We start from the raw sequence: 288,358 nt of genomic DNA on the forward strand, positions 1-288,358 counted from the left end.
AAACCACGGAAATGCCTTTCCTCCTAGTTGGCAACCACCCAGGCACAAAACTGGTCCATCCTCACTTCTCTGAAATAACCATCGATCTACAGCAGCCAGATGAAACTTGGTCATCCCCTTGGCCTTCTCCAGCTGCAGGGGTCCTCAAGACTCAGGGACCTATGTGCTGGACCATGTACAGAGAAACACTCCACATGACCAAATTGTTGAAGCTGACGCTCCCTCACAATGTCACAATGCAAGTGATACTCCTCGTCTTAGTCTCTCTTAGTAACTGTTCATTTGACACAAAGTCATTCCAGTGATACCCAAGAATCCTCAGAAAAGACCCAATACCAAACACATCCAGTCATTGCCTCAGATCATTGGTTCTCATCCAAGTCTCATAACTATACATTAAAACAGTAAAGAGACTTGAACCTTTCTTCAACAGCAAAGATATCTGCATCGTCAAACACTTCATTCCAGTGACCTCATGACTCCATGAGCTCCTTCCTAGGTACCTCACAATCTCAGAGACATGAATTCAACAACATTCTGAATATACTTTATCCCATTGATCAAACCACAATTCCAAGAAAAAAACAAGGATAATTCAAAGTTCCTGTTTGACAGTTTGGCTACACTTCAATTCAATTCAAGTGCAACCACCTGTATGTTTGTCACCATTTACTGCTCAAGAATTCTGAGATTATTTTGAAGAGGAAATACAGGATATTAGGTTAAAAATATTCCAACATGCTTTAGTTACACAAGTAGATTATACAATCGATGTATTCACCATCTCTGTTAGGAAGCCAAGATTTAACCATTTTAACATTACATATTTTCCTGGGTATGTTGTCGCAACTCATGAACTCAGTTAAAAATTCAACTTGTCTATTTGACCTGATACTAACTAAACTTTTTAAGGACCTGTGGTCTATACTTGGGCCTGCAATGCTAAATAATTGTTAGAGTGTCACTAGCATCGGGTTCTGCTCCTACATGTTTTGAATCTGTAGTGATTAAACCTATTCTCAAGAAACCTAATTCAGATCAGATTTCATTGAAAAAAGTGAATGATATTAAACTGAACATTTTGCTCCAAAATTCTTGGATATGTGGTTTCGCAGCAGCTTGAGGATTATCCAGTCTTGTACAAAGTACCTCAAAGTGATACTAGAGTGAAAGTATCTTACCATAAAATTACTTTGGTAAACGTTAAAGTCTCATTGAAAAATATTACTTCAGTAAAAGTCTTTAAAGTATCTGAAATTTACTGTGCTTAAGTATCAAAAGTAAATTTCTCATATAAAATGTACTGAAAATACATTAAACAAACATGTATACATATAAAATGTACTGAAAATACATTTTATATGTATACATGTTTATTTTATGTTTTTATGTATGAGAATGTTTGTTTTAGTGTTGTCTTTTTTGTGCTGGTGAGCCGAAGACAATTTTCCACCTCAGTGGACAATAAAGAATTATTCTATTCTGTTCTATTCTATTTTATTCTAAGTAAAAGTACTGAGTAAAAGTAAAATCCAAAACGATTGGAGAGTGAAACTGCGACACAAAAAGAAAGTCAATGTGGTGTCTGAAGAAACCAGGAGGGGGCCTCAGCCCCTATAAAACACTGGATCCGCCTCTAGAGGAGCAGTTGGTGTTGGTGACGGGATGAGCGCTAAATAAAGTTGCTGTTCTTTTTCTGAAGACCCACACACACTTTTCTGTTACATCCCCAATTCCAATGAAGTTGGGACATTGTGTGATATATAAATAAAACAGAATCCAATGATTTGCAAATCCTCTTCAACCTATATTCAATTGAATACACCACAAAGACAAGATATTTAATGTTCAAACTGATAGACTTTATTGTTTTGTGCAAATATTTGCTTATTTTGAAATGGATGCCTGCAACACATTTCAAAAAAGCTGGGACAGTGGTATGTTTACCACTGTGTTACATCACCTTTCCTTCTAACAACACTCAATAAGCGTTTGGGAACTGAGGACACTAATTGTTGAAGCTTTGTAGGTGGAATTCTTTCCCATTCTTGCTTGATGTACGACTTCATTTGTTCAACAGTCCGGGGTCGCTGTTGTCATATTTTGGGCTTCATAATGCGCCACACATTTTCAGTGGGTGACAGGTCTGGACTGTAGGCAGGCCAGTCTAGTACCCGCACCGCAGCTGCCCCACCTCACGCCTTATGACTGCTGATGAGGCTGCCTATACAGAGAGGAGATCCGGCACCTGGCAGCCTGGTGCTCAGAGAACAACCTCGCTCTGAACACTAGGAAGACCAGAGAGATCATCATTGACTTCAGGAAACACTGCACCGACCCTGCCCCCCTTCTCATCAATGGCGAGCATGTGGAAAGGGTCCACACCTTCAGGTATCTCAGCGTTCTCATCTCAGACTGCATCTCCTGGTCCAACAACATCTCCTCTATCCTCAAGAAGGTTCAGCAGTGGCTACACTTCCTGAGAGTCCTCAGGAAGTACAACCTCAACACCGACCTGCTGCTGGCCTTCTACCGCTCATCCATTGAGAACCTGCTGACATACTGCATCACAGTATGGTTTGGCAGCTCCACCGCTGCTGACAGGGAGAGAATGCAGAGGGTTGTAAAGGCAGCACAGAAGATCATCGGCCACCCTCTCCCCTCCCTGTTGGACATTTACACCTCCCGCTGCCTCAGTAGAGCCAAAGTGATCTCCAAAGACTGCTTTCACCCTGGCTCTGCTCTGTTTGACCTGATGCCCTCAGGGAGGCGCTACAGGCTCACAAGGATAAAACAAACAGACTGAAAAACAGTTTCTTCCCCAAAGCCATAACCACATTGAACTCTAGCATGCACTGATCCTCCTCGTGCAATCCTAACCATGTGCAATAACCCAGTCACCCATGGACAATATACATTTCTGTGCAATATATTTATATCCTAGCCGCACCTTGCACTAGTGTCAATTGTATATATATTTTTCCTTACATTGTTGAATTTTTCTTTATATCTTGTTCTTGATACATATTCTTGCACTATTTTTATCCTTTTTTTGCACTATTTTTATACTATTTTATTGCACTGCAACTGGATGGCCCTAATCTCGTTGTACCAATGTATAATGACAATAAAAGGCATTCTGATTCTGATTCTGCTTCTGATAGGATCCAGTCCCCTGTGACCCTTAATATGAGTGAGTGAGTGAGTGAGTGAGTTCAGTGATTTTTGACCTTTTGAAGTCAGTAGGCTTCTTGGGGTCAGTATACCTAACACATACCAAGTTTGGTGGCAATTAAAAAACAAGTTATTGCATTCACAAGATTTTCAAGTATGTTCTGTTCTTTGGAAAAGCCTTCTGCAAAAATGCATCACTTGTCAGTGGTAAAGTTATCAGTGTCTGTCCAGAGTGCCAGGGGGTACAGACTCCGTACCTGTATTAAAAAAAAAGCCATATCACAGTATTTCAAAGTGTTAACTTCACATGATATAATTTACTCAAAGTTTTATAAAACAAACATTCCTGTCTGTCAGTGACCGTGTGTGCCCAGCAGGTGTCGCTGGCAGACGGGTGGTGAAAGCCAAAGGGCCCCAGCAGCCCAGTGTGGGGTGTCTGTCACCTCAGGGCCCTGTGTCAGCAGCACAGGGAAGAAGAGACTGAGAGGAGGAAAGCAGAACGTACAGTGCTGCAGCCATGGACCTGCGGGCAGAGCTGCTCAAATCCATCTGGTACGGCTTCACGGCACTGGATCTGGAGAAGAGCGGCAAAGTGTCCAAGTCCCAGTTAAAGGTGAGTGAACAACTTTCTGCCAGGGTGGTGACACTTCAGGAGCTTTTCCTCTTTCCTTCTGCTAACCTAATCTCATCACGCAGGCTTTCTCTGAGGAAGTTAGGGGTCAAAATATTTAAAGCCATCAGCAAAAATGAAATGCCAGATTGAGTCTTTCAGGAAATAAAGGCAGCTCGTGTACGTCAGCATCATATTCTGAACCACATGCTCCCAAACAAGGAACTAAAGTATTCTCTGTTTGTTGAGTACAATACTTTCAGTGCTGAAGAAACAGAGGGTACAATATGAACGCCTGTGCGTGTAGCAAGAGCACGAGAGGAACAGTTTGCTGTCAGTCTGTAAATGAATGGGAGCTCTCATCTCCAGACTGAACCTCCCTGTACCAGCTTGTGGTGCAAAGGGTCCACTGGCACAGGACCTGACCAGAGCCCAGCCTGCTCAATGCTCACACTGCAAGGCAGTGCACGTCAGAAGCACACTGTGACACTACAAGTCGAATCCTGCTGCTGATGGTTGGATCTGGGCTTCAATGGTGCTACTGTGTTTTGTTGATGTCATTGTTATGTCACTTGGTGTGGATCAGACTTCCACCTCCTCGTTCCAGCAGTGTCCCGCCAATCATGGCTTCGCAGCGGACCAGCCTCATGACTTGGCTTATCTCCCACTCATGCAAGTAGCTCTGAGCCAGGCTGTTTGCATGCAAAGGCCTCAGAACCAACAGATGTTTCATAGCAGAGAAGACTAGAGACAGGATGTGGTTATGGCTCAACACACACAGAGACTAGTTGCCTGATTTTAAAAAAAAAGGGTGCACAAACTCAAAATGGTGCACAAACTGTAAGAAACAAATGCAAAACATAACATGTTGATACTGTGATCACATAATTTGGGGAGTTTATTTCACACAATCTGCTGATTGAAAACAGAACTTTTTTTTTTTTTTTTTTTGCAGGCCGACTGTATCTGTAAATGTATCTTGCAGACTCCAGCCACCTGTTATCTGTGATTCTTAACACTAGTCTATGTGCAAACAAAATTATTTTTTGAAACATATAATTCATCAGACATGCATCACTATAGTTCCTTAAACATGCAGAATCTCAATTTGTAGGCCGTCGTAAAAGCAAACACCAACACGTGGGTTTATTCAAGCGTAGAACCTTGCCTGTTCTTCATGCATTCTTCACCTGCTGATTTGTCTCCATCTCTTTCTGCTGCAGTGTGTTGTTGTGTCTTGGTGCACAGCCTTGGCCTTAAGGTGCAAGCCTATTTTTGCCCAGGCCTTGGTCCTGGCCTTGACCTTGAGCTTAGCCTTGGCCTTGAAGGTTCAAAGCCTTGGGTATTTCAAGACAATTCAAAAGTTTTATGAATGTCGATGGTATGGCAGCCATTATTTATGGAATATAACACACACAACCTTATGGAACTCACCTCTCTGGAGTGTAGTGACTTGTGAAAGAAGGAAAAAGGTTAAGAAAGAAATCTGTGATGCATACATAAATACATAGATTAATATTAGAAACCTTCAGTCATATTTAGACACAACTGGCAAGATTACAAATTGATTTCAGCACATTTATAATATGACAGGTTAATTACCAGATATTTTTTGTCAAATTTCTAGGTACCAAAAGAACCTTCTATATAAAGAAGTTATTTCCAGTACTACTTTAACTAGAAATAGCTGTTGTTCTTGAACTTACTTTCATAATATACCACGTTTGGTACACTCAACAAAAATATAAACGCAACACTTTTGGTTTTGCTCCCATTTTGTATGAGATAAACTCAAAGATCTAAAACTTTTTCCACATACACAATATCACCATTTCCCTCAAATATTGTTCACAAACCAGTCTAAATCTGTGATAGTGAGCACTTCTCCTTTGCTGAGAATAATCCATCCCACCTCACAAGGTGTGCCATATCAGATGCGATTAGACACCATGATTAGTGCACAGGTGTGCCTTAGACTGCCCACAATAAAAGGCCACTCTGAAAGGTGCAGTTTTATCACACAGCACAATGCCACAGATGTCGCAAGATTTGAAGGGGCGTGCAATTGGCATGCTGACAGCAGGAATGTCAACCAGAGCTGTTGCTCGTGTATTGAATGTTACTTTCTCTACCATAAGCCGTCTCCAAGGCGTTTCAGAGAATTTTGGCAGTACATCCAACCCAGCCTCACAACCGCAGACCAGTGTAACCACACCAGCCCAGGACCTCCACATCCAGCATTGTTCACCTCCAAGATCATCTGAGACCAGCCACTCGGACAGCTGCTGAAACAATCGGTTTGCATAACCAAAGAAATTTCTGCACAGACTGTCAGAAACCGTCTCAGGGAAGCTCGTCTGCATGCTCGTCATCCTATCGGGGTCTCGACCTGACCTCAGTTCGTCGTTGTAACTGACTGAGTGGGCAAATGCTCACATTCGCTGGCGTTTGGCACATTGGAGAGGTGTTCTCTTCTCGGATGAATCCCGGTTCACAATGTCCAGGGCCAGATGGAAGACAGCCGTGTTGGCATCGTGTGGGTAAGTGGTTTTCTGATGTCAATGTTGTGGATCGAGTGGCCCATGGTGGCGGTGGGGGTATGGTAGGGCCGGCCGTCTGTTATGGCCGAAGAACACAGGTGCATTTTATTGATGGCATTTTGAATGCACAGAGATACCGTGACGAGATCCTGAGGTCCATTGTTGTGCCATATATCCAAGAACATCACCTCATGTTGCAGCAGGATAATGCACGGCCCCATGTTGCAAGGATCTGTACACAATTCTTGGAAGCTGAAAATGTCCCAGTTCTTGCATGGCCGGCATACTCACCTGACATGTCACCCATTGAGCATGTTTGGGATGCTCTGGACAGGCGTATACGACAGCGTGTACCAGTTCCTGCCAATATCCAACAACTTCGCACAGCCATGAAGAGGGAGTGGACCAACATTCCACAGGCCACAATTGACAACCTGATCAACTCTATGCGAAGGAGATGTGTTGCACTGCATGAGGCAAATGGTGGTCACACCAGATACTGACTAATATCCCCCCCCCCCCCCCCCCCCCCAATAAAACAAAACTGCACCTTTCAGAGTGGCCTTTTATTGTGGGCAGTCTAAGGCACACCTGTGCACTAATCATGTGTCTAATCAGCATCTTGATATGGCACACCTGTGAGGTGGGATGGATTATCTCAGCAAAGGAGAAGTGCTCACTATCACAGATTTAGACTGGTTTGTGAACAATATTTGAGGGAAATGGTGATATTGTGTATGTGGAAAAAGTTTTAGATCTTTGAGTTCATCTCATACAAAATGGGAGCAAAACCAAAAGTGTTGCGTTTATATTTTTGTTGAGTGTCTCTTTTTTGTGTGTGAGAAACTTCCATTTTTGTAACATCCCTTTAATATGCCTTAAAATTGCCCTTGAGGGGCCAAAGCCTTGGATTACCTGTTAGCCTTGAGAATTTGGGCCAATGCTAGCTGCAGTGGATATGCCTTTTTAAAATGTTTCTGTCCTGCATATTATGTTTTTACAGGTGCTGTCCCACAATCTGTGCACAGTCTTATGTATCCCACATGATCCAGTTGCTTTGGAGGAACACTTCAGGGATGATGATGATGGTCCAGTCTCCAGTCAGGGGTATATGCCGTACCTCAACAAGTACATCCTGGATAAGGTGATGAACTCAAATGCTTGATGCTCTTTTTAGTGCTCTAAATTGTACAAGATATTTTCTGTTTCATCTCTAACTCAGTGTTATGCTTTTTGTTCTAAGGTGGTCGAAGGATCTTTTAATAAGGAAAATGTTGATGAGCTTTGCTGGACTCTTACAGCGAAGAAAAATTACCAGACAGACAAGAACAGCAACAGTGTTCTACCAGAGAAGGATGCTTTTCGGCTTTGGTGCCTTTTTAATTTCCTATCTGAGGACAAGTACCCTTTGGTTATGGTCCCTGATGAGGTAAGTTCCACTAGAATATTTTCATATTGATTAAAGATAATACATACTACAATTTCAATTCAACTTATTTGTATGGCAGAAAGTCTCACTGGCTTTACATTGACAACAAAACACAATACACTCTGTCCCTGGAATTTTTCACACAATGTGGACAGTCCCATAAAACAGACAAGCCTTGGTGCACTTATAGAGAAGTCAGGCCTGGAGGCCCATCAGGTCGATTCTTATTCCTGGAAACAAGAAATGAAGGGAACGAGAGTCCTCAACTCAACCTGGGTGGAGAGGCCAGTCTGTCATAGCAGTGATAGAGAAACACAGAAATGCAAAATAAAATGCAAAATTAGAAGAGCCATATCAAAGAAGACCAACCCCAGATATTCCATCGGGGGTGGATCTCAACAAACAGAGGACAAATATGTCCATACTGAAGATAAAGACAATAGGTGCTTTTCTGTTTCTCAGTGACCTCACCACGGACAAACCTGCGGTCAAAAGACAGAGTGTTTCATTGTCACCATTGGTGTATCTTCAATCATTTCCTTAAAATAGCTATATACGTAGTTATCTCCAAGCACTGAGCCAAGCATTTTGAACTTGTCTTGTGACACTGACCTTTAACCATTTTTTCTCAAACTCTAATCCCTTTGTGCTTGGGTGACCCTCAGTCATTCCACCATGTTTGGTCCAAATTGGATTAAAGTTGTTCACACTTAGACAAACATATAAGACTGAAAACAATGCTTCCACATGCACTACCATAAGATATGAAAGTCTTGTGGCAAGAACTGAAACCATTTTGACATCAGTAGAAGATTCCTCTGCTTTTGTAATAAAGTGTAAGGTTTAGTACATTGAGACTGAAATCCTATCCCACTGGAGGTGATGAATATTAGGTGTGTGAAAAGCTAATAATGCACCATAGCTAATTATAAGACAAAAGAATGTATGGGTTTTTAAAGTCTAGATTACAGGACTCAGCAGAGTCAGACTGATTGCAGCAGGTAAGTTTCTCCAGAGAAAAGGAGCTTGATAACAACATTTATTGTAGTATATTAGTATTATCTTATATTATATTGTAGTATACTTGCTGATAACTGCTGGTAATCTCATCCACATAAAATCCTTAGAAGATTGCCTTGCATCAGTGAGAAGCTGGATGTCTAGTAACTTCCTACTTTTAAACTCTGATAAGACTGAAATGATGGCTCTTGGCCCAGTGAGACATTGGCATCAATTTGACCACCTAACGCTTAGCCTAGGCTTGTGTATCATACGGACAAAGTGAGGAACCTTGGGGTAATTTTTGATCCTTCGTTGTCCTTTGACCTCCACATTAGAGATATTACGAGGACTGCTTTCTTCCACCTGTGAAATATAGCGAAGATTCATCCCATCCTGTCTATGGCTGATGCTCAGACCTTGATTCATGCAATGTTCTATTCTCTGGTTTACTGCAGTCCAGCATTAGGGTTCTCCAATTGGTTCAAAATTCAAAATGACTTTTGACAGGAAGCAGAAAATTCGACCACATTACACCCATTTTGGCGTCTCTTCACTGGCTTCCTATCCCAGTGAGACAAGATTTTAAGGTTCTGTTACTAACCTATAAAATTATTCACGGACTGGCACCTCCTTACTTAGCTGACTTAATTAAACCCTACTTGCTGGCCTGGACTCTGCATTCTCAGGGTGCAGGACTACTTTGTGTCCCTTAGGTGAATAAAAACTAGATCAGATTCTATAAGTCCAGACTTAAGATGCACTTATTTCACCTTTTGTATGGCTAGCATACTGGCATAGTATGTTACTATGCTTTTTACTCTTTTAAATTCATTTCTTAGGAAACGGAGCATGCCACGGCCTCAACTTTATCTAAACTCTGGGTCTTTTAGTGAAGCTTAGAGCTAGTAGCCGGCGATCACCTTAGTATTTCTTCTGTTTTTCGTGTTGCTTAATGTTGACAAATTATACTGTATTTATTGTTTTTCTGATGCCTGATTCTATTTTTTTTTCTCTCTCTGAGGTGCAGCTCCATCCAGAGATGGGAGTGGGTGTCTTCTTCTGCAAGCCTCCCATCCTATGCACCGGCATGGACTCCCAGAATTTCCTATATATTTGTTTTGTAAATTGTGTTGGAAGCATGGCCCAAGCAGAGGGTCACCCCTTTGAGTCTGTTCTGCTTGATGTTTCTTCCCCAGATCAGCAGAGGGAGTTTTTCCTTACCACTGTTGCCTGTGTGCATAAGGTTAGACATTACTTGTGTGAAGCACCGTGAGGCAATTTGTTGTGATTTGGCGCTACATAAATTAAATAAATTGAAATAGTGGTTAGACGTATAAGTGAAATAGTAGGAGTATAAGTGTGCAGTGACACTGATGTTATCTGGGCAGAGAATTTACATCTCTGAATTTAGAAGCAGGAAGTCATGTGATGTCCAGTTTTTCCACAAACATACACAGTTTCTTTGAGGAAAAAAATAACATTTTCATTACTAGAATATAGTCATGAGTAACTTTAGGATTTTTATGGCTATAGTGGCTTGGGGGTGGGGGGTGGGGTGGGCTGTAAAGAATCATCAGCTCAGGATTGATGAATATAAGTGTGGGTCCCCATTCAGCTCCTGTATGCTGCTGCGTGTTTGATTTGTCTGAGTTACTGTCAGCGCCTCAGAGACACACTGCACTTCATCTCCAGGAGTGGAGCATAATACTTGCGATACAGTATGTTAATATATGACAAAGTTGGAAACAATAATCTCTGTTGTACAGCTGTGGAAACACGAGCTCCTGATTGTCTGTGGCTGTGTGTGATGGCATGTGATTCTTGTTTGGTCACTTCAGTACGATTGGCTATTTTAATTTACTCCACTGTGTTGCTGATCACAGCAGCAGTCACTTAAAAAATGTGTGGCTTCTTTAACCACCAGTAACACGTTGGCTGAAACCCTGTTTCTTGCCACTGTGAAACACTGTGCTCTTTTCATGCAGCCGTGTGGGCTTGTTTCTCACTTGCAGCACACATTCTGGTTTCCTGTTGTGACTTTTTCACAGTTGCTGCCAAAAGAAAGCCTCAACTCTCAAGGGCAGCAGAATTTCTATTGTGCCGTCTTAAAGAAACAAGTATCTACTTGTAGTTTTTGTATTCACCTTATGTGTACCAACTGCTGTACACATATAAATCTGTGCTGTAATGAGAAGTGCAGTGCTATAATATGGTACACTCTTACATTTCTTTGTTTCTGACAACCTCCAGGCACATTTTGTATTTGACACCATGTCTCTGCTCGTATTTTATCTAAGATTGGAGAATTACTCAAAAATTATGAACTCATTTTTACATAATGTGGCTGAAATATCAGTGCATATAAGAGGAAGAACCCAATACATTTGCTGTTAATCCAGATCTTGAAATATTTGAACATTTTTTATTTGCCATTCACAGTTTCCATCTGATCAGGATAGAAATCCAAATCTTGGTGTTTGTCTACTTTTTTAGACAAATGTCATGTACATATGTTTCTCTCTCTCTCTCTCTCTCTCTCTCTCTCTCTCTCTCTCTCTCTCTCTCTCTCTCTCTCTCTCTCTCTCTCTCTCTCTATATATATATATATATCTATATATATATATCTATATCTATAGATATATATATATAGCTGAAACTTCCTCTTCACCAACAAAGCTATCACCTCCCACCTATGCTGGATTCCAGAGAACTGTTGGGATGCGATTAAAGCTGCCTCAAGTAGAGAGAGCTGATATTATTACTATTACTTGCGGGAGGTGATGGTCTAGTGGTTAAGGTGTTGGACTTGAGTCCAGAAGTTCATGGGTTCAAATCCCTGCCTGACTGGAAAATCACTAAGGGCCCTTGGGCAAGGCCTTTAATCCCCTATTGCTCCTGGTGTGTAGTGAGCGCCTTGTGTGGCAGCACCCTGACATCAGGGTGAATGTAAGGCATAATTGTAAAGCGCTTTGAGCGTCTGATGCAGATGGAAAAGCGCTATATAAATGCAGCCAATTTGTTACTACTACCATAACTACTATTATGCTACTGCTACTGAAAATGAAGAGGTAAAAAGTTCGAAGGAAAAAGAAGAGAATAGAAAAGTATGAACAGAATCTTTTAGCACACTTGCTGATGATGACGCAGCACAAAAGTGTCTCTCCCCTCAGTGACTACTGCTACTACTACTACTACTACTATGAGTAAAGTGCTCAATAGCCTATATCACTCCTTGCATAGTATATGTTTGTTGAGTTTGGCTTAGTTCTGCAACACAAAAGTGTCTCTCCCCCTAACTACTGTTATATAACGGCTGAGTTGATCCTCGTCATTTGATTGGTAGCTTGTATGTCACATGACATGGATTATTCATACCATTTGCCATTGTGTTTCATTGACCATGCAGTAGTTCTTTTTTAGCATGCAAATTTGGTGGTATATAAAATGTGCTATTGCACGCCCTGACCACCACGCATGCTCACACTACTGGGGGTGATATTTAGCTAAACATAGCGGAGTTTGTTTTGCTGGCGGATGACTATTTGAAGGAACTAATTGACATTGCTAATGTTGTGTGGGCCGCTGAAGAGGAGGTACTGCAGAGGACAGAGGAGACTGGCCCACGGGGAGTGCTTTTTCTGCGGCTCAAGTGAGCATCAGCAGAGAGACTGCCCCAAGCGGTTAAACATGAACGACGGCCTTAGAAACTGGGTTAAGGGTGGGCCAAGACATTCACGTGGGACATACACGAATCTCCACACGTCTCCCAGTTACGATCCTGAGCGTTGATTTAACCCTTCAAGCCCCAGCACTGGTGGACACGGGGTGTCAGAAGGGAATCTGCTGGACAAGCAGATGGGCAAGGGGGGTAGGGCTCCTCTGGTGGCGCTTCCTTCGCCTCTGAAGGTACGGGCACTAGATGGCACCCTTCTCCCATTAATCACACACAAGACACAACCAGTAGTTCTGGTGGTGTCTGGGAATCATCGGGAGGAGATTGAGTTTTTTGTACTCCTTCTACTCCCACGTGATATTGGGCTTCCCGTGGATGTAAAACACAATCCCCGGATTGATTGGCCGTCTGGGGTTGTAGCTCAGTGGAGCGAAACCTGCCACCGGGAGTGTTTAGGATCCTCGGTTCCCCCGGTTTAATAGCTAAAGAGGAGGTTAAAGTCCCCCCCAATCTGACGGCGGTGCCGGTTGAGTACCCACGATCTTGCTGACGTCTTCAGCAAAGATCTGGCACTCACCCTTCCCCCGCCACCATCACGTACGATTGTGCCCATTGATTTGATCCCGGGCGTTGAGTTTCCCGTCCAGCAGGCTGTACAACCTCTCATGTCCTGAGTGCGAATCAATGGAGACCTACATCCGGGACTCTTTAGCTGCCGGGTTGATCCGGAACTCCCACCTCCCCGATGGGTGCAGGTTTCTTTTTGTGGCAAGAAAGCGGCGGACTCCGTCCATGCATTGACTACAGAGGGCTGAACAAGATCACGGTTCGCAATCGATACCCACTGCCCCTGTTGGATTCAGTGTTCACGCCCTTGCATGGAGCCCAGATCTTCACAAAACTGGATCTTAGGAATGCGTATCACCTGGTTTGGATCCGGAAAGGAGAGAGGGGGAAGACGGCATTTAACACCCCGTTAGGTCACTTTGAGTAACCTGGTCATGCCGTTCGGTCTCACTAACGCCCTCGCGACGTTCCAAGCTTTGGTTAATGACGTCTTATGGGACTTCCTGCATCGATTCGTCTTCGTATATCTAGACGATATTACTCATTCTCTCCGGATCCTGAGACTCATGTCCAGCATGTACGTCAGGTCCTGCAGCGGTTGTTGGAGAACCGGCTGTTTGTGAAGGACGAGAAGTGCGAGTTCTACCGCACTTCTTTGTCCTTCCTGGGGTTTATCATATCCTCCAACTCCGTCGCCCCTGATCCGGCCAAGGTTGTGGCGGTGAGAGATTGGCCCCAACCTACAAGCCGTAGGAAGCTGCAACAGTTCCTCGGTTTTGCAAATTTCTACAGGAGGTTCATTAAGGGCTACAGTCAGGTAGTTAGCCCCCTGACAGCCCTGACCTCCCCAAAAGTCCCCTTCACCTGGTCGGATCGGTGCGAAGCCACGTTTAGGGAGTTGAAACATCGGTTTTCGACTGCACCAGTTCTGGTGCAGCCCGATCCTAGCCGCCAGTTTATAGTTGAAGTGGATGCCTCTGACTCAGGGATAGGAGCCGTGTTATCCCAGAGCGGGGAGTCCGACAAGGTTCTTCACCCTTGTGCCTACTTTTCTCGCAGGTTGACCCCGGCAGAGCGGAACTATGACGTGGGCAATCGGGAACTTCTTGCGGTGAAGGAGGCTCTTGAGGAGTGGAGACACCTGTTGGAGGGGGCTTCAGAGCCATTCACGGTTGGCTCCCGTGAGCCAGCCGTTGGGGTTGGGGGCTACCGTGAGCCTCTCGTCCGGGTATCACCCACAGACGAACGGACAGGCAGAGCGGGCCAACCAGGAACTGGAGCAGGCCCTCCGCTGTGTAACATCCACGCACCCGGCGGCCTGGAGTGACCATCTGGCCTGGATCGAGTACGCACATAACAGCCAGGTGTCCTCTGCCACCGGCCTCTCCCTGTTTGAGGTGTGTCTGGGGTACCAGCCCCCATTGTTTCCTGTGGTGGAGGGAGAGGTCAGTGTGCCCTCGGTCCAGGCCCACCTGCTAAGATGCCATCGGGTGTGGCGCACCGCCCGTTCTGCCTTGTTGAAGGCCCGGACGAGGGCTAAGGCCCATGCAGACCGCCGGCGGTCCCCGGCCCCTGCATACCAGCCCGGGCAGGAGGTGTGGTTGTCAATGAAGGACATCCCCCTCCAGGTGGACTCGCCAAAATTGAAGGACAGATACATTGGACCTTTCATTATCCTCAAAGTCCACAATCCGGCCGCAGTGAAGCGCCAACTCCCAGCTTCACTGCGGATCCACCCTGTTTTTCATGTCTCCAGGGTCAAGCCACACCACGCCTCACCCCTCTGTGCTCCCGGACCAGCGCCGCCTCCTGCCCGGATCATTGACGGAGAGCCGGCTTGGACTGTGCGTCAGCTCCTGGACGTCCGTCGTATGGGCCGGGGGTTCCAGTATCTGGTGGACTGGGAGGGGTTTGGACCTGAAGAATGCTCCTGGGTGAAGAGGAGCTTCATCCTGGACCCGGCCCTCCTGGCCGACTTCTACACCCGTCACCCCGACAAGCCTGGTCGGGCACCAGGAGGCGCCCATTGAGGGGGGGGGGGGGGGGGGTGGGTCCCTGTTGTGTGGGCGCTCTGAAGAGGATGGTACTGCTGGCCCACCACCACCAGAGGGCGCCCTGCCTGAAGTGTGGGCTTCAGGCACGAGAGGGCGCTGCCACCTCACGGGAACATCCGGGAGTGACAGCTATCACTCATCAACTCATTACAGCTGTCACTCATCTCCACTTCATCTACCACTCCATAAAAGCCGGACGACATCTCCACCCCGCTGCCGTGATATTGCCTACCATTAGAGGTAATACTCTCAGCCAGAGATTGTGCCGTATTGCACGTGATTGTTTGCTTAATCTTTTCAGAAGGACCTGTTTGCTTGTGTCAGCGGGAGGCTGATTCAGTCGTCAATGGCAGGGTGCGGGATCACACCCTTCACGACTCGTATGACAAGCAACTGGTCGAGTGTAGCAGATTGACTGTGTTCAGTATTGCGGAGGTGGAGGTGCAAATTCCCACCTGCTTGACTGACTGTGTTACTGGGTGTGCACACACCCACACCTAACTGTTTCTGCTTCCTGCCAGCAGTACCAGATCCGACAGCCGGAGACGGTGGCCACCTGGAGACTCGGGACTTGGCGGCTCCAGTATCCTCCGGGTTCGGTGGCAGTGGAAATTGTGCGGGATCTGGTTCTTCTCTGAACAGACGTCTTCTCTCCTCGAGCCTGCCCACACGTCACCTCTGTAGATTGACTGCATAAAAATTCTGTAACCGTCTGTATTTCGTTGTGCACATTCACAACAGTAAAGTGTTCTATTTTCGGCTCATTCATTGTCCATTCATTTACGCCCCCTGTTGTGGGTCCGTGTCACTACACTTTCACAACAGCTAATTCCTCTAACACACACAAAAAACAAGTCCACCACGCCGTAAGCCGTCTGGAGGCACGAAGAGCTGTTAGGATGAAGTTAGGATGAAAAGCTGGACAAATTTCTGACGTGATTTTTCGCTGGAGTGAGGAACGCAGACGACAGTCTGTACTCACACACTGTCATTGGACGGCAACAATTTTGGACTCCTATTTAAAGTTTTTGTTGTACTGTTAAGCACCAGTGATGAACACCAAAATGTAAGCCCCTTTATGTTGTTTATAAATTAATAAAATATCAAATGACAAGGATCTATTTTCACTGTTATATAAAACAAATAATTAATGTTTTTTCATTCTTTCAATGGAACGTAGCCGAGTTGAATGGTATGTTCCAGCTTTCACCTCATGAAATATTTGTACCATTGAACTCATAAACATTCATTATTTGTATACTATTTCTACCATCAGGGAGATGATGGTCTAGTGGTTAAGCAGTGGCTTTCAGACCAGAGGCTCCTCGGTTCAAACCCCAGTTTGGCCAGCCAATTACTACAGACCCTTGGGCACGGTCTTTAATTACCAAGTTTCTCTCTGTGTGTAGGGAGCGCCTTGCAGGGCGGCACCCTGAGATCAGTGTTTGAGTGTGTCTGTGTGAATGGGTGAATCCGAGGCATCATTGTAAAGCACATTGAGCTTCTGATATAGATGGAAAAGCCGTATGTAAATGCAGTCCATGCTACGACTGCTACTACTACAATTACTAAAGTGCTCATAGTCTGTGTCACTCTCTGTATGTCAAAGTATGTGTGCCACGTTTGGCTCAATTCCGAGGTGCCATTTGGACACGAGAGGGACACACACACACACACACACAATTGTCTCTTAGTATATAGAAAATCGTAACAGGCAGCATGGTGGTTTAGTGGGTAGCACTGTTGCCACACAGCAAAAGGTCATGGGATTTATTCCCACCTGTTCCTTTCTGTGCAGTGCAGAGGTTGCGTGGGTTCCTTCCAGGTCCTCCCGCTTCCACAGACATGCGGATTAGGTGTATTGGAAACTTTAAACTGCATATCAGAGTGTGTGACTGTGTTTGTGTACATGTGGCTCTACAGTCGACTGCCCTCCTGTCCAGGGTGCACCTCGCCTGATGACCGCTAGGATCAGCTGCAGTTCCTCCATGACCTTAGTTGGAATAATCGAGTATAATAATAATTTATGTACTTTACTGAAGCAAAATAAAGTAAACAGCTTAAACTTGGTAGTGATGAACAAAATTAACATTTTCACATATATTGAACTCATTCATAGCCTTCATCATGTTATTGAAAACTAATAGTATTTAAAATGTTAAATGTGAGCAGATTTGCCCATGCCTCTGGGAAGAATGTATTTAGCTTGTTTATTTGACCTCAAAGTGAATTACGTATAACAAAAGAATAATACTGTAGGTCGTGTGGCGAACTGGAGGAATTCACATGGATTTGATTCTGTAAAAATATTATGAAATAATATATAATATAATGTGATAAATATAATGTTAACACTGAATTCAAAATATTATTAAAATATCTTTCTTGGGTAAGATTTGTTTGATTTAAAGGAAGTTTACTGGGTACAATATGACCAAAGCTTGAACAACACTGTACAGACATGGATGGATTATACATAGTTAATGTGTCTTGGCTCTTATTATGAAAGTTAATTCATTCAAAACTGATATAACATGAAACTATATGGACATTGTTAGAGAATTTGGTCAGGTCTGAGAGCACACGCTCTCAGAAAAACACTGCATTTTCAAAATGTCATAGCTGATGTTGTCTCATATTGCAAGTGATACTCCTCATCTCACAGTCAAGTCAAAGTCAAAGTCAGCTTTATTGTCAATTCTTCACATGTACTAGACATACAAGGAATCATAATTTCGTTTCTCACCTTCCTTCGGTGATGACAGGACAAGACATTTCGACAATAAGGACAAGTATTTAGTATTTGCAGTGTGGTGTCTGAGGTAATAGAAAAGTGGAAAGTGCAGTAGTGCAAACCATTCAGTATTTGTAGCAGCAGCAGATTTTTGTTAAGACATTGTGCAAGTGGTGTGGTGGTGATAAAGTGAATCGGTGCAGGACATTGTCATGGGCAACAGATATATATATATAGATATATATATATATATATATATATATATATATATATATATATATATATATATATATATATATATATATATATATATTAGCTTCTTGAAAGCTTGGGTGGAGCTGGGGTGAGAGAGTTCAATAATCTCACAGCCTGGTGGATGAAGCTCTCTGTGAGTCTGGTGGTGCGGGACCGGAGGCTCCTGTGCCTAGAGTGCTAAACAGGTTGTGTGTGGGATGGCTTGCATCACCCACAATTGTGGTTGCTTTGCGAGTGAGGTGGGTGGTGTATACGAGGTCTGTCAATATATTAACGGTCCTTTTTATTTTTTTCAAAAACTATATGGATTTCATTCACATGTTTTACGTCAGACATGCTTGAACCCTCGTGCGCATGCATGAGTTTTTCCACGCCTGTCGGTGACGTCATTCGCCTGTGAGCACGCCTTGGGAAGGAGTGGTCCCACCCCCTCGTCGGATTTTCATTGTCTGGAAATGGCGGAATGAAAAGGACTTTTTTTTCCATCAGGAGGCTTCGCGCATAAAGACCGATTCGCTTTGGAAGCGAGACAAAGGAACCCCTCCATTTCGGCGTGTCAGAGGACAAGTTTGGACATGCCTATCTCGGCTTTCAATGCTTACCAGTCCAGTAAGTATCAGTGAAATTGTTGAGAGCTGGTCTGGTGGCTTGTGCTGTGTCGTCGCAGCTCAGAGCGCGGCGCGCCGAGCATCCTTAAAGGGGTCCTTAAAGCTGTAGTAACAGACCTTATTCTCTGTGAAGCCTGTAAAATTTTCACCGAAAGCCAGATAAATTTTTCGAATGGTTTCCAGGTGCCAGTCTCTAACAGCTTCTGAAAAAATCCTGATGGAAAAAAAGTCCTTTTCATTCCGCCATTTCCAGACAATGAAAATCCGACGAGGGGGCGGGACCACTCCTTCCCAAGGCGTGCTCACAGGCGAATGACGTCACCAACAGGCGTGGAAAAACTCACGCATGCGCACGAGGGTTCAAGCATGTCTGACGTAAAAACATATGAATGAAATCCACATAGTTTTTGAAAAAAAAAAAGGACCATTACTTTATTGACAGACCTCGTATGTCTTGCAGAGAGGGGAGTGAGGCACCAATGATCCTTCCAGCTGCATTCACTATGCGCTGCAGGGCTTTCCTGTTGTAGTCAGTGCAGCTTCCGCCCCACAGTGATGCAGCTGGAAAGGATGCTCTCAATGGTGCCACGGTAGAAAGTGCTCATGATGGTTGGTGGAGCACTTGCCCGCTTGAGTTTGCGCAGGAAGTAGAGATGCCACTGCGCCTTCTTTGCCAGTGATGCAGTGTTGGTGGTCCAGGACAGGTCCTCACTGATGTGCACCCCCAGGAATTTGGTGCTGCTCACTCTCTCCACAGCAGCACCACTGCGGCGTTGGTGCTGTTAGATCTTACTGCTGCGTTTGATACCGTGGATCATCATATTTTACTTGATAGGCTGGAGAATCATTTCGGGATTAATGGAAGTGCCCTTGTGTGGTTGGCGTCATACCTGATCAGTCGTTTTCACTGTGTCTTGTACAATAATACTACCTGTAACCTTAGTGACATGAAATTTGGGGTTCCACAGGGATCTGTCTTAGGCCCCCTGCTTTTTTCCCCTTTATCTAGCACCGCTTGAGCACATTTTGCAGTGTTTTGGGATTGCCTTTCACTGCTATGCTGATGATACTCACTTATACATGCTGATAACTGCTGGTAGTCTCATTCACATAAAATCCTTAGAAGATTGTCTTGCATCAGTGAGAAGCTGGATGTCTAGTAACTTCCTGCTTTTAAACTCTGCTAACACTGAAATGATGGTTCTTGGTCCAGCAAGACGTCAGCATCAATTTGATCAGCTAGCGCTTAGCTTAGGTCCGTGTGTTATACATCATACAGACAACGTGAGGAACCTTGGGGTAATTTGATCCTACGTTGTCCTTTGACCTCCACATTAGAGGCATTACAAGGACTGCTTTATTCCATCTGTGAAATATAGCAAAGATTTGTTCCATCCTGTCTATGGCTGATGCTGAGACCCTGATTCATGCATTTGTTTCTTCTTGATTGGGCTATTGCAATGCTCTATTTTCTGGTTTACCGCAGTCCAGCATTAGGGGTCTTCAATTGGTTCAAAATGCTACTGCCAGACTTTTGACACGAAGCAGAAAGTTTGACCATATTACACCCATTCTGGCATCCCTTTATTGGCTTCCTGTCTCTGTGAGATCTGATTTTAAGGTTCTGTTATTAGCCTATAAAATTGTTCACGGACTGGCACCTCCCTACCTGGGTGACCTGGTTGAACTCTATGTACCGGTTCTCCCTTGCGTTCGCAGGGTGTAGGACTTCTTTGTGTTCCTAGGGTGAATAAAACGTCTGTGACTTACAAAGCTTTTTCTTATCATGCCCCTGTTCTGTGGAATGATCTTCCTGCCTCAATAAGGCAGTTGGATTCTGTGGAAACTTTTAAGTCTAGATTTAAGACCCATTTGTTTTCCCAGTCTTATCGTTAGTATATTATGTTTTAATGTGCTTTTTTTCTTCTTTTTACTCTTTTATGTTTTTACTCTTTTATTGTGCCTTCTGATCTTTTAATTCATTTTGTTCTGTTTTCGAATTGTGTTGTGTGATGCGTCTTGAGGCGACCTTGTTGTCAATTGGCGCTATACAAACTAATACATTTGAAATTTGAGTCAACTGAATTAAACACTTTGACCAGGACAGTGTGATAATGATATATTTTCCTTGAGATTGAAGAACAATGCCTTTCACAAATAAGAGTAGAACACTTGGCATTATACCGTTACAAAGAAACTTGATACTTACGAGGACCAAACTGAGCAGGATAGACATGATGATCAAATAATGTCTATCCTTTTGTTCTTTTTGTTGTTGTGTATTGAAAAAAAAATAAGCAAACATCTAGTTAACATGGTAAAATCTAATTAGGAAGACAGTAAAGGATTAACAAGGTACTTGATTATATGTAAATGACAGAAAGCAGTATTCCTAATATTGAGGAGGCCATCGTGTGGCAAATACAAATAAAGCTAATCATCACGCTTATTTTTGCTGTCAATCATTTTGCTTCTCTCTCATCTCCAGGTGGAGTACCTCCTGAAGAAGATATGCATGGCTATGAGTACTGAGTTCAGCTGTGTGGAATTAGAGGACTTCTTCACCCAAGATCCAATCCAGCAGAGAGGCATTACAGTTTGGACATTTCTGGAGTTGATGAACTCGGGAAAGATAACCAAAGGGATTGATAAGAGCATCACCAGCATGGCTGTGGAAGAAGTGTACAGGGAGATAGTCGGTGATGTCCTCAAGGAGGTAGGAGTTGACTTTTTTCTTGCGGTGTTTGGTTCCTGTGAAGCTCTCCTTTGTGTTGTGACCATGTGTGCTGTTGGGGGTGCCTGCAGGGTTACCTTTGGAAGAAAGGACAGCTGAGGAGAAACTGGAAGGAACGCTGGTTCACTTTAAAGCCAAGCAACTTGTTGTACTACACTGGGGAGGACCGAAAGGAGTGCCAAGGAAACATAGCTCTGGATGGGAACTGCTGTGTGGAGGTAAGCAGCTGGAGATAAACAACGCCAACACGGGTAAGAACTGGGGCAGTGGATTTTACTGACCTAGTTATCATTAATAATCTTGTTATTATTAATAATCTTATCATTAACATTCTTGTTTATCTACAAAGAGGCATTTGGAAACACAATCAGATTTATGGTTTTTACACAAATTTAGGCTGCACTTGAGATTATCCCTCTGCAGCATGCTTATGAATTGAAAATGTGGGTCTTTTTTTTTTTTTTTGCTCTTTGATGTCAACACTGAATAAATTATTAACCCATCAATGCCATATGGTGCTACACGGAGCGCTGACAAACAAGTTCTGCTGTTTCAAAGATTTTATTTTACTCCAAATTTTTTAAAAAGCCAGTCATTTGATTGAAATCATGCTTTATTATAGGAAGTAGACGATGATCAAATATTGTTCGGTCGTACAAAATGGATCAAAAACATCATATATCCAGTGAGTTCCCATATTTACTCCTAAGCTCTGTATAGATTAAATTGATCTCCTGTGTGAATACTATAAATGTACTGATATTACCTGATCAAATTGATTGTTGCTTGTTGGACAGGTGCTGCCAGATCGCGATGGGAAAAGGTGCATGTTTTGTCTGAAAACCCTCTCTAAGACGTACGAGATGAGCGCCTCAGACACTAAACAGAGGCAGGAGTGGACTACAGGTCAGCAGGTCTCACACTGAATGATACAAGATTCAAGATTCAAACAACTTTATTGATTCCTAAAAGGGCAATTCATCTTCACACCCAATTACCTCAAGCAAAAATACAGCAATTAATCCACAATTATTACTAGTTGAACGTAATAATGGCACACATCAGAATTAAAACAACCACACATATACATTTGATTTGAGACTGAACACTAAGAGGTCACAGGCATTCAAATTTGTCTACACTCAACAAAAGCTTGATATTAACACAGCTACCATGAAGCCAGACACCAGACAAAAGGATTTTCTTTAAGATCCCCGTAGTGCAAGATGGTCACCAAAATAAGCAAGTGGCAAATACACAATAAATCCAGAGCATTAGGTATAGGTTGTCAGAGTCAGCATTTTCAAGAGCAAAAAATCAGTGTCCAAAAGACAAAAATTAATGTTAAGGTACAATTAAGAGGTTTTACTGGTTGGAACTAAGACACATGTAATTCATGGCAAGATACTCAGTGATATTTCCATTAACATAGTAGTTCAGTTAACACACATCTTGTTCATACAATTCCAACCATTATGAGTTAAAGCTTCACTTTTATTGTTAAAATGTTAACTCAATAGGGTGAACTTCATGATGCTTAAAGTGACACTATAAGACATAAAAAGTGTATTTGACCAGGGTTTCCCATCCCCGGTCCTTTGGACCCAAAGTACTGAACTTTTTCCAATTCTTCACTGCTCTGACTGCATATAATGAGCCAAACCAGATGTGTTCAGCCAGCTGGTGATTTGCTGAACATACCTGAGTTGATATGGTCAGAGTACACCAGGGATAAATAGAAACCATTCAGCACTTTGGGTCCAGAGGACCAGGATTGGGAAACACTGCTACAGAGACTACTTTAACACTATTTTGATTATACTCCCCAATATATATATATATATATATATATATATATATATATATATATATATATATATATATATATATATATATATATATATATATATATACGAGGTCTGTCCATAAAGTATAGGTCCTTTTTATTTTTTTCAAAAACTATATGGATTTCATTCATATGTTTTTACGTCAGACATGCTTGAACCCTCGTGCGCATGCGTGAGTTTTTCCACGCCTGTCGGTGACATCATTCGCCTGTGAGCACTCCTTGTGGGAGGAGTCGTCCAGCCCCTCGTCGGAATTCCTTTGTCTGAGAAGTTGCTGAGAGACTGGCGCTTTCTTTGATCAAAATTTTTTCTAAACCTGTGAGACACATCGAAGTGGACATGGTTCGAAAAATTAAGCTGGTTTTCAGTGAAAATTTTAACGGCTGATGAGAGATTTTGAGGTGATACTGTCGCTTTAAGGACTTCCCACGGTGCGAGACGTCGCTCAGCGCTCTCAGCCGCCGTCGTCAGCCTGTTTCAAGCTGAAAACCTCCACATTTCAGGCTCTATTGATCCAGGACGTCGTGAGAGAACAGAGAAGTTTCAGAAGAAGTCGGTTTCAGCATTTTATCCGGATATTCCACTGTTAAAGGAGATTTTTTTAATGAAAGATGTGTGGACGGGTCCGCGCGTTGGCTCGCAGCCGCCGCGACGCTCCGCCACAGGAAAAACACCTCTGTTGGAAGCCTTAAGGACAAGTTGGAACATGTCCAGCTGTTAAACAATTTCTCATATACTCACTCCACTGAAAGCCATCAAAAGCCGCCTGGATTTTACAAATGGTTATCAACACAGAGGTGTTTTTCCTGTGCCGCCGCACCGCGCCGGCTGCGTCCCGATGCGCGGACCCGTCCGCACGTCTTTCATTAAAAAAATCTCCTTTAACAGTGGAATATCCGGATAAAATGCTGAAACCGACTTCTTCTGAAACTTCTCTGTTCTCTCACGACGTCCTGGATCAATAGAGCCTGAAATGTGGAGGTTTTCAGCTTGAAACAGGCTGATGACGGCGCCTGAGAGCGCTGCGCGACGTCTCGCACTGTGGGAAGTCCTTAAAGCGACAGTATCACCTCAAAATCTCTCATCAGCCGTTAAAATTTTCACTGAAAACCAGCTTAATTTTTTGAACCATGTCCACTTCGATGTGTCTCACAGGTTTAGAAAAAATTTTGATCAAAGAAAGCGCCAGTCTCTCAGCAACTTCTCAGACAAAGGAATTCCGACGAGGGGCTGGACGACTCCTCCCACAAGGAGTGCTAACAGGCGAATGACGTCACCGACAGGCGTGGAAAAACTCACGCATGTGCACGAGGTATGTATATATATATATATATATATATATATAGTGCCCTGTATTATCTAATGTAATTATCTTCCTTAAATTCACACTGAAAGCAAATCTCTACAACTTGATATAAATTAATTAAAAATATAAAAGCCAAGATGAGGAGTTGCATAAGTAATAGAATGCTTAGGTATAATACCTGTTAGTAATCAGGTCTATTGACAGTTTTCTTCAGACAAGTCAGGGGATGAATACATGAACATTTCCAAGTCACTGAATATGTCTTGACCTTTATTTACATCAATTATGAAGAAATACAAACAGTATGGCACTCTATGGTAAATCGGTGTGGAGTAGACAGTTCTCAAAAACTGAGTGACTGTGCAAGAAGGAGAAGAGTGAGGAAAGCCACCAAGACACCCAGACAACCCAGAAGACATTATAGGGTTATGTGACTGTGATTGGAGAAATTGTGCATAGTGCATGTTTTGCATTTTGTATCGCCAGTTATACAGCTTCATGATGAAGTGATTTAGAGGAAGATTTTCTTAAAAAGAAGACCTGAAAATTCAGCTATAATTTGCCAGAAAGTACATATGAGATGCAAGCCTAGATTTGATGTTTTGGTGAAAGAAAATCCTCCTCTATACCACTTTATCATGAAGGAATTTGCACATTAACAACAAAAGGTTTGGAAGCCTTTGATGCTGGACTACAGTAAGCCACAAAATAGGACGTTACCTAGTGTCACACAGGAACTTTGAATTTTCAGAATCAGAAAAATCTTTATTTCACGTGTGCAACGAAATTTAAAAGCAACTCCACGATGGCAGAAATACTGTAACACTCACCCATTTAAGAGTAACAAATTCAGACATTAAAATATTGCACACACACACACAACAGACATGGAATTTGCTTGTTTTTTGCTAATTAAATCAGAGTAATAGGCCCTCTTTTTTGTAGCCAGTAACACAACTATCCAATGGCCAGTAACATTTGCAGTGACTGACTAGTTTGTTAATTCATGTATTCACAAAGATTTACTACCTACTGCTGATATATAATGCATGAAAGCAAGTATGATATCGTGAGGGCATCATTTTCTGAGCTTGATCACACATCTGTAGCTTACACATTAGGGTAGTCCTCTGCAGATGCCCAAAATAAAAATGTGACTTTCTTAAGGTGCTTCCTGACAAAATTGTTCATCTCGATGAGAAAATGTTTTGTGCAAAATTTTATTTCAATACGACTATTCTAACCACTGCAACACGCAGGGTGGACATTACAGTAGTTGAGCATATTAGTGCAAACCAGCAGTAGTAATGTACCTGTTCACAAATGAAATACAGATTGAAACAACAGTTGTTTCTCCTTTAAGTGACCATACAGGTGAGATTAAAAAAAGTATTACATGTCACTGTCCACCTATCAGGTGAAAACAAACAGTCATGGGGAGTGGCGTTTGGTTCCGATTTTCTTCGTCTTCAGGAACTGATGTCGATGCTGCTCAACAACTTGCAGCAGGTATTGGCACTGCTGTTCATCCTTTGTTAGGATCGGATTGTAATCCTGGAGTAGTGCAACTCCTCGCTCAGCAAAATCATTGACAGCAGCAATGTTGTCCAGGACCTGCTGCGACGACTGGAATGATGGGTCATCCTCCCACTCTGAGGGGTCCTTGATGAGGAAGCCCGTGTTTACGTTGAATGCCTCAAAAATATGACCTGAGGCAGATGTAACAAAATCTGCCACTAATGAACTAATATATCCAGTCCAGAACTCAAAATGTCACTCGCACGTCACAAAAAACAGAGGCCGGGCGGCAGTGGCACCCAATTAATTTTTACTCCACAAGGTACCAAAAAGTGAAGAAGCACCTTGAAAAAGTTGAAGTTTGTTTCTTAGGACCACACTATTAAACATGCATAAGTACAGTTTTTGGACTTTGTTCATATGAAGACCAAATAAAGAGACCTAAGGTTGGGTTTGAACCCACAACCGCATGGTTACAACCCCCAGCAACACAATCGACAACTCACAGTGGCACAAGGACTTGTTTTTCACTCAACTCCAAGGATTGACTTCAAATTATACCTTTAGTGTATTGAGTGTTGTGTCAGGATGGGCATCTGGTGTAGATTTGGTTCAAAATCAGCATGCGGATCCACTTCAAATCTGGTGTGGCTCCCTCAAATGAAACAAAAGAGAAACAGAAGGGACTTCTTTAGGTTTTTTTGTTTGTGCAGTATGACTCAAGTGTACAAAATAATCTGGGAATGCAGTAATTTCTTCTTCTTTTGTTTCACTGGCAGCCACACACTATCGCACACACTGCCCATTACCCTGACTGGCATTGGTTCCAAACTCCCATCACTAAGCCCTAACCTGAATGCCAAGTTGTCAACTTGTCATTGCAAAAGCTGAATGACACTTAATGACAGAAGTCATAAATGTTTATGACATTGACGTAATGTTTCTGACACCTTCATGACTCTGTCATGTAACATTTCTGACAGTATAATGTCACTATTATGACAGTACCTTCAAGTGAAGTGTTACCAAAAGATGTTCAGTCTTCTTCGGTGGTGAAAACATTATTCAGTGCATCAAAAAAGAGAAACCTCCTCCTTCCTTCATCCACAGCCATTCAAACAGCTATCAGGCTGCACGTGGAGGGGAAAACATCCCTCCACAAAGATTTGAAGCTCAAGCGACGTGAACAGCGGGATCAGCGAGAGAAAAGGAGGCAGGCTAAGGAGGAGGAACTGCAAAGGCTCCAAGCCCTGCAGGAAGAACGGGAGCGTAAGCTGGCGGAGCTGGAGCTCCTGAAGGAGGCTCAGAAGCAGGCTCAGATTCTCCTGGAACAGGATGAGCAGAGGAGACGGCAGCAGCACGAGCAGCTCCAGCGGGCTCTGGAGATCCAGCTTCGCGAGGCTGAGGAGGTGAGGCCAAAGGGAGGCTGAGAAGAAAGGAGGATGCTGATCTGGAGATGTCAGTGCACGTTATGTTGTGTGCCTCCAGGCTCGGGTCAGTATGCAGGCAGAGATGGCTCTGAAGGAGGAGGAGGCTGAGAGGCAGAGGAAGAGGATTGTGGAGCTGGAGGAGATGCAGAAGCGCTTGGAGGAAGCACTGCAGCAGGAAATCAAAGCCAGGCTGGATGAGGAGGCCTTCCGCTATGCACAAGCAGGGTAATGTGTCACACATAACACACTCACCTATTCTACAACATGTTTTGACTTTTTTTTTTTTTTTTACATTCAGCCTGCAAACAAAGCAGCATTGCTTTATTGAGCTGTTGAAAGGAGGTCATGCTGCATGATGTTCCTGAGGAAGCTGAGCCACTAACAGAGGAAGTTGTTAAATGTTGCAATCGGTCACATCTATTGCCTTGCCTTTTTGTCCTGTCAGCCTTTTCCAATACATTTTTTTGAATGAAATTATCGACAAAATATGGAAACTCATTTGTCCATGAGGAACTGTGCAGCTCTGCTCACCAGGAGTAAAAACGTCACATCCTCATAAACAATCAGAGGTCAGTCCAAGAGTCTCAGTTTTCTGTTATTTGTTTGTTGTTTCCAGCCTACTCGCTGAGGAAGAGGAGAAAATGAAAGCCCTGATGGCTCTACAGGATCAGCAGGAGGAGTACATCCTCAAAACCCAGAGAGAAAAGCAAGAGCTGAAACAGGAAATGGAGGCCAAGTCCCGGGCCCTGGAGGAGGCGCAGAGACAGCTGGAGGAGGTGCGGGCCAACCGGCACAGGGTTGACCAGGACGTAGTGGTAAGAAGAAAATGTAAAAAAAAGTAAAAGTGCTTTATGCAATGAATTTTATCGATCAGCGTACGCCAGTGTGTCCGACACTGTCCGTCTATGTGCAGATGATGTAAAAATAGCCTCTGGATCAGGACAATATCTTGAACTGAAACAAGATATATCAATCTGTCTATTCTCTCTCTCTCTCTCTCTCTCTCTCTCTCTCTCTCTCTCTCTCTCTCTCTCTCTCTCTCTCTCTCTCTCTCTCTCTCTCTCTATATATATATATATATATATATATATATATATATATATATATATATATATATATATATACACACACAAAACCCAAGTCCAATGAAGTTGGGACGTTGTGTAAAATGTAAATGAAAAAAAAAAATACAATGATTTGCAAATCCTCTTCAACCTACTGTATTTAATGTTCAAACTGATAAACTTGATTATTTTCATGCAAATATTTGCTCATTTTGAAATGGATGCCTGCAACACGTTTCAAAAAAGCTGGGACAGTGGTATGTTTACCACTGTGTTACATCACCTTTCCTTCTAACAACACTCAATAAGCATTTGAGAACTGAGGACACTAACTGTGAGTGTCATGACTGGGTATAAAAGGAGCATCCCCAAAAGTCTCAGCCGTTCACAAGCAAAGATGGGGTGAGGATCACCATTTTGTGAACAACTACTTGAAAAAATAGTCCAACAGTTTAAGAACAATGTTTCTCAACGTTCAATTTCAAGGAATTTAGGGATTCCATCATCTACAGTCCATAATCTAATCAGAAGTTTCAGAGAATCTGGAGACGTTTCTACAGGAAAGCGGCAAGGCCGAAAACCAACATTGAATGCCCGTGACCTTCGATCCCTCAGGTGGCACTGCATTAAAAACCAACATCATTGTGTAAAGGATCTTAGAGCATGGGCTCAGGAACACTTCAGAAAACCATTGTCATTTAACACAGTTCGTTGCTACATCTACAAGTGCAAATTAAAACTCTACCATGCAAAGTGAAAGTCATACATCAACAACATCCAGAAACACCGCCGCCTTCTCTGGGCCTGAGCTCATTTGAAATGGACAGACGCAAAGTAGAAAAGTGCGCTGTGGTCTGATGAGTCCACATTTCAAATTGTTCTTGGAAATCATGGACGTTATGTCCTCTGGATGAAAGAGGAAAAAGACCATCCACATTGTTACCAGTGCAAAGTTCAAAAGCCAGCATCTGTGATGGTATGGGGGTGTGTTAGTGCCCATGGCATGTGTAACTTACACATCTGTGATGGCACCATCAATGCTGAAAGGTACATCCAGGTTTTGGAGCAACACATGCTGTCATCCAAGCAACGTCTTTTTCAGGGACGTCCCTGCTTATTTCAGCAAGACAATGCCAAGCCACATTCTGCACGTGTTACAACAGTGTGGCTTCGTGCTGGTACTAGACTTGCCTGCCTACAGTCCAGACCTGTCACCCATTGAAAATGTGTGGCGCATTATGAAGCACAAAATACAATAACAGAGACCCCGGACTGTTGAACAACTGAAGTCGTACATCAAGCAAGAATGGGAAAGAATTGCACCTACAAAGCTTCAACAATTAGTGTCCTCTGTTCCCAAACACTTATTGAGTGTTGTTAGAAGGAAAGGTGAATTATCACACTGGTAAACATACCACTGTCCCAGCTTTTTTGAAATGTGTTGCAGGCATCCATTTCAAAATGAGCAAATATTTGCACAAAAACAATACATTTTATCAGTTTGAACATTAAACATCTTGTCTTCATGGTGTATTTAATTGAATATAAGTTAAAGAGGATTTGCAAATCATTGTATTCTGTTTTTATTTACATTTTACACAACATCTCAACTTCATTGGAATTGGAGTTATATATATATATATATATATATATATATATACACTCAACAAAAATATAAACGCAACACTTTTGGTTTTGCTCCCATTTTGTATGAGATGAACTCAAAGATCTAAAACTTTTTCCACATACACAATATCACCATTTCTCTCAAATATTGTTCACAAACCAGTCTAAATCTGTGATAGTGAGCACTTCTCCTTTGCTAAGATAATCCATCCCACCTCACAGGTGTGCCATACCAAGATGCTGATTAGACACCATGATTAGTGCACAGGTGTGCCTTAGACTGCCCACAATAAAAGGCCACTCTGAAAGGTGCAGTTTTATCACACAGCACAATGCCACAGATGTCGCAAGATTTGAGGGAGCATGCAATTAGCATGCTGACAGCAGGAATGTCAACCAGAGCTATTGCTCGTGTATTGAATGTTCATGTCTCTACCATAAGCCGTCTCCAAAGTCGTTTCCGAGAATTTGGCAGTACATCCAACCAGCCTCACAACCGCAGACCACGTGTAACCACACCAGACCAGGACCTCCACATCCAGCATGTTCACCTCCAAGATTGTCTGAGACCAGCCACTCGGACAGCTGCTGGAACAATCGGTTTGCATAACCAAAGAATTTCTGCACAAACTGTCAGAAACCGTCTCTGGGAAGCTCATCTGCATGCTTGTCGTTCTCATCGGGGTCTTGACCTGACTCCAGTTCGTCGTTGTAACCAACTTGAGTGGGCAAATGCTCACATTCGCTGGCGTTTGGCACGTTGGAGAGGTGTTCTCTTCACGGATGATGCAAAGGAGATGTGTTGCACTGCATGAGGCAAATGGTGGTCACACCAGATACTGACTGGTATCCCCCCCAATAAAACAAAACTGCACCTTTCAGAGTGGCCTTTTATTGTGGGCAGTCTAAGGCACACCTGTGCACTAATCATGGTGTCTAATCAGCATCTTGGTATGGCACACCTGTGAGGTGGGATGGATTATCTTAGCAAAGGAGAAGTGCTCACTATCACAGATTTAGACTGGTTTGTGAACAATATTTGAGGGAAATGGTGATATTGTGTATGTGGAAAAAGTTTTAGATCTTTGAGTTCATCTCATACAAAATGGGAGCAAAACCAAAAGTGTTGCGTTTATATTTTTGTTGAGTATATATATATACACACACACACACACACACACACACACACACACACACACACAATCAAGAGAAAGGGTATTTAAGGTGGCCATCTCATCTAATGAGTGGCAACATGGGAGTCTCTTAACAACTCTCAAATGACTTGAAAACAAAGATTGTTCAACATCATGGTTTAGGGGAAGGATACAAAAAGCTATCTCAGAGATTTCAGCTGTTAGTTTCCACTGTGAGGAACATAGTGAGGAAATGGAAAACCGCAGGCACAGTACTAGTTAAGGCCCGAAGTGGCAGGCCAAGAAAAATCTCATAAGCTGAAGCAAAGGATGGTGAGAAGATGGTGAGAGAGTCATAGTCAACCCACAGACCTCCTCCAAAGACTTACAACACAATCTTGCTGAAGATAGTGCCTCTGTGCACAGTTCAACTATACAGCTCACTTTGCACAAAAAGATGCTGTAATGCAGAGGAAGCTTTTTCTGCGTACACGCCACAAACAGAATTGCTTGAGGTATGCTAAAGCACATTTGGACAAGCCAGCTTCATTTTGTAATAAGGTGCTGTGGACTGATGAAATTAAAATTGAGTTAAGTGCTTTGAGGCAACTCTGTTGTGATTTGGCGCTATGTAAATGAAAATAAATTGAAATTGAATTGAGTTATTTGGACATAACAAGGGGCGGTATGGATGACTGAAAAAGAACACACATTCCACGAAAAACGCTTGCTCCCTACAGTAAAATTTGGAAGTGGTTCCATCATGCTGTGTGGCTGTGTGGCCAGTGCAAGTACTGGGAATCTTGTTAAAGTTGAGGGTCACATGGATTCCAGCCAATATCAGCAGATTCTTGAGAACAATGTTCATGAATCAGTGGCAAAGTTGAAGTTGCGCCGGGGCTGGATCCTTCAACAAGACGACGACCCTAAACACTGTTCAAAATCTACTAAGGCAATCATGCAGAGGAACAAGTACAACGTTCTGGAATGGCCATCTCAGTCCACAGACCTGAATATTATTGAAAATCTGTGGTGTGATTTTAAGCGGGCTGTCCATGCTCAGAAACCAACAAACCTGACTGAACTAAGGATGCTTTGTAAAGAAGAATGGTCCAAAATACCTTCAACCAGAATTCAGTGTCTTATTGGAAGTTATAGGAAGTGTTTAGAGGCTGTTATTGTTGTGTGGGCCGCTGAAGAGGAGGTACTGCTGGCCCACCACCACTAGAGGGCGCCCTGCCTGGAGTGCGGGCTCCAGGCACCAGAGGGCGCTGCCGCCTCACAGGAGCAGCCAGGACGACAGCTGTCATCCATCACTAGAGACAGCTGATCCCAATCAAGACGGAGGTATATCAGCAGGACGGCATCTCCACCTCATTTGCCGAGATATCGCCATACCTAAGAGGTAACGTACTCAGCCGATTGTATTCTTGACGGTAATACCTTGTTGCTTGTGTGTTGGATAAGCAGATAGTGAGTGGTACAGCGGGAGATTGTAGTGGACTTCTTGGATAAGTACTCACACTCCTGCACTCACCAGTATTTTCCTGACGAGAGGTGGAGGTGGACTCTCCACCCTCCGTGTTGCTGGGTGCAGCCGCGCCCACACCTGACTGTTTCTGTTTCCTGCCAGCAGTACCGGATCCGGCGAGCGGAGGCAGTGGCCACCTGGGAATTCGGGACTTGGCGGCTCCAGTATCCCCGGGGTCCGGTGGCGGCGGAGATCGGGTTGGTTCCGGTTCGACTTGGACAGACGTCTCCTATCGTCGAGCCTGCCCACACGACACCTTTGAATTAGACTTAAGCTCTCTATTGTTATCAGTTGTATTTGTTGTGCCCTTTTTTCACAACAGTAAAAACAGTATATTTGATTCCTCCATTGTCCGTTCATTGTCGCCCCCTGTTGTGGGTCCGTGTTCCTACACTTTCACAACAGGATATCTTGGCCAGCGTCATGGATCCCGAGGGGCGTCAACCGGCTGTTGAACGGCCAATGGAAGAACAGGACGCACAGGTGTCCGCGGGAGGGGTAATCGGTGAGTTGCAGCGGATCCTCACCGCTTTCACGACTCGGTTAGATTTGATGACCGAGCAGAACGTCCTCCTGAACCGCAGGGTGGAGGCTCTCGCCGCGCAGGTGGAAGCGCGCCCTCCGGGCGCCGCTGCGGCTCTCCCTCCCGCAGACCCTGTGCGTAGCGTTGACGTTCCACTGGTTGTTCAACGACCTCTCCCACCTTCCCCGGAAGCATACATAAGCCCCCCAGAGCCGTACGGAGGCTGTGTGGAGACGTGCGCGGATTTTCTGATGCAGTGTTCGCTCGTCTTCGCACAGCGTCCCGTTATGTACGCGACCGATGCTAGTAAAGTAGCTTATGTTATAAACCTGCATCGCGGTGAGGCACGCGCTTGGGCTACAGCGCTCTGGGAGCAGACGTCACGGCTCCTTCTGACATACGATGGGTTTGTAAGGGAGCTCAGAACCGTGTTCGATCACCCTAATAGAGGCGAGACCGCTTCAACCGTGCTACTGTCAATGAGACAGGGGCGTCGGAGCGCAGCTGCCTATGCAGTCGACTTCCGCATTGCGGCTGCGAGATCCGGCTGGAATAGCACTGCCCTCCGCGCCGCCTTTGTAAACGGACTGTCTTTGGTTCTTAAGGAGCACCTGGTGGCTAAGGACGAACCGCGGGACTTAGATGGGCTCATCGATCTCGTCATACGGTTAGACAACCGGTTAGAAGAACGTCGGCGGGAACGAGACGAAGGGCGTGGCTGGGTACGTGCCGTCACTCTCCCTTCCGGTTCCGACCGCGCTCCGCCTTCCCCACGCTCCACGGCCCCTGCACTCCGTGGGGCCACAGCTCCCCCTACTGACGAAGCTATGGACACGAGTAGGGCAACATTTAGGGCACCAGATGCACAGAGGAGACGGGCCCATGGAGCTTGTTTTGTTTGTGGTGCAATAGAGCACCATATGAGAGACTGCCCCGAGCGGTTAAACTCCAACGCCCGCCCCTAGAAACTGGGCTAGGGGTGGGCCGAGACATTCACGTGGGACACACCCACATCGCCACACGACTCCCAGTTACGATCCTTTATGAGGACTCGACCCTGAAGGCCCCAGCACTGGTGGACACGGGCTCTGAGGGGAATCTGTTGGATAGCAGATGGGCCAGGGAGATAGGGCTCCCTCTGGTGGCGCTTACCTCGCCTGTACAGGTTCGGGCACTAGATGGCTCCCTACTCCCTCCGATCACGCATAAGACACCACCTGTAACGCTGGTGGTGTCAGGAAACCACAGGGAGGTGATCGAGTTTTTTGTGACTCAGGCCACTTCCCGTGTGGTTTTAGGTTTTCCCTGGATGTTGAAGCACAATCCCCGGATTGATTGGCCGTCCGGGGTAGTGGTTCAGTGGAGCGAGACCTGCCATCGGGTGTGTCTAGGTTCCTCGGTTCCTCCCGGCTCCCAAGCTAAGGAGGAGGTCAGAGTCCCGCCCAATCTGGGGACGGTGCCGGTGGAGTACCACGACCTTGTCGACGTGTTCAGCAAGGATCTGGCTCTCACGCTTCCCCCCCACCGTCCGTACGATTGTGCCATTGATTTGGTTCCGGGCAGTGAGTTCCCGTCCAGTAGGCTGTACAACCTCTCACGGCCTGAGCGTGAATCAATGGAGACCTACATCCGGGACTTGTTAGCTGCCGGGTTGATCCGGAATTCCACCTCCCCGATGGGCGCAGGTTTCTTTTTTGTGGGTAAAAAAGACGGCGGACTTCGTCCATGCATTGATTATAGGGGGCTGAACGAAATCACGGTTCGCAACCGATACCCGTTGCCCCTGTTGGATTCGGTGTTCACACCCCTGCATGGAGCCAAAATTTTTACCAAGCTTGATCTTAGAAATGCGTATCATCTGGTTCGGATCCGGAAGGGAGACGAGTGGAAAACGGCATTTAACACCCCCTTAGGTCACTTTGAGTACCTGGTCATGCCGTTCGGCCTCACAAACGCCCCCGCGACGCTCCAAGCCTTGGTTAACGACGTCTTGCGGGACTTCCTGCACCGGTTCGTCTTCGTATATTTAGACGATATACTCATCTTTTCTCCGGATCCTGAGACTCATGTCAGGCATGTACGTCAGGTCCTGCAGCGGTTGTTGGAGAACCGGCTGTTTGTGAAGGGCGAGAAGTGTGAGTTCCACCGCACTTCTTTGTCCTTCCTGGGGTTCATCATCTCCTCCAACTCCGTCGCTCCTGATCCAGCCAAGGTTGCGGCGGTGAGAGACTGGCCCCAACCCACAAGCCGTAGGAAATTGCAACAGTTCCTAGGCTTTGCTAATTTCTACAGGAGGTTCATTAAGGGCTACAGTCAGGTAGTTAGCCCCCTGACAGCCCTGACCTCACCAAAAGTCCCCTTCACCTGGTCGGATCGGTGCGATGTCGCATTCAAGGAGTTGAAACGGCGCTTCTCGTCTGCACCTGTTCTGGTGCAGCCCGATCCTAATCGCCAGTTAGTGGTTGAAGTGGACGCCTCGGACTCAGGGATAGGAGCCGTGCTATCCCAGAGCGGGAAGACCGATAAGGTCCTTCACCCGTGTGCCTATTTTTCCCGCAGGTTGACCCCAGCCGAACGGAACTATGACGTCGGCAATCGAGAGCTCCTTGCGGTGAAAGAGGCTCTTGAGGAGTGGAGACATCTGTTGGAGGGAACGTCCGTGCCATTCACGGTCTTCACTGACCACCGGAACCTGGAGTATATCAGGACCGCCAAGCGGCTGAACCCCAGGCAAGCCCGCTGGTCACTGTTCTTCGGCCGTTTTGACTTCCGGATCACCTACCGTCCCGGGACCAAAAACCAAAGATCGGATGCCTTGTCCCGGGTACATGAAGATGAGGTCAAAACGGAGCCGTCGGATCCCCCGGAACCCATCATCCCGGAGTCCGCTATCGTGGCCGCTCTCACCTGGGACGTGGAGAAGACCGTCCGGGAGGCCCTGACACGAGACCCGGACCCCGGAACCGGACCAAAGAACAAACTTTACGTCCCACCAGAAGCCAGGGCTGCAGTTTTGGACTTCTGTCACGGTTCTAAGCTCTCCTGTCATCCTGGGGTGCGAAGAACCGTGGCAGTCGTCCGGCAGCGCTTCTGGTGGGCGTCCCTGGATGCCGACGTCCGGGGTTACATCCAGGCCTGTACCACCTGCGCCAGGGGCAAGGCGGACCACCGCAAGACACCGGGATTGCTACAGCCGCTGCCCGTGCCTCATCGCCTCTGGTCTCACATTGGCCTGGATTTCGTCACGGGTCTCCCGCCGTCCCAGGGAAACACCGTTGTCCTCACGATAGTGGACCGATTCTCCAAGGCGGCCCACTTCGTGGCCCTCCCGAAGCTACCAACGGCCCAGGAGACAGCGGACCTCCTAGTCCTCCACGTCGTCCGTCTGCATGGGATACCATCAGACATCGTCTCCGATCGCGGTCCCCAGTTCTCCTCGCATGTTTGGAGGAGCTTTTGCCGGGAACTGGGGGCCACGGTCAGTCTCTCGTCCGGGTATCACCCCCAGACCAACGGAGAAGCAGAACGGGCCAACCAGGAAATGTAGCAGACCCTACGCTGTGTGACAGCTGCGCACCCGACGGCCTGGAGTACCCACCTGGCCTGGATCGAGTACGCCCACAACAGCCAAGTGTCGTCCGCCACCGGCCTCTCCCCCTTCGAGGTGTGCTTGGGGTATCAACCCCCGTTGTTTCCGGTGGTTGAGGGGGAGGTCGGTGTGCCCTCGGTCCAGGCCCACCTACGGAAGTGCCGTCGGGTGTGGCGTGCCGCCCGTTCTGCTTTGTTGAGGGCCCGGACGAGGGCGAAGAACCATGCAGACCGGCGGCGGGCCCCGGCTCCCACGTACCGTCCTGGGCAGGAGGTATGGTTGTCCACCAAGGACATTCCCCTTCAAGTGGACTCCCCGAAACTGCAGGAGCGATACATTGGACCTTACAAGATTCTCAAGGTCATCAATCCCGCCGCAGTGAGGCTCCAGCTTCCGGCCTCACTGCGGATTCATCCGGTTTTCCATGTCTCCAGGATTAAACCCCATCACACCTCACCCCTCTGCACTCCGGGTCCGGCGCCACCTCCTGCCCGGATCATCGACGGAGAGCCGGCCTGGACCGTGCGCCGGCTCCTTGACGTTCGACGAATGGGCCGGGGTTTTCAGTACTTGGTGGACTGGGAGGGGTACGGCCCCGAAGAACGCTCCTGGGTGAAGAAGGGCTTCATCCTGGACCCGGCCCTCCTGGCCGACTTCTACCGTCGCCACCCTGACAAACCCGGTCGTGCGCCAGGAGGCGCCCGTTGAGGGGGGGGTCCTGTTGTGTGGGCCGCTGAAGAGGAGGTACTGCTGGCCCACCACCACTAGAGGGCGCCCTGCCTGGAGTGCGGGCTCCAGGCACCAGAGGGCGCTGTCGCCTCACAGGAGCAGCCAGGACGACAGCTGTCATCCATCACTAGAGACAGCTGATCCCAATCAAGACGGAGGTATATCAGCAGGACGGCATCTCCACCTCATTTGCCGAGATATCGCCATACCTAAGAGGTAACGTACTCAGCCGATTGTATTCTTGACGGTAATACCTTGTTGCTTGTGTGTTGGATAAGCAGATAGTGAGTGGTACAGCGGGAGATTGTAGTGGACTTCTTGGATAAGTACTCACACTCCTGCACTCACCAGTATTTTCCTGACGAGAGGTGGAGGTGGACTCTCCACCCTCCGTGTTGCTGGGTGCAGCCGCGCCCACACCTGACTGTTTCTGTTTCCTGCCAGCAGTACCGGATCCGGCGAGCGGAGGCAGTGGCCACCTGGGAATTCGGGACTTGGCGGCTCCAGTATCCCCGGGGTCCGGTGGCGGTGGAGATCGGGTTGGTTCCGGTTCGACTTGGACAGACGTCTCCTATCGTCGAGCCTGCCCACACGACACCTTTGAATTAGACTTAAGCTCTCTATTGTTATCAGTTGTATTTGTTGTGCCCTTTTTTCACAACAGTAAAAACAGTATATTTGATTCCTCCATTGTCCTTTCATTGTCGCCCCCTGTTGTGGGTCCGTGTTCCTACACTTTCACAACAGTTATTTCTGCAAAAGGAGGATCTACTAAATGTTGATGTATTTTTTCTGTTGCGGTGCCCAAATTTAAAAATACTTATTGTGGTTCATGTTAGTTTAACAGTGTTGTTAGTGTTATTGATTTATTGTGTTTTTGTAGTTCAATTGGTTTAGTCAGTTAGTTAAGTGTCATGTTGCATGAGTTAAATATAGGGATGGGTATTGATAAGATTTTATCGATATCGATGCCATTATCTATTCCGCTTATCGTTCCGATTCCTTATCGATTACCATATAAATACCGCCTGTGAATTTTCTGTGTACTAAAAGTAGGCTTTACAGGTTATCTATGTCAACAACATTTTCAGTCTTAAAGTAAATAAATATGAAATCGGTAACTGGATCCTTGATCTCTGGACATAAATTGAAATAAAGAAAATCTGTACATGGTCATTGGATCATTGATCTCTCGACATAAATAAAATCTCTACGTGTTGGATCCTAGACCTCTGGATATAAATAGTAATAAACAAAAGCTGTAGTTTATGTCAAAAGCATTTCCTTTCAGATGTTAATTACAGAAATGTAACCCCATAGCCTCTGAGCTGAGCTCAGCTCGCTGTGCTGTACATCAGGATTTATATAAAACACAGACATAAAACACAGACGTCTCATTTTTGGAGAAAAAAATGTTTTGGTTTGTTGTCTGTATTACAAAGTTTGGAAAGAGGTGTCATTTGATTTAAAATGGCAATTGGCTTTGAAGTTATTAATCCCGACCAGACTCTGACTTGACTCAGCGTAAAGCAGTACAGCATTTGGAGTCGTGCAACCGGAACAGAGGATGATTCTCGTTTCTTGCCCGCAGCAAGACAAGAGTCCCAGTTAGTGACTTTAATCAGCACAAAAGTGACTCACGATTGACATATTTTGATGGCTTTGAGAGGGGTTAAGAAGGCAACTTGCCACAAACTGCTTTGTTGGTTCAAGCTTCGACAACCACAGCCGCTGCAGAAGTGGTTGATTATAGAACCGCTGCAGGGTCTGCAATCAACGTAGAGAAACTATAGTTTTCCTGATAAAACACCCTCCAAAACAAGGCCGCTCTGAAGGACCGATAAGGGAATCTTTAAGCAAAAAGGCTATCAATGTCGGTGGATCGAATAATTTGTTAACGATTCTTGAAAAGAACCGGTTCTCGATACCCAGCCCTAGTTAAGTAGCATGTTGCCTTTATAATGTTGCCTTTACCAGGAGTGAGAGGTGACGTGTGGTTGATCTCTTCCGCCACCGTCTGTTTGTGGATGTGTAAAAATAAAAACACTTCTTTGCGGCAGAATGATGAAAAGGCAAAAAGCTCTGTGTGCGTGCATGCATGTATAACTTTGATCATGGACAAACTGGGGAGAACTCACATTTGCCGTTTGGTATTCTTATGTATTTTGGGTCAAAACAGAACGCTGATAGGACAAATATTTTTGGAGAAACTATGGATATTAGCTAACAACACTGAACAATGGACATTGATAAGTACATTCTGGACTCACATGCTATTCCAGCAGGGGATGGTTAATCATCTATATATTAAAAGCGTGCATGCGTGATTTTATTAATTAAGTCCAATGTAAGTACATAATATAATCAGAAATGCGCTAAAAATACCTGGATGACACAAGAAAGTGAAAACACTTTTTTCCATTGTGGGCTATTTAATAATCAAATGACAAAATAGAAGTAATAATAAAATGAAATAATAATGATAATAATAATAATAATAATAATAATGATCATGTGTATATGAGAACAAGAACCTAAACAATTCATAAATACATTAAGACAGTAAATTGACGTTTAAAAAACTACATAATTAACAGGAAATAAAAGGGCTGAGTTCTTGTAAAAACTGAGGTCCAAGGTTCTAAAAACATTCTGGACTCACACGGCATTCCAACTAATTATAGAAACTTTGTATATTATTATCACCCTTGATAAATGTCAGCTAACTCTGTTATAAACACTACCCAATCTAGAGCCTGTGGATCCCCACGGGCAATGCACTAGTGTGTATATATATATATATATATATATATATATATATATATATATATATATATATACACACACACACACACACTCAACAAAAATATAAACACAACACTTTTGGTTTTGCTCCCATTTTGTATGATATGAACTCAAAGATCTAAAATTTTTTCCACATACACATATCAAAATATCAACCATCAACTCGTATTGAATGTTCATTTCTCTACCATAAGCCGTCTCCAAAGGTGTTTCAGAGAATTTGGCAGTACATCCAACCAGCCTCACAACCGCAGACCACGTGTAACCACACCAGCCCAGGACCTCCACATCCAGCATGTTCACCTCCAAGATCGTCTGAGACCAGCCACTCGGACAGCTGCTGAAACAATCGGTTTGCATAACCAAAGAATTTCTGCACAAACTGTCAGAAACCATCTCAGGGAAGCTCATCTGCATGCTCGTCGTCCTCATCGAGGTCTCGACCTGACTCCAGTTCGTCGTCGTAACCGACGTGAGTGGGCAAATGCTCACATTCGCTGGTGTTTGGCACGTTGGAGAGGTGTTCTCTTCACGGATGAATCCCGGTTCACACTGTTTAGGGCAGATGGCAGACAGCATGTGTGGCGTCGTGTGGGTGAGCGGTTTTCTGATGTCAATGTTGTGGATCGAGTGGCCCATGGTGGCGGTGGGGTTATGGTATGGGCAGGCGTCTGTTATGGACGAAGAACACAGGTGCATTTTATTGATGGCATTTTGAATGCACAGAGATACCGTGACGAGATCCTGAGGTCCATTGTTGTGCCATACATCCAAGAACATCACCTCATGTTGCAGCAGGATAATGCACGGCCCCATGTTGCAAGGATCTGTACACAATTCTTGGAAGCTGAAAATGTCCCAGTTCTTGCATGGCCGGCATACTCACCGGACATGTCACCCATTGAGCATGTTTGGGATGCTCTGGACCGGCGTATACGACAGCGTGTACCAGTTCCTGCCAATATCCAGCAACTTCGCACAGCCATTGAAGAGGAGTGGACCAACATTCCACAGGCCACAATTGACAACCTGATCAACTCTATGCGAAGGAGATGTGTTGCACTGCATGAGGCAAATGGTGGTCACACCAGATACTGACTGGTATCCCCCCCCAATAAAACAAAACTGCACCTTTCAGAGTGGCCTTTTATTGTGGGCAGTCTAAGGCACACCTGTGCACTAATCATGGTGTCTAATCAGCATCTTGATATGGCACACCTGTGAGGTGGGATGGATTATCTCAGCAAAGGAGAAGTACTCACTATCACAGATTTAGACTGGTTTGTGAACAATATTTGAGGGAAATGGTGATATTGTGTATGTGGAAAAAGTTTTAGATCTTTGAGTTCATCTCATACAAAATGGGAGCAAAACCAAAAGTGTTGCATTTATATTTTTGTTGAGTGTATATATATATATAAACTACATCTATAGCTCTTTATTTCTCTATTCCTATATGAAGATCTTTACATCTCTCTATCACTATAGCTGTATATATGTATGTCTATCTAGCTCCTTGTTTGTCTTGTTTTATCATTTACTATCTCTAAATAAATTCCTGCTTTTTTCTCTATATGCATTATGCAGCCAGTCTGCTCTGTGTAAGCCTGATCCTGTCAGATCTCAGAAGCTAAGCAGAGTAGCTTCTGGTTGGTACTTGGATGGGAGAAGTCTTTAAAATACCAAGGGCTGTGTATGTTTCTCCCGGTAAAACTAGAGTTGTGTCAGGAAGGGCATCTGGCATAAAACGTGTGCCAAATTCCAAATGCAGATCCTGTTGGTGGAAATGAAATATATTTTGCCCAAGTTATCATAAACGTGTGACTGATGCATGGATAGATGTGTCATGGCTTGGCAGAGGACCTCAACGCAGAGAACAATGGATGCTGGTAAAAGGCTGGTTTATTATTCAAGAATGCAGCAGGTTTTGAGAGTACACACAATAGGAACAGTACCCGGCTGTTGTCCAGGAAGAGGCAGGCAAAGACGTCGATCAATTTAACAGGCGGAAGACAGGTACATGCAGAAACAGATCAAAAGGCAACTGTGTCCTTACAGGAAGCAACACAAGACTTATTCACAATAACAGCAGATCATAATGTGACCAAATCCAGAATCTGGAATTGTCAGGTTAAGCTCAGGAAACACAAAAGGGCCATGTGAGTTGGTAGCAGAGAAGCAAACAGAGAGCAGGCATGAATCTTGATAATCTGGTGGAGAGGTAGTGAGTTGTGAGCAGTTTAAAAGGCTAAACAAAAGCACCACGCTCATAGAGCACAAACCTCCGCCAACATTAGTTTCCAATAACACAAAACTTTACCTTGGAAAAAATTTTCAAGGTCAAAGTCCTGTTAGAAGTGGCATTTCATAAGCTAATTTAGATGTGATCAAATGTATGTATTTAGTTCATGCACTTGAATCAAAGGTTTTTGTGGTGTTGTCAGGTTGTTTTCTTTTTTGTTTGTTTTTTGGTTTCTGAATTCTTTTTCAGATAATTTTCACAGAACTTTGGTTATTTCTGCTATGCACAATTTGTCATTGCTTTTTGGCACTTGGTTTCTGACTGATAACTGGAAGACAGACAAACAGGCATAAAATTGGAACCTCTGTTCAATTTTGGTGGTGTAGGTAAATCAATAACAGAAAAATGAGAGTGGTTGAGGCACTTTTGATTGAGATACAATGCACCAAATGGGCATTTATATATTAAATTCAAATATCCACAAAATCCACAATCCAGATCAGATCCAGATCAAACTTTGTCAGGCGATAGTGTGGGCCAGTCTGCACCTCATTTTTAAATATGAGAGTGATTGGGGCATGTTTGATTAAGATATAATGCAAAATATATATTAAATCTGGGTTTTCAATGTTAAATTTAAATGGCCACAAAATCTGTAATCTGGATCACATCCGGATCAAACTTTGTCAGTTGATAAAGGATACCATCCTATATAACATTCTCAAACATGAAAGACATTCAATCTTTTTTGACAGAGTTGTGAATTTTAAAAAATTTGTTCAATGTTAAAAATAAGGATTTTTTGAAGGCTTTTCCTGACTTTGTCCTTTGACCTATGACCTTGAAAATTGAATCACTTCTTGCCTATCAGGATATGAATCTTCAGTAAAAATTTCGTAACAATATATGAAAAATTGTGGGCTCTAGCCTGTTCACAAACAGACAAATTGGGCAAAAACATAATCTCCGCCAGACTTCATTGGCGGAGGTAATTAGTATGGAAGGGGCAGAACCCGTGAACCTGGAAATCAGTGAACAGAAAGCAAAGCCACAGGGAATAACCACATAAGACAGATGTCTCAAACTGATTTCAGAAAGGGCCAAGAAGGTACAGGTTTTCTTTGCAACCAACAACTCCACCAGGTGATTTCAGTGATTAACTGATTCCATCTGCTCAAAGTGATATTAATCAGTGAAATGACCTGAAGGAGTGGGTGGTTGCAAAGAAAACCTGCACCCACTTGGCTCTGGTATTACTTGGAGATCTCTAATGTAGGAGAATAAAAGCATGCGAAGGGAAAAAATACAACACTAAGATAAAGCAAAGAAAAGCACAGTAAAACAGAGAGTTATGACAGGATGGACACCGTGCATGTGACACAGTGACCTTAAGCCAGAAACGTGTATTATTTTTGATCTGGTTATCTGCCAGTGGAGTGCAGCTTGCCTTTATCTGTCAGCAGAGAATGTTTGTTTCTGTGTTATCCCTGAAATGCCTATTGTTGCTGTAAAAAGTGCCAAGCAGTTTGTTTTCCAACTATTAGTTAGTTTTTGGTAGTCATACTAACATTTGTGATTAGTTGATTGCCTGCAGGAGAGAGAAGCTTTAGTCAAGTCTTATTTTTTTTTACAGGCCGCCCAGAGGAAACTTCGCCAAGCAAGCACCAACGTCAAACACTGGAACGTACAGATGAACCGGCTAATGCGTCCAGTCGGACCTGGCGGTATGTTTATGTCCTGTCTGCATGATGGGACATGATGACAAACACATATCAGTGTGGAGAGCTGGGTTTGCATATTTTGTTCAGAATCTCAAATCTGCAACAGGTCGCAAATGATTCTGGCAGTTATGCGGTTTATATAACGCTGAGTGGATCCTTGTCATTTGATTGGTGCTTTGTATGTCATGTGGCATGGATTATTTGTCCCATTTGTGTTGCTTTGCATTTAGCATACAGATTGGTTCCATTTACTGTGCAAATTTGATTCCATACGTTTTGTACCATTGCACACTGCAACCACCGCCCACACTAGTGGGGGCGGCGTTTAGCTAAACATGGCGGACTTTGTTTTTTTACTGAGGGACAATGATTTGAAGGAGCTAATTGACAGTGCTAATTCTTCTAACACACACGCAAAAACAAATCCACTATGCCGTAAACCGTCTGGAGGCATAACGGGCTGTAAGGATGAAGAGGATGAAATTAGGACGAAAAGCTGGACAAATTTCTGACGCAATTTTTCGCTGGGGTGAGGAAAGCAGACAGCAGTCTGTACACAATGTCAGCAAAATTGTATTTTGCAAGTTGACTGAGAACAATTTTGGACAACTATTTAAAGTTCGTGTTTACTGTTGATACCAAAGCACCAGTGACGAACACCAAAATGTAAGTCCCTTTTCTGTTGTTTATAAATTAATAAAATGTCAAATGACAAGGATCTATTTTAGCCGTTATATAAAACGATATATAAAAATGAATGTTTTTTCATTCTTTCAATGGAACGAATATTCGTTCCATTAACTCATAATCATTCATTATTTGCATAGTATCAAGCCCCTTTTCTTAAAGGACAAGTATTTTTGCTTTGGTACGCAATAGTACCCATAAGCACGAAAACAGTAACCTTTATAGCAATTTCATATTTGACCGGAATGAACTTGACCTTCACCAATATGATTGACCTCTGGCTGACCTTGCCAGGGCAGTTCCAGTATCAACCAAAGTGTGGGCAACATTAGATCCAAATCAGGTGGACACTCAAATTCTTCAATCTTGATCTTTGACAAAATTATTTTCTTAACCTCAGTTTTGTGCTCAGCCTTCGCTGGAGTACCAAATTAGGCAGAAATCAGAAAAAGAATACTGGAGTAGTAGGCCAACAATCAGTCAGCCAATTACTACTTTCACCCCAGTGATTGACCTTCGGCAAATTTGATTTTGGTTTGGCAATGCGTAAAGCCACCTACAGTGCATCCAGAAAGTACTCACAGTGCTTCAGTTTTGTGACCATCTGGTTCTTGGTCACCTCCCTGACTAAGGCCCTTCTCCCCAATTGCTCAGTTCAGATGGGTGGGCAGCTCTAGGAAGAGTCCTGGTGAATCTGAACCTCTTCATTTACAGATGATGGAGGCCACTGTGCTCATTGGGACCTTCAAAGCAGCAAAAATATCTCTGTACTCTTCCCCAGATTTGTGCCTCGAGTCTCATGCCTCCTGTCTCTGAGGTCTGGAGACAAGACCTTTGACTTCTTGCTTGGTTTGTGCTCTGACATGCACTGTCAACTGTGGGACCTTATATGTAGACAGGTGTGTGTCTTTCCAAATTATGTCCAATCAACTGAATTTACCCCAGGATGGTCAGTGGAAACAGGATGCACCTGACTCAATTTTGAGCTTGATGGCAAAGACTGTGAATACTTATGTACAACCCCAATTCCAATGAAGTTGGGACATTGTGTGAAATATAAATAAAACCAGAATACAATGATTTGCAAATCCTCTTCAACCTATATTCAACTGAATACACCACAAAGACAAGATATTTAATGTTCAAACTAATAAACTTTATTGTTTTTGTGCAAATATTTGCTCATTTTGAAATGGATGCCTGCAACATGTTTCAAAAAAGCTGGGACAGTGGTATGTTTACCACTGTATTACTCACCTTTCCTTCTAACAATACTCAATAAGTGTTTGTGAACTGAGGACACAAATTGTGAGTGTTATGATTGGGTTTAAAAGGAGCATTCCCAAAAGGTTCAGCTGCTCACAAGCAAAGATGAGGATGAGGATCACCACTTTGTGAACAGCTGTGTGAAAAAATAGTCCAACAGTTTAAGAACAATGTTTCTCAACATTCATTTGCAAGGAATTTGGGGATTCCATCATCTACAGTCCATAATAGAATCAGAAGATTCAGAGAATCTGGAGACGTTTCTACAGGAAAGTGGCAAGTTCAAAAACCAACACTGAATGCCCGTGACCTTCGATCCATCAGGCGGCACTGGATTAAAATCCGACATCATTGTGTAAAGGATCTTACCGCGTGGGCTCAGGAACACTTCAGAAAACCATTGTCAGTTAACACAGTTTGTCGCTACATCTACAAGTGCAAGTTAAAACTCTGCCATGCAAAGTGAAAGCCGAACATCAACAACATCAAGAAACGCCGCCGCCTTCTCTGTGCCCAAGCTCATTTAAAATGGACAGAAGCAAAGTAGAAAGGTGTGCTGTGGTCTGATGAGTCCACATTTCAAATTGTTTTTGGAAATCGTGGATGTCTTTTCCTCTGGATGAAAGAGGAAAAAGACCATCCAGATTGTTACCAGCGCAAAGTTCAAAAGCCAGCATCTGTGATGGTATGGGGTGTGTTAGTGTCCATGGCATGGACAACTTACACATCTGTGATGGCACCATCAGTGCTGAAAGGTACATCCAGGTTTTGGAGCAACACATGCTGCCATCAAAGCAGTGTCTTTTTCAGGGACGTCCCTGCTTATTTCAGCAAGACAATGCCAAGCCAGATTCTGCACGAGTTACAACAGCATGGCTTCGTAGTAAAAGAGTCTGGGTACTAGACTGGCCTGCCTGCAGTCCAGACCTGTCGCCCATTGAAAATGTGTGGTGCATTATAAAGCGAAAAATACAACAACGGCGACCTTGGACTGTTGAACAACTGAAGTCGTACATAAAGCAAGAATGGGAAAGAATTCCACCTACAAAGCTTCAACAATTAGTGTCCTCAGTTCCCAAACACTTATTGAGTGTCGTCTGAAGGAAAGGTGATGTAACACAGTGGTAAACATACCACTGTCCCAGCTTTTTTGAAACGTGTTGTTGCAGGCATCCATTTCAAAATGAGCAAATATTTGCACAAAAACAATAAAGTTTATCAGTTTGAACATTAAATATCTTTTATGTGTCTTTGTGGTGTATTCAATTGAATATAGGTTGAAATGGTTGCAAATCATTGTTTTCTGTTCTGTTTTTATTTACATTTTACACAGCTTCCCAACTTCATTGGCATTGGGGTTGTACATGTGATTTCTTAGTGTTTTTTTTATTATTATTATTATTTTTAATAAATTTACAAAAATGTCAAAAACGTTTTTCACATTGTTATTATGAGGTGTTGTGTGTAAAATTTTGAAGGGAAAAAATTGAATTCCATCCATTTTGGAATAAGGCTGTAATATAACAAAATGTGGAAAACGTGAAGCGCTGTGAACACGTTCTAGATGCACCGTATTTGTATCAGTTCTGGTGCAAACCGGAATGAACAAGTTCAATTCTGACCTATGATCCAAATGACCTTGAGCCTAATAATTGTCCTTCTGGAAATTTGACCTTGCCTGGGCAGTTCCAAAATCCACCTATATATGTTTGCCAAGTTTGGTGGACATTAGAGTGACAATATCCTGACCTTTCAATTAGACCTTAGTCTTGTGAAGTGCCTTGAAGTGACTTATGTGGTGATTTGGTGGAGTCCAAATGAAGTGAATTGAACTGATGCTACATTTCAAAATTATTTTGAAACAGTCAGCCCAAAATCTAACTTGGTGAAAGCCTTCACAAGTCTTAAAGAGCATTTAGGCCACTTCTTTATGAGTCTTCTTAGAATGCAGGTATAACTTGAAGGTTTTATACAGTAATCTGTGAACATAGTTCCTGGAATTAGAAATATGCTGGTTTTGGGGTGTTTTTGTTTGTTTAGGGGTTTTTTGTTTTTTGTTTTTTTTTTTTTACACAAGTAATTCCTCTTTTTCAGTAATCTAATATAAAACACACAATGTTACATCAATGTGTTCCACTTGGACTGTTAGTAATGTGGATGTTGTAATCGTCTCTGTTTGCTGTTTCTAGAGAAAAGACCATCGCTGGGAAGCTCCTTCTCATCTTTCCAGATTCCGACTCAGAGGGACCCTGGACTGCGGCTCAGAATGAGATCAGGATCAGAGGAGCAGAACGAAGAAAGCAAAGAAAATGTTGACAAGAGAGTTGGGTGTAACAAAGAGAAACGCCTCTCCCATGCCTCCAATGGAGACATGGACATCCCCTAATGCCGAGGATCAGAGAGGCCGCATCGGTCAAATCCGGTCCCTCTGTGAGGAACACCCAGAGACGTTATTTAATGTGCAAGTCACGTGGCACAGTGTGGAAACAGTGTTTTATAGGTACCTAAAACTGAATTTAACACAATTTTCTTAATAAATATTGAATTTACTGACATCATGCCACAGACTACAGCAATTTAAAACATTTTTAATATAAACCTGTAGCCTAATACTGTGACTGTCACGTGTGAGGTCAGCTCTGGACAATACCTCAGTACTTAGAAAATTAGCCACGAGCAAGATGTTATGCTGGGGAAAAATAAACAAAACAAAACATACAGGCAGCTTGGTTAAGTTTTGTAATATACTCACATAGTAACCTTTCAGTTTTGTACATTTTTTCCAACACTTTTATGTCTAAAAGGCCAAATTTATAATTTCCAAATGTTACTTTGCATAATAATTAAAACATTCAAGAGACCTTTTTATATTAATAAAAACCTAATGACTTTGTAGGTTTATGGCCAATGCATAATTTCAAAAACAACAAACAGCAGATAGTAACAACATGATACAGTATTCTTGGAAAATTATGGGATAAACAACAAAAACTTTTAAAGGTAAAATATAATCACAGCAAACATTTATTTTGTTTAGTTTTTAAAACTGATCCCTCAAATCATAAATTAGCTCATATTTAGAACATTTTCATTATTTTGCAGCATTTTTTGTTTTGATCATGTTTATGATTATTGCACAGTGCAATATATAAATAAACAAGCTTGTTTGTTGAGTTTTGTAATATACACAGATAACAATATTTCATTTATTTTAAAGGGTTGGGTTTTTTTAATAAAATGTTCAGTATTACGGCGCAGCACAGTTTCCGTTTATCTCTACTGATAAGAATGCAAAAGAAAGTGATACAACTCTTTCGGCTTCCTGTTTCTGCTGTCAGTTAACATGTAAATAAAAGACTTGAAATACATTCCTTCATATATTTTTACTGTGCAAATTTCTTAGCTGTACTTTGGGCCTCACTTTAATTACACTCAACAAAAATATAAACGCAACACTTTTGGTTTTGCTCCCATTTTGTATGAGATGAACTCAAAGATCTAAATCTTTTTCCACATACACAATATCACCATTTCTCTCAAATATTGTTCACAAACCAGTCTAAATCTGTGATAGTGAGCACTTCTCCTTTGCTGAGATAATCCATCCCACCTCACAGGTGTGCCATATCAAGATGCTGATTAGACACCATGATTAGTGCACAGGTGTGCCTTAGACTGCCCACAATAAAAGGCCACTCTGAAAGGTGCAGTTTTATCACACAGCACAATGCCACAGATGTCGCAAGATTTGAGGGAGCGTGCAGTTGGCATGCTGACAGCAGGAATGTCAACCAGAGCTGTTGCTCGCGTATTGAATGTTCATGTCTCTACCATAAGCCGTCTCCAAAGTTGTTTCAGAGAATTTGGCAGTACATCCAACCAGCCTCACAACCGCAGACCACATGTAACCACACCAGCCCAGGACCTCCACATCCAGCATGTTCACCTCCAAGACGTCTGAGACCAGCCACTCGGACAGCTGCTGAAACAATCGGTTTGCATAACCAAAGAATTTCTGCACAAACTGTCAGAAACTGTCTCAGGGAAGCTCATCTGCATGCTCGTCGTCCTCATCGGGGTCTCGACCTGACTCCAGTTCGTCGTCGTAACCGACTTGAGTGGGCAAATGCTCACATTCGCTGGCGTTTGGCACGTTGGAGAGGTGTTCTCTTCACAGATGATGCCAAGGAGATGTGTTGCACTGCATGAGGCAAATGGTGGTCACACCAGATACTGACTGGTATCCCCCCCCAATTAAACAAAATTGCACCTTTCAGAGTGGCCTTTTATTGTGGGCAGTCTAAGGCACACCTGTGCACTAATCATGGTGTCTAATCAGCATCTTGATATGGCACACCTGTGAGGTGGGATGGATTATCTCAGCAAAGGAGAAGTGCTCACTGTCACAGATTTAGACTGGTTTGTGAACAATATTTGAGGGGAAATGGTGATATTGTGTATGTGGAAAAAGTTTTAGATCTTTGAGTTCATCTCATACAAAATGGGAGCAAAACCAAAAGTGTTGCGTTTATATTTTTGTTGAGTATAAAATGATGACTACAATAATTAATACAATATACACTTAATAAAATATAAAACTGCAATTTGAGTTTAAGAGTGCACACAGGGGAAGAAGTTTAAACCACACTGCCGCAAGACGTACATCCGTTAAGTGTAAGCACGCAGGTACAATACTTCATTTATCCCAAAGCGTTATCACTGAGTAATCTGACGTCCTCTTACTGACAGACCTTTTGACTCAGATGAGTAACAGAGACATCACCCTGACACACAGACTGAACTACAAGCATGTCACCATGATGACGGCCTCTTTCAACAGCTTAGAAATTTCCAGGAAGTGGTGGAATTACTTGTAAAAGCTTCTGAATAACTATTTTATGGTTAATTGGGAAACCACTGGCTGTATGTAAGGGTCTATGTGTAGAACCGATGCCTTATTGAATCTAAAAGCTGGGAGAAGAAATGAGAATTAAGTCAAGGTTCCACCTTAAGAGCTACACCAAAAAGATTTCTGGTGGCACAAGCAACTGCATGGTATATTATACAAAAAATATATGCAGCTTTTTACCAAAAAGACTTCATGTCATTTGAAAATAGAGGCCTAAATCAACATCCAGCAATTAACAAATTTTATTAGAATGACCAATTCTGTTTAATCCTTCAAGCAAAACATATCAGTTCTTTACTATTTATAGTTAGTGTTTGGTTTTAACTATTTTAACTAAAGTTTCTGTGTAGGCTCTCAGTTGTCCAGGTGGTTTCCATAGTAGAGAAGCTTGAATCTTCGACTGGACAGCTGTTTCACATAGAATGCCTCCTTGACCCCTCTCTCAAACCATATATGGTTTGAGAAAGGGGTCAAGGAGGCATTCTTTGTGAAACGTTTGAAACCCAGCCTTAACTGGGGAGGGGGTCTGAGACACGCTTTATCCCCTGTTTACAATGGGGTACTCAGGTCAAAGGAGTTTCAGTCTTTTGTTCATGGTAATGAGTCATTCACGTCATCAGGAGAGTCATCAAGGGAGCCATCAAGAAAGGCATCCATCCCATCATTAGGAGGGACAGCTGCCCTGTCATTAAGAGAGTGCTAACTAAAGCACAATAGTTGCTAATTAGAGCTATTGTTTAGTCACTAGCCTATAGCAGTCTGCCTCTCAGTAGGACGGGTCTGGTTAGGTTTAAAACTCCAGCTTTTGTTGGCTTCTGTTCATTCCTCTCTACAAGAGTCAGACAGAAGTCAGACTTCCAGAGCAAGAATTTTAGCTGAGGAAGCTTATGCGATTTGAAGCGAAATGTCCTCACGTCAAGCAACCCAGTCCAGTCGAAGATTCAAGCTTCTCTACTATTTTAACTAAAGTTTTGTGAGATACTATGATGTGTATGTATTTGGTGATCATGATTTTAATTTGATTTTACGGCTGCTAAATTGTAATATTACGTCACATTTCTTGCTAATGCCTTCAGTGCCATCAGTTCCTTAGCTCTGATTGCTGAGGTTTGAGTGCAAAACTAAATTAATTCATGTGTAAATATATATATATATACGAGGTCTGTCCGTAAAGTATAGGTCCTTTTTATTTTTTTCAAAAACTATATGGATTCATTCATATGTTTTTTACGTCAGACATGCTTGAACCCTCGTGCGCATGCGTGAGTTTTTCCACGCCTGTCGGTGACGTCATTTGCCTGTGAGCACTCCTTGTGGGAGGAGTCGTCCAGCCCCTCGTCGGAATTCCTTTGTCTGAGAAGTTGCTGAGAGACTGGCGCTTTGTTTGATCAAAATTTTTTCTAAACCTGTGAGACACATCGAAGTGGACATGGTTCGAAAAATTAAGCTGGTCTTCAGTGAAAATTTTAACAGCTGATGAGAGATTTTGAGGTGATACTGTCGCTTTAAGGACTTTTCAAGGTGCGAGACGTCGCGCAGCGCTCTCAGGCGGCGTCATCAGCCCTGTTTCAAGCTTAAAACCTCCACATTTCAGGCTCTATTGATCCAGGACGTCGTGAGAGAACAGAGAAGTTTCAGAAGAAGTCGGTTTCAGCATTTTATCCGGATATTCCACTGTTAAAGGAGATTTTTTTAATGAAAGACGTGCGGGCGGATTGCAGTGTCGGCTCGCAGCCGCCGCGACGCTCCGCCACAGGAAAAACACCTCTGTTGGAAGCCTTAAGGACAAGTTGGAACATCTCCAGCTGATAAACAATTTCTCATATACTCACTCCACTGAAAGCCATCAAAAGCCAACTGGATTTTACAAATTGTTATCAACACGGAGGTGTTTTTCCTGTGCCGCCGCGCCGCGTCTGCTACGTCCTGACGCGCGGACCCCTCCGCACGTCTTTCATTAAAAAAATGTCCTTTAACAGTGGAATATCCGGATAAAATGCTGAAACCGACTTCTTCTGAAACTTCTCTGTTCTCTCACGACGTCCTGGATCAATAGAGCCTGAAATGTGGAGGTTTTCAGCTTGAAACAGGCTGATGACGGCGCCTGAGAGCGCAGCGCGACGTCTCGCACCGTGAAAAGTCCTTAAAGCGACAATCACCTCAAAATCTCTCATCAGCTGTTCAAATTTTCACTGAAAACCAGCTTAATTTTTCGAACCATGTCCACTTCGATGTGTCTCACAGGTTTAGAAAAAATTTTGATCAAACAAAGCGCCAGTCTCTCAGCAACTTCTCAGACAAAGGAATTCCGACGAGGGGCTGGACGACTCCTCCCACAAGGAGTGCTCACAGGCGAATGACGTCACCGACAGGCATGGAAAAACTCACGCATGCGCACGAGGGTGCAAGCATGTCTGACGTAAAAACATATGAATGAAATCCATATAGTTTTTGAAAAAATAAAAAGGACCTATACTTTACGGACAGCCCTCGTATATATATATACTCAACAAAATATAAACGCAACACTTTTGGTTTTGCTCCCATTTTGTATGAGATGAACTCAAAGATCTAAAACTTTTTCCACATACACAATGTCACCATTTCCCTCAAATATTGTTCACAAACCAGTCTAAATCTGTGATAGTGAGCACTTCTCCTTTGCTGAGATAATCCATCCCACCTCACAGGTGTGCCATATCAAGATGCTGATTAGACACCATGATTAGTGCACAGGTGTGCCTTAGACTGCCCACAATAAAAGGCCACTCTGAAAGGTGCAGTTTTATCACACAGCACAATGCCACAGATGTCGCAAGATTTGAGGGAGCGTGCAATTGGCATGCTGACAGCAGGAATGTCAACCAGAGCTGTTGCTCGTGCCTTGAATGTTCATTTCTCTACCATAAGCCGTCTCCAAAGGCGTTTCAGAGAATTTGGCAGTACATCCAACCAGCCTCACAACCGCAGACCACGTGTAACCACACCAGCCCAGGACCTCCACATCCAGCATGTTCACCTCCAAGATCGTCTGAGACCAGCCACTCGGACAGCTGCTGAAACAATCGGTTTGCATAACCAAAGAATTTCTTCACAAACTGTCAGAAACCGTCTCAGGGAAGCTCATCTGCATGCTTGTCGTCCTCATCGGGGTCTCGACCTGACTCCAGTTCGTCGTCGTAACCGACTTGAGTGGGCAAATGCTCACATTCGCTGGCGTTTGGCACGTTGGAGAGGTGTTCTCTTCACGGATTAATCCCGGTTCACACTGCCCAGGGCAGATGGAAGACAGCGTGTCTGGCATCGTGTGGGTGAGCGGTTTTCTGATGTCAATGTTGTGGATCGAGTGGCCCATGGTGGCGGTGGGGTTATGGTATGGGCAGGCGTCTGTTATGGACGAAGAACACAGGTGCATTTTATTGATGGCATTTTGAATGCACATAGATACCATGACGAGATCCTGAGGCCCATTGTTGTGCCATACATCCAAGAACATCACCTCATGTTGCAGCAGGATAATGCACGGCCCCATGTTGCAAGGATCTGTACACAATTCTTGGAAGCTGAAAATGTCCCAGTTCTTGCATGGCCGGCATACTCACCGGACATGTCACCCATTGAGCATGTTTGGGATGCTCTGGACCGGCGTATACGACAGTGTGTACCAGTTCCTGCCAATATCCAACAACTTCGCACAGCCGTTGACGAGGAGTGGACCAACATTCCACAGGCCACAATTGACAACCTGATCAACTCTATGCGAAGGAGATGTGTTGCACTGCATGAGGCAAATGGTGGTCACACCAGATACTGACTGGTATCCCCCCCCCCAATAAAACAAAACTGCACCTTTCAGAGTGGCCTTTTATTGTGGACAGTCTAAGGCACACCTGTGCACTAATCATGGTGTCTAATCAGCATCTTGATATGGCACACCTGTGAGGTGGGATGGATTATCTCAGCAAAGGAGAAGTACTCACTATCACAGATTTAGACTGGTTTGTGAACAATATTTGAGGGAAATGGTGATACTGTGTATGTGGAAAAAGTTTTAGATCTTTGAGTTCATCTCATACAAAATGGGAGCAAAACCAAAAGTGTTGCGTTTATATTTTTGTTGAGTGTATATATATGGAACAAGTAATGTAAAATGGCCAGATAATGTTGGGAGAGGAAGTCTTGTGCTTTATGCAGAGTTGCAATGACTTTAGATATTTTAGATTTAACATAGTTAATATGCATTTTCCAGCTGAATTCATCATCAATATAAACACCAAGAAATTTTTATATCTGTTATAATTTCGATTGCGATATTATGTAATAATACATTTCTGCTTAAGTTGCTGGACTTATTACCAAATATTATAGTTTTACCAAAATGGAGCAATAATTTGTTTGAATCAAACCAATGTTTAAATTTATGTAGTGCATTCTCCATCATGTCCAGGAGCTGTGATCCCCACTACAATGCACAATCGTATATCAGCAAATAAAATACAACTTGCGGACTTGGAAACCAAACATATAATGTACAAAGAAACAGCAATGGCCCAAGGACAACCCTGGGGCACGCCACATGTAATCTTCATGAACTCAGAATTCGTCCCACCAATGTGGACACACTGGTATCTATTGTGTAAGTAGCTCGTTAACCAATCATGTGCCAATCCCCTGATGATACCCAAACACCTTCTGTGATAGGTACATTTACTGAGCTGAGGATAAAGACTGTTGCCAGTCTCAAGCAAACAGTGGCACACACAAAAGTATGCCACCCCCAGCTCACTGACAAAATCCCATCAGAAGAGATGCTTGCAGGTCACAAAGCCAAACAGTGGGTCTCAGGAATGAAGAGCTTGACAGCACTAGGACCGGCTATGATCCACACAGTTTCTAGTCAGCTTGTATCACACCAACACGTAGCACCCACTTGGTCAATTCATAGCACCTTGGTCAAGTCTTTGCACTTTTCATAAGCAATTTCCACGATAAGGTATTAAAGTATTTTCAAAAAAAAAGAAAATACAGGATCTAACAGCTTTCTTCCTGTTTGATTTGTCTTGGATGGAAATAACAGAGACATTAACTCCATTGGGTTTGGACAGAAACATTAAAATGCCTATCAGGTTCAGGTCTGGTTTGGTCACTTTAGTTGACCACTGAAAAGTGCTACAACTTGGCCGAGGTGCTACAAGTTGACCAAGTGGGTGCTACGAGTTGTTGTGCTATGAGTTTGTAGGTGATACAAGTTGGCCTGATACCACCCACACCTATTGGCTGAAGAAACCAAAAGCACTCTGTGAGCACCTGACATCACAAATAGGTAGGGTACTAACAGCAGATACTCACCCACACTGGCTAACACGCAGAACAATCCATCCACATGGATACTGGAGTGCTTCGCACTATACAAGGCTAACAGTTCACTGATAACCTTCATTGGTATCTCAATGGGGCTTTCAAAGACATCACTGGAGGCCAACTCCAAGGCAATTGTAAAAGTCACCATCAACTGTGAAATATGCATACCAAGGTGATGCACTGTCTGTGCTGCTATTCTGCATAGACCTCAGTGAACTCATCACAATGAGTGGATATAGATATAGATTCAGGAGTGGAGTAACCATCAGCCACACCCTGTACATGGATAACATCAAGCTGTCTGCCAAGAGTGAGCGAGACATTGACTCACTGATTCACCTCACTATCTACAGCGGTGTCTACTAGGTTGTCATTCAGACAGAATAAGTGTGACTGAATGGCGGCAAAGAGAGGGAGCGTGATCTAGACTGAGGGAGTGGAGTTGCCAGAAGGCAGGATAGCAGACATACAGGACAGCCACAAGTAACTGGGATTTACACAGACCAGTGGGAACCATGATGAAGATGCAAGAATGTCAGCCTCAGCCTAATGGGCCTTTCACACTGAAAGCGTCAGAAGCATCAAAAATCTGTCTAAAAAGCATTATTTTCAATGAGACGCGTTGCTTTTTAGAGGCGTCAGAAGCGTTGCGTCAAAAGCCAAGCTAAAGCAACGCTTCTGACGGGAGCGCACATTGCGGCTTGTCGGCAGGCTGACGCAGTCAAAGTTCAATCCAATCCAACTTTTGACGCACTGAACCGTGACGTAGCGTCACGCTGTCCAATAGGAACGACGTGTTGGGCCAAAACACGGAAGACTAGTGGCAGAAACCACTGATCTGTACAAAACGGATCAGTGCAGAAACCACTGATCTGTACAAAACAGAAACGTGTCACAGGACTGTTCATTTATAGAGCAGTTTTCTGAAGAAAAATCCTTGGAAATGTTTTTTTTTGTTGTTGTTGTTGTTTGTTACCTCAGAATTTCTGATTACTGTTAAAAAAGTTTAGAACACTTGTAATTAAAATAGCTAAATAAATCAATAAATGGTTCTTTAGAAACCTTTCATCTGTAAATTAAAACCACCTGTTATTTCAGATTAGATAATTTCTTGTTTAACATAACGAACCTCGGACATTTATTTTTAGACAAAATAACATGGAAATGTGTACATTTTTTAAGTAGATTATTAATAGTAGATATTTATAGATATAGTAGATTATATAGTAGATTATTTATATCTCATTTCCACCAGAAAAACAGACACTGTAAATAAATACAAATGTTTATTATAAATGCAACAGGAAATAATTTAACAATGACTGCAGTGTGATTGTAAAGTAGGATTTCTGTGACATAAACCTCATGAATCATGATGAATTTTTAATGGTCATTTCAACTTGTAATTGCGTCAAAATATGTAATTGCCTTTAATGTTGTTATCAGGACAGAGTCATTTCTAAAATATGAATTTGAGCGCAATAAGTGGAGAGCTTCTACCTGTGCAAATGTCTTTGGACTTTGATTTGTGGACATTTTTAATGATCCGTTCATTTATTGTTAAAATATAAAATGAAACAGCTTTTTAAAAAATAATATAATAGTTTCTGTTGAAAGAGCCTTTTATTTAGAAGCAGGTGATTTTATGCTGGATTCTCAGGACCAGATGAAGGTCTCTTCTGCAGCAAGTGTTGCTGTAGACACTTTTGTCCTATTTTGAAGAGCAGAGATGTTTTCTTTCGACTGGACTTGTGGTGTTCAGCTCAATAGCAGATACAGTATATCTAACAGTAGCAATAAGAACCGAGCTATCAATACATACGCCCAACCAGTCATCAGATACCCAGCTGGAATAATACACTGGCCACAATAGGAGATAGATGCCGTTGATGACAAGACACAGAAATTCTTCAAAATGCACAGAGGTTTCCACCGAAAGTGCAGCACCCTGAGTCTTTATGAGAAACAGAAAGAGGGAGGGCAAGGATTAGTGTGTGTCAGAGCTACAATCCCAAATGAGATGAGGAGCATCCATGAATACATCAGAAAGATGGTCCCTGGATCAGCTTCTACAAGAATGCCTCAGACAGCTGAAGGCAGACAGTGATAAGGAACAGGAGGAGGAGATATCATGGAAAACCAAGGCCCTCCATGGGATGTACCATCAACAGATAGAGGAAGTGGCTGACATCAAGGAGACCTACCAGTGGCTAGAAAAGGCCAGCCTAAAGGACAGCACAGAGGCTCTGATCATGGCACCACACGAACAAGCCCTAAGCACCAGATCCATAGAAGCAAGAGTCTACCACAGCCAACAGGACCCAAGCTGAAGGCTGTGCAAATGTGCCCCAGAAACAGCACATAGTAACAGAATGCAAGATGCAAACTCAGACACCGCACACTGAGAGCTGCATCCAAGTGTCGGGAATTGTGTACAGGAACATGTGTGCCACATACATGTATGCCACATACATATTAGAAGTCCCCAAGTCCCGACACGACACCCTGCTGAAGGTGGTTGAGAACGACATTGCTAAGGTGCTGTGGGACATCAAATTCCAGATACACAAGCAGCTGCTAGACAACCAACCAGACATAGTGGTGGTTGACAAATAAAAGAAGGTCGCAATTGTGATCGATGTGGCAATCCCAGCTGACAGCATCATCAGATAGAAAGACGAGAAAATTAACTCCTTAAGAAGCAGGAAGGGCTGCAGGAACAACTGGAACAGATGTGGAAGGTAAAGTCTAAAGTGGTCCCAGGAACATTAGGAGCTATAACCCCCAAACTGGAAGAGTAGCTCCAGTAGATTCCAGGCAGAACTTGTCAGTGATCACAATCAAAGGTCACAATTAGCATCAGAAGTCAGATATAATTTTGCAGGATAAGTGTCTTGTCCAAGGACACACACAGAACGAGCAGGATTTGAACCCAGGTCTACATACTGGCGGGCCAGCTCTTTATCCACTGAGTTAGCTGCTCTACACAGAGCAAAAGTAAGAGGTATAATGATCTTTCAAGTGTTAATTTGTGATTGATAAATATGTATTTAATTTTATCAGATCAGGTCTGAGAGTATGGACTGGTGCCACACGTCACTGCACCCATCACACTACGGAACTGTAATGGGTCAGACAACTGGTCCACCATCACACCCTGAAAGTAGCCATGTATCTGCTGCAGCCAGGTGATACTACATAGGTGACCCCTTGACCCTTGGTCTTTTCCAATTGCTGGGTTCCTCAACACTGAGATGCATGGGCTTCAAATCTTGAGCGCATGGGTGCAGTATGGGCCCACCTCAAATGCAGTTAAAGCCAGAGGGCATGGACACATTATTTTTTTGGTTATGTTTTGGTGTCAATCCACATGATATCAGTGTTGCTCCAACATCAGTCCCCCGCTGTTGTAACAACGTTAGAATATGAAATTGATACAACATCAAAATGTGCTTAGTTTCCTCGTGTACTTTTCATTTCTGTCAGGAACACATAAGAAGTGTATTTACACAAAGAAACTGATGTGTTACCTGTTGATTTGAACATTTATTATAATACATTGACTATTATTTATGGTGAATATCTATGTTGATCCAATTTTCAAATCCACCACAGTATTTTCTTTGTTGATTCAACATCAGTTTCAAGATGAATCAGCATTGGACAGATTCATTTTGCCTGCTGGGAAGGCTTCAAACATATTGAGGGTGAGCTGCTAAGGGTAATAATGTCTAGATACTCAAATTCTGTTGCTTTGTCATTGTGAAACTGGGTCAGGCATTGAAAGAGACACACTGAATTATAAATACAAAATTGTGATTCTGTCTATTACAGGGTGTTAGAGTTTAAATCAAGTCATGAGCATACTGGGAGATAGAGGGGAAGAGGTGCACAAGTTCCACTTTTTTTGGGGGGAGGGGGGCACAAATGAGCCTTGTCATTAATTTTTGAACAGATGTACAACTTTCAACCAAATAAAAGAGGATGTAGAGGCGACAGCTTTGTTGATTTTTTTTTTTTTTTTTAAATTGCACAGACTCTGTCCACATCTCAGTCAGTGTTATTGCTGGGTTGTTGAAATATTCTTATGTTGGAACCATCCAATGAAGCCCATCATGTTTAAACTCTACAGCTGAGGCTACTCTAACCAGCTTCACAGTCTAAGAGTCCAACCACCCAGTCACTCCTGTCCAGGGTCTGTCCCACCTCTGTACCACAGCAAGCCCATGGTTAGGACCTGCTTTCATTGGCTGACTGACACCAAGAGACAATGATAATCTTGCTAAAAGATACTGCAGAGTTCACACACACACACACACACACACACACACACACACACACACACACACACACACACACACACACACACACACACACACACACACACACACACACACACACATCTTCAACCGCTTAGTCCAATTGAGGGTCACGTGGGGCTGGAGCCTATCCCAGCAGTCATAGAGCGCTAGGCGGGGTACATCCTGGACAGGATGCCAGTCTGTCGCAGGTCCAGAAACAGACAAACAAACACAGTCACACCCACACGCACAGCTACGGACAATTTAAAGATTCCAGTCCACCTAACCCGCATGTCTTTGGATGTGGGAGGAAACTGGAGCACCCAGAAGAAACCCACACAAACACGGGGAGAACATGCATGGAATTGAACCCATGACCTTCTCACTGTGAGGCAACAGTGCTAACCACTAAACCACCGTGCTGCCTACTGCAGAGTTCACTGGATGTTAAAACAAGCCTTTATGTCCAGCAGAGGCACCCACATGTCCAGCTCATGTTCCCGTTCCTGCACCCAACTCACCAGTCCTGAAATGCCCCAGTCATGCCCCAGTTATCCTGCAGCTGTGTCTGCTATAGGTTCTAAACCTGTGGTGATTTCTACTAGCTTAAAGGGTGATCTATGGACTGCATTTATATAGCACTTTTCCATCTTCATCAGACACTCAAAGCGCTTTATAATGATGCCTCACATTCACCCCGATGGCAGGGTGCTGCCACACAAGGTACTCACTACACACCGGGAGCAACTAAGGGATTAAGGATCTTGCCCAGGGGCCCTTAGTGATTTTCCAGTCAGGGATCCAGGCTGGGATTTGAACCGAGGATCCTCTGGTCTCAAGCCCAACGCTTAACCACTAAACCTCCCCCATCCTGGGTGTGGATAGTGTAGCAGTGTTTGGTATCCAGCAAGTTGGTTTTTGCAAGTCCTAATTCTCAGTGTTGTAATGTAATGAAGTAGAAATACTTTGTTACTGTACTTAAGTAGAATTTTGACGTATCTGTACTTTACTTCTTTGTTTACATTTCTGACAACTTTCACTTTTACGCCACTACATTTCCTCAAAAAAAAAAAAAGTATACTTTTACTCTGATACATTTCCCTTAAATATCTTTGTTACTTGTTAAGACAATATAAAATTAGAAGAAGTTTAATTGGGCAATGCCTGTTTGCAGAGGTGAAAGTAAGCCGGAGAGCAGCTGTACACCGGGAAGAGATACAGTCCTCTACAGCCGGAGCACAGCGCCTTCCAGCCCTGCAGCATCAAGTGCCGTGTTTGACATAAAACAAGTTAAGAAAAAAATTAATAAAAGATGACAGGTTGAATCTGCGCCCCCGCTGAGGAAGAGGAAGACTGTGGAGGGTGAAAACAATCTGCACTTTGGGCTCCAAATGCGCACACATCGACGCACACACACACACACACACGGATCGGCTCTCGCTGGAGTCCAGCGCATGATCGGAGTTATGGGGAAAACTTCAGTACCAACAAAACTGGCCGGCTTGGCTGTTTCGTTTCATTTATTTTATTTGAAATGTCCGTGGAAATCCAAAGTAGCACCACGTTTTGGATTCGAGAGCGCAAAGAGCACTACGTTTGGTTGCTTTGCAGTGGTTGGTGGTGGTGAAACTTGCATTGTTTTTTTGTTTTGTTTTTTATTTTCCTTAAATTTGGCACAATTGTGTAGCTATAAATGACTGTTCTGTTTCACAAGAGCCTGGCTGTTGTGTTTAACAGAAAAGTGTGTGTGGCTCATCGCGTCACCAACACCAACTACTCCTCCAGAGGTGGATCCAGCCTTTTATAGGGGCTGAGGCCCCCTCCTGGTTTCTCTAGACACCACGCTGGCTTTCTTTTCATGTGGCTGTTTCACTCTCCACTTGTTTTGGATTTTACTTTTACTCAGTACTTTTACTTAAAGTACATTTTATATGAGAAATTTACTTTTGATACTTAAGTACAGTAAATGTCAGATACCTTAAGACTTTTACTCAAGTAATATTTTAAAGGAGACTTTAACTTTTACTAAAGCAATTTTATGGTAAGATACATGTACTTTCACTCAAGTATCACTTTGAGGTACTTTATACAAGTCTCCTAAGTCTGTTGTGACCTCCTCCTGTGTCCTGCTGATGATCCTGATGGTGCTGATGGACACTGCTTGCTCAATGTTGCTCCAAGTCCCTATTAAGATGATGTATCTTTGATAACCATCAAAGCTGTCCACAAGGTGTCTGGTCATCGGCATTGGTGGGATGATACAAGGTGTGAAGGATGTTGTAGTCCTGAGGTCTTGTGCGGTCCTGAAGATGTGTAGGGTTCAAAAAAGTGGAAAGATTCTGAATAAAAATAGAGACAGGGTGCGGGACATCCAGGCATCCAACCCTTCTGGGACTGGGACTAGCGCCAAATGCAAGCTATTTATTCTGTATGGTCTCACCAGGAGATCCCAGCAGTCACTGGGTGAGAGTGGCTCAACAAGGCTGCTGAAATTCAAGCCCTCATCAGCACAAATGACAGCAGAGGCCTTTTAAATGCCACCAAAAAAATTTACGGCTCCTCCACCCAAGGAGAAGCAACTCTTTGAAGCAAGGATGGCCTGAGTCTGCTGAAGACCAAAGATGACATCAGTGCTCAATGGAAAGTGTTGTGTGGGCCGCCAGAAGAGGAGCTACTGCTGGCCCACCACCAGAGGGCGCCCTGCCTGAAGTGCGGGCTTCAGGCACGAGAGGGCGCTGCCGCCATGGACACAGCCGGGGGTGACAGCTGTCGCTCATTACCTCTTGACAGCTGTCACCCATCTACTCAACATCATCTCACTCCATAAAGACCAGACGTCATCTCCACCTCGTTGCCAAGATATCATACTTCATAGGAGGTAATACTCTCAGCCTTTTTGTGAGATTTGTAACTCTGTTATTGTGAGAATTTGCAGGAGAACCGGTCGTTTGTGAGGAGGCTGTGCAAGACGGTGCTCCTTTTCAGCTGAGACCGCTGCAACATATTGAATGAGAGGTGGAGGTGGCATTCCCACCGTTGTTGTTACTGGGTGTACACACACCCACACTTGACTGTCTTTGTTCTTCGCCAGCAGTACCAGATCCGACAGTCGGGGACGGTGATCACCTGGGAATTCGGGACTTGGCGGCTCCAGTATTCACCAGGTTCTGGGGCGGCGGAAATCATGTGGTTCCGGCTCTTCTCAGGACAGACGTCTTCTATCCTCGAGCCTGCCCACACATCACCTCTGTGTATTGACTGTTATGATATTCTGTGATTGTCTGTATGTTCGTTGTGCACATTCACAACATTAAATTGTTACTTTTTGGCTCATCTATTGACCGTTCATTTGCACCCCCTGTTGTGGGTCCGTGTCCCTACACTTTCCCAACAGGATATCTCGGCCAGCGTCATGGACTCCGAGGGGCGTCACCCGGCTGTTGAACGACCAATGGGAGAGCAGGGAGCGCAGGCGTCTGCAGGAGACGTGATTGGTGAGCTGCAGCACATTCTCACCGCCTTTACGGCTCGGTTGGATCAAATGACTGAGCAAAACATCCTCCTGAACCGCAGGGTGGAGGCTCTCTCCGCGCAGATGCCGGCGAGCGCTCAGGGCGCTGCTGCGGCTCGTCCTCCTGCCGACCCTGTGCAGGATATAAACGTTCCAGTGGTGGCTCAACAACCCCTCCCACCATCCCCTGAAGCATACATAAGCCCTCCTGAGCCGTACGGAGGTTGTGTGGAGACATGCACGGACTTTCTTATGCAGTGTTCGCTCGTCTTCGCAAAACGTCCCGTCATGTACGCGTCAGATGCTAGTAAAATAGCTTATGTGATTGCTCTGCTTCGGGGTAAGGCACGCGCCTGGGCTACGGCGCTCTGGGAACAGAACTCACGGTTGTTATCAGCATACACTGGATTTGTGGGGGAGTTCAGAACAGTGTTTGATCACCCTAACAGAGGAGAGACCGCTTCAACTGTGCTGCTGTCAATGAGACAGGGACGCGAGAGCGCAGCCGCTTATGCAGTCAACTTCCGCATCGCGGCTGCGAGGTCCGGCTGGAATAACGTTGCGCTCCGCGCCGCCTTCGTAAACGGACTGTCGTTGGTTCTGAAGGAGCAGCTGGTAGCTAAGGAGGAACCGCGGGATTTAGATGGGCTTATCGATCTCGTTATACGGTTAGACAATCGGTTGGAGGAACGCCATCGGGAGCGAGGCGAAGGACGTGACCGGATACGCGCCGCCCCTCTCCCTTCCGGGTTCGATAAGGCGCCGCCCTCCCCACGCTCCACAGCCGCAGCGCTTTGTGGGGCAACAGCTCCCCCTGCTGACGTTGTTAGGGAAACGCACAGGGCCAAAATGGGGAGGCTGATCCGTGGAGTGTTTTCTCTGCAGCTCAACTGAGCACACACAGAGAAACTGCCCCAAACGGCCAAAACGACAACAACCGCCCTTAGAGACTGGGCTAAGGAGGGGTCAAACCATTCAAGTGAGACACACACAAATTGCCACATGACTCCCAGTCACAATCCTGAGCGGGGATTTAACCCTTCAAGCCCGAACACTGGTGGACACGGGGTCAGAAGGGAATCTGCTAGACAGCAGATGGGCAAGGGAGGTAGGGCTCCCTCTGGTGACGCTTCCTTCGCCATTGCAGGTGCGGGCATTAGATGGCACCCTCCTCCCTTTACTCACACACAAGACACAACCAGTAACTCTGGTAGTGTCTGGAAACCATCGGGAGGAGATTGAGTTTTTTGTGACTCCTTCTACCTCCCGCGTGATTTTGGGCATCCCATGGATGTTGAAGCACAATCCCCGGATTGATTGGCCGTCTGGGGTGGTGGTTCAGTGGAGCGAAACCTGCCATCGGGGGTGTTTAGGATCCTCGGTTCCTCCCGGTTCACAGGCTAAGGAGGAGGTCAAAGTCCCTCCCAATCTGACGGCAGTGCCGGTTGAGTACCACGATCTTGCTGACATCTTCAGCAAGGATCTGGCACTCACCCTTCCCCCGCACCGTCCGTACGATTGTGCCATTGATTTGGTTCCAGGCGCTGAGTTCCCGTCCAGCAGGCTGTACAACCTCTCACGACCTGAGCGCGAATCAATGGAGACCTACATCCGGGACTCATTAGCTGCCGGGCTGATCCGGAACTCCACCTCCCCGATGGGGGCAGGTTTCTTTTTTGTGGGCAAGAAAGATGGCGGACTTCGTCCATGTATTGATTACAGGGGGCTGAATGAGATTACGGTTCGCAACCGATACCCGTTGCCATTGTTAGATTCCGTGTTCACCCCCCTGCATGGAGCCAAAATCTTTACTAAGCTGGATCTTAGGAATGCGTATCACCTGGTTCGGATCCGGAAGGGAGACGAATGGAAGACGGCATTTAACACCCCGTTAGGTCACTTAGTGTACCTGGTCATGCCGTTCGGCCTCACCAACACCCCCGCGACGTTCCAAGCCTTGGTTAACGACGTCTTGCGGGACTTCCTGCACAGATTCATCTTCGTATATCTGGACGATATTCTCATTTTTTCTCCGGATCCTGATACCCATGTCCAGCATGTACGTCAGGTCCTGCAGCGGTTGTTAGAGAACCGACTGTTTGTGAAGGGCGAGAAGTGCGAGTTTCACCGCGCGTCTTTGTCCTTCCTGGGGTTTATAATCTCCTCCAACTCCGTCACCCCTGATCCGGCCAAGGTTGTGGCGGTGAGAGATTGGCCCCAACCAACAAGCCTAGGAAGCTGCAACAGTTCCTCGGCTTTGCTAATTTCTATAGGAGGTTCATTAAGGGCTACAGCCAGGAAGTTAGCCCCCTGACGACCCTGACCTCTCCAAAAGTCCCCTTCACCTGGTCGGATCGGTGCAAAGCCGCGTTCAAGGAGTTGAAACGACGGTTCTCTACTGCGCCAGTTTTGGTGCAGCCCGACCCTAGCCGCCAGTTCATGGTTGAAGTGGACGCCTCTGACTCAGGGATAGGAGCCGTGCTGTCCCAGAGCGGAGAGACCGATAAGGTTCTTCACCCGTGTGCCTACTTTTCCCGCAGGTTGACCCCAGCTGAACGGAACTATGACATCGGCAATCGAGAACTCCTTGCGGTGAAAGAGGCTCTTGAGGAGTGGAGACACCTGTTGGAGGGAGCGTCTGTGCCGTTCACGGTTTTCACTGACCATCGGAACCTGGAGTATATCAGGACCGCCAAGCGGCTGAACCCCAGGCAAGCCCGCTGGTCACTGTTCTTCGGGCGTTTCGACTTCCGGATCACCTATTGCCCCGGGACCAAGAACCAGAGATCGGATGCCTTGTCCCGGGTACACGAAGACAAAGTCAAAACAGAGCTGTCGGATCCACCGGAGCCCATCATTCCGGAGTCCACTATCGTGGCCACCCTCACCTGGGACGTGGAGAAGACCATCCGGGAGGCCCTGGCACGGAGCCCGGACCCTGGAACCGGTCCGAAGAACCGTCAGTACGTCCCACCAGAGGCCAGAGCTGCAGTCTTGGACTTCTGTCATGGTTCCAAGCTCTCCTGTCATCCAGGGGTGCGAAGGACCGTGGCAGTTGTCCGGCAGCGCTTCTGGTGGGCGTCTATGGAGGCCGACGTCCGGGAATATATCCAGGCCTGCACCACCTGTGCCAGGGGCAAGGCAGTACATAAGAAGTCCCAAGGACTCCTCCAGCCGCTGCCGGTGCCTCATCGCCCCTGGTCCCACATCGGCCTGGATTTCGTCACGGGCCTCCCGCCGTCCCGGGGCAACACCACCATCTTCACGATAGTGGACCGATTCTCCAAGGCGGCCCACTTCGTGGCCCTCCCGAAGCTCCCAACAGCCCAGGAGACAGCAGACCTCCTGGTCCACCACGTCGTCCGTCTGCATGGGATACCCTCCGACATGGTCTCTGATCATGGTCCCCAGTTCTCCTCACACGTCTGGAGGAGCTTCTGCAGGGAACTGGGGGCCACCGTGAGCCTCTCGTCCGGGTACCATCCTCAGACGAACGGACAGGCAGAGCGGGCCAACCAGGACTTGGAACAGACCCTCCGCTGCGTCACATCCGCGCACCCGACGGCCTGGAGTAACCATCTGGCCTGGATCGAGTATGCGCATAACAGCCAGGTGTCTTCTGCCACCGGCCTCTCCCCATTTGAGGTGTGTTTGGGGTATCAGCCCCCGTTGTTTCCCGTGGTGGAGGGAGAGGTCGGTGTGCCCTCGGTCCAGGCCCACCTGTGGAAGTGCCGTCGGGTGTGGCGCTCCGCCCGTTCTGCCTTGTTGAAGGCCCGGACGAGGGCGAAGACCCATGCAGACCGCCGGCGATCCCCGGCCCCTGCTTATCAGCCCGGGCAGGAGGTGTGGCTTTCCACGAAGGACATCCCCCTCCAGGTGGACTCCCCAAAACTTCAGGACAGGTACATTGGCCCCTTCAGGATCCTCAAAGTCCTCAGTCCTGCCGCAGTGAAGCTCCAACTCCCGGCTTCACTGCGGATCCATCCGGTTTTCCACGTGTCCCGCATCAAACCTCACCACACCTCACCCCTCTGTGCTCCCGGACCGGCGCCGCCTCCTGCTCGGATCATCGACGGGGAGCCGGCTTGGATGGTGCGCCGGCTCCTGGACGTCCGTCGGATGGGTCGGGGGTTCCACTACTTGGTGGACTGGGAGGGGTATGGACCCGAAGAACGCTCCTGGGTGAAGAGGAGCTTCATCCTGGATCCGGCCCTCCTGGCCGACTTCTACCGCCGACACCCCGACAAACCTGGTGGGATGATACAAGGTGTGAAGGATGTTGTAGTCCTGAGGTCTTGTGCGGTCCTGAAGATGTGTAGGGTTCAAAAAAGTGGAAAGATTCTGAATAAAAATAGAGACAGGGTGCGGGACATCCAGGCATCCAACCCTTCTGGGACTGGGACTAGCGCCAAATGCAAGCTATTTATTCTGTATGGTCTCACCAGGAGATCCCAGCAGTCACTGGGTGAGAGTGGCTCAACAAGGCTGCTGAAATTCAAGCCCTCATCAGCACAAATGACAGCAGAGGCCTTTTAAATGCCACCAAAAAAATGTACGGCTCCTCCACCCAAGGAGAAGCAACTCTTTGAAGCAAGGATGGCCTGAGTCTGCTGAAGACCAAAGATGACATCAGTGCTCAATGGAAAGTGTTGTGTGGGCCGCCAGAAGAGGAGGTACTGCTGGCCCACCACCAGAGGGCGCCCTGCCTGAAGTGCGGGCTTCAGGCACGAGAGGGCGCTGCCGCCATGGACACAGCCAGGGGTGACAGCTGTCGCTCATTACCTCTTGACAGCTGTCACCCATCTACTCAACATCATCTCACTCCATAAAGACCAGACGTCATCTCCACCTCGTTGCCGAGATATCATACTTCATAGGAGGTAATACTCTCAGCCTTTTTGTGAGATTTGTAACTCTGTTATTGTGAGAATTTGCAGGAGAACCGGTCGTTTGTGAGGAGGCTGTGCAAGACGACGCTCCTTTTCAGCTGAGACCGCTGCAACATATTGAATGAGAGGTGGAGGTGGCATTCCCACCGTTGTTGTTACTGGGTGTACGCACACCCACACTTGACTGTCTTTGTTCTTCGCCAGCAGTACCAGATCCGACAGTCGGGGACGGTGATCACGTGGGAATTCGGGACTTGGCGGCTCCAGTATTCACCAGGTTCTGGGGCGGCGGAAATTGTGTAGTTCCGGCTCTTCTCAGGACAGACGTCTTCTATCCTCGAGCTTGCCCACACATCACCTCTGTGTATTGACTGTTATGATATTCTGTGATTGTCTGTATGTTCGTTGTGCACATTCACAACATTAAATTGTTACTTTTTGGCTCATCTATTGACCGTTCATTTGCGCCCCCTGTTGTGGGTCCGTGTCACTACACTTTCCCAAGAGAAAGAACACTTTGAAGACCTCCTGAACACCAGTCCAATTGTTAGGAGGAGAAAGTGCTCTGCCATTTGTCAAGACAAGACATCTCTGAAGAATTCAGCCAAATCCCAACTCTCAAGGAAACTCTTTTCGCCCTTAAAGACACGAAAAGGAAAGCATCCAGGGAAAAAAATTCCCATTGAGGTCTTTAAAGAAGGCGGCCCCTTTCTCCAATGCCAACTGTATCAACTCATCATCAAAATCTGGACTGAAGAAGAAATAACCACAGACTTGAAAGACTCAAGGATTGTCACCATCTACAAGCGGAAAGGAGACAAGTCTAACTATGGAAACTATTGTGAAATCTTCTTGCTGTCTACCACAGGAAAGGTCCTTGCACAAATTCCCGACAGCCATCTGAGACCAGTAGCAGAAAACATCTTTGACCCAGACCCTGAAGCATCCTTGACCCTTGACCTTGAAACCCAGAGTGGCTTCTGAACATTGTGAGGAACAGCGTGATCTTCACTGTCCACCAACTGGAAGAAAAGTGTTTAGAGCAACACCAACCATTATACCTCACCTTCCTTGACTTGACAATGACATTTGACTGTGTGTCACACCCACTTCTGTGGAAGATCATGAGCAAAATGGGCTGTCTGGAGATATTTATCAAGATCTTGATGTCTGCCACAGTTCTGGCAAATGGCACCAAAACTGAAGCCTTCAATGTTCAATCAGGAGTAAAGCAGAGCTGCATCATTGCCTCAGTGCTCTTCATCACTACTGTAGCAACACTCCTCCACTTGATCAAGCTCTTCAACCTGAGCCTCTGAGATCCAAGAAGAAAATCACCACCACTTCACTGCTGGACCTCCAGTATGCTGACGGCAGCAGCGTGTTACCCCTAACGGAAGACGGTCTTCAGAAAATTCTGAAGCCTTCAATGTTCAATCAGGAGTAAAGCAGAGCTGCATCATTGTCTCAGTGCTCTTCATCACTATTGTAGCAACAATCCTCCACTTGATCAAGCTCTTCAACCTGAGCCTCTGAGAGCCAAGAAGAAAATCACCACCACTTCACTCCTGGACCTCCAGTATGCTGACGGCAGCAGCGTGTTACCCCTAACGGAAGACGGTCTTCAGAAAATTCTTGAAACCTTTGATGAAACACCAAACTTGGTCTTCACATCAACCTGAAGAAGACACAGATTCTGTATCAACCTCTATCCAACATGGTCAATCCAAAGCTTCCTGTTGTGAAAATACATAGCCAGGTCCTGGAGAACATGACTCTTTTTCCATTCCTGGGCAGCCATGTGTCATCAAACACCGTCATCAATGACAAGATCCAATATTGACTAAAGTATGCAGAAACTGCCTTCAGCTGATTTCGCACCCATGTTTTCAACAACAGAGACCTTCAACATAAAACAAAACTCCTCCTCTATAAAGCCGTTGTCATGCCAATCTTGCTGTATGGCTCTGAGACCTGGACGACCTACTGCCGCTACCTGAAGGTCCTTGAGTGATTCCACCAATGCTGCTTAAGGAGTATCCTCCACATCATATAGGAAGACTTCCATACCAACATCAGCATCCTGGCTGAATCCAAGCTCCAGAGCATAGAGTGTGTCATCATCAAGAACCAGCTTTGGTGGGTGGGTCACATTATGACAATGGATAACAACCGACTTCCCAAGCAGATCTTCTACTCCCGGCTGAGTGAAGGAAACAGGTCCAGAGGAGGACAGAAGAAACGCTACAAGGACCTCCTGACACACAACCTCAAGAGCTGCTCCATCGACTGGAAGACCTGGAAAGGACAAGCGAGGGACAGAGCCAGCTGGTGAGTAATGATCCACACATGAGTGGAAGTCTTTGAAAAAAATGTAGACAAACAACATAGAGGAGAAAAGCAGAAAGAGGAAGGAGAAAGAACAAGCTCCTGAGTGGCAGAAGCTTCCTGCAGCAACCACATGCATCAACTGTCAGAAACAGTGTGAGTCAAGAAGACTGGATCTATGTAGTCATCTCTAGGTCCACCATCCTATCTGGGAATCAATCAAAGGACCATCTTCCTCTCCATCGAGAGATGCAACAAAAAACAACAATGAATAGTATTACATTGTTGCGCTCAGGGGCAGCACGGTGGCTTAGTGGTTAGCACTGTTGCCTCACAGCGAGAAGGTTGTGGGTTCAATTCCCATGGCCTTTCTGTGTGGAGTTTGCATGTTCTCCCCGTGTTTGCTCTGGTTTCCTCCCACATCCAAAGACATGCGGGTTAGGTGGATTGGAATCTTTAGAATTGTCCGTAGGTGTCTGTGTGTGGGTGTGTCTGTGTTTGTTTGTCTATTTGTGGCCCTGCGACAGACTAGCGTCCTGTCCTGGGTGTACCCCGCCTCGCGCTCTATGACTGCTGGGATAGGCTCCAGCCCCCCACGACCCTTAATTGGACTAAGCGGTAGAAGATGGATGGATGGATGGATGTTGCGCTCAGTGTGTAGTTGAGCGCCTTGCATGGCAACACACTGACAAGCTATGTAAGTTTGTGCATGAATCAGTGAATGTGAGGCACCACTGTAAAGCACCTTGAGCATCTGTTTCAGATGTAAAAGTGCTACAGAAATGCAGTTCATACTACTACTCCTACTACTACGACTAATAACAATCATAATCACAATAAATAAACCACCAAGGACGTGATTAAATCATCAGCATTTATTTATTCTGCCTGCTAGCAAGATTACATCAAAACTACATATTTTGACCACAGACAGATATTAGGTCATGGAAGACTCCATTAAATTTAAAAGATGATCCAGATCCGGATTCTGGACCAAGTTTCACTTTATATAGGCTTTGAAGGATTACGTCAAAACTACTTCACATTCTCATCAAATTGCAGTAAATTTTGGAGGTGATCCGGATCCGGATTCTGGATCAAGATTTTACTTTATATATAGGGTTTGAAGGATTACGTCAAAACTACTTCACGGATTCTCACCAAATTTGCACCAGAGATAACTATAAGGGCATGGAACACTCCACTGAATTTTTGAAGTTATCCAGATCTGGATCTGGATTCAGATTTTGGATCAAGGTTTCCTTTCATATAGGCTTTGAATGATTCCTTCAAAGCTACTTCACGGATTCTCACCAAATTTGCAACACAGAGAGACATTAGGGTATGGAAGACTCCACTGAATTTTGGAGGTGATCTGGATCCGGATTCTGGATCAAGATTTTACTTTATATATAGGCTTTGAAGGATTATGTCAAAACTACCTCATGGATTCTCACCAAATTTGCACCAGAGATAGATATTAGGGCATGGAACACTCCACTGAATGTTGGAAGTGATCCAGATCTGGATCTGGATTCAGATTTTGGATCAAGGTTTCCCTTCATATAGGCTTTGAATGATTACTTCTAAACTACTTCACAGATTCTCACCAAATTTGCACCACAGAGACAGAAGACAGAAGACTCCACTGAATTTTGGAGGTGATCTAGATCTGGATCCGGATTCTGGATCAAGATTTCACTTTATATATAGGCTTTAAAGGACTAGGGCATGGAAGACTCCATTTGGAGGTGATCCGGATCTGGATTGGTGGACGTCAGAAATCTCTGATCTTGTTAATCATTATGTCTTCAGTCATTATGTAGATTAACACAATTCTATTATAATATATTATTAATTTATTGTTTTGACTGCTTTCCCAACGCCAGCCAGCACATTAACTCTGGTAAAATAAATAGACATTTGTCCAGATATGACCATGACAAGGGTGGAAAAGTCATCCCACTACAGAATGAAGCACTTATGTTGCAGATTAGAGCGGTGTTATTCAGCAGTTAGAGACCTTGACACTGCCGCCGGCAGATCACCCCCCCCGAAAAAAACAGTTCCCGTGTGATGTTGTGTGTTTTGTTTACTTGTAGAGGGCGCTGTTTGCTGACATGTGACGTGGGAGGGAGAGAAGCAAAACCTGGGAACAAGCAGCACGAACGAGTTGGAAAGATTTATCAGTTCGCCCTGCTTATCAGGATCTGATATGGCAAAATGTGTCAAATAAGTCATTTGTTTTGAGCGCAGCTGTTTATCAGCTTGGTGTTTCACGAAGGCCCCGAATCAAAGTTTGGATTCGCGATGTGACGTTAGCGCCTGCTGCTAGCTAACTCCTGCCGCTGACTTCAACTTGTCAACAGGCTTTACTGGGACTTTTCGCTACGTGTTTATTTCAGTCGGCGGGACAGAGTCTCGTGGAGTACTGAATCAACAGCACTCTTGGGAGGTAAGAAAACTTTACAAGTCGACTGACGTTATTTAAAGCTACACACGGGAATGTGGGTCATCCGCACGAACAGCGTCCAAGGTTAGGAGCTAAGTCGGCTAGCTGTATTGACACTCGTCGACGGATACACTCACTGTAAGTGTGAATGTGGTTTTCTCCCAGAGTTAGAAAGTTTGACGGTAGTTCACTCCAGCAGTCATTTCATCCCTCAAATGTTTGCACTCAGTTACAGTCCTATCAGTGAGTCATAAGTGAGTCGTAACGTTAGCTTCTGCTTCCGAGAACCGGTGTGACAGGTCGAGTGCTGGAAGTCTATTAAACGGTGATCAGTCGCTGATCAGTTTTCCGAATTGTTTAAAAAAATACATTTATGTCTTTACACTTGATACATTTTAGTGACTGTATTCGTCATAAATAAATAAAGACTTTCTGTAAACAACAAAAGTGCTTGTTTGTCGAGGCACAGTTAGTTGTTAGGGAGGTGGTGGCGTAAAAGTTCGCATGTTGAACTGTGACACCGGCGATCCGGATTCGAGCCCTTATTTCGCTGGCTGTCCACGTTAAATAAAGACCTCTTTTTCTTGTCCACATGACCCGTTGAAACCACTAGGGGGCCCGTGGGGGGAGGGGGCAGGACTTAATCCCCCAAAGCCTGCACTATTGCACTTTTCATGGATCAACACTGCTTAGTGTGTACATAGTGCATGCACCCTGTCTCCTGTAAAGCATTTTGCACCCTACTACATGGTTTAGCCAAACATTAATTCACATTTCAAATCTCCAATAGAAGAACAGTTGACTTTATTGATATTGTATCACATACATACATACATGGATGCATAGATAATTCCTGAAGGAACGTCCTTGTGTTTGTCCTCTATATCCAGATCTGTGCTTTTGTTTGATTTTTGATTAAATTTGACATTTAGTTTGAGATTGAGAGCAACTTCAAAGTTGTATTTCAGTTTAGTTCCAGATTAGCCCAAAGCTGGTCAGGCCTTTGCTCAAATGCTGGAGTGCTTGGAGGTCAAACAGCCATCAGTGACAAACTATTTCAGACATTGATGACCGTCTGTGTGAAGCTGGTGAGCTCTTAAATTATTTCTACAGTGTGGTGTGATGAGCTTCATACTGCTGGTCTTGTCTTCCTGGAGTCGTGTACTACGACTGTAAGTGAAGCATTATTTTGCTTCCTTGTCATACTCAGCAGTCAACATCTTGAATGTCTCGACCGTATCACCATATAAGATAGTCGGTAGATAAAATTTTTTCATTCTGTCATTATAGCTCACATATTTAAGGGATGGAATTGGTGTTGTGGTTCTTCAGTGCACATTCTGCATATTGCAGTGTAAGGTTGTGACTGATCCGATCCAGTATTGGGATCGGCTTCTGATACCGACGTAATTAAAGTATCGGAAAATACCGATCCAACTCGCAACATTTTCCTATCCATGAAGAGCCACTGTGAAGCCGCTCAACTCCTGCTGTTTCCTCTGTGCTTTGTTTGCTGCCAAGCGGGAGGAGGGCAGGAGGGGAGGTTTCTGAAGCCGAGCTGTTTGATAGAGCTCTCTTCCGCAGTGTTCTAGCTGCGGGTAGTGGCAAATTTCCATCCGGCTCTCGGATTCAAATTGTCTGTTTGTCGAACACAGATTTTGTGAAAAATTAACTAAATTGTTGCTGAAAAGGTGTGCTGTGAAACACTGTGAAATGCCAGCTCAGATCGCGACTGAGGAGGTCAGCCGAACAGAGATTCTGTCCCATGTAAAGGAACGAAATCTTCAAGAAAATCCTGCGCATGAGTGTCGCTGATGATATATTTAGAAATTTAAGGATTATTTCAGGGGCGTAGGCAGAAATCATAAAATGGGTGGGCCCAGAAAAAATCAGACGGGCTCAACCTTTGGGGTTGTAGGTAAGGTGTAGGTATTATAATACACCGTTTGAAAAAGTATGCCTCGTTTGGACATCGCAAGCAACGTTATCACTTAGCCTACAGCACTGGCAAAGTGAGCACACAGACGCGACACGTCAGACACAAGTACTCTTCATGGATAATGCAAGCTGCAGTGCAGCGCCACACACACACGCGCGCACACACACACATTCAGTGCAAGTCTGGTATGCAGGGTTGTCCTAAGCTTGAGGAATTCTAACGATGACCTCATTAAACAAGTGGGCATTACAACTAGGTCTGGACGCAAATGGTCTGCCAACACAGCTGTGGAACAGGCCATCGGTTCCCTGAAGTTGCGGGATATTGCTGGCAACCAATGCGTCCATCGACAAGGTTTCGGCTCTGCACAATTTCAAACTTGGGGAGGCGCAAACATGAGAACCAGGCGAGGCATGGTGCAGGCAGAAGTGAGGAACAGGGAGGAGGAGAAGCGAGTAGCCAGAGCAGTGCAGCAAGGATCCCAGGGGGCCTGGACAAAATGGGATTTGCCTAGACGCAAAGTCACGTGGAGAGAGCTGTGGCGCCTGGAGCCATACCGCATCTCCTTTCTCTTGCGGTCGGTCTATGACACCCTCCCCTCTCCAGTACATCTGCACACATGGGGGCTAAGAGAGGATCCACTTTGCAAGTTGTGCAGCCAGAAGGGGACTCTGGCCCACATACTCTCTGGGTGTAAAATATCTTTGACCCAGGGGCAGTATAGATGGCGCCATGACAAAGTGCTCCTCTCATTGGCTCATACCATAGAGCGGGAGAGAGTCAAGAAGAGACCAATTCACACAACTGCAGGAAGAATGATCACCTTCCTTAAGGAAGGAGCCAGGCCTGTACAGACCACCAAAACGATAAGACCCAGCATACTTCATGCCGCAAGCTCCTGGGAGATGAGGGTGGATGTAGGGAGTAGGTTGCAGTTTCCCGAGGTGGTGCAAACATCCCTCCGCCCCGACATAGTGCTGTGGTCGGCAAAAGACCAGAAGATAATCCTGGTCGAGCTAACGGTGCCATGGGAAGAGGGCTGCGAGGAGGCCCACGAAAGGAAAGCTGCAAAATACCAACCTCTGGCCCAAGAATGTCGAGACAGGGGCTGGCAGGCATGGGTTTTCCCTGTAGAGATAGGGTGTAGGGGCTTCCCAGCGAAGTCTACATGGAGCTTCCTTAGTGCCATTGGGATGGACGAGCAGAGTAAAAAGCAAGCGGCTCGCCGGATGGGGGAGGAGGCAGAACGTACCTCATGCTGGATCTGGAGTAAAAGGGAGGAGGAGAGCTGGAAGCCGGGGGCAGATGGGCAGTGAGTTGTCCACTCACTGCGGGCCCACCAACTGGAGGGTGTCGTGGTTTAGGGCTGAAACACCCAGAGAAGGTTGGATACCACCTGATGACATCTGCCCCAGGCCTAAAGCTACAGCTACCTGCTAAGGTAGCTGAGGAAGGCACCAATAAGTGTATTCATTAAGTATCCTACTTGGTAAATGGTAAATGGACTGTCTTTATATAGCGCTTTTCTATCTGCATCAGACGCTCAAAGCACTTTACAATTATGCCTCACATTCACCCCGATGTCAGGGTGCTGCCATACAAGGCGCTCAGTACACACCGGGAGCACTAGGGGATTAAAGGCCCAAGGGCCCTTAGTGATTTTCCAGTCAGGTGAGGATTTGAACCCATGATCTTCTGGACTCAAGCCCAACATCTTAACCACTAGACCATCACTTGGCCCGGTCTAAACCCAAAACGTCAATAGGTATTTAAATAAGGCATTGTTTCAGAAATGAATTCCAAGTTTAATGATGAACACATCTCAGCCAACTGCACAGACGCTGTGTGCACAGTTACACAGATGCAAAGTGTCAGACACAAGCACCCCATGGACAATGCAAGCAGCAACGCAACGCTTAGTCATGTAAAGTCTTTTAAAATAAAAATTCAAAATATATCCGCAACATGAAAACAGGTTGGCTCGGCGGCCAAATTATGAAATTGATAAACAATGGAAACTGTGGCTCGGCGGCCAAATTAAAAACCATCAGAACGGACACCAACATGATTCGTGGCAGTTGCAATATAATATTAACAATTAGGCTTATTTAAAAGAAAAAAGTAATTAATGGTCTCACACTTACATATGATGAATCCTTTGAATGCATGCTACAGCAGGAGATGACAGAGTTTTTTTGTTGAACTCTCTTATCACGTCATCATAGTCCAACGATTCGGTCAGTTCTCTTTCAAGCACGGAGAGTGCATTCAGTCTGTGAGTCAACATGGATGTTCTGGTGGATGTTTTTATCCAATTAACAGTAGAAAACAGTCGTTCGACAGTGCATGTTGTTATTGGCATTGTGATGAGGGCCCGCAGAAGACTATTTATTTGAGGAAAAATGTGGTCCCTCGTTTATCGTGGGAGTTACGTTCTAAAAATAACCCGTGATAAGCGAAGTCCGCAAAGTACTCGGCGCTATTTTTTGCAATTATTGTAGATGTTTTATGGCTGTAAAACCCCTCACTACACACATACACTTTTCTCAAACAGGCATTAACATTTTCTCACTTTTCTCTCTTGTGTAAACACTCTCTTTTTTCTTCTGGGTGAGAACATTATAAACAGACACACGCAGAACACAATGTGCGTGCTCTCCCTTCGCTCACTGCCTCTGGCGGTACGGATGCGGGACCCGCAAAGAATCCAAGTCCTCTCTCGGTGGCCACGGAGCTCTGCGGCTGCGGTCAACATCCGGATCAAAACAGCGGGCGTAGTCTCTGGACCTGTTGCCAGATTTGGCCCAATTCCGCACAGCAGACAGGAGGGCGGTGTGATTGGCCCGCTGCTGCATTTACCGGGCCCGCAGAAAGCACATCGGAGGCAGTGAGAGCAATCGCTGTGATGCTGACCGGTGCCGTGACCGGCCCGCCTGATAAGGACTCAGAACACAATGCGCCGTTAAAAAAAAAAAAAAGCATGCAAAATTGCACTAAAAAAAAGTCAGCGAAACTGCAAGGCTGTGAAAGGTGAACTGCGTTATAGCGAGGGACCACTGTACTCTGAAAATGAATTAATAAAAATCACAGAAGATGAACCAGATTTTTTTGACAAAATTTATTAATTGTTGCTCAGTGCTAATGCAATACCATATCATAGGAATACAATGAGGCAACAACAGGTGACTGTATAGTGTCGACTCAGCCTTCTCATTGGATGGGGCGGGCCTGGCTGACAAGTGGACGGGCCCAGGCCCATCCAGGCTCACCCCTGGCTACGCGTAAGGTTTATTTTACCGTTGAAAGGCTTTGTGTTTCCAAAAAGTTTTAAGTTTGGGCAGCACGAAAACAGTGAGAGAGAGAAAGAATGCTAGGGAGGGAGCGAATGAGAGAGAAAGAGAACGTGAAGGAGAGAGAGAGCAAATGAGAGACAGAAAGAGAGGGAGAGAGAGAACTTAATTTTTACTCTTAACACTTGCTTTGACACTGTAAACATGTTTCCAGTATCAGTAAAGCTCCATTGAAATTGAAAATTGAGCAGAAGAGACAGACAGAGAGAATGGGACAGCGAGACAGAGTGAGAGGGAGAGAGAGAGACAGCGAGAGAGGGAGAGACAGAGAGAAAGAGGACTTAATTTTTACTCTTAACACTTGCTTTGAGAGTGAACTTTCAGGTCTCCTTTTTAAGAAAATCCTCATATAAAATCAACAATAATGATAATAATAATATTAAAGCAAACAGAGCTCTTGTATTGGATCGGAAAAGTATCGATATGGCAGATATCCAAATTCAGGTATCGAAATCAGATTGGAAGTGAAAAATTGTGGCTCGTGCATCTCTACTACAGTGTTGCATACGTATTTATTGATGGGTTTTGGCTTTGTTCATTTTCTAGTTTCTAGTTAGTTCCAAGGTCTTTTCTTCAACTGACTCTGTCTGTGCGGTGCACCATATTCTTTCTGCATGCAGTACTCACTTAATGGGTTATCCTGTTTCTTCTTTGATATATTTAGGACTTTACACTTGTCCAGGTTTTAACTTTTCCAATTGGCCCAAGTCATGTTGTAGCTGACCATGATCAGTCTCAGTCAGTATCCTCCTGTGCAGCTTTGTGTCATCCAATCAATCAATCAATCAATTTTTTTATATAGCGCCAAATCACAACAAACAGTTGCCCCAAGGCGCTTTATATTGTAAGGCAAGGCCATACAATAATTATGTAAAACCCCAACGGTCAAAACGACCCCCTGTGAGCAAGCACTTGGCTACAGTGGGAAGGAAAAACTCCCTTTTAACAGGAAGAAACCTCCAGCAGAACCAGGCTCAGGGAGGGGCAGTCTTCTGCTGGGACTGGTTGGGGCTGAGGGAGAGAACTAGGAAAAAGACATGCTGTGGAGGGGAGCAGAGATCGATCACTAATGATTAAATGCAGAGTGGTGCATACAGAGCAAAAAGAGAAAGAAACAGTGCATCATGGGAACCCCCCAGCAGTCTACGTCTATAGCAGCATAACTAAGGGATGGTTCAGGGTCACCTGATCCAGCCCTAACTATAACCTTTAGCAAAAAGGAAAGTTTTAAGCCTAATCTTAAAAGTAGAGAGGGTGTCTGTCTCCCTGATCTGAATTGGGAGCTGGTTCCACAGGAGAGGAGCCTGAAAGCTGAAGGCTCTGCCTCCCATTCTACTCTTACAAACCCTAGGAACTACAAGTAAGCCTGCAGTCTGAGAGCGAAGCGCTCTATTGGGGTGATATGGTACTACGAGGTCCCTAAGATAAGATGGGACCTGATTATTCAAAACCTTATAAGTAAGAAGAAGAATTTTAAATTCTATTCTAGAATTAACAGGAAGCCAATGAAGAGAGGCCAATATGGGTGAGATATGCTCTCTCCTTCTAGTCCCCGTCAGTACTCTAGCTGCAGCATTTTGAATTAACTGAAGACTTTTTAGGGAACTTGTAGGACAACCTGATAATAATGAATTACAATAGTCCAGCCTAGAGGAAATAAATGCATGAATTAGTTTTTCAGCATCACTCTGAGACAAGACCTTTCTGATTTTAGAGATATTGCGTAAATGCAAAAAAGCAGTCCTACATATTTGTTTAATATGCGCTTTGAATGACATATCCTGATCAAAAATGACTCCAAGATTTCTCACAGTATTACTAGAGGTCAGGGTAATGCCATCCAGAGTAAGGATCTGGTTAGACACCATGTTTCTAAGATTTGTGGGGCCAAGTACAATAACTTCAGTTTTATCTGAGTTTAAAAGCAGGAAATTAGAGGTCATCCATGTCTTTATGTCTGTAAGACAATCCTGTTGGGAAAGTGTAGGAACACGGACCCACAACAGGGGGCGCAAATGAACGGACAATGGAGGAACTCAAATAACAACACTTTACTGTTGTGAATAAGCACAACAAACACAACGGATCACAACAATAGACAAAGAAGTCAATTCTCAAGAATGTGTCACGTGGGCAGGCTTGAAGATAAGAGACGTCTGTCCAAAGCAGAACCGGAACCACACGATTTCCTCCGCCACCGAACCCCGGGAATACTGGAGCCGCCAAGTCCCGAACTCCCAGGTGGCCACTGCCTCCGCGTGTCGGATCTGGTACTGCTGGCGAGGAACAAAAACAGTTAAATGTGGGTGCGTTTGCACCCAGCAATCCGTATGGCGGGAAAACCACCTCCACCTCTCGTTGGCAGAATGTCTGCTATTCAACGCACAAAAGTAATAAAGGATTACTGTCAAAAAGACAACACAGTCAGCTGAGTACGTTACCTTCTAGGTAGAGCGATATCTCGGCAAAGAGGTGGAGATGTCGTCCTGCTGATATACCACTGCAGATCAGATGATTGGTGACAGCTGTTGTAGGTGATAAGTGACAGCTGTCACCCCGGCTGCTCCTGTGAGGCGGCAGCGCCCTCTGGTGCCTGGAGCCCGCACTCCAGACAGGGCGCCCTCTGGTGGTGGTGGGTCAGCAGTACCTCCTCTTCAGCGGCCCACACAACAAATCCTGCAGTTTAGCTAATTGGTGTGTGTCCTCTGGCTTCATGGATAGATAAAGCTGGGTATCATCTGCGTAACAATGAAAATTTAAGCAATACCGTCTAATAATACTGCCTAAGGTAAGCATGTATAAAGTGAATAAAATTGGTCCTAGCACAGAACCTTGTAGAACTCCATAATTAACTTTAGTCTGTGAAGAAGATTCCCCATTTACATGAACAAATTGTAATCTATTAGACAAATATGATTCAAACCACCGCAGCGCAGTGCCTTTAATACCTATGGCATGCTCTAATCTCTGTAATAAAATTTTATGGTCAACAGTATCAAAAGCAGCACTGAGGTCTAACAGAACAAGCACAGAGATGAGTCCACTGTCTGAGGCCATAAGAAGATCATTTGTAACCTTCACTAATGCTGTTTCTGTACTATGATGAATTCTAAAACCTGACTGAAACTCTTCAAATAGACCATTCCTCTGCAGATGATCAGTTAGCTGTTTTACAACTACCCTTTCAAGAATTTTTGAGAGAAAAGGAAGGTTGGAGATTGGCCGTATAATTAGCTAAGATAGCTGGGTCAAGTGATGGCTTTTTAAGTAATGGTTTAATTACTGCCACCTTAAAAGCCTGTGGTACATAGCCAACTAACAAAGATAGATTGATCATATTTAAGATCGAAGCATTAAATAATGGTAGGGCTTCCTTGAGCAGCCTGGTAGGAATGGGGTCTAATAAACATGTTGATGGTTTGGATGAAGTAACTAATGAAAATAACTCAGACAGAACAATCGGAGAGAAAGAGTCTAACCAAATACCGGCATCACTGAAAGCAGCCAAAGATAACGATACGTCTTTGGGATGGTTATGAGTAATTTTTTCTCTAATAGTTAAAATTTTGTTAGCAAAGAAAGTCATGAAGTCATTACTAGTTAAAGTTAATGGAATACTCAGCTCAATAGAGCTCTGACTCTTTGTCAGCCTGGCTACAGTGCTGAAAAGAAACCTGGGGTTGTTCTTATTTTCTTCAATTAGTGATGAGTAGAAAGATGTCCTAGCTTTACAGAGGGCTTTTTTATAGAGCAACAGACTCTTTTTCCAGGCTAAGTGAAGATCTTCTAAATTAGTGAGACGCCATTTCCTCTCCAACTTACGGGTTATCTGCTTTAAGCTACGAGTTTGTGAGTTATACCACAGAGTCAGGCACTTCTGATTTAAAGCTCTCTTTTTTAGAGGAGCTACAGCATCCAAAGTTGTCTTCAATGAGGATGTAAAACTATTGACGAGATACTCTATCTCACTTACAGAGTTTAGGTAGCTACTCTGCACTGTGTTGGTATATGGCATTAGAGAACATAAAGAAGGAATCATATCCTTAAACCTAGTTACAGCGCTTTCTGAAAGACTTCTAGTGTAATGAAACTTATTCCCCACTGCTGGGTAGTCCATCAGAGTAAATGTAAATGTTATTAAGAAATGATCAGACAGAAGGGAGTTTTCAGGGAATACTGTTAAGTCTTCTATTTCCATACCATAAGTCAGAACAAGATCTAAGATATGATTAAAGTGGTGGGTGGACTCATTTACTTTTTGAGCAAAGCCAGTAGAGTCTAATAATAGATTAAATGCAGTGTTGAGGCTGTCATTCTCAGCATCTGTGTGGATGTTAAAATCGCCCACTATAATTATCTTATCTGAGCTAAGCACTAAGTCAGACAAAAGGTCTGAAAATTCACAGAGAAACTCACAGTAACGACCAGGTGGACGATAGATAATAACAAATAAAACTGGTTTTTGGGACTTCCAATTTGGATGTACAAGACTAAGAGTCAAGCTTTCAAATGAATTAAAGCTCTGTCTGGGTTTTTGATTAATTAATAAGCTGGAATGGAAGATTGCTGCTAATCCTCCGCCCCGGCCCGTGCCCACAAACATGTATACTTCTGAGTTCGTTATCTGGTGGGTCACTGAAGTAACTGGCAAAGACAATGGTCTGATGAGCAATAGAGAGAGACACGTAGACACGCTGCTGTGGTCAGGGGCAGAGAAAGGAGAAGACCCTAAATAAGCATATTTTTGATTGTGAGGGAGAACATGCATACTCCACACAGAAAGGGTGGGATGTGATCCCATGACCTTCTTGCTGTGAGGCATCAGTGCTAACCACTAAGCCATCTCCCACTAATGGGCAGAGTAACAGCACATTTCTGCTGATTTAACAAAGCAGCTATCATCTGTTGATAATTCTAAGCAGCTGCACTCTCCTCCTCCATCATTTGTCATATGTCAAGAAGTCTTTTTTTTTTTTTTTTTTTTTTAAGAGTCCTCTTTGTGTGGCTGAATATTTCCAGGGATCTACATCTTTTTGATATTTCATTTTTATTTTTATTCTGCACATGGTGTAAAAACTCTATGTTGCTATGTACCACCATGGGCAGCAGGCAGCTCTGTGCTCAGCAACATAGCATCTCCCTCCGGGACATTATACTGGAGTGTCCGCACATGGATTGCAATGTCTCAGTGTATTGCTGTGTATCTCCATGCAGGGGAACACATTCCTGATGTCTCAAATGAATTATTTCTTTGCACGGCGTTGAAACTTGATGTGCTGTTGTGCACCTCTGCATTGGTCCTCTGAGCTGAGACGTAGCAAGAGCGGCACACACTGCTGGAGCGCACATGCTGCTGGAGTGTGCCATGCACAGAGTGTCTCAGGTGTTTCACATACAAAGAAAAGCTTCTCCACTAGCCTTCATTTGTGCACTGTGGTTGAATCTCCTTAAAGTACATAGCCATCCACGCTCAGTTTGATGTTTGGCAATCCCCGGAATGAAAAAATAAATATATATATATATTTACATTATATTGCGACAGTGGAATGAGTATTTGGGGGTGGCGTCACGCTGGTGACTGCATATCTTGTTACATGTTTTTACACCAATTGTAAGAGGGCTACCACTGTAATTTCAGCAATTTCTGGATACTTCCATGGTCTTCAGAGGATTCATCTTTGTATGTAAACCACTGATCCAGTGAGAATCTCAGTGTATTAAAGCTAAAATTGTATTTACAAGTAGCAAAAATGGTCAAAATTGTTATCCGAACTGTATGCAAATGTATGTCTGCAAATGTGCATATGTTTTGACATTTTAGTAGTTAAACAAGTGATTAAAAGACAGATTAATTTAAATTATTATTCCTTCCAACACTGAGGTAATCGGGTCATAGTTATTTAGTGTGTGTATAACATGTTGTAAGCCTATTACTGTCAAGGACATTCCCTGCCTGCTCAAACACAACCGCCTGCCTCAGATCACGGTACTTAAATAAACAAAGTGCCAAAGGTCAGCACTGCTCTCCTTTTCACAGTGTTTATGATGTCCTGTAAAGTGATCATCTAATACACATATTTACATAAATAGGGGAATATTTGGGATGCACTTCATGTTTTGAAGTACTGGTCTCAATGTTGGTAACAACTCACGAGAATAGAGGAGAGCATTTTGTGGTCTGTAAGTGAGTTGCACAGAGCCTCTCATCATCTTCTCAGCGCCAGGTAGATGATGAGGTCAGTTAATGTTGTGCTCTTTATGTTTGCTGTGAGTATAATCTATATACTTGTTGATTTGATTTTTTTTTTTTTAAACCAGTTTACTTTTTTTTTTTTTTTTTTTTTTTTTTACAAGTTACTCTATTTTCAGTTGAGGAGTTATGATGGCGACATGACAGGAGGGGAGCAGCTGAGCCAGCTTGAACATTAACCATGGAAGTGTTTCAGCAAACTGCCACACAGCAACATGAAAGGGTAAATGGCTACTTTGAGCCAACATCCCCACAAGACACAGCGGATGTTCGGTGGATGGCACCAGAGGGAGAGTCTGGCGGTTCAGACTGCTGTGGGCGGACAAGTGTGTCAGAACAAACGGATCTACAAGAAATGAAGGCTGGGGACAGTGAGGATGAGGAGAACAAGGAGGAGAATGAGGTAGTGTCTACCGCTGATGTACTGAAAATAAACCAGCACAAGAAAGAGACTGAGAGTTTGGACCAGGAGGAGAATGATGACATCCAACAAAACAGCGCAGCACCCAGTTATACAGGTAAGACAAGTCAACAAGACTTGGTTACAAGAAAAATACTGCAATTTTAGCATTTTGTTGTTCACACATTGTTTTCACATTTGTTAAAAAAGATACAATGAACAAAATATTAATGCACCATCTTTTCTCACTTCCATTTTCCCTTAATTGAAGTAAAAGATTTAGTAAAATATTTTTTCTATTTCTTCACAAATTGGGATTGGCTCCAGTCCCACTGTGACCCTTAGTTGGAGTAAGCTGGTACAGAAAATGATTCTGTGTTAATGATAGAGCAACTTGATTTTGGAGGGTGCTATGCCTGAGTATTGGACCTCCATCCATGGTTAGTAGCCTGAAGCTTGCTGAGGACTGCTAATGAAATGGAGGGGTGCTGACCATAGATGGAAGGCCAATAATCAACCACAGGGTCTGGAATAAAATCATGTTATTACTACATAAGTATATACAAACCATATCCATGATCACTCATCAAAGACCATCCAGTGATGAGAATCGGTAGCTCACAATCCGAGTGAAGGCAGCCTGACTGCATCATGATATACTGTCACCGGTTTCTTGATAAAGTAATCCAAGATGGTAGAATAAATCCCAGGCAGCTGTATTTTGGTATAAATCTAATGTTTAGCATTTTTGTCTTATGTTTTGTGAAAGTTAATGAGAAATAACCAATTTTAAATCTAAAAACCCTGTTTTTGTTCGCAGATTATATCTCTGAGGTGATCTTAAAGGCATCTTGCCAAGATGTTAGCAGTCTAACTAGCGAAACAGAAGTGTTATTGTGACACAGTTCCTGATTGAACTTTAGTTATCAAGCAATCGGCGATGTGGTGGGTGCTGGTGCTGCTGAATGGGGTACAGCAACAGATCTAGGAGTGAATGTCTTAGTCATGTGCATTGCCAAAATTAATTATCTTGTGCATACAAATTATTCAGACCCTGGGAATGAAATGTATTTAATCTCTGTACAATAGCATCCTGAGCTTTACCCCCCCCCCCCCCCCCCCCTTTTTTTTTTTTTTTTTTTTTTTTTTTTTTTAGTTCTTGGTCCCCATCTTTTGGGGCAGCTCTGCTGTGCGATGATGCCAGGGGTACTTGGACCTGTAATACTTGCTTGCAAATCTAGTTGCACAGATGTGTTTTGGGTTGGTCACAACAACAGCCCACTTTAAAATATGCAGTTTTATAACACAAAACAATGCCACAGATGTCACAAGTTTTGTGGGAGCATGCAGGTGATGGTGACCGCAGGATTGTCCACCAGAGATGTTGCTAGTGAACTGAATGCTCATTTCCTTATATCATAACAAACATCTTTTCTGTGGACTTATCAGTACATTGAACCAGCTTCACAACTACAGACTAAGGCAGCCCAGGACTGCCACATCTGGCTTCTTCACCAGAGATCAACAGAGACCAGCCACACAGACATCTGGTGCACCTAGACACCTGATGCAACATTTCATTTGAACAACTGAAAATTTTCTGTGCAAACTCTTGGAAACTGTCTCAGGAAAGTTCATCCGTCTGCTTGTTGTCTGCACTGGTGTCTGCATCCTGTATCGTGATAATCAACTTAACTGAGCAAATGCACACTTTCGATGGTATGTGGCACTTTGGAGAAATGTTCTGTTCTTGGATGAATCCTAGTTCACACTGTGCTGGGCAGATGGCAGACTGTGTGTATGGCTTTGTCTGGACAAGCTGTTTGTTGATGTCAGCGTTGTGCTTAGAGTGATCCATGGTGGTCGTGGAGTTCATATGTGGGTGAGCATAAAATATTCACAACGAACATGGGTGCCTTTTTTATGGTATCTTCAATGAACAGAGATATTGTGATGAGATGATGTGGCTCGTTGTGCCATTAATCCACTGGTGCCACCTCATGTTGTTGTATGATGATGCACAGACCCGTGTCACAAATCAGTTCTTGCATAGCCTGTGTACTCACCAGATGAGTCACCTATAGACCATGCTGTAGGTCAATGATAGATAAGCAGTCGTGCGTTTATTTACTTGTTTATTTTACTTTTTCCCCCCACCACAGATCTGTCCCTCACCTCATCACCATCTCTGTCAGAACAGCTGCGTCTTGGTCGAGAAGACATTACCGGGTCTGCAATCAGTGTGGAGTGTAAAGTTTGCGGTGACAAGGCCTCTGGCTTTCATTACGGGGTGCATGCCTGCGAGGGTTGCAAGGTAATGGAGTTTATGTAACACAAAGGCCAGACTACAGGATTTTCAGTGCAGATTTGGGGGCCTGATTTGAGATTGGGCAAAATTTGCAAACATTAAAAGTATTTCCCTTCAGCTTCCACTGGAGGGAGTACTGCCTGCGTCACAGAACTTTTCAAGCCACATCTTGAAGCAGAAAACCCTCAGGATAAATAAGATTTGTCACAGCTCCACCCTCAGTGAATCGTTCATTTGGATGTTTACACTGGCCTTACTGGTTTTCTGTTTCTTCCCCTTATTAAACAAATGATTAGGTTGTGTTGGCTGTGTTCAGCCAATCATCATTTGGGACAGGTGTGACAAGCGCCGGAAGGAAATAAGATAAAGAATAAAATGTTAAACCAAAATGCCTGTTAAACTTTCACCCCAAGATGTGAGCCCGTTTTCTACGACAGTATAAAATGGGGAAATTGACTTTGTGTCACGTTGTGGTTTCTCTGCATGGTGTTTCATCCAGGCTGTGTTAGCTTGCTGATGCTCCATGATGTTTGGTTAGTTTGCATACTGATTTAGCCATGGCTAGTTCTATATTTTGGGGCAGTATGTTAATGCTAATATACGAGGTCTATTAGATAATAAACTGACCCTTTTATTTATTTATTTATTTTTTACTATATGGATTTGAATGACGTGCGATTACACCAATCATGCTTGAACCCTCGTGCGCATGCGTGTTTTTTCACGCGTGTCGGTGATGTCATTTCCCTGTGGGCAGGCTTTGAGTGAGATGTGGTCCCGCCCTCTTGGCTGAATTCCTTTGTTTCACACACTGCTCGAGACGGCGCACGTTGCTTTATCAACATTTTTTCTGGACCTGTGAGGAATATCCGAGTGGACACTATTCGAGAAATTAAGATGGCTTTCGGTGAAAAGTTTAACGGCTGATGAGAGATTATGGGGTGTTTCTGTCGCTGTAAGGACTTCCCACGCAGCGGGACGTCGTGCAGCGCTTCCAGGCGCCATCGTCGGCCTGTTTCGACCTGAAAACATCCTAATTTAAGGCTTAATTCACCCAGGACGTTGTGAGAGAACAGAGAAGATTCAGAAGAGGCCGGCATGAGGACTTTATGCAGACATTCCACTGTTTAAGGACATTTTGTAATGAAAGACGTGTGCGCAAATTCGCCAAGTCGTTTCCGTGATGACTCGGCAAATCTGTGTGCGCCGCAATAGGAAAAACACCTCCGTGTTGAAAACCATTTGTAAAATTCAGGCGGCTTTTGATGGCTTTCAACAAGTGAGTAACTGAGAAATTGTTTAACAGTTGGGCATGTTCCAACTTGTCCGTTAAGGTTTCCAACGGAGGTGTTTTCCTGTCGCGACCCGCCGCGGTCAGGTCCAGCCCAACATGCGACTCTGCCCGCACGTTCTTTCATTACAAAATGTCCGTTAACAATGGAATGTCTGAATAAACTCCTCATGCCGACTTCTTCTGAAAGTTCTCTGTTCTCTGACGACTTACTGGGTCAACAGAGCCTGAAATGTGGAAGTTTTCAACTTGAAACGGCTGAGACGCTGCCGCCTCGAAGCGCAGATCGCCGTCAGGCACTGTGGGCCATCCTTAAAGCGACACTACCAGACCAAAATCATCAGCCGTTAAAATTTTTACCGAAAACCAGCTGAATTTATCGAATGGTGTCCACTCAGTTGTGCCTTACAGTTTTGAAAAAAATTTGATCAAACAAAGCAGCAGTCTCTGAGCCATTCCTAAACAATGAAAAATCGATGAGAGGGTGGGCGACTCCTCACTCAAAGACTGCCCACAGGCGAATGACGTAACCGCCAGGCGTGAAAAAACTCTTGCATGCCCACGAGGGTTCAAGCATGTCTGATGTAATCACATGTGATTCAAATCCATATGGTTTTTGCAAAAAATAATAAGGTCGGATACTTTTCTAATAGACCTCGTATTTTCATACTTTGGATTTTAAACTCCACGGTGATGGTGCATATTGTATTGAGGTGATCTGTGGCTATTTGCTGTTATTTTTGTCACATCTTTTTAAAATGGTGGTAATACTGAATTTGATTTACGACAAATACATTTCACCCTCTACTGGGTAAAAGCGGTAACTTATTTCCACATCACCTATTGAGAAATATTCAAATGAAGCAAATGAATTTTAATTATATCAATTCAATTTTAATGTTGTAAAAACAAATATCACAATACTTAAGACAATCTCTTTTTCTTCTTCTTTTTCTTCTGTGCAAATCATTGGATGAACATGAACTATAGCCACATAAAAAACATATTAAAATGGCAGCGTTTGTTTTGGTGTCATATTGGTTGTGTGTTGCAAATGTTTTGTTTTTTTTCTTTGTTTCTCAAAGATGCGTTTTGTATGATCATGTGTCACTATGTGCAAATTGTATTGCATAGGTACTGCTTAGTTTAATGGTCATTCTTCACTGAAAAATCCTGCAGCCTGGCCCTATCATAAAATAGCAGAGTTTAATAATGATAAAGTCATATAATAGGTTTTAACCTGTTCACTGCAGTTGCTAAACCTGTTGCATTGTTTTTCCACTCAGGGCTTTTTTCGACGAACTGTGCGGATGAAACTAGAATATGACCGCTGTGAACGTTCCTGTAAGATTCAGAAGAAGAATCGCAACAAGTGCCAATATTGCCGCTTCCAGAAGTGCCTGTCTTTGGGAATGTCTCATGATGGTAATGGAGAAAATGTTGAAGCAAAAGAATTATGTTTAAAAGCGTTAATTTTCTATCCTATTCCTTGTATCAACCAATACTGGAATGATGGGGTGATGTAGTGATCAGAGTTGAGCTTTTAAGAATTGTGTTGAACTTCATCTGAGCAACAAATATGCTTATTCCAAATAATTTTTGTCTCTCTTCCTGATGGAACCAGTCTAAATGTTACTGTCCTTAGGTTACATGACAGTGGAGATGACTGACAAAAATATTTTCATGTTCTTTTTTTCTTGTTATTTTTGTTTGCTCAGCTATCCGATATGGACGTATGCCTGAGGCAGAGAGGAAGAAGCTTGTGGCTGGTTTGCTTGCAGAGGAATTGAATCTCTGCAAACCTGGTGGCTCAGACCTGAAGAGCTTGGCCAAACAAGTCAACACAGCTTACCTGAAAAATTTGAGTATGACCAAGAAGAGGGCCCGCAGCATCCTGATGGGCAAAACCAGCAGCACCTCGGTAAGGTTCAGGTTTATAGAGCGTTTTCACTGATGTCAGAATTATGGCCATGCCAGCCGTTTTGGCCATCTTGGCAGTATTGGCGAGAAAACAATAGATAGTGGAAGCATATGTTCTTTCTCCGATAGCGAAGGTTTGCAAAAACTTCACAAAACTTCGTGAGACAGCCATGAGCTATAGAGATGGACTCAGCAGGGAAGCACAGTCATGCTATGAGATGAAGATGAAATGAATTGGTGGTGCAGATCTGTATGAAATGCCATCACCTGTGTGGCTGGAGAGTGAGAGTTTGCTGCCTGGTGTTATATGCACGGACATCGTGAATTATTTATTATTTTCACTGAGCCGTGTCAGAGGACTTGAAAAAACTACAAAAGCTTGGATGCGTAGCCTATAACCAGTTTGTTCGTGGCTGGGTCTGACAAAAAATGTCATGGATCGTGGAGGACAAATGGAAAAGTAACTCTGTCGGCACATCCACAGCGCACGGATTATCTTTGTTGTTCTCCCACTTAATGTTTCTTGCTGCTCTGCCACACATTCAGGTAAGATGCATGTTAAGTACTTTTCATACCAGTGTTAACATGCTTTAATAACTGTCACTGTTAAATCTCAAATGTGGGAGTTTGTGCTCTTAGCGACACGCTCTGTTCGGCTTAATGATCATTAATTGACAGCGGAGTTCCTGCAGGTTTAAAACAGTATAAAAATGTTTGATTCCTGATGATTTGCATCCATATTTTAAGATCATTTAAAGAGGTCATATTATAGAAAATCACCTTTTACATTCTCACAGTTTTTTTTTCCAAGCTTCACCCTGGTTCCTGATCACCTTCAGCAGTCTATAATAACGCAGGTCCATCTCACTGTCTGAGCAATTGCAGCAGCCGCTGATGCAATAATGGTTTACCCTGACGGCATGTGAACGCTAAAATTAGATGCCGGTATAAACAGAAGGGAAAGCGAAGTATGGCTGCGATGGACAACTTTCGAGTTTGTGACATCATGTGAAAACACTCTTATACCCACTCACTTAAGCAGGCAGCATAGTTTTCGATATTTACATTTAAATATCCGGACAAAATGTCCTGTCCGATCGCAATGTATTCCAATTAAGAACCCCTCTCATGTACCGGACAGAGCAGTCTGGAAGTGCCCAGTAACCGAGCATTTATTTTTTTTCAAACCGTGTTCAGATCTGGCACATCAGTGAATCAGGCCATAATTCAAGGCCGGTGATTATTAACAAAATACTGGTTGCTGCCTTCACTGTAATATGGTGTTAAGTTTCACACATATCTCTGTGTGTGCCAAAAAAAGACAACCGATTTGTCACTTTTCCAGTTTCACTCCTTTCTCTCCCGTCATATTTTAAGTTTTTGCAGTGCGCACACTGATTACATTTTGATCATGGATCAAATATGTTTCGCAGAAAAGTCCCCATATGGCCAACTTCACAACACAAAGTCAGAAAAAGATGCTCAAATGACCTGCAATTCATGGAGGAAAATTACACGTAACGGTGGTTTGGAGGTTGATTGTATACAGAAGTGAAGCTTGTTGACGGACAAATTAATCCAGAAAAGCCACTGTTATTGTGGCAAATTGCACAAAGACGCAATGGAGAACTTTAAAAGGGTCATATACACATTGTCCTCATTGCATGGCCACAGAGTTGGAGAAGAATAAATAAGGCTTTAGGATTTTAAGGTACCACTTCACAGCTGACTTAGAAAAAAGAATGACTTGACCAAATGTAATCTATTTAATGCACATACTGCCTGGCGCTTCTTTAAGGTAGGTGGTTATTTTTTCCAGATGAAGTTTTGACCCAGTCATTAAATGAGGCTGGTCCTGATTCAAAGTCAGTCATTTAATCAAAGAAATATGTAAGCCTAATTGGTGCTGGGATTCCCTGTAGATCGTTCAGCACCTCCTGACTGTAATTAATCAGTTACATATGTAACGGATTTTGTCCTTTTTATACATAAAACTGATTTTGATTGTAATGGACAAAATTCACTGGTCACCTGTATAAAAATAAAAATACACTGGCAGTTAAGTACAGGGAAGTCTGTAATAAGTGATCATTATTGAGTCAGGAATATGTTGTCATAGAAATTTAGCTTTTTATGCTTTTGATGGATGGTAGTTTGAGGGGTGTACATAGACTACAGTTAAATTTGTTCTGGTTGGAAGCCTCAGGTTGATAAAAACAAATGATCATTAATTACGTCTTGCCACAAGAGAACCATAAAAGCTTGATTTTCATATATTTCTTTATTGTATTTTTGAAGTTTAAATGGTCATTGACCAGAACTGGATTCTTGTCCTTCTTTTAGCCATTTGTGATCTATGATATGGACACACTCTGGCAGGCAGAAAGCGGTTTGGTATGGAGCCAGTTAGTCCCTGGGGCACCCCTGACCAAGGAGATCGGGGTACATGTGTTCTACCGCTGCCAGTGCACCACGGTGGAGACAGTGAGAGAGCTTACAGAGTTTGCTAAGTGCATTCCAGGGTTTGTGGACCTCTTCCTTAATGACCAGGTATGTCCTGTCAGTATGATGTATGAAGGTGATTTCCTATGTTTGTGTCAGCATGTAGTAATGCAGTTATCTGTGTACTGTCTACAGGTGACTTTACTAAAATATGGTGTGCATGAGGCTATTTTTGCCATGTTACCCTCCCTCATGAACAAAGATGGACTGTTGGTGGCAAATGGTAAAGGCTTCGTGACCAGAGAGTTCCTGCGGAGCTTAAGGAAGCCTTTCAATGAGATTATGGAACCCAAGTTTGAGTTTGCTGTCAAGTTCAATGCCCTGGAGTTGGATGACAGTGACCTGGCCCTGTTTGTTGCTGCAATTATTCTCTGTGGAGGTGAGACAGTTTTTTTTTTTTTTATTCTCCCACAATGCATCATCACCAATTCTAGTACCCATGATACTGTAAGTTGAAAAAAAAATCTGTCAGTTTCACCACATTTGACATGGACATTCCCATTTGATTCTGTATTGTAGTTAAATTTTAATTGTGGCCACATGGGAGCAGAATCTCTGAAACCTTGTGCAGATGATATCTTAACAAAGACCTCATGCATCGAGGTGAATCTTGAGACACAAGGTCACCTGAAAACGTTGACGTTGTACAGATTTCAGTTCTAATTTTGTCCACCAGGGGGGCGGAGTTTCTGAAACATTTGAAGAACCCTGTAATGTTGATGGATTATAATCCAACTAGAATATACCTTGCACAGGTTGGAGTTTGGGCACGGTGATGCATGCTAGGCCAGGTGTTGCCTTTATTTCCAAATATAGTATGAAAACACATACCTCAGTGAATATCTCCTAATTTATCCACCAAAGTGATCAAGACAACACTAAGCCAGTTCTGCCTACCGCATGTAGTTATATCCGGCCTACTGTGTTTGAAGAGGTTTACAGTCAGCTGTTCTTCCAGTTGCACTCTAACTGGTGTAGCCTGCATTAAAAGTACATTGAATAAGTGTAAACCAATGTGATTGGCATCCTGTTCAGGTTGTACCCCCCCCCCCCCCCCCCCCCCATGAACCCTTAGTTGGAGTAAGTGGGTCCAGAAAATGGATTCATAGATGGAGGTGTAAACCAGACTGGGCAAACAAAGCAACAAATAATAAATGCATATCTTGCAATACAACTGCATGTTTCTGATGCTGGTGCACAGTAATCATGGAGAATGTCGTCCTGCTGTCTGGTGCTGCTTCTTTCTTGACAGGGCTTCGTAGGCTTAGATATTTCAAAGTTCCACGTGATGGTCATTAAACATCAATTGCCGTCGTCGCCTTTGTGTGTTTTGATTCTTTTATTTCTCCAGCCACTGTTAATAAGCCGGTAATCAGAGATGTTGCTAACAGCTAGCAGTGCTAGCTGCTTTAATGTCCTGCATCCACCCCAGAGTGATCTTGTTGAGATTTCTAACATGAAGTCACTTCCTCTCCAAGTCTTCATGTTCACACTCTTGCAGAATTGGACAAACCTGCGCAGCTTTCTCGTACACACATAATAATAAAAAATAAAATGTGGACGTCAAGCATTGTAAACAGTTGGACAAGAAATTTGTCTGACTCTGATGTGGACAGAGCAATGCCTTCTTCTCCTTCTCCTCCTCCTCCTCCTCTCCCTGTATGCGGTCGGGGGAATTGAATGTCTTGATACAACTTACCAATGGGATGCTCAATGCACAAATGTGCATGCTTGTTTTAACTTAAATTTTAAGTCATTCAGGATGAATTGTGAAGCCTCATAAGCTGTATGTTTGTTCCTTCTCCCAGATCGTCCTGGACTAATGAACGTAAAGCAGGTGGAGCAGAGTCAGGAGAACATCCTCCAGGCTCTGGACCTCCACCTCCACGTTAACCACTCTGACTCTGTCTACCTCTTCCCCAAGCTGCTGCAGAAGATGGCTGACCTCCGTCAGCTTGTTACTGAGAATGCGCAGCTTGTCCAAAAGATCAAAAAGACTGAGTCGGAGACCTCACTGCACCCTCTACTACAGGAGATCTACAAAGACATGTATTAAATCTCCAGTGCAGATACTGTTACAGGCTGAGTGTACATTTGTAATGCACTGCAACATGCAAGCACTGTTCCTGTGTTTGGGCATGAATTTTAAGGTGCAGATCAGGCACAGTCATGTGGAAGGGCTAACAGTCTTTTCAATGTCAGCATTACTTTCAGCACAGTAACGTTGGTGTGCATTTTTTTTGCAAGATGAGCATCTGGAATCATTTGCTGCACAGTGGACTTTCCCATAACAGTAACTTAAAGCGTGAGAGTGATATGTTTTCTTACCAGTGCTGCTCCCATTGTTTTTTTTTGTTGGTTTTTTTTGTTTTTTTTTAAGAGCAAAGCAGACCCCAGAGCAGTGTCTCAGAGAACTTCTCACCCACCTAGGTTCTGTGTGTTTCTATGAAAGGGAAAGTATTTCATGGTGTAAATCAATTACAAAAGAGCCATCAGTTTGTAGTGTACCAGCTTTTTTTTATGTTACCAATGACTGCTGGTGGTGGTGTTCTCATACCATTGCTAAAGGTGCACAGTTTGGTTTTCCTTTTCATCATCTATTGCAGTCTGTGGCATCTGGTTTTTCACAAACTGGGCTGGCTCCAGCAATGTAGAGCTCTGTCCATACAGTTATCTGTGCAATACCATTTTTATTGTCAGTAAATCTTAAGTTGTTTCCTGACCCAACATAGAGGTTTTATATCAATGCTATGTGGTGACGAATGGACTCTGCTGCACAGATTTTCTCTCTTAAACCGACACTATCAACAGATGGCATGTTGGTTTTTTGTTTTTGTTTTTTTTGTTTTTTTGGGGGGGGGGGGGGGTCAAACAAATGGCCTTGCCATTGTAAGGTTTTCTTAATGTAGTCTATAATTATATTCATAATTATTTGTAATTCTTGATCGTATTTGCAAGGGCAAAGGATAAACTGACATTTGTTTCATGTTTTACATGTGTTTTTTTGTTCTTTTTAGATTTTCATATCTGCCTGTTCAGTTGAAGTTGTATCAAATATGTCATCAAGTTAACTACAAATTTCCCTTAAGAAGGAATTTGGAGAGATCCGCCTAAATCCACTATACTCTGTTACTGAGGAAGCAAAGTGCAATTACAAATTAATCATCTGGAATTAGGATTTTTTATATATATATATATATATATATATATATATATATATATATATATATATCTACCCAGGTCATTGTCACTGTCCTGACATACCAGCATTCGTACAGTCCAACCCATCTATTCTTAAGACAGATGCTAATTGAAATACTCTTACTGCAGGTAAATGTTTGACTGTTTTTAATTCTTTTCTCTGTATAGATTATTGTGCAAGACCACCTTCAGAAGCCTTTTGTGAAAATGTCCTTTTGTGCTCTCAGTCTGTCTCGATCTTTATCTACCTCTTTATGCTGCGTGATAACGTGACCATATTCCACTGTCTAATTCCTGAAAGTTTTGCCTCACTTCCTTTTCTCTTGGCTGCTGTACCAAGTAAGTTTGTGTGTGTGTGTTTGTGTTTGTTGGGGGGGTTAAACTGAGAATGGATATCTAAGGTTGATGCAAACTACCTCTATAAGTGAAGATTTAACACAGTTGTGTGACAAAAAGCATGTTTAATTTTATCCTTGAACACGTAACCAGTTTGCAGACCCTGGTTACTTGTGTGACATCTTACTCATAAATATAAATGGAAATAACTTTGCTTATGATCTACTTTTCTTCATCAGATGGTGCGTCTGTCTATGTCCTGTACATGCTGTTATGATGACAATCCTGTAAAACTGAGTTCAAACAAGCATAATTTTTTGACAAATGCGTCTCTGAAGTCTTGGCTATATACTGAGCTGTTTTTTTTTTATCTTATGACATTTTGAGTGTTTGCAATATTAGCAAATTATATAGAGCTCCAAAAAAAAAAAAAAAAATCCCTCAAGGAATAATGTGCCTATATGGTGTTCTTAATGTGTATGTTATTTCTGGGATAAAAATCCTGCAATGCAATCCTTCACATATGATGTGAGTTCCACTGATGTAAAGTCACCCCTCATGATTATAATGTGTACTGCTCAAAGTCTCCCTCATACCAATACAATGAATACGGCAGTGTTTTCAGTTTAGTTCATTTCTTAAAAGGATACCTCAACAACATCAGAGTTTAAGTTTGGTCGTCTCATAGGCCGTGGGGTTAAGGAAGACTCAATGACATTTTCAGCCACCTGTGTAAATCAACATGCAGATCTGTTGTGGTCACCCCGAGTGGAACGGGAGAAGCCAAATGGATTTACTTTGTGGAGCCAAGATCACTTTTAATTAATAATTATTTATTCTTTGACAAAGCAGTGCCTCAGTCTGCACTAACACAATTAAGAAGAAAATGGAGAACCCTGGGGCCTTCATTTCAAACAATCTGTTCATTACCCAAAGCGTTAAATGAGGACTAGAGACACCTTCTGGCCGTATGCCTGTATGACAGGAGCTGCTAAGTTTATAACTTGCACCATTCAGAACCACAGCTCTCTGGTGGTGGGGTTGGAGAACATGTTGGAAATAATTGTTGGGCACAGGACTTCAGGTTTCAGAGGGACATAAATTCCTTTGCTCATCTGTCAGTAACATGATTGCTTCTTAGTTATTTTTTATGATGTTCATTTCAGCAGGAATGAGATTAATGTATTGATTTTTAGGTCACAAATCAGAAAAAGATGGGAATGAGGATTTCTGTATGTTTGTTGCAAGGACAGTATCTGTGTGTAACCTTGACATGAATTTTAGGTTCAGCCATAATATGACTGTTACTGCAACAACAATTGGATTTCTTTGACCCCATCAGTCTGCTCTCAGTAGCAAATAAACAAGAAGATTGTGCGTTATTTCTTTTGACGTTTTTTAATTATAAATGTACTTTTAATTTGTGGGAGACATTGATTTCTTTAAATTGTTGCTCTGTTCAAATCAATCATGATGTAAAAGCACTTTGAGCTGCATTTCTTTGTATGAAATGTGCTCTCCAAATAAAGACTATTATTTTATCTTAAAATGTTTGACATGACTGTCAGAGCCCACACCCAGTCAGGTTAGTTTGATGGCTTCACACATGCTCTGTGGAAAAGGGTTTGATGATTTTTAATCTGGAACATAAACTGTGTATATATAGGTCTGGAATAAGTGCAATAGATAGTGAAAATTAAATAAACTGGCAGCCTCATTTCAAACTACATGTAACTTCAACTATGTGCTGCTATATAGACCATAGAGTACCATACTTTTTTGCTCTTGCTTGTCTTTACTGGTGGTTGCTCTCACTGCGGTATTGTATCACTTCCTGTTCCGGAGCACAGCGGTGTTTTTCTGTATCTGTTAGCTGTTTAATCTGCGCAGTTAGATTGATCTAGTTACCTAGATAACGATTTGTTTCACAGTGTTATCTTCACGTGCCTTAACTAAAGCACTCCCTCTGCTGAATCACCTCTAAATTATTTACACGTTATTTACTTTGCGTGTTTTTAGGAATCCGCTAGCTTAGCGCAGCTACTAGCTCTTAGCCGGTTTAGCATGGCGGCTTCTGTTTCTCCCGCACTTTTCTGCTCTGGGTGTGAAATGTTTAGTTATTCCTCGGCCTCCTTTAGTAGTAATGGTACTTGTAATAAGTGCAGCTTATTCATAGCTTTGGAGGCCAGGCTGGGCGAATTGGAGACTCGGCTCCGCACCGTGGAAAATTCTACAGCTAGCCAGGCCCCTGTAGTCGGTGCAGACCAAGGTAGCTTAGCCGCTGTTAGTTCCCCTCTGGCAGATCCCGAGCAGCCGGGAAAGCAGGCCGACTGGGTGACTGTGAGGAGGAAGCGTAGCCCTAAACAGAAGCCCCGCGTACACTGCCAACCCGTTCACATTTCTAACCGTTTTTCCCCACTCGACGACACACCCGCCGAGGATCAAACTGGTTATTGGCGACTCTGTTTTGAGAAATGTGAAGTTAGCGACACCAGCAACCATAGTCAATTGTCTTCCGGGGGCCAGAGCAGGCGACATTGAAGGAAATTAGAAACTGCTGGCTAAGGCTAAGCGTAAATTTGGTAAGATTGTAATTCACGTCGGCAGTAATGACACCCGGTTACGCCAATCGGAGGTCACTAAAATTAACATTAAATCGGTGTGTAACTTTGCAAAAACAATGTCGGACTCTGTAGTTTTTTCTGGGCCCCTCCCCAATCAGACCGGGAGTGACATGTTTAGCCGCATGTTCTCCTTGAATTGCTGGCTGTCTGAGTGGTGTCCAAAAAATGAGGTGGGCTTCATAGATAATTGGCAAAGCTTCTGGGGAAAACCTGGTCTTGTTAGGAGAGACGGCATCCATCCCACTTTGGATGGAGCAGCTCTCATTTCTAGAAATCTGGTCAATTTTCTTAAATCCTCCAAACCGTGACTATCCAGGGTTGGGACCAGGAAGCAGAGTTGTAGTCTTACACACCTCTCTGCAGCTTCTCTCCCCCTGCCATCCCCGTAGAGACTGTGCCTGCTCCCAGACTACCAATAACCAGCAAAAATCTATTTAAGCATTAAAATTCAAAAAGAAAAAATAATATAGCACCTTCAACTGCACCACAGACTAAAACAGTTAAATGTGGTCTATTAAACATTAGGTCTCTCTCTTCTAAGTCCCTGTTAGTAAATTATATAATAATTGATCAACATATTGATTTATTCTGCCTTACAGAAACCTGGTTACAGCAGGATGATTATGTTAGTTTAAATGAGTCAACACCCCCGAGTCACACTAACTGCCAGAACGCTCGTAGCACGGGTCGAGGCGGAGGATTAGCAGCAATCTTCCATTCCAGCTTGTTAATTAATCAAAAACCCAGATAGAGCTTTAATTCATTTGAAAGCTTGACTCTAAGTCTTGTCCATCCAAATTGGAAGTCTCAAAAAAGTTTTATTTATCCTCCTGGTCGTTACTGTGAGTTTCTCTGTGAATTTTCAGAACTTTTGTCTGACTTAGTGCTTAGCTCAGATAAGATAATTATAGTGGGCGATTTTAACATCCACACAGATGCTGAGAATGACAGCCTCAACACTGCATTTAATCTATTATTAGACTCAATTGGCTTTGCTCAAAATGTAAATGAGTCCACCCACCACTTTAATCATATCTTAGATCTTGTTCTGACTTATGGTATGGAAATTGAAGACTTAACAGTATTCCCTGAAAACTCCCTTCTGTCTGATCATTTCTTAATAACATTTACATTTACTCTGATGGACTACCCAGCAGTGGGGAATAAGTTTCATTACACTAGAAGTCTTTCAGAAAGCGCTGTAACTAGGTTTAAGGATATGATTCCTTCTTTATGTTCTCTAATGCCATATACCAACACAGTGCAGAGTAGCTACCTAAACTCTGTAAGTGAGATAGAGTATCTCGTCAATAGTTTTACATCCTCATTGAAGACAACTTTGGATGCTGTAGCTCCTCTGAAAAAGAGAGCTTTAAATCAGAAGTGCCTGACTCCGTGGTATAACTCACAAACTCGCAGCTTAAAGCAGATAACCCGTAAGTTGGAGAGGAAATGGCGTCTCACTAATTTAGAAGATCTTCACTTAGCCTGGAAAAAGTCTGTTGCTCTATAAAAAAGCCCTCCGTAAAGCTAGGACATCTTACTACTCATCACTAATTGAAGAAAATAAGAACAACCCCAGGTTTCTTTTCAGCACTGTAGCCAGGCTGACAAAGAGTCAGAGCTCTACTGAGCCGAGTATTCCTTTAACTTTAACTAGTAATGACTTCATGACTTTCTTTGCTAATAAAATTTTAACTATTAGAGAAAAAATTACTCATAACCATCCCAAAGACATATCGTTATCTTTGGCTGCTTTCAGTGATGCCGGTATTTGGTTAGACTTTCTCTCAGATTGTTCTGTCTGAGTTATTTTCATTAGTTACTTCATCCAAACCATCAACATGTTTATTAGACCCCATTCCTACCAGGCTGCTCAAGGAAGCCCTACCATTATTTAATGCTTCAATCTTAAATATGATCAATCTATCTTTATTAGTTGGCTATGTACCACAGGCTTTTAAGGTGGCAGTAATTAAACCATTACTTAAAAAGCCATCACTTGACCCAGCTATCTTAGCTAATTATAGGCCAATCTCCAACCTTCCTTTTCTCTCAAAAATTCTTGAAAGGGTAGTTGTTAAACAGCTAACTGATCATCTGCAGAGGAATGATCTATTTGAAGAGTTTCAGTCAGGTTTTAGAATTCATCATAGTACAGAAACAGCATTAGTGAAGGTTACAAATGATCTTCTTATGGCTTCAGACAGTGGACTCATCTCTGTGCTTGTTCTGTTAGACCTCAGTGCTGCTTTTGATACTGTTGACCATAAAATTTTATTACAGAGATTAGAGCATGCCATAGGTATTAAAGGCACTGCGCTGCGGTGGTTTGAATCATATTTATCTAATAGATTACAATTTGTTCATGTAAATGGGGAATCTTCTTCACAGACTAAGGTTAATTATGGAGTTCCACAAGGTTCTGTGCTAGGACCAATTTTATTCACTTTATACATGCTTCCCTTAGGCAGTATTATTAGACGGCATTGCTTAAATTTTCATTGTTAGGCAGATGATACCCAGCTTTATCTATCCATGAAGCCAGAGGACACACACCAATTAGCTAAACTGCAGGATTGTCTTACAGACATAAGGACATGGATGACCTCTAATTTCCTGCTTTTAAACTCAGATAAAACTGAAGTTATTGTACTTGGCCCCACAAATCTTAGAAACATGGTGTCTAACCAGATCCTTACTCTGGATGGCATTACCCTGACCTCTAGTAATACTGTGAGAAATCTTGGAGTCATTTTTGATCAGGATATGTCATTCAAAGCACATATTAAACAAATATGTAAGACTGCTTTTTTGCATTTACGCAATATCTCTAAAATTAGAAAGGTCTTATCTCAGAGTGATGCTGAAAAACTAATTCATGCATTTATTTCCTCTAGGCTGGACTATTGTAATTCATTATTATCAGGTTGTCCTAAAAGTTCCCTGAAAAGCCTTCAGTTAATTCAAAATGCTGCAGCTAGAGTACTGACGGGGACTAGAAGGAGAGAGCATATCTCACCCATATTGGCCTCTCTTCATGGCTTCCTGTTAATTCTAGAATAGAATTTAAAATTATTCTTCTTACTTATAAGGTTTTGAATAGTCAGGTCCCTTCTTATCTTAGGGAGCTCATAGTACCATATCACCCCAATAGAGCGCTTCGCTCTCAGACTGCAGGCTTACTTGTAGTTCCTAGGGTTTGTAAGAGTAGAATGGGAGGCAGAGCCTTCATCTTTCAGGCTCCTCTCCTGTGGAACCAGCTCCCAATTCGGATCAGGGAGACAGACACCCTCTCTACTTTTAAGATTAGGCTTAAAACTTTCCTTTTTGCTAAAGCTTATAGTTAGGGCTGGATCGGGTGACCCTGAACCATCCCTTAGTTATGCTGCTATAGACTTAGGCTGCTGGGGGGTTCCCATAATGCATTGAGTGTTTCTTTCTCTTTTTGCTCTGTATGCACCACTCTGCATTTAATCATTAGTGATTGAGCTCTGCTCCCCTCCACAGCATGTCTTTTTCCCGGTTCTCTCCCTCAGCCCCAACCAGTCCCAGCAGAAGACTGCCCCTCCCTGAGCCTGGTTCTGCTGGAGGTTTCTTCCTGTTAAAAGGGAGTTTTTCCTTCCCACTGTAGCCAAGTGCTTGCTCACAGGGGGTCGTTTTGACCGTTGGGGTTTTTCCGTAATTATTGTATGGCTTTGCCTTACAATATAAAGCGCCTTGGGGCAACTGTTTGTTGTGATTTGGCGCTATATAAATAAAATTGATTTGATTTGATATCCATCACGCAGGTGAAGATGCAACAATCTCAAAGATGTCAGGGGGGTAAACAGCATTACAGCATCTAGATCAGGGGTGGCCAAGTTCGGTCCTCGAGAGCTACTTTCCTGACACTCTTAGTTGTCTCCCTGCTCCAACACACCTGAATCCAATGAAAGACTCATTAAAGTCTACTAACAAGTCTTTCATTGGATTCAGGTGTGTTGGAGCAGGGAGACAACTAAGAGTGTCAGGAAAGTGGCTCTCGAGGACCGAACTTGGCCAGCCCTGTCCTATCAGGACTTGGGGATTTCTAATCTGTATGCAGCACAGGTGTTCCTGTACATGATTGCCAACACTTGGTTGTGACTCTGTACACTGACCCCATCTTGCATCCTGCTACTATGTGCTGGACTGTCTCTGGAGCATATTTACACAGCCTTCAACTTGGGTCCTGTCAGCTGTGGTAGACTCCTGTCTCTATGGATCTGGTGCTTAGGGCTTGTTTTTGTGCTGCCATGATCAGAGCCTCTGTGCTGTCCTTTAGGTTGGCCTTTTCTAACCATGGATAGATCTTGATGCCATCCACTTGCTCTGTCTGTCAATGGTACATCCCATGGAAGGGCTTGGTCTTCCATTATATCTCCTCCTCTTGTTCCTTATCATCATCTGTCTTCATCTGCCTGAGGCATTCTTGTAGTACCTGATCTCGCACCATCTTTCTGACGTATTCATGGATGCTCCTCGTCACATCCTGGATTGTGGCTCTGACACTCACTAATCCTTGCCCTCCCTCCTTGCATTGCTCATAGAGCCTCACAGTACTTGAGTTTGGGTGAAACCTCTGTGCACTGTGAGGAGTTTTCGTGGCTTGACAGCAGTAGCATCTATCTTCTCCTGTGGTCAACTTATTTATCCCAGCTGGGTAACTGATGACTGATAGGGCATATGTATTGATGGCTTGGCTCTTATTCCTACCACTGATCTTGCTTCTCAGCACCTGTCTTACCTTCTGGAGGTATTTGGCTGTGACGGACTTTCTTGCATCTTCGTCATGGGTCTCAGCGGCTTGTGGGATTCCCAGGTACTTGTAGCTGTCCTGTAAGTTCCCTACACACACAGTCTCCTCATTTCCCTATTAATATGTCACATTCAGATTACTTTATTAGTCCCAGAAGTGCAATTCATTTATACAGTCAGCCCATCCATAATTACAGAATAAATATGATCAAAGCGATATTAACATCCACAACCAAACATAATCACATGAACAATATTCACAATCAGTGACAGCACAGCAGAACAATATGCCAAATCATCATAATTCATCTCTGCACTTGAACATTTAGCAATCTTATGGCAGAGAGAATACAAGTATTTGCATAACAGTTTGTTTTCCGAATCAGCACATAATACTGCCAACCTGATGACATGGATACGAATTCACTGCAAAGTACATGATCAGGTTGTGATAATATTTTGTGCACTTTCTAGGCCACCCATGTTTTCCAAAGAGAGCACCAGCAAAATTTCCTGTATATTCGTTTTGTAAATTGTTTTGTCAATTGTATCGGTAGCATGGCCCAAGCAGAGGGTCACCCCTTTGAATCTGGTCTGCTTGAGGTTTCTTCCTCAAACCATCAGAGGGAGTTTTTCCTTACCACTGTCACCTGTGTGCTTGCTCTAGGGGTTGGTAAAGTTAGACCTTACTTCTGTGAAGCACCTTGCGGCAACTTTGCTGTGATTTGGCACTATATAAATGAAATAAATTGAGAGCAGAGGTCCATTGGACACCAGTAATTTTGGAGCACACCCTGATGTTTAATTTAATTCATTTATTTAATTTATATAGCACCAAATCACAACAAAGTTGCCTCAAGGCCCTTCACACAAGTGAGGTCTAACTTTACCAACCCCCAGAGCAAGCACACAGGTGACAGTGGTAAGAAAAAACTCCCTCTGAGGAAAAAAAACTCAAGTAGACCAGACTCAAAGGGGTGATCCTCTGCTTGGGCCATGCTACTGAGACAAATTACAAAACAATTCACAAAATGAATATACAGGAAATGTTGCCGGTGCACAGGACAGGAGGGTTTCAGAAACAGACACGACACCCATCCCTGGATGCAGCCGCACCTCAAACGGAGAGAAAAAAACAGAATCAGGCATCAGACACTTCTTGTTTTTTGCGGATAGACCATAAAACCAGCATATAAAACAAAATGTTAAAAGACTATCAAAAGTTTGATAAAAGGTACAAAAGATATTTCTACAGACAAAGCAAGGAACTGCGTTTCCTCAACACGTAGGTTCTTTGATCGCTTTAATGCTGTCTGTATTATCACTGAATTTGAGTTGCGAGTCAAACACAGTGCCCAAATACTTATATGTTTGTACAATTTATACCTCTTTACCTTGAATACTGCTGGATTTTTGGGTCTACAATGAATTTTCTGAAATCTATAATAACTTACTTTTTAACACATTTAAATCGAGGAAGCTACATTACAAATTCCTGACAAAATCAGGGAGGCCACAGCCATGATTGGTTTCCCAGAAGGAGCGATAATAAGACTGTCATCTAAGAACTTGACAAGATAGCTGTTTTGTTGAGACAATCGAAATTAATGCTTCACACCCAAACAGTTAGTGTCGGTAATGCACCGTGTCGATTTGCAAACCGCAAATAAACCCGATAGTAGAAGAAGAACGTTGTAGACGTTGCCAGAGGGCGTGGCATGAGCGGTGACGTCGTGTTTATGTCAAACCAGCAGCTATCAATTGATGTTCTGTCACAAACCTCAAACCGTGGAACGAACTAACGGTACGTTCTGCAATTAGTATCTGTATTTGATGATCAGTAATTGGTTGTAAGCGTACTTTAAAACGTGCTAATATTTCGTTAAGGTGAAGGTTTTTTTTTATAGGCCTACCAGTTGTTCCTTGCATCGCGATGCTAACTTTGGAACATCATGTAGCCTCTCCGGGCCGTCGGTTGCCGGGTGGTTCATCATGTCACTTCTAAATTGAGTTTAGTTGATAGGTGGTGTTCCTTATGTGCAAAACAGCCATCACCGTTGTATTGTTTTTTCTTTCTGTTGAATCATGTTTTCCCCACGGAGCTGCGGTCATTAGTGTATGTATGTACGTGGAAAACATATAGCGCCCTGTGCTGATTTTGTCAACAGGTAAAGATAGACTTCTTGTTAAAGTATCAACTGTCTAAAATAAATGATGCAAATTCTGATAACCAATTAGGTTGTCACGGTGATATATATACTGTTTCATCTGGACACAGAAAAGCTCCATAAAATGACTGCACATCAAAGCTGTTTGAAAGCATACACTTATCTTAGGGAAGTGTGGTGTTATTTTGACATCAATTTCTAGCTCTGTGGTGGTTCCTTGAAATAGCTAGGTGTGCCGATACTGACGTAACATACCCACAATTCCGTGCACAGTACATACACTCCACATTAAAAAAGGTGACAACAACTAGAGTTACCATGGAATACTTTGTGCACTGAAAGGGTATATTCACTCACTCACCTACCTTCAACTTCTTACTCCAGTTAAGGGTCACGGGGAGACTGGAGCCTGTGCCAGCAGTCATAGGGCGTGAGGCGTACACCCTGGCTGTCACAGAGCCACATATGAGGTCTGTTAGAAAAGTAACGGACCTTTTTATTTTTTGCAAAAACTATATGGATTGGAATCATGTGTGATTGCATCAGCCAAGCTTGAACCTTCATGCGCATGTGAGTTTTTTCACGCCTGTTGGTTGCGTCATTCGCCTGTGAGCACGCCTTGTGGGAGGAGTGGTCCAGCCCCCTCGTCGGATTTTCATTGTCAGGAAATTGGCTGATCGACTGCCGCTTTGCTTCATCAAAATTTTTTCAGAAAGTGTGAGAGACAGCCAAGTGGAAACCATTTGGAAAATTCAGATGGCTTTTGGTGAAAATTTTATGGAGATCACACAGATTAAGGACAATTACAACCAGATTAAAGTCGGCCCACAGCGGCGGAGGGCGCACCGAGCGGCGATCGACAGACTCAAACGACCAGATCATTTCCAAAGTGAACGCTTTGTTGGTCCGGGACGTCGTCTGACTACCAGAGAAATGGCAAGACAGCTGGACATAGCACTTTTTCGGCACATTCCACTGTTACAGGAGTTTTTGTAATGGAAAGAGGAGCGGAGAAATTCGCCACGGAGCCGCTCATGGCGTGGGACGAAAGAACCTCCGTGTTGGTCTCACAGGACAAGCCCTAACATGCCCAGCTCTTGCACCATTCGAAAGATTCAGACGGCTTTCGGTGGCTTTTCAGTCGTGTGACTATCCGAGAAATTGTGGTCGAGCTGGACATGCCACAACATGTCCTGTGAGGCTTCATCACGGCGTTGCTTTTTGTTCTGTGCCCTGCGCCTCCGTCCCGACTCGCAGCAAAAAAACACCTCGGTCTTGGAAGTCTCACAGGACATGTTGTGGCATGTCCAGCTGTTACACAATTTCTTGGATACTCACTCGACTGAAAGCCATCGAAAGCCGTCTGAATGGTTTCCAACACGGAGGTGTTTTTTTTTTTTTTTTGCTGCGCGTCCTGAGCTGCTGCACAAAATCCTCCGCACGTCTTTCATTACAAAATCTCCTGTAACAGTGGAATGTGCCGCAAAAGTGCTATGTCCAGCTCTGTTGCCATTTCTGTGGTAGTCACATGATGTCCCGGATCAACACAGCATTCAGTTTAGGAATGATCAGGTCGTTCCAGCCTGTTGAATGGCCGCTCGGCGCGCCGCGCGCCCTATGCCGCTGTGGGCCGTCTTTAAAAAGGTTTTAACAATCCTTATCCGTGTGACGCCGACAGAATCTTCACCGATATCCAACTGAATCTATCGAATGGTTTCCAACTGCTTGTCTCTAACAGTTTCTGAAAAAAATTTCATGGAGCAAAGCGGCAGTCTCTCAGCAAGTTCTCAGACAAAAGAAATCCCACGGGAGGGGTGGACCGGTGCTCACTGAAAGCCTGCCCACAGGCGAATGACGCAGCCGACAGGCGTGGAAAAACTCACGCATATGCACGAATGCGCATTGGCTGATGTAATCACACGTGATTCAAATCCATATAGTTTTTTAAAAAATAAAAAGGTATGATGCTTTTTGGACAGACCTCGTAAGAATCGCGATTCGGACGTGAATTGATTTTTTTGTTTTCCGGCAACCCTAGTACGGATGCAGGAACAACAGACAGTGAACACGCAGAGCAATTTCGAAAACATACATTAATTCCTTGGCTTTAAATAAGCACCATCTGTTTTATTTGGCACGATAACCAACAATGTGTGTCATTTATGTACAGCTTGCAGATTGACATTGACAGATGATGTAAACAATGCATGTCCAACTCAAGTCTGCATTACCACAGAAATGGCAATGATGTGCCACCACCAAGTAGCCCGAATGTTTGGAAAGCCCTATAGCTGTAATTCCCACCTCATAGTCTATCTGACTGCCTATGACAGATTGTAAACCCCAGACTTTGATTCTTGGACCATCTCTTGTTTTTGGGTTTTTCTTTTTTCTTTTTCTTTGGGGAAGGGGGGTACTAGCTATATACTTATATTTGCTGATGATGTGAAATTATTTAGGTAAGTGTCAAAAGTGGAACAAGCATTCATGCTGTAAAAAGACATTCACAAATTTTGGGTCTGATCTCTGGAATAGCATATATTGTCGCAAAATGCACATATTTTTTGGATATGGAAACCCCGTAATTAGGGATGGGTATTGATAAGATTTTATTGATATATTTATTTTTTTTGTAATTCAAATATTTATTGAAGTTTTACATTTTATAACAACTTAAATGAAACAATAAACAGACAAACCATAAATAAAGTAAAAAGTGAAGTTTCGTGCAGATATTTGCATTTAACAAAGCGGTACAACTTAAGTTGTGGATATGTAGGTGCAAAAATTATCTCATTGTTCCAGTCTGGCTTCATTTTTACATTTAGCCAATCTTCCCAACATCTTTTCTTTTCACAGGCAACATTTTCGACCATTTTTTCTTTCCACATTGTAAGCGTTGGGCTACGAGAGTCTTTCCAAAATTTTAGAATAAGGCAGGCACATGTCACAAATGCAGTATTTAGCACAACAAATGTATCTGTCTAGCAGTGGAACTTCTTTTCTGTCTCCAAGCAGGCAAAGTCTCGGTGATTTTGGCAGGGCAAAAGATATCCAGCCCTGAAGATAGTTTAGCACATTGTTCCAAAACACCGAATCCAATGGACATTCCCAAAGGGCATGTATCAAAGTACCTTTAGTAACTTTACATTTCCAACAAAGATCATTTCTGCTAACACCCATCCTGAAAAGTCTGGAGGGAGTGTAATAATATCGATTGAGAATCTTGTATTGAGTAAATTTACCTCTAGCTTCTCTAATGTGCAACCCATTATTTGAAATAACTGAATCCATCCATTGTGCACCTCAGATCCTTTTCCCATATTTTTGCAAATATGGAATCAGCTTGTATTTCTTATGTACCTCCCTCCGTACCATTTTTGAAAATTTCAATCTAGGGTTTTGCATCTTATAATCTTAAATTAACTTTTGTGAGAGTGCCTCAGTTGGAGTAAATGGGGACGTGAGCTCTTGTTCTGTTAAGATCCAATCCAATTCATTCTTCCCTGCCCAATGTTTGGCCAGTCTGGACATCTCAAAAGAAATACTGTAGTGCTCTATATTGGGCAGGGCCAGGCCTCCTCCTTTTTTTGGTTGACACAGTCGTTTAATATTAATACGGGGTTTGCCTCCATTCCAGAGAAATGTTTTTATCGTATTGTTATAACTTATTAACATTGAAGGTGGGATGCACAGAGGTAGCATTCCAGTAAAATAATTTATAAGTGGAGCAATGACCATTTTTACACTGTTTACTTTACCCCACAATGTCAAATTTAACTTACTCCATTTATCCAATTGACCTTAATTTTGTTTAGCACTTTTCCCAAATTGTCAGTCATGATATTATCAACATTTGAGTTTAACTCAATTCCCAAATATTTCATTCCTTTCTCTAACTATTTAAATTTGGAACCAAATAAAGCACTGCAAGTGTGGGAGACTGACATCGCTTCAGATTTGTGTCAGTTAATTTTGTACCAAGAGAACACTGAATAGTTGTCAATTACTTCTGATAAAGTGGTAATAGAATTATTAGGATCTTTACTTAACACCAGAATGTCATCCGCATACAAAAAAAAATTATGTTCCCTGCCTCCCCTGATTACACCTTTAATTCTTGGGTCTTCTCTTATTTGAATGGCCAAGGGTTCTAAAAATATTGTGAACAAAACAGGCTTAAATTACACCCCTGTCGAGTTGATCTGGAGATATTAAAAAATTGAGAAAGGATGCCACTGGTAAACACTGCTGTCTTTGGCCCAGAGTATAAGGTTTGTATCCATCTGCAAAAATGATCTCCAAACCCAAATTTTTTTCTGGCAGTGAATAAAAACTCCACTCTACCCTGTCGAACGCCTTTTGGGCATCTAAGGATATAGCTAGAACAGGTTCAACATTATTTTTATTTAACCATAAGAGATGTAGTAATCTCCTCATGTTATCAGAGGCCGATCTGTTCTTTATAAATCCAACTTGATCTTTATGAATTGTTTGTGGCAGAACCATTTCTAATCTTGTTGCTAGAACTTTAGATAATATTTTACAGTCAGTATTTAATAAACTTATTGGCCTATAATTGGCTACCTCGGTTGTGTCTGTCACTTTTTGGAATTAGTGTAATTACTGCCTGGTTAAAAGTTTCAGGGAGTGTTCCATATTCAAAAGCTTTGGTTAAAACTTCAGTTAGGAAAGGGGAGAGTAAGTCAATGAACTTCTGATAAAATTCAGCCGTGAATCCATCGATTCCAGGTGATTTCCCAATTTTCATTGTGCAGATTGCTTTCCTAATTTCATCCTCTGTTATAGAAGTTTCCAACTTGTCCTTGAACTCATGTGAAATCTTTGGTATTGGTATTTTATCAAAAAGTTATTTAGCTGTTCGTTACTAGCCTTAGTTTCAGATGTATACAAATTTTGATAAAATGTTTTAAAGGCCATATTAATGTCTGAGGAAGCAGGGGTGGTGGCCAGGTGGTTAATGCACTTGGTTTCAGTGCAGAAGGTTCTGGGTTCAGATCCCACCCCTGCCACATTTCTCCATGTAATGTGGAGTTGCGTCAGGAAGGGCATCTGGCGTAAAACCTGTGTCAATTCAACGTGCAGAGCCACCTTGGATTTGCTGTGGTGACCCCGAGTGCAAACAAGGGAGCAGCCGAAGGGAAGGGACTTACTTTTATTAATGTCTGAGGAAGAAGAAATTAATTTCTCATCGTTTTTAATGGCAGTGATAACATTCTGGCTTTCCATTTTTTTAACTGTCTTGCCAGTACTCTCCCTGATTTTTCCCCATTTTCATAGAAATTTGTTTTCAGGTGAAAAAGAGCGTACTCTGCCTTTTTGTTATAGAATTCATGGAGACTAAACTTAAGATGACAAATTTCTTTAAATTTATTACCATCAAATTTCATTGCTAATTGTTTTTTCCAATTAGCTAATCATCTTTTCCAAGTTTTTAATTCTAGTCTTATTTTTTTTAACTTTCTTGGAGCTATAACCTATACATTTTCCACGAACGAAGGCTTTAAGAGCATCCCACACAGTGGAAAGTCTCTCAGTAGATCCTACATTTATTTCCCAAAAATGTTTGTCTTCTTTCAATGCTGAAACAAATTGTTCATCTTGCAGTATGCTTGAATTTAATCTCCATCTACCTTTCCGATTTTTCTCAACCTGTATATTTATGTGTAGTTCCACAGGTGCATGGTCAGTTATGGCAATAACACCTATTTCACAGTTTACAACCAGGTTAGCACTTGAATTGGAAATAAAAAAATAATCTATATTTGGGAATATGTTTTGTTGGAGTAGAATTTGTATTCCTTTTTAATAGGATGTACAAGTCTCCAGATACCAATTAAGCCCATTTCTTCTTTTAGTGAATCTAATGCTATCCCTGTTCTAGTCACCATGGTTACATTAGTGGCACTCCTATCAATGCATTCATCTGGTACATTATTAAGATCTCCACCCAATAAAATATGTCCCTCTGTATCTTCGAGTATCTTATTAACTTTATGTATGAAATTAGGTTCATCAATCAATCAATTTTATTTATATAGCGCCAAATCACAACAAACAGTTGCCCCAAGGCGCTTTATATTGTAAGGCAAGGCCATACAATAATTACGTAAAAACCCCAAAGGTCAAAACAACCCCCTGTGAGCAAGCACTTGGCGACAGTGGGAAGGAAAAACTCCCTTTTAACAGGAAGAAACCTCCAGCAGAACCAGGCTCAGGGAGGGGCAGTCTCCTGCTGGGACTGGTTGGGGCTGAGGGAGAGAACCAGGAAAAAGACATGCTGTGGAGGGGAGCAGAGATCAATCACTAATGATTAAATGCAGAGTGGTGCATACAGAGCAAAAAGAGAAAGAAACACTCAGTGCATCATGGGAACCCCCCAGCAGTCTACGTCTATAGCAGCATAACTAAGGGATGGTTCAGGGTCACCTGATCCAGCCCTAACTATAAGCTTTAGCAAAAAGGAAAGTTTTAAGCCTAATCTTAAAAGTAGAGAGGGTGTCTGTCTCCCTGATCCGAATTGGGAGCTGGTTCCACAGGAGAGGAGCCTGAAAGCTGAAGGCTCTGCCTCCCATTCTACTCTTACAAACCCTAGGAACTACAAGTAAGCCTGCAGTCAAAGAGCGAAGCGCTCTATTGGGGTGACATGGTACTATGAGGTCCCTAAGATAAGATGGGACCTGATTATTCAAAGCCTTATAAGTAAGAAGAATAATTTTAAATTCTATTCTAGAATTAACAGGAAGCCAATGAAGAGAGGCCAATATGGGTGAGATATGCTCTCTCCTTCTAGTCCCTGTTAGTACTCTAGCTGCAGCATTTTGAATTAACTGAAGGCTTTTCAGGGAACTTTTAGGACAACCTGATAATAATGAATTACAGTAGTCCAGCCTAGAGGAAATAAATGCATGAATTAGTTTTTCAGCATCACTCTGAGACAAGACCTTTCTAATTTTAGAGATATTGCGTAAATGCAAAAAAGCAGTCCTACATATTTGTTTAATATGCGCTTTGAATGACATATCCTGATCAAAAATGACTCCAAGATTTCTCACAGTATTACTAGAGGTCAGGGTAATGCCATCCAGAGTAAGGATCTGGTTAGACACCATGTTTCCAAGATTTGTGGGGCCAAGTACAATAACTTCAGTTTTATGAGTTTAAAAGCAGGAAATTAGAGGTCATCCATGTCTTTATGTCTGTAAGACAATCCTGCAGTTTAGCTAATTGGTGTGTGTCCTCTGGCTTCATGGATAGATAAAGCTGGGTATCATCTGCGTAACAATGAAAATTTAAGCAATGCCGTCTAATAATACTGCCTTAGGGAAGCATGTATAAAGTGAATAAAATTGGTCCTAGCACAGAACCTTGTGGAACTCCATAATTAACCTTAGTCTGTGAAGAAGATTCCCCATTTACATGAACAAATTGTAATCTATTAGTTAAATATGATTCAAACCACCACAGCGCAGTGCCTTTAATACCTATGGCATGCTCTAATCTCTGTAATAAAATTTTATGGTCAACAGTATCAAAAGCAGCACTGAGGTCTAACAGAACAAGCACAGAGATGAGTCCACTGTCTGAGGCCATAAGAAGATCATTTGTAACCTTCACTAATGCTGTTTCTGTACTATGATGAATTCTAAAACCTGACTGAAACTCTTCAAATAGACCATTCCTCTGCAGATGATCAGTTAGCTGTTTTACAACTACCCTTTCAAGAATTTTTGAGAGAAAAGGAAGGTTGGAGATTGGCCTATAATTAGCTAAGATAGCTGGGTCAAGTGATGGCTTTTTAAGTAATGGTTTAATTACTGCCACCTTAAAAGCCTGTGGTACATAGCCAACTAATAAAGATAGATTGATCATATTTAAGATCGAAGCATTAAATAATGGTAGGGCTTCCTTGAGCAGCCTGGTAGGAATGGGGTCTAATAGACATGTTGATGGTTTGGATGAAGTAACTAATGAAAATAACTCAGACAGAACAATCTGAGAGAAAGAGTCTAACCAAATACCGGCATCACTGAAAGCAGCCAAAGATAACGGTACGTCTTTGGGATGGTTATGAGTAATTTTTTCTCTAATAGTTAAAATTTTATTAGCAAAGAAAGTCATGAAGTCATTACTAGTTAAAGGAATACTCGGCTCAATAGAGCTCTGACTCTTTGTCAGCCTGGCTACAGTGCTGAAAAGAAACCTGGGGTTGTTCTTATTTTCTTCAATTAGGGATGAGTAGTAAGATGTCCTAGCTTTACGGAGGGCTTTTTTATAGAGCAACAGACTTTTTCCAGGCTAAGTGAAGATCTTCTAAATTAGTGAGATGCCATTTCCTCTCCAACTTACGGGTTATCTGCTTTAAGCTGCGAGTTTGTGAGTTATGCCACGGAGTCATGCACTTCTGATTTAAAGCTCTCTTTTTCAGAGGAGCTACAGCATCCAAAGTTGTCTTCAATGAGGATGTAAAACTACTGACGAGATACTCTATCTCACTTACAGAGGTTAGGTAGCTACTCTGCACTGTGTTGGTATATGGCATTAGAGAACATAAAGAAGGAATCATATCCTTAAACCTAGTTACAGCACTTTCTGAAAGACTTCTAGTGTAATGAAACTTATTCCCCACTGCTGGGTAGTCCATCAGAGTAAATGTAAATGTTATTAAGAAATGATCAGACAGAAGGGAGTTTTCAGGGAATACTGTTAAGTCTTCAATTTCCATACCATAAGTCAGAACAAGATCTAAGATATGATTAAAGTGGTGGGTGGACTCATTTACATTTTGAGCAAAGCCAATTGAGTCTAATAATAGATTAAATGCAGTGTTGAGGCTGTCATTCTCAGCATCTGTGTAGATGTTAAAATCGCCCACTATAATTATCTTATCTGAGCTAAGCACTAAGTCAGACAAAAGGTCTGAAAATTCACAGAGAAACTCACAGTAACGACCAGGAGGACGATAGATAACAACAAATAAAACTGTTTTTTGGGACTTCCAATTTGGATGGACAAGACTGAGTCAAGCTTTCAAATGAATTAAAGCTCTGTCTGGATTTTTGATTAATAAGCTGGAATGGAAGATTGCTGCTAATCCTCCGCCTCAGCCCGTGCTACGAGCGTTCTGGCAGTTAGTGTGACTCGGGGGTGTTGACTCATTTAAGCTAACATATTCATCCTGCTGTAACCAGGTTTCTGTAAGGCAGAATAAATCAATATGTTGATCAATTATTATATCATTTACTAACAGGGACTTAGAAGAGAGAGACCTAATGTTTATTAGACCACATTTAACTGTTTTAGTCTGTGGTGCAGTTGAAGGTGCTATATTATTTTTTCTTTTTGAATTTTTATGCTTAAATAGATTTTTGCTGGTTATTGGTGGTCTGGGAGCAGGCACCGTCTCTACAGGGATGGGGTAATGAGGGGATGGCAGGGGGAGAGAAGCTGCAGAGAGGTGTGTAAGACTACAACTCTGCTTCCTGGTCCCAACCCTGGATAGTCACAGTTTGGAGGATTTAAGAAAATTGGCCAGATTTCTAGAAATGAGAGCTGCTCCATCCAAAGTGGGATGGATGCCGTCTCTCCTAACAAGACCAGGTTTTCCCCAGAAGCTTTGCCAATTATCTATGAAGCCCACCTCATTTTTTGGACACCACTCAGACAGCCAGCAATTCAAGGAGAACATGCGACTAAACATGTCACTCCCGGTCCGATTGGGGAGGGGCCCAGAGAAAACTACAGAGTCCGACATTGTTTTTGCAAAGTTACACACCGATTCAATGTTAATTTTAGTGACCTCCGATTGGCGTAACCGGGTGTCATTACTGCCAACGTGAATTACAATCTTACCAAATTTACGCTTAGCCTTAGCCAGCAGTTTCAAATTTCCTTCAGTGTCGCCTGCTCTGGCCCCCGGAAGACAATTGACTATGGTTGCTGGTGTCGCTAACTTCACATTTCTCAAAACAGAGTCGCCAATAACCAGAGTTTGATCCTCGGCGGGTGTGTCGCCGAGTGGGGAAAAACGGTTAGAAATGTGAACGGGTTGGCAGTGTACGCGGGGCTTCTGTTTAAGGCTACGCTTCCTCCTCACAGTCACCCAGTCGGCCTGCTTTCCCGGCTGCTCGGGATCTGCCAGAGGGAAACTAACGGCGGCTAAGCTACCTTGGTCTACACCGACTACAGGGGCCTGGCTAGCTGTAGAATTTTCCACGGTGCGGAGCCGAGTCTACAATTCGCCCAGCCTGGCCTCCAAAGCTACGAATAAGCTACACTTATTACAAGTAACATTACTGCTAAAGGAGGCCGAGGAATAACTAAACATTTCACACCCAGAGCAGAAAAGTGCGGGAGAGACAGGAGAAGCCGCCATGCTAAACCGGCTAAGAGCTAGTAGCTACGCTAAGCTAGCGGATTCCTAAAAACACACAAAGTGAATAATGTGTAAATAATTTAGAGGTGATTCAGCAGAGGGAGTGCTTTAGTTAAGGCACGTGAAGATTACATTGTGAAGCAAATTGTTATCTAGGTAACTAGATCAATCTAACTGCGCAGATTAAACAGCTAACAGATACAGCAAAACACCGCTGTGCTCCAGAACAGGAAGTGATACAATACCGCAGTGAGAGCCAACCACCAGTAGAGGCAAACCATCCCTGTTTGGGGCATAAATATTACACAGGACAACTTTAATTCCATTGATTAATGATTGAAGGCATAGCAATCGTCCATCTTCATCCTTAATCTGATTTAACAAAACAAAATTTAGTTTTTTATTGACAAGTATCATAACCCCACAGCTTTTGCTTGATACTGAATTGTGAAATACTTTCCCAACCCAATCCCTTTTCAACTTTAAAGCCTCATTTTCATTTTCAAAGTGTGTTTCTTGAATATAAGCAATATCAGTGTTAAGAGATTTGAGATAGCAGAGTATTTTTTTTCCTTTTGATAGGTGTGTCACATCCATTTATATTCCATGATACAATATTAACAGCCATTGTATCTAATATTCCTCAGCAAATTATGTAGGTGCCCTGTGTTTCTCCATCGACAATAAATAAACATACATTGACAGCTTTGTGTATACCAGGATGTGAATAAGATGAATACCTCACTTAGAAAACCTTTAACATAACCAAGAAAAAAGAAATAAAAATATAGCGCCGTACTAAAAAAAGAACATGACTGCGCAAACGCCCTCTCGGCACAGTAATGTTGTCTCTGGTCCATGTGGTTCCCGCAGATAGCGATCTCTTCTGCTGTCCAGGCGACACCTCAGTGATCCCGTCCCGTCTTGTAAATGTATTTATCGACTCTCTCCCATCTGCGTTATCCATTGGCTCCTCAGGCATTTTCACCCAAGATGTTCTCCAGTATGAACTTCTCTGCTTCCTCTGTGTCATCAAAGCTCTTCTGCTGATCTCTCCATGTGAATCTGAGTGTAGCTGGGTGGGCAAGGGTGTGTTTCACCTGGTTTTGCCACAGCATTTTCATCACTGGGTGGAAGAGTTTTCTTTGTGCAGCGCGCTCTGCAGTCATGTCTTCGTAGACAGACAGATGACAATTCTGCCAGTGCACTCCTTTCTTCTGTTTGGTGGCTGCAGTGACTTTCTGTCGTGCAGTGAAGCGATGAAATCTCACAAGAACGATTCGAGGGAGCTGGCCAGGACCAGGGCGCGATCTCAGACTTCTGTGGCTTCTTTCAATTTCAAATTCATCTCCGTGTATTTCCAAGCCCTCAACCAGTATTTTCCTCACACAGTCAGTCATAGTACCGCATTTCTCCAAACCTTCTTTCAGCCCAATAAGCTGGATATTATTCCTGCGGCTTCTATTCTCCTGGTCGTCGACACTGGCCCGATGTTGTTTGAGTTCTCTGAAGTATTTACCGTTGTCATCAATTATACTCTTCAACTTATCTTCCACGTCTGAGATGCGGTCCTCAGCTTCAGTTATCCAGATTTGGGTCGCGTTTATAGCACTCTTCATCTCAACCATGTCTGACTTAATGAGTGATACATGGGCTGCAGCCCCATTCAGAACTGCCCCCACCTTACTCATTTCTGTGGACAAGGCACTTATATCCATCTTTGGTTCGCCTTCATGGCTAGTAGAGTTAGCATTGGTACTGCTATCATTTGAGCTAACGTTAGCATCCCCCACCGTAACTGTGTGCAAGTGACTTTAAACAGTCTTTTCTTGGTTGCTGTGGTCATTTTTCAGTCAATGTCACGCAAAATAGCTCAAGGAAATATTACCATCTAGTCGAGGGTTGTTTTGGGAGAGAGTAAGCATTTTAAAGATAATATTAGTTAGATGGAGTTCGGAGCTCAACTACGGTGCAGCCATTCCCTGGTACCTCATCATGTGACTCCCAGATTTTATCGATATTGATGTCATTATCAATTCCGCTTATCAATCTGATTTCTTATCGATTCTTATTCCAGCTCTACTGGTGGTTGGCTCTCACTGCGGTATTGTATCACTTCCTGTTCCGGAGCACAGCGGTGTTTTGCTGCATCTGTTAGCTGTTTAATCTGCGCAGTTAGATTGCTCTAGTTACCTAGATAACGATTTGCTTCACAGTGTAATCTTCACGTGCCTTAACTAAAGCACTCCCTCTGCTGAATCACCTCTAAATTATTTACACATTATTCACTTTGTGTGTTTTTAGGAATCCGCTAGCTTAGCGCAGCTACTAGCTCTTAGCCGGTTTAGCATGGCGGCTTCTCCTGTCTCTCCCGCACTTTTCTGCTCTGGGTGTGAAATGTTTAGTTATTCCTCGGCCTCCTTTAGCAGTAATGGTACTTGTAATAAGTGTAGCTTATTCGTAGCTTTGGAGGCCAGGCTGGGCGAATTGGAGACTCGGCTCCGCACCGCGGAAAATTCTACAGCTAGCCAGGCCCCTGTAGTCGGTGCGGACCAAGGTAGCTTAGCCGCCGTTAGTTTCCCTCTGGCAGATCCCGAGCAGCCGGGAAAGCAGGCCGACTGGGTGACTGTGAGGAGGAAGCGTAGTCCTAAACAGAAGCCCCGTGTACACCGCCAACCTGTTCACATTTCTAACCGTTTTTCCCCACTCGGCGACACACCCGCCGAGGATCAAACTCTGGTTATTGGCGACTCTGTTTTGAGAAATGTGAAGTTAGCGACACCAGCAACCATAGTCAATTGTCTTCCGGGGGCCAGAGCAGGCGACATTGAAGGAAATTTGAAACTGCTGGCTAAGGCTAAGCGTAAATTTGGTAAGATTGTAATTCACGTCGGCAGTAATGACACCCGGTTACGCCAATCGAGGTCACTAAAATTAACATTGAATCGGTGTGTAACTTTGCAAAAACAATGTCGGACTCTGTAGTTTTCTCTGGGCCCCTCCCCACTCGGACCGGGAGTGTCATGTTTAGCCGCATGTTCTCCTTGAATTGCTGGCTGTCTGAGTGGTGTCCAAAAAATGAGGTGGGCTTCATAGATAATTGGCAAAGCTTCTGGGGAAAACCTGGTCTTGTTAGGAGAGACGGCATCCATCCCACTTTGGATGGAGCAGCTCTCATTTCTAGAAATCTGGCCAATTTTCTTAAATCCTCCAAACCGTGACTATCTAGGGTTGGGACCAGGAAGCAGAGTTGTAGTCTTACACACCTCTCTGCAGCTTCTCTCCCCCTGCCATCCCCTCATTACCCCATCCCCGTAGAGACGGTGCCTGCTCCCAGACCACCAATAACCAGCAAAAATCTATTTAAGCATAAAAATTCAAAAAGAAAAAAATAATATAGCACCTTCAACTGCACCACAGACTAAAACAGTTAAATGTGGTCTATTAAACATTAGGTCTCTCTCTTCTAAGTCCCTGTTAGTAAATGATATAATAATTGATCAACATATTGATTTATTCTGCCTTACAGAAACCTGGTTACAGCAGGATGAATATGTTAGTTTAAATGAGTCAACACCCCCGAGTCACACTAACTGCCAGAATGCTCGTAGCACGGGCTGAGGCGGAGGATTAGCAGCAATCTTCCATTCCAGCTTATTAATTAATCAAAAACCCAGACAGAGCTTTAATTCATTTGAAAGCTTGACTCTTAGTCTTGTCCATCCAAATTGGAAGTCCCAAAAACCAGTTTTATTTGTTGTTATCTATCGTCCACCTGGTCGTTACTGTGAATTTCTCTGTGAATTTTCAGACCTTTTGTCTGACTTAGTGCTTAGCTCAGATAAGATAATTATAGTGGGCGATTTTAACATCCACACAGATGCTGAGAATGACAGCCTCAACACTGCATTTAATCTATTATTAGACTCAATTGGCTTTGCTCAAAATGTAAATGAGTCCACCCACCACTTTAATCATATCTTAGATCTTGTTCTGACTTATGGTATGGAAATTGAAGACTTAACAGTATTCCCTGAAAACTCCCTTCTGTCTGATCATTTGTTAATAACATTTACATTTACTCTGATGGACTACCCAGCAGTGGGGAATAAGTTTCATTACACTAGAAGTCTTTCAGAAAGCGCTGTAACTAGGTTTAAGGATATGATTCCTTCTTTATGTTCTCTAATGCCATATACCAACACAGTGCAGAGTAGCTACCTAAACTCTGTAAGTGAGATAGAGTATCTCGTCAATAATTTTACATCCTCATTGAAGACAACTTTGGATGCTGTAGCTCCTCTGAAAAAGAGAGCTTTAAATCAGAAGTGCCTGACTCAGTGGTATAACTCACAAACTCGCAGCTTAAAGCAGATAACCCGTAAGTTGGAGAGGAAATGGCGTCTCACTAATTTAGAAGATCTTCACTTAGCCTGGAAAAAGAGTCTGTTGCTCTACAAAAAAGCCCTCCGTAAAGCTAGGACATCTTCCTACTCATCACTAATTGAAGAAAATAAGAACAACCCCAGGTTTCTTTTCAGCACTGTAGCCAGGCTGACAAAGAGTCAGAGCTCTATTGAGCCGAGTATTCCTTTAACTTTAACTAGTAATGACTTCATGACTTTCTTTGCTAATAAAAATTTTAACTATTAGAGAAAAAATTACTCATAACCATCCCAAAGACGTATCGTTATCTTTGGCTGCTTTCAGTGATGCCGGTATTTGGTTAGACTCTTTCTCTCCGATTGTTCTTTCTGTTATTTTCATTAGTTACTTCATCCAAACCATCAACATGTCTATTAGACCCCATTCCTACCAGGCTGCTCAAGGAAGCCCTACCATTATTTAATGCTTCGATCTTAAATATGATCAATCTGTCTTTATTAGTTGGCTATGTACCACAGGCTTTTAAGGTGGCAGTAATTAAACCATTACTTAAAAAGCCATCACTTGACCCAGCTATCTTAGCTAATTATAGGCCAATCTCCAACCTTCCTTTTCTCTCAAAAATTCTTGAAAGGGTAGTTGTAAAACAGCTAACTGATCATCTGCAGAGGAATGGTCTATTTGAAGAGTTTCAGTCAGGGTTTAGAATTCATCATAGTACAGAAACAGCATTAGTGAAGGTTACAAATGATCTTCTTATGGCCTCAGACAGTGGACTCATCTCTGTGCTTGTTCTGTTAGACCTCAGTGCTGCTTTTAATACTGTTGACCATAAAATTTTATTACAGAGATTAGAGCATGCCATAGGTATTAAAGGCACTGCGCTGCGGTGGTTTGAATCATATTTATCTAATAGATTACAATTTGTTCATGTAAATGGGGAATCTTCTTCACAGACTAAGGTTAATTATGGAGTTCCACAAGGTTCTGTGCTAGGACCAATTTTATTCACTTTATACATGCTTCCCTTAGGCAGTATTATTAGACGGCATTGCTTAAATTTTCATTGTTACGCAGATGATACCCAGCTTTATCTATCCATGAAGCCAGAGGACACACACCAATTAGCTAAACTGCAGGATTGTCTTACAGACATAAAGACATGGATGACCTCTAATTTCCTGCTTTTAAACTCAGATAAAACTGAAGTTATTGTACTTGGCCCCACAAATCGTAGAAACATGGTGTCTAACCAGATCCTTACTCTGGATGGCATTACCCTGACCTCTAGTAATACTGTGAGAAATCTTGGAGTCATTTTTGATCAGGATATGTCATTCAAAGCGCATATTAAACAAATATGTAGGACTGCTTTTTTGCATTTACGCAATATCTCTAAAATTAGAAAGGTCTTGTCTCAGAGTGATGCTGAAAAACTAATTCATCATTTATTTCCTCTAGGCTGGACTATTGTAATTCATTATTATCAGGTTGTCCTAAAAGGTCCCTGAAAAGCCTTCAGTTAATTCAAAATGCTGCAGCTAGAGTACTAACGGGGACTAGAAGGAGAGAGCATATCTCACCCATATTGGCCTCTCTTCCTTGGCTAGAATAGAATTTAAAATTATTCTTCTTACTTATAAGGTTTTGAATAATCAGGTCCCATCTTCTCTTAGGGACCTCATAGTACCATATCACCCCAATAGAGTGCTTCGCTCTTTGACTGCAGGCTTACTTGTAGTTCCTAGGGTTTGTAAGAGTAGAATGGGAGGCAGAGCCTTCAGCTTTCAGGCTCCTCTCCTGTGGAACCAGCTCCCAATTCGAATCAGGGAGACAGACACCCTCTCTACTTTTAAGATTAGGCTTAAAACTTTACTTTTTGCTAAAGCTTATAGTTAGGGCTGGATCAGGTGACCCTGAACCATCCCTTAGTTATGCTGCTATAGACTTAGACTGCTGGGGGGTTCCCATGATGCACTGAGTGTTTCTTTCTCTTTTTGCTCTGTATGCACCACTCTGCATTTAATCATTAGTGATTGATCTCTGCTCCCCTCCACAGCATGTCTTTTTCTTGGTTCTCTCCCTCAGCCCCAACCAGTTCCAGCAGAAGACTGCCCCTCCCTGAGCCTGGTTCTGCTGGAGGTTTCTTCCTGTTAACAGGGAGTTTTTCCTTCCCACTGTCGCCAAGTGCTTGCTCACAGGGGTCATTTTGACCGTTGGGGTTTTTACGTAATTATTGTATGGCCTTGCCTTACAATATAAAGCGCCTTGGGGCAACTGTTTGTTGTGATTTGGCGCTATATAAATAAAATTGATGATGATGATGATTGATGATTCCTTTATCAATACCTCCTGTGAATTTTCTGTGTACTAAAAGTAGTCTTTACAGGTTATCTATGTCAACAACATTTTATTCAGTCTTAAAGTAAATAAATATGAAATTGGTCACTGGATCCTTGATCTCTGGACATAAATAGAAATAAACTAAATCTGTAGTTTTTGTCAAAAGCGTTTATTTCCAGATGTTAATGGCACAAATTTAACTCCATAGTCTCTGAGCTGAGCTCAGCTGGCTGCGCTGCACGTCAGGATGTAATTCATAAAACATGGATGACGTCTCATTTTGGGAGAAAAAAAACTGTTTTGGTTTGTTGTCTGTATTACAACGTTTGGAAAGAGGTGCCATTTGATTTAAAACGGCAATTCACTTTGAAGTTATTAATTCTGACCAGACTCTATATTTCTAACTTGACTCGACAAAGAGCAGCGCAGTGTTTGGAGCGGTACAAACGGAACAGAGGACGATTCTCATTTCTTGCCCGCAGTAAGTCATGAGTCCCAGTTAGTGACTTTAATCCACACAAAAGTGACTCACAATTGATATAATTTAATGGCTTTGAAAGGGCTTAAGAAGCAGACTTACCGCTTCTGAAAAGCAGAGAACCAATGTAGCAGTGGGTTGGAGCACTGCTTCGTTGCTTCAAACATAGCCACTGCAGAAGCGGTTGATTACAGAACCGCTGCAGGGTCTGCAATCAACGTAGAGAAATGATAGTTTTCCCTATAAACACCCTTAAAAACAATGGCTGTTCTGAAGGACCGATAAGGGAATCGTTAAGCAAAAAGACTATCGATGTTGGTGGATCACATAATTTCTTAACGATTCTCAAAAAGAGTCGGTTCTTGATACCCTACCCTTAATATGGCTATTTTCTTCTGGATGAGCTGATCAAGCTCATGGCACAGGATAAATTCCTTGGGTTTAACATTCGAGAGTCTCTGAGCCCCAGTTTACACGGTGCCATTATAGTGATGACCGTGAACACAATACAGCTGTGTAAGTTGTTGATCTGACCTCATCTTGAATGTTGTGTGCAAGCCTGGCCCCCTTACCTCCAAATGGATATTGATAATCTCCAGTAGGCCAGTAGGGAGTGTTGCTGGGGGGTAGGAGGCGGGTGGGGGGAGGGAATGGAACATGCTTCAGTCCTGTGAAAAGCACTTTATTGGCTTTGTGAGTTGAGATAAGAAACAGCCAATGTTCCCCAGGTGGAAAAAAATTCCTCTGGAGGAAAACAGCCGGCAGTTTGACCTTCAGGCTTGATAAGCCTGTAATGTTATGGTTTGAGCACTGAAAAACACTTTTTAACAGTTCCACTTGCACAACCAAATCCCAATTATGAATTAAGAATATTCCCAATTATGAATTAAGAATATTCACCGACCTCTGAAATCTTCAACATCAACTGCAAGGCACGCATCTGCTCCAAGATGTCATCCAATTTGCGTCTGAGTTCAAGAGTCATTGCTGTCTGAGAATGCACTGCCTTGCCAACTTTAATCATGACAGACAAGCGAGGGGCCATGGTTCTTGATGCCGCCGTCTTACTAATTTTCCGGTAGATCAGGGCAGCACATAAGCCCAAAAGTACCAGCCCTGGTACCATAAGACCAAAAATGAATAAATCCTCAACGTCCTCAACGGAGAAAGGCGCCAAGCATGCCACACGCCAGGAACTCCAGGAGTCGAGAACATAGCCCGCAGGATATGTTCCAACTGGGCAGATAGGATCCCCCGGTCCTGACCTTGTTGTAGAAAAAATGCTGTCAATAGCATTCAGAGACCAGCTGATCAATTCCATGGTTAATCCAATAGTAGTACAATAGATCCAGAATCCAATATAATTTGAGGAATTCACAGTCTGGTGAAGTAGGAACTTGAAGGTTAAAAGCAGAAAACAGAGATAAGGGAGAGTGGAGGAGATGTGACCGCCCTCGTCGGAATCTCAAGCTGACTATATAGTGCCGAATCACAACAAAGCTACCTCAAGGCACCTCACACAAGTAAGGTCTAACCTTACCAACCCCTAGAGCAAGCACACAGGCGACAGTGGTATGGAAAAACTCTCTCTGATGATTTGAGGAAGAAACCTCAAGCAGATCACACTCAAAGAGGTGACCCTCTGCTTGGACCATGATCCCGACACAGTTGACAATATAAATATACAGGAAATTTTGGGAGTCCATGCTGGTGTCTAGGACAGGAGGCTGGCAAGGGAGGGGAGGAGAAGGATTGGGGGGGGGGAGTTGGCTCCACAGATCCCGTCTATTTCATGACCATTACAGAAGAAGACATCCACTTCCACTTTTTGATCGAGCCGCAACTCAAAACAACAGAATCAGGCAGCAGAAGGACTACAACTAAGGTATAATTTGTCAGCATTAAGCAACAAGAAAAACAGAAGAAATACTAAGGTGATCGCCGGCCACTAGCCCTAAACTTCACTAAAAGACCCAGACTTTAGATAAAGTTGAGGCCACAACCCGCTCTGTTTATTAATAAAATTAATTTAAAAGGGTAGGAAGAATAGTACCATACTATACCAGTATGCTACCCATACGAAAGGGAAAATAAGTGCGTCTTAAGTCTGGACTTGAAAGTCTATACAGAATCTGACTGTTTTATTGATGGAGGGAGATCATTCCACAAAGCAGGTACACGATAAGAGAAAGCTCTGTGACCCACAGACTTTTTATTCACCCTGTTTAATTAATTATTAAGGTCCCATTGTCTTATGTACAGTTTGTACGTGTTTAGTAAAGCCCCTCTATCAGGGCTTGACATAAACCAATTTTCCCCACTGGCCCACAGGGCCAATAGAATTTATAAGTTAGTGGCCCACAGTGTAGGAGCACTGGCTCATGGTTTTGCCACGAGAGTTCATGATATTCCACCTTGAAATCCTGCAAATAAAACTACCTATGTAATATAAACCAATCCAGAAAAAACATAAAATAGTCTATGGACCATGAAGTTAAAAAAAATATATATAGAATTTATCAGAGGGCATTCTCAAGTGTAAAAAAATAAAGTGACTCCCATAAAATTTAGAGGCCATTTTTTAAGCAACCCCCAGAATTGGCTAACTCACAGTCAGAAATGTAAAATACAAATGTAGAGCCATATCAAAACTAAAAAGTATGCCTTTTTTGGATTGGAGTTATAGATCTAAAAATTGAAAAAAAAATATGCTTGGCTCCTTTGCTAATGTCGTCACTGTTTAAACTAGCTTCAAAACAGCCAGGGTCTACCAGGACCAAGCATATACTTTACTTACTTGTCAGCATACGACAGATAGGCCCTGCAGATTTGGCAGAAAGCCTCATTCTTCTCTTGGTCATGACCAAGCTACGGCCATTTCTGTGGCCAGGTCAGGACAAAACCTCTCTTCCTCTTGTTTCTTTCATATAGCCTGTCTCTCTCCCTTAACTCATCATCACTAAGCTTCCTCTTCTGGCCAGTTCCTTTAGCAAAACTCTTTCCTGGTTGTTTTCCAGGTTTGGGTGGATGTAGTTCAAACATATTTCAATTCAAATTTCAAAGCGTTCTGTTAGATTTGCGTCTTATTCGTCTTTGTTTCCTGCAGCTTCCTGTGCATTTAAAGATGCTAACGAACACTGCCGAAAATCGGTGACAGAAATGGCCAAACGCACGCTCCATCCATTGACAACATACATTTCAATATGTGCGAGATTCTGCAGGAGCATGGAACGTGGTTAGGGATGGGTATTGATAAGATATTATCGATCCAATTCCTTATTGATTGCGCTTGTGAATTTTCTGTGTACTAAAAGTAGGCTTTAAAGGTTTTCTATGTCAACAACATTTTATTGAGTCTTAAAGTAAATAAATATGAAATTGGTCACTGGATCCTTAAACTCTGGACCTAAATAAACTCTACATGGTGGATCCTTGATCTCTGAATATAAATACAAATAAACAAAATCTGTAGTTTTTGTCAAAAGCATTTCCTTTCAGACATTATTGGCATGAATGTCTTTCCAAACCTGAGCTGAGCTCTTGCAGCTGTGATGCACGTCAGCATCAGTTTAATTCATAAAGAATGCAGGACGTCTCATTTTGGGAAGAAAAAAGTTTTAGTCGATTGTAGTTTATTGTCTATATTACAGCGTTTGGAAAGAGGTGTCATTTTATTTAAAGCGGCAATTTGTTTTGAAGTTATTCATTCTGACCAGACTCTGTCTTGACAGAGAGCCGCGCAGTGTTTGAAGCTGTGCCAACGGAACGGAGGACAATTCTCGTTTCTTGACTTCAACAAGACAAGATCCTGCTTAGCGACTTAAATCTGCACAAAAGTTACTCACAGTCACGAGTGACATATTTTAATGGCTTTGAGAGGAGTTAAGAAGCGGACTTGCCGCTTCTGAAGAGTTATTATTACTATTATTGCTGTTGTTATTATTATTAATATATAAATACAAATAAATAAAAAAATATTACAATTTTTAATACATTTGATTCTTTTACGACGACTATACATCACTACTGCATCACTACTCTTAGCTTCATAGTGGAGTAGAATAGAGAAGGATTTTCTTTCACCAAAACAGATCAAATCCAGGCTTGCATCTCAGATGTACCTTCTGACAATTTGTAGCAAAACTTTCAGGTCTTTTTTTTTGTAAATATATTTATTACTTTGCATTTTTCATACAGAACAACATAAACACAACATGCTCAGCAAAACAGTCCTTGAAAAATATAAAAATAACTACAGTAATTTGACTTGAGGGGGGCTTACATCTTTATACTAGAAAAGCACGGGACAAAATGGTGGATATGTGTCCTTCATTATAGTCCAAAAAGGGTTTCCATGTATTGTAAAAAGTATCAATCTTAGAATGGACCAGGCAAGTCAAAAAATCAAGTGGGATATACTCCAATAAAAGCTTTCTCCATCCGGTGACAGTAGGGGACTTAATTGGAAATCCATTGTAACAGAATGTTCTTCTTGGCACAAAAGGTTAACACAAACAATTTGCTATTGTATTTGTTGTTAATCTGCTAACATGGGAGACCAAGAAGAAGAGACATAGGATTGAGATTTATGTTAATCTTGATAATTTTTTTGATTTCAATTAAGATGGATTCCCAGTATCTCTGGATGTTGGGGCATGACCAGAGACAGTGAGTAAGGCTGCCTTCATGTATTTTGCATTTTGGACACTGTGAAGAAGACCCTGGTTTAAATTTAGACATTCAATTTGGGGCCAAATGAGCTCTATACAGTAATTTAAGTTGCAAGGACCACGAGCGATAACAGATTGAAATTTTTTTGGCAGCATTCCAAATACTGCTCCACATTTCTTCTGTAATATCAAAATCCAATTCTCTTCCCTAGGTCTGAACCAACATCAAAGATTCAGGGTTACAGTGATAAGAATTGCAACTCCACAGCTTTTACTTGTAAAAGAGGAATAAAAAACCTGTTCAAAACCAGCTTGTAGAAGCTTTAAATGTTTAGCATCATTTAAGTGCGTTTCTTGTATTAACCCTATATATCTACCTCTTCCTTCTTTAAGGCTGAAATAAACTTTTTTCTTTTAATTGGAGAATGACTACCCTTAATGTTCTATGTACATACTCTTACCATTTAGAAATCAAAAACACAATAATTAGCCACCCCAATGCCAGTAATAGGAAGATTTTGCCAAGCTGAACAAGAACTAATCAGAACACACTTGTAACAACAACATAAACAACAAAAAACAAAACAGAGAAAAGAAAAAAGGCTCCTCAGGTGAACCTCCCCCCAAATCCATCAGGGGGCCATTCGATATCAGTTCCCTTCTTGGTGTAAATGCAAAACAGTAAAACCCAAGATGTAAGGACCATCTTGCCTCCATTGCTACTGCACACCACTACAAAATAGACAAATAATAATAATTTGAGCATATGTCGATTCAGAAGGACCATAATTACTCACAATGTTGTCCTTGTGCGTAAAACTCAAACAAGCAAATATGGTTCTCAATATTGTGTCTGGCCCAGAACAGTAACTCAGATACCGCTCCAGCTGAGACTGACTCACGCTGTGTTGTCAGCGAACTCCATTGCTTTGTCTGGTGAGTCAAACACAGTGATTTTTCCGTCGTGCGTAATCCTCAATTTAGCTGGATACAAGAGAGAATATTGGATTCCCATTTCCCGCTGCCGCGATTTACCGCATCGAATGCTTTACGTTTGCATGAAGTGTCTGCTGAGAAATCTTGAAAAAACATGATCTTGGAGCCCTGATACGTCAAGGGCTGGTCTCCACTGCCCATCCGCCGTGCCGCTTCAAGTACTCGCTGCTGGTGCCCGCAGTTATGAAATCTGACCAGCACTGGCCTTGGTCGCTGAGTAGATCCAGGTTTGGGAGCCCGAGTGTGATGCGCCCTCTCGAGCTTGATACGGCCACATTTGATCTCAATGTGCAGAAATTTCTGTATTCACTTTTCAAAGAACTTTAAGGCTCCAGTAGCATTTTCTGTGCCTTCTCCCAGTCCAAGTACTCGAATATTCCCTCTCCTGTCTCTATTCTCGAAATTCTCGAGTTGTTGAGCCATTGTGCAAACCTCTTTTTCCAGGGTCTCTATGCGGACTGAAGCTTGATTCAGACCATCCTCTTGCGTTGAGATCCTGTCCTCCGCATCAGTAGTTTGTCGAGCCAGCTCTTGTATTTCAACCGTCTGAGTCTTAAGCATTTCTGTCAGAGAATCCACCTTGTGGGTAATTACGGATGTAATATTCCCAGTAATCTCTTCAATAACCTGGCGGAGGGCCGGCTCCAATGTAGCAGACGTGTTAGCTGAGGGTAGCTTGGCAGCTAGCTCCATGCTAGTCATGTTAGCAGGTTGAGTGCCTGGTCCGGAAATCTTGAGTTTCTTTGCAGCTTTAGGCGGCATTGTGCTGGAGTGAGTCAGAAAATACTGATAGTACCTCCCGTATCCAGAAGGAGCCAGTAGAAGGATAATATTCTGCTCAAACGTGAGTAATGTGGTGTGCAGCTCTGTGAAGTCGACCACATCCTATGCCGCCATCTTGAGCCCCCCCCAGGTCTTCTTTTTAAGAAAATCCTCCTCTATACCACTTCATCATGAAGATGGATAACTGGTGATACAAAATGCAAAGCTTGCACTGTGCATAATTTCTCCAATCACAGCCACGTAAGCCTATAACTTCTTCTGGGTTGTCTGGGTGTCTTGGTGGCTTTCCTCACTCTTCTAGTTCTTTCACAGTCACTCAGTTTTTGAGAACTGTCTACTCCATGCAGATTTACCATAGAGTGCAGTATTGTTTGTATTTCTTTGTAATTAATGTAAATAAAGTCGGAAACATATTCAGTGGCAGCTTTACCATCAGCAAGCCTCGTCCACAACTACCACAAAAGACTCCAAGCTTTCTTTGATGTTAAAGGGGGCAACACATGTTATTAAGAACAGAGGTATGTAAAATTTTGATCAGGGTCATTTGCGTAGTTTGTGTTGTCATTATGATTTAAAAAGAGTAAACCTGGTTGTTTCACTCAACCACTAACCGTGAGTGGAAAAAAAAGTTTGTGTTATCATTCATATTCTCTGAAAAATGGTCAAAAAAAAAAAAAAAAATTCTGCCAGGGTATGTAAACCTTTGAGCTCAAATGTATCTCAGCGACAGATATCTGAAGCTTTTGTACAACAATCATTTCCACATAAAGGACAGGAGAGCGATCACAGCGTGACAGCAGCATGTCTGAGAGACTCTCTGTTTGACTCTCTACACCCAAAGTGATCAAATGGAATAATGAGAAAAAAAACCACACCTTCCACTCTGTCACTGGTGGAACCCCACGACATGAGCCAATCAGGATCATCAACCCACGTGGTGGTCTTTCGAGTCTTTGAGGTCTTTTTGGACAAAATGCCACCAAAGGCAGACAAACTAACACTGCCTCCTGCTGGACAGAAGCAGGAATGGCGAAATGAGATTATTCCAATGCACAAAAATACATCTAACAAGTCAGAAAATCAGGCGCTCAAAATGAATTATATCTGTTTTTTGTTGTTGTTTTATTTATTTGTTTATTTTAATCAATTTAGCTTTGCAAAGGGACTATATGACCCATTCAGAAACACTTCCATTATAACCTTTACACTTAAATTTATATCGTGATATATACCGTTACCGTGAAGGGATTCAATTTATATTGTGATGTGAATTTTAAGTCATATTGCCCAGCCCTAGTTCCCTATGAATTTGAAGACTCTGGCAGTAATAGGACTGGACTTATGCTGAGCACAGACAGACGGACGGACAGACACAAAGCCTTCGCAATACCTGATGGCCATATTCGGGTAAAAATTTTTGATGTCAAGCTGTACTCTGTACTTAGATGGCAATGTTGCTATAAAGCTGAAGAACACTACCTCCTTTGTTAGCAAGGGCACAGACATCTTACAAACCTGTAATGTTTTGGCTTTTATCCAGTCAGACTCAGCAGTGAGTGTACAAGGGCAGACTTCTACTCCCGAGGTCATGTGGATTCGTGCCTTATCTTCGAGTGGCTGTCCCCTGAGCTATATTTGTGGAACTAACACAATTGCATTCGGTGCAAAAGTATGGTGTGTGTGTGTTTTTATATATATATATATATATATATATACACACACACACACACATACAGTTGTGCTCAAAAGTTTACATACCCTGGCAGAATTTTAGGTTTTTTTTTGTTTTTTTTTTTTGGCAATTTTTCAGATAATATGAATGAGAACACAAAAACTTTTTCTCTCATGGTTTGGTCAAGCCATTTATTGTCAGACAACTGTGTTTATTCTTTTTAAATCATAATGACAACAAACTACCTAAATGACCCTGATCAAAAGTTTACATACCCATGTTCTTAATACCGTGTGTTGCCCCCTTTAACATCAGTGACAGCTTGGAGTCTTTTGTGGTCATTGTAGACAAGGCTCTCTGATGGTAAAGGCACTCTATGGTAAATCTGCATGGAGAAGACGAGTGAGGAAAGCCAACAAGACACTCAGACAACCCATAAGTTATAGGGTTATGTGGCTGTGATTGGAGAAATTGTGCACAGTGCAAATTTTGCATTTTGCGTCACCACTCTTAGCTTCATAGTGGAGTAGAGCAGAGAAGGATATTCTTTCAAGCAAAATAGATCAAATCTAGGCTTGCATCTCAGATGTACCTTCGGGCAATTTGTAGCTAAACTTTCAGGTCTTGTGTTTTGAAAATCCTCCTCTATACCACTTCATCATGAAGCTGTATAACTGCTAATTTAAAAAAATGTAATGGTGTTTTCAATTTTAGAAGTATTTCTTTCTTGCTAGCTTTTACATAATATATGAGAGATGTATATAAACGCACAGAACAAAGTGGTTTTGGAGAGGCCTGCCACTGATGTCATGGCGCAGCTCTACTGTGATTGTGATTGGCTGTCACTCCCCACTCAAAAAGAAAACAGAACAGGTTGAAACAGAATGTGACTTTTTAACCTTTTAAAATACCTCTTAAAATATGTCAAGGTTAGCCATCTTTGAACTTGTCCAAGGTCTGTGTCCCGAGAATGTTCCCTGACTTACCCAATCAAAGCCTGGGTAATGTACCCAGTCAAAGCCTGGGTAAGTCACTAAGTGAATATGGAAGGCACGCTGTTACCCATGCAGCAGACCCGCCCCCCACGTCCCTCTCCAATGGACTACTGGAGTAGTCCATTGGAGAGGCAGTGCCGATACACGTGGTTCCAGTGACGTCGCAGGAGCTGCCAGAGCATTGCTGTATACAGCCTTGGACTGCCTTCGGAGCTCCAACTCCGGACGTTTCCTCAGGGTTTACTCCCAAAGCCTTTCCCATGAGTGGGTATAGCCGCAAGGCAGCGGAGGTTTGAAATCAGAGGTTTCCTTCTCTTAGATGAGCTGTCTTCCCAGACAGTGAGCCCCATTTGCCCAAAGCACTGGTTTTAAGGTGCCAGCTTGCTCACCTTCACTCCTTCTCCTGTCAGTATTAGCAGTTCCGCCGGGCTTATATCTAAGCTACACGAGCAGGCTAGGAGCTGGACTTAGTTGTCAGAGGCTGTAGGAGACGCACGCAGTGCGGAGCATATTATAGGTAATGGGAGCTTGTCCCCATTGCCACCCCTCGGCTATGACAACCTTAGAACCAAATTATGTAATTAACAGGAAATAAAAGGGTTGACTTCTTCTTCTAAAAACACCTGTTGAGGTTTAAGGTTCTAAAACATTTAGGAATGGACTGACATGCCATTCCAACTCATTATAGAAACTTTGCATAATTTATTACCACCCTTGAAAAATGTCAGCTACCTATTTTATTAACACTGCCCAATCTAGAGCCTGTGGATCCTCACGGGTAACATGCTAGTTTTTATTTTAATATTCGTTGTAGAGCGCATCGTGTTGGAGTGCACTGTCTACGCAGTTTGTCACAAACTAGTCCAATTAAGAGAATGATGCCACATGCCATTTTTTCTATAGTTTTAAGACTATCAGCATTACAACAAAGTTTTGCCATTATCATATTTTGCATTCCTGCATGAGTGTATTATGGCCAGTGTTCCAGTGTATCGCAATGAGGTGCACATAAATGTCTGTCACATAAATGTCTGTCACATACATGAACCCACACCTACAAATTGGTGAATGAAAGCTACATGAGTGTAAATTCATTGTGGATCTTACAAATACTTTGTTTTGAAAAGTGCCAAGTAGTCACAATGATACATGAGTGTAAATTCATTGTGGATCTTACAAATACTTTTTGAAAAGTGCCAAGTAGTCACAATGATTTAAAACAAAAAAAAAGAAAGAAATTCTGTATATAAAAAAGCTGCATTGCTAATTGTTTTATAATTGAATCACAGCCTTCTGAATCAGTGTGAACTGCTTAGCAATTCTACCTCTACAATCAAGCCTAGTCATTACAAATGAACCAAAACACATAGTTGACAGCAGTATGGTCTGATCACTAAGGGGCTGAAGACTGGTACCAAAATGATGTCGAGTAGACTCCTTCTGTGTCCCCACCCCCCAAAAAGAAAACAACAACAACAACAACAAAACCCCCTATATTTAATTTTCATGAATTTGTTGTTCGAGGGAACACAAAAGGCTTCTCGTTATAGATTCCAATGCTATTGCCTCCATCCTCAGGAGTTTTTGGCAGCTTTGCCTGAATGTAGAAGGTGAAAACAAATATTACATTAATTTTTTTGCCGAAGAATTGACTTTTTATGAGGATCTATGCCCACCCGACGGCAGTGGGTGCGGTCCTGGCTGTTCGTACTCAGCCCCTTTGACTCAAGTAACTACTGACTAACTTGCCAGTAGACTTGAAAAGCTCTTTGTTTGTACTGTTTGCTTCCTAGTTTCACCTCAAGAAGAATTACAATCAGTCAACATGATTAAAAAGAAATGAGGGTGGCCATCACCACTGCATTTTGTTTTATTCCATCTTTTCTAAAATGCATCTCTGTATTTGTCTTCCAGCATTAAAACTCTAACTGAAGAAGGTGTGCCTTAGTGTCACCCTTGCCTGGGTGCCATGGTCCTCTGTTCCATATGAGCTCTACTATGTGGTACATCATGCAAAGCATTCAAAGTAAATACTCCTTATCTGAGAGGCTCATCCGCACTATTGCAGCCATCCGCTCCTTCCCTCATGACAATGTTGAGGATCTTATTCGTAAGGTAGGGTTGCTCTTCTCTCAGCTACACTATCTCTTAATGTTGTTGGTTGTGTTGATATCATTACCTCTTCTGTACCTCAGGGAGCTGATGTGAACCGAATGCATGGCACACTGAAGCCCCTTCACTGTGCCTGTATGGTTGCTGATGCTGACTGTGTGGAGCTGTTGTTGGAGAAAGGCGCAGAGGTACGGTAAGAACACAGAAAGTAATAGAAACTATTAAAGGACTCACTGGAGCCTATACATGTTATATCATATTCAGATTACAACACCGGTGAGCTGAAAACCAGCTATACCCCCTTCCCAGAAGAATGATTTCCTATTTGTAAATTTTAATGGGTTTTACAGAACATTATCAAACATCTAGATCAGGGGTGGCCAAGTTCGGTCCTCGAGAGCTACCTTCCTGACACTCTTAGTTGTCTCCCTGCTCCAACACACCTGAATCCAATGAAAGACTTGTTAGTAATGAGCCTTTCATTGGATTCAGGTGTGTTGGAGCAGGGAGACAACTAAGAGTGTCAGGAAGGTAGCTCTCGAGGACCGAACTTGGCCACCCCTGATCTAGAGCAATTGATTAATTTATTTTAAACTTTCATAATTAAACAAAATTCTCAATTTATACATCAAGATCCACATGAATGATACACTGTAGATATTAGACTAACATTGGCTGGACACCGCACAATGATATGTTATGGCATGACCTTATCGTAACGCAGCAGCATACTGCAGAATAATCACATACCTGTTGTGATGACAGCTTGTTCTTTGCACCAAAGGAAGAGAATCCAGGTGCAGTGCAACAGGTTAAGGTCCCGTTATGATGAGGACACCAGCTCTGGGTGTCCTGGACACCCTCATGTGTGAACTGAGAGAGGATATACGGACGCATCATTCTCTCCAAAGGGTGCACTTCTTTCTCTCTCTGTCTCTTTCTTGTTTCTTTCTTTTGGCTGCTTCCATTTGGTGTCTAAACAGTGACTCTTCCAGCTCCACCTCACCCAAAGTCATTACGGAACTCTGATTTTTATGATCTGCATCTTGCAGAGGGTGTACTTATAAACTGTAGTACTTGGTAATGGGTGGGTGTGCCATGTAGTGTGCGTGCACCTCTGTCTGTATATATGTAACACTTTGTTAAATGGCTCATAATGAAATACAGCACAGATCACTTGGCAGAGGTTTCAAGCACACATGAATTTATAAAATACACCCTTGTCACCAAAATACAGGATCCTATTGTAATTACCATATGCATCCTGCAATATGATGTACTTTTCCTGTAAGATTGCGACAAACACACATTCCTATAATTTTATTGTGTAGTGTGCAACTGTCTTAACTCTGTGTTCTCATGAAACTCTAAATATGCATAGAGTCCTATGTCATTACATTTAGGAAGCTGTGTTTACTCTGGATCTGTTCAATTCTTAATGTCTGTGAGGCATATGCCACACATACAGCTGACTATAAGCACATCATTAAATTGAGCCTTTGAAATTAGAGACTTGGAGTAACAGGTTAGTGATCACATCATGCCTGAATTTATTTATTTATTGGTCAAAGAAGTAAAGTTTGTGTGGCAATCCATTTGCTAAAAAGGACAAATTGATATCGATATCTTCTTGATGCATTGTTGTTTTACACTGCTACTGCTGTCATATTCTATTATATCTTGACATACTTTGTGTTCTCTTATTGTTCTCTTGTTTTTACTCTGCTTCTTACTTCCATTGTAATAAAATGCCACACTATGGGTCAGCTGCTTGAGCTTTATTTAGAGCTTGGCCTAAACTATACAGATGCTGTCACTACTTCCTGAGTGCAGTTGTGTAATTTGTTAAATGAACCTTGCAATTACAGGGGTTTTCTCACAGAAAACCAGAATTTCTGACCAGTTAACTTTCCTCTTGGTGACTGCACAGTTGATGAACTGAAACTAATGTCAACCTGAAGGGCAGGAAAACAGTATGGGAGGGAGATGGGGAAATTTTTGGTGGAAAAAATTTTCTAGCAGTAATATAAATGATGTGTTTTTATGGTTGGTACTGTGAAGAACCAGTAGCATGGTTATTTCACTGTTAAGTGTTCTTAACTCTTGCTCGTGACTGTTCCTTAAAAGAAATTTCTTGTCAGGTGAACGCTTTGGATGGATATAACCGCACAGCGTTGCACTATGCAGCAGAGAAAGATGAGAGCTGCGTGGAGCTGCTGTTGGAGTATGGAGCACAGCCAAATGCCCTGGACGGCAACAAGGACACTCCATTGCATTGGGCTGCCTTTAAAGATAACCCTGAGTGTGTGAGGGCCCTGCTGGAGAGCGGAGCCTGTCCTAATACCAGGGACTACAACAATGACACACCGTTGAGCTGGGCAGCAATGAAGGGTAACCTCGAAAGTGTCAAAGTGTTACTGGACTATGGCGCTCAGGTTCACGTTACCAACCTGAAGGGCCAGACCCCGATCTCCCGACTGGTTGCTCTGTTGGCCCGAGGCCTGGGCACTGAACAGGAGGAAGAGTGCTTGGAGTTGCTTTGCCGGGCTGCAGGGCGGTTTGAGATCCGACGGGCTGACGGCACCCTTCCCCGAGAGTTGAGTAAGGATCCCCAGCTGCTTGCACGACTGAAAAACATGGTGGCTCATGCTCCCACACTCCGCTCCTTAGCCCGTTGTGCTGTTCGGCAGAGTCTCGGTGGGCAGTTTCTTCCCACCGCAGTGAAAGAGCTTCCTTTACCAGAGACAGTCAAAGACTATCTACTGCTGAGGGACTAAGGTGACTAGATAATATAGGGAATGGAGGGGGTGGGGCTTAAGACATCTGCTGATTGAGACAGATCACTACAGTGCATTTACAGGGAATAAAGTCCCCTTAGAGGAGGCGGTTTGGTAGCGCTCCATGTGTCAAATGATCCTGGAAACAAAGGCAGAAAAGAGGTAGAAATGTTTGTTTGTTTTTTTAACTGAAAAACAGCACAACATCACAGTGAGCAACAATTTTATGTCTGTCATTTTCCTAAAACAACGTTATGCACTTTTGATGACTTGGCATTTTTCTGCAACCTTTTGTTTTGTTTTATTTTGTAAATACACACTACGCAAACACACAATTTTAGTATTGCTGTGATTCACCACAGGAGTTAGAAGACAAGACCAGCCTGAGCTCTGCTGTATGTTGGACGTATTAGTATTTATTTGACATCACTTCAGAGAAAGACTTAAGTAATTACATTTTAAAGTTTGAATGTAGTGATAGAACATAGATTGGTGTGGGTTTTTTGCAGCGCATGTTAAGTCTTGATCGTTTGGTGATTACGTTAGTATTGGCAGGATTAAATTAAAGACGATGAAGCCCTAAACTGCTTGACCTGGGGAAACACTTCCACCTTTGATTGTGGAATTGGGATAAAGGATTAAAAAATCAACTAAAGACTTGGATCATGCTATTTGTCTGTCCTTCAAGTCAATTTATTTGTACATTGCCAAATCAGAAAATAAGTTGCCCCAACGCACTTCACAAGAGTAAGGTCTAACCCAGGGGTCACCAACCCTGTTCCTGGAGGGCACCTGTCCTGCATGTTTTCTAACTCTCCCTGATCCACTTCCAGGCAATTAGGCTAACTGTCAGGTGTGCTCAGTCAATCAACAGCTAAGACACCACTTAAAAAAAAACAGATGTGACTTGAGTAGGTTGACGTGGAAAACACCAGCCCTGTTCCTGGAGAGCCCCTGCCCTGTATGTTTTCCACGTCACCCTATTCAAGTCATGCCTGTTTTTTTTTTTTTGTTAAGTGGTGTCTTCCAGCTGTTGACTGTCTGAGCACAGCTGATCGAGTTAATTGCCTGGGAGTGGATCAGGTAGAGTTACAAAACATGCAGGACAGGTGACCTCCAGGAACAGGGTTGACCCCTGCTCTAACCTTACCCACCCCATGAACAAGCACACTAGCAACAGTGGTAAGGGAAAAACTCCCTCAGGTATTTTTTTGATTATAGGGAGACTCAATGAGGTGACCATTGGCTTTGGTCATGCAAACATTAACAAATAAGATGAGGCATAACAAGGAAATATCAAACATGCAGAGTTTAGTTGTCACAATAACCTAATGGCCCAAAAAGCACCCAAATGACAAAGAGCAGAGTCTCAGCCAATGGAATGCACACATTTTACCAATGTACCAGTACTCCTGCCACGCTAGGAACATTCTCAGAAAGTTTGCTTTAGACTACCAATGGTCTCTAGTGGACAAAACACTTCTTGTGTCATCTCAGTTCACCCAGCTGTAAATGCAGGAAGTAATCCACAACAGACTGGTGTCACATCCAGGGGGAGTTGTAGGCGCTCATCTCCTTCATGCCTGGGATAACCACCGGCCCCAATGAGCCACATGGCTTATGCAGGACTTACTTGGGCACCACTGCAGTTGAAGTGAGCACCTACTTTATGAATAACCAATCATTTCTTCACAAATTCCCAGATACAGAGTCAATCTCTCCCTCCTGTATTATTTTTTTTTTTTTTTTTTTTTTGTGATCCCATGTGGAGTTGACTACCAAACAGAAACCACATACTAAAACCTTACTTTGCTTTTTGACAGATGACCATCACCAGGCTCGCAATGAAGGATTCATCTGAAAAAAAATTAAATGCAGATTAAAAACTGTTACCTTGCCTGCTGTAAATGTTTAGTATTTATTGGGCTTTCATTTCATGAAAGTTGCATTTGCCAAGCAGATTTTTTTAATAAGTATAGATTTGCAAAAGTTAGGGTTTTCAAGGGTGCTGATTATTGCTGCGCTTTTCCAGCAAAAACACAATTATTTTAAGCTACATGTTAAGTGTTACACCATGTAATGGCATGATTACTAAGGGGCTTAGTTTTTTGTTCTTCAAATATTTACTCTATAAGCTTGCAAAATGTAATTGTTCCACTATCTGTCTAAAATCTGACCATTTGTGTGCTTGATTTTGTTTATTCTGCATATGTATGAAAATATCCTTTGTCTTGTGAACACCTACAAAGTGGCTTTTTGTTTGTTTAATGAAAGTAAATGACTTTGTATCCTATTCATTCTTTCCATTATACAGGGTGGGCCAATAAAATGTTACCACTTTTTGATCGTACACAAGTTTTTGAAATGAGAACTTATTCGAAAATTTTATTTATAGACTTGTAACAGAAGCATCAAATTAACATTTGATACCAGAGGTTTCCCACTTTCTCTTGTTTTCTTCACAGTTTAATAATTGATGACATGTTCAATCCACGCTCCTCTTCTTTGGATTACAGCTGCAACATGCACATTGAAGTTTGTCATGACACTGCCACACATCTCAAGGGGGATTCTCTGAATTTCTTTTTCATCCCTCTTGAGATGTGTGGCAGTGTCATCACAAACTTCAATGTGCATGTTGCAGCTGTAATCCAAAGAAGAGGAGCGTGGATTGAACATGTCATCAATTATTGAACTGTGCGGAAAACAAGAGACAAAGTGGGAAACCTTTGGTATCAAATGTTAATTTGATGCCGCTGTTACAAGTCTGTAAATAAAATTTTCGAATAAGTTCTCATTTCAGAAACTTGTGTACAATCAAAAAGTGGTAACATTTTATTGGCCCACCCTGTACTTCAGTTGATCGTGCATATTTTGCTCTGATATTTTGTATAATCTAACCAGCCACATGTTTTTTCTCTAACACCTGTAAAGGATTCATTTTATCTGCATTTTACTTTCGTTGTTGGGATGTCATGTTAAACTTGCATAAAGTCTCTTAATTCTCCTACTCTGCATGTAGAAACTGCATGCCTAAAAGCAAATTGTAGGTTTGAAAGGGTTCATCTTCAACTTCTGTGACATATGTCACAGAAATCACCGTCTGGATTCCAACTTTCTGTGAGACGTGCCCACTGATCCAGTCTGCACTTTGTGACATGTCTGTCTGTACCAGATCTGTTGGGGGGATGTGCAGACTGCTTTTTGGATTGGTAGTAACTACTAAGTTGTCTTAATAGGTCTAAACAAAACACTCCCACTGTAAAACGCATAAACATTAAACATGGGGTTGTTCCGATTGGCAATCAACGGCTTCGCGCATGTAATTGTGTGCATGCATAGAGTGGATCTGACTGAAGGGATGGATCTGGTACTCGCAATGCCCCCCTGGTCTGCTGCAGAGGAGACATGATAAGCAGCAGCAGCTTGCTTGTACCAAAGAGATCACATTTGAAGAGCAGATCTTGAATGAGGGTGACAGCGGAATTAAAGTTTAAATTATTTTTGACACTGCAGTTGAATTATACAACAGCAGTTAAAGTCATATGGAGAAGAAAAATATAATTATTTTCAAAAGGCAATAAAAAAAAATCAAGCTAATGTTGAAAGGTCCAGGCTGGGAGCATGTGCTGGTGTCGCTCATCACCGCATCCACACCACAGAACCTTGGGTCCTGGAGATTAGCCACCCAGACAGACAACCAGTCCATCTCCATCTCTGGAAAGTGGCCACCTTTCAGCTGCAGCCAGATGAAGTGTGGGAGTCCCCTTGACCTCAAAATTAAAAACATACCTATTCAACATATTCAGTTCTTAAATGATACAGTGGAGGTCGCTCTTGTTTGTCAACACAAAGGTTCATATATCCAGAATATATGTTTGCATGTGATGTATATTGATAATGATTTGCATTTTGGAATAATATAGGTCTTTTTATCATATGTTTGTCTTATCTTTACACACCATACATTAAAGGACATAAGAGTCAAAGTTCAATGTTTCATACACTTTGATGCTCCACTTGAAAACCAACTGGAGATGCTGCACTTTGAGTAAAATTTTACAAATAAAATCAGTTGCTTACCAAGTATTTGGCAATAACTGTCGGCTGAGGTGATAGTCAAGTGGTTAAAGTGGTGGGCTTGTGACCAGAAGCTCCTCAGTTGAAATCCCAGTTAGATCAGCAAATCACTCAGGTCCTTAATCCCCAAGTTGCTTCCCGTGTGTAGTGGGCACCTTGCATGGCAGCATCCTGACATTGGCAAGTGAATGAGAGACATCACTGTAAAGTGCTTTGATCATCAAATCGATATATAAATACAATTTGTCAGTAACAAGCCTTCCTAAGCAACTATGTAGGACCTGACTGTGTTTATGTCATGTTATAGTCACTGTGCATGTTTAAAAAAATGTGATCATGGCCTTAAATAGGAGGCTCACTAGTCCTCGCCTGTATCTATCAGAACCCAAAATTCCACAGCTGAACATTGTCATATTTATAGACTTGGATACAAAAATTTTGCAAATCCACTCACTCCACTGGACTGATGACTCCATTAATCCTATGCTCGCTGTGCTAACTGCACAGAATATTGTCATCGATTATTAGCACTTGGTCCCTACATGGAAATCATAATGACCAAACAACAACTAAGTATCAGAATTCTATTTTCAAATTATTTTCATTTATACAGCGCCAAATCACAACAGAATTGCCTCAAGGCACTTCACACAGGTAAGGTCTAAACTTACTAACCCCCAGAGCAACAGTGGTAAGGAAAAACTCCCTCTGAGAAAGAAACCTCAAGCAGACCAGATTCAAAGGGGTGACCCTCTGCTTGGGCCATGCTACAAACATAAATTACAGAACAATTCACGGGCGACTATACAAGAAATGCTGTTGTTGCACAGGACAGGAGGGTCGCCAACACAAATACAACTCCCATCTCTGGATGGAGCTGCACCTTAAACAGAGAAAAACAGAATCAGGCATCAGAAAGACAAGAAATACTGTATAATTTGCCAGCATTAATCAACAAGAAAAACAGAAGAAATACTAAGGTGATCGCCGGCCACTAGCCCTAAGCTTCACTGAAAGACCCAGAATTTAGGTGAAGTTGAGGCCGCAGCACGCTCTGTTTCCTAATAAAATGAACTAAAAGAGTAAAAAGCGTAAAACAACTGTACCGGTATGCTAGCCATATGAAAGGGAAAATAAGTGTGTCTTAAGTCTGGACTTGAAAGTCTCCACAAAATCTGACTGTTTGACTGACGCAGGGAAGTCATTCCACAGAACAGGGGCACGATAAGAGAAAACTCTGTGACCTGCAGACTTCTTATTCACACTAGGGACACAAAGTAGTTCCGCACCCTGAGAACGCAAAGCCGGGCTGGTACGTAAGGTTTAATTAGGTCAGCTAGGTAGGGAGGTGCCAGTCCGTGAACAATTTTATAGACTAGTAGCAGAACCTTAAAATCTGATCTCACTGGGACAGGAAGCCAGTGAAGGGATGCCAAAATGGGTGTAATGTGGTCAAACTTTCTGCTTCATGTCAAAAGTCTGACTGCAGCATTTTGAACCAATTGGAGACCCCTAATCCTAGACTGCGGTAAACCAGAAAATAGAACATTGCAGTAGTCCAGTCTAGAAGAGATAAACGCATGGATCAGGGTCTCAGCATCAACCATAGACAGGATGGGACGAATCTTCGCTATATTTCGCAGGTGGAAGAAAGCAGTCCTCGTAATATTTCTAATGTGGAGGCCAAAGGACAATGTAGGATCAACGTAATTCTCACGACAGACATGCATTACATTAACATCATCATACTATAATTTCAGAAACATTTATGTGGTTATTTAACCTTGATTTAATCAGGTTAGTCCCATTGAGACCTAGACCTCTTTTGCAAGGGAGACCTGGACAATTATAAAGTTTCCAGTTCACCTAAACTGCAGGTCTTTAAATGTGGGAGGAGGAAACCCACGCAAACACGAGAGAACATGCAAACTCCACACGGAAAGGCCACAGGTGGGAGTTGAACCCATGACCTTCTTGCTGTGAGGTGAGGCAACAGTACTAACCACTAATCCACCATGCTCCATGTATTTGTACTTCTCTGGGGTGCTTTGGCCTATATCCACCAAAGTTGCTATGTGCATATTGGCTGGTCCCAGAATATCCCTTAAGGGGGTTGTTTTGATGAAGGTCAAGGTCATTGGGGTCAAAGGTTAAAAATGCTGTTTGGTCCCCTATGCCTTCTGGCTCTTTTGCCTCATATTTTACCAACTTCATATGTGGATTACATTCAACTGCACAATTGCCCTTAAAAGGGTTTGTTGTGAGAAAGGTCGCAGTTATGATTTCCCCCTAGTGCATATGTCCACCAAACTTGTCATACAAATATTAGTGTTTTCTGGGATTGCTCAGGTAGCATTAAATTTACAAAAGGTCAATCACTGGGGTAAAGGTATTGTGTCAAAGGACATAATTTAAGTTTCCACTCCAGTTTTCATCAGATTTTACACACATATACGGGTGGGTTCTGAATTGCCCACCAAGGTCAAATTTGCCAAAGTTCAGTCACTGAGGTCAAGGTCCTGTCTGCCTGTCTGTTAGTTGGCTTACTCCTCTTAGGTCTGTTTGGTGTGTTCTACCAAACTTTGTATGTCAGTGAATGTTTGGCCTGAAATTGCGTTAAATTTTATTATTGCCAAGGTCAAGAAATGTGAGGGGTTTTTTTTATTCAGTTTGGACCAAATGTGACACACACTTGGATGGATTCCAGAACTGTCTAGCATTGTCAGCCAGTGGTCAGTCATTTGGGTACCATTACCTAGTGAGTATGAGTTTACCTTTTCAGAAACTTAATATTGATGCTGTATGTGGTTACTACACTTGCTCCCCAACAAGAAGGTCACCAGTTCAATGCCAGCTGTGCTCTGTTCTTATCTGCAGATTCTTATACATCTCATATCGGATAGACATCCGGTGTAAAACCTAAGCCAAATCAAAATGCAGGTCCATGCAGCAAGTACTGTGGTGACTCTGAACAAAATGGGAGAAGCCAAAAGGACTCACCTTATTGACATTAACATTGGGGGGGATTACAAAGAACTAATTCAGTAATTGTGGAAAGCTCAGATTTAACATAATTTATATGCACTGTAACCCCACTTAAGTTATCAGAACTAACAAAAAGTTGATCAGCACCATACCAAAGTAGCATACTTTTTAAAAAACATATATACCTTTAATTTGTTTTTATTTATTTATCCTGTATTTAACCAAGTTAGTCAACTGAGAACCGGTTCTCATTTGCAATGACAACCTGGCCAAGATAATAATGGGAAAAAAATTCTATGTACTTCTATGACTTGTTTGTTTGAAATAAACTGATTGAACCTTTGAACTTGTCCAAGGCCTGTGTCCCAAGAAAGCTCCCTGTAAATTTGAAGACCCTGGCAGTAATAGGAATGGACTTATGGTGAGCACAGACAAATGGACGGATGGACGCAAAGTCTTCGCAATTCCCCTATGGTCATATTTTGGCCTCAGGTAATAATAATATTCTTCGCTTGTTGTTGTGGGACTTGACTGATTAAGCACCGTTCCTCCAAATGCTGCTGCTTTTTGTAGCTGTTAAGCTTGTGGAAAGGAAAAACAGTAATAATAACAATATCCTTCGTGCATTATTTTGTGGGACTGAATGAACACCGTTCCTCCAAATGCTGTCGCTGTCTTTCGCTGTTACCGGCTGCGCATCTGTTCTCCTGCCGTGGCAATGACTTCCTTCACGTCATTCACAGGCCTGAACAATGAGACGTTCCCTCTCCGCTCAACGTGCTCCTGCTGCTCTTCCAGCCCGGTTCTGAATGTCCAGGTATTTGCTTGCTTCGGGCTTTCTGCTGAGGCCACCTTTGAAGCCCAGTTGCCTTAGAAATTCACTAACAAACTCTCTTAGTAGAAGAAAATAAGAGTAACATGATGGTGACGACACATCGTTTGCTAACTCCTCACCGAGGAAATTATCCTGGTACTGGTAGCTCATTTTACAAGTGAAAACTCGCCATTTCTGTTGAAATGTGCCAAGTTCCCGACCACGTGAAAGCGTGTGTGAAACACACACTTTCAGTAACTGGGAAATGCAAGCATTACATATACAAATGTCCTTTTCCCCCCAGACAAATCCAAACATTACTCTTTGGAGAAATGAGTAAAAACTTCATTATAAGTCTTTATCATTGATTGAATCAAATAATGCTTCAAAACTAGCTTCTTTGATTGACAAGTTTGATCTGTAAATGTTTGGTTGCCTTATATTATTTTTAAATAATATACAATAAGCCCTTTATGTTTTTTTTATTTTCATGTATGCAGCTATTTTACGATTTTGTACAGTACCTGCTTGTATTTGATTCATAAATAAATAAATACGCTGGGAAATGGCGTTGCTGTTGCCATGACAATCACGCAACAATGACATCACGCCATCTTCCTCCACGACACAAAAGTTTATTCATAAGTGAAAAAAGTTTATTCATAAGTGTAAATTCAACAGCAGAAAACCTAATTTGTACCGTTCCTTAAAGAGACTTAACAATATGTCAAACTAATTTCTAAATCAAGCAACCAAAAGGCGATAAACTGTCACTATATAATTGTTTGATACCCCTGGACCTTCGTTCCTCTGTTTTCTATGTTTGTATACTTGTTATTTTCAATAAAGTTTCTGGATTAAAAAAAAGTACAAAACACATTTCGGACCTTCCTGCCGTCGATTTAAAGTGAATCTCAGATGTTTATCCTTCAAAAGATTTTCTCAGACACCGAATTGCTTTTGACGATAACAGTTGTTCTTTTTGCGAACGGGAAATTGAGTCAACTGATCACTTATTTTATGATTGTATATACGCAAAAGCTTTGTGGGATGACGTGAATTACTGGCTTTTTCCTAGAATCCCAAACTTAATTGATTTTTCAAAATATGACATCATATTTGGAATTCTAGGAAAAGAAAAGAAATTTGAGTGTTCTAAATGTAATAATTGTGTTGGGTAAATTCTTCATTCACAAGTGTCGTTTCCTGAAGACAAAACCATCCTTCTTCACTTTCACAAGGAACTCTGCCTCTACTTCTCATCTGTGAAATTTATGAACAAAAATCAAGCCATGGAACTGCATTGTATGTTTAACGAATTGAACTTATCAGAAAACCCCTAGTTTAAATTGATTTTATTTGTCTTTTTATTTTACTTTATTATTTATATTTCTTTGTAAAATTTAATTTATTTCTATATGTCCTTTACTTGTATGCTGGTCATCATTCAGTTCTGTAGCCTGTTGTGGCAATATTCAAATTGTTTCTCTATTTGTGAAATGCCATTTATGTTGTATATGTACTTTCTCAATTAAAAAAAAAAAAACATTAAAGTGAAGCTTGAACTAACGTGAATTCTCGCGATGACTCGTCGTCGAGGGGCGTGTCAAATTCCAAGAGAGAGGAGAGAGGTGAGGGGAGCCAGAGAGAGGGGCGCAAGGGTGAGTTTGTAAACACTTTATTACCCTTCAAAATGACCAGACATTTGTAGACAACATTAACTTATGTGAAACTATCGTCATGTGTATCACTTTTCAGTGGTTTTCATCATCAAAACTGCACCTTCGGTAAATTGTCAAATTTGTTGTGGCAGCTCATTCGGACTGTTTTTGCACTGCTGTGTGTCAGACCGCTAACCAACTTAACTGTCTTAACTGTCTAACTTAGCTGTCTTTCTTTATTCTTAACTCATATCGTGAAATGCCTTTAAAACGCACGGTTTCACTGTGGAAATAATCATAACTGTGTTTTTAAGTGTGTCTTGTTACCGCTCAAAGTTGTAGTAGCGCTGTTATTACTCATTTCCAACGTGCGCTCGGCCTTGTTGTAGCCGCTGGTGCTAGCCAGCAGTTTTTCGTGAATGCAAAAAAAAAGAAGAAAAGAAAAAAAAAAAGAAAGAAGTTGATTTCGTGTTTTAGCCAATTAGATTCTTGTCTTTGATGTTACTGACAGGTTCCAACCGCTTTGCGAGCATTAGATAGAGATGACTGACGTGCTTGTAGCCAATAGCCGAGAAGAGTGGGCGGATTTGTTACGGGAAAAGGCGGGGCTAGTTTGCTTAGACAGACGTTAATGGACGCTAAGAAGACAAACTTTTTTATGCTAACCATCGTTGTCTGAAGAAGGAACCGCCGTTAGCCAAACATCGGTTTTTTTTTTGTTTGTTTTTTGACGTTGGTCTTCTTAATCTCAGCAAAAACTACTTGTTTGTATTATTTTGAGTTGTAATATTCTGTAATAGTGATCTGGGTTTGCTTGAAGAGTCTTAACAGCCCTTTAAAGTAAAAATGATATCCATCGAATTGCAATGTGACCTGTTGTGAACGCCTCAGGATTCACATCTCCACACGTCAAGCACCTTCATCACAAATGTAGGTCATGTTTTTGGAATGACTTGTATCTCATTCCATTACATAAAGAAAGCTGCATCCTGATATATCAAACCAATTTTTGACTCATTCTCAGTAATTATATAAATGAAAACAGCAATATATCAGTTTTTAAAATTATATTCAGGCACCATAAATCGCTCTGTGTATTATGTTTTACTATTTGGGAAAGCCCTTTTCAATATGTCCTTTTCAATATTTATGTGTTGTTTTAATAGTGCACTGACAATACTGTAGATTGATGTTTTTTTATGTGGTTTTGTGGGGAGAGGTTGATACTAGAGGTGGGTGATACCGGGAATTTTGGTATTGATCCAATACCAAGTAAATACAGGCCCAGTATCGCCGATATCAATGCTGATACCGATACTTTTTCATATTTAAGCTTCATAGATTCAAAGGATCCAAAAGACCTAGGATAGAATTTCGCCAAACATTGTACGTGACAACAAAATACTTTATTATCACAATCAACATTTTTGTTTAAAAAAATATCACTCAACACAACTTAAAACAAAATCTCCTGAGTTAAAGAGCTGACAAACCACAATACAAGGGTGCACTGCTCCGTGTTGTGTGACACAGTGCAGCGCTGCTCTTACAGATAGAGAGTAGACTTTGATGAATCTGTGTGCGCAACAGTCAGTGCATGTGCGAGAGAAAAAAGCTTGAGTATCGGTCTTTTTACACGAGGATTGTTCAATATCAATACCAGCGTTGGTATCGATATTATCGATATTAGGATTGATCCGCCCACCTCTAGTTGATACAGTGCCTATATTAGAGAGGAAAAAGTTCCAATGCGCTATTTCTGCCGATATATATGTAAAAAATGGCAATCAGACCTTATGACAAAGAAATGTAGTTTAGGTTTGAAATTTTTAAGTTTGACTATGACCTTTATAACAAATAAATAAAATCAACAACCAACCAAAGTATGTCATGCTGCAGTCACACTTCCTTCACTCAGATTGGCATGTCTTAATTTGTCAGCATTTGTATAAAATACGAGGTCTGTTAGAAAACAATCCGACCTTTTTATTTTTTGCAAAAACCATATGGATTTGAATCACGTGTGATTGCATCAGCCAAGCTTGAACCTTCGTGCGCATGCGTGAGTTTTTTCACGCCTTTCGGATGCGTCATTCGCCTGTGAGCAGGCTTTGAGTGAGCACTGGTCCACCCCCCTCGTCGGATTTTCATTGTGAGGAAAATGTCTGAACGGCTGGAGCAGCGCTGCATCAAATTTTTCTAGAAACTGAGAGACAGCCAGGTGGACACCATTCGGAAAATTCAGATGGCTTTCAGGGACGATTTTATGGGCATCACACAGATTAAGGAGTGTTACAGCCGGTTTAAAGACAGCGCACAATGGCGGAGGACGCGCCGCGCTCCGAGCGGCGATCGACAGGCTGAAACGACCACATCATTTCCAAACTGAATGCTGTGTTGATCCGGGACGTCGTCTGACCAGAGAAATGGCAGAAAAGGTGGACATAGCACTTTTCCGGCACATTCCACTGTTAAAGGAGATTTTGTCATGAAAACAGGAGTGGAGAAATTCGCCACGGAGCCGCTAATGGCGCGGAACGAAAGCACCTCCGTGTTGGTCTCACAGGACATGTGACATGCCCAGATCTTCGACAGTTTCTCGGATACTCACTCAACTGAAAAGCCAGCCAAAGCTGTCTGAATCTTCCGAATGGTGGAAGAGCTGGGCATGTCCCGTGAGACTTCCAACACGGAGGTGCTTTTTGTTCTGCGCCATTACGCGGCTCCATCCTGACGCGCGAATTCCGCCGCACGTCTTTCGTTACAAAATCTCCTGTAACAGTGTAATGTGCTGAAAAAGTGCTATGTCCACCTGTCTTGCCATTTCTCTGGTAGTCAGACGACGTCCCGGATCAACACAGCCTTCACTTTGGAAATGATCTGGTCATTTCAGCCTGTCGATGGCCGCTCGAAGCGCGGCGCGCCCGCAGCTGCTGTGGACCGTCTTTAATCCGGTTGTAATGCTCCTTAATCTGTGTGATGCCCATAAGATCTTCACAGAGAGCCATCTGAATTTTCGGAATGGTTTCCACCTGGCTGTCTCTCACAGTTTCTGAAAAAATTTTGATGCAGCAAAGCGGCAGTCGCTCAGCCATTTTCCTGACAATGAAAATCCGCCAAGGGGGCTGGACCACTCCTCCCACAAAGCATGCTCACAGGCGAATGATGCAACCGACAGGTGTGAAAAAACTCACGCATGCGCACGAAGGTTCAAGCTTGGCTGATGCAATCACACGTGATTCAAATCCATATGGTTTTTGCAAAAAATAAAAAGGTCGGATACTTTTCTAACAGACCTCGTAGACGTCTTGTTTGTTTTGGCCCCGTCTAGCTGCGGGCATAGCAACCATTTATCTCTTGTTGCTGTAAAATGCATGCTATGATTGAAAATTAATGACAGCTGGTTGCTTTGCCTCTGTCTCTTGTAGCTAATTTGACCAAGGAGTGATGGAGGTCTCAGCCATGCTTGACAGCATTGTAATCAACACCACTGGAGTAGACAGGCTACATATCAGACAGTGCTTTTCTTCATTGTTTATTTGGTATAGGGCTTCAGCTATGGAATATTTTGGAAAGCGAGTATTCTAGCAAATTTTTAATCTATTAATTGAGTAATCAGATAAAAAGTAATTCTGCATTTTTAAACAACATCAATAGTCCAGGGCTCTCCCTAAGCAGTGGCACACTGTCACTGCACCATCATGCAGATTGTCAGATTTAGTGTATCCCTTTCTGTTTTCCTGGATAATTATTTATTTTTTCACGTCTTTACAAGTTTTGGATCTTTCCCGGACCATAAGCGCAGGCGGTTGGTGTAATCCTCAGTCACTTAGGCTGCACGTGAACGTGAGCACAGCCTGTGAAAAACAGGGCTCTGGAGCTGAGCTTTTCTGTAAAAGCCACATTGATAAATCCGCTCTGCAGCCTGTCGATGAAAAACTTGATTGACTTAAAGTGCACGTAGAGCAGAGAACAGCCAGCAGACCAAACCGTTTGTTTTTAAGAATGGACAAACACATTGATTCATTTTGAATGCGCAGTAAATCTGTTTCAGATGATCAGCGTGGACCCTCTTTCTCTTAAAAAAGTTTATTTTACTCTGTGTGTCACGTTGGAAATCTGCAGCTTTTGGTGCTACATTGATTAGCTCTTACACGGCTTATGCGCACGCTCTAGTCTTCTCTAGTTTTTTATGGTCAAAATGGTCACTATAGCATGCGTATTCTAGCTTGCTGAGAAGCACAGCATCACTAAAGTAATAATTTTCTTTCAAAATAATCATTATACTCTTCAGACCTCTCAGTCATTGCGAGTAAGAATTGCTGAACAGGAATCAAATTGGCAGAGTGTTTCTGGTTTAATTTTAGAAGGCGGCACTGGATACATCCTGTCCTGCATTGTTTGCTAGCTCGACATGGATATACTGCTGCTCTGAGACTGCATTAGTTATGCAGACGTGGATATAGGATTTCATTTGTTCCATTTATCAAATCTCGGGGTCACTTTGCTTGCATAAATACACACCCATCTACAACCTAGTTCTCCTGAATCCAAAGCACACAGTCCTCATCTCCCAAGGCCTCACCTGTTTCCCATAAAATACCTGTTATGTTTCACCCCAACTCTTCCTTCCTTCCTTCCTTCCTTCCTTCCTTCCTTCCTTCCTTCCTTCCTTCCTTCCTTCCTTCCTTCCTTCCTTCCTTCCTTCCTTCCTTCCTTCCTTCCTTCCTTCCTTCCTTCGTTATTCAGATATCCCGGCCTACCTTCCTACACTTCTTCCTTCCATCAGTCTTTTGTTTCTCTGTATAACCATTTGATTCTCTCACTCTAGCTGTTTTTTTTTTTTTTTTTTTTGTGGGGTCTCCCCTATCCTCTGGCAGTTCAAGCTTCAGATTCCACAGTCATGGCTGCAACACAAGCTATTAATACAGTTTGTTTAGTCAGTTTCCTAGCAGGCTGCATCAAACACTGGATGGCTGTGGCTGATTATAGCCAGGACTCGTTCCCTTACACCTGCTGAGTTGGAGAAATCCAAGTTAATAGTGGGACTTTGGTGACATCTCATTGAAAGAAAGAGGAATTAGGGTGCTTTGAGTGCTTCTGTGTCACAGTGGAAAGCAGCAAAAAGTGGGATTTTATATCTGTTTGCAGTGTTTCCCATACAGTATTATATTTCTGGTGAGACAAGAGTCCTCACTAGGCCAGAAATGTTTTGTTATTAACACCAGCAAAACCCCCCAAAATAGCCTTTTATTTGGATGTTACCACATCCACAGTACTTTGATTTTGGTAGTTTGTCACACAAACAATCTTGTATGAAGTAACTGTTTTTTTTACAGTGATTTGACAGTGTGCCAGTCATCATCATCATCATCGTCATCTTCTAATTCGTCGTCTTCTTTAATTTTACTTGTGGTCAACAGACAACCGAGGCAGCATTAACCCTCTGGGGCTGACGCCATCGTATACGACGGCTAAGACCAAGCTTTACTAAATTATAAATAACTTTTGAATGATATAAGATAGAAACTTACTTTTTTTTTTTTTTTTTGCTGAAAAGTTAACTCCGCGGACTTTCGAGCCAGCCATCGGCCATCTTTGTACTCCTCATAGAAGCTGTGTGATGATGTGCGCAATGTGAGTGTCCAATCGGAATTGGTTCACCATCACCTGGTTTTCCAAAATCCAATCGTAGGGCAGATTTACCTCACGTGAAAAGCCAAAGATCGTTTTCAGGAGTGATATGTTACTAGTTGGCCCATTTGAATAGCCCCCTGGGTGCTCCAATGAGTACATATTATTAGTACATACTCAGTGCGCCCTGCGCCATTACACACAGCGATCAGTGAAAGCAGGAGCAGACGGAGAGCCTCTGATGACAATCTCACATGCTCAAACAAAGAGTGTGTAACTATCAGGAATGCTCCACTAGTTTGCATGTGAATGTTACTGGATAACTCTGTTGCTTTCTCTGCGTAAAGCACTGTTTACCATATCAATGGACAACAAAACACAGACCATTTTGTATATATTGTTCAAAATGTGCATTTGTGTTTATTGTTTGAACCTTTTTGTTGTACAGACTTTCACACAAGACCTCAAATTACCTTTATAAAGTGTCAAAACAGTTGTTTATTATAGTTTGCTGTGTGTTTTGAATAAATGTGTGTGGAAAATTATTTTTCGCTTTATTTTTCCCTTGCCTAGGAGGTGATGGTCTAGTGGTTAAGGTGTTGGGCTTGAGTCCAGAAGATCATGAGTTCAAATTCCTGCCTGACTGGAAAATCACTAAGGGCCCTTGGGCAAGGCCTTTAATCCCCTATTGCTCCCGGTGTGTAGTGAGCGCCGTGTATGGCAGCACCCTGACATCAGGGTGAATGTGAGGCATAATTGTAAAGCGCTTTGAGCGTCTGATGCAGATGGAAAAGCGCTATGTAAATGCAGTCCATTTACCATTTATTACACTTATAAAACACAACAAAAACATATATATTCTGAAAGTACAGGTTGTCCTGAAAAAAAGAGATATAAAACTTGATTGTGGGATGCAGGGAGAGCTGTTAACAGCAATAATAAAACATTTATGTGAGTGAACTGTCCAAAAAATGCCCTCGGACCCCAGAGGGTTAACAACTCCAGCTTACTCCTCCTGTTCACTTCTGTTAAAGTTAGCATCCAGAGGTTTCAGTAGAAGGCATCAGGCATCTGACATTGACTCCGCAGATTTTGTCTCCTGTCAACATAACAAAAGTCGGACATTACCTACCACCTCCAAATATATTTATGCATTACAGCTGTTGTTTTCCCCGTGAAATGCTCTCTCACCATTCGTGCAATTCATTAATACTGTTTAAACTTCTTCTCAATAGGGCAGCACAGTCTCGTTTGGATTTTACCACTTCTGGGGACAGCCTCCTGTTGCACAATACTAAAACAGCATAACTTCACACGGATAAATGGTGTACTGTTTTCTTTTCGGCTGCAATCACCAAAGCAGTCGCGAAAAGTGTAATTTTTTTTCATTTACCAGTGGAGAAGGGAAGACGAGGCAAATGGGAGAGGTCGTGTCGCTAAGTGATAGCCTACACAGTTAGCCAGAGTAGCTGTGTTCTGTCGCCTGTACAACCGCCTCAAAATGTTTGCGCGCCGAGTCATAAACAAACTGCAGCACATATCCAGTTTCCAAAACATCGTCACTTTTTCTTTGCATTTTCACATTGTTTGCCATCTAATTTGCCCAAAACCTCAGAGAGGGCTGTCCCTGGATGTAGGATTATTGCGTCATATTTCAACCCCTTAGCACCCACCCTCAAACGAGACTGTGCTGCCCGATAACTCCAGTTTCACACCAAACATTTGCGCTGCTAAAAGCAAAGTGTCATTAAAAAACATAAAACTTTGAGATTCTTAAAGTGTGGACGGGGGGGGGATTCGGTCGGCGACACCAGTAGAGCTGATTTCACTCTACAGTAGAGTGTTTTTTACTCTATTTAGAATGGAATCATATGTTATCCCAGCAGAGTACATTTTGCTCAGCAAAATTTAGTGTGTATATTGTTGGCACCTGTGCAGTTGGTGGTGTGGAGGTTAGTGATGCTGAAACTGAGTGATCATAGTCTTTCGGTATGATCCCGAGCTCATTTGAAATGGACAGACGCAAAGTGGAAAAGTGTGCTGTGGTCTGATGAGTCCACATTTTAAATTGTTTTTGGAAATCATGGATGTTGTGTCCTCCAGACAAAAGAGGAAAACGACCATCCAGATTGTTACCAGTGCAAAGTTCAAAAGCCAGCATCTGTGATGGTATGGGGGTGTGTTTGTGCCCATGGCATGGGCAGCTTACACATCTGTGATGGCACCATCAATGCTGAAAGGTACATCCAGGTTTTGGAGCAACACATGCTGCCATCCAAGCAACGTCTTTTTCAGGGACGTCCCTGCTTATTTCAGCAAGACAATGCCAAGCCACATTCTCCACGTGTTACAACAGCGTGGCTTCCTAATAAAAGAGTGCAGGTACTAAACTGGCCTGCCTGCAGTCCAGACCTGTCGCCCATTGAAAATGTAGCGCATTATGAAGCGCAAAATACAACAATAGAGAGCCCCGACTATTGAACAACTGAAGTCGTACATCAAGCAAGAATGAGAAAGAATTCCACTTACAAAGCTTCAACAATTAGTTTCCTCAGTTCCCAAACACTTATTGAGTGTTGTTAGAAGGAAAGGTGATGTAACACAGTGGTAAACATAACACTGTCTTAGCTTTTTTGAAATGTGTTGCAGGCATCCATTTCAAAATGAGCAAATATTTGCACAAAAACAATAAAGTTTATCAGTTTGAACATTAAATATCTTGTCTTTTTGGTGTATTCAAATGAATATAGGTTGAAGAAGATTTGCAAATCTTTGTATTCTGTTTTTATTTACATTTTACACAATGTCCCAACTTCATTGGAATTGGGGTTGTATGAAGTATACATGTGTATTTTTTATTTATTTATTTTTAACCACCTATGTTAAAGCTTTGCGGGAGTGTGATAGGATTACATAAATCATAAGCACATCACTTAACTTTAGCCTTTGCATATATCCGGACTGAGGGGGTGGAGTTGCCAGAAGGCAGGATAAGGGAAATACAGGACAGCTACAAGTATAAGTACTTGGGAATCTCATAAGCCAATGGAGATTCCAGAAGATTAACCACAGCCAAATAGCTCCAGAAGGTAAGACAGGTGCTGAGAAGCCAGCTCAATGGTAGGAATAAGATCCGAGCCATCAATACATACACCCTACCAGTCATCAGATACCCAGCTGGGATAATAAGTTGGCCACATGAGGAGATAGATGCCACTGATGTCAAGCCATGAAAACCCCTCACAATGCACACTGGTTTCCACCCAAACTCAAGTATCCTGGGGCTCTATGAACAACACAAGGAGGGAGGGTGAGGATTAGTGAGTGTCAGAGCCACAATCCAGGATGAGACGAGGAGCATCCATGAACACATCAGAAAGCTGGTGCCCCAAGATCAGCTACTACAAGAATACCTCAGGCAGAGGAAGACATACAGTGATAAAGAACAAGAGGAAGAGATACCATGGAAGACCAAACTCCTCCATGGGATGTACCATCGACAGACAGAGGAAGTGGCTGGCATCAAGAAGACCTAATATTGGCTATAAAAGGCCGGCCTAAAGGACATCACAGAGGCTCTGTTCATGGCAGCACAAGAACAAGCACCAGATCCATAGAGGAAGGAGTCTACCACAGCCGACAGGACCCTAGTTGAAGGCTGTGTAAATATGCCCCAGACACAGTACAGCACATAGTAGCAGGATGCAAACTGGCACAGCGTACACTGAGAGGCACAACTAAGTGTCGGAATTGTGTACAGGAAGATCTGTGGATTAGAAGTTCCCAAGTCCCAATGGGAGATGCCACCAAAGGTGGTTGTGTACGACAGGGCTAAGGTCCTGTGGGACTTCGAATTCGAAACAGGCAAGCAGCTCCTGACCAACCAACCAGACATATTGGTGATTGACAAGGAACATAAAACCGCAGTTGTAATTGATGTGGCAATCCCAGCCATTGCCGCCATCTGAAAGAAGGAGCACAAGAGGGAGATTTTTATATAATATAGTCCATAATTTAATAACAGTGAAATATACACTTACTTTTACACACAACACCCAAAAAAACAGGCATTTCCAGCTATAACTTTTTAACAAATCATAGTAGTAGTGCTAAAATTATTTGCATGATTATTCACCATGAAATAAACTAAAGAATCTAGTCATAATTTCACTATTAATACCATTTTCACTGTGTACCCTTTAATGCGAAAGTACCCATATATGTATAACTAGCATGTTGTCCTTGGGGATCCATGGGCTCTAGATTGGGTAGTGTTTATAAAAAAGGTAGCTGACATTTTTTTTAAGGTGGTAAAAATGTATGCAAATTTTCCATAATGATTTGGATTGGTGTGAGTCGAGAATGTAATTATCAACGTCCATTGTTCACTGTTGTTAGCTAATATCCGTAGTTTCTCCAAAAATATTTGTCCTATCAATGTTCTGTTTTGGCGGTGTTCATCCTTGACCCAAAATACATAAACATACCAAACGGCAAATGTCAGCTGTCCTCAGTTTGTCCGTGAACAAAGTTATACACACTCATGCACGCATACACATGCACAGAGGCCACTTGGCTTTTAATATATAGATGATGATTTACTGCCCCCCGCTGGAATGGCGTGAGTCCAAAATTTAATTATCAACATCCATTGTTCACTGTTGTTACCTAATGTCCCGAATTTCTCCAAAAATATTTGTCCTATCAACTTTCCGTTTTCACAGCATTCATCTTTGACTTAAAATAAATAAGTATACAAAACAGCAAATGCCATGTCTCCCTAGTTTCTCCGCGATTGAAGCCATACACATGCACGCATACACCTACACAGAAGCTATTTGGCTTTTAATATATAGATAAAAATTGGTCAGCTTGATAATTAATCAGAGTAGATTGTTTTCTGTGACACCTTTGACAAATTGCACTTAAAGGGATGTGTTTATGTAGATAATTACGTCCAACAGAGGATTGCACATGGTGGTAGAGTTCTTTAAGATGAATTGTTATGCCACACAACCAAGCAGTATGCGGCAAACAAAAGATTTTCACACACACAGTATGTTTCATAAGTCCACGATATTGGCTGGCTGTCATCTGGAATTTATAGTGGACGTCCCACAGAATCAAATCCCACATGCCATGTTGGTGCCAGCCAGTCAACTTAATGTCTAGCAAGTCTTTAGTAAGATGTAAACTCTGAAATGTGTTCCTACTCCTCATGCCAGATGTGTCCATTTCTCCACACAGTCCACACCTTTGGTATAACGAGCTAAATGCATTATCTCGCTTGCAGACACATGGGAGGTCTGCACAAAATCAGGCCGCTCTGCTTCTTCAGCTCTTTGATCTGCACAAAAAAGAACGGGTGCAGGCTCCTTTACTCATAAAAAAGAAACACAATGGTTAGACCCTGTTCAAACTCAGCGTCTCATTGCAGGAAAACGTTTCAGTAATCATCTGTTGGCTCAGGAGCAGCTGTCCTCAACAGGCAGAGGGAGAGATGGAGAGAAGAAGGAGGAAAATCTACTGACTTCAACATTGGGAGAACTTTCAGACATTTATGCCTCGCCAAGATAATGAATAATCTGTCCCACTCAATAATTTTAGACTACATGCTCAGCTCAACTCATGTCATAGGTTCAGTGGCGGTTAATGTGGTTAGTAACTCAGTAATACTATGATAATGACATAGAATTATACTTTGTGGGACATGTGTTTATGTTAAACTGGATTAGCACCTCAGTAGATTGTTTTTAATGAACAAGAGGGCAGAAAGTATTATAAACAAGTCGTGATGATGTGGAAATATTTAGTGTGTTCAACCATAAAAGTGAAGAATGTTGACCATCGCATGAATTTTATAGGGCTGGTTTTGAATCATTCGGTCCTGACGCCATCCCTGTTCGTGCATTTATTGTAGATGGTATGTTATGCTTGTATATTGCATTTTTTTGTGTGTGTGTATATATATATATATATAGAGAGAGAGAGACAGAGACAGATAGATAGATATCAGAATTGATGGTTGTTTCATTGCTGGTGTGTTGCCAATGAAACAGTTGTGTGTAACAGTCAAGTGTCCTTAAATATTAACGTCTCTGTTAGTCCATCATACCTACATGTTATCTTCCCAGATGTCCCAGTATTTTTTAATTTTTTTTGCACAGAAATAACACTTATAATAGCTTTTCACATAATATTTATGTATAAGCAAATCAAACAACTTAAGAAATTGTATCCTTATTGAGATTAAAGAAGCATTTTGTTTCAGGCCTTGTAGAAAATGTCTTCAGCTTTCATATGTCATACGAATGAAGTGTACTAGTCGAGTGACCATAGCAACAAATATGCAATCTATGCTGTGTTACTGTAACCCTGACGCCCCCTTATTGAAAAACAGGTTTATTTTTGTGTGACTTTTTTATGGCAGTGTTAGTATGATGCAGTATTATATTCAGTTCATCTATATTATAATAGCCAAGTGGCTTCTGTGTGCATGTGTGTTTATGGCTTCGATGACACCAAAACCGGCGAGAGCTGACATTTGCCATCTGGTATTAAGTATTTTGGGTCAAGGATAAACACTGCGAAAAATGAAAGTTGATATGACAGATCTTTTTAGAGAACTTAGCAATTTTAGCTAATCAGTAAACAATGGATGTTGTGCTGCAATGCACCGTGGGAGTTCGGTGTTTTGGTGTTTTAAATGTTGTTATTGTGGTTCATGTTGGATTCATAGTGTTGTTAGTGTTATTATGTTTTTGAAGTTCAGTTGGTTTAGTCAGTTTAGTTACATTTGTGCTCAAAAGTTTACATGCCCTGGCAGAAGTTTTGATTTTTTGGCCATTTTTCAGAGAATATGAATGATTTTTCACTCATGGTTTGTGGTTGTGTGAAGCCATTTATTGTCAAATAACTGTGTTTACTCTTTTTAAATCATAATGACAACAGAAACTAACCAAATGACCCTGATCACAAGTTTACATACTCTGGTGATTTTGGCCTGATAACATACACACAGGTTGACACAAATGGCTACGAATGGCTACAAAATGTAACCATTCTCACGTGTGATGTGTTTGCTTGCAATCTGTGTGTGTGTGTGTGTGTAAAAGGTCAGTGAGTATCTGGGCTCCTGACAGACTCTTGCATCTTTCATCCAGTGCTGCACTGACGTTTCTGAGTCATATGGAAAGCAAAAGAATTGTCAAATAAACGGTAATTGAACTGTATAGAACAGGAATGTGATATAAAAAGCTATCCAAGGTACTAAGAATGCCAATCAGCAGTGTTCAAACTGTAATTAGGAATGGCTAAAAAATCCAAAACTCTGCCAAGGGTATGTAAACATTTGAGCACAACTGTAAGTCTCATGTCACCATTACCATGAGCGAGTTAAGTCTCGTGTTGCTGGTACCATGACTGAAAAGTGTAGTGAGTTTGATGTCTTCCGGCACTGTCTCTGTTTGTGCCTAAAATTAGAAGCACCTGCTTGCGGCAGAATGCAGAAAAGACAAAAAGTTCTCAGTGCATGCATTTGTGTGACTTCGATCACAAAGAAACTGGGGAGAGCTGACATTTGCCGTTTGGTATGCTGATGTGTCTTGGGCCAAGGATGAATGCTGCCAAAACGGAACGTTGATAGGACTAATATTTTTGGAGAAGCTACGGTTATTAGCTAACAACACTCAACAATGGACATTGCTAACTACATTCTGGACTCACACTGTTCCAACAGGGGGCGGTAAATCATCTTAATATTAAAAGCGTGAGTGCGTAATTTTATTTAGCAAGTTCAATGTAAGTACAGCATATAATTGTAAATACTTTAAAAATACATGGATGACACAAGAAAGTGAAAACACTTCCTTCCATTGTGGTCCATTTAAAAATCAAATGGCAAAATAGAAATAATAATAATAATGATAATAATAACAATAGTGTGTATATGATAACAACAACCTAACAGATTTATAAATACTTTAAGACAGTAAATTAACATTAAAAATTACATCATTAATAGGAAATAAAAGTTCCTTTTCTAAAAATTGTTGAGGTCTAAGGTTCTAAAAACATTCTGTACTCACCTGCCATTATACCCAACTCATTATAAAAGCTTTGCTTAATTTATTATTGAAAAATGTCAGCTACCTCTTTTATAAACACTACCCAATCTAGAGTCCGTGGATCCCCATGGGCAACATGCTAGTTTTTATTTATCTCAGCTGTCACCTGGCAAATATAGAGATTTTAGCTCAAAGGTCTTAGTTAAAATATTAAAGTGTGTTTGATTTCATTCACTTCATAATAGCTTTCTGAATGCATTGTACTCATCTACCTCAGCAGCATTTTGGCAGTGACATTCATTTGCCTGTCATGTCAGGAGACATCTTTGAAGAGTTTATGGATTTATGAGGTCGCTGGACAGAGAGCTCAGGGAGAGAGATGAATTAAAGCCAGACAGGGACTGAAGGAGGGGCTCTTTAAGGAAAAGGTTAGGAGTTGCTGAAGAGGTGAAGAAGGGGAGTGGTAACAAGAGAAGGAGGGATTAGAAGTGAAGGAGAAGGAGCTAGTGGGAGATGTCTTTGTGTGCATGGTAGCAGTCATTGAAGGTGCACGTCTCCTCATTGGCCAACCAGAAGCCCCCCGTGTGAAGGAAGTATCACCAGGGAAACTTGGTTGTTCTGCCTCTGTGCGTGTTTTCCTCCTTGCCAGGGTTATTTTTAAATAGCATTCAGCTTCCTGCTTGGACTGAAGACTACAAGCCGCAGCATCCCAGATTTATTGTTTTCAGGCTTTTTTATACTTCCCAAATCAGAAAAACCACAGCGATGTTCTCTTCTTCTCCTCTCCCACAGTTACATTGCAAGCTCTTTGCAAGAATGGGGGACGACCGACCTTTTGTGTGCAGTGCTCCTGGCTGTGGACAGGTAAATGTATTTATTGAATTTATTTATTTGATTTTTAAAATCACTCCTGGCTATCGTCTGTGTGTATGTGTGTGTGTGTGTGCTTGTGCGTGTGTGTTTGTGAGAGTATTTTTCTTTTTTATGAAAGTAGTCTACAGGACATGACTGGAATAGATTTAGTATTTTCTTCCCAAATGATATTAAATAAAATAAACAATACAAAAACTGCTGCAGACATGCTTGTCATCGCTGGCATGTGCTCAGTGGCTGTGATTTATCCAAAGCAATTAATGATCATTGCACTGCTAACATTCCAGCTAACACGCTGCCTTCTGAGACTTTGCTGTCTTTAGCTGTGACTCACTGGAAGCTCCAGTGAGTAATCAGAGCAGAAGTATTGTTTCAACCTGTCACTGCTGACTTCTACCACTTGCAGACATAGCTGTGAGCAACAGGAGTGACTCAGCTTAGTGCCCGTCGTGCACTTGCATGCCACTAAGGTGGTGCTTTATTGATGAGGCCTGGACTGAGGGTAAATTTAAATAAATGTGTCCAAGGATTATTCAGCACAACAAATGTAATGTCTGATTTAGTGCTCAGTTACAATGCCTGTCTGTCTCTGTCTTCAGTCAGGTTTGATATCCTGAATGAGAGAATCTCCCGGTTTTCAGAGGAACAAAGTGATTATGTGGTTTGAAAACATTTATGATTCATGAATCCACTTCCATCCTCTGGTCAGAAGTGATCTGCTGTACACAGGTTTGCTGTTTTAGCAGCATCCATATGAAGTGCTTAAACCTGCATGAAGAAATGAGCATTTCTTTGCTTTATTCCTCAGAAAATTGGAGTATAGATGCTAAAGGATATTTTCTTTTACCCAAAAAAAAAAACAACCCAAAAACATTATGAACTCACATGTGAGTTACAACTATTTTCTCTGTAAAGATTCAGTTGCTTCATGGCATTCTACACTGAAAAAAGAGAATGTTTGAACCAACTTAAGTTTGTAAGTTGATTTAAGTTCAGACAACTTAATTCATTCAGGTTTTTACACATTGTAACACTTTTTTAAGTTGGTTCAAACATTCTCTTTTTTTCAGTGTATGCTAAGGATGAAGTAACACTCCCTTACATTCTGAGCTCTGAGCTTTTCTGTCCTGTTTGTACTCTGGCCACGTGTGCACATTTAGGGCATGTGATCCTCACCCAGTGAAACCATTGCCCCTTCCCTACATTTCTAAAGAGCAAGCAGGACTCACTACTCAACTACATAGCTGTTCCGACTATTTCCGAGCATGTGCTGATCAGGTCTGCTGACCTGAATGAATTCTGATCAGGGGGTAGGATGAATGTATTTATCCAGAAAGGGTTTTGAAATAAAATTATTGTTGAGACCTTCTCACCAGATAATGTGGACATCTTAATTTCTTGTAAAAAAAAAGAAAAAAAAAAGTTATAAATTCATAAGTTTTGTGCCTTTTCTCTCTTTTGTACTTTTCAGGGTTTTGACAAAGGCTGTTTTTTTTATTAACTGATACTGTTCATGTTGCAATTCAATCCAACAGTTAAGTATTTTAAAATATTCTGAAAAGCGTTGGACACCTTATTCTCATTCAGGACCACAGACAAAGTTCCTTATTTTCTTTAAGTTATTGTTAATGGGCATGTTTATTATTGGGACAATATCTCAGATTAACAAACGTACTTATATTATTTTATAGTTTGTAATTCTAAGATGGATGTAGGCTAATGACTATCTATATTCAAATACTGAACATTACTGTAGAAACATAACTTGCTATTATCCTTTTAATTGCTAAGTCAACCTTTTTATAATAATTTTATGATAATCTATTAATGCAATTAAATATTAAGGCACGTTAAGTACAGCTTGGATAGTTGTACTGCTGTGAACATAATAGACCTTCCGTTAGGGACAAATATATATTATTTACTGGATTGTCACAACATGTGTAACATTGCTAATAAATACTCAGACTGCTATATTTCAATAACTGTTCGAAAATTTTCTCATGAATTTCTCATGAAAGTTCTTAAATTTATTGTTCTAAAATGCTGGAAAATGCATTTCAGAGCATTGAAAACCCTTCAGCTTCCCGTCCTGAGGGTTTACTTTTCCTCTGATTTTTCTGTTACTTAACCCCTTAACGCCCGAATTTATATAGCTGTATATAAAAAAATGTTTTGTGTGTGTTTTGCCTTTAAGTAGATGGTAAATAATGTTGAGATTATTAATTTCACTTTTGCACAAAAACTAGATAGTAATATTGGGTGTTCTGGTAATGACTTTATGTTATAATAATAATGGTGGTATGTTGCAAATTTGCGACAACGGGCATACAGGTCAATTTGGTAAGTTGCATATTTGAGTCAGAGATTGTAGCATATATGCGACGATGGGCGTTAAGGGGTTAATTACATCCCTGATATATAAATACAGAACCACTGATGGAGTGTGCATTTGGTAGCATCCCCCGGAAGATGGAGGTTACTGCGAATATTTCATATTCATGAAAGTTACGCAAGAAATAACAATGTTGTTTCTTAAACGATTGTTGTCAAACACGCCAACATGGGACAAGTCGGGATAGCAATAGGACAAGTGGGTCTCTCATTCCACTTGTCCTATACAACAGTCCCTGAAAATAATTAATGTATATGCCTGGGAACAGACAAAATCATTTAGAGCACATTGAAAATGAAATTATTTTATGTGATGTAGGAGTTGCACGATATATTTTTTCAGCATTGTCATCGCGATAAATACATGTGCAGTTGTCATAATGCAATTGCTAATGTACAGCATAATTGTGTTGCCCACTTCATTATACCCTCCATATTATACCCCCCAAAATTCCAAAAATTTGGGTGAAATGCAGGAATCACCCTGTCTATCTGTCTGTCTGTGAATGTTATAAGGCCAGGTCAGTTCTGGGAGCATTATGTGTTGGTGCCACATCGACCACACCACAGTACTGCCCTGGGTCCTGGCTGGTGACTACCGAGGCAGGCTGATCCACCTCTCAAAAGTAATCCCTCTTTTTAATGCAGACAGGTGAAATGTGCAACATCTTTAAGGGAAGATGATTAGACTCATGAATACATCACATGATATTCATCCATCCATTTGTTTTCTAAATCCACTTATTCCTATTAAGGTACAGGGCACCAGTCTATCACAGAGCTGAGAAATGTAAACAGATGAACAAATTCACACTCACACGTACAGTCACTTTGGAGTCACCAGTTGCAACTATGCCTTAATTGATGGTGGTTACGACGGCTTCCACCAAAGCAAAATTCATTCATGTTAATGACCTTGTAAACACAGCTAATCCTAAACTGGTCAGTGGATTTTAATGAAACCACACACTACATGAAGATGTATGTGAAGGAAAATCATTCTAGTCCAGTATATTCAAGGGGAGATAATTGGAATTTTATTGGGGGGGGGTTTTATTCATCATGTTTGTCAGGTCACTGCGACCTGATCCCAGTTGCAGTTGAAGATGTATGTACGGTTGAAGATGTATGTACATATGTCTGTTTGTCGGTTACAACCCCAATTCCAATGAAGTTGGGACGTTGTGTAAAATGTAAGTTAAAAACAATACAATGATTTGAAAATCCTTTTTAACCTATATTCAATTTAATTCACCACAAAGACAAGATATTTAATGTTCAAACTGATAAACTTTATTGTTTTTGTGCAAATAATTGCTCATTTTGAAATGGATGCCTGCAACACATTTCAAAAAAGCTGGGACAGTGGTATGTTTACCACTGTGTTACATCACCTTTCCTTCAGACAACACTCAATAAGCATTTGGGAACTGAGGACACTAATTGTTGAAGCTTTGTAGGTAGAATTCTTTCCCATTCTTGCTTGATGTACGACTTCAGTTGTTCAACAGTCTGGGGTCTCCGTTGTCGTATTTTGTGCTTCATAATGCGCCACGCATTTTAAATGCATGATAGGTCTGGACTGCAGGCAGGCCAGTCTAGTACCCGCACTCTTTTACTACAAAGCCACGCTGTTGTAACACGTGCAGAATGTGGCTTGGCATTGTCTTGCTGAAATAAGCAGGGACGTCCCTGAAAAGATGTTGCTTGGATTGCAGCATGTGTTGCTCCAAAACCTGGATGTACCTTTCAGCATTGATGGTGCCATCACAGATGTGTAAGTTGCTCATGCCATGGGCACTAACACATCCCCATACAATCACAGATGCTGGCTCTTGAACTTTGCACTAGTAACAATCTGGATGGTCTTTTTCCTCTTTTGTCCGGAGGACATGATGTCCATGATTTCCAAAAACAGATTGAAATGTGGACTCATCAGACCACAGCACACTTTTCCACTTTGCGTCTGTCCATTTCAAATGAGCTCAGACACAGAGAAGGCGGCAGCGTTTCTGGATGTTGTTGATGTATGGCTTTCGCTTTGCATGGTAGAGTTTTAACTTGCACTTGTAGATGTAGCGACGAACTGTGTTAACTGACAGTGGTTTTCTGAAGTGTTTCTGAACCAACGCAGTAAGAACCTTTACTCAATGATGTCGATTTTTAATGCAGTGCCGCCTGAGGGATCGAAGGTTACAGGCATTCAGTGTTGGTTTTTGGCCTTGCCGCTTACATGTCAAAGTTTTCCAGATTCTCTGAATCTTCTGATTATATTATGTACTGTAGATGATGGAATCCCTAAATTCCTTGCAATTGAACGTTGAGAAACATTGTTCTTAAACTGTTGGACTATTTTTTCACGCAGTTGTTCACAAAGTGGTGATCCTAGCCTCATCTTTGCTTGTGAATGGCTGAGCCTTTTGGGGATGCTCCTTTTATACCCAATCCTGACACTCACCTGTTTCCAGTTAACCTGTTCACCTGTGGAATGTTCCAAACAGGCGCTTTGAGCATTCATCAACCAGTCTTTTATTGCCCCTGTCCCAGCTTTTTTGAAATATGTTGCAGGCAACCATTTCAAAATGAGCAAATATTTATTTGCACAAAAACAAAAAAGTCTATCAGTTTGAACATTAAAGATCTTGTCTTTGTGGTGTATTCAGTTGAATATAGGTTGAAGAGGATTTGCAAATCATTGTATTCTGTTTTTATTTACATTTCGTAACGTCCCAACTTCATTGGAATTGGGGTTGTACTGTATAAACAGTCATGTTGGGATCTTTAATACTGATGTTGGCATACATACAGATACATATGTCAATTACATGTTCAATATTAATTGTTAATTCAGGTATTTCTCCAAAAAATTTACTAACACTGATATATAACACTTACAAGCAATTTGTATGACTGACCAGGGCCTGGTTTTATAAAGCAGTTATCAGGTTATAGTATTAGAGCAGGCAGGACACAATTGCAAGATGCAGACAAACAGCTCTGTAGAATAGTGGTGTTTACTTCATACAAAGCAGTGGTCGGTACACAGAAAGACAGTCCAAAAAGAGTAACAGTAACACAATCATCAGGCAAGGGCGTGGTCCAGGTACACAGGCAGGTAGTCAAAAAACACGATGAGGCAGTCAAGGCAAGGCTAAAAGCACGAGAAACAGCTAGAAAGAGTCACAAGGCACATCGATCAGGCGAGGAATACAGGCACAGAGTGAGGCTTATAAAGCACCCAGGTGATGAGCAGCAAATCAAGAACAGGTGTGAGGAAACTTCCAGAACGAGGGTGTGGCCAGAACAGAGGGAAATGCCCACCATGTAGAACAAAGAGAAAGAGAGGGACAAGAAAGAGCAGGAAAAAAAAAACCCAAGCAGGAAAGCAGCGCAAGAGACAGACAGATACAATAGCAAACCAAACACAACCCACACAAAGTCCAATTCTGACAGCTGTCTAATCTTTAGTCTACTAAGTTTACAAGTTTACTTAGTCCACTAAGGTTAGTCGCTGAACGTTATCTGTCTAATCTCCATTTAACATCAATGGCTAAACTTGCAGATTAGCCGTCTTATGTTACTCAATGATTTTCACGGTCATAGCGGCCTCGCAAGTGCCGTGTCCAAGAAACGCCTCCAATGTGTGACAGTTTTGTTTACTTCCGGGTTAGTCTGTCTGCTACAAACATGGCCGTCCACCGCAGCAGAGAAGAAGCACTTCTGGCCTCGGTGTCCATAAACATCTCCAATGAATTATTCCAGTCCCAGAACACCCGCTCCCACCGTAAGTCTCTCCTTCTTCGTCCTCCATCAAGTGGTGGTACATGATAGCTGACTTTTCTTGAGGTAAGACACTGAGGTTTTGTTGACTAAAACAAGATTAGCTTCCTCTGTACCAGACTAGAAAAAGTTGTCACATGCAAGACTTTAGCCGACTAAGCGCTTTGTGCAACAACTAATGACAAAAAATTAGTTAGCTAAGTGCGTTTAGTTGACTAAACAAGATTAGACTGCTTCATAAAACTGGGCCAGGGCTCTCATTTTGCTTGCTCACAGATCTGTTGTATCTTCCAAAGTATACGTCATGGATTTTTTTACTAGTCTGGTGCAACTTACAAACTGAAAAAAAAAATCATGATTTACAACCATGAGTTTTCATTACAGTTGAAATGAGAAACACATTAAATTGCCTTTTTGTTTGAAATAAGTGAGATAGGTGTAAACTTCGTAACGGGTTCAATTACTTTCAGCATGTGTATAAAACCGAACTGGGTGTTGTGAAAGTGTAGTGACACGGACCCACACAGGGGGCGCAATGAACGGTCAATAGATGAGCCAAAAATTACAATTTAATGTTGTGAAGGAGCACAACGAACATACAGACATCTCAGAATATGATTACAGTCAATCCACAAAGGTGACGTGTGGGCAGGCTCGAGGATAGAAGACGTCTGTCCTGAGAAGAGCCGGAACCACACGATTTCCGCCGCCACCGAACCTGGTGAATACTGGAGCCGCCAAGTCCCGAATTCCCAGGTGATCACCGTCCCCGACTGTCGGATCTGGTACTGCTGGCGAGAACAAAGACAGTCAAGTGTGGGTGTGTGTACACCCCGTAACAACAACGGTGGGAATGCCACCTCCACCTCTCACTCAATATGTAGCAGAGTGCCGCAGTGATTCCTCAGGGGAAAAGAGTGCAGTCCAGCACTCAATCAGCTCCCGCAGACAGAGGATAACAGGTACTCCTGCAAAGACTCACAATATACAGATTGATGTGTAAAACACAAACGGCTGAGTATATTACCTCCAATGAAGTACGATATCTCGGCAACGAGGTGGAGATGACGTCTGGTCTTTATGGAGTGAGATGATATTGAGTAGATGGGTGACAGCTGTCAAGAGATAATGAGTGACAGCTATCACCCCCGGCTGTGTCCGTGGCGGCAGCGCCCTCTTGTGCCTGAAGCCCGCACTTCAGGCAGGGCGCCCACTGGTGGTGGGCCAGCAGTACCTCCTCTTCTGGCGGCCCACACACAACAGGACCCCCCCCTCAACGGGCGCCTCCTGGCGCCCGACCAGGCTTGTTCGGGTGACAGTGGTAGAAGTCGGCCAGGAGGGCCGGATCCAGGATGAAGCTCCTCTTCACCCAGGAGCGTTCTTCGGGTCCATACCCCTCCCAGTCCACCAAGTACTGGAACCCCCGGCCCATCCGACGGACGTCCAGGAGCCGGCGCCCCGTCCAAGCCGGCTCCCCGTCGATGATCCGAGCAGGAGGCGGCGCCGGTCCGGGAGCACAGAGGGGTGAGGTGTGGTGAGGTTTGATTCGTGACACGTGAAAAACCGGATGGATCCACAGTGAAGCCGAGAGTTGGAGCTTCACTGCGGCAGGACTGAGGACTTTGAGGATCTTGAATGGTCCGATATATCTGTCCTGAAGTTTCGGGGAGTCCACCTGGAGGGGATGTCCTTCGTGGAAAGCCACACCTCCTGCCCGGGCTGGTAAGCAGGGGCCGGGATTGCCGGCGGTCTGCATGGGTCTTCGCCCTCGTCCGGGCCTTCAACAAGGCAGAACGGGCGGAGCGCCACACCCCACGGCACTTCCGCAGGTGGGCCTGGACCGAGGGCACACCGACCTCTCCCTCCACCACGGGAAACAGCGGGGGCTGATACCCCAAACACACCTCAAATGGGGAGAGGCCGGTGGCAGAGGACACCTGGCTGTTATGCGCATACTCGATCCAGGCCAGATGTTTACTCCAGGCCGTCGGGTGTGCGGACGTCACACAGCGTAGAGCTTGCTCCAATTCCTGATTGGCCCGTTCTGCCTGTCCATTGGTCTGCGGATGATACCCGGACGAGAGGCTCACAGTAGCCCCCAGTTCCCGGCAGAAGCTCCTCCAGACGTGTGAGGAGAACTGGGGACCACGATCTGAGACGATGTCGGTGGGTATCCCATGCAGACGGACGACGTGGAGGACCAGGAGGTCTGCTGTCTCCTGGGCTGTTGGGAGCTTCGGGAGGGCCACGAAGTGGGCCGCCTTGGAGAATCGGTCCACTATCGTGAAGATGGTGGTGTTGCCCTGGGACGGCGGGAGGCCCGTGACGAAATCCAGGCCAATGTGGGACCAGGGGCGATGAGGCACAGGTAACGGCTGGAGAAGTCCTTGGGACCTTTTATGGTCTGCCTTGCCCCTGGCACAGGTGGTGCAGGCCTGGATGTACTCCCGGACGTCGGCCTCCATCGACGCCCACCAGAAGCGCTGGCGGACAACTGCCACGGTCCTTCGCACCCCTGGATGACAGGAGAGCTTGGAACCGTGACAGAAGTCCAAGACTGCAGCTCTGGCCTCTGGTGGGACGTACAACCGGTTCTTCGGACCTGTTCCTGGGTCCGGGCTCCGTGCCAGGGCCTCCCGGACGATCTTCTCCACGTCCCAGGTGAGGGTGGCCACGATAGTGGACTCAGGCAGGATGGGCTCCGGTGGATCCGACAGTGCAGTTTTGACCTCCCCTTCATGTACCCGGGTCAAGGCATCCGACCTCTGGTTCTTGGTCCCTGGGCGATAGGTGATCCGGAAGTCAAAACGCCTGAAGAACAGTGACCAGCGGGCTTGCCTGGGGTTCAGTCGCTTGGCGGTCCTGATATACTCCAGGTTCCGATGGTCAGTGAAAACCGTGAACGGCACAGACGCTCCCTCCAACAGGTGTCTCCACTCCTCAAGAGCCTCTTTCACCGCAAGGAGTTCTCGATTGCCAACGTCATAGTTCCGTTCAGCCGGGGTCAACCTGCGTGAAAAGTAGGCACACGGGTGAAGAACCTTATCAGTCTCTCCGCTCTGGGATAGCACGGCTCCTATCCCTGAGTCAGAGGCGTCCACTTCAACCACGAACTGGCGGCTAGGGTCGGGCTGCACCAAAACTGGCGCAGTAGAGAACCGTCGTTTCAACTCCTTGAACGCGGCTTCGCACCGATCCGACCAGGTGAAGGGGACTTTTGGAGAGGTCAGGGCTGTCAAGGGGCTAACTACCTGACTGTAGCCCTTAATGAACCTTCTATAGAAATTAGCGAAGCCGAGGAACTGTTGCAGCTTCCTAGGCTTGTTGGTTGGGGCCAATCTCTCACCGCCGCAACCTTGGCCGGATCAGGGGCGACGGAGTTAGAGAAGATGATAAACCCCAGGAAGGACAAAGACGTGCGGTGAAACTCGCACTTCTCGCCCTTCACAAACAGTCGGTTCTCTAACAACCGCTGCAGGACCTGACGTACATGCTGGACATGGGTGTCAGGATCCGGAGAAAAGATGAGAATATCATCCAGATATACGAAGACGAATCGTGCAGGAAGTCCCGCAAGACGTCGTTAACCAAGGCTTGGAACGTCGCGGGGGCGTTGGTGAGGCCGAACGGCATGACCAGGTACTCAAAGTGACCTAAAGGGGTGTTAAATGCCGTCTTCCATTCGTCTCCCTTCCGGATCCGAACCAGGTGATACGCATTTCTGAGATCCAGCTTAGTAAAGATTTTGGCTCCATGCAGGGGGGTGAACACGGAATCCAACAATGGCAACCGGTATCGGTTGCGAACCGTAATCTCATTCAGCCCCCTGTAATCAATGCATGGACGGAGTCCGCCATCTTTCTTGCCCACAAAAAAGAAACCTGCCCCCATCGGGGAGGTGGAGTTCCGGATCAGCCCGGCAGCTAATGAGGTCCCGGATGTAGGTCTCCATTGATTCGCGCTCAGGTCGTGAGAGGTTGTACAGCCTGCTGGACGGGAACTCAGCGCCTGGAACCAATCAATGGCACAATCGTACGGACGGTGCGGGGGAAGGTGAGTGCCAGATCCTTGCTGAAGACGTCAGCAAGATTGTGGTACTCAACCGGCACTGCCGTCAGATTGGCGAGGGACTTTGACCTCCTCCTTAGCCTGTAAACCGGGGAGGAACCGAGGATCCTAAACACACCCGATGGCAGGTTTCGCTCCACTGAACCACCACCCCAGACGGCCAATCATCCGGGGATTGTGCTTCAACATCCAAGGGAAGCCCAAAATCACGCTGGACGTAGAAGGAGTTACAAAAAACTCAATCTCCTCCCATGGTTTCCAGACACCACCAGAGTTACTGGTTGTGTCTTGTGTGTGATTAAAGGGAGGAGGGTGCCATCTAGTGCCCGCACCTGCAATGGCGAAGGAAGCACCACCAGAGGGAGCCCTACCTCCCTTGCCCATCTGCTGTCTAGCAAATTCCCTTCTGACCCGTTGTCCACCAGTGCTGGGGCTTGAAGGGTTAAATCCCCGCTCAGGATTGTAACTGGGAGTCGTGTGGCAATCTGTGTGTGTCCCACGTGAATGTTTTGACCCCCCCTTAGCCCAATCTCTGAGGGCGGTTGTTGTTGTGGCCGTTTGGGGCAGTTTTTCTGTGTGTGCTCCTTTGAGCTGCAGAGAAAACACTCCCCGCGGACCAGCCTCCTCATTTTGGACCTGTGCGTTTCCCTAACAACGCCAGCAGGGGGAGCTGTTGCCCCACGGAGCGCTGCGGCTGTGGAGCGTGGGGAGGGCGGCCCCTTTTCGAACCCGGAAGGGAGAGGGACGGCCCGTATCCGGCCACGTCCTTCGCCTCGCTCCGACGGCGTTCCTCCAACCGATTGTCTAACCGTATAACGAGATCGATAAGCCCATCTAAATCCCGCGGTTCTCCTTAGCTACCAGATGCTCCTTCAGGACCAATGACAGTCCGTTTATGAAGGCGGCGCGGAGCGCAACGTTATTCCAGCCGGACCTCGCAGCCGCGATGCGGAAGTCGACTGCATATTCGGCTGCACACCGGCGCCCCTGTCGCATTGACAGCAGCATTGTTGAAGCGGTCTCTCCTCTGTTAGGTGATCAAACACTGTTCTGAACTCCCCCACAAACCCAGTGTATGCTGATAACAACTGTGGTTCTGTTCCCAGAGCGCCGTAGCCCAGGCGCGTGCCTTACCCCGAAGCAGAGCAATCACATAAGCTATTTTACTAGCATCTGACGCGTACATGATGGGACGTTGTGCGAAGACGAGCGAACACTGCATGAGAAAGTCCGCGCACGTCTCCACACAACCTCCGTACGGCTCAGGAGGGCTTATGTATGCTTCAGGGGATGGTTGGGAGGGGTTGTTGAACCACCACTAGAATGTTCATATCCTGCACAGGGTCGGCAGGAGGAGGAGCTGCAGCAGTGCCCTGAGCGCTCCGCCGCCACCTGCTCGGAGAGAGAGCCTCCACCCTGCGGGTTCAGGAGGATGTTTTGCTCGGTCATTGATCCAACCGAGCCGTAAAGGCGGTGAGAATGTGCTGCAGCTCACCAATCACGCCTCCTGCAGACGCCTGCGCTCCCTGGTCTCCCATTGGTCATTCAACAGCCGGTGGACACCCTCGGAGTCCATGACGCTGGCCGAGATATCCTGTTGTGAAAGTGTAGTGACACAGACCCACAACAGGGGGCGCAAATGAACGGTCAATAGATGAGCCAAAATTAAACAATTTAATGTTGTGAAGGAGCACAACGAACATACAGACAATCTCAGAATATGATTACAGTCAATCCACAAAGGTGACGTGTGGGCAGGCTCGAGGATAGAAGACGTCTGTCCTGAGAAGAGCCGGAACCACACGATTTCCGCCCGCCACCGAACCTGGTGAATACTGGAGCCGCCAAGTCCCAAATTCCCAGGTGATCACCGTCCCCGACTGTCGGATCTGGTACTGCTGGCGGAAGACAAAGACAGTCAAGTGTGGGTGTGTGTACACCCCGTAACAACAACGGTGGGAATGCCACCTCCACCTCTCACTCAATATGTAGCAGAGTACCGCAGTGATTCCTCAGGGAAAAGATTGCAGTCCAGCACTCAATCAGCTCCCGCAGACAGAGGATAAACAGGTACTCCTGCAAAGACTCACAATATACAGATTGATGTGTAAAACACAAACGGCTGAGTATATTACCTCCAATGAAGTACGATATCTCGGCAACGAGGTGGAGATGACGTCTGGTCTTTATGGAGTGAGATGATGTTGAGTAGATGGGTGACAGCTGTCAAGAGATAATGAGTGGACAGCTGTCACCCCCGGCTGTGCTCCCGTGGCGGCAGCGCCCTCTCGTGCCTGAAGCCCGCACTTCAGGCAGGGCTCCCACTGGTGGTGGGCCAGCAGTACCTCCTCTTCTGGCGGCCCACACACAACACTGGGTTACACTTAAAATGTTTGTTATATGAGCAGTCATGATGGTGTCACTATTTTGAGCTTTTCCTCATCTCTTTGGTGATTGTCTGGCTCCAGAAATAAAATACAGTTACCATTCATGCTTATTTCAAGCAAATAAATATGAATAAATGTCTTTACCAAACAGCAAAGGGCACAAACAACTGTGTAAATGAACTTCTGTTACTGCGTGGTGCTGCAGCGCACAGCAGAGAAACAACATAAACGATAACAGATAAATGCCACAGTGAACTGATTTAAACTGGTCTTACTCTGTATTTCTGTAAGGGAGGTGATGGTCTAGTAGGGATGTGAATCGTACAACATCTCACGATTCAGTTCGATTCCGATTAGCTCTGAGAAATAGTTATATTACTTAAAAAATATTTATGTTTAAGAAAATGCAGCTTTACATGGTTAATCAAGTGATTCTAAAGATGTAATTTACTTATCTGCTTTGCTCATTCAGAGCTGGCTGGCAGTTTAGCAAAGCGCTGGTCAGTAGTCGGCAGAGACCGCTGCTTCGCTTCTTTTAGCTCCAGGTGATGGCGTAGCATGTGGGCTTGCGGATTTAAAGTGTTTCCGAAGTCCTTGACTTTCATTTTGCAGATTTTGCACACTGCATAAGTCATGTCATGCGCCTTCTTACGCAGCAAATAATAAAATCCAGAATGCGCCCAAAATGTTTAAAAAATGCTTTTTAAAAATCGATTCTTGGACATTTTGGATTGATTCAGAATCTTAATAAATAAGAATCACAATTCGGACGTGAATTGATTTTTTCCAGCACCCCTGTGGTCTAGTGGTTAAAAGGTGTTAGGCTTGAGACCAGAAGCTCCTCGGTTCAAATCCCCGCCTGACTGGAACATCAGTAAGGGCCCTTGGGCAAGGTCCTTAATCTCCTATTGCTTTCGGTGTGTACTGTGCGCCTTGTATGGCAGCACCCTGACATCGGGGTGAATGTGAGGCATAATTGTAAAGCACTTTGAGCATCTGATGCAGATGGAAAAGTGCTATATAAATGCAGTCCATTTACCATTTAATTTTGTTGTACCACTTTCAGTCACTTTGGGAAATGTTCCACATTGAAAAGTTATCCACAGGAAGTCTGCTGAGCTCAAAAAGTCAGTGTGATAATGCATCATTAATTATAAAATGATGGAGCGGAAAATTCCCAAACAGCGGACTTCCCAGCTGTATAAGACTCAGATAAAATCCAGCCTGTTGTCATCTGATCACGAAACAGAGACTCAAATATAATCCAGTCTGTCTGGATACTAATAAAATCCACTCTTTCGTGCGATCTGGCAAATGAGACTAATAAAATCCACTCTTTCGTGCGATCTGGAAAATGAGACTAATAAAATCCAGTCTGTCATCCAATCATGAAAAAGGGGAATAGCTAGGAATATTCGCGAGAAGGATGTGGCACATGTCCAGAGTTGCCAGCACTGGCTGCTGTACCACCCCACACATCCGACTGCCATGTGGTGCGTTGCTGGGCATCGCCCCTCGAAGAGCTTGCTCCTGCGTGGTGGCAGGAGAAGCTGCCCACGAGGCAGGCCGGAAGGTGGGCAACTGCTCCCCTGGCTGTGGTGCAAGCATACGAGGACTATTAGATAAGAAACCAACACTTTTATTTTTTTTTTAACTATATGGATTTGAATGACGCGCGATTACACCAATCATGCTTGAACCCTCGTGCGCATGCGTGAGTTTTTTCACGCGTCGGTGACGTCATTTCCCTGTGGGCAGGCCTTGAGTGAGATGTGGTTCAGCCCTCTCGGCTGAATTCCTTTGTTTCACACGCTGCTCGAGACGGCGCGCGTTGCTTTATCAAAATTTTTTCTGGACCTGTGAGGAATATCCGAGTGGACACTATTCGAGAAATTTAGATGGTTTTCTGTGAAAAGTTTAACGGCTGATGCCAGATTATGGGGTGTTTCTGTCGCTGTAAGGACTTCCCACGCAGCGGGACGTCGTGCAGCGCTTCCAGGCGCCGTCGTCGGCCTGTTTCGACCTGAAAACATCCTAATTTAAGGCTTAATTCACCCAGGACGTCGTGAGAGAACAGAGAAGATTCAGAACAGGCCGGCATGTGGACTTTATGCGGACATTCCACTGTTTAAGGACATTTTTTAATGAAAGATGTGTGCACAAATTCGCCGAGTCGTTTCCGTGATGACTCGGCGAATCTGTGCGCTGCGACAGGAAAAACACCTCCGTGTTGAAAACCATTTGTAAAATTCAGGCGGCTTTTGATGGCTTTCAACAAGTGGGCATGTTCCAACTTGTCCGTTAAGGTTTCCAACGGAGGTGTTTTTCCTGTCGCGACCCCCCGCGGTCGGGTCCGGCCCGACATGCGACTCTGCCCGCACGTTCTTTCATTACAAAATGTCCGTTAACAATGGAATGTCCGAATAAACTCCTCATGCCGACTTCTTCTGAAAGTTCTCTGTTCTCTGACGACTTACTGGGTCAACAGAGCCTGAAATGTGGAAGTTTTCAACTTGAAACGGCGAGACGCTGCCGCCTCGAAACGCAGATCGCCGTCAGGCGCCGTGGGCCGTCCTTAAAGCGACACTACCAGACCAAAATCTCTCATCAGCCGTTAAAATTTTTACCGAAAACCAGCTGAATTTATTGAATGGTGTCCACTCAGTTGTGCCTTACAGGTTTTAAAAAAAAATTTATCAAACAAAGCAGCAGTCTCTGAGCCATTCCTAAACAATGAAAAATCGACGAGAGGGTGGGCGACTCCTCACTCAAAGACTGCCCACAGGCGAATGACGTAACCGACAGGCGTGAAAAAACTCTTGCATGCCCACGAGGGTTCAAGCATGTCTGATGTAATCACACGTGATTCAAATCCATATGGTTTTTGAAAAAAATAATAAGGTCGGATACTTTTTTAACAGACCTCGTATGATCATCTGTTCAGTGGCTGAAATAACCAGTTTACTCACATTTTGTGTTTTGTTTAGTGACATTATTTAGATTGTGTGGTCCTTAACACCATGTGTAAAATATAAATAAATAATGTGGGGATTAAATTAATTGTGCTTCTTGTTGCATGAAGTGGCAAATGCGAGTTGTACTCTGGTATGATGTAAGTACGTTTTTTTTTTTCTCTTAAAGAGGCATTTTTAGACCGGTGCGACTTACACTCTGGTGCAACTTATACTCCGAAAATACGGTAGTTATTCATGGGTTTCTTGTATGTGAAATCATATATTGTGCCATAAACCAGTGAAATAATCAGGCTTTTCATAATGTAACTCTTGGAATTTTAAAAAAGACTCAGTTATATGTGGGTTATGACAAAGATCTGATATAATTTTGAGTTTGTTTAACTTTTAAGTAACATTTCAGATTATGGGGATACACACTTTTGAAAATATGATTTGTCATTATATCCCCACAAACGTGTCACCCTGTCCTTCTGTCAAATCATTTTGTCTGTGAGTCTTGTAAGCACAATTTCTCCTCGAGGTGTGCGGAAGCATTTCTTTCCGGAGTGTCCCGTGCAAGCGATAGCTGTGTGGCAGCATTTCTTTCTCTGGGGCAATCAAGAGCTGTGCAGCACATTTCTCCCTCCTGGGCGATTGAGTGCTGAACATCGGCGTTTCTTCCCATCTGCTATCAACAATGTTCACTCAGTCTGTAGTTAATGTTTCACTCCCACTAATTTATTGTTGTTCCAAAAGAAATCTTTTTGGTCATCAGCAGCAGTTCCATCTGCATTTAACTGTTCTACATTGAACATAAAGTTTACACAGGAGTTTTTGGTTGTCATTATGGCGCAGCAGCTTTTGCCTTTGTGATCTTAGGTAATGTTGCACAAAGATCCACACTGTGGTTACAATGGAGGTGGAGACGGAAATGTTAGCCTGGCTAACCTTGAAAATTCAGGCAAAAACAAGTCAGCACTTTAATGTTTTCCTTAATCCCCCTGTCGTCACCCTGCGTTTCCCAGAATGTACCGCGGCACCAGCAGATGTCTGGTGTCTCACAGCACATGTAAACAATGGCTAGCGAGGATGTGGATGGCGTTAATCCGGCAAGATCACAGGCAATTGGATGGATGGGTGGATGGATGAGATTTATTGTCATTGTCATTACAAGTGCAACAACAACAAGATTACGTCCACACTCAAATTGCCACAGACAAGATACAGCAATTAATCCACGATTATTACTTGTTTACTGTAATAATGGCACACATCATAATTAAGACAACACATACATTTCACATTGTTTATGTGCACTAAACTTGAAACAGTCCGTTTTCCAAATTAAGGCGATGTGAGTGTGTGGTAGCTGCAGCAAAAAGTAGTTGCGCCGCCGCCAGCTTGGGGGAAACGGGGACCTACCGCAGCTAAACTGCGCAGCCCCTGGAAGGGGAAAGGAGTGGCATGAGCGGGGGCTCTGAATTATGATGATGGCACGTTCTCCCAAGTAGAGAGGGTTATCTGGAAGAGGTGTAGCACCTGTGATCGATTTCTGTCATGCCCCGATGTTGTCTTGTTGTCCATACTTGACGAGGTTTGTTTACACTGTGCCCTGAACCGGAACTCTGTTGAAACTGACCTCTCGCGTGAGTCATGGACTGCAAGATGGCGTGAGATTCACAACTGTGAAACAGCGAATGTCAGTATATAAGTACCTATATGTGGTAAGGAGAAATGTTTTTTTGTTTTTAATTTAATCAACAGTTTCTGTGAAGGCTCTCAGTTGTCCAGGTGGTTTCCATAGTAGAGAAGCTTGAATCTTCGACTGGACTGGGTTACTTGACGTGAGGACGTTTTGCTTCTAATCGCAGAAGCTTCCTCAGCTAAAATTCTTGCTCTGGTAGTCTGACTTCTGTCTTGACTCTTGTAGAGAAGAATCATTCTTTTCTACAACTTCTGTCTCTCTGACTTGTCTTGACTTTTGTAGAGAAGATTCATTCTTCTCTACAAGAGTCAAGACAGAAGTCAGACTACCAGAGCAAGAATTTTAGCTGAGGAAGCTTCTGCGATTAGAAGTGAAATGTCCTCGTGTCAAGTAACCCAGTCCAGTCGAAGATTCAAGCTTCTCTACTACTTAATCAACAGTTAGAACATGGAATCTTTTCAAGGCAGAGTGACAGTTTATGTCAATGTTTGGTAAAAATTTACAGCGGTGGCATGTTAGCCAGCTTTGTTTGAGTGTCAGACTGTTGTATAAACATGCCTGGAGTCAGAATATGGTGTGATGGTGCTGGCAGGTTAGATGTGTTTTAAATATGACTAGAAATTTTGCCAGCATAACTACTGTTACGGAATTTGTAAAGAAGCTTCAACATGAGCTACCTGTTATACAGGTTTTTACTGGCCTTTATATGCATATTTTAGGTTATTGTTGTTATTTATTTGTGGATATTAGACATTGAAGTTCCTTATTTTACAAGTCTGTGTTGTATGTTCAGATTTTCTATTTTTATTTTTAACAACCTGTGCTCTGTAAGAGCCATCATTGTCCACTAAGAAAGTCTGAATCATATCCATAATAGAACAGGGTTGATTGACTGTTGGCTTTGATCAAGCTTTTCCTTTTACCAAGTTTACAACAGCAACAGCCCCCAAATTTATCCAGTATTTACTGTGTTGGGAGGGCTAATCCTAGCTTCCTATCTGACAGTATCTCCACAGTGAGATTGTTTGGGGATAGTTGCGTACTTTCCTTTGCTAGGCTCAGCTGTCTTGTTCTGAGGAAAGAGATGAACGAGAAATGTACGGTAGTTTATTGGTGATGTTGCCTGCTAGGACTAAAAATAAGCCTCTTGACACTTGACTGTGTTTCCACTTCACTCTCTCACAACTCACTACTGTAACAGCACCCTAAAATAGGCTGCAGCGAATGGGGAATCGGCTGGTGCCAGAGCCAAAATTATTCTTCCTGCATTTTTGACTTCTCCAAAGAAGTGGTGTGGGGTCTTAGAGGAGGCTGTCATAAAGCTGATTTACCACTAATACTAGTAATGTGGTGTCTCCACTGTGGATGCCTGATAACAAGTATTCAACATGCAGAGATGTGATTGAAAGAATCCATACAGTTTACATACCAACTTAGTGAACAACATTGTGTTTCATTCTGTTAAAACATTTTTATTTGCTTTTTCAGGACTAACATGTCAGCTTATTTACTTTTTTCCTCATGCTGGAAGCATTGGCACTTTGTTGACACTCGACTATTTCTTATTACCCTGCACACTGCTTGAGTGAGCAGGGTATTGTTATTGTGTGTGTGTGTGTGTGGTGTGTGTTGTGTGGTGTAGTGTGTGAGCAGGGTATTGTTATGTGTGTGTGGTGTGTGTGTGTGTGTGTGTGTGTGTGTGTTGTGTGTGTGTGTGTGTGTGTGTGTGTGTGTGTGTGTGTGTGTGTGTGTGTGTGTGTGTGTGTGTGAGCAAAATAACTAGAAAACTGCTGGATGGATTTTTGCCAAACTTGGTGGGAACATTACTTGGGTTAGTGCTTCCAAATAAAGAATTTTTGGAACAGTTCGGTCAAACATCAACCAAACATAGCCCAAGAAGACAATTTTACCATAATGTGGAGTGCCGCAGGGTTTCTGTTCTATTTTCTTTGTACATTCTGCCATTGGGGTCAGTTATAACCCAGCATAACCTGTCCTTTCATTGCTATACGGATGATCTGCAAATCTATCTGCTTATGAGGACTAATGGGAGTGATGCTTTGTCATCATAATTTAACTGTATTTGCGATGTAAAGCAGTGGCTATCCCAAAACGTCCTTTACCTGAATGACGGTAAACGGAGATCATGGTTGTTTGAGCGCTCTGGCATACCAAATGTGTTAACACCAAATTTTGTGCTCTGGCTAATTATGTAAAACCAGCTGTCAAGAATTTGGGAGTGATATTTGACAGCTGTTTGAGGTTCGATCAACAGATAAACTCTGTTGTCAAAGCAAGTTTTTTCTAGCTTTGTCTTTTGGCTAAAATAAAGCACTTTCTCAGTAGACATGATCTTGAGACAGCCATTCATGCTTTCATCAGCTCCAGGCTTGATTATTGTAATGCACTTTATTCTGGCATTAATCAGTTGTCTCTTGCACGTCTCCAATTGGTGCAGAATGCTGCTGCTCGTCTTTTAACAAACACTTTTAGATGTGAGCATATTACGCCCGTCCTGTACTCAATCCACTGGCTTCCTGTTCATTTTAGAATTGATTTTAAAATTTTAATGTTTGTTTTTAAAGCTGTTTATGGCCTTGCACCTCCCTACTTGTCTGAAATTTTAACTTTGCGCACTTACGGGCGTCTGGCCAGCTTTACTTAGATGTTCCGAGGTCAAGATATAAACGCTGGAGTGATCATGGTTTCACGGTAGCTGGCCCCAGACTGGAACAAGCTACCTCTTGAGTTACTTACTATTCCTGACCTAGTACTTTTAAATCTAAGTTAAAGACTTATTTATTTAAAAAGGCTTTTAACACCTAGTGGGGAGGTGACATGTTCTGTTTTTTACGTGCTGTTTTAAAATTTTATTGTATTTGTGTTTTATTTTTGTGAATTTGTGTTTTTAATGTTAAGCGCTCTGGACACCAGTCGGTGCTGTAAAGTGCTCTATAAATAAATGTTGATTGATTGATTGATTGATTGATAATGCCTCTGCTACCAATGTACTAATGTTTGATCAAAAGCTCAGATTGATCAGTTAAATATTTTTGATCCCGCCTTACAAGACTTTTTGGTCCCTTGGATCTCACTGTTTATTGCTGACAATAAGTATTTATATTTCATAATATACAGATAAGTACAAAATTATTAGCCCCCTATGAAATTTAACATTTTCTTAAAAAAATTCCCAAGTGCTTTTTAATAGAACAAGGAATTCTCAGCACAACATTTTCTAAACATCCTAGGTTTTTTTTGGATGTTTAGTACATTATCTTCTTTGAACATAGAAACAAAATTATTTCATATAAACAAAAACTACTAGAATCAAAAGTGTTCACTCTCTGAACAACTGACCTTTTTGTTGAACCATAGCGCAAACTGCTGTCCCGCAGTGATGTGCTTTAATGTTGCTCAAAACCTGCAAAATCAAGTTAAAACTGGGGGTTATCTTCCAATGTACACAGAGTATAAAAAATTAACAATGGGTTTCAGGTGTCACTTGAGAGAGCCACACAGTACAGAACAAGCCTGGCAGAGGTAGGAAGTGAAAGATTTCATAGACTTTGGAAAGAAAACTACTGAGAGATATGGCTAAAAGATCCTAGAACAACTGCCAAGACACTTGTAATTGTAGTCTCAAAGAAAATCACTAGAGCCCTGGACAGGATTGGACAGTGAGGTTGCAGACCAAGAAAAATTCCACTTCTGCAGAACTGACACTTTCTGACCAGACTGAAGTATGGTGGGGACAACCTTTAGAAAGATTACGCATGCTGTAAGTGTGTCCTTTGGTCAGATGGGATGAAACTTCAGCTCTTTGGCCATAGAGATGTTGCTTTTGTTTAGAGAAAGAAGGGAGAGGTGTATAGCCCAAAGACCACTGTCCCCGCAGTGAAACATGGCGGTGGGACTTTTATAATGTGGGGATGCTTCAGTGCATCTAGAACTGAGAATCTCCTCAAGGTAGAAGGAATCATGAAGAAAGAAGGAAATGTGAAGATTTTGAAAGAAAACCTCAAGCAGTCAGCAACAAAACTGGGTCTGGATCATCGCTTTGTCTTCCAACAACAGTGACCCAAAACATGTCGCTCCTGGTGAAGAAGTACCTTCAGAAGACCAAAGTGAATGTTATTGACTAACTTACACACAGCTCTTGACTTGAACCTCATTGAACCTCAAATCTGTGGGGTTAACTGAAGTCCAAGGTCCATGCCAGAAGACCATCAAATCTGAAGGAGCTTTAGAGATTCTCCAAAGAAGAATGGGCTGGAATTCTTCAGGAGACATGTCTGAGACTGCAGGCTGTTATCCAGCAAAAATGATATACAATTGATTAGTAGCATCAAGAAGGGCTAATAATTTTGACCCTGGTAATTTTTGGTTTTTGTGAAATAAATTTGTTTTGTGTGTGTGCAAAGTAATGCAATCATCCAAAATACAACTAGGATATTTAGAAATGCTGTGTTGAAAATTCATTGCTCTGTTTAAAAAAAAGCACTTTGGAAAATTTTTAAGAAAATGTGAAATTTCATAAGCTAATAATTTATAAGGGTATGCATGAGCCCTCTGGTGCCTTTCATTTTCTACTTTTTCAGTTCTGACTTTTTTTTCTTTCACTTAATAACATAATATTTGAAACCATGTCCTGCAGCTATAATGGGGCCATACAGGATTTTTTTTGTACATGAGGAATTGTACACCACAGATATATTTTATGAGTGGTTTGTCACATAATGGTACAAATAGGCTGCATGCGCTAGACTGCACCTTTGTCATTCTCTTTCATTGTTCATGTGCAATATAATATCTGGGTTAACATACTGCAGGCTGTTTTGTCAGGCTTCCACAACAAATAGACAATTACCTGTACACTTACGTGTTGTGTACATGTATATATTGCAGTTTTCTTCTCTTCATGTTCATTTATTCCAGAAGTTTACTAATGAGGACCACTTGGCTGTGCACAAACACAAGCATGAGATGACACTGAAATTTGGACCAGCCAGGACAGATTCAGTTATTATGGCAGGTACTGTTGTCCAAGATACACACATCAGCTCTTGTGTTCCCCTTTGTAAAATATCTCCCAGCATTCAACTGAATACTGTTTAACATCTCCACTCTGTTTTAACATATCAAGAAAAGCATCTCACAATGCATAATTGCAATTAAATCTGTAAGTATTTGGGTAGTGACACAATTTTTCTAACTTTTCCTCTTCTAAACCACCACAATGTACTTGAAAATTAAATATCTAAGATGTGTACTTTCAGCTTTAATTGTGGGCTTCAACAAAAATATTACATTAACAGTTAAGGAATTACAGCTTTATGCACAGTCCCTCTGTTTTCAGAGGCCATAATTAATTGGACAGTAAATTTCACTATTATTGTTTATGCAAATCGTCACTTTTACAGCCACCTTTCTGTAGATAAATCAGGGGAACATTTCCAAGTCAGTGAAAATGTCTTTGACTTTATGTCAGTCGTTAAGAAATATAAACAGTATGGTACTCAGTGGTAATTCTGTCTGGAGTACGCAGTTCTGAAAAACTGAGTGCCTGTGCAACAAGGGAGACCAATGAGGGATGCCACCACAACACACATGAAGGTTCTGCAGGAGTTAAGTGCTTCTGTTGCTGTGAAACTGTGTAAAGTGCAATGTCTGTATACAGCACCAAAAGTTATACAGCTTCCTGGTGGAGTGGTGCAGAGAAGAATTTTCATTCAAGAAAATGGACCAGATGTTGGGAGAGTGTAGGTACACGGACCCACAACAGGGGGCGCAAATGAACGGACAATGGAGGAGGTCAAATAACAACACTTCACTGTTGTGAATGGGCACAACAAATACAACAGATTACAACAATAGGCAAAAGCCAAATCACAAAAGGTGTCGTGTGGGCAGGCTCGAAGATAGGAGACGTCTGTCCAAAGCAGAACCGGAACCACACGATTTCCTCCGCCACCAGACCCCGGGAATACTGGAGCCGCCAAGTCCCGAACTCCCAGGTGGCCACTGCCTCCGCGTGTCGGACCTGGTACTGCTGGCGAGGAACAAAAAACAATTAAATGTGGGCGCGTTTGCACCCAGCAATCCGCACGGCAGGAAAACTACCTCCACCTCTCGTTGGAAAAGGAGTCGCACAAAAGTCACAAAAGATCACTGTCAGACAGTCAGCTGAGTACGTTACCTTCCAGGTAGAACGATATCTCGGCAAAGAGGTGGAGACGTTGTCCTGCTGATGTACCCCTGCCGATCAGATGATTGGTAACAGCTGTTGCAGGTGATGCGTGACAGCTGTCACCCTGGCTGCTCCTGTGAGGCGGCTGCGCCCTCTGGTGCCTGGAGCCCGCACTCCAGACAGGGCGCCCTCTGGTGGTGGGCCAGCAGTACCTCCTCTTCTGGCGGCCCACACAACACCAGATATAGACTGAAATCTCACATGTTTTCTAGCAGACTGTAGTGGAAATTGTACATTTTCATTTTTAGAAAAATCCTCTCTTTACAACTGTCCTGACAGATTTAGCATACAGTACCTTTTATATTTTTTTTAAAGCTGGATGCAGATTAAGTCCAAGACATATTCAGTGACTTAAAATGTTCATGTATCCATCCCCTGACTTGTCTTAGGAAACTGCAAAGTTATGATTTATATGTATGTAAACTAATTTTCTTTTCTTTTCTTTTTTTTTTTTTGTCTAATTACTTATGATCTCTGAAAAGTGACTGTAGTTCCTAAATGGTTAATGTGGTGTTTTGGTTAAACTTCTTCAATTAAACCTACACTTCAGACCCATCTTTTTAAATTTCAACTCCATTGTGGTGATGCACAAATGCTAAATTACAACTGTCACTGTCCAAATACTCATTGACCCAGCTGTATGACATGTGTGGTGTGCCTGTGTGTGTAAGTATGAATTTTCTACTTTGAATAGTTATCTGAGTTTGTTCTCTTACGGCAGACCAGACACCTACCCCGACCCGCTTCCTAAAGAATTGTGAGGAGGTTGGTCTATTCAACGAGCTGGCCAGTTCCTTTGAACAAGATGATGATGAAAAGAGGGCCAAGAACTCTGTACGTAAGGGTTAAGGTTCCTAACTTTGATAGAAATTCCTTTAATGTATGTGCATGTGTGCCTGTGTGCTGCATTACATTTAAAAATGCAGATTTTCCAAAAATACTAACCATGAAGTGAAAAATGACTTTCTTTACTTTCTTAAATGAGGTCTTAAATATTATTCCTTGGAGACGTTCCTGCTCACAATGTCTAAAAGTACTTGATTTTCTCACCCTTTGTATTTATTTTGGGTAAGTTGCACCTGCGATGGAAATATGATTTGGGTATGATATGGGTTGATGGTGATGATATACATACAGCATTTCCTTCTCAGTACCTCTGCCAACATGCTTGCAGTTTTTGCCTGTCTTGCTTTCCACAATTACTCAAAAGCATATTAATCAAATATCATAAAACCTGGTGACTCTGTTCCAAAATAATGAGCATAAAAGTCTTAATAAGATTCGTATAAATAAAGACTGAACATTTTGTAATTTTTAAGGATTTTGTCATTCACGCAAACTCAAAACTTGAGTGTGTTTAACAATAAAATCTGTTAATTGTTAAATTGTGAAATTGCGGTGTTATTACAAGCTTTTAGAACAGAACTTTCCTGGTTCAATACCACCCTGGACCATTCTCCATGTAACGTTAAGTTGCATCAGGAAAGGCATATGGTGTAAAACCTGTGCCAAATCAACATGCAGATCATTTCAGAAGAGCTGTGGAAACCGAGAGCAAAAATAACTTACTTTGTAGCTTTAGCAAGTGGCGTTATGTTACCCAACAACTATATGATCGTGGATACAAGCAGCAGAAATAAGGTACCTCTGTAGGGTATCCAGGCTTACACTCAGGGACAGGGTGAGAAGTTCAAATACCGGGGAGGGACTCTGAGTAGAGTTCCTTCTTCTTCACATTGAGAATAGCTAACTAGGGTATTTTGGGGATGTGGTGAGCATGCCACCTAACCGTTTTCCTTGGGAGTTCTTCCAGGCACGTCCAAATAAGAGTAGGCTCCATGGATGACGCAGGACTCACTGGAGGGATTGCATCTCTTAGCTGGCTTGGGAACACCTAGGAGGAGTTAGAGTGCCAGGCTGAAAATAGGGAAGTGGGGGATGAGCGTCTTAGGCTGCTGCAGCAGCGACCCGGACCTGGATAAGAGAAAGAAAATGAATTAATATATGAGCCAAACACAAATTGAATGCTTTGATCAGGGATTCTGAATGACTGACTGATGTGGCAAATATGCCTGTAAGACACTTTCTTAGCTTTTAAACATGTTGACAATTTTTACAATTTATTAATATGTAAATCCCTCCCTACAAAATAATGCTTTATTTTTCCCTGTTTTTTTTTTTTTATACATTTGCTACTAGAAGCACTCGGAGAGCGCAAACCTCCGCCAAGGCCATAGGGTCACTGACATCACATGGAATACCCTTTGGCAAAGAGACTTATTCCATGTCATTTCACACGTCTGTCGTCATGTTTCAGATTCAGTGGTTAACCCTCTGGGGTCCGGGAAATTTTTTGGACAGTTCACTCACTTGGCATAAATGTTTTATTATTGCTGTTAACAGCTCTCCCTGCATCCCACAATCAAGTTTTATGTCTCTTTTTTCAGGACAACCTGTACTTTCAAAATGTATATGCTGTAGTTTACAGGTTTACAATCAGAAATGAGAAAGGAAAAAGTAAAGCAGAAAATAATTTTCCACACACATTTATTCAAAACACACAGCAAACTATAACAAAACTCCTAAAAACAATCTTTGGTGTGTCACGTGAGGTGAATCTGCCCTACAATTGGATTTTGTGACAGTGAACCAATTCCGATTGGACACTCACATTGCGCACGTCATCACACAGCTTCTATGAGGAGTACAAAGATGGTGGATGGTGGCTCGAACGTCTGCTGAGTTAACGTTTCAGCAAAAAAAAAAAAGTTTCTATCTCATATCATTAAAAAGTTATTTATAATTTAGTAAAGCTTGGTCTCAGCCGTCGTATCCAACGGCGTCAGCCCCGGAGGGTTAAACCCTTAAGCCCTGTTTACACGTAGACGGTAAGAGCTCCTGGAGCGTTCCGGAAGAGTTTTCGGCTGTCTTAAGGATCAAACGCCGTTGTTAACGCCGGCACTAGGGGGCGTGGCTTAGTTCCGGCTTTACCGGGAATCATCGAAAAAAATATTCAACATGTCGAATAATTCCGGGAACGCTCCCGGAGAATTCGCGTGACGACGGAGACAACGCGAACAATGGCGTTTGATACATTTTAATCGCCGTTTCATCCTGCCCCTTCCTGTAGTGCCGCAGTTTACACCGCCGTAATTGGCGGCCGGCGTTGTATCCCTAATCAACAGCGTGTAAAATGGCGATAGAGCCCACATCGGCGTCCTCAAGGTCGTTTTAACCGGCGACAGAGGCAGACAAAACGGTGGCGCTAGTGGACAGTACGCCGTTCTAAATGCCACCTCCCGGTTAATGGCGTTCCAAACGGCCGATAGGCGGCGGTCAGTATAAAAACGCTAGCGTGCTGCATGCAGGCCTCTCACTCGCGGCCAGCTCCAGATATTTTTGCAGAGAAGCTCCAGTATGCCTCCTAAAAGAAAATTGGCAGCGGCAAGGACTTACCAAGAGGTCTGGTTCAGAAGCAGAGGGAGGCCTGTGGTGGAGACGGAGCAACACGTTGAGGAGAGGGAAAAGGAAGGAGAAGAAAAGGCTGAGGATGATCTCCCTCCCCCTGCAGTGACAGAGGCATGTATTCCTGCTGCTTCAGCCTATTATACTCTGGTTTGCGGTGCCTATATGCAAAAGTTCCTGGATTAACGCAGGATTTGCCTGGATAAAACCAGCGGTACACAGGGCATTATCGGCGGCAGCAGAACACCGCCGTTCTCACGCGCGTCTTAACCTGCGATTGTAAAGGATAGAACTGGGTATTAACCCCCGTTGCCTGACGTGTGCCGGATGCTACAGCGTCAAAACGGCGCTTTATTCGGCGGATTTAGCGGCGTTTTATCCGCGTATTTGCAGCTAGTACGGCGGTCAAAACGGCGGTGAAATGCTCCGCCCCTTTCCACCGGGAAAACAGCCGGAACTACCGCAAACTTCGGTCTACGTACTACCCGCTGACAAAACCATCTATGTGTAAACGGGGCTTTAGATCTTCAGCAAATGTATTTATAAAGAGAAACTGCATGAACTACACAAGTTTTTCTTTATTTTCTAATAACAGGTTTATTCAATGAGGAGAAACAAATGCTCAATTATTGTTGTGTCGTAACTTAATTTTTGTTCAGCCTTTGTGACCCATCTTCATGAAGTTAGATGCAAAAATGTTGAAATTGGCCCTATCCTGCAATGATAAAGAATCCTTAAAAAAAATTACTGGATCCGGATTGTGTTCTGGATCATTTCCAAAATTTAATGACTTCTAAGTTAGGCCAAGATACACCCCTGGTAAAAAAATTTCATTCAAATCCGTTGAGGATTTTTTGAGTAATCCTGCTAACCAACCAACCAACAAACAGACGTGACCGAAAACATAACCTCCTTGGTGGAGGTAATAACTGATTTAGATCATTGGTTTTCCTTCTGAGTCTGTATGGGTGAATGTGAGGCTTCATTGTACAGCATTTTCAGTATCTAGGTAGCACTATTGTTATGCAGTCCCCTTACCTTTTGCCAGAATGGACTTATGTTTATGTTTTACAGTGAAATATAATTTGGGTGTCATGTTAACCATCCCCAAATTTTATGTCTGAGCATGTAGAAAGCCTTTGATGTAAGCAAAACGTGGGCTAAAAATGGATCAGTTGTGTGTCATATGTCACTGAAATTCATATCTCACATTGTCTTGGATGTCTTATCTCCATCTGTGGAGTATTTTAGCTACAACCATTAAAATATTTTTTAAACCACATGATGACCTATATTGATGTATAGTTTTCTGAAAAGGTGTGTCATACAAACCCTTTCCATTTTGAATTTTCATTCCACTTGATGAATGTGGAATGATCTAGCATTTCTCTTTCCGTCTGTCTTTTTCATTGTCTTTGTTTTTGTCTTTGCCAGCTCCCAGCTCCCAACTCTGTGGCTTTGGACATGAGCCTGCAGACACCGTCAGAGGTGAAGGTGAAAGAGGAGGCACCTGTAGAAGTGGATTCCTCATCACCAGGCAGCCCAGAATCAATCTCGACAAATTCAGAGAGCAACAGAGAGTCGCTGGTTAGAGCAAAGGTAGGACAGAAATGGGAAGGCGTATGAGGCACATTTACTGTACGGACAAGTTGATGTGACCTTAAAATATGTGGAAACAATGTGACTCATGATACACACCAATGATAAGCACGAAGCTACTGTTATGTCACCATATTTTTGTTTGTTTGTATAGTTATAGTGAAATCTTGAGAGATTTCACTATCAACATCAACTTGTTGAAAAATGTTATTTATTTATTTGTTTTTATGTGTGTGCTGTTTGACTTTTACATAACTTCCTACTAGGACACCCCACCCAGGAGTTCGGCCCCAACCCCAACTATTGTGCGTCCTGGGTCCCTCCCTCTCCACTTAGGCTTTGATGCTCTTCAGCCCACCATGCCGTCACCCACTTCTGTCATCACACAGGCTCCACCTTCAAATCGTACTCTGGGGTGCGTACAACTTTGTGAATAATCTTCTGTACTGATTTTATGCATTTATCTTTGAGGGGCTATTTTTTTTGTCTGTAATTACAGTATGATTGAGGTTTCATGTTAAACATGCCTAAAGTCCCATATTCTGCATATGCATACATAAATTCTTCTGCTATTTACAGAAAGGCCGGACATTTGGGTTTGAGATAAAAAGGTTTAGATTGAAAAGTTTTGATTGTATTTACATGTTGATGCATGAAACAACATAAAAATAAAATTATGAATAAAAATAAATAATAAATTTTGGGGTGAGCAAAAAGATTAGGTTTCACCTGTGAAAGCTGCAGGTATGAAACAGAAGCCATCATGAAGACCACAGAACAACGATTATGAAACTGAAAAAAGATGGAAAGTCCATCACAAGCATTACACTAACACTGAACACAGCCAATACAATACATCCCAACTCATTACTATCCCCCATTACTAGCCCTAAATTACCCCATTCCAACTTTTTTGGAAATGTGTTATGGGCCTTAAATGCAGGAACAGATGTATATTAACAAATGAAATGAAGTTGATGACACAAAACATGAAATATCTTGGATCATGTTTGCAATGAAACAGAAGTCAACTTAAATCTAAGGGCCCTGTCCCACTGGCGTTTAGGAGGATTTGCGCATGAAATGAGGAGACAAAAGCTTAGCGTCCGCAACAAAGGTGGGCGGAAATGACAAATGTCCCGGGGTGGATCAGCGAATACATGAGGAAGAAAAGCGGATATAACAGGGAACAGAAGCGAAGGCGACCGCGGAGGCGCCCCCATGAGGGGCACAGCGACCATGATGCACTCGCTCCATCCGTGCCCACTCTGTCTGCATGCGCGACATACCATTTGCGACTGTGATGTGGCCGTGCTGGGCACGCGTCATACCTGTTTTGCACGCTGTCCCGGCCCACCGCCAAGCCGCGCCAACCCGTCGGGTGCGGATATCAGCGGATGACAGGGGATATGCGGCGCGTTGGTTGTGTATGCCCTGCGTATGTCTTCAGTATGTGTTCAGGCAGTGATGCGGTTCTCATCCGCAGCAGGATTTTTGAGCCACTCAAAAATCCTGGCTGCGGACATGCGTGCCTCTGCGGATGATCACGGATGTGTTCAGATGGCGGCCGACTCATACAGGAATGTTACACGGTTATTGCGGTTGTTTGGTGGATGTGGGCCACTTTTGTGCGCATTCCATCCGCAAATCCTCCTAAACGCCAGTAGGACAGGGCCCTAAGCATCAATCATTTCTTTTAATTTGCATTTTCCATAGTATCACAACTTTTTCTGATTTGAGGTTTTGTATACACACACACACACACACACACACACACTGTAAAACCTGACAAGTTGACTTAAAAATGTGGAAATTGGTAGCCTGGAAAAGACAAGTAAGGAACAAGTACCTTTTCATTTTAAATTATTCAAATGAAACAACTACTTGTTCCCATAGGTGCTAATTTCCCACAGATCCAATTTTCCATGTTTTTGTCTCACCAAGAAACATTTGTAAGGTCAGTGTAAATCTGCTGTAAATTCTGAGGGGTGGGGGTGTGTGTTGATCTCAGGGCCAACTGCACCTCCACTCGTCAAGGCTTGTAGACGAGCCATGTGCTTCATTTATTTTGGTAAGCAGTCCCCTATATGTCACAAGAGACAAGAGTCCTGATTGGACCTGTTTACATAATTGTGTCTTTCTCACAGCGAATCATAGCGCAGCTTGGTCGAGCGATCAAGCAACACATGCACATTTGCCAAAAACAGCATGAATCCTGAGAAGGTGAGCTGTAATCAACTAAAAAAAATCTGCCTAAGTCAATATGTTTTATGAGCTATCTGCAATTAAATAATAGCAAATCTGTAACAGAACAATGATATATAAACAATCTTCATGCAGTGATGGGAGTTTTCCGGGAATTCGGATCCGAATTTGAAATCCAGGTTTTTATTTCCGTGGCAAACGTTTCCATGTTGTTTTTAGTGTGTGGTCTGATTTTTTTGATGTTCGTATTTGTGAAATCATTTGGAAACGTCCTTGATGAGCCGCCACAGTGGATATAAAGTCTCACGTTTTACGTCCTGTTCCGAGACTGAAGGATAAATCACCGCTCATCCACACTGCAACAAATGAGAGATGCTGTTATAGATTGAACCATTTTGCTGCAGTTAGAGAATTCAGAGTTCACCCAAAACGGCAACCTGTTTTTTTTTTTATTATCATTTATACGGAAAAGCTGACACTCCCGATAAATGTTATATCGTGTTTTTGACATGATCAGTTGACATGATTAAAGTTCACACAAATAAAACTCTATCTTTGGGATGAATTTACTTCAAACTGCTTCCACGCAAAGGTGATATGTTAGCCTGCTAAATCTGCATTTTATGGTTTCTTCTGTTACATGGGTGTGAAATATCATGTGGAGGAAATTATGATAAACGATTAACACGCTCATAAGTCAAATATTGATGTGAAGATGTTTGTACATCATTTTGCCAGACACGTGACTTGTCAGTATCCCAGAAATGCTGCCATCAGCACTGGTACAGAAAATGATTCATATAAGTGAATAAGAATCAAATTTAAACCTATATCGGTGTTCCTGAGAGCTAAAAGTGAGATGGTAACTCAATGAACAGTAAGTGCAGATTTACTTGTATCAAATTTTATTTTTCTTCATGTTGAGACACTGTCTGTTGTTATAAAAGCACAAATTGCTTAAGTCAAATGTTTAGATAGATGCAGAGAGAGAACAGTAACAGTCCAATGAAAATTTGTAATTTGTATGGAATAGTAGTAACACTGTATTCTAATCCATGTAACAGACTGTGTATTATAGTTCGCCATCTTGCCTATATGGGAAAATATGCTTTTTATGACTAAAATTACCAAAGGAAAATGGGACTGAGAATTATCTCTCATTTAGTTATTAATTGCACCAGATTGCACCAAATTACATGTAATATTTCAAAATTTTCTGGGGGAGGTCCCCTAGACCTCTCACTGCATACTGCAGCGCTGACGTCAAGAAAAAATGTTTGAGTTTTTTTTTTTTCAAGGGTCCCTCACACTCACTGTTCATGATATTTTGATATTATCATTGCCATAACATTCCAAAGTCCAATTGAAATTGATCCTTTTTGCCAGCGTTTGCTCCTAGAACCTCTACAGTACACTGAGAAAAATTATACTTTGGATCAACTTAAAAAAATGATGTAATTTGTTACAGCTAATTTTTTTAGTTTCTCACAATCTATATTTATGATTTTGTAAAGTGATTCCAGCAGATTTAACTGGAAACCATAATTTTCCATTAGACCAATGTAAATAAGTACTTTGAATGAAGTGCACTGTGTTTCACTTTTTTCAGTGTATTTTATAAACTTTCCTTGGGGGAGGCCTTAGGCAGCCCCCTCTGCACACTACCTGCATGTCACCGTTGGTGGGATCATGGCCATTTGGGCTATTCCAGCTTTTTCCATCATGACCTTTTGGCACCCCTGTATTCCTTACTTATTTTTTCCAGACAATCAGTTTCCACATTTTTTTTTTTCGGTGCACCAGGTTCATGGTTCACACCCCTCCCCTGCCACATTTGTCCATGTAATGTGGAGTTGCTTCACGAAGGGCATCCGGTGTAAAACTCGTGCCAATTCAACATGCATATCCACCTTGGATTTGCTTTAGCAACCCCGAGTGCAAACAAGGGAGCAGCTGAAGGGTCTTACTTTTACATATGTGTGTGTAGTGCGTCAGGTGTTTGGACACACTTTTCCATTCTGTTGAATAGGAAAGTGTGACCACACACACACACACACACACACAGCATATAACAATGACAGATAAAAAAGCAAGACCCTTCATATGTAAAAGTCTTTCATGCCAGCAGCATGTTGGATCATACGCTTTTGTCCCTCTGCTGTTTGTCTGTCTAGGTCACCAACAAGCCATTACCCCATGATGATGTTTCCCACTGGCCCGGCAGTGCCTGTGCTTCCTGGCCCTGTACAGATGCCCTCTGTCATTAATGTAAGGCAGAATGACAGTCTAAATTTCTTACATTTTATTTGTAATCCTGAGAAGGTGATTTAAACCGTGAATCAATATTTGTGTTTTTTTTTATTTTTTATCTGGCCTGTAGCTAGCTCGGCCTATGTGCATGGTACCCAACATTCCTGGGATTCCTGGGCCTCCTCTTGGAGGCAGCAGCAGTGGCTCTAATTCTCCATCTGGCTACAGCATCTATTCAGAGGCCAAGTTGGTGAGTACTAAATGAGTTCTCTTTTTTGCCTCTTTAACCATGTTTTCCCTCCAGCCTTCTTCTTTACTGGCTGAAACTACAGTCACATTAGCTATAAATGAGAGCAACAAGCAGTTGGCTTTGTCGCTTGTTGAACATTCCCGAGGCGTCCACAGTAACATCTCATAAGATGTCTTGTAAATCACTTCTCAGGTGTTATCTGGTTACAAAAACAGCATTTTTAGATTTAGAAGGGTTTATTTCTCGCTAGCCTTTGCAAAATAAATGAGAAACATATTGGATTTATATAGAAATAAGCTGTTTTGAAATGTTTTTTTTACCAACTTGGTTTGTTTAGTTTGAGCAAGCAGCCAGCTGCTGTTACGCTGCTTTTTTCCTTGGATTGTCAGTCGCTGTGTCACATTGCTCAGTATTTGCATAAAATAGACAGAAAATACACATCTGTTTTGGCTCCACCTAGCTGGCAGCAGAGTGACCGTTGTCTACAAAATGCCACTCTGATTGAAAATGAAGGGCAAGTCGCCGTTTGTCTTTGTTGCTTACTTTGATTGAAGCTAATGTGACTGTAGGATTTGGTTCCTCATCATATGAATTTTTACTACAATTTCTTGATTCTGCTCATTTAAAACTCAAACCACATCAACATTACCTGTACTGCATTCATGACATATAGCTCTGCTAGCAATGAGATTACATAGAGATATACACAATCCCAACCCCAGCCCATCAAAAGTGAAACAGTGACATGACATACGACAAGAAGGCCTGCCTTCAGCATGGCACACAAGGCTCCAAATGACAGAGCAAGCTCTAAATGTATTTCCTTAATTTGTCCACTACCAAAAGTAGCATCATTAAGAGGTGGAGCTTACTGATACTCCAGTCTTTATTCACGTAGCACCAGGGCCCATTTAATACCAGTATTCAGTATTCATCCCTAGCAATGCAGGTTGTTTTCTGTTTTAGTGCACAGTGATTGATCTGAGTGAGTAGTGATCATTCGCAGGAGTGTGCAGTAGCTGTGTGCTGGGGGAGCAGGGGGTATATTAGCATAGCACTGTGCTGAGGTGCACAGCTCCACTCATCACTCTGGCAAAAACACCGCAGAGGTTTGCGCATCGGCTGTATGGAAAAGGGTCCACCCTTAAAAATTGGTCCGCCGTTTGCATCTGCGCATGCGTCATTTCGGACCACAGCAGCAAGTCTGACGAAGTCTCTTCACTCAAAGCAATCAGATGGATTAATGAGATTATTAACCATCAGATGATAAAGGTAAAACCTCTCAAATCATTCTAAAGTAAGTTTTAAGCAGAAACGAGGTAATTTTAAGCAGAAACAAGGCGAAATTCCATGACTTTGAAATGTCCGTTGCGCAGTGAACGCATCAGCTAGCAGCTTGTTTAGCTCTGATTGCTTCCACCGCCTTTTATGATGAAATAATGCTGAATTTATGTGGAAATGATTGTTGTATGAAAGCTTCAGATATCTGTCGCTGAGGTAGATGATGACTGGTGTGCAGTTTGAAGCAGAAACCAGGTAAATCTGTGAACTGCGTCATCAGGGAGACCGATATATAGGGGGACCGTTCGGTCTGCGACACTGGCCTGCACACACCATGTGTCTGTTTTATTTGTACAGATGGCTTTGTTATTATTTCGTCAGTGCCTCTTGAAATAATAAATGTCCACTTGAATGTGGATTGGGCAGTTCTCAGATGTTATCAGATACATTGTAGTTTTGTAGTGACGTCTTTATATAAGCACGGATTAGTGCATAGACTACACACAGTGCCATTGCAAAAGCATGCTGTTGGGTTCAGTGTTGCTTGTAATTGGTACTAACCTGGTGTATGTGTAATGACACACAACTCTATCGTGATTTGCAGTGGGTTCACAAATGTTTTTTGAGAAATGTGATTTCAGCATGTTTGCCTGCATGTAAAAGGTTCAGAGAGTGCTAATGAATCATGTAAGAATTCTGTGCTCCAGTATTTCTGGTGAGTGAAATTTTTGGGTTCTGTTATTTTAGCACCGTTTTAATGTAAGCAGGTGTTGTAGCTTAGGTGATGTTACCTTCAGCTTGATTCTTACATTTGCTTTGACTTCTATTTTATTGCAGACACTATGGACCCAAGCTATTTCATGTTTTGTGTGCTCAACTTTAGGGGTGTCATGGATCACAAAAGCCATGGCTTGGATCGGGTACGGTTTTTTAAGCCACAACTCAGATCACTTTTAAGATCTGCAAAAAATAAAACTTTTGCCTGTGGTCTTGAATGAAAACAAGATGTCGAGTGCTTTACAAAATGCATAATTGTTCTTTCATTATGAACAATATTAGTGAATAAAAAATTGCCTTTGTTAAAATCATGGAAAGTAAAGAAAAGAAAAGGATGATGAGCAAAACCGATATGAATTTATAACTTCTTTTTTCCACAAGAGATGAGCATATCTGTATTGCCTGATGAGAAGGTAAATAATTATATTCATAACCCTTTAAATACATTCATCATACCCACTATTCCTGGCAAGCAGATGCCCGGAAACCTTCACAAATATTTTTCTGGAGCTGTGGCCTTTCAGCCACCTCGGCTGTGCACGTACTTCGAGTGCAACGCTTGGTTCAGTGGGCTCATGGGCAGTGTTGCCACAGTTACTTTGAGAATTTACTTTTTTAGTTATACAGTTACATCGTTAGCAGCTTTATGCAGTTACTTTATTAGCAGGTGCCACCAACTTGTAACTAATAAGTAATGTAACTAATAAGGTGTACTCAGTCTTAAAAATAATCAGTTAGATTACTAGTTACTTATTAGTTACATTCAGTAGCTGCCAACAAGTTGTCTGCAGCTGTTCAATGAAGTAACTGTATAAAGTAACTTTTCAAAATTACTGTGGCAATACTGCACAGCTGCACAGGGAAGAGATGACAGTCACTTTGTCCTGAATCCCTTTAACCTGAATGGAGATTCTTTTTGCAGAAGTCCGCTGAGCCTGTTGTCTGCAGAGGAGCACAAGGCTGTGTGAGCATTCTCTCCACAAGACTGCTTTTTTTGTGTAACCATGTGATGATGTGTAACCACATCATGCAGCTGATGGTACTGTGTTCCCACTGGCACAAACCATTGCACCAGCATTGTGCATGCCTGCCGTCGGCGTGATGTTTCGTGATGTGCACATACCAGCTGCTCCGACAGATGTCGCCCTGGAGTTGTACATATTCGCACTATGTGTGAAGGGGCCTTTAGCTGAACACCTGTGATATCCAGTTTTTCAAATGCCACTGCATTAAGAATTGTCATTCATCAATAACTGATATAACCGCATCGGTAAGGGATTACTTGGGAAACTATTGTCAAGCACTACAATCAAGCACTTAAAATTTTGCTGTGCAAAAAAGAACTCTTATGTTAGTTTGTCCAGAAGCAGCATCTCAGTGGAAATGGGTATTGTGGTCACATCAATGTGCAATGCCTCGATGAAGATCATTTGACTGAAGCCTTGGTTAAAAAAAGAAATTCAAACGATTACATTGCATGGAACTAAGTGTGCCGAAAAAACACATGAAATGCTTCATCGCCTGGTATACTCAATGGCAAAACATCTTTTATGTTTTGTGAGAGGGAATGCCAACATTCCAAAGTTGTTAATGCTTGGCCTTAAATACAGAAATGGGTGTATGTAAACAAATAAATTGGGCAATGCAGTCTGGTTTGAGGGTGGGTGCTGAAGGGTTAAAATATGAAGCATATGACACAATAGTCCTACATCCGCTGACAGCCCTCGTATGTCCCCATCAGAAACATGGCACTTTCTCTGAGTTTTTGGGCAAATTACACAGCAAACAAAGTGAAAATGCAAAGATAAAGTGACAACGCAGTGGAAAGTGGACATGTGTTGCAGTTTGTTTATGACCCGGTTTATAACTCAACCATGTCGAGGCGGTTGTGCAGGCGAGGCAACGCAGCTACTCTGGCCAGGTGTATAATATAATAATAATTTATTAATTTATATAGTGCCAAATCACGAGTAATCGCCTCAAGGCGCTTCACAAACATTTAAAAGCAGAATAAATTAAATAAGATTAAAACACAATAAAAAAAATTTAACCATAAAAAGGTAAAGGTATTGGGGAGGTCATGGCCTAGTGGTTAAGGTGTTGGGCTTGAGTCCAGAAGATCATGGGTTCAAATCCCCGCCTTACTGGAAAATCACTCAGGGCCCTTGGGCAAGGCCGTTAATCCTCTATTGCTCCCGGTGTGTAGTGAGCGCCTTGTATGGCAGCACCCTGACATCGGGGTGGATGTGAGGCATAATTGTAAAGCGCTTTGAGCGTCTGATGTAGATGGAAAAGCGCTATATAAATGCAGTCCATTTGTAAAAGAAATAAAATAAATAAAACGAATCAAAAAGACACACAATCATATAAATACTAATGATAAAACAGGGAGAACAAATGTGTCTTCAGCCTAGCTTTAAAAGTCTCCACAGAGTCCGACTATCGTATCAATGCAGGCAGATCATTCCACAGAGCTGGGGCGCGGTGATAAAAAGCTCTGTAACCCGCTGACTTTTTCTTCACCCTCTGGACACACAATAGTCCTGCACCCTGTGAACGCAGAGCCCTTGCCAGCACATAGGACTCAACCAGGCCGGCCAGATAGGAGGGTGCCAGTCTGTGAACAATTTTATAGGCCAATAGTAATATTTTAAAATCCGATCTCAAAGAGACCGGAAGTACAGTGGTCCCTCGCTATAACGCCGTTCACCTTTCATGGCCTCGCAGTTTCGCAGATTTTTTTGGTGCAATTTTGCATGCTTCTTTTTTTTTTTCTTTTTTTTTTTTTGGCGCATTGTGTTCTGCGTCCTTATCAGGCGGGCCAGTCGCGGCACCGGTCGGCATCACTGCGATTGCTCTCACTGCCTCCGATGCGCTTACTGAGTCTGCGGGCTCAGTTATCGCCACAGCGGGCCACTCACACACTCTCACTCACATACAAGCTGCTTGCTTTCCAGTGATAATGAACATTAGTCACAAGTCAAATTACTGTTGTCATGCCGGGATAGGGGATATTGAATGGTGCTCCATCTTTGTGTGCATGTGTCTGTTCGTTACATTTTTCTTTCAGTGTTGTAACTTATGATTGCCTTACTCATTTCATTCCAAAATTGATATGCATGACTATATAATATGAACCTTTGGCCTACCTATCAACAGAACCACTTCAAACACTGTGGACTCTGTACATTATAACTTTGTTGAATGATGCCTACAATTTCTATCCAATTCAGTTTAATTTAGTTCAGTGTATTTATACAGTGTCAAATCACAACATAAGTTGCCCCAAAGCACTTCATACATGTAAAATCTTACTTAACCCACCCAGTGAGCAAGCACATCGACAAGAGTTGTTAGGAAAAACTCCCTCAGGTATTTTGGTTACAGGAAGAAACCTCAAGCCTAACAGACACGGTGTCTGATTGATTAGAATATTTGCACACACAACCACACTTTTATAAAATTCCTTATAAAATGGAAGAAATGTCTGTACGAAAAGACAGTCCTGCCAGAGTGTCTGACCCACTTTGATGTACAAATTGTGGAGCCAATCAATTTATGCACTGATTAACCATAATTCAGTTTAATTTGTACAGTGAAGTTTAATTTATGTGTCCGATATTCGTCATATCTTTGTTCTTTTGTAGCGTCTGAAGGCTGCATTGTCTCAGCAGAGCCCATCAGGAGGTATGGGTATAGGAAACAGCCCTATGGTGCCTCAGAAAGCCGAGCAGAGCCAACTGCTTGTCCAGCATCCAGATGCGCCATCACCTGCACAACCTCAGGTGAACTGCACTGGGTTTTCTCTATTTAGGGTCTAGACTGTAAACATCACTTCAGTGTCACACAATAAATGTAACTTCATCTGTAAAAGGCCAGGATATAACCAAAAGTAATAGAGGTTTAAACATCCTGTTAGTTCCAGAGAATTGTGCCTGTACTTTATGTAGTGAGATGACTATGATGTGCTGTGACTAAAATAAAGAAACTATTTGACTCAAACTTCCCTTTTCTTTCTCCCCTTTGTTCCTTCCTCTGTCTGTGTTTCTGCTTCTCTCGCTCCTGTTCACCCTCTAGGTGTCTCCAGCGCAGCCTACAGGTGGGCGTCGGCGGCGGACAGCAGATGATGACCCAGACGAGCGAAGACAACGGTTCCTTGAAAGGAACCGCGCTGCAGCCTCACGCTGCAGGCAAAAACGCAAACTGTGGGTCAGTTCCTTAGAGAAGAAAGCAGAGGAGCTCTGCACCCTGAACGTCTCACTGTCGGTGAGTGGGCTTCAGAATCTAAGTGCAGAAGAAGTGCAACATATATGGAGCCTTGATTGATACAGATCCGTCATTTTGTACATCCCTTGATAGCACCGCTTTGTTTAAGATGTTTATTATTTCGTGTTTTCAGAGAGATGAAGAAAAACAGGAGTAGGATGATATGTGGTGTTAGTTGAAGACATGGCAAGCTGTACAGGAAGTTGAATGCTAAGTCTAGTATCTCACTGTCACGTGACTGATGGAGAGTAGGGCGGAGACACAAAATTACATGAAACCAGGTGAAAAGGCTATATCTTTTTCATGTGAAATCTCACTGAATTGGTCCTCCCGACACATGCGTGCATGGCAGCTGACTGTCTGCTGAATGCTGTCCGGAGTGGCTTTGAAAATACTGCTTCAAATCAAGAGCAGTCCGCACACATTCCGTGCGAAAGCAACTGACATGGCATGCAGCACACACGTGAAAGACAAGTGGGACTGGCGCTGTCTTTGCAGGCGCAAGGATTTGCTTGTGAATACGGCGTGGCACTCTCACAGATGTTCAGTGCCACTGGCATGGCTGACATGACCACACGTTTGCGCACACAGTGCTCAAGATGGATGTGGAGTGTTATAATGTGAAAGAGGCTGTGAAAATTCCCTCGACTTTAGGCAGAAATGCACTGAAAATAATAATAAAAAAATTTCTGTTGGGAAAGTGTAGTGACACGGACCCACAACAGGGGGCGTAAATGAACGGACAATGAAAGAGTCGAATATGAACACTTTACTGTTGTGAAACAAGCACAACCACAACACAGATGATTACAGAATTTATGCAAACAGTCAATCTAGAAAAGTGACGTGTGGGCAGGCTCGAGGATAGAAGACGTCTGTCCTGAGAAGAACCGGAACCACGCGATTTCCTCCGCCACCGAACCTGGAGAATACTGGAGCCGCCAAGTCCCGAATTCCCAGGTGGCCACAGTCTCCGGATGTCGGATCTGGTACTGCTGGCGAGGAGCAAAAACAGTAAGAGGTGGGTGCGTGCACACCCAGTAACAACAATGGTGGAAATATCACCTCCACCTCTAATACAAGAACGTGCAGAGTAATGCAGTTATCTCTCAGGGGGAAAAGGAATGCAGTCCTAGAACAAAGACTTATATGTAAGCACACGAACGGCTGAGAGTCGTTACCTCTACAGGTAGATGATATCTCGGCAGCGAGGTGGCGATGACATCCGGCTTTTATGGAGTGATGAAATGAAGATGGGTGACAGCTGTCACGAGTTGATGTGTGACAGCTGTCACTCCCGGTTGTGTCCGTGGCGGCAGCGCCCTCTGGTGCCTGAAGCCCGCACTTCAGGCAGGGCGCCCTCTGGTGGTGGGCCAGCAGTACCTCCTCTTCTGGTGGCCCACACTACAGTTTCTATATATATATGTGTGTGTGTGTGTGTGTGTGTCACGAAGGGTGGGCACCCGAAGCGGTAGGACCTGCAATGAAGGCTCCCGGACTAGGCTTGGGTGTAAAAGAAATCATGGTCTTTAATTCAGACTCAGGTACGGTACACAGGTGATCAGTCAGCGTAGCAGAAGCACAAACAGGGTCAGGCATAAACGCAGTCATGGTTAAGCATGGTTCGGAGGCACGAGCAGACACAGACATCAGGGATGAGGCAAAAGGCGCAGTCAAAAATACTAAGCAGGTTCTGGATACACGGTAAAGCAAAAACAGGATTGGATACAGAGCTGGTGAGTATACAAAGACAAGTGGCGTAGGATACAAAGATGCGTGAGCAGGTGCCAAGAGTGTGAGTGAAAGAAAACAGAGCGGACAGAATCAAAGTGTGAGACAAAGACAATAGCAGGTGCAGTGCTGTGGAGTGGGGACATACTTGGAGGAGCGTGAGGGAAACTGAGAACTATTAACAAAGGTAAAATAAAGACTGAGGGCAGAATAACATACGAGGTCTGTTAGAAAAGTATCGGACCTTTTTATTTTTTGCAAAAACCTGATGGATTTGAATCACGTGTGCTTGCATCATCCAACCTTGAACCTTCATGCGCATGCGTGAACTTTTTCACGCCTGTCGATTGCGTCATTTGCTGGTAAGCAGCCTTTGTGTGAGGATTGTGCAGCGCGCTCGGCGGATTTTCATTTCAAGGAAAAAGACGGAACAACTGGAGAAGTGCTGCATCTAATTTTGCCAGAAACTGGGCGACAGCCAGGTGGTCGTGTGACTATCCGAAAATTGCGGAAGAGGTGGACATCAGCACTTTTTCGGCACATTCCATTGTGACAGAAGATTTGGCCATGAAAAGAGTGGCGGTGAAATTCGTGCCGATGGCTTCGACATGAAGCTGCCGACGGCGGAGCAAAAGCAACTACGTGTTGAAGTCTCACAGGACATGCTGTGACATGCCCACCTCTTCCACAATTTCTCGGATAGTCACACGAAGTCACCGAAAGCCGTCTGAATCATCCGAATGATTTCCACCTGGCTGTCGCCCAGTTTCTGGCAAAATTTAATGCGGCGCTGCTCCAGTCGTTCCGTCTTTTTCCTTGAAATGAAAATCCGCCGAGCGTGCTGCACAATCCTCACACAAAGGCTGCTTACCAGCAAATGATGCAGTCGACAGGCGTGAAAAAGTTCACGCATGCGCACGAAGGTTCAAGGTTGGCTGATGCAAGCACACGTGATTCAAATCCATCAGGTTTTTGCAAAAAATAAAAAGGTCCTATACTTTTCTAACAGACCTTGTATAACCAAGAACTGGGCATGAACATGAGAACTGATCAGGAAAAATGGAGCATAAATACTTAAGCAAAAGTAAACTGGTGACATTAATGACAACAGCAAAATAAACAAGTGATAACCTAATGAAAACTACATGAGAATAAATAGAGATAAATACTAAAACGTGACATATATAAAAAGAAAAAGTGTGAACAACTCACGGACTTACAGAATGATGATGTCCAGGAGCTACTTCTGCCAAGTTCCATTGGCTTTCTCACAGACAGTGCAAATAAAAACAATGAATCAGTATCTCCTCGTCCACATTCTCCACACAGGTGAAGCCCACTGTTCTTGCGTGTGTAGGGGGCTTTTCTGTTTTGTTTTGTTTTTTCTTTTTTAAAAGACATGTCGCACGTTATTTAACGTCCCAGTTAGCAACGTATTAATGATCAAAAAGCAGAAGAACAAGTGACGGACATCACCCTGCTAGGAGGAGCTTTTTCAGCGACTGTTCAGACTGAGGCCGGACAGAGCTGCAGGGGCTCGCCCGGCTAGAGCGCCACCCCAGTCAATCAAGCAGAGACACAGTAGCCGGTATGATCGAGCCGACACACTGAGTCTGAAATTCTTCACTTTTGGATATATACACACACCCAGTTTGAGCAATGGAGCTCCTGCAAATTTGTCTGAGGTGAGTGAGTAATAAATGTGACATTACTGCACTGCTGAAGTTTCATCAGCTAATGTTAGCTTAGACTTTAGCTGCAGGATGTTGAATCAATCACTGTCGAGCTGAGTGAACATTTTATATCCGTAAATTGTTCCGTCTGTTTTTATTTTTACCAAATAAAGCTACAGTTTTTTAATGGTTACTGCTCTTAACTACAAGAAAAGTCTCAACTTTAAATAGCTTAGATTTTTTAATTTTATTTTTATTTTTAACTATCTAGTAAAGTAATCTAACCTTAAAGAAACTGCACAGCACTCTTTCGTGTAAAAAACATATTTCTTTACTTGTCCCACATCAGGAACATTTTAACATCTGCTGTGCAGAGAATCTTGTAAATCTAGATACACTTCAGAAACTTCCAGTGATGGAGCTGAACACCAAAACCTGAAGTCCAGAAGGAGGAAGATGAGAACATCTCTGCTCTTCAAAATGTGAGGAAAGTGTCGCCAAAAAAATCCACCAAGAGGTTGAAGCTGCAGAGGGGACCTTCATCTGATTAAATGTCCTGAGGGTCCAGCTTACCTGTTGTTTCTGAAAACCAATGCCTGCTGCTATGCTTCTAAATAAAACAAAGGCTCTTTAAAGAGCAACTATTTTATTATTTGAAAAATGTGTTTCCTTTTATATTTAACATTAAATGAATGAATCATTAAACACACTTGCACAGGTAGAAGAAGCCCCGCCCCTATTTGCACAATATAAAAGCCTTCACAATCACTATAATAGTGAAATTCATATTTTAGTAATTACTTTGTCCTTATTACAGCATTAAAATCAAACACATAGTCAACAAGGACATAATTAATGTTGAAATTACTAAATTAAAAAAATTTCATCACAAAGTTTTTGTCACATTGAGAAATCCTAATTAACAGACACACTGCAGTCATTCTTACATCATTTCATGTTGTGTTTATAATAAAAATTTATATTTGTTTATAGTGTCTTTTTTTCCTGGTTGAAATCCAGATATGAATGAATAAATCTACCAGACATAAAAATATACACATTACTTTTCATGTCCAAGGTTCCTTATAATGTTATTCAAGAAATTTTCTCGTGTGAAACAACAGATAAGTTATGGTTTAATTTCAGCCCAGTCTCACGGAATGTCGTGATTCAGCAGCACGAAATATACATTAATCTATTGGTTTGTCATATTGTCACGAAAAGTGCAAAATTTTTGTCATGGGAGCACAAATTTATTCTAATTCATTTTGTGACGGTTGCATGTAAGTAAAAGTACAGTGTGTGTGTGTGTGTGGGCGGGGGGGGGGGGGGGGGGGGTTATGGTTCTGGTTATGGTTAGGGGAAGTAGTAGGGTTAGGTTATGGTTAAGGTTAGGGTTGGGGGTAGGAGTAGGGTTAGTAATAGTGAGTTAAAAAAAACCTGTCATGAAAATTTGAATCATTTTGTGACGGGAGGATGAAAAAAAGCGCGAGACTGGGCTGTTTAATTTACAGATGAACATTAAAGATGTCCAATGAATCTTTTTTACTTAAAACTCAGACGAAGCGGACGAAAATGGATGGATGGATGGACTATTTGAATTACAAGTTTCTAATGCAAGAAACATTTTTTAACTTCAAAATTACAGTAATCAGAAATTAATCTTGAAGTTAAAAACATTTGTAAGGATTTTCTTTCAAAAACTGCTATGTATAAATTAGCAGTTCTGATTTTCCTCTGACACGCATTTCCACACTCTTCCATGTTTTGGCCTGATGCTTCATTTATTTTGGCTTTAAAGTAAGGGTGTAACAAAGAATTCCCACTCAAGGGGCAGACATAATAGGTCCATAAATTTTTGACATTGCTTGTTTGTTTTCGCAGTCTGTTCCAGCTAGGGCTGCACAATTTGATGGGGAAAAATTGTGATTATTGTGCCAAATATTGTAATTTTTTGCAGTTGTGATGTGGTAAATATATGGACTTGTAATTCTGTTCCCCCACGATCAAAGCTTGACAAACAAAAGCATTTTGAAGTGTGTTTGGAAATACATGTCTACAGTTATATGTCTGTACTGTTGCTTTAAATCTCAGGTCTTTGCCATTCATTACTGCAGAAGGCCATATTTTACTTATTATCGAGATTTGATTATGCAGCCTTAAATTTGAAAGTAAATAAGGAAAATGAGCTACAAGTGTTCAAGTTCAAGTTTCACTTTATTATCCTTAAAAAGGAAATTTATTGTGCAACAGGATGTCCAAAACATATGTACAACAAAGCACCACCAGATGCCCACAACAATTGTACACCAACACAAGACACTCAAGTGTAACACCCCCCCCCCCCCCCCCCCCCCCCAAAAAAAAAACAATGACAAGAACCAATGGACAATACACAGATAAAAAAGTCATCAAGTGCTCAGTAGTTGTGGGGATATTTCTTCACATTCCTTGTTCAAGCCTATTTTTATTTAATCAGTGGACCTATTCCAGGACCCAAATAGTGACCATCTGTCATTTTGAGCTGCTCTCTTTTTCAGTTGCTCTCCTTTATTCTGCTTTGTGAAACGTCTGAGAAAACCTATTTCGGACTGGCAAACTTTCTGAACACCTTCCTGTCAAAATGTGATTAAAGGTTGTCTGTTTTTACATATAAGAACTTTAATTACTAACCCCATTAAAGGACATGTTGCATGTTTTTTTTAAGGTGCCGTTCAACAACACCACATCAAAGTATTCAAGATTGTAAGTCTATCCGTGCGCATGTGGTGATTAGTGGTTGCTGATGTATTTTATTCTCGCCAATTCTCTGGCTCCGGAAAACATTTTACTGTGGGCATTTTTCGGTGGGCAACGTCAGTCTGAGAAAACGGGAACAGCACAGTAGGAAACACACTGAAACAAACGCTGCAACATCAGATCATGAATGTACTGACCATTCATACAACAGTGATGGCTCAGCAATCATTCAGATCAGTGGACCTGCAAGTAGACACTGAGAAAATGTTGGGAATACCTTATTTTCAGGACCTTCAGGACTTTCTACCAGCTCATGATTGCGCACAAGTGTTGCTCACTGCCTGAGTCAGTGCTCGGTACAGAGAGGAGAGAACATACTTCACCCCAAAACTCTTTTAATTTTTTGAGAGCATCTGTCGGATTTTGTATCCTGATGTGTGCCGAATCTGCTGTCTGTGGAGCAGCAGGTAGTTTAATCCGGTCATAGCTACCACCGTGAACATGCACATGAAAATCTCCACTGTTTTTACAGGTTGCCTGATCACACAGATGTATGGATTAGATTTTTCACAGTTACTGCATTTATGACAACACTTATGACCGTGCGCAAATCTGTGTCTCTGGCAGAGACTGTTTTTAACAGGCTGAGTTCATGATTAATGGCCGTGCACTCGCAGCACGTCTTCTCACAGTGGAAAGCGGCTGCTCTGTTACGACTGCATCGAAATTAACACAGTTATCACTTTAAAAACAAGTCATCGTGACACAACATCACACTTATGTAAACTTTGCAATTAATCTGCACCTCCAATCTTAACGTTAGCAGCATTTTGTCTACATTCTATTCAGTGGTACGCTGGGATGTTTGCTTAGAGTGATGTAAACGCTGTTGGAAATGCTCTGAAAAATTAGTACTCACAAGTGCTTTGTCTTCGGTAGTTTCTGTAGCTGTTGGTTTTGATTGCCGTATGCTTCCAGACTGTTCACAGCACAGCAGTGTATAAATTAATACAGTTACTGTATATCACATAACTTGTAACAGCTAAAATCTGAGTTATTACGAATTCTTTTCAACATATCCTTTAAGACTGCTCTCATTAGGCTAGTCGCTGTAATGACTGTTATCCTTTTAGACTAAAGCTCTTTGCAGTGGCTGCTGATTTAATGTTCTAATGTTTTTATTGTGAAGCACATTCAGCAATATATCAGACTAATCAGTAGTAGCTACAGGCATTGTCTCAGCATCATTGTTATTTTCCAGTGGAAAATGTATTTTATGATGGTTTCAGTCCCAGCGGCCTCCAACTTTGGCCTGGTTGATTACTAGGCCTGTACAATGGTAAGAGAAACCCTGGATCTGTTCCTAATTCAGGGTTTTGCTTCTTTTGATGTTCACCTGTCACACAGAGTTTGTCATATGAGCTTGTTTTGCATCCAGTGTTGTTAGAGACCACTGACTTTTAGTGTTTATTTTCTTAGTGGACCAGCATCTCTGCGATCCTGCTGAGGTTTAAATTTACATTTAAACACCGATGTGAAGAGTCAGTATTGAGGACCCTAGTGGCAGTAGATTAGTGGATGCCCACGTATCACCTGGCTGTGGTAGATAGATGGTTACTTTTGAGAGGTGGTGATGGATCATTTTCCTGCCTGGGTGGTTACCATCTAGAACATGAGGCGGTTCTGTGGTACGGTGGGTGTGATGATGTGCAGAACCAGTGCATGTTCCCAGATTTGTATTTTGTTCAGATTTGGAGCTAAGATGTTTACATCACATCAGTAAAGACAGCACTGTTAATTATGTACAGAACAAGAAAAAGAGAAAGAGTGAGGTTAAATGATAGTTTGAGTTGATCAGCATAATACCAACATTTACAGCAAGTCATATGTATGTTACCACATTTGCAGTGCTATGTTCTTCATGTTTTTCAAAAGACAATATTTTCCCCGTGCCTATTGTTTGTGTTATTAGCAGATTCAATCAAATAATAACCAAATGATTTTTATTAAAGTGAGTTTAAAAATTTGGCGAGTTGGGTGTAGAAAGTGTTATTTTAATTGATTTTTTAAAGTGGTATATATAGTTCAAGAAAAGTCCAGTGCAGCAGTGAGCTCTGTAATAAAATTAACCATTCTGCAGGCGACTCAAATGATTCATTTATAGCAAGTCTGCATTAAAGTACAGAGAGCTTGTTGGTTGGAAAGTTTAAAAAAATGAGTCCTCATCAAGTGAGATGGGTTTTAAGAACACGTCGTTACTCTTGGAAGCAGTATGACGGTTTATGAATTGATTGTAATTATGTTTTGTCTTTTATTCTGTCCCATCAGAATGAAGTGTCTTTGTTGCGAAATGAGGTGGCTCATTTGAAGCAGCTACTGCTGGCACACAAAGACTGTCCTGTGACCACCCTACAGAAGAAGAATGCTTACTTAGGTAAATGCTGCAAACATTTTAGTCTGTGTTTCTCACCTGGTGAACTTTGTCACTCAGCTATTGTGGACAGAATTTTAAACTACATTTCTGAAGCATACTAGCACTCTCACTTTCGCTGATGGTGACTCCAGCTAACAGCCAAACAGTAACCTGAGAAATGACACAAAAAACATGACTCACGGTCTACAATACATGAACTTTCTAGCTAATGTCTTCATTGTATCAGCAAGCTTAGACATGTCTTTAATTGTACCTTGCCTTGCTAAACTAGCAACTTACAGTGCTGCTTACTTTTCTACTGGTTGGGAAAGCACACTGTTGTCACTTTGCAAGCTAGTTAATTAGCTTGTACGTCGTAGCACACTGAACATCTTAAATACATTTGTGTATATGTCAAGATTGCTCACCTCAGATGCCAAATGTGTTATGTTTTTGTGTGGTAAAGTTCTGTCTGTACTTGGGTTGAAAGCTCATTGTCTTTTATGGCTTCTGCCTGAACTCAGCTTCTAGATACAGTTTGTACATTGAGTTTTATATGGTCACCATGTCTGTCAATGCCATCTACAGTTTCATATTCCCTAGGTCAAAACCAGTGATGCCGGTAACGCCTTACTTAGGGCCCCTTCACACACTGAAAAAAGTGAAACACAGTGCACTTCATTCAAAGTACTTATTTACATTGGTCTAATGCAAAATTGTGGTTTCCAGTTTAAATCTGCTGGAATCACTTTACAAAATCATAAATATACATTGTGAGAAACTAAAAAAATTAGCTGTAACAAATTACATCAATTTTTCAAAGTTGATCCAAAGTAGCATTTTTTTTTTAGTGCACATAACATGAAAGATGCAGAAACCGGAAGAAAATACGCGAGCGAAGAATGAAATGGAGAACCACGAAACATTCCACCAGCCGTCGGGAGGAACACACGATCGCAAAGGGGTGCATGATACACCGGCTACAGTTTGTGCATGCTCGTGCATGCAAACTACAATCACTGGACACTGATAGAGTATATATTGGTGTATAATTAATGAAAATCACTGGGTTGATATAAATAATGAATAAAAGGGGACCAATACAGAACCCTGCATTGTTAAATAACCCTTGCTAAATAAAAAATAAATGCCGCTTGTGGGATTCGAACCTGCAATTTACAAAAGCTCTGATTAACAGATGTAAACTTTACCACTGCATTACAATATTTTTTAAAAAGAGAGAAATTTGAGATGTATAGAAGAGGAGGTTTTCGTCGTTAATTGCAGCGTAAAAAGCACCGTAATAACTGACCAAACAGCGTTTTTACTTAGTATTTCTGCTGATACGTGACTGAAAGTGGTGTATTTGTCGCACTGTTGGCTTGTCCTGCAGCGCGCCGCTCACAGGACACGCATGTCCTGTCAGACAGACGTGACATTCAGATCACCTGCTGCATGTCCACATGAACTGACGGCCCGTTTCAGCTGGGACACCCTGTCAGTATGTGCGCTGTGCGCACTCTCCAGCCTGTCGCAAAAGCGATATATGTTTATATGTAGTTCCACATGAGGACAGCATGCACACACGCACACGTCATGGTGGACTGTTGTATGGTCCTGTCTGTCAAAACATGGTATGTGTTCTGCAGCTGTGACATCCAGGACAAGAGATGTCAACAGCTGCTGCTGTTGGCAGCCAGCCACGCCACCTGTCCATTCAGCGCACAGACCAAGGTGTGACTCATTGATCAGATGAGAGGTGCCTTGCCTGTGGGCGGAGCAAGGGGGGCGCACAAACCACATGCACACCACGTGTTGGGGGGAGCGGGGGCGTGCGAAACCCACTAACACTTGTTGTGGGGGTAGCCGACTAGGGCTGCAGCTATCGATTATTTTACTAATCCAGTAGTCTATTGATTATGCTACAGATTAAACGAGTAATCTGATGAAAAGTAATTTTGCGTTTTTAAACAACATCAATGGTCCAGGGCTCTCCCTAAGCAATGCCACAATGTTGCTGCGCCACCATTCAGATTGTCAAATTTAGTGTATCCCTTTCTGTTTCCTGTGTAATTATTTATCTTTTCACATCTTTACAAGTTCTGGATCTTTCCCGGTGTCAGGATCTCAGCACCCCCCTGACACCGGACTGTAAGTGCAGGTGGTCAGTGTAATCTTCAGTCAGTCAGGCTGCATGTGAACATGAGCACAGCCTGTGAAAAACTGAGTTCTGGGAGGGGTGCTAAGATTTACCCAGACTGACTCCAAATATGACAAAATGAAGTACTTTTATTTATTTTGGAAATACGCTCCATTCTCAAAACAGTGCATGAAGTGCTCTCTCTCCCTCCCTCCATCTGTCACGCTGTCTCTTTAGAATGCTGAAACAATAAACAAGGGATGTTTAAGTGTGTTTGTGAGTACTGGCAAATTTTTTTTTTTGGGGGGGGGGGGGGGGGGCACATACAAGGGACTCTGAACTTTAAGATCTGATGTTACGAGCCCTGATGAGGCAGAAGTGCATCCCGCTGTACGTCTGCAAAGGCGAATGCCATTTGTTTTCCATGTACAGTTTTGAGAGTGGAGCGCATTTCCAAAAGTTAATAAAAGTACTTCATTTTGTCATATTTGGAGTCAGTTTTGCAGATGATAAGCTCTTTCTCTTAAAAGGCTTTATTTTACTCTGTGTGTTGCATTGGAAAGCTGTACCTTTTGGTGCTGCAGCTTATGTGCATGCTCTAGTATTCTTCTGTTTTTTTTTTCTGGGGACATTGCAGTGCTACACACAGGCCTGGCATATGTACTTTAACATTAAATGGAGCTTCGTGGCAAAGAATTTGCCTCGAACATTTTCGTAATGGAATTATTTGAGTTACTCGACTATTCGTAAATTTCATAGCCAGCTCGAAAGTGATCGTCGGCTCACTATTTTTGTGCTAACAACGCGAATCGCATTACATTTTCTAAGTGCTCCGTGAGCAGTATTGGATGTTCGTGTGTGCCACCTGGAATTTGGCAGACACCTGCCGTGAGAGGGATCGAATGGACTCTCGCAGGACACTCTCTCTGTCTTTCTGCCGCTTGTGTGTGCGAATGGTTGTAGCGACAGGTGTACGTGGTGTTAGAGGCGGCTCAGATTTTTCACGAATGGCATGCAATTCCTCCTTCATGCGCTAGTTGGCTTCAATCATGTTATGTGTAAAGGGGCCCTGAGTAATGCGTTACTGTAATCTGACTGCTTTTTTCACTAACAAGTAATCTAATGCATTAATATTTCCAAATCAGTAATCAGATTAAAGTTACTTCTCCAAGTCACTCTGCCTTACTATAATTTTTGTATTGTGGGCTGATAGCAGCATTAAAACTCCTGTGGGCAACGGGAGGTCGGGTTCGGTTGAACTGTCCACTTCACCCACTTTCAGCGAGCTGTGAACTTTTCATCTGCTGTCTAGTGCAGTAGCTCCGAGTTGAGCAGTTGTCATCTCTCAAAGTGCAGTAACAGCTGCACACCTGCGCTAAGCTTTACAAAGACATTTTTACGCTTTTTTTTGTCTTAAAACGCTGAGCCGCTCTGTGAGTGTCCTCGCTAAAAACAGCTGACCCGCAACGCTTTAACAACAAATACTAACGCTTTTCTTTCAACCTAAATGCACCTAAAGTGTCTTTTTGAGGATGACATGACATAAAAAAATGCTTATCACATATTACAACAAAAATTTGCGCTATACTCATAACCCAGCCCTCATGAGATACAAGAAAAAATAGGGCTGATAAATCATACACAGGGTTCTAGCTAGGATAAAATTTTAGCGTAGTGGTAATGTCGAGGGAGCGAAGCCACCGAGTCGAGGGAGCATAGCGAGCGGGGGGGGTTAGCCAGTACATGGACCTCAGTGAGGCAGTCGGAGTCCGTGGACATTTTTAAGTCAAGACTTAAAACCTATTTTTAATTCTCTTTCTTATGAGTAGTTTGTAGTTTTTATTTTATGTTTTATTCTTTTACTTCTGTTTCTGATTAGGTATTGAATTTTTTTTATTTTATTTATTTATTTTAATTTTTTATGTTGAACTGTTCTGTGTGATGCACCTTGAGATGGTCTTTGTTGTAATTTGGCACTTTATAAGCTGATTAAATTGAAATTGAACAACATTTTATTGAGTCTTAAAGTAATAAATATGAAATTGGTTACTGGATCCTTAAACTCTGGACATAATAAAACTCTACATGGTGGATCCTTGATCTCTGGACATAAACAGAAATAAAATCTGTTAGTTTTTGTCAAAAGCATTTCCTTTCAGACATTATTATTGGCATGAATGTCTTTCCATACCTATTGTCAGGCATGGCACAAACCAAGCAGGACACAAATGCAAAACGCTCACAAACAGATTGGTGTAAGAAAAAGGTTTAATTACAAGCTGGGATTTGGTACACAGGAGGTCCAGTAGCGACGGCAAAGGTACAGACAGACGTGAGGCTGAGGCTTGGTCCAAAAAAACAGGCTGTGGTCAAAAAACACAGCGTGGAGGTAATCAGAGGCAAAGACAAGTACAAGGTCGAGGGCAAAACAAGGTCAGATACCAGCAGGCTGAATACAAGGCAAGGACGTGAGTGCTGGAAAGTGAAATCATTCAAAAATTGAGCAAGGGACTGTGAGACTGTGAGGGCTTAAATAACTGGTGATGTAATTAGTGGAACAAGACACGGGTGTCAGGGAAGGTTCTGGAAGGAAGCGTGACCAGGGAAGACAAAGGTAAGTGCGAGAGAGTGAAGGCAGGAAAACACAGTGGAGTGATGAAAGTAACAAAGGCACTTGAGCAAGTGCAAGAGCGGGAGTGAGTGAAATACAAAGCAGACAGAAACAAAGTGTTAGACAAAAACACAATGGCTGGTGCAGTGATATGGAGTGGGAACATATTTGGGTGGGCGTGAAAGAAACATGGAACAACGAGCAGAGCTAACAGAATCATATATAAACCAGACCTGACAGAACTAAGAAGATGGAGTAAACAAAGAAATCAATTATCTTAAAACTATAACCGGAGTGAGATGGATCAAAACATAAACGTGAATGCAATAAACAATGGTGAGATGACAGCATAAACTAAGACTAAATAATGAACAGAATGACAACAGCCAGTGACTATAAGATAGAAATAAAAAGACTTAACAGATAAATAATAAATGGAACATAATCAGAGATAAATAATGACCAATACCTGTGACAAAAGCAAAATACCAAAAATGTGTTAAACCGAACTGTAGACCAAAGCATAAATGAACAGAAACAAACTAGGACTGAAGTGACTAAGTGAACATGATTGACAAATACCAGGATAACAGAAACAAAACCAATGATAACATAAGCATGACAACCTGACATGAACATGAAACAAGACCAGACATAACCTAAGTGGGACTATACATGACTAAAAGACAAAAGGCTCAGAACATGAAAGAGGAAAAAACAAGTCCAGAATCAGAACAGCTGGCCCAAACGGGCCAGATCATGACACCTATGAGCTGATCTCTTGCAGCTGTGCTGCACGTCAGGTTCATAAAGAATGCAGGACGTCTCATTTTGGGAGGGAAAAAAACCTTTTAGTCGATTGTAGTTTATTGTCTGTATTGCAACGTTTGTAAGCGGTGTCATTTTATTCAAAGCGGCAATTCATTTTGAAGTTATTAATTCCAGCCAGACTCTGTCTCAAGCTGAGAGCCACGCAGCGTTTGGAGCTGTGCCAACGGAACAGAGGACGATTCTCGTTTCTTGACTGCAACAAGACAAGAGTCCCACTTAATGACTTTAATACACACAAAAGTGACTCATGATATTTTAATGGCTTTGAGAGGGGTTAAGAAGCAGACTTGGCGTTTCTGAAGAGCAGCGAATCAAAGAGCCACGAGCCATTGAATCGAAGCATTGTTTCATTGATTCACGCTTCAAACTGGAGTTGCGCTGCAGAAACGGTTGATTACAGACCCGTTATGCTGTATTGAAAATAAGCGTAATGGTCCAAAATTATAGCGTAACGGGCTGTAACGCAGGTTTGCGCTAGATAGAACCCTGATACACTTTTCCTATCTATTTTACTGCCCTGGAAACTGTGGCAATAAAATCAGGGTGATACAAGTCTTAAAACAGGACGATACAAAAACAGACATTGAAAATACATGGCTTTGTATCGCTCGCTTTTCACGCTTTTCATCCAGTCAGGAGACCCCATTTCTCGGCACCACCATTGACACACCCTGATCAAGGTGAGAGAGTTTTAGCCTCCCTAGCAGGGAGAATTCTACAGTAATATGTGATAAGTATCTTATTACATGACTGTTTATGTATCACCCTCTGCATACAGGGGGTGATACATAAACAGACATGTGATAAGGTATGCTGATAAAACTGCCATGATTTTATTCTGAAATGGTGGGACTGACTGCATGGCTCCAAATGCTTTTGTGGCTCTCTGCAATTAAAGTTGGAAAGATAGGTTCTGGAATTAATAACGTCAAAGCGAATTGCTGTTTTAAGTCAAATGACACCTCTTTCCAAATGTTGTAATATAGACAACAAACCACAAACGACCAAAACCGTTTTTTTTTTTTTTATCCAAAAATGAGAAGTCCTCTGTTCTTTATGAATTACATTGATCTGTAAGACGAAGCTCAGAGACCATCAACAAATTACCAAATGTAGTCCATTTAACTTCTTTGTTAAAAACTCAGTAATGTCATATTTTTGGTTTGTAGTTCCACCAAACTCACATCACACATCAGTGAGCTCCTCCTGGTTGTACTACAGCACTTAGTGTTGTATGGCTGGGGGGGCCTGGCTGCCTTTTTGTTTCTGTCTTTTGTTTTTCCTTCCAGGTGGCTTGCATTTGGGACTGAGTGGCTGTATAGCTGAGTTTATCAGGACCTCACCCTGATCACCTGAGGCTGATCACCTGCGGCTCGTCAGGACTCACAGCTGTGGTGCATCTACATGGATTGGAACATGGTGGCATTTAAGACTGGAGTACACAGTGTGTATTTTGCCAGAGACTCGACCTTGTGACCAGATCGTCGTCTCGGGAGCCATCTCATCATCAGTGGATGCAGAGAACGTCCAGGTTTGATGCATGGTCTGTGAAAGAGGAGAGGGTGAGGTCTCACGCTCGTCAGCACACTTCCTGAGACTCGGTTTGTCGCGGCCACCTGGGGGGTGTCGGCGGGGTCCTTGGGTCCGAACCAGTTCTGGCTCCGGACCGTTAGCGCTGCTGGGAGTGCACCGCAATCCACCACGCCAGACCGCGCACTTTTATATTTTTCACAGCACTGTTATGTTCATTAAACTCTGTTATCCTTTGTACCGTGCTCTACTTATTTTATACTGGGTCCTTCAAACGCTGGTCGGTTCTCCGGGCTGCGTCCGACACATAACACTTAGGTTGGAAAAAAGATAGTATTATATCATTTCAGGGATTTTTTATTGTAATAAATTTGAATAAAATCTCAGTGACTTTTATTTTAACTTGTAGTGCAACCAAAGTCACATGACACATCAGTGATTACCCTCTGCTTGTACTACAGATGGGAAAAATAAACTTTTTTATAATTTCTTTATTTTTTTTATTCCAATAACTTTAAATAAAATCTCTAAGTTTTTATTGATTGGAGTGCAACCAAACTCACATCACACATCAATGAACTCCCTCTGTGGGGGAAACAAAGGGTTTTGGTCAGTTGTAGTTTGTAGTTCTAGCAGTTTATTGTTCTCCAGAATGCACTAGAGTGCATCATTTAGGGTCTATTTTTTCATCCAAAGCATCCAATTTCTGCCTAAAACAATGCCTGGCAATAGGAGGTAGAGGCTAGGATACGTAATGACGCAACAACAAAACGCTTCTTTGGCTAGACTCTCTCATGCCAATGTCTCGGTTTTTCATTCAGTAGGTAGTGAATGTGGTTAAGGCTAAGAATGAAAAATGTTTATCAGTTTAATTGTAAAATGTTTAATTGTCACTTTGTGTTGTGTAGCTGCAGAAGAGAACATGAAAGACATCTCAGAGCCCACAGGTTCTCCTGCCCCGGTGATCCAGCACAGCTCTCTAGCACCCAGCCCCACAACAGGGCAGAATGGCTTGAGCTCACGGGCAGCTGCAGAGGCCATGGCGATGTCAGTGTTGGCTGGAATGGGCCAGCAGCAGAGGGCAGAGAGTGGACCCTCTCACATTATCATGGCTGCACAGTCTCAGTCTGCTGCTAGATGATGAGCGATGTCACCACAGCCCAGACTTGGCTCACATGTTATCCAGGAGTAAAACAAAGAGCAGCGGACGTCCCCTTCCCACAGTGCAACTGCAAAATCCCATCTCCTCCTCTTCCCAGTACTCCTCTGCTCTCTCTGGCCCTCCTGTGGAGTCATCATGCTGTGGCCTGGAGCTCAGCAGCAAGCAGCCTTCTGGGAATGGACTAAGATTTTCTTTTGAGAGAGCTTCCTGTTCACTTTGCCATAGACTACAGGGGCTGGACTCCAACTTCTCTCCCCTCGTTACTGTGCCTCCCAACTTGTCCCTTCTCACCCTCAATCAAAAGCCCCTTCAGCGGGCTGTAATGCTGCATAGCTCAGAGTGTGCTGCTGTGGTGAACTTCCCTTTTGGACGAGTACTACACACGTGCACAGTTTCAAACACACAGGTGTCACTTAAACTTTCTTGATCAAACCAGAACACCAGAGGGAGCTTCTCATTTTTTTTTCTACAGGGATTAACACCTTGTGCTCCTCAACGTTTTTAAACATACATCCCACACGTCGTCACAGGTTGTGACTCCAAAGATGCAATAGTTGTCTAGACTGCAGTGACTCAGATTTTCATATCTCAGATGTTCACCCTAACTCTTTATAAAGAAGAGCACCACGCTCGTAGCGTGCAAACCTCTGCCAACACTAGTTCCAATTCCATAAATTTTTACCTTGGAAAAATTTTCACGGTTAAAGTCCTGTTAGAAGTGGCTTTTCATAAGGTAAATTACATGTGATCAAATGTCAGGAGTATGTATTTAGTTCATGCACTTGAATCTAGGTTTTTTGTGGTGTTGTCAGGTTTTGTTTTGTTTTTTTGTTGTTTTTTTCTCAACTTTTTGGTTAACTGAATACTTTTTCAGATAATTTCACAGAACATGGTTATCTCTGCTATGTACAATTGGTCTTTGCTTTTTGGCACTTGGTTCCGACTGATAACTGGAAGATAGACAACCAGGCATGAAATTGGAATCCAGTTTTGGTGGTGTAGGTAAATTCATTATATAAAAATGAGCATGATTGAAGCACTTTTGATTGAGATGTAATGCAAAAATGTACACCAAATGGCCTTTTCAATATTAAATTCAAAGTCCACAAATCCACAATCCGGATCACATCCAGATCAAACTTTGTCATGTGGTAGTGAGTGTAAGTCTGCACTCACTTTAAATATGAGAGTGATTGGGGCATGTTTCATTAAGGTATAATGTAAAAAACACATTAAATGGCGGTTTCAGTGTTATCCTGCGTTCACACCGGGCGAGACGCGAGCGACTGCAGCCACAGGTTGCCGTGTAATTCCTATGTAAGGACGCGTTTTGGCGCCAAACCGTCCAGCATGACGTGATGGACGCAAGTGACGCGACGCGAGTGAAGTGATTTTGAGCGTTTTGCGCGTTTGTGGCGCGATATTGCATCATGTCGTGTTGACCTCCTCCTCAAGTTAAAAAATCTGAACTTTTTCGTCTCGTCGCGCCGCGATGACCAATCAGGGACTGAATATGTAGTGACGTGGAGATGTCTGGAGTTTGACTGAAGATGTGAACATGTCCTCTATCTGGTAGCAGCCTGTGAGCAGGACTTATGTCTCTTTTGTCCTTTATTTCACAATCATGACAGAGTTTTTGGAGCGAACAGCAGCACCACAGCAGGGGGAACGGAGTTTCTTTTTATTTTTATTTTACGTGCGCGCGCGAATCGTCTGTAGAGAATATTTTATTAACTACACAGATGTATAATAAAACAAATGGTGACTGGTTTCTAAACACAATTATGACAGTTTTTGGAGTGAGCAGCAGCCCTGCTTGCAGCAGCGGGGAGCGGAGTTTTTTCCTTTTTTTTTTTACGTGCGCGCGAGCGAATCGTCTGTAGAGAATATTTTATTAATTAACTACACAGATGTATAATAAAACAAATGGTGACTGGTTTCTAAACACAATTATGACAGTTTTTTGGGGGAAGAGCCAGCTGCAGCAAGCAGCGGAGTTTCTTTTTTTTTTAATTGTTTACATGTGCGCGCGTGAATGGGACAGTTGGTCCTCAAACTGGGTCCCGCAGAGGTGGAAGGACCGCTGAAAGCGGCCGTCACCCAGACACAGCTCCTGCAGCAAATAATGATACTCTCTGTATTGGGAGCTTTCCACAGCAACTCGCTCTGTGTGATCAAGGTCCGTCATGTTAGCTTGACTGACAACCGGAGCCGGCGAGCGGAATGGAAGCTCCTCCGATTTGATGACGCACCGGGGCAAATGTTTGCAGCGAAAGTCCACCCAAGCAGAGCGACACACCGGACGAAGGAGGCGCGTCCGTCGCCTGGCGACCCACGCGAATTTGTAGCATCTGATCGCGCCCGGTGTGAACGCGGCATTAAATTTAAATGGCCACAAAATATGTAATCTGGTTCAGATCCGCATCAGACTTTGTCAGTTGATATAAGATGCCATCCTACATAACACTCTCAGACATCAAAGAAATGTGATCTTTTTTGACAGAGTTATGAATTTTTGAAATTTCATTCAATGTTAAAGCCCCCCGTCACACATAGCAAGAATGTGCCGGAAGCATGGCCGATACGGCAAATATTGCCATAATCTGACGCAGTCAGGAGGAAAAGAGGCGTGGTCTGTAGTGTGGACATTATTATACGTGGCATGTGCAGGTCATACTGGCAGGCATACCGTGCCAGATCTATCTTGAGGTTCCCTTGTATGCGTTCACATCATTTCGGATCACGTTTTTCCGCCATCGGAATATGTAAATTGTGGATAGATGGTCCTCCGATAACACATGGACTGCCATAGGTGTCCCATCTCAACTGCACCCAGAGAGTTTTGAACATGTACATTACACTCTGGGATGCCGGCCGGTTTTAAACCAACTGTGTCGACTTCCACAGATGGCTGTCAGAATGTTTTGGAACTGAAATCCGACACCTTTCGGATGTGCGCCAATTCATACATCCGATGCCACTCTGCGTGATTCCGCCTATGTGTGACGGGGGTATAAAGGATAGGGGGTTTTCCAATTTTCCAAGATTTTTCCTGATTTTGACCTATGACCTTGAAAATGTAATCACTTTTTGCCTGTCAAAATATGAATCCTCTAAAAAATTTCATAATGAGGCTGTTCACAAACAGACAAACAAATGGGTGAAAACTGCATTTCATTGTGGGCACAAATACTTTACCTTATTATCTCCCTATTATGAAAAGATGTTGTGCAATTGGCTCTGTATGTGTGTATGTACATCAGTTCACATACTTCTGGTCTGATACAATAACGCATCATTTCTTAGGATGTGACATTTTCTAATGAAGTGGGTTTTTTTTGCAGCTATAGTTTTAATTGGCATGTATCCCAGCTTAATACACAGAACCAAAATTTGATTGTCCAATACAATGTAGAACCCCCCCTCCCCTCAAAAAAGAAATCCTCAATATACTGTATATATTATATTTTTGTGATCCATCATTACGTTCTTCTCAAACTGGTTGCTATTTATTGGTTTCCTAATGGAGACCTTTTATGAAATTCTTGCATTTGTGTTTCTGTGTGTGGCCATTGATGAGTCTATGGGCTTCTGCATTTTCCATATGGCATTTTTGCATCCAGCACCCACATCCTCTAAATCATGGTAGCGCTTGTGCTCACATGGGTGTGTTGGACTAAAACTGAGGTGTGGTTCAGCGCATTTCTGTAACATGCTTTGATACAAAACACATTATGGACACTAATCACACACTTCAATCTTAACAGAAAAGGAAAGCTCCTATCTGCGCTCAAGTGAACATGACTACATGTTTCCGTAAGGGCACACAGTTTTTTACTTATCTTAAAAAGTACTACAGCCTTGGAGCTTCCATACATTCAGAGATTTGGGTGTGGGGTCCATCTCAAAGGACAGTTAAAACACCTTCCCCTTACTCAAACAGCCATACACACTGGTCAGGGAACACTCTTCACACATACTGGCTACAACTGGTGTTAAAGGACGTAATATTTCCATTAATTCAAATGTCATAACAACTTCCAGCATCATGTCACGCTTTACAGCTGATTCCACATGTGCTTATGTGCATGCACATCCATTTCTTTGAAAGAAAATACTTGCCCCCACTTAACATGAAAGCGCTGTGCACCCATTGTACTCTGGTTTAAAGGGAATGACAGGTGCCACTCTGATTGATATTGGGCAGCGAAGTCTCGTTTGAGGGCGGGTGCTAAAGAGGTAAAATATAACCCACATGATGTAATTTCTCTACTTCCAAGGACAGAAACATGACACTTTCTCTGAGTTTTTGGGCAAATTACACACAAACAAAGTGAAAATACAAAGATAAAGTGACGACGCGGTGGAAAGTGGACATGTGTTATGGTTTGTTTATTACCCGGATTTCAAACGTGTTGAGGCGCTTGTGTAGGTGAGAAGACGTAGCGACTCTAGTTAGTTGTGTAGGCTAACACTTACCGACATGACCTCTCCCATTTGCCTTGTCTTTCCTTTTCCACTGGTAACCGAAAAAACTGCACTTTTTGCGACAGCTTTGGTGATGGCAGCCGAAAACAAAACAGTACACCATTTTCCCGTTAGAATTGACACTGTTTGTGGGAAGAGACTATTCCCTGGGCAGAGTGTGGGAGTGTCAGCACAAACCATTCAGGGGATGGGGGTTTCAACGGAAACCATTTTAAACTGGCACGTCTTAAGCGGGCAAGTTCACTAGGTGACAGCGAGTATGCTTGTAAGTTTACTGAGCCGGGCTAAATGGTTTGTGCTGAAACTTCCACACTCCACCTGTGGATTCTCTGCCGTGTTCGTGCCAGCTGTCCCCATATGTGTTAAAATCCCGCAATATCACGTAGGGGTTCAAAAGAGACTGTGCTGCCCTATTATGTTCAAACTACAATATGTCCATGATTAATGACCACCATGATCCCAGCCCCTTTGCACCCACCTTTGTGCTGTTTTCACACCCTCTCAACAACATATAGAACTTCAACAAATCATTTGTGCCACTCATTCGATGCCCGTCGTCAATAGAGCCCTATATCCGTCACATTTCACATGATGGTTGCATATTCTTCCTACTCATTGAAGTGGGTGAATCTGTTGTTGACTTTGCTTTATACCAAACATGAACTAAGCCATAATTTAAAAAAATAAACAATGAATCTGCTCTGTGAATGTCCAAAGACCTGTTGTGGGTTAGATATCAATAGTGTGACTGTTATTTTGAGGTTCAGAGGTCACGTCTGCAGTGTACGCCTGTTTGTTACTTGCACACTGTGTCTGATCCTTTTGCCTTAACATCACGTTGGTGCCTCCGCGACATCCCCACATAAATGCTGTATGTGGATTGCTGACACGAAAAACAGTCAAGCTTTAGAAAATAAATACACTTCATTTTTTATACCTTCAAAAAATGGCAAAAAGGAATCAATAACACGTGCAAGATTCCTGAAAGCTGTTTAAAATATTTGCATTGTATCCATCATGCTGTTTAAAGGGACAGAAATCAGTACTTTTCTCACCTGGTGGAGAGAGACAGAAATCACGTCTTCACGGATAAAAGCTTTGAGTGATATGACTGTTTTGGAATAGCTCTGTTTCTTTAGGAATCCCAAAGTTAACCCAGATGATTTATTTTTCTTGCTCTTTTCTTTCCTTGTTTTTTCCCCTTTTGTCTGATATGATCATATATTTGCAAGCTGTGATATCATCTATGAACATTAAGGGCATGTCTTTGTGCACTAAAATAATACAGTTTGTTGTTGCTTCATTTTTCTGTTCATTTATTTTTATTGTTTGTGGGGTGGAAAGGGCGAGTTCTTGTCCTCTTGGTATCTTTCAGAAATGTCAGTCTTTTTTATCTATATGTTCTCTTAACTCTACTGTACACATGAAATAGAATTTGTTCAGCAACATAAATGAACCCTGCATTTTGTTGTTCCTTTGAGCTGGTGATGTATTTGTCAGTCAGTCCCTTGTAGACAATTCTGCTTATGAAATGAAAATGCTTAGCGGTTGTTTTAGAACTTGTAATTGACACCTTGTTTTTCCTTTCTCTTGCTATTTTTCTCGTGTGCTATTTTCAGCACTACACAAGTTGATCATAATGTTTCTGATTATACTGGTGAATATGAAAACTTATTCATCAAAGATTTTCATTGTTTTCTCTACATTTGTCATTAGTCTGGTTTAAAAAGAGTTATCCCCTTTGTTATATGTTCTTAAGAAGAATTTGGTTTTCTTTTGACTGTCCTGTCTAACTTATTTTCTAATTGGTCACGTAGCTATTGTCATGACATTTTTCGACATATTAATGTTGCTTGGAATTATTGTGAAAAGAGCAATTTCACGAAAAAGGCAATGATGTGAAAGTTCCACAGTGTATTAATGGTTTTTCACACTCCCGTTGTTGGACTGATGATTTAAAACATGTCCTTGTACTGTACATATTTGTACTATATGAATATATTTACTTTTCCATGCATGTCCAAGTGGAATACTATGAACACTTACAATGCTGCAGATTTAATTAAAGAAACATTATGAACATTACATGCAACATTGATCATTGTGATGTTTTTGTTTTTGTTTTTTTGTTTTTTGATAGACCAGGCACCTAAGTGGCTCTTCTCTACTCTTTTCTACTCTCCTATTTTACTCTTCCTTTTTAGATATTTACCTTTGTATACTGGCATAGTTCCACCTTAGAATTGGAATATAATATACAAGATATACCTTACTGAATTTTCATGAGTTTTATATGATTTTTGTTATGACCTAAATCTCTCTGTCATGTCTGTCGTAATCAGATCTGAGAGAATGTGTGAAGGAGATTGCACTGTGACTGCTTTGTTCAAAGTTTTCTGTATGTATGGTTCTCTACATATGGCCTATGATTTGCCCTGGACAGGACGCCAGTTCTACACAGATTAGTTCCCCAGCCAGGACAGGTCCCCCATTTACAGCTGACTGGACTGGGATGATGCAGATGAAGTGTCTTGTCCAAGAACACAAACAGGTACCCTGAAGCAAATGTGCTACATGTATTGGAAATCCACCTGTCCCACAGAGCCACGATCACTGTCCAATTCTGAACACAATAAGAACAAAATTATTCTTTGGGACAAATTTAAATGGAGGTAAAATTTTAATGTGTATGTGTGTAATTCATTAACTGCATATTGTATATAGTAAATTATATTTTTAGATATATCAGAATCAGAATCGCCTTTATTGTCATTGTAATTTGCATTACGAGATTTGAGTGCAACTCCAAAAAGGTGCTTTCCGTGGTGAAAGTAATTTTTAGCCAAATAAAAGATAGTGAAATTTAACTAATTATTCAGAGTATATGTACAACTAATATAAACATAAGGTAAAATAAAATGAGGTGGACTAAGTATTGTTGTGAAAGTGTCGTGACACGGACCCACAACGGGGCGTTAATGAACGGACAATGGATAAGCCAAAAAGTAACAATGTTGTGAATCACACAACGATGTACAGACAATAACAATATGGTGGACTGTCAATCATACACCAGGTGACGTGTGGGCAGGCTCGACGATAGAAGACGCCCGGCGAGAGAAAAGCCGGATCCACACAGCTTCCACCGCCAACGGAGCTGAAGAACACCGGAGCCGCCAAGCCCTGCGCCCCAGGTGGCCGCTGTCTTCAGCAGTCAGACCCGGTACTGCTGGCAGAGAACAGAGACAGTCCAGATGAGTGTGAGGTCGCACACTCAGTAATCCCACAGTCTGTATTCAGTAAAGGAGGGAGCACCTCCACCTCCAAACACACACTCGTTCAGCTCCTGTTTAACCACTTATCTGGTTGGGGTGTGAAGCGAAGCCGTCGCTGATCACACCAAACGCCAATCCACAGATAAGGACACACCACAGGAAAACGGCTGCAAAGAAGTTCAGATTATTACTCAATGTTTTGAGTCAGCAGAGAAAATTACCTGATTGGTAGTTGATTTCTCGGCGGGGAGGTGGAGTTGCAGTCCGGCCTTTATGGTGGTGGTGATGAGTAGTGGATGAGTGACAGCTGGTACGGATGATGAGTGACAGCTGTCACTCCTGGTCGCTCCGACGCCCTCTCGTGCTTGAAGCCCGCACTTCAAGTAGGGCGCCATCTTGTGGTGGTGGGCCAGCAGTACCTCCTCTTCAGCGGCCCACACAACAGGACCCCCCCCTCAACGGGCGCCTCCTGGCGCCCGACCAGGCTTGTCCGGGTGCCGCCGGTAGAAGTCGGCCAGGAGGGCCGGGTCCAGGATGAAGCTCCTCTTCACCCAGGAGCGTTCTTCGGGTCCATACCCCTCCCAGTCCACCAAATACTGGAACCCCTGGCCCTTCCGACGAACATCCAGGAGCCGGCGCACGGTCGAAGCCGGCTCCCCGTCGATGATCCAGGCAGGAGGCGGCGCCGGTCCGGGGGTACAGAGGGGTGAAACGTGGTGAGGTTTGATGCGTGACACATGGAAAACCGGGTGGATCCGCAGTGAAGCTGGCAGCTTCAGCTTCACTGCGGCTGGACTGAGGATCTTGAGTATGGGGAAAGGTCCAATGTATCTGTCCTTCAACTTCTGGGATTCCACTCGTAGGGGAATGTCCTTTGTGGAAAGCCAAACCTCCTGCCCAGGCTGATACGCAGGGGCCGGGGCACGCCGGCGGTCTGCATGGTTCTTGGCCCTCGTCTGGGCTTTGAGCAGGGCAGAGCGGGCGGTACGCCACACCCGACGGCACCTTCTCAGATGGGCCTGGACCGAGGGCACCCCGATCTCTCCCTCCACTAGCGGGAACAATGGGGGCTGGTACCCCAAACACACTTCAAACGGGGAGAGGCCGGTGGCAGACGAGACTTGGCTGTTATGAGCGTACTCGATCCCGGCCAGATGGTCACTCCAGGCCGTCGGGTGCGCGGAGGTCACGCAGCGGAGGGCCTGCTCCAGTTCCTGGTTAGTCCGCTCTGCCTGCCCGTTCGTCTGGGGGTGGTACCCAGACGAGAGACTGACGGTGGCCCCCAGTTCCCTACAGAAACTCCGCCAGACCTGGGAGGAGAACTGAGGACCACGATCCAAGACAATGTCTGATGGAATCCCATGCAGACGCACGACGTGGTGGACCAGGAGGTCTGCAGTCTCCTGGGCCGTCGGGAGCTTCGGGAGGGCCATGAATTGGGCCGCCTTGGAGAACCGGTCCACTATCGTTAAGATGGTGGTGTTTCCCTGGGACGGCGGGAGGCCCGTGACAAAGTCCAGGCCGATATGAGACCAGGGGTGACGAGGCACAGGCAGAGGCTGGAGGAGGCCTTGGGCCTTGTGGTGGTCAGCTTTGCCCCTGGCACAGGTGGTGCAGGCCTGGACATACTCCCGGACGTCGGCTTCCATTGACGCCCACCAGAAGCGCTGCCGGACCACTGCCACGGTCCTTCGCACCCCTGGGTGACAGGAGAGCTTGGAACCGTGACAGAAGTCAAGGACCGCAGCCCTGGCCTCTGGTGGGACGTACAGTTTGTTCTTCGGACCTGTCCCCGGGTCCGGGCTCCGTGTCAGGGCCTCCCGGACGGTCTTCTCCACGTCCCAGGTAAGGGCGGCCACGACAGTGGACTCGGGGATGATGGTTCAGGGGGGTCTGACAGCTCGGTCTTGACCTCCTCTTCGTGCACCCGGGACAGGGCGTCAGATCGTTGGTTCTTTGTCCCGGGGCGGTAGGTGATCCGGAAGTCAAAACGCTCGAAGAACAGCGACCAGCGGGCTTGCCTGGGGTTCAGACGCTTCGCGGTCCGGATGTACTCCAGGTTCCGATGGTCCGTGAAAACTGTAAATGGTACCGATGCTCTCTCCAACAGGTGTCTCCACTCCTCAAGAGCCTCCTTCACCGCAAGAAGTTCCCGATTGCCGACGTCATAGTTCCGTTCAGCTGGGGTCGACCTGCGGGAAAAGTAGGCACATGGATGGAGAACCTTGTCGGACTCCCCGCTCTGGGACAGCACGGCTCCTATCCCTGAGTCAGAGGCATCCACTTCAACAACAAACTGGCGCTTGGGATCGGGCTGCACCAGAACCGGTGCAGTCGAGAACCGGCGTTTCAACTCCCTAAACGCGGCTTCGCACCGATCCGACCAGGTGAAGGGGACTTTTGTGGAGGTCAGGGCTGTCAGGGGGCTAACTACCTGACTGTAGCCCTTGATGAACCTCCGGTAGAAATTTGCAAAACCGAGGAACTGTTGTAGTTTCCTACGGTTCGTTGGTTGGGGCCAATCTCTCACCGCCGCAACCTTGGCCGGATCAGGGGCGACGGAGTTGGAGGAGATGATGAACCCCAAGAAGGACAAAGAAGTGCAGTGGAACTCACACTTCTCGCCCTTCACAAACAGCCGGTTCTCCAACAACCGCTGTAGGACCTGACGTACATGCTTGACATGGGTCTCAGGATCCGGAGAAATGATGAGTATATCGTCTAGATATACGAAGACAAACCGATGCAGGAAGTCCCGCAAGACGTCATTAACCAATGCTTGGAACGTCGCGGGCGCATTGGTGAGGCCGAACGGCATGACCAGGTACTCAAAGTGACCTAACGGGGTGTTAAATGCCGTCTTCCACTCGTCTCCCTCCCGGATCTGAACCAGGTGATAAGCATTCCTAAGATCCAATTTCGTGAAAATTTGGGCTCCATGCAGGGGCGTGAACACTGAATCCAACAGAGGTAACGGGTATCGGTTGCGAACCGTGATCTCGTTCAGCCCTCTGTAATCAATGCATGGACGGAGTCCGCCGTCCTTCTTGCCCACAAAAAAGAAACCAGCACCCATCGGGGAGGTGGAGTTCCGGATCAACCCGGCAGCTAACGAGTCCCGGATGTAGGTCTCCATTGATTCGCGTTCCGGACGTGAGAGGTTGTACAGCCTGCTGGACGGGTACTCAGCGCCCGGTATCAAATCAATGGCACAATTGTACGGACGGTGCGGGGGCAGCGTGAGTGCCAGATCCTTGCTGAAGACGTCAGCAAGGTTGTGGTACTCGGCCGGCACCGCCGTCAGATTGGGGGGGACTGAAACCTCCTCCTTAGCAGTCACACCGGGTGGAACCGAGGATCCTAAACACTCCCGGTGGCAGGTTTCGCTCCACTGAACCACAACCCCAGACAGCCAATCAATCCGTGGATTGTGTTTTAACACCCATGGAAAACCCAAAATCACTCGGGAGGTAGAAGGTGTTACATAAAACACAATCTCCTCCCTGTGATTCCCAGACACCACCAATGTCACTGGCTGTGTCTGGTGTGTGATTAGTGGAAAAAGGGTGCCATCTAGCGCCCGCACCGACAATGGTGACGGTAAGGCCACTAGAGGGAGCCCAACCTCCTTTGCCCATCTGCTATCCAGCAGATTCCCCTCCGACCCCGTGTCCACCAGTGCTGGGGTGTGAAGGGTTAGATCCCCACTCAGGATCATGACTGGGATTCATGCAGATTGTCGGGGTTTCCCCACGTGGGTGTTGTGACCCACCCTTAGCCCAGTCTCTAAGGACGAGTGCTGTTGTTTTGACCGTTTGGGGCATTCTCTCTGTATGTGCTCGGTAGAGCTGCAGAGAAAACACTCTCCACGGATCAGCCTCCTTTGTCGCTGATCTGATCGTTTTTTGGCCCTGCTCGTTTCCATAGCAACGTCAGCAGGGGGAGCTGATGTCACGTGGAGAGCCCTGGCAGTGGAGCGTGGGGAAGTCGGCTTCCTTTCGGACCCGGGAGGAAGAGGGACGGCTTGTGCCTGGCCACGCCCCTCGCCTCGTTCCTGTCGGTGTTCCTTTAATCGGTTGTCTAACCGTATAACCAGGTCGATAAGCCCATCTAAATCCCGCGGCTCGTCCTTCGCCACCAGGTGCTCCTTAAGGACCAGAGACAGTCCATTTACAAAGGCGGCGTGGAGCGCAACAGCATTCCAGCCGGCTCGCGCTGCCGCGATGCGGAAGTCAACTGCATACTTCGCTGCGCTCCGACGCCCCTGCCGTATCGACAGCAGCACACTTGAAGCGGTCTCGCCTCTATGAGGGTGGTCGAACACCTGTCGGAACTCCTCATAATTTTGCTTAAAATTCTCATAGTTGGTGCCTGGTCAATGTAATCCTGCTGTACGGATCTGAGATCTGGACCCCCTGCCACCACCACCACCTGAAGACCCTTGAGTGATTCCACCAATGCTGCCTGAGGAGTATCTGCTGCAACTGGTGGGAAATCTACTGTACCAACATCAGTGGCCTCGCTGAAGCCAAGCTCCAGAGCAGAGCATGTTAAATGATCAAGAACCAGCTTTGGTGGGTGGGTCACATTGTGAGGATGGATGACGGCCGACTTCCCAAACAGGTCTTCTACTCCCTGTCAAACAAAGGAAAACGGTCCAGAGGAGGGCTAAAGAAACGCTACAAGGACCTGAAGCACAACCTCGAGCTGCTCCAGTCACTGGAAGACCTGGGACGAAGTGAGTGACTGAGCCAGTGGGCAAACACTGATCAGTTCAATTTGCTTTATTTATACACCACCAAATCACAACAACACTGCCCCAAGGTGCTTCACACGGGTAAAGTCTAATCTTGCCAACCTCCTGAGCAAGCACACTGGAAAACTAAGAAAAACTCCCTCTGGTGTTATTGAAGTAGAAAGCTAAAGCAGACCAGACTTGGCCATTCTAACAGTTTTTACAAAAGATGGGGAAAAAACAAACAGAAAAACAGAAGAGCAACACAAACAGAGTCAGTTATTGAGATAAAAATGGTTCATTTTGGTGCTTAGTCTCTGTTTCCAGGTCTTGAATTCCTCTGGTAGGAGGTAGGGCATCATGGGGTCAGTTCAGCACCACAGGGTGCACAGCCACCATCCATTAAATTATATACGAGGTCTCTTAGATAAAAAACCGACCCTTTTATTTTTTTTTTAACTATATGGATTTGAATGACATGCGATTACACCAATCATGCTTGAACCCTCGTGCGCATGCGTGAGTTTTTTCACGCGTGTCGGTGACGTCATTTCCCTGTGGGCAGGCCTTGAGTGAGATGTGGTCCCGCCCTCTCGGCTGAATTCCTTTGTTTCACACGCTGCTCGAGACGGCGCGCGTTGCTTTATCAAAATTTTTTCTCGACCTGTGAGGAATATCCGAGTGGACACTATTCGAGAAATTAAGCTGGTTTTCTGTGAAAAGTTTAACGGCTGATGAGAGATTATGGGTGTTTCTGTCGGTGTAAGGACTTCCCACGGAGCGGGACGTCCTGCAGCGCTTCCAGGCGCTGTCGTCGGCCTGTTTCGAGCTGAAAACATCCTAATTTAAGGCTTAATTCACCCAGGACATCGAGAGAGAACAGAGAAGATTCAGAAGAGGCCGGCATGAGGAATTTATGCGGACATTCCACTGTTTAAGGACATTTTTTTAATGAAAGACGTACGCGCAAATTCGCCGAGTCGTTTCCGTGACGACTCGGCAAATCTGTGTGCGCCGCGACAGGAAAAACACCTCCGTGTTGAAAACCATTTGTAGAATTCAGGCGGCTTTTAATGGCTTTCAACAAGTGAGTAACTGAGAAATTGTTTAACAGCTTGGGCATGTTCCAACTTGCCCGTTAAGATTTCCAACGGAGGTGTTTTTCCTGCCGCGACCCCCCGCGGTCGGGTCCAGCCCGACATGCGACTGCCCGCACGTTCTTTCATTACAAAATGACCGTTAACAATGGAATGTCCGAATAAACTCATGCCGACTTCTTCTGAAAGTTCTCTGTTCTCTGACGGCTTACTGCGTCAACAGAGCCTGAAATGTGGAAGTTTTCAACTTGAAACGGCGAGACGCTGCCGCCTCGAAGCGCAGATCGCCGTCAGGCGCCGTGGACCGTCCTTAAAGCGACACTACCAGACCAAAATCTCTCATCAGCCGTTAAAATTTTTACCGAAAACCAGCTGAATTTATTGAATGGTGTCCACTCAGTTGTGCCTTACAGTTTTGAAAAAATTTTTATCAAACAAAGCAACAGTCTCTGAGCCATTCCTAAACAATGAAAAAAATCGACGAGCGGGTGGACGACTCCTCACTCAAAGACTGCCCACAGGCGAATGACGTAACCGACAGGCGTGAAAAAACTCTTGCATGCCCACGAGGGTTCAAGCATGTCTGATGTAATCACACGTGATTCAAATCCATATGGTTTTTGAAAAAAATAATAAGGTCGGATAGTTTTCTAATAGACCTCGTATATAGGAGTGGAAATCTTCAAAAGAATGTGGATGAACAACACAGAGGAGAAAAAGCAAGATCCTGACCGACAGAAGCGTCCCCCAGCAACCATGTGCAGTGTCTGTCAGAAACAGTGCACTTCAAGACTGGGCCTGTGCAGTCATTTCCCTGTCCATCATCCTGTCCAAGAGTTGATCAAGAGATGATCTTCCTCACCACCAAGGGATGCCACGATGAGGACAAAACTTAGTGTCATTTTGAAAATACAGACTGTTTACTGAAAGAGGGTTGATGATTATGTACATCTGCCTGCTGAAACTCAAGCAGCTCAACTTTGTGACACGTGATTACAAATATGAGACAAAGAAGTATATGGGTCTGGTATACTGAAAGAATAATTTGCATTAGGTTGAAAGACATATATATCTATTTCTTATTATTATTATTGTTATTACTACTAAAAAAAATTTAAAACTCTGATATGACGTTCCTTTCTTGAATGGAAAAACGTGTGCTTCCCGGTGCGGTAACGCTAGGGGGCGCACTAACGCCCTTCAGCGGTGAAATGAACTCGCAGACGAGGTGAGCGCGGTCACGTGACCGCCCATCGCTGAGTTTTAGCCGTTATGGCGGAGGGGCCGGCCGTGCGAATGGACCGTATCTCAGTCAGAGGCTTGTTTTGTGTGTTGGGGAAGGGTGTGTTTTAAAGCGCCGCTGAGAGTCTGGTTTGTTTGAAGCTCGTGTGTGTTTGTACTGAAGCCATGGCAGAGGTCGGCGTGGATTTATCGGCCCTGCCAAAAGAGGTCCGAGAGCAGCTGGCGGAGTTGGACCTGGAACTGTCCGAAGGTAAAGAGGATGCTACAACATATATAGAACATTTATTTAACATGTTTCAGCCAACCAGGGGCGACGGAACGAGTAGTTGTGCTCCCTCTTGGTCCAGTTTCTTGTCGTGAGAAACTGAAAGCCAGCAGTAAGAGAGGATCTACCACCTAGCTAATTTGGTGCTAATGTAGAATGTGGGCTTAACTAGCTAGCAGGACGAAAAAGGGCTTTCATCCATTTCCTCGTGTTTCTCTTAAATAACACCAAATACTGGTTCATTTTGAGTACTTCACGTCGATTTAATGGTGACAGTAGTAATGATTGTGTACTAGATGCCCTGAATGTGCCGTCTGATTGAATGTCAGTGTGTGTCTGACAGAATGTTATGGCCAAAGGCAAGGTTTGTCTGTCCGTCCGTCTGTTTGTTCATCTGTTACTTTCTTCTGTCATCCGGCATCAACTCATACTTAATGTTTTATTGATTACATTTTTCTCTGACTGCATCTTCCACTTTTCATCCCTCAAGCCTTTTGCAAATAACAAGGTGTATTTGAAAAAAGTACGATGCCCCCCTCAGCAAAGGGGAGAAAAAATACTCTGGAAACTTTTCCATGGTGCTCTTCACCACATCCAACACTACAAAATCACCTGGGCTTTGGTTAGCAACCACCCAGGCATGAGGACCAGGTCATCCCCACCTTTCGAATCTATCTATCGCATCCAGGTGAAACATGGGTGTAGCCTTGGCCTTTTAACATTTGCTTGGCTCCCCAACGATGAGCAATCTTGTGTATTGGGGGTCATACATAGGGATGGATATCGATAAGATTTTATCAATACCATTATCAATTCTGCTTATCGATTCCTCCTGTGAATTTTGTCTGTACTACAAGTAGGCTTTACAGGTTTTCTATGTCAGCAACATTTTATTGAGTCAAAGTAAATAAATATGAAATTGGTCACTGGATCCTTGGTCTCTGGACATAAATAGAAATAAACAAAATTGTAGTTTTTGTCAAAAGCCTTTCCTTTCAGTCATTAATGGCATGAAAGTCTCTCCATACGTTTGAGCTGAGCTCAGCTGGCTGCTGGAGTCTGCAGGTCTGCAACTATACAGTCTTGGCCTGTTGCACGTCAGCGCACGACGTCTCATTTTGGGAGGAAAAAACATTTTGATCAGTTACAGTTTATTGTTTGTATTACAACATTTGGAAAGGTGATATTTGATTTAACCAGCGATTCACTTTGAAGTTATGAATTCCGAGTGGACTCAACTTGGCAGAGAGCGGCGCAGCGTTTAGAGCAACGGAACGGGGGACGATTCTCGTTTCTTTCTTGCAACAAGACAGCAGTCCCAGTTAGTCACTTTAATCCACACAAAAGTGACTCACAATTGACATATTTTAATGGCTTTGAGAGGGGTTAAGAAGCGGAGTTGCCGCTTCTGAAGAGGAGCAAAACTGAACCAGTGAAGCAGCAGATCAAAGCACTGCTTCATTGCTTCAAGGTTCAAAGCAAAGCTGCGCTGCAGAAATGGTTGATTACAGACCCACTGCAGGGTCTGTAATTAATGTCGAGATAATTTTCTTGACAAACACCCTCAAAACAACGGGCGCTCTAAAGGACCAAGAAGGGAATCATTAAGCAAAAAGGCTATCGATGTCGGTGGATTGAATCATTTCTTAATGATACCGGAAAAGAACTTGTTCCTAATACCCGTCCCTAGTCATACCCAAAGAAATGTGCCACATGTTCAAAATGTCATAGCTGATGTTCCCTCCCAATGCCAGTGATACTTATCATCTGCGTCTCTCTAAGTAACGGCTTGTTTGACACAGACCTTTTCACCACGCACAGATACATTTATGATGTCCATGTCCAGGAAGTCATTGAATGCTTGGCTCTTGATCTTGAGCCAGGACGATCAGAAACCCAGATACTCTGACTTCTGACTCGGTTTACGGAGTGCTGCAGTCATTGCATCCGTTGATTCAGCAAAAAATCACAGCATTGTTCGTGAAGTCAAGGTCTATAAATGTTTCCTCACTGACAAAAGACATCAGAGCTGTTGGTTTCCACAACCCTACACAACACCCACTTCATACAAGTACTGAACAGTGTTGGAGCCAGAACACATCCCTGAGGAATGCTAGAATCACTGGGAAGAAATCAGAATCCAATGAGGCACATTATTTTCTTTTGCCAAAGAGTCCAGACTCCAAAATTACAGTAGAGAAGCTTGAATCTTCGACTGGACAGGGTTGCTTGACGCGAGGACGTTTCGCTTCAAATCGCAGAAGCTTCCTCAGCTAAAAAGCTTCCTCAGCTAAGTTCTTGTCTTCAAGGGTCAAGACAGAAGTCAGACTACCAGAGCAAGTATTTTAGCTGAGGAAGCTTCTGCGATTTGAAGCGAAACGTCCTCACATCACGCAACCCAGTCCAGTCGAAGATCCAGGCTTCTCTACTATGGAAACCACCTGGACAACTGAGAGCCTTCACAGAAACAGTGATGTAAGAGGTAAAGGCATTACCTAATCATGTTTGTCTCTGTTGCTGTTGTTATTTTGCCATGGATTTAGAGTTTCTGAACAACCTGGTCCTTTCCAACATGTCACACAGATGGTGTGTGCGTGTCATGTAAGGTGTGATGGCACAAAGAGTGAAGTTGAGTGGCGAGTGCTTTGGTCATGTTCAGAATATTTGCTACATCCTGGCGAGTGTCAGCAACTATGTGGTGTTGTGTGACGTGTGTGTGTGTGTGGTGGATAATGGCGAGTGCTATGCAGATCTCTAAATGTCACATTTGTGCGATCTGTGTTTAAGTAGCTTCAGAAACATAGATGGGAGTAGGGCTGCCACAAACGACTATTTTGATAGTCGACTAGTCAGTGATTATTTTTGTGATTAGTCGACTAGTTGGATCATACGTAATTTCCTAAATTTAAGGCCTGCAGCATTTTCCGCGAAATGTCAGGGGATGAAAACATGAACATGATCATTCCAAATCAGTGACTATTTCTTAGACTTCATTTACTGCAATCATTCAGAAATACAAACAGTGTGGTAGTAAATCTGTGTCAGGTAAGCAGTTCTCAAAAAACAAATCTCCATTCTGGAAGGAGACAATTGAGGGAAGCCACCAAGACACAACTCTGAAGAACTTTTGACTTCTGTGAGTGGAGAAACTGGGAATAGTGCAACATTTTTATTTTTGTCTTCATGTTGCTTATAGTCCCAACTTTTTCTAATTTATGGTCGTTTCTGCTGCATTTCTGAAATACAGAACTGCTATAAAGAAAAGTGTGAACAGTTTATTGTTTTAAAACTTTGTGGAGCAAATGCAAACACCAAACTCCTATAAAGAAGGAAAAAATACACAGATGTGCAGGAAAACTTTGATATAAACTAACAGAACAATGCAGGCTGATTTGACTCCCCCTATTTTTTTGTAGAAATAAACCAGAATAAAATAAGAGATAACTCACTTTGAAATAATTAAAACATATAGCTGCAGCTTATAATAACTTTGAAAAATAACAAAAATCAGCAGGTTGTATTTTTATTCTGACTCCAGTTCATTTTAGTGTGATGAAGTCATTTTTAAAAGTCATTTTTCTTTCTCCTCATCAGTCACGTTTTGTGCTTGAACACTACATTAAGCTTAAGATTGAACAAATAAATACCTTTGGAAAATAACAGCTGTTAAAGTTCAGAGTTCTCACCTGCTTTTTGTGATCTGTGCCTCTGAACATCAGCTTCTCCACAGCAGGGTTTTTTTAACCCGTGAATACGTAATTTTTTCCTCAGTTCATTTATATATTCTCATTTTTTTAAGGATGTTTTAAGGATATTTGACCGTTTATTTCATCTCATGATCTCATAAATTCAGTATACGACGCACACATGGTGTGAACAGGACGGTGCCATCAGAAAAACACTGGTAGAGAAAGAGCAGAGAAAAGTAAAGGCAGTTCCATGTTTGTTTGTTTTTTTTTTTTGTTTTTTTTTTTTTTTTCACTCGGGTTAAAATCCTCTCTCTCTGCTCTGCGCTCGCTGTCTCACGTGCACTGATGGTTCTCAGCAGAATGTAACGTCTCGTGCCTCCGTTCACCGTCTGCAGCGAGTTGACTCCACACGCACACACACACACACAAACACACACACTTCCTCCGGTAAACTGCGCATTTTAAACGGCTTTGAACAAAACGGCTACTGTTTTAATCAGCCGTCTTATCCATATTTGAACGTCCAAATGACGGCAGGACAGCTCGCTGCCTAAAACTATGAATGGAGAGAAAAACAAAGGGTTAAATAAAATAAACGACTCGTTGACTACTAAATTAGTTGTCGATGGTTTCATTAGTCGACGTTGTCGTGACTAGTCGACTAGTTGTGGCAGCCCTAGATGGGAGCAATCAGGATTTGATCCCATGTCCTTTTGGTTGGAGAATGTTTATCAGCTGAGTTTGCAGGTTAAGTCCTGTTCTTACTTCACGGACATGTGTTCCAGAGATCATGGTGTGAAGCTTTGCCATTACATAGGAAATCCTTAAAGTGTCTTGTGTTTTAATTGAAGTGGTAATTGTTGAAATGTTCAAAAAAAAAATTTCCTCTTGTGAACTTTGACATATTTTGGCAATCCCTTGCATTTTTGTGAAACATGTAAAGTTATCATACACACCATGATGTCACAGGGGAGTTTTCCAGAAGGGTCATGGCTGTGCTCAAGTAATAATATGGGCATGTTCTGTTTCTTTGCATGTCAAATGGTACAAGTCCAGCATGTTATGTCATCAAATGGTGCTAACATTCACGGACATCTTTGTTCTTCTCAGTGTAGTTTATCATTGTTATAGGCTGTGACCTTCCGGTGTGCATATCTGTGAAAGTCAGAACAGAACTTAATTCTCAGCCTGCAGAAATCTTTCACTGGGTTTGATGATGATTGTTGTTGGTGCTCGAGCCACCATAAACAATTTACCTGGCTTTAAACCACATGTGGGAGAACACATGTTGCTGGTATTGAATGGAATTACACCTTAGCACCACACCGTTACAGAGCATGCTTTAACAGATGACTGTTGTGATATTATGACAGTGCCAACAGGCTTTATCTGCTGTGGTTTCAGCAGGAAAAGTTTGTTCAAAATGGCTGTGATAGCACAACATATGTGTAGCTCATGAACTTGCAGTAGTAGAACTGAAATCATCACCATGATTTTTGTAAATGTGTGCCGTATTTATGCCTGCGTAAAGCTGTGATTGATAGAATTATAAATTTATTTACCCTCTGGTCAGTGATCAATAAATTGATGTGGATGATTGTTTTATTTCACGTGGGTGTTAATGATGATGATAGAAGCATGTTTGTCATGTGTTCATTTGTCCAAAACCCACAGTTGATTTCCATGCTCTCCACTGGAGTAGCCATCAGGCTCCATCCTTCTCTACACCCATCTGTAATGTCCACCGACCCCTCCTTTGTGACATGTTCCACACATGCAGGATGACCTTCTGCAGGAATGTTTGTGTTCTTTGACTGCCTCGTTTTCACAAGTACAGCTCAAACAGGGATGGCATTTTAGACAGAATGATTAGTTGTAGAAATATTCAACAGATTAAAGTGAGTCCTTTCGGCCTCTCCTTTTTTCCATTTGGGGTCGCCACAGCAGATCCAATATGTTGATTTTTAGCACAAGTGTTATGCCAACTAGTCTTACTGACGCAACTCCACATTACACAGAGAATGGACATAAGTGGCCTTGAACCAGGAACCTTTTGCACTGAAAACAAATGCATTAACCACTTGGCCACCACACTGCCAGAAATATTCAAAAGAGAATTAACAATTAAACTGATCATAATAATAATAATAAAAGTGATTTTACATCAGAATTGAGATTCTTATTTTTGACTATTCACAATAGATTCAAGACTTCCAACAATTTATTTTTTTTTTAATAGTGTTGTCTCTGTTTTGATTCCTTTTCTCCTCACTGGCATAAAAGATGCTGTCATGTCCTTCTCAGCTTTCATACAACTGTTTGCACTGCGTTACCAAGTTAGCTCAGCTCATTAGCATAGAGAAGAAGCAGATTCCACCTGCTCAGTCAGTGTCAAAAGCAAGCATTTGTGCGTACTTTGGATATTACTTTCTTGTGTAATTAACTCCCTTACATCGTTGTGGTGGCAATCCCTCAGTGACGAGTAGTATTAATTTCGTCAGACTAGACCAGATATCTTAGACGACTACCATTTTTTTTTTCACGACAAAACTGAGACTATGATGATGCTATGTCAGTATTCTGAAACGCTGACTAAGATGAAATTAACATGCGTTGTTGACGAAACAGACAAAACTAAAATGTTTTGTCTGAAATTGAAACAAATAAAAATAAAATTGCTCTCCATTTTCATCAACAAGCTCTTACACTTTGAAAATATTTCCAAAATGTTTTTCATTCAGCAGAGTTCACGCTGACGCAGTACTGATGCAAATTCAGCCAGGCTGGATGCAACAACATAGCTTGTTTGAGAATGTACGGGACATCTGCGCATTCAAAAATCAGTTTTTAAAATGTTGTTTCCATTTTGTTCTCCGTTTCCTGTCTGCAGGAGGTGTCAGCCTGCCATGTGTTTGAGCATAGATCTGTAAGGGCCACTAGAGCAGACACCAGCCTCCAGAAAGTTAACGTACATTTTTCTTACAAACTAGGAACCTAAAAGCCAAAACATTTGTATTTAAATAACTGCACATTTAAGAACACAACTGCACTACATTACATGTCAGCAGATTAGTCAAAATAAATAAATAAATAAATAAAATAAACTGCTGCAGAGTACATTTATCTGACGCCAATGACAAACAGATTACATTTACTCTGTCTCATGGTGTTAAAATGTCTGATCAGCTCTCTGAGGCTCAGATTAAAGATACTGTGTGTAGATTTTTTGAGCTTTTTAACATTATTTATGGCAAATATAAATGTCATGGAATATAAAAAAAAATAAATATGAAATTTGCAAAAAATAGTTTCAAGTTGTGATTCTTACAATAGATATAAAAAACTACGTCTTGAATTATTTATTTTATTTTACTCTAGTTCGCTTTAACAAATTTCCAGCCAATTCTGAACATGCAGATATCTAGATCCAACAAATTTTTCATTTCAAAAGACCTGCAGCATTGTGGATTTACAAGAAAACCAAATGTCTATTAGTATCTGACAGGAAGCCCTGCGATTTAAAATATTGGAGAAAACACCACAAGCCTTCAATAATTCAGCAAGTGTTTTTTGTCAGATAATGAAACATTTATTTCAGATTTGTGAAACACTATATTGACTAGTGATGGGTATCGGAACCGGTTCCTTTCGGGTATCGTTAAGAAATGATTCGATCCTGCAGACCCAGACCCTGCAGCGGGTCTGTAATCAACCGTTTCTGCAGCGCGGCTTTGCTTTGAACCTTGAACCGATCAAGGCAGTGATTGTTTTATTTCGCTTTATCTTAATTTTTCCCTGCGAGAAAGAAACGAGAATCTGTTCTGTTCACACAGCTCCAAATGCTGCGCAGCTCTATGCCAAGTCAAATTAGAAGGATGGAGTCCAGTTGGAATTAATAACTTCAAAGCAAAACCCTATTTAAATCAAATGACACCTCTTTCCAAACATTGTAATACAAACAAACTGCAAATCAATCAAAACGTTTTTTCCTCCCAAAACGAGACGTCCTGCGCTGACGTGCAGCAGCCGGCTGAGCTCAGCTCAGAGGTATAGAGAGACATTCATGCCAAAACGGAAATGCTTTTGACAAAAGCTACAGATTTTATTTATGTCCAGAGATCAAGGATCCAGCGACCAGTTTAAAATGTTGTTGACATAGAAAACCTGTAAAGTGTACTTTTAGTACACAGAAAATTCAAAAGCGGTATCGATAAGAGGATCGATAAGCGGAATCGGTAACAGTATCGACATCAATTAAAATTTTATCAATACCCATCCCTACAAATACAGGAATATTTTGTAGGACTTGTCCAGCCATTGCAAAGATGCCTGTTGGAATTATAGTTCAGTGCAGTTACAGGTAATTTAATGGACAATGATCTGATGTTAACAAGTCCAAAAGTAATGCCACTGCTCATTGTGTATATTGTCTATACATTCGTGTTCGTTTTTGTCCGACAGAAGTAATTTTCCCATCCGCAAAATGCGGAAGTTGTCAGCTGATGTTGGCCAAGTCTGTCTGAAAATTTTAGCGTGTTCAAAGCTTTGAGCAGATATCAGGTGGAGAACTTTGCCATTGCTTATGGTTTTTGTTGTTGTTTTTGCCATTTTGCCCTCTGCGCTTCCTTTATTTTTTCTGCTGTTTGTCTGTTCATTTTGGCATTTTGATTGGTTCAATAAGCGGAGAAAGGACTGTCGCAGGAAGTACAGCACAATGTCTGGAAGAAATAGACAGTGTGTGGTGTGTGTGTCTTTCTCATCAACATCATCTGTCCTTTAGCACTCCAACTTCATGGGAGACTGACCTATTTGCCAACTGACAAAATAGTTGAATATGTAACTAATCCTTTTGCTCTGTCCATCATAGTGTGATTGGGCCTTAAATATGATTCAAACTAAAAAGGACATTTGACAAAAGACTCAGACTAAATTAAAAAACAGGTGACAAAATTAACACTCGTGGCAAGGAAGATGAATGACTAGGCGACATTGTGTGACAGTCTTGATGCACAATGTTTCTGGCAGGCTGTGCATGTGGTTGCTGCGGAAAGCTTCCGACATTCAGGCTCTTGCTCTCTCTCCTTACTCTTTCTCCGCTTCTCATCCTCTGTGTTATTTGTCTGCATTTTTTTTTTAAGACTTCCACTCCTTTGTGGATCATTACTTGCCCGTTGGCTTGGTCCATCACTTGTTCTTCCCAGGTCTTCCAGTCACTGGAGCAGTTCTTGAGGTTGTCCTTCAGGAGAAATCTCAGGATCTTCAGGAGGAGATGTACTGTTTCTTCTGCCCTCCTCTGGACTGTTTTCATTCACTCAGCTGGCAGTAAAAGATCTGCTTGGGAAGTCAGCTGCCATCCATCCAAATGACGAGTCCCACCCACCAAAACTAGTTCTTGATTATGACAAACTCTATGCTCTAGAGCTTGGCTTCAGCCAGGACACTGATGTTGGTACTATAGTCTAGCCACCGGATGCTGAGGATACTCTTTTGGCATTGTGTTGGTGGAATCGCTCGAGGCTCCTCACGTGGCGGCAGAAGGTGGTCCAGGTCTCAGATCTGTACAGCAGGGTTGGCATGACAACAGCTTTGTAGACAAGGATTTTTTTTTTTTTTTTGTCTCGTGTCGAAGGTCTTTGTTGTTGAAAACATGGGTGTGAATTAAACCCAGTCAAAGGCACTTCCTGCACACTTGACTCTGTGTTGAATCTCGTCCCCACTGTCTGTTTGACACATAGCTGCTGAGGTAGGGAAACTGGGTCATGTTCTGCATAACCTGTCTGTGTAGTTTCACAGCAGGAAGCTTTGGATTGACCATGTTGGGTGGAGGCTAATACAGGATCTGTGTCTTCTTCAAGTTGATGTGAAGACCAAGCTTGGTGTTGGCTTCATAGAAGGTTTCAAGGATTTTCTGAAGATTTTCTGTAAAGGATGACACACTGCTGTTGTCAACCTATAGGAAGTCCAGAAGCGAAGTGGTGGTGATTTTCTTCTTGGCTCAGGTTGAAGAGCTTTCCATCTGTTGTGTACATGATGCCAGTTAATGGCGGCACCTTATTTTTGATCAGGTGGTGGATTGTTGGCATGAAGAAGATGATCATTCGGGTGATGACGCAGCTCTGCTTTACTCCTCATTGAACATTCAAGGCTTCAGTTTTTGTACCTTATACCAGAACTGTGGGAGACATGGCATCTTGGAGAAATCTCAGGATTTTGATAAATTTCTTCAGTCAGTCTGTTTTGCTCCCTTACAGCTCAGCTCATATCCCATGTGTTTGGTGAGGTGATGGTATTCAAACTACCTTTGATGCAAAAAAAATAAAAAAATCTTTTGATGACTGCAGAATTTTTAGTCACACAAGAATAATTCTACAGTAGGGGAATTACAGTCAGAACAATTTTTTGATTATAATATTAAACTCTGGCCATATTTTTGCAGTCATTGTAATTCTGTTACCATGGAATTGCCCACATTTGTGTAAGCCAACAATTTTTGTGACTGGGCGCTTGCTACATCCCAGAGCACTAAGGCTTATTTGTCCTCCTGTGAATCAAGTGAGGGTGCTGGTGGTTGGATTTCTTGGATAAAAGCATAGTTCTGTCAAATGGCCTCTTTAAAAAAGCAACCAATTTCTGCCAGCCCATTGTGACTGCTGGGACACAATAAGGACTATTCATTTGTTCTGATCCATCATGGAGAGGAGCTCTGCTGCCGTTTAGGCCATGCAGCTGAAGTTGGTATTTGTATGCATGTTGGAATGAGCTACCTTCATGTGAAGAGAAGGGAGAGACTGCTTGCTGGTCATAGTTGAGAAGATGCCATGTCACGTTGAATACAGTTGATGAAGTTTAGCTTTTGTGCCACATTCTCTCAGCTGGGCAGGGATTCAGCTGATAAAACAAAATTTGAATCGGCCATTGGCCTTTCAGTACTTAGCACAATGGGCCTTCTGCAATTTCAGTGGGCCATTTGCCAATGCCATTTTTTTAATGTTTAATGATATGACTCAAAATTATCATGAAGAGTTGAACCTTGGTAAAAGTACTTAAGATTCTTCATTATTCAATTGGACTAATATAAAAACAGTGCTTCACAAATTGATACAAAGCTTGACTTGGCAATGAAAAAGATTATATAACAAGTCGTATTTCTACAGTAATATTTAGTATTTGAACAGAAATAAAAATGGTCATATTACTTGGCTCGCATAAACTTTGCTGAGTGTGTTGTGCAGGCACCTTAACTGATTTAGGCTTTCTTAGGCAACTGAGTCTTATAGCTTTTCATATTCTTCAAAATCCTTGTGACAGTGGTAAATAGAAAAATTTCATTAACTGTGAACCGTCAATAATTTTTGGCTCTCCAGTAACAAGTAGGAAAAGTAAGAGTTAAATATCCAGCAAAAGAACAATCATTCATCTATTTTCAGAGATGTTTGAGCTAATCTGTTTCCTGGTGGATCTACTTAATTCTTCAACTCCATGCAAAGTATGATTATATGCACATGGAACCATTAAATTGAAATCTATTTCTTCTTTAGATTGTTTGAATTCCTGATTAGTGCAGCAACGTTATTGCTCTTTACTTCTTTTCTAGAATGGTCATGCATTTTTATTGGCACCCAGTGTTCAGAAGCAGGCTGGGCTCATTTGTGGTGGTACTTAACACAAGTTGGCACACTGATTATGAAGCCTGTCTTAGTTAAACAATCATCTTACTAAACCTAGTCACCATAATCACTTGTAAAACAAAACCTGATTGGCGGACGCAGAATCCTTTTTTCACTGGAGAGTCAGTCTGTGAAAACGTGCCTTAAATATTGTTTCTGATGTTTATGATTGGGTTGAACAGCGAAGTAGTTTCCAAGTAGTCTGTCACATTGCCTATTTTGAGAGGGATGACTTGCTTGTGATAAACTTCCTCAAGTTCACATGTTACAAAGTTCATGTTTTTAAGGGCGAGATCTGCACTTGGGTCATTTTGTGTGAAATCATCAGGTGCCTCCCAGATCACTGACTTGGATTCTCATGATTATTTTTTTTTTTGCAAGTACCTACATACAATGATGTACCTACATCTCGTATGTCTGATGAACACATGCAAAATATTTATGCTTAATTCCAAGTAGTTTTGTAGATATAATTTTTTTTAATAAGGGTACCGACCCACAACCTTTTTTTTTCACTCGTGAACGCATTTTGAGCTTTTTTTTTTTTTTTTTTTTTTTCATTTTTAAAAGGCATTATCTCAGCTAAAAAATTTGGAATACACCCTATTTGGGCACCCCAGATACAGTAGTACATTTCAAAAATGGGATACAGAGCTAATTTTCCATTCTGTAGCATCACAAAAATGGCAGTTTGTCCATTCTCGCAAAAAATTACAAAATTTCAAAGAGCTGTACTAAAGAAGGGATTCATTGGATAATCTTCATATTGTAGAATACACATATCTGGGGTACTAGTTATATGTGTGTAAAACATTGTGGTCATAACTTGAAGGGTTTTTGAACTATTGACTGTTGAAAATCGAACATGTTCGGAGAATGTGAAAAATAGGCCTCCAGTCTCTTTATGATTTGACCATGTGGGCAAGTGCTCAGCCACTTCATAATTTTTTTGTGGAGAGCATATTGCTATGCCAACTTTATGTCAATTTTTTTATTTAGCTCAAATGCCTTCATAGTGAAAACAATTTGCAAAGTAGGGTACCGTAACATAGCGCAAACCAATTTTGAGCCTGTTTTTGCATAGTCAGAAAGCAATATATCAGCTCTGAATGGAAGCATACAGCTCAAATTTGGTATTTACAATATTTGGCACCCCAAAATAATGGATCAACTTTGAAAGACAGATTACTGAGCTTATTTTTTCTTTCATGGCATCATAAAATTAGCAATTCAGTCATCAATGCAATTTTGTTACAAAGTTTTGAAGAGCTCTACTCTGAGAGTAAATTGAGATACTTTTGATATTTCAGAATTTACTTTCTCTAAGTAAAATATATTTTAAAAATATATTAAAAATGAAAGAAAGTTCAAAATGCATTTGCGAGTGTAAAATAGGATGGTGGGTACCCTGATTAAAAATTTATATCTAAAAAACTACTTGGAATTAAGCAGAAATATTTTGCATGTGTTCATCAGACATATGTGGGTACTTGTTAAAAAAAAAATCATGAGAATCAGAGTCGGTGACCCTGGAAGATTTTGGAAAATCTGATGATTTCACACGGAATGACCCACTTCCAAAAAAAGAAATCAGGATCCCTCAAACAGAGGGTGTTGATGCTGAGAAATTATCTCAGTGTTGAAAACCTTTGTAGATTTTAGGAACATTTGATGTATTTAAAATATTAATCTTTTGAAACCCTGGAAAATATTTGAAGGAATGTGTAAGTGCACCCATGCCTCATTCTACATGTACATCTGGAGTTGCTTCAGGAAGGGCATCCAACATAAAATTTCTGTTAAATCAACATGCAGAAACATGCAAAATCTGCTGTGGTGATACAGCACAAAAAAATGGACCAGACAAATGAAAGAAACTTGCAGATACCCGGTATTGGTGAGGATGGGTCATCACCAAATGTCACAAGCATTCATTCACTTTCTATACCTGTTGTCACTGACCGAACAGTCCCTCCTAAAAATTGGTCTGCCCTGTCTTCACTGCACATGCATCATTTCAAAGCGTCAGCAGCAATTCACTGATTATTGCCTCGTTTCTGCTTAAAACTGCACTTCAGTCGTCATCTATATCATACATCTGAAGCTTTTGTACAACAATCATTTCCACATAAATTCAGCATTATTTCATCATAAAAGACGGGGGAAGCAATCAGCGCGCTACAGCAGCACGTCCAAGTGTGACGTGCTGCTGCGCATGTGTCATTTCAGAGTGCCAGCAGCGATTCACCGATCATTGCCTAGTTTCTGCTTAAAACGGCCTAGTTACCTTCACCAAGGAGGTTAAGTTTTCGGTCGCGTTTGTTTGTTTGTTTGTCTGTCTGTCAGTAGGATAACTCAAAAAGGTTTGAACGGATTTTGATGAAATTTTGTGGAGTGGTTGGAAATGACAAGAGGAACAAGTGATTAAATTTTAGTGGTGATCCGGATCACGATCCAGATCCCGATGCTAACGCGTTAGCATGTCTATGGCATTTTCAGTGTTAAAAGTTAGCATTAAGCAGTTGCAGCTGTCATCATGTTCGGGTGCATTTGTTTTCAAATTGTAATATTTCTTAAATTTATTTTTGTTTATATATTAATAATCTAATGAATATTATATACAATTTTAGAGAAAGAGACAAAAAGAAATGGAGGCCAAGGAGGGAATCTCTTTAGGGTCAGTGACCCTATGGCCTTGTTTAGAGAAGTGTTTCATAAATGTTAAAAAAAATTCATATATTTGCAGTTTAGTTGAATAATAAATTGAATTTTGTCCCTTATTTGTTTTTGTCTATAAGCACATGCAATATCAATATCAGTGCTCAGATTACAGTAGCTTCTGGGAAAGGTGCAAGTTGCAATAAACTGTGATGCCAAGCGCTAAGGATACATGCTATTCAGTCACAGCAGATTAAACTTTTTTTACTACTGAACAAACATCACTGTTGGACTTTTTTAGGTTCAATGATTCCACGGCATGTAGATGTTATGGCGTCAGTGACCCCATGGCCTTGGCGGAGGTTTGCACTCTCTGAGTGCTTCTAGTTACTTTTTCATTTGATGGCTAATAATCACATTATTCCCTTTGATCGCTTTGGGTGTAGGGAGTCAGATTCGGAGAGTCTCAGGTGTGCTGCTGTGGTGCTCTGATCGCTCTCCTGTCTTTTATTATGAAATAATGCTTAATTTATGTGGAAATGATTGTTGTACAAAAGCTTAGGATATATCAAATGATAAAATAGAAGTAGAAATAAAATAATAGTGTGTATATGATAACAAGAACCTAAACAACTTCTAAATGCATTAAGATTAAAAAAATTACATAATAAAGGGTTGAGTTCTTCTAAAAATTGTTGAGGTCTAAGGTTCTAAAAACATTCTGCACGCACACACCATTCCAACTCATTATACAAGGTTTGCTTAATTTATTAATTACCACCTTTACCACAAAAATGTCAGCTACTTTTTTTGTAAACACTACCCAATCTAGAGCCTGTGGATCCCCACGGGCAACACGCTAGTAAAAGTATAAAGCCCTGGTCCCACAAAATAATGAACAGTGAATAATGAGCAATGCAGCATGTTTTTTTGGTACGAGAGGAGATATTCAACAGTCGTGGGAGAATGGTGGTTCCACTTGGTCTCTTGCACACACAATATGTCTACCTTTCTCCTCTCCATCATATCTGCCAGGTCTCTCTCTTTACCAGTCATACTGCCAAGATTCAGAGTCCTGACTCTCACTCCACGCTTGTCCCGCTGTTTCTAGACACATTTTCCTGTTTTTCTTTTTCTCTTCTTAAACGTAGCCACATGGTGTGTGCAGCCAGTACAGTCTGATTGTCGGTTCCAAGCCAGGATAAATAAGGAGAATTGCATCAGAAAGAGCATCCAATGTAAAAAAAACAAACAAAAAACAAAAAAAACACCAAAATTAAAAATGCAGATAACAAATCATCATATATATATATATGACATTTTCTTTCTGTTCAGTATGCCCATTTCCTAAAACATTAACACAAAAGTCCATGGATTTATTTATTTATTTATTTTTAGGCTATGGAGCTTGGTAATTGGATGTATTGGAGACTACATATGGTGCGTGCGTGCAAATTTCATTAATATAGACATGTACATTGAATTATTCACGTTTTCATGACTGCCAGGACATCCTCAGAGTTTTGGGTGTGTGTGTGTGTGTGTGTGTGTGTGTGTGTGTGTGTGTGTGTGTGTGTGTGTGTGTGTGTGTGTGTGTGTGTGTGTGTGTGTGTGTGTGTGTGTGTGTGTGAGAGACGTCTGTACGTTGCCCAGCTGGAGGTTGAGAGGGATACATAGGAAAAAATAATTTTATTTTTTTATTTTGACTGCACTTATTGGAGATATATTCCATCGTTCTAGCTTGGACCATTTTATTGCTGGGTAAATTATGTGATTGTGAACTGTAGCAAGTGTACCTCTCACGGCCAGGGGTTCAGGGGCCGGCTTAAGGAGCATGCCCTATTTTAACTAATTTTGAGTGATTTTAGATGCATTGAAGGCAAGAATAATAGACCAAAAAAATGGCATTTATGTTGTAATATCTGTAATATATATCAAAGTTCTTTTTTGCATGTTTCTGTCAAAGTCTAAGTTAATTAAATAAATTAGTTACTACATAAAATGAAAGTGTTTGTGCTTTATATTGAGTGTATTTTATTCTAGAACCTTGATATATTGACCTCCCACCTATCAACCCTGAAGATCTGCACATCTGACAATTGAAAGTAACTTTCCAAACAGAAGGATGCCATTATGAGCTTCCATGTGAGGTCAGGAATGTTATTGCTGTAATTTTAAAACAACAGTGCAGAGACAAGTAAGTGTACACAGTAGGGCTGAAACGATTAACCAAGTAACTTGAATAATTTGATTAAATTCTTTGCCTCAAGGCTTTGTTTAAAGCTGTAGTACATATGCCAGGCCTGTATGTGGCACTGTAACACTCCCTCAAAAAACAGAAAAGAAGCTATTGGAGCATGCACATAACTAATGTAGGAGCTAATCAATGTAGCAGGTGACGCTACAAGTTTACAAAGCCGCATGCTGAGTAAAATAAAGCCTTTTAAGAGAAATGGTCCACACTGATCATCTGAAACGGTCTTATTGCTCATTTAAAGTGAAGCAGTGTATTTGTACTTTTTGTTTTTTTTTGTTTTTTAAACATGGTTTGGTCCACTGGCTGATCTCCACCTCCACATATGAAGTGAAAGGACACCCACTTTAAGGGAATCATGTTTAACTATTCAAAAAAATCAAAATGCATTTATTCAGATTTGATAAGAATTTTTATCAACAGGCTGTACAGTTGATTTATCAGTGTAGCTTTTATGGAAACGCTGCACTCCACAGCCATTTTTCAAAGGCTGTGTTCGCCAAGTATCCACAGAAAACAAGGAATTTGACTTTGGTTTGAGCTGCACTCTGTATGGCATGTATAAATATACACTAAACACTGAATAAATCACAGTAATAAAAAGTGCAAATGAAATGTGCAATAAGAGAGGAAAAAAAAAAAAGAATGTCCTGTCCGCAGAGTGAAGATTTCACAGACCACCGGGGCTTATGGTTTGGCAAAGCTCCAGAACTCTTAACAATGTGAAAAAAATAAATAATTACCCGGGAAAACAGAGAGAGGGAACCCCCTAAATTTAAAAATCTGACTGATGGCACAGAAACATTGTGCCATTGCTTAGGGAGAGCCCTGCCACTACTGATATTGTTTAAAAACACAAATGTACTTTTTATCTGAATAATCAATAGAATACTCTGTTTCAAAAATATTCAATAGCTGCAGCCCTAATACACAGTCTGTGAGGAGATAGTAATTTGACACTTTGTTGAAGCACCTTTTTGTAAGCAGACATGCTATTGAGCAGGTGGATTTGTGCAACTACTGATCTATAGTCTTGGGTTTGAGTCCAGGTGTATGCTACAAGCTACCTGTCCTGGTCTTAGAGCTGGGTGATATGGCCCACCCATATTGATCAATTTTGAGATTTATCATGATATACTTTTCAAATGGCACTGTCAAATAATATAATGACTGAAGCTTGAAGAAAAGACTGCCTTTATTATTTGAGCTCTAGAGTTAGCTTGCCTTGTGGAGCCCAATTTATGTTACTCCATATCCGTAACTCCATGGCCATGCAGTCGCTTTGACACAGTCGTGAATCTTTCAAAGCTCTCTGGTGGGGTTGGTGGTGACTCAGTGCAGTTCACCACCAGAATAGTATGGGGCATGTAGGGCTGGGTATCAAACAAATTTTTGATACCGGTACCAATACTGATACCTTCTCTTAGATACTGGTTCCTTAACGATACTTTTTTCAATACTAATTTATAAGATAAATTCTAACAAAAAGAAAATTACATTACACATAGTACAAATCTTGAGTTTTATTTTTTCAGCTTTGGTAATTTTCCATTCCAAGCAGTTTTCTTACAGAAAAAAATAAACAACAAACAATTTCCAGTGCAAAAGAACACTTGAAAACACACAGTAGTTTTTGTCAAAAGCATTTCCTTTCAGACATTTTGGCATGAATATCACTCCATTCCTCTGAGCTGAGCACAGCCAGGTGCTGCACATCAGTGCAAGACATCTCATTTTGGGAGGGAAAAAAACATTTTGATCAATTGCAGTTTGTTTGTATTACAACGTTTGGAAAGAGGTCTCATTTGATTTAAACAGCGATTCGCTTTGAAGTTATTCATTCTGACCGGACTCTTTCTAACTTGACTCTGCAGAGAGCCGCGCAGCGTTTGGAGGTGTGAGAACGGAACGGTGGATGATTCTCGTTTCTTTCTCGCAACAAGACAGGAGTCCCAGTTAGTGACTTTAATCCGCACAAAGTGACATAGATTTCACAATTGACATATTTTAATGACTTTGAGAGGGGTTAAGAAGCAAATTTGCCACTTCTGTAAAGCAGCGAAGCAAAAAACCAACGAAGCAATGGGTCGAAGCAGTGCTTTATCGCTTCAAGCTTCAAAGCGATGCAGGTATTAAGTTGCAGTAACATTAAGTAGCCGCTGTTGGTACTCTCAGATGAAGCGGACTGATGTGGTGGAGATTTTGATTCAGGCTCCTCATGCTCTGTAACGTTCACAGGTGTACTTGAATGGTGAGAGCAGGACAGCTGTGGACCGCTCTTCTTGCACGTGATTTACCTCTGGGTACCGAAACTTGACACAGAAAGACGAGGCATGTTTTGATACTCGGTACTTCCGAAGCATTTCTGTCAGTGTCACAAAAGAACAAAGTTTGGTACCCAGCCCTCGGGGCATGATGTTTTTCCTGAAGACTGGCTTATTATCCCATGAAAGTCATTGATTCTGATTGATTCACATGTTCCGTTCTCATTCAGTGGATAACAGGATGGTGGCATTTGGGGGTTGGGGGGTGGTATGTGGACATAGGGACAATAGGCTGTTAGATTGAGTAAAACTGTATAAGGCTTATCACAGAAATTGACATCAATTTAATTGTTATCCAGATACATTCAGATAGTTTAATGGCCCGGCCCTACTGGGTCCTTGGACAAGACACTTCACCTGCATCATCCCAGTGCACCCAGCTGTAAATGGGTACCAGTTTTGGAGAAGTAACAGACCTAGGAGATCTAGGTTATTAGCACTGGCCTGATGGGACTCAGGGCCTATACAAGATTTACAAATTCTTAATCATGAACAGGCCCCTGACATCTGTCAATCAGATAATTTTTGTTATGCTGTCTGGTTTTAATGGTTTTGGTGATATTAAAGTGTGCTGCTGTACTTGTGATTTGTAGCTTTTCTGTAGATTTCAAGCCAAACTAACATAATGTGACGTATTTACAAACAAGTCAGGCCTGTATCCTGTCTTGTTGTGGATCCCTGCGTGAGTCACTGCAGCAAGGTGTGTCTCTTCTCTGAGGCACATCCATCCACCACAGAGTGAGAGAACCTGTTTTCAGTTCCTAAATGACTGTGCTGTTGTTTAGAGTGAGCAAGTGTGATTTATTTTTTTCATCACAGTGAAGGGGAGAATGGGAGTTCTTGTGAAATAAAATCCCTTCTCCCATGCTGAGTAACACCCACCTTCATGAGCAAGTTGACCAACCTGTAATCTCAACGAGGCTCAAGGCGACAGTACAGCGCCTATGACATCGCATTGCACAACATTTATGCTATTATGGCCTACAGTCATTTAGTCAGTGATACGTCAGACATTTCGACAGATGTACACTGTTATTATTGCTGGATGTCGCATCTGGTCTTGTGATTTGATTCAGAGTCTCTGCAGGCACTCCTGATTTGAATCTTAGAGGTGTAGTTGTTACAAAATGGCAATGGTAACATAAATATATAAATTTGTTCCAAAGTTCATACTGGAAACATTTTTGGAATTTGACAAATAATGCCAGCCATACACAATGTTGTTTCTGCCTTGAGATTACGTGACTGCAAGGTAAGCACATGCAGCACAGGTGTAGACCTTGTTAATAAGCAAAGCTAACCCTGCGCCAACTCCTCCTCCTTGTTGTGTGCATATGTAGTGGGTTTTTCTGGAATTCATTGGCTCTATTAGAGTTATTTTAATTTTCTGAACTGGTCAAGTCTCTCTAAAGTAGCCATCTGTCTGCTGCAGCCAGGCCCCGGTTTCATAAAGCAATCTAATCTTTCAGTCTACTAAACTTCTTTAGTCGACTACAGTTGGTTGTCCAACATTATCCATCTAATCACCGCTTCACATCGACAGTTAAACTTGTAGATTAGCCCTCTTACCTTAGTTGACGGTTTTCATGAGCATAATAGCCTCACTTGTGCAGCAATCGACAGTGTGTCTGTTTTAAAGACAGCATGTACATGCAAATATTTACTTTAAGTGAAAACTGAAAGGACACTTATTGCTGTATTTTTTTGTAAAGACAAAACTCACTTTCTTCCTTTGGTGGGGAAGCTCATGATGAGGTGTAGATTTTGCCAGTCGCATTGAGCGCAACACGGGTAAGTTTCTGCAATGCATTATGGGAGTTTGGGGTTTATTTTAATTTATTATTGTTACTATAGTACATGTTGGTGTCGTAATGTTGTTAGTGTTATAGATTTGTTGTGTTTTTATAGTTCAAATAGTGTAGTTAGTTTGGTGAAGAGTTATGTTGTGACCATGAGTGAAAGGTGACTTGCATTTGATGTCTTTTGCCACTGTCTGTGTTGTTGTGTGTGAAAAGTAAATGACAGTTCTTTGCAGCAGCCACCCCATCCCCTTCTGCTGGGAGAGGCTGAGCTCCTCACAGTGGCCTGATTATTGCAAGACACACAACAGACAGGAACTAACATGTATGATTTTGCAAATATTTTTGGCTGTTAAGATTTTCTCACGATGTCAGCAAAAAATGTTAGTGGACTGAAAGTTCGTGAAACTACATTTAGTGGAAGCTAATTGGTCCGCTGATGGTTTTCAAAGTTAGCTGAAAAGCTAATCTGTTAATGAAAAAGTTAGCTTCGCTGATTCGCGAAACTGCCCACCACTGACTTTCACTAACTCAAAGCTAACTTCCTATGGGGTTAAATTTGTCTCATTAATTCCTGCAAATACACAGAGGGTGATGTACAAATATTCCTTCCGCCCTCTCAAAACCTCATGTACACACACGCAAGGCCTCATGCAGACGCTGTTAAAAGGTATTTGTACATGTTTATACATTTGTACAAACATGTTTGTACATTTGTACATGTTTATTGAACATGAAAAACTGAATAACTGTGCAAGAAGGAGACTCTTGCCACTGTATGTGTTTATATAATTGTTGGAGAAATCCTGTATTTCACTCCATTGGTCTGTCCAACAGTTTAGTCATGTTTTTCAAACTATCCTTCTCTGCACCACTGTTGAGGTATGTCCTGGCAAATGGAAAAATAACTTGTGGCATGGAATCAGAAGCTGCATGTGAGTGCAGACTTGCAGTTGAAATCATGATGAAAAATGGCGCAGCCTTTGAATGAAGATTGTTTTGCCTCAGCATTGAGGAGTTACCACTTATGGGTGACAAAAAATAAATCAAGCTGACTTGTTGACATGCTTTAGAAGCTAATGCAGAGCCCTTCAAATCTATAGCTAGATTATGGCCTCTGCCTGGCAGGACATGTGACTGTGCTAATACTGAAGAATGCTCTTGTGAATATAAATAGACCTGGCTGGCAAGACAAATTTGCTTTCATGCCCGAGGAGGAGAAAACAAGCATTTCTTTGACATGAAAGCTTCCCCATTATTGCAGTCATGGCCACAATCTTTAAATCCCATGAAGTCACTGATGATTGTGTCTGTCCATGTCACGGAGGCTGATGTTCTTGGCTTGCGGACACAGACCAGAGGCATATACAAGGTCTGTGAGAAAACTATCCGACCTTTTTATTTTATGCAAAAAAATATATGGATTTGATTCATACGTTTTTACGTCAGCCAAGCTTGAATCTTCGTGCGCATGCATGAGTTTTTTTCACGCCTGTCAGTTGCGTCATTCACCTGTGGGCTGGCTTTGAGTGAGCACTGGTCCACCCCTCTCGTCATTTTTTCATTGCGAGGAAATGGCGGAATGATTTGGGCTTTGTTCCATCAGAATTTTTTCAGAAACTGTTAGAGACAGGCAACTGGAAACCATTCAGAAAATTCAGATGGCTTTCGATGAAAATTTTATGGGCTTCACAGAGATTAAGGACTGTTACTATCACTTTAAGGACGGCCCACAATGGCGCACGGCGTGCCGCGCTCCGAGCCGCGATCGACAGGCAGAAACCACCAGATGATTTCTAAACGGATGGCTGCGTGGATCCGGGACCGTCGTGTGCAATTTCTCTAGTTATCACAAGAGCTGGACATCAGCCATTTTCTGGCAGATTTCACTTTTAACAAGAGATTTTGTCATGGAAAGCCACGCGGAGGCTTCGCGCGTCATGACGGAGCCGCTGATGGAGCGAGACAAAGAACGCCTCCGTTTTGGAGTGGACGAGTTGGGACATGCCTATGTTGGCTTTCAGTGGCTTACCAGTCGAGTGAGTATAAGAGAAATTGTGGAGAGCTGAGCCTTAATCTCTGTGAAGCCCATAAAATTTTCACCGAAAGCCATCTGAATTTTCTGAATGGTTTCCAGCTGCCTGTCTCTAACAGTTTCTGAAAAAATTCTGATGGAACAAAGCCCAAATCATTCCGCCATTTCCTCGCAATGAAAAAACGACGAGAGGGGTGGACCAGTGCTCACTCAAAGCCTGCACACAGGCGAATGACGCAACCGACAGGCGTGAAAAAACTCACGCATGCGCACGAAGGTTCAAGCTTGGCTGACATAAAAACATATGAATCAAATCCATATATTTTTTGCATAAAATAAAAAGGTCAGATACTTTTCTAACTGACCTCGTGTGTAAACACTGGCTAGCTGGTTGCCTCTTACATATGGATCACTGCCACACTTAAGGGTTGTGTGTTAAACACTGCACTGGTTTTCTGGCCAATCAGTTTGCTATTTGACCTGTCGTTAAAGATGAACTAAGTAAGCTAAGTTAGAGCTGACTTTGCAATACTTGTCTTGTTTGTATGACACCATAGTATCACTCTACTCAAATGCACTTGTGGATTTGTGAACTGGCTGAATATTTAAAGTATTTGTATTTGCAAATCTGACTTGTCCCTGCTGGGGCACTTTCACAGGCTCGGGACCACCTGCAGACCTGGATTGACATCTTAAGCCCCTTTCACACCGGGCCCACTTCGAGTTGCATTGTACGGAAGACGCCACGTGGAAGCAACCCAGTGCCGAGACAGTGTAGTTCAACGCCACAACAGCGCGAGGGACGCAAAGGACGAAGCGAATCGGACGCCAAAAATTAAACATGATTAATTTTTTCTGCGTCCTGTGCTCGACACAGAAATGAAGTGTTTTCAACGCAAGTCAGGGCAATGCGACGATACTCAACATGACTGGAAGCCACACCCTCACAATACAACGTTACCCGACGCCAATTTATGATTCCTGCTGTGTTCCATTGTTCCCACAGTATAAATCACACAGGGTTGTTTTTATACCATGTACACAATGCAGTGAAGCTACACGGGCAAAAAGAGCAAGAAAAAAAAAATGCTGATTGCAACTGCAGCTCCTCGCTTTTAAATTCTCTCACAAATGTGTTTTAAATAAAGTCCATAAAAGTCCTGCTCACAGACTGATTGCCAGAGACAGGACATGTCCACATCAAGTATAACTCCAGACATCTCCACATTTACTCATGGATGGTTCGTGCGCGCAGCTCGCGGTCGTAGGAAGAAAGATAAACTATAACAGAACTCAGAGCGCAGACCTCCAGCTCAGCACAAGAACAAACATAAACTAGAAGAGAAATCAGAACATTTGCACTCTGGTTTCTCTGTGCAGGGAACCTGCAGGATGCGTCCTCACCTCCTCTCTGCCCCTTTGCTGTGTGCACTTGACGCAGACATTCCTGCATCGTCATGATGCCACATGAAGCAACTCGAAGCAGCCTGGGTGTGAAAGGGGCTTTAGTCAGTGATTCAGAGTCCAGTGTCTTGCTAAGAGATGGGAATTTACAAGACTTTATCTATCAAAGCCATTATCGGTTATGCTTATTAGTCTGATTCTTTATTGATTCTCTTATCAATTGGTGACCAATTTTCTGTGGTAAAATATAGGCCTAAAACAGGTTTCCAATATCAATGTATCAGTTTTCCTTGTTACTCAATGCAAAATTTGATATTGTAACATTACAACTTATTTCATCACTCATAGGTTTTTGCAAAGCACAGCTGTCTGTATAGCATTACGGCAGTGATAAGATTGATAATGTCCCAAGTGTCTGATGCAGTGGAAAAAATTTAGAACCGGTTCTCTATTCTATCCCTAAGCTTTCTCAATGATTCTCTGACAGTAACTTCAGTTATTAACCCCAGTGCACCACAGCAGTGCTTCAAACCGTGGATCTTATGTAAGAATGTGTATAAAAACAAATGTGGAGCCATGAGGTTTGTGATCTGGTTTCTCATGTAATTACAGGAGCTCTGTCTAATGTAAATTGTGTGATCCATGCTTTGTCTGTTGATATCTCTGATTCTACTTCTGGAATTGTTCAGCTCATCAGCCATAACTGATCATTACAGATTTTAAACTTGAAGACATTTTCTTAGTAGTTGGACAGTTTCTCCACTGTGCTCTGGCCTGTATCAGAGGAAGGGCTCATGGGGAAACCCGTCCTCGGGGTAAAGCAGATCCGCTTTGTATTTACAGTAAGTTTCCCAAAGGTCAGCCTCTTTATCACAGTATCATTCAGAAACTGTTGAGTTTATTTTTTGCATTTGGACTCGTGCCTTTCATTTCAATTGTTCTCTTCTTAATTCTTGAGTAGTGCCACAGTGTTCTCAAGAGGCGGGGGGGACCTAAGTAGAAGTCCTCAGGAAACTAACAACAAACTGATATGTATCTTTGTGTTCACCCTTTAGAACACATTGTACAAAAATTTGGCTTGTAGTCAGGGACCCTATTAATTCAACCTCCCAGAGAGAGTGGTGAGAAACAGCCTATGAAAATGCATCAAATGTAGCTTTAATATCAAACTCTTATTTTAGGGTGGTTCAAAAGCACCTATTGTAGGTTCTTTCATTTATCGGAAAATATTTTAACACTTTCATTCTCTGTAAAAGCTTCTAATTGTTCAATTGAGCCTGGCCTGTAAATTTTCCAAAGATGAGCAAAAATGATCATTTACAACTGATTTGGTAATGGGTTTTAAATGAATGTCGTTTCTGTTTTGATGGTTCATGGAGCTAACTGATGTCACTGTGAGTTGTGACTTTATCAAAGCACAGCACTCAGTATTTCTCTCACTGCTATCTCAGCAGGAGGCTTTGGATGTCTTGTTACACGCTTCACCAAACAGTAACAACACATTGATTGCTGTTGCTTGGATGTTATCGGAGTCAGTTGGCTGCAGTTTTGGTGAGATGTACAGATTCATCTGTTGGAACTACAGAGTTGGATTTCAAGTTCTTCCACTCACTTTAAGGCTTATATGGTATCAGTTGCTCTTGGTATAGATCATGTATATCGTACATGAAACACTGTGGAAGGTTTTGACTTCACTGTATGTAGGAAATAACAATGAAACCATAAACCAAGAAAAACATTATGTGGTAGCTCAGTTAACACATGACAGCTGAATTGAAAATCATGTGCTTTTTTCTAGGTTGATTTTTTTTATTTTTTATGGTGAAATGTCCAAGATGTTCACTTGATTGACAGTAAAGTCTTAAGTTCTCAGTCTGTTTTGGTGACTGAGAACCTTCGTGGTCTCAAGTGTCTCTAGCCAATGGAAAAATATCTGTTGCCATTTTGCAACTTCTGTTATGAAATTTTGCTTTTCTGAATAGTATTTTCCAGTTACTTTTCCAACAGTAGTCGTATCCACAACACAGTAGCTGCGGTTACATGGACCAAAAGTAATCTGATTGAACAATCAGATCAAAATCACGCCATGTAAACAGCTCCATCTGATTAGATTCACCCAATCCAATCGAAATTAAAATAAGTGGAAAAGCTTGACGGACGTAAGTTGGCAGCACAGACTTGTTGTGTCCAGAGTCAGCAGATCAGTAGAGCAAATTAAAAACCGCTGGGAAGCAACGAGTGCTTTCTACAAGAAGATAAAAACGAGCAGAAGCGGCGCAGCTCCAACCAGCTTTTCTTATTATGAATTAATAGAGAAATGGTCGGAGGACGACCGCTCTCCAAGGAAGACACTGGAGTAGAAGTCGGTTTTCCACTGGAGGAAAGTTCACCCGAGTCACCGGAAAGCCTGGAGGTAAGTCCTGATTAAATCACGCTAACGCACCATTCCTCTTTTTTTTAATTAATTTATTTATTTTATTTTTTTATTTTTTTTACATGACGTACTTTTAGACAAATGTGTGGATTTAGTTCAAGTTAATGTTGGGCTTTCATGTTAAGTTATCCCATAATTTTATTAGCGGAGTAAAGTGCATGAACACAGTCTGTCATCGAGTTAACCAACACTCTTTATCCTCGTTCACTTTAGTGTATCACGTTATTTACTGCTCTCATATATACAGATGATGATGATGATCTAAACAGCACGTCGGAGGAGATTGATGACAGCAGCTCTCCACAACCTAAAGACCACAGAGGAGGCTCCAGACAAAAAAGTGTTTTTTTGTTTTTTTAAAGAGTAATATGCTGCAAAATAAAAATAAATAAAACTACTCACTATAAAAATAGTGAGTTCTTGAAATTTCCTGTAGAGCTTGTTGAAAATAACGTTCAAAGTCATTGCATATTTATTTATTTGGAGTGCTTTATTTTTTAGAAATGGTAATATTACAAAGTTCCAGCAGAATATGACAGTCAATATCCTTTAGACAGTTCAGACACAAACATATTTTCATTTCAGTTTTGTTTTCCTGTTTTCTTTGTGAAGTGTAAAGCCGTGTGGATGAGTTACAACATATTTGAATATAGAAGCAGGATGATTCTTTGGTATAATACACGACTGAGAGATCCACAAAGACTAAAACATAAACATTTTTCTTTGCTAACTGAAATTATACATTCTTTCTAGATCAAAAGCCATCATTTGGTTATGCCAAGCTCCTGGGTGATCGGTCAGCCCAGCAGAGATCTTTCCTGGACAATATACAACAGCAGCATGAGAGGAATCTGGAAAGAGAAGAGAGGCTTCTTTCCAGGTTCATGGAAGAAAGCACCCGCTCAGCTGAACGCATTATAGGGCAACTGTTTGATGGTCTTCGGGCTCTCCTTCCTCAATCCTACTCATCAGCTCCACATTTACATGAACAAAGTTAGTCTAGGACCTCACTGAGAAAAGCATGTAACAGCCTGAAAATGACCACTCGTCCCAAGTGTTACTTCAAATACAGCTGAATTTTCTAAACTGCAGCAGCTATAGATTTTCCAAGGTATTCAGTATGCTCAGAATGACCAGTACATGTTTAGAAGGGTAATAGAAGAGTGTAAAATTTCTAATTTTGATATTTTAAGAAAAAAAAAAACATTAGGTCACATGACCTACATACATTCTCTGATAATCTTTAAAACATTTAAGACCTCTAGATACTGCTGTCTGCCAAAGATACAAGGTGTGTTTTGTATTTTCCACTTTAAATGCATATTCCATTGATAACACTAGGAACTGAAAATAAAAATTTCATATTTGGAAAATGTTAATTTTCTTTCGATGTGTGGTAATACGTTGACCCACTTATTTTAGCCATTTTCTCTTAAAATATCAAAATAGAAATTTTACACTTTTTCTTTGACCTTCCCAAAGATGAACTGGTCATTTTCAACATGTTGAACACTGTGGAAAATCTGTAGCTGCTGCTGTTTAGAAAATACAGCTGTATTTGAAGTAACACTTGGGATGAAAAAGGGCGTGGGAATTTTGGGCTGTTTGTCCTGGATAGAGATTTTGGCACATATCTCAAATTGTTCATTGGGGTCATACGAGGTCTGTTAGAAAAGTATCATACCTTTTTTATTTTTTTCAAAAACCTGATGGATTTGAATCACGTGTGCTTGCATGAGCCAACCTTGATTCTTCGTGCGCATGCGTGATTTTTTTTTTCACGCCTGTCGGTTGCATCATTTGCTTATAAGCAGCCTTTGTGTGAGGATGGGTGGAGTCTCTCGTCGGATTTTCTTTGCAAGGAAAATGGCGGAACGACTGGAGCAGCGCGACTGCATCAAATTTTGCCAGAAACTGGGCGACAGCCAGATGGAAACCATTCGCATTATTCAGACGGCTTTTGGTGCCCATCGTCTGGGCATCACACAGATTAAGGAGCGGTACAACCGGCTTAAAGACGGCCGCACAACGGTGGAGAGCGCGCCGCGCTCTGGGCGGCATCAGCACGCTGAAACGACTGGATCATTTCCAAAGTGAAGGCTGTGATGATGTCGGACCGTCGTGTGACTATCAGAGAAATTGCGTTAGAGGTGGACATCAGCACTTTTTCGGCACATTCCACTGTGAAAGAAGGACATGTTGGGACATGTCCAGCTTCTACCATTCGGAAGATTCAGACGGCTTTCGGTGGCTTTTCAGTCGTGTGACTATCGGAGAAATTGTGGACGTGCTGGACATGTCAGGGCATGTCCTGTGAGACTTCATCACGGAGGCGCTTCTGCTGCGCGTTCAGCTTTGTGCCGATGAATTTCGCCGCCACTCTTTTCATGGCAAAATCTTCTTTCACAGTGGAATGTGCCGATAGATAGAAAGTAAATGACGCAACCGACAGGCATGAAAAAAAGCACACACTTCAAATCCATCAGGTTTTTGAAAAAAAAAAAAGGTCGGATACTTTTCTAACAGACCTCGTATTAGTCTGGAACAGGTGTGTTAACCTCTCCTAAATGATATACATGCATCTCAGCTAGGTCCTCTACTAAGTCCACTGTTTAATCACGAATCACAGCGACCCACCTGACCACCCGACCCAAGTTAGCACCTGCCACATCTACACACTCAGAGTAATCAAAATAACAGTGTAAACTTTGACTACAGCCTACACAACATGTAGAAACTGAATATAAGAAACTGGCCCTGATGTTTAGTTTCTTCAAATTTTTCCTGGAAGTATGTTATTTTGCTGACAAAAAGAGCCACCTTTAGGGTTTGGTTTTATGATCTGACTTCATGGTAACGCCAGTTTAAGAAGTAATGCCAAGCTCTGATGTAAGTGAATAAAAGTTTTTAGCACTATATTTTATTTTTAACAAAAGTGTTGTGGTGCTGCCAGGTTTTTATTTTATATATGTGTATGGAAGAAAAATGTATTCACTTTAATAAAAAAAGAGAAAATGTGTTTGTCATATTTTTTTAATTATTATTTTGTTAATGGAGACGACCATTTCAGAGAGGGAAGTGATTGAACATGTACTCCTTAAATGCCATCGTTGTCCTGCTCCCACCGGAATGGCTCTGCATTGAGACTTGTGGTCCAGGCTGAGGAAAGATGCCATCAAAGTGACCAGTGTTCTCCAACCAGTTGTTGCTTGCATTGTGCCTCTCATTTTGACAGAAATTATGATGTGCAAAGCAGGTTGCTATCACAGCTGGTGTAAAGATGAAGTGAAAATTTCTTCTCTTCAGTAGCCCCGTCCACCTCAACTTCAAAATCCCTAAAGTGTTTTCTAGTGTCACACACAGTGAGCTGAGGTTCACATTAATAGATTTCTCCTCTGGGGTCAGATGTGTAGAATTTATGAAGCCTTTCAGCAACCAGTCGAGGAGTGGATCTGCAGGGTCACCAATGATTTGTAGTTGTACATCTTCTCCCTCAGTGTTTTTCACACCCTAAAACAGGATTTTTTTTTTTTTTTTTAATGTTTAATGAGTAATTATATCCTTAAAAATAAATTAGGGATAGAAGCACAGGGTGTAGTGAATATGACTTTTTTCCTCTCTTAAAAGTTTGAAAGGTACCTTTGGCAGTTGAGCTCTCAAAAAGGTCAAAATGGCACAAAACATTGGAATCTTGAGCTTTTCCAGGCATTTTGCAACTGATCTAAAAAAATCTAAAAGCAAACAAAATCTAAAAGCAAACATGTTTTAGTTGAGTAAAGCTCTGTCTGATTGCCAAGGCTTCATTTTCATTGCGGCTTTACTAAACATGTACATGATGTAACCGTGCTCCATGCTACATCACGTAAAAGCACATTCCGCCGCGCTCGTTTCTTTCTGAACAAGTCCTGAAGAAGAAGCATGTTCCTCTGATGCTGCAGTTTCAAAAGAAACGTGCAAAGAACAGTAATCTTGATTACGCCAGCAAACAAATCCATTGTTTATACGGGCGGGGTTCCGGGTACAACTCATTTGCGTATGTCACAAATGGCAGACGTCACAATGCAAAGCATTATGGGATTGCTTGACTGACTGAATCGGATCGTAATCACGGTGCATGTAAACATGCACAGCAAGCGGATCACTTTAGGCATGTTCATGTAAACAGGACAATGTGATCCACCAATCGGATAGAATTCAATTAGATCAGAAATAAAGTGTCAAACGTAGCTAATGTAAAAAACAAAGAATTCATATGTCCAACCAATCAGAGTTCCCTAGAGGACTGTATGGCCTTGGCCTGTATTAGAGGTGGACAAGAGAGACTCGAAATAATATCAAGACATTTCAAGGAAAGTTTTGATAATGATAGTTGACGGTATGGAGCACTCTCAGAAATGAAGGTACGGATTTGTCCTCTTAGGGGTACAACCTCTTGTCACTGGGGCAGGACCCTCACCAGGACAAATTTGTACCCCTGATATGAGGTACAATTATGGACCCTTGTGTATTGTACCTTACAGGAACAGTTGTGTACCTTGTTAGTGGCAATTCTGTACCCCACCTTCACACATTATGTACCTTTTTGTAAAAGGTTCAATTTTGTTCTTTTATGGTACTTTTTGTACTGTATATTGATGAGGCTATAAAAGAATTTGACTTAACTTTATTTAATGTTTTTTGATCATTAACAAAATGCAATTTGTTCAAAGCAAACCTCAGCACTTTAACAATTTAAATTAATTTCAGGCTCAGCTGTTACATTGTGTTGAAAAAAACAAAACGCACAAAAAAACCAAACAGTTTTCAGCACCTACACAAGCTGAAATGGGCACTGGCCCAGGACCAGTCGGTCCCCATTTTAGAACTGCCTTTGATGTTTTCTACTCAAAAATAATAATAATAAAAAAAAATTGTTAAAACATACTGGTTCCTGCTGCTGGAAACTGTTAATACATTTTAAAAATACAATTTCATAAAATGTATTTGAAATAATTCGGACAAAGTTTCAAATACAATATCGAACAGAAAGAAACGTTGTCAATAGAATATACATAGTATGCCTGATGATCTAGTTCATCCCCTGGTCTCATTAAAATCCATTCATCATCCATCCTAACTGAGTAACTGGGATATTTCTCTCCAATGTCCGCTCACTCCACAACAAGATGGATGAGCTGGCACTGCTGATGAATAAGAATAGAGAGTTCTCCTCATCTTGTGTACTGTGCTTCACGGAGACGTGGTTAAATGCACAGACACCGGACTGCGCGCTCCAACTAGAGGGATTCCAACTCCTCCGCGCAGACAGAGACCGAGCACTCTCTGGTGGAAAAACTAGAGGGGGTGGACTCTGCTTCTATATCAACAACGCCTGGTGCTCCGATGTGACTGTGATCTCCCAACACTGCTGTCCTTCTCTGGAATATCTCCTCATAAACTGCAGACCGTTCTACTCTCCACGTGAGTTTAACTCTTTCATACTTTGCTCTGTGTATATTCCACCGAGCGCGGACGTGCACGAGGCCGAGCGCGCGTTCACGGATCAGATTATGAGCGTGGAGAGAGACTTTCCGGACTCTGTTGTTATAATTCTCTGTGATTTTAACAAAGGGAATCTCAGTTAAGAATTACCAAAATACAAACAGTTTGTTAAATGCCCGAGCAGAGAAGGGAGCACGTTAGATCATTGTTACACGACAGTGAGCGGCGCCTACCGCGCGGTGGCCCGTGCAGCTTTGGGACTCTCAGATCACGTGATGGTCCACTTGATCCCCACGTACAGACAGAGACTTAAACTCTCTAAACCTGTTGTGGGGACATCTAAAGTGTGGAGCAATGAAGTTGTAGAGGAGCTACGCGCGTGCTTGGCCACCACGGATTGGGATATGTTTGAGGCTTCAACAGACAGTCTAGATGACTACATGGACACTGTGACGTCATATATTAATTTCTGTGAAGACAGCATCATCCCACAGCGTACCAGGGTGAGATATAACAATGACAAGCCCTGGTTCACACCTAAACTCCAGCAGCTCCATCAGCAGAAAGAGGTGGCTTTCAGAGGAGGAGACAGAGACAGCTATAGAGGTGCAAAGTACAGATTTAGCAAGGAGGTGGCAAAGGCTAAATCCATGTACAGTTCACGTCTGCAGCAAAGGTTCTCTGCCAACGACTCGGCCTCTGTGTGGAGGGGGTTGAAAGAGATCACCAACTACAAGCCCAAAGCACCTCGTTCTATTGACGACCTCAAGCTGGCCAACGACCTGAACGTCTTCTATTCACGGTTTGAAGACAAGGACTCACACCTCCCCACCCCCCACACAACTGGATATTCAAACACTCTGGACCTCCCCCCTCTCACTGCTGCCCTCCCCACTCCCCCTGTTGCCCTCTCGGTCCAAGAGGAGGACGTGAGGAGACATTTCAAAAGGCTGAATCCACATAAGGCCCCGGGCCCAGACTGTGAGCTGGCCCCAGTCTTCACGGGGATCTTCAACACCTCCCTGGAATCGTGCCATGTTCCAGTCTGTTTCAAGTCCTCGATCATAGTTCTAGTCCCCAAGAAACCACGCATCACTGGACTTAATGACTACAGGCCTGTGGCTCTCACGTCTGTAATCATGAAGACCTTCGAACGCCTGGTTTTATCCCACCTGAAGTCCATCACCGACCCCCTCCTGGACCCCCTGCAGTTTGCCTACAGAGCCAACAGGTCTGTAAATGACGCCATAAACGTGGCCCTGCACTCCATCCTGCAGCACCTGGACTCCCCAGGAACCTATGCTAGGATCCTGTTTGTGGACTTCAGCTCTGCGTTCAACACCATCCTTCCAGCTTTGCTCCAGGACAAGCTTTCTCTGCTCCACGTGCCCAACTCCACCTGCAGGTGGATCACAGACTTCCTGACGGACCGGAGTCGGTTGTGTGAGGCTGGGAATAAATGTCTCGAACACTCGGGTTCTCAGCACAGGATCTCCACAGGGCTGTGTCCTTCCCCTCTGCTCTTCTTCCTCTACACTAACTGCTGCACCTCCTGCCACGACTCTGTAAAGCCCATCAAGTTTGCGGACGACACCACCCTCATCGGACTCATTTCGGATGGGATGAGTCTGCTTACAGGAGGGAGGTGGACCGGCTGGTGACCTGTGCAGCAGCAACAACTTGGAGCTCAACGCCCAGAAAACAGTGGAGATGATCGTGGACTTCAGGAAAGCCACAGCCCCCTCGCCCTCACCAACAGCCCCATCACCACTGCGGTCTGTCACCGCTTCCTCGGCACCACCATCACTCAGGACCTCAAGTGGGAGTCAACCATCAGCTCCCTCATCAAGAAGGCCCAGCAGAGGATGTACTTCCTGCGGCAGCTGAAGAAGGCCAAGCTGCCTGTCCAGCTGATGGTGCAGTTCTACACGGCCATCATCGAGTCCATCCTCTGCTCCTCCATCACGGTGTGGTATGCCGGGGCCACAGCCAGGGACAGACACACGACTGCAGCGCATTGTTGGCCTCTGCTGAGAAGGTGATCGGCTGTAGCCTTCCATCTCTCCATGACCTGCACGTCTCCAGGACTCTGGGCCGAGCAGGTCGGATCACAGCTGACCTTCTCACCCTGCACACGGTCTGTTCAAACCACTCCCCTCGGGCAGGAGGCTACGGTTCATCCGACCAAACCTCCTGCCATAAGAAAATTTCTTCCCTCTACCGTTAGACTCATGAACTCCCACATAACTCAGTCACCTTAAGCTTAACTCTGTCACTTTATCATTTTATCACGGGTCACTTTAGACAGTGTACTTTGTTTTTAATTGCCACTCCTCCCACTGCACTTTTTTTTCTGTTTCTCTGTTTCTGTTGCACACATCCTTTCATATTTCATATTTCTTTGTTTTCTTATATTTTATCTTATTTGACACGTTATATTTATCTTAGCATTTTACTCTTCTTAATGTTACACCATTGTACCGAAGCAAATTCCTAGTCTGTGAATCCTGTTCACTGGCAATGCAATAAACTTCTTCTGATTCTGATTCTGAGTAGCAAAGAAATGGTGTTCAAATGTAAAGAAATAGCATTTTTCCCACATAGAACCCACTCTGTATCAATGTTCAGAATGTATTGATTTGTAGGAACAGTGGAATCCTTTCATGAATGCAATAAACCAATAATGAAAATATCATGATTGCATACTTAACACAGTTCAGTCACTTGAGAAACACGTTGCATGGGCTTAGAAAAATCCCTCTGACAGAATTGATAATCAGCTGTCAGTGCTTTTTGAAGTCAGCAGAAGTGAAACAAATGGTGTTTCAATGCTTTTCCCTGGAACATGTTCAAAATCAGCAAACATACTGCCCGACGAAAACTCCCAACATTGTCTGAACTGATGTCTTTTGCTTAGTGGTAGAAATATTGATAAAATTTCGAGAAGTGAAGGCTATTTTCTTGAAATATTGGTGTTTACCTTCAAACCGCATGCACCATAACAACGTAAAGGACCATAATTTCCATAAGTCCAGCATAATGGATTAAATAATGACATTTTGGTATAATATCTCCAAACACAGTTTTTCATTCTGTCAAACTCCTCAACCAATGGATTGAGCAAATCCAATTTTCCGACCAATATTTACAATTTAAAGGAACACGATGAGCCTGCAATAAATTGGCAAGTAATCTGAATAGGCACCCATTTCTGCGATGCAGTCCCTGTAAATACCTACAACATGCAGTCTTTCTGACAATTTCCGAACAGGCTTGTTATTTTTGTCATTCTGACCAATGCACAGTCTTTGAGCTCTTCATTAATCTCCCTTATTGCGATGTGTTTTTCTGTGTGAGCTTTACCATATACAGTTTCATAACCAATGGAATCAACCTTCTAACAAGTCATGCATGATATCTGGTGGAAATGCTGTGGTTGTGTCAACAATAATCAAGGGCTTCAAAAGGAGATGGCTGGATTAACACCATATGTTTGCCTCTGTCATCAGGACACTGTTCAATTCTCAGAAGATGCTGTTTGTGATTGTCGAAGTTCTCAAAAAAAAAAAGTCCTCTGAGCATTTCTTTGATGTTTCTATGTGTTGCATGCAATATCTGCATATTCTTCCAGAGTTAAATGACATTTTAAATCCTCCAAGCATATGTGCAGACAAATTGTCACAAGATATAGTTGCAAGACCAGCAAAAAATGTGTTCCTTTTGATCAACTGATACAGTAAATCCATGACTTGCTAGTCGTTTTAGATAATCAAGCAAAGGTTTCAAAACAATGTCCCAACCACATTTTTTCACAAATAAATAGCGTACCAACAGAGCCAAATGAATATGCCGTTGAAGTGACCAATATTTTTTGTCCAAATTGCCAATTGTATAATACAAGCCACACAGTTTGTGTTTGTTTCTTTTTGCTCCTAAAGGGTTCACCACTTCAAATTCATCTTCATAGAAATGCAAACGCAGAGCATTTGGATGATCCTTAAAAAAACAGTGCTCTTTGAAAATATTCGCATCACAATAGTCAGACAGAAATTAGAATCTGGTGTATGGCTGAAAAAAATAACATCCTTAATCTCCTCATTTGAACAGTAGTTTTTGAGCACCTTATGAATTGGCACATATGAACAGCTACCTATTACTTTTCCTTTGTCATCTGTTAGTTTATAATCCACAGGCTCATTTGTAGTGCATTTTTACAGTGTTCAGTAATGCAGTACAGGGATTGGATTGCCTCTGTTGCTTTTTTGAAAAAATCATCCGACTGGATCACTCTAGCCAACTCAGGAATTTCAGAAATATTAAAACCGTTACTTTCCAAATGATAGGTTATAAAAGCATTGTAGTTTTCCTTGAAAAAACAAAAAAGGAAGTTAACATCCTCAACAATCTCCTTTTGTACAGACACAGGAAGAAGTTTTTTTTCTCGACATTTTAAAACAAAATTGAACAAATTGTTTTTAAAGTCTTTTGAAAGTTCATCAATCGAAGGCGCAGTTTTTGCAGCAGATGGGAAATGTTCATTTTAATCTTCAACAACTGATGATGCCTCAGTGTCCCTCTCAGTAGAGTCATTTCCAGCAAAGTCCTCCTCAGCACAGTTATTTTCAGGGTTACCATTACAATGCTTGCGATATACGTGTCGTCTAAAAGATTCAAATATTTTGAAAGAGGAACACAGTATTAATCCCACATGAAATTTGGAAGTTGGGCTCCTGGGTATGGATTAGTCCAGTGTGCTGGATTAATTTGGTTCCCTTCCAGTGATATTTTCGCAGTATATCTTTGAAGGAAATTTAAAGTGTTCTTGAGGCTGCGTGGATAATGAATGTTGAAAATGAAGTATACACAGATTGCAGCCATGACTCCATCCTCAATGCCAGAACAATGGCACACCTCATCGCTGTCCACTTTAACCACATTTGGGACTCTGGTGGTGAATGCCTTTTTCCAGTCTCCTTCCAGCAGCTGAATAGTAGGATATGGATGTACTGGGTCTTGCTGTAAAAGAAAATATCAAAAGTTATGTTATATACCGTATTATATCATTTTATGACTGACTAGGTCTTAAGATGTCAATTTTTATCTTTACATGTTTCAGCTGTCGTCAGATGAAACTTGTCAAGATAAATAAAGTTCAGGTAAGTCGAAGAAGGTACTCAAATGAGTGGTGAAGCATCTTCACATTTGAAACTTAAGTCCAGTTGACACAATTCAATGTTTTTCTTTTATATATTAAAAATATCGTTGAGGAAACATTTAGTACATACCTCTCCAAGAGTAATGAAATGATCAATCTTCTTTGAAAAATATTGGCATGAAAATGGCAGTTTGCTCGTAGATTATCTGTTGGAAAAAAGATATATTACATTAACAACGATAAAGCTGGTATCAGAGCACCAGGACATCACGTTGCTATATGTTGCTGACACTGCTCCTTATATTCATGAACTTTTGAAATAGTTTAAAAATAACTTGTTCAATTTCATTTTAAATTGTCCAAAGAACAATTTCCTTTCTGTTTCTGTACAAAAGCAGGTTGTGAGGATGTTTCACTTTGTTTTTTCAAGGAGAGCTATGATGCTTTTCATTTTGTCATTTGGAAAGTAATGGTTTTGATTTCTGAAATCCCTTAGTTGGCTAAATGGATCCAGTCAGAAGATTTTTTTCCAAAGAAGCAACAAAGGCAATCCAATCCTCTACTACTAGTGCATTACTGAACACTGCAAAAATGTCAAAGTCTGATGAATATAAACTAATAGTTGGTTCAGGGAGTTCTTATTCAGAGCTCCTGACACTTTGATTGAGAACGCTTCACCAAGCATCATATTGAGTGAAAATGTCAAGCATTGTTTAGTAACAATATTTTGACAACAAAAGAACCTACAAAAAAAAAAAAAAAAAAATCATAATTGAATTTGTATAATGTATATTTTTAACCACTGGCTGTATCCCATTGTAAAATTATTTTATATAACCATGAGCTTTCATATAACCAAAAGCTCTTGGTTATATGTAATTAATTTCTATTTGTGATTATATTTGATTGAAGCATAATCACATAAGTAAAATGATTACCTCGCCAAATTAAAGGAGTGTATATTTTATGGAATCCTCTTAGATCTCTGATGGCACTTCAGCTACTTTCTTCTATACCACTTAACTTGTTGTTAGCATTTCTTTAAACTGATAGCAATTAATCGAATAACCAGTTAATCATGAGCACCCTTACTCCCTACTTCTCACTGCACGCCACTGAGTCGTACCTTGTGCATTTTTGGTCAGTGCCTCATCTTTGGCATCCTGGTAGTGATCAAAGATTGAAGTCTTCCCTCTTGTGTGCTCAAGTACTTTTGCACTGATGAATTTTAACTCATCTTTAAACTTCTTTGATAAGTTTCCCACTTCTGGATGGATACACTCCAACTCATCAGCCAGCTACACAGAAGTTGTAGAAGTTAATGATTAAAGAGCAAACTAAAAGTGATAGACATGTACAGACAACACTTACTCCATTTGTGGTTCTTAAAAAGGGATACTTTATCAAAATATCCTCCACAGACATTCCTTCAGCAATCTCTTTTGATTGCCATGCAAATGTTTGTTGCATGAGAGATTGAACCTACTGCATGATCAGGAATCATCTTTTGGTACTGGTTATTTAGAATCTTCACGTGAGCATCAATGGATGTTGCATCTTCTGTGACTGGTTCCTAAAAGTTAAGGAGAAACAAATTTATAAAACACAACATAATACTTAAAGTAGACCTGCATTGAAATAAATGCAGTCAGATCTTTGGACCAAAAAATGACTTATATTTACACATAAGATCCTTCTGAATGTAGTAAAATAAATCTGCAAGCCCAGATCTGTCATTCAACAGAGAAATCTTCATTTGAAAATGACAAATTTACAGCTAACATTTAGCCCTCCGCAAATTGTCCCTCTCATCATGGACGCTGACGAGACGTCACGGACAAGACCCTCTCCCAGCATGCATTGCGCCAACTGTAATTTGTGGATTTACGTCAGTTTGAATCTGCACCTTTTTCTTGTCTTATACGGAAGGATCTACTTTTTAAAATTCATATTGTCTTGCGGTACGCTTGGTGAGTACACATTTATTTTATTGTGCTTGAAAATTATTTTTGTGGAATTTTCATACGCCCGTTTGAGTGGTGTCACATTGAAAATCTACTGTCTTTCACCTCCGGTGTACCGTCGTGGGTTACTGAGGCGAGACCCGCAAAGAATTCAATTCATTAAAAATATATAAACCTCTCTCAGCGGCCACGGAGCTCTGCGGCTCCGATTACCGAGACGTGTGGCGCTGCGGATTTTGCAGCAAGAAGTCTGTCCTTGCGAGCAACAGGTGTCACCACGCGCACTGTAATAAAACGGCGAGCGTAGTCTCTGGACTTGTGCCAAGTTTGCTGCAACTCCATTCAGTAGACAGAGAGGTGGTGCTGGCTGCACAGCAGACACGGGGGTGTGAGTGCCGCGGCGGAATTTAATGAGCGCATGCACTCGGTAAGCATATCGGGGGCAGTGAGAGCGAGGCGTCGAGGAATAATGTCGCCCGCTGTCGATGCCGCCGCTGATCTGATCCCCGGATCTGAGCAAGCAGAGCTTTATCTCACATTCATTACAGCTTACTTTTGGATGTTGAAACCAGGATGTGTATAACAGTAACATTACTAAGAGATAAAATCAATTTCAATGCGGGATTGGACTGAAGGCGGGAACGCGTCGTCTTGTCACCGACGTCATGGAAATGATCCGGATGTACAAACTGTTTTCACAGAGGGCTAAATGTTAGCTGCAAATTTTTCATTTTTAAACGAATATTTCTCCGCTGAATTACAAATTTGGGCTTACAGATTTACTTTACTGCATTCACAAGGGTCTTATAAATACATATCAGCTATTTCTTTTCTGAAATCTGACCACATTTATTTCAATGCAGGTCTCCTTTAAGTGAAAAGATAGGCATGCATTGAATACTGACCATGTGTTGTTGCTTTGTGGTTCCAGATGCAGAGTTACAGGACTTCTTTGAATTTTGATGACCAAACTTCCTCTTGAACTGTTGAAGCTCATCACACTGGACCAAAGGCTCCCGCTCCATTTTAAACTTACGTTTTAATGAAGCGTGCCATGTGTGCTAGTTGAGAAAGAGAGAGAATGCTTTTATTTACAGGGCATATATAATCATCCAAACCAATTACGGCCACTTCTTCATAGGAAGCCCCTTTAGTAAACCCTCTACAATTTATGAAATCAGTTGTTTCTTGATTTGTCGCTTTTTGCTGTCAGCAAATCATCAACCATTTTTTGCTCACTTAAATTTACACCAGTCAATAGGGTATGTATCTTTGCAGCATAATTTGGCTTTAAAATCATGATGCCTGTGCAAGCCTTGCAAGTTTTTATAATGTAATAATTATTTAAAGCCCTCTTAATTGATCACAACCCAAATGAAAATTGTATTTTGTTTTTATTGTGCAGATTCAACCTCCAAATTACATAATTCTGGATGCAGTGTAGCATTATTTCATTTAGCTCAATTGAGATCGTTTTTGCAGGCTAACAACATCCATGACACTTTTCAGTCTGGGTACCGTGAGTTTCATTCTACTGAAACAGCCCTGTTGAAGGTGTCTAGTGACATGATGATGGCAGCTGACACTGGCAAATGTTCTGTGCTGATTCTGCTTGATCTGTCTTCGGTGTTTGATACCGTTGACCATGGCATTCTGATAAACAGATTGCGGGATTTGGTTGGAATGTCAGGTTGTGTTTTAGAGTGGTTTACCTCTTACCTGACTGGTAGAACTTTTAGTGTGACGGTGGGCAATGCAGTGTCGGAATCTGCAGATCTTCTGTGGGGTGTGCCACAGGGATCGGTCTTGGGACCTGTTTTGTTCTCGTTGTATCTCCTTCCTCTCAGCAAGCTGATCCAGCAGTTCAGTGATGTGTCCTATCATTTGTATGCCGATGATCTGCAGCTGTACTGCTCTTTTAAGACAACTGAGCCACAGAAACTCTGCTCTCTCACAAATTGTTTGGCCAAAATTAAGGAATGGCTCACTGAGAACAGTCTGCAGTTAAATTCCAATAAGACTGAGACTCTGATTGTAGCACCAGATAGTGCTGTATCTGGAATTAAGCAGCATCTCGGTAGCCTAAGCTGCACGGTCAAAAGCAGCCTGCGTAACCTGGGTGTCATTTTGGATGGAGGGATGTCTTTGGAGCAGCACACAAATTACCTGGTTAAGAACTGTTTTTTCCAAATTCGGAACATCTCTAAGCTCCGTAAGATCTTGACTTTAAAAGAGCTTGAGATGATTGTTCATGCGTTCGTCTCATCGCGTTTGGATTATTGTAACAGTCTCTTCACCTGTCTGAATAAGAAGGAGTTGGCCCGCCTGCAGGTTGTGCAAAATTCTGCTGCGCGCCTGCTTACCCGCACCCGCAGGAGGGACCATATTACTCCTATTCTTAATACTTTGCATTGGCTGCCTGTCTCCTACAGGATTCATTACAAAATCCTGGTATTGACTTTTAGAGCTCTGCATGGACAGGCACCGGAGTACATCAGGGACCTGATCCAGCCTTATGCTTCCTCCAGGAGCCTCAGGTCATCCAATCAGAACCTGTTGATGGTTCCTTGGACCCGTTTTAAAACTCGCGGGGACAGATCTTTTAAAGCGGTGGCGCCTAGCCTCTGGAATGAGCTTCCCTGTGCCCTTCGTTCTCTGGATTGTATAGATACTTTTAGAAGCCAACTAAAGACGCATTTCTTTAAGTTAGCTTTTTAGCCTAATATTGTATTTTATTGTTTTCGTATGTTATTTTTAGATTATTTTTGTATGCCATGTGCAGCGATTTGTGACCCTGGTCTGTGAAAGGCGCTTTATAAATAAAGCTTACTTACTTACTTACTTACTTATAACAGTAACTGAAACAAAACACTTACATATCCATTTCTTTCGATGTCCTTCAGGAAAGGATATTTCACGATGAGCATTTTTACTACCTGTACATACTCTGAATTTGTGGGATACCTACAATGAAAAGATCCAAATATAAACATTAACACTTTGCCCTTAGCCCAACATTTGTGACCACAATGTACATACTTAGTGTGAATTGTGCCATAGCCTCATACAAAACTCTCACAATTGTGTGTCTGTCTTTTGAGTTCCTATGACGTGGTTCTTTGTTATTGAGTTTGGTCTGTAGATTTGCAGGGAATGATGGGATTTCAAAATTTGTTGGCAATCTGTAATAGAGTAAATGAGAAATAAATTCATTGTGTGTATGCAGCAGCCTCAAGAGAAATGCAATACCTTTAAGACTTTTTTTTAAATACTAATGCAACATTTAAGGGATCCTATTGTGCATTTTTCGTGTTCTTCCAATACTAAAGTAAAACGTCGACCTATATCTTACAGTTTGTTCATTGTGAAGTCCAATAATGATCGAGAAATAATATAGCTTGGGATTGGGTCGTCGCAACGCTACGATTTCTGGGATTTCTCGCGCATTCCTCAATAATAAGCCACTTTAGATTTAATACAAGTTATCGTTTACATAAACACATTTTGACACCACAGTGTTTTACATATATTTACCTATAGTGACCTGGAAGCTAACAGAGTTGTTCCTCAGCTCTTTTATCTAATTTTTATATTGTTTTTAGCCAATGTTAGTCTATGGAAAATGTTGTCTTGCACCACAAACATGGCGAATTTCCATGGTAACAGTGACGTTACAACCTTCGATCCCAAACTCGCTAAAAACCAGTTACTTCCTGTTCAAAAATGCAGAATTGATAAGTCCCACTGCTTCATTGTTCTAATTTACTTTAGTAAAGAACAGACTTTAATTTAATTAGTTTTATTATTTTCACAAGTTTCCTACAGTTGGATTGTAACATCATGGCTTTTGGCGCCAGTCTTTGAATGAACTAAGTCTACATTTCCTCCTCTATTTATCCTTTATGGACCGAATGTTAAGCCCATTTTGGAGGGGGAAAAAATTAAAAAGTCATATTTCAGTAACATCAGTTATTCATAATTCAATTGTAATTAGGTCCGATTAATATGTGTCTTCTAACAAAACGTTAATACTCCACAATTGTTACCAATGAAAATGTAAATATATAGTGTGTATATATACACACACACACACATACATACATACACACACACACACACACTTACTTTAGGGGCCTGAAATTGAGATAGTTTAATTTAACAACCTTTAATACTTTATAAGATCAGGCATATACCCTGAAATAGTTACAAAGTGATCATAAAGTAGAATGTGCTCATACCTGGATGTCCCAGATGGTGGTTATTGCAAATCCTGTGGTGGTACAGCTTCAAGTGTGAGTGTAAAAACGGTCTCCTTTTTTGAAAGAACCTTGAACCAAAAAAGCAATCATATTTTCTGTCAAGTCGCAGTCAACAGTCTCTCCATCCACCTCATTTTCTACAAAAAAAAAAAGAGATCACACAATGTTAGCAACTCATAGGCAATGCAGTGAGTAAAATTTCAGTTTATACTGCATTTTATTTCAGAAACCACAAAGTTCTAATTTAATTGGCAAATTTCAAATATGTATAAGCTAGCAGTTTACTTACAAAAACACCACAAAAATAGCCATCTTATCCCAAATCATTCATTTGACCAAACTAGCAGCAACATTCCACCAAAACGTCAAAGCATTAGAGAGTGGACTGTAAGCAAGCTGTTGTCAGCTCCTCTCATAAGTGCAAAGCGGTGCTGCGGGAGTGGACTCGGGTTAGACCCGCAGTGGCTGTGTTTTCACGGCTCGACTCAAGCATGCAAATGAAATAAAGAAGATATATTTAAAATGTATTTGTACGAGGTCTATTGGATAAGAAACCGACACTTTTATTTTTTTTTTTAACTATATGGATTTGAATGACGTGCGATTACACCAATCATGCTTGAATCCTCATGCGCATGCGTGAGTTTTTTCACGCGTGTCGGTGACATCATTTCCCTGTGGGCAGGCCTTGAGTGAGATGTGGTCCAGCCCTCACAGCTGAATTCCTTTGTTTCACACGCTGCTCGACACGGCGCGTGTTGCTTTATCAAAATTTTTTCTGGACCTGTGAGGAATATCCGAGTGGACACTATTCGAGAAATTAAGCTGGTTTTCGGTGAAAAGTTTAATGGCTGATGAGAGATTATGGGGTGTTTCTGTCGGTGTGAGGACTTCCCAAGGAGCGGGACATCGCACAGCGCTTCCAGGCGCCGTCGTCGGCCTGTTTCGACCTGAAAACATCCTAATTTAAGGCTTAATTCACCCAGGACGTCGTGAGAGAACAGAGAAGATTCAGAAGAGGCCGGCATGAGGACTTTATGCGGACATTCCACTGTTTAAGGACATTTTTTAATGAAAGACGTGCGCGTGAAACGACTCGGCGAATCTGTGTGCGCCGCGACAGGAAAAACACCTCCGTGTTGAAAACCATTTGTAAAATTCAGGCGGCTTTTGATGGCTTTCAACAAGTGAGTAACTGAGAAATTGTTTAACAACTTGGGCATGTTCCAACTTGCCTGTTAAGGTTTCCAACAGAGGTGTTTTTCCTGTCGCGACCCCCCCGCGGTTGGATCCGGCCCGACATGCGACTCTGCCCGCACGTTCTTTATCGAATGGTGTCCACTCAGTTGTGCCTTACAGTTTTGAAAAAATTTTGATCAAACAAAGCAGCAGTCTCTGAGCCATTCCTAAACAATGAAAAAATCGACGAGAGGGTGGCCCACTCCTCACTCAAAGACTGCCCACAGGCGAATGACATAACCGACAGGCGTGAAAGAGCTCTCGCATGCCCACGAGGGTTCAAGCATGTCTGATGTAATCACACGTGATTCAAATCCATATGGTTTTTGAAAGACCTCGTATATGAGGAGGCTTGCTGACTGATAGAGATGCAAAAGCATCGCACTATTTTGAGCCACTAAAGCACTGTATTGCAGCCGAGCAGGATTTGACACTAGCTTATGGGCCTTTCACACTGAATACTGCAGGCCAATCCGTCAACGCTTCCCTATCCGTCAGATGCGTTTCCAACACGTCATGACGTCAAGACGCTTCACTTCAGAAGCGGCAAGGGGGCGGAGATTGCTACGTCACACTCTGGCTGTTTCCACAACCTGAAAAAAGTTCAGCGATCGCCATCTTGAATTTGCGTCACCTGAACCACAAAAAAACCTTTAAAAAAACAGCAGAACGATTCTCCCATCACCCTGCCGGGAGAAGCTTTTTTTTTCCCAGCTACTTTTCGGCGTGACGCCGACCGAGGGAGGGCCGACGACTTGGTGGGATATCTATCGAACCGCGACAGCGGGCCGACCCGCACGGAGAAGCCGGCCTTCAGGCATCATCACTGGGTAGACCGAGGCAGGCAGCCGGGGGGATGGAGCAGACCCACTCAGTCCGGAATCTCCCACTTTTTGGATATATGCGAAGTCCCAGTTTGCCCAATGGAGTTTAGTTCTACAGCTTTATCGAGGTGAGAATAATGTAAAAATAAAACGTGACGTTTACTGAACTGCTGTGAAGGTTCAATGATCGGCTAACGTTAGCACAGTTGATCTGAGTGAACACTTTAATCTGTAAATGATTCAGTCACTTATTTTTACCAAATAAAGCTACAGCTTTTTTCAGACACCACAAAAGCTCAACTTTAAATAACTTATTTTTTTGTGCATTTTTTTTCCATCTTTTTTTTCTCTTTTTTATATATTAACTGTTTAGTGTGTCTTTATATTTAAAGACATATTTTTATTTGTCCCAATCAGGAACATTTGCTGTGCAGACAACCAAACTTCCATTGATGAGCTGAACACCACGAAGTCCAGTCAAAAGAAAACATCTCTGCTTTTCAACACCACCACCAGAGTTCAAAGCTGCAGAAGAGACCTTCATCTGGTCCTGAGAATCCAGCATAACATCACCTGCTTCTAAATAAAAGGCTCTTTCAACAGCAACTATTTTATTATTTTTTAAAAAGCTGTTTCATTTTATATTTTAACAATAAATGAACGGATCATTAAAAATGTCCACGAATCAAAGTCAAAAGACATTTTGGACAAGTACTGTAGAATCTCTCCACTTATTGTGCTCAAATTCATATTTTAGAAATGACTCTGTCCTGATAACATTAAAGGCAATTACATATTTTGACAAAATTACAAGTTGAAATGACTATAAAAACATTCATCATGAGGTTTATGTCACAGAAATCCTACTTTACAATCACACTGTTAAATTATTTCCTGTTGCATTTATAATAAACATTTGTATTTATTTACAGTGTCTGTTTTTTGGTTGAAATGATATAAATTATCTACCAGACTTAAAAAAAAAAAAAAAATGTACAAGTTTCCATGTTATTTTATTTGTCTAAAAATAAATGTCCAAGGTTCCTTGCGTTAAACAAGAAATGATCTCATCTGAAATAACAGGTGGTTTTAATTTACTGATGAAAGGTTTCTAAAGGACCATTTATTAATTTATTTAGCTATTTTAAGTACAAGTGTTCTAAACTTTTTTTAAACAGTAATCAGAAATTCTGACTTAATAACAAAAAACATTTCCAAGGATTTTTCTTCAGAAAACTGCTCTATAAAATGAGCAGTCCTGCGACACGTTTGTTTTGTATAGATCAGTGGTTTCTGCACCAATCCGTGTTGTAGAGATCAGTGGTTACCAATCTGTGTTGTAGAGATCAGTGGTTACCGATCCGTTTTTTTTATAGATCAGTGATTACCAATCCGTGTTGTAGAGATCAGTGGTTACCGATGTGTTTTATAGATCAGTGGTTTCTGCCACTAGTCTTCCATGTTTTGGCCCGACGCGTCGTTCCTATTGGACAGCGCGAAGCTACATCACAGCCCAGAGTGTCAAAAGTTGGATTGAATCGAACCTTGACTGCGTCAGCCTGCCGACAGGAGGCAAGAAACCGTCGGTTTAGCTCGGCTTTTGACGCAACGCATATAAAAAGCAACGCGTCTCATTGAAAATAATGCTTTTTAGACCGATTTTTGATGCATTTGACGCGTCTGACGTATTCAGTGTGAAAGGCCCTGTATTCAGTGTGTAGCCTCACGCCCAAAGATAGCTAGTGCCCGCGCAAACAGAAGCTAATGCTAATGTAACTTTTCACATCCATTATACATAAAATCCACATAAAAAATAATAACAATAACTTGACCCAGACACGGGCATACACCAGCCATGGTTTAAACGACATTTGAGTCACTTTTCATGCAATGTAATTTACAAAAGAATAAAACTTCTAGTCCACAATTTGTTCAAACTTACCGCTGAATTGTTTGGCTTCCTCCTCGGACACATCTATCCCGGACTGAATAATTTTTACCAAAAGCTCTTCCGTGGAAAGAGCACATAAAACAGTGGCCTCCATAAGGATATCCAAATCCAGTGTCCTCACCCGGGAAAGTGATTAGAAGACTGAAGCACAACAGACAATGTCCTTCCTCATTGGTACAGCTATTCATGTATTAATGCGCATTAATTCAAAATAGTTCCTACTTGGTGACATTTTTGTACCCTCTATGCTCAAATTTGAACGATGTGGGGTACTTTTTTGTACCCTTTTGACCTAAATGGTACATTTATGTTCTTTTTGAATTTTAAAATGTATGTTGTACCATTTTTACTCCCAAAAAGCTCAGTTATGTATCCTAAGGTCCAATAATGAACCATATAAGTTACAATGTTCCAGATTTGTACCTATGAGTACATAAATGGTCTCATAATATACCCTTATTTCTGAGAGTTGGGGAAAAACTTAACAATGACACACTGCTCTCACGTTCAGAAATGATTAGGCTAATCTTGTGTCATTGTGTACATTAGAATATGAATGGAAAATTGCACAATAGGAAGTAGCAAATTTAAAACACTTAATGAAAACATGTATTTCAGAAGAGAAGAGACACACACATACGCACAAATATAGGAATATTTCATAGGCCATCACAAAGATGCCTATTGGAATTCTAGTTCAGTGCAGTTACAGGTAATATAATGGACAATGATCTGATGTTAACAAGTTCAAAAGTAATGTCACTGCTGATTGTATAAAGCAGAACTTTGCTGTCAGTTAAGGATATCAGTTTTACACCTGTCAAATTAATCTGTCTGAAGGTTTTAAATCTGGGAGATCTCTGCCCCCAGGCAACCAGTATTGCAGGCTGCTAGTGCATTTTGTGCTGGTTTCAAATCCAGCATGGATGAGTGCCTGTGTGACCGGATAACACCGCTGAAGTGATTTCCAAGAATCAGAATATCTTTGTCATTGCACAAATACAATGAAGCTGAGGTAGAAACTTGCATATTCAGTGCTGTTTAAAAGACACTAAAGACAAGCAACAAATAAGAAGGAAGAGATAACAGACACAATATAAGTTAAGAATAAAAAATGTAAAATCTACTAAATTTACACGAATGAATATTGTACATCTATATTGAGTGTTTGAGTTCAAGTTTTATCGGGTTTGTGCATTGGCGGCTCTGGGGTAAAAACTGTTTGTTGGTTTTGGACAAGATGGTTCTGAAACGTCTCCTTGAGGGTAACAGTTCAAACATGATGACCAGGGTACTGTGAGTCTCTGAAGTTGCTTTGGGCTGTTCTGAGGCAGGCAATGGATGCTTGAAATGACCTCAAGAGAGGGGAGAAGACAACCAGTGAGGTTTAGGGTGATGTTGATGACCCTCTAGAGTGCTTTCCTCTCAGCAGCTGGAAAACTATTGTGTGATGACATGTCTTGTGATGTGTCTCAAAACACTTTATGATGATGGGTGTAAGGATCACTGGCTGGTCGTCATTGAGCCTGCTGATGGTGGTCTTCTTTGGTATGGGAATGGTTGTTGACATCTTCAAGCATGATGGAATTGTGCACTGAGACATATCTCAGTGAAAACACCAGCCAGTTCTGCACAGTCCTTTAGCACCCTTCCAGTCATGCTGTCTAATCCAGCACCTTTCCTCGTGTTCACTGCCCGCAGTGTGCTCCTCACCTTATGAGTCTGCAATGTAAAGATGTGGCTGCTGGAGGCTAGTGGATGTAAAGTATCAACCTTTGGTGACTCAACTTCGAAGCAGCCAAAGAGGCTCTTCAGCTCCTCAGCCAGCTGGGCATCACCATCGGCTGCCGTGAAGTCACTTGACCTGACGTTGGTGATAATTTGGATCCCTTGCCATACCTGCCATGGGTTGTTACTGATCAAGTTTTTGTCAATCTTTCTCATATATGCTGTCTTAGCTCCCGTGATGCCCTTTTCCAGGTTGGTTCTGGCAGTACTGTACTGGCCCTCATCTCTGACCTGAAAACGATGTTCCTCTCTTTCAGTAGGGCCAGGACTAGGGCTGCAGCTATATATTATAGTGGGCGATTTTAACATCCACACAGATGCTGAGAATGACAGCCTCAACACTGCATTTAATCTATTATTAGACTCAATTGGCTTTGCTCAAAATGTAAATGAGTCCACCCACCACTTTAATCATATCTTAGATCTTGTTCTGACTTATGGTATGGAAATTGAAGACTTAACAGTATTCCCTGAAAACTCCCTTCTGTCTTATCATTTCTTAATAACATTTACATTTACTCTGATGGACTACCCAGCAGTGGGGAACAAGTTTCATTACACTAGAAGTCTTTCAGAAAGCGCTGTAACTAGGTTTAAGGATATGATTCCTTCTTTATGTTCTCTAATGCCATATACCAACACAGTGCAGAGTAGCTACCTAAACTCTGTAAGTGAGATAGAGTATCTCGTCAATAGTTTTACATCCTCATTGAAGACAACTTTGGATGCTGTAGCTCCTCTGAAAAAGAGAGCCTTAAATCAGAAGTGCCTGACTCCGTGGTATAACTCACAAACTCGCAGCTTAAACCAGATAACCCGTAAGTTGGAGAGGAAATGGCGTCTCACTAATTTAGAATATCTTCACTTAGCCTGGAAAAAGAGTCTGTTGCTCTATAAAAAAGCCCTCCGTAAAGCTAGGACATCTTACTACTCATCACTAATTGAAGAAAATAAGAACAACCCCAGGTTTCTTTTCAGCACTGTAGCCAGGCTGACAGAGTCAGAGCTCTATTGAGCCGAGTATTCCTTTAACTTTAACTAGTAATGACTTCATGACTTTCTTTGCTAATAAAACTTTAACTATTAGAGAAAAATTACTCATAACCATCCCAAAGACATATCGTTATCTTTGGCTGCTTTCAGTGATGCCGGTATTTGGTTAGACTCTTTCTCTCCGATTGTTCTCTCTGAGTTATTTTCATTAGTTACTTCTTCCAAACCATCAACATGTCTATTAGACCCCATTCCTACCAGGCTGCTCAAGGAAGCCCTACCATTAATTAATGCTTCGATCTTAAATATGATCAATCTATCTTTATTAGTTGGCTATGTACCACAGGCTTTTAAGGTGGCAGTAATTAAACCATTACTTAAAAAGCCATCACTTGACCCAGCTATCTTAGCTAATTATAGGCCAATCTCCAACCTTCCTTTTCTCTCAAAAATTCTTGAAAGGGTAGTTGTAAAACAGCTAACTGATCATCTGCAGAGGAATGGTCTATTTGAAGAGTTTCAGTGAGGTTTTAGAATTCATCATAGTACAGAAACAGCATTAGTGAAGGTTACAAATGATCTTCTTATGGCCTCAGGCAGTGGACTCATCTCTGTGCTTGTTCTGTTAGACCTCAGTGCTGCTTTTGATACTGTAGACCATAAAATTTTATTACAGAGATTAGAGCATGCCATAGGTATTAAAGGCACTGCGCTGCGGTGGTTTGAATCATATTTATCTAATAGATTACAATTTGTTCATGTAAATGGAGAGTCTTCTTCACAGACTAAGGTTAATTATGGAGTTCCACAAGGTTCTGTGCTAGGACCAATTTTATTCACTTTATACATGTTTCCCTTAGGCAGTATAATTAGACAGCATTGCTTAAATTTTCATTGTTACGCAGATGATACCCAGCTTTATCTATCCATGAAGCCAGAGGACACACACCAATTAGCTAAACTGCAGGATTGTCTTACAGACATAAAGACATGGATGACCTCTAATTTCCTGCTTTTAAACTCAGATAAAACTGAAGTTATTGTACTTGGCCCCACAAATCTTAGAAACATGGTGTCTAACCAGATCCTTACTCTGGATGGCATTACCCTGACCTCTAGTAATACTGTGAGAAATCTTGGAGTCATTTTTGATCAGGATATGTCATTCAATGTGCATATTAAACAAATATGTAGGACTGCTTTTTTGCATTTGCACAATATCTCTAAAATTATAAAGGTCTTGTCTCAGAGTGATGCTGAAAAACTAATTCATGCATTTATTTCCTCTAGGCTGGACTATTGTAATTCATTATTATCAGGTTGTCCTAAAAGTTCCCTGAAAAGCCTTTAGTTAATTCAAAATGCTGCAGCTAGAGTACTGATGGGGACTAGAAGGAGAGAGCATATTTCACCCATACTGGCCTCTCTTCATTGGCTTCCTGTTAATTCTAGAACAGAATTTAAAATTCTTCTTCTTACTTATAAGGTTTTGAATAATCAGGTCCCATCTTATCTTAGGGACCTCATAGTACCATATCACCCCAATAGAGCGCTTCGCTCTCAGACTGCAGGCTTACTTGTAGTTCCTAGGGTTTGTAAGAGTAGAATGGGAGGCAGAGCCTTCAGCTTTCAGGCTCCTCTCCTGTGGAACCAGCTCCCAATTCAGATCATTGAGATAGACACCCTCTGTACTTTTAAGATTAGGCTTAAAACTTTCCTTTTTGCTAAAGCTTATAGTTAGGGCTGGATCAGGTGACCCTGAACCATCCCTTAGTTATGCTGCTATAGATTTAGACTGCTGGGGGGTTCCCATGATGCACTGAGTGTTTCTTTCTCTTTTTGCTCTGTATGCACCACTCTGCATTTAATCATTGGTGATTGATCTCTGCTCCCCTCCACAGCATGTCTTTTTCCTGGTTCTCTCCCTCAGCCCCAACCAGTCCCAGCAGAAGACTGCCCCTCCCTGAGCCTGGTTCTGCTGGAGGTTTCTTCCTGTTAAGAGGGAGTTTTTCCTTCCCACTGTCGCCAAGTGCTTGCTCACAGGGGGTCATTTCGACCGTTGGGGTTTTTCCGTAATTATTGTATGGCCTTGCCTTACAATATAAAGCACCTTGGGGCAACTGTTTGTTGTGATTTGGCGCTATATAAATAAAATTGATTTGATTTGATTATTTTAGTAATCGAGTACTCTATTGATTATTCTGGCGATTAATTGAGTAAGCAGATAAAAAGTACTTTTGCATTTTTAAACATCAATAGTCCAGGGCTCTCCCTAAGCAATGGCACAATGTTGCTGCGCCACCACGCAGATTGTCAAATTTAGTGTATGCCTTTCTGTTTTCCTGGCTAATTTTTTTTTTTTTTTCCTTCATGTCATTACAAGTTTTGGCTCTTTCCCGGTGTCAGGAGCTCAGCACTCACCTGACACCGGACCGTAAGCGCAGGCAGTCGGTGTAATCATCAGTCAAGCTGCATGTGAACATGAGCACAGCCTGTGAAAAACTGGGCTTTGGGAGGGGTGCGACGATTTACCCAAACTGACCCAAGCTGACTCCACTCCACACTGCACTCTGTTTTCAAAACAGTACATGAGGTGCTGTATCTCCTTCCCTCTGCCTCATTGTCTCTTTAGAATGCTGAAACAATAAACAAGGGATGTTTAAGTACATTTGTGAGTGCTGGCAATTTTTTTGGGGGGGGAGCACATACAACAGACTCGGAACTTCTGATGTTACAAGCCCTGACGAAGCAGCAGTGCATTCCACTGTATGTCTGCAAAGGCGAGTGCCCTTTGCTTTTCATGTACCGTTTTGAGAACGGAGCACATTTCCGAAAATAAATAAAAGTACTTCATTTAGTCATATTTGGACTCAGTTTCACTTTGAATGTGCAGTACATTTATTTAAGATAAGTGTGGACCCTCTTTCTCTTAAAAGGCTTTATTTTACTCTTTTGTGTCACGTTGGAAAGCTGTAGCTTTTGGTGCTACATTGATTAGCTTTTATATGGCTTATGCGCATGCTCTAGTCTTCTTCTGTTTTTTTTATTTCTTGGGACCTTACAGCGCCACACATACTCCTGGCTTATGTACTACACTGTTAAACGGAGCTTCAAGGCACAGAATTTTTTGTAATCGAACTATTCAGGTTACTCAAATAATTGTTTCAGCTCTAGCCAGGACTTGTTATCTAAGGCATACAAGATGAGACATCATGCAGGGCATCTTATGGTGATGTAGCGGGAACACCCATCAAGTGCCGTTGTTGTAGCTAATGCCACGGGTGGGAGGGATGGAGAGAGGGAGAGAGAGAGCTCCATTATGCCGGAGTGGCCGCTGTTTTTGAGGGTGTTTATCATCAAATTATCATTTCTCTATGTTGATTGCAGACTTACTTCTGCAGCAGGTCTACTTGAAGCAACGAAGCAGCACTTCGACCTGCTGCTTTGCTGGTTCTCTGCTTCATTGCTTTTCAGAAGCTGCAGGTCTGCAATTTCTTCATTAACTCCTCTCAAAATGATTTAAAGCTGTCAATCGGGAGTTACCTTTGTGCACATTAAAGTCATTAACTGGGACTCTTGTCTTTTTACAGGCAAGAACGAGAATCGTCCTTTGTTCCATTCCTGTTTTGTGTGACTAACTAATTGCACAGCTCCAAATGTATGGCGTCAGATCAGTGACAAAACACCACTCGCGTAAAAAAATGGGTTCACGCGTAGATATTAACTGCGCGCGCGCAAATTATGTCTGGCACGAGGACCAGCGCTCCCCCCGCCTGCTCGAACTTGATTTCTGCTCGCGAGAACTTGATTTCAAAGGGAATAATGTGATTATTCACCATCAGATTACAAATTAAAACCTCTTAAATCACGTGCAAACCATGGCCGCCAGCAACTCCCTGAAGGAGACAATGGCATCTCCTTAAAAAAACAAAAAACAATT

The 288,358-nt window shown here is 42.5% G+C and overlaps 5 protein-coding genes across 10 annotated transcripts in view; all 5 read left to right on the forward strand.

Moving 5' to 3' along the window:
- The first annotated feature begins 3,572 nt into the window (after positions 1–3,572).
- Positions 3,573–49,765, forward strand: LOC117512298 (differentially expressed in FDCP 6 homolog). Of its 2 annotated transcripts, XM_034172313.1 has the most exons (12): positions 3,573–3,787; positions 7,328–7,468; positions 7,568–7,753; positions 21,135–21,362; positions 21,452–21,598; positions 22,003–22,065; positions 22,178–22,286; positions 27,162–27,460; positions 27,540–27,706; positions 28,098–28,296; positions 44,357–44,447; positions 48,587–49,765. In XM_034172313.1, exons 1-12 carry the CDS (start codon positions 3,692–3,694, stop codon positions 48,781–48,783), a joined length of 1,923 nt encoding a protein of 640 aa, XP_034028204.1. In that variant the 5' UTR covers positions 3,573–3,691; the 3' UTR covers positions 48,784–49,765. The 2 variants fall into 2 exon arrangements, with proteins under 2 accessions (XP_034028204.1, XP_034028205.1); XM_034172314.1 differs by lacking the exon at positions 22,003–22,065 and having other exon boundaries at positions 3,579–3,787.
- Positions 49,766–73,810: 24,045 nt separating this feature from the next.
- On the forward strand, positions 73,811–96,456 carry ppardb (peroxisome proliferator-activated receptor delta b). Of its 2 annotated transcripts, none has more exons than XM_034172315.1 (8): positions 73,811–74,151; positions 85,792–86,205; positions 88,250–88,401; positions 90,973–91,111; positions 91,405–91,607; positions 93,950–94,156; positions 94,244–94,487; positions 95,917–96,456. In XM_034172315.1, exons 2-8 carry the CDS (start codon positions 85,869–85,871, stop codon positions 96,162–96,164), a joined length of 1,530 nt encoding a protein of 509 aa, XP_034028206.1. In that variant the 5' UTR covers positions 73,811–74,151; positions 85,792–85,868; the 3' UTR covers positions 96,165–96,456. The 2 variants fall into 2 exon arrangements, with proteins under 2 accessions (XP_034028206.1, XP_034028207.1); XM_034172316.1 differs by having other exon boundaries at positions 85,807–86,205.
- Positions 96,457–106,729: 10,273 nt separating this feature from the next.
- asb8 (ankyrin repeat and SOCS box containing 8) lies at positions 106,730–141,121 on the forward strand. Of its 2 annotated transcripts, XM_034172322.1 has the most exons (5): positions 106,730–106,852; positions 135,850–136,050; positions 136,131–136,235; positions 138,189–138,854; positions 138,917–141,121. In XM_034172322.1, the coding sequence occupies exons 2-4, from the start codon at positions 135,922–135,924 to the stop codon at positions 138,822–138,824; spliced, it is 870 nt and encodes a 289-aa protein (XP_034028213.1). In that variant the 5' UTR covers positions 106,730–106,852; positions 135,850–135,921; the 3' UTR covers positions 138,825–138,854; positions 138,917–141,121. The 2 variants fall into 2 exon arrangements, with proteins under 2 accessions (XP_034028213.1, XP_034028211.1); XM_034172320.1 differs by having other exon boundaries at positions 138,189–141,121.
- Positions 141,122–148,314: 7,193 nt separating this feature from the next.
- atf7a (activating transcription factor 7a) lies at positions 148,315–219,873 on the forward strand. 3 transcript variants are annotated; one of them, XM_034172317.1, is made up of 12 exons: positions 148,315–148,364; positions 162,857–162,928; positions 185,164–185,260; positions 187,197–187,309; positions 191,375–191,539; positions 191,806–191,954; positions 195,919–196,012; positions 196,125–196,244; positions 201,950–202,087; positions 202,380–202,568; positions 211,040–211,145; positions 219,145–219,873. In XM_034172317.1, the coding sequence occupies exons 2-12, from the start codon at positions 162,881–162,883 to the stop codon at positions 219,375–219,377; spliced, it is 1,452 nt and encodes a 483-aa protein (XP_034028208.1). In that variant the 5' UTR covers positions 148,315–148,364; positions 162,857–162,880; the 3' UTR covers positions 219,378–219,873. The 3 variants fall into 3 exon arrangements, with proteins under 3 accessions (XP_034028208.1, XP_034028210.1, XP_034028209.1); XM_034172318.1 differs by lacking the exon at positions 148,315–148,364 and adding an exon at positions 148,423–149,294; XM_034172319.1 differs by lacking the exon at positions 201,950–202,087.
- A 14,352-nt stretch (positions 219,874–234,225) lies between these two features.
- dip2ba (disco-interacting protein 2 homolog Ba) overlaps positions 234,226–288,358 on the forward strand; it is a 197,347-nt gene continuing 143,214 nt past the window's right edge. Inside the window, 1 exon segment of the mRNA XM_034172323.1 lies at positions 234,226–234,485. Coding sequence (XP_034028214.1) covers positions 234,401–234,485 — 85 coding nt within the window. The 5' untranslated portion in view covers positions 234,226–234,400.

This window comes from Thalassophryne amazonica, chromosome 6 (genome assembly GCF_902500255.1).
Source record: "Thalassophryne amazonica chromosome 6, fThaAma1.1, whole genome shotgun sequence".
Classification (NCBI taxonomy): Eukaryota; Metazoa; Chordata; class Actinopteri; order Batrachoidiformes; family Batrachoididae; genus Thalassophryne; species Thalassophryne amazonica.

What these genes read in the sequence shown, in the direction of transcription:
- LOC117512298 (XM_034172313.1), top strand. Translation starts at nt 3,692, where the DNA reads ATGGACCTGCGGGCAGAGCTGCTCAAATCCATCTGGTACGGCTTCACG. An exon ending in TGGTTATGGTCCCTGATGAG is followed by an intron (nt 7,754 to 21,134) that starts GTAAGTTCCACT and finishes TCTCATCTCCAG; the next exon opens with GTGGAGTACCTCCTGAAGAA. An exon ending in GAGGCAGGAGTGGACTACAG is followed by an intron (nt 22,287 to 27,161) that starts GTCAGCAGGTCT and finishes CTTCATCCACAG; the next exon opens with CCATTCAAACAGCTATCAGG.
- ppardb (XM_034172315.1), top strand. Translation starts at nt 85,869, where the DNA reads ATGGAAGTGTTTCAGCAAACTGCCACACAGCAACATGAAAGGGTAAAT. An exon ending in TTTGGGAATGTCTCATGATG is followed by an intron (nt 91,112 to 91,404) that starts GTAATGGAGAAA and finishes TTGTTTGCTCAG; the next exon opens with CTATCCGATATGGACGTATG. An exon ending in GCAAAACCAGCAGCACCTCG is followed by an intron (nt 91,608 to 93,949) that starts GTAAGGTTCAGG and finishes TCCTTCTTTTAG; the next exon opens with CCATTTGTGATCTATGATAT.
- asb8 (XM_034172320.1), top strand. Translation starts at nt 135,922, where the DNA reads ATGAGCTCTACTATGTGGTACATCATGCAAAGCATTCAAAGTAAATAC. An exon ending in TTGAGGATCTTATTCGTAAG is followed by an intron (nt 136,051 to 136,130) that starts GTAGGGTTGCTC and finishes TCTGTACCTCAG; the next exon opens with GGAGCTGATGTGAACCGAAT. An exon ending in TGTTGGAGAAAGGCGCAGAG is followed by an intron (nt 136,236 to 138,188) that starts GTACGGTAAGAA and finishes ATTTCTTGTCAG; the next exon opens with GTGAACGCTTTGGATGGATA.
- atf7a (XM_034172317.1), top strand. Translation starts at nt 162,881, where the DNA reads ATGGGGGACGACCGACCTTTTGTGTGCAGTGCTCCTGGCTGTGGACAG. An exon ending in AGTCGCTGGTTAGAGCAAAG is followed by an intron (nt 191,540 to 191,805) that starts GTAGGACAGAAA and finishes ACTTCCTACTAG; the next exon opens with GACACCCCACCCAGGAGTTC. An exon ending in TCTATTCAGAGGCCAAGTTG is followed by an intron (nt 196,245 to 201,949) that starts GTGAGTACTAAA and finishes GTTCTTTTGTAG; the next exon opens with CGTCTGAAGGCTGCATTGTC.